This window comes from Pongo abelii, chromosome 9 (genome assembly GCF_028885655.2).
Source record: "Pongo abelii isolate AG06213 chromosome 9, NHGRI_mPonAbe1-v2.0_pri, whole genome shotgun sequence".
NCBI lineage: Eukaryota > Metazoa > Chordata > Mammalia > Primates > Hominidae > Pongo > Pongo abelii.
Window position 1 is genome coordinate 39,577,823 of NC_071994.2, and position 238,969 is coordinate 39,816,791.

At 39.6% G+C, this 238,969-nt stretch overlaps 3 protein-coding genes and 1 long non-coding RNA gene across 10 annotated transcripts; 2 read left to right on the top strand and 2 right to left on the bottom strand.

The window, feature by feature from the left end:
- Window positions 1-24,818: 24,818 nt before the first annotated feature.
- Window positions 24,819-72,803, top strand: BDNF (brain derived neurotrophic factor). Of its 3 annotated transcripts, none has more exons than XM_009246513.4 (2): window positions 24,819-25,148; window positions 71,303-72,803. In XM_009246513.4, the coding sequence occupies exon 2, from the start codon at window positions 71,324-71,326 to the stop codon at window positions 72,065-72,067; it is 744 nt and encodes a 247-aa protein (XP_009244788.1). In that variant the 5' UTR covers window positions 24,819-25,148; window positions 71,303-71,323; the 3' UTR covers window positions 72,068-72,803. The 3 variants fall into 3 exon arrangements, with proteins under 3 accessions (XP_009244788.1, XP_002821977.1, XP_054380537.1); XM_002821931.4 differs by lacking the exon at window positions 24,819-25,148 and adding an exon at window positions 25,932-26,292; XM_054524562.2 differs by lacking the exon at window positions 24,819-25,148 and adding an exon at window positions 53,244-53,483.
- LOC129048656 (uncharacterized) lies at window positions 26,620-221,478 on the bottom strand. 5 transcript variants are annotated; one of them, XR_010141868.1, is made up of 5 exons: window positions 221,394-221,478; window positions 190,761-190,857; window positions 95,541-95,701; window positions 92,384-92,495; window positions 26,620-28,964 (listed from the first exon to the last, which is right to left on the bottom strand). It is a non-coding gene; the product is annotated as an uncharacterized LOC129048656 (long non-coding RNA). The 5 variants fall into 5 exon arrangements; XR_010141869.1 differs by lacking the exon at window positions 26,620-28,964 and adding an exon at window positions 46,990-49,452; XR_010141865.1 differs by lacking the exon at window positions 26,620-28,964 and adding an exon at window positions 48,913-51,968 and having other exon boundaries at window positions 221,394-221,449.
- LOC100449433 (small ribosomal subunit protein eS25-like) lies at window positions 148,937-149,422 on the bottom strand. Its single transcript, XM_054524563.2, has one exon. The coding sequence runs from the start codon at window positions 149,372-149,374 to the stop codon at window positions 149,000-149,002; it is 375 nt and encodes a 124-aa protein (XP_054380538.1). The 5' UTR covers window positions 149,375-149,422; the 3' UTR covers window positions 148,937-148,999.
- Window positions 221,479-221,529: 51 nt separating the features above from the next.
- Window positions 221,530-233,681, top strand: LIN7C (lin-7 homolog C, crumbs cell polarity complex component). The gene is given in 5 exon segments (NM_001132301.1): window positions 221,530-221,576; window positions 226,353-226,471; window positions 226,705-226,776; window positions 228,702-228,911; window positions 229,462-233,681. Coding segments are annotated over 5 exon segments (594 nt in total). The 5' UTR covers window positions 221,530-221,539; the 3' UTR covers window positions 229,618-233,681.
- Window positions 233,682-238,969: the final 5,288 nt, after the last annotated feature.

Genomic DNA, 238,969 nt, shown 5'->3' on the forward strand with positions numbered 1-238,969 from the left:
TGTCAAGCATACCTTGGTAGGCCCTATCATGATATAAACTTGGCTCCTTTTACTAATTTTCACTTGCCTTTCCATGATCCTAAGTTTTGTGACTCCTTGGAGTTTTTATTTCTCATTTTATCCAATTCCTAATATGAACTTACATTTAGTTAAGTACATCTTGCAAGCGCTGACCTGACATGCTCTTGACCCATCTTAATCTCCTGTCAACTTTTCATATTAACAATGTCACTTCTCCCTTACTTGCTACCCATACTTCCTCTTATTCATCTCTTTTCTGTAAGATGGTTTAGAAAGAGTCATTCAGTTCTTCCTCAGTATTCCATGTGGTCTTGCTTCAGCCTCATTATAGGGTTGTCTGGTTTTCTGAAATTGAGTTAAGCCATGTCCAGATCTTCTGTCTCATGCTTGCTTGTCAGGCTCAGAAATGCACAGAGGTTATTGCAAACTAAATCATGACTTTCCCAAGGCTTTCTCTTGCTTACTTCTTTTTGAAGTTTTGATTGTTTCCTTTATAACTAGGTTTGGTAGATTGAGGATTCTTTGAGTTCTTTTTAAATATGAGCTCAATACGAGGTTCTTGGCAATCATTGCCTATTCTTGCTTTCAGAAGGCTTTCCAAATTGTGTGTCGTGATTCTTTGCCTCTCCTTCTATTACCTGTGGAGAACCATTAGAGACCAGGAAGTGACTAAGAGGGCCAATCTTTCTTCCTACCTGGTCAGAAGCTCTTCTTATATCATAAACAGAAGGCTTTTGCTACCTGTTTTTTGTTTTTAGGCTCCAAGATAGCAATTACATCACCATCAGGAGCTTCTCTGTGACTACTCTTCTGCATTGATTGTAACAAGTGATCCTGAGGTAATGAAGGGGAAGGCACTGTTGACCTCTCAGCTATTATTAACCAAGCACTCTTTAACTTCTGAGATATTTTAGGTAGAGAATTGTTAACATGTGGATCACCAGTCCCATCAGAGTCGCTGGCACAGAATAAGTACTGAAAAGGAAGGAGAAGTAAGAGTAGGAAGGAAGGATGGAAATAATCTATCCAACACCAGGTGAGATGGAGAGCCTGGAAATTAACTACAACCAAATAGATTTGGAAAGACTAGTTGGGAGAAAAGAATGGAAGTACTATCTCATCTTTGTCTTCCTTGATATGTAGTAAGGAATACACAAACCATCCTATTAAAAGTGACTTACTGAATTTCCTTTTAGAAATAAAGACAATGGACTTTGTCTTAAGAGGTACTCCAATTATTTCTTAGTTTTCTAAGAAAAGGAGTTCTCTTTCATTTCTGACTTTGTAGACTCGTGCTCTGTTACCCATCTCCCACCAATTCCAAGACTTTACACATCTACTTAGTGAAGTTTTTGTGCCTCCTAATATTGATGAGCCTCGTATTAATTTTTGAACCTATATTCATAAAGATGGGGGCAAAGAACAAGCTTTATAACTGTGGCATAGGTAGAAAACTGTGAATATTGAACAGCTCATCTATAAGGAGTGCAATACCCATATTTTGAAAGCAAAAATCCTTCCTTCTAGGTTGTATTAATACATTTTGCTTTAAGTTTGGTTATGTTGTTACGTAGTGATCCTTAAGGAACAAGATTTGTTCACTATTCAGTCTGAAATGTTCTTACCATTACTAAATACAAATGGGGTCAAATGAGCCTAGAGAAGTGTGATATTCATATCACAGCTGATTGGGGTTGTATGAAGAAGTAAGATAACCTCAGGAATAAGTGCTACTGAGATTAAAACTGTGGCAGATACAGTGCTTGGCATCTATCTTAACAAATGAAATTATTGCAACCTTTACTTACATTAGACGCTGGATTTCTGCAGATGGAAAAAAATTATGTAAGTGAGTGGATGGAGATAAAAGGTTGGAGAGTTGATAGTGCACCAAGAGAAGAGAATTGTCCATCAGATCACTGAGAAATTCAGAGTGGGAATAGGTATATATAGATATATGGCAAACACCATATCTTCACCACTCTCCCTAGCTCCCTATATCAACCCTTATTATTTAGCAACTCTTGTTCATCATTTTGGTCCCTGAGTTGGAGGTTTTAGTAATGGTTCCAAGAAATAAGAGCACTGGTTAAAAATATTTCTTGGGAAATATCTTCAGTACAATCATGTGTCTAAATGTTTCAAACTAATCAGTCATTCATGTTCTGAATCCTCAGGCACCTACACCAACAATTCAGGGTATCCCACTATAAGATGTAATTTTCAGAATAAAGATCCATCAGGGAAATAGCTGATAGTTTCTATACAGACCACAAACTGTTGACAAAAGAGTCAGAAAAATATATCACATTGATGGCAATGGGGAATAATATGTTCATATACAGTGGTCATCTCCTTATGTCTTTTCAAGATTGCAGATCTGTGCTAGTCATTGAATTTGTCAGTAGGCAAGGAAAGTTATTAACAGCATTATGGATTCCATTCTGAAAAAACCAGTTTTGTCCACAAAGCCTGTACCCCAAGACCTCTGAGAATGGTATGTACCAGCTGTCCCAGTCTTAGGGCAGCATCTGCTGGCTAATTCATGGATGGACAAAAAGTGGCAGTTTGTGGACAATTTGAGCAGTCCTTTCATTTGGCGAGAACTGTTGTGTTGATGACTGTGAGGGTGTCTGAAATCCTTTCATGAGGACCCATCTCAGGTCTCCAGGAGCCTGGCAAATCTAGAACTATTCGTAATGAGAACCAGGAAGCCTGTGTATACAGATACTTTATCTGGAGCATAAGATAAGCCTGTTTGACTTTGGAAACATTTCTAGAGAAGCATGAACTCAACACTAGACTTACTGCTAATAATAATAACCCAGTACCAATGGGGGCTGCAATGAACAGAGGTCCATGCACATAATTGGGAAGTAAAACTTATTTTCCATAAGGAAGGCATTTCTGGGATGGGAGGGGGAGGACCTTGAAGCAGCCACTGAATGCTTATGTTCTGTTGCTTCTAATCATCCTATCGTGTAAGTAAGATTTTTATACATAAGCAAGCAAGAATGATATTCAAACAAAGCACTTTTGATTGGAATAAAGAAACTGGAAATTGGAAAGGGCTGGGTGGTCTGAAACTTAAGAGCTATCCACCATCTTCTGCAGCATCGCTGTGCCTCATCCCTGCAGTCAATAGCGCCACGGCCAGGGCCTGTGACGCCGTTGGTGGGCTCCCCTTGGTGGGAACTCAGAGCGAGTAAAATCATGGTGTCAGTGCCAAAACGACGAAACCTGAAATGCGTCTGGAGACTTCCCAGGGCACTAGCGCTCCTCAGAGCGACGGGCATCTCCATAACAACTGGTCTACATTCATCCCTGGTTCCTCTGCTCGGCTGTGCTAGCGATGGCTGAGGGTAGGCAAAGGGCAGCTTCAGTGGAAAGATACCTTGCGTTAGCGCCTCCCTAGGCTGGGGGACGTTGCCAAAGCTCGAATTATTGCCTATTTCCCGAGATTTCCGGAGTCGTCCCCACGTCTCCCGCGGAGAGCGGCGCCCCTCCGCCCCCCCTCCCGCCTCCCTCTCTATTAGACACTCCACGGGGGTGGTTTGTTTCATTGTGCTTTTTTTTTCCTCTTCTCAAAGTTCATCCTTTCGCCACCAAGTTACTTTCCGCCAACACGTGACCTCTCCGCTTCCCAGCCTGCGCAGCCACTGGTGGGGAAGCGCGGGCGCTAACCGCGGGGCTTCCTGGGAGAGCCCCCTCCGAGGTTCGCCACCACAGCCCTGGCTCCCGCCGCGCTCACCCCGGCACCCCGGCGGCGGGGCAGCCCCCGCAGGATGAGGAAGCGACTCCAGGGAAGCAGCACCGAGCAGCAGCGGAGCGCCCGACCTGCCGCCTCCCCTCCCGTCCCTGCCTTGGCCCGCGGCTCCGCTCTCCGCGGCTCGCCTTCCGACCTAGCTGCGCACCGGGGCTGTTAACTCACATTTGGGAAGCCATAAGCCATTAGAGCAAACGCAGTCATAACTTCATTCAACTCAGCCGCTCGAGAGCTCGGCTTACACAGGTTCCTGTGGGCAACTGGTGGCTCGCCTTGGTGCCTCTCGCCTAGTCATCAGTACCCAAGAGGAAAAGGGAAAGTTGTTGGGCTGATGCGCGCTTCGACGCATGCAGATGTTCCCAAGGACAAGTCACTTACTCGCCCCCCTCCCCCCAGTCCCCATTTGATCATCACTCACGACCTCACCGGCTGGAGACCCTTAGTCATGATGGGGGAGGGGGAGGGGCACGAACTTTTCTAAGAAGTTTCCTTTTTTTACCCAGAGAGTCACAGTGAGTCGGTCACGTAAACAGCGAGGTTGGTCGTCGCCGTTGCCGCCCCCCACCCGCTCCCTGCTGCGCTTTTCTGGTATTATTATTAAAGCGGTAGTCTGCCGGCGCTGATAAGCAACAAGTTCCCCAGCGGTCTTCCCGCCCTAGCCTGACAAGGCGAAGGTTTTCTTACCTGGCGACAGGGAAATCTCCCGAGCCGAATTCAGCTTCGCCGGAGCCCCAGGTGTGACCTGCGTAGTGGGCAAGGGAGCCGTGTGCAGGCTGGGTTTTTTTTTTTTTTTTTACAGGGGTACCCTGAAACTCCTCACTTTCTCTGGGAACTTGCAGTGCCAGGACCCAGTAACGGGCAGTTAGAAGGCAGCCCTAGGAAACACCTGCTACATAGCAGGGCAGTTGGGCAATCATTGGTAACCTCGCTCATTCATTAGAATCACGTAAGAACTCAAAAGGAAACGTGTCTCTCGGAGTGAGGGCGTTTGCGTAAATCTATAGGTTTTTCGACATCGATGCCAGTTGCTTTGTCTTCTGTAGTCGCCAAGGTGGTTGAGAGTTTAAGCTTGCGGATATTGCAAAGGGTTATTAGATTCATAAGTCACACCAAGTGGTGGGCGATCCACTGAGCAAAGCCGAACTTCTCACATGATGACTTCAAACAAGACACATTACCTTCCAGCATCTGTTGGGGAGACGAGATTTTAAGACACTTGAGTCTCCAGGACAGCAAAGGCACAATGGTGAGTAGCAATAAACCCTGCATTATAATTGAAAAATCTTGACATGTTGCTTAACAACGGGCATATCACGGCTCTTCCTAGCACTTCACACGCCAAAGAACAGCAGCTACTCAGGCCAGGGGAATCGGGTTTTTACACAGTGCAACTTTAATTGGAATCATTTGAGATTTAACACAGCTATGTGGAACTGCGTGGAACAAACTTGGAGCTGGGGGGGGGTGTGTTATATTGGTTGTTCAAGGCTGATGCTTGTCTCTCAGCCGTCTTGCATTCTATTCTTTTCCTTTATGTGTATGGTGTAGGATCATATTCTATGATTTATATGTGGGCATGTAATTGACATTTGCAAGGGGGTTAATTTCCATCTAAAAACAATAATGCTGTTAGAGGTTGGGGTTGGGGGTGGAGTGGGGGTAAGGGTGGGGTAGAGACTGGGAGTTTAGGTGTAGATGGGGGTGGGGTTGGGGGGAGAGAAATAAGTCAGAAGTGCATATCACCGGTAATGAAATGGGTAATCCTCTCGTAGAAGAAAAGGTTCTCATCAACATGTGATCAACTATTAACAGGATGGCTTTGGCAAAGCCATCCGCACGTGACAAAACGTAAGGAAGTGGAAGAAACCGTCTAGAGCAATATCAAATATCACTTAATTAGAGATTTTAAAGCCTTTTCCTCCTGCTGTGCCGGGTGCGTAATCCGGGCGATCGGAGTCCATTCAGCACCTTGGACAGAGCCAACGGATTTGTCCGAGGTGGAGGTACCCCCAGGTAGTCTTCTTGGCCCCGCTGTAAAGCCAACCCTGTGTCGCCCTTAAAAAGCGTCTTTTCTGAGGTTCGGCTCACACTGAGATCGGGGCTGGAGAGAGAGTCAGATTTTGGAGAGGAGCGTTTGGAAAGCGAGCCCCAGTTTGGTCCCCTCATTGAGCTCGCTGAAGTTGGCTTCCTAGCGGTGTAGGCTGGAATAGACTCTTGGCAAGCTCCGGGTTGGTATACTGGGTTAACTTTGGGAAATGCAAGTGTTTATCTCCAGGATCTAGCCACCGGGGTGGTGTAAGCCGCAAAGAAGGTAAGCACCAGGGCGGGGACCCCCTGCATCCCCAATTCTTGAGCTATTTTGATACTCTGTCTTCCGGAGAGGACGCGTGGTGGAGGGGAGGAGGTAGAGGGGGAGCATGAGAGGGGGTTGTTTCTTGGTATTTGCCCAGTTTGAATTGCCCTAGGTGAGAACCCTGGGGCAAAGGAAGAAGGAAAAAAAAGAAACTCAGTCTTCCTGCGGATATAATGAGTTTAGTTAACTTGGACCTGCAAATGTCTGATTCAAATGTAAGATTTATCTCTCTTTTTCTCCCCTTCACCTCCCTCTTTTCCGTTCTCTTTGCTGGTGTGTGTGTGCGTCTGTATGTGTGTGTGTGTGTACAGTAGATTCATTACTAATTATGAAGCTTTTGCACAACATTCGATTTCCTAAAATTTGACTTTGTAGCATTTAGAATCAGGCGGTGGAGGTGGTGTGCGGTGGGGAAAGAGGAGGTGGAGGTTGGGAAGAGGGAAGGAGGTAAAGCTAAACCTCCAACACAAAAAATGAATCAAGGTAATTTCAGCTCTTCTAGTGAGAAGGATTCATTCTCTCTGTATCCCTCCCTCCCTCTCTTTCCCCCTCCCTCCCTCCTTCCCGCCCCCCTTCTTCCACCCCGCCCCCTCCTCCAGCCTCCATCCCTCCCTCATTCTATCTCTTCCTCTCCTTCGCCCTCGCTCCTCGCTGGATGTTTCTTTCTGGGTTTTTTTTTTATCCCTTCTGTCCTCCCTCCCCGCGAGTTTCGGGCGCTGGCTTAGAGGGCTCCCGCTTTCTCAAGGGAAGGGGAGCTGCCGAGACCGCGCTCCGCTCCCCAGCCGGGCCGGATGCCTCACTGAGCCCAGGTCCGAGTCAGTCGGGGTAACTCAGGGAAAGGGGGGCCTCCGCCTGGGAGTAGAAGGTCCTTTCCGGACCGAAGAGCCAGAGAGCGGGCCGGGCGAGGGGGCCTGGGCGGCTGGAGGCGGTGGAGAAGAACACTCTTAGCTCCGTGCGGCGGCTGGACAGAGCCACCAATCAGCTGGGCGCGTAGACCGCCCTGCCAGGGCGAGGTTGCGTCCGGAGGCACCGGTGGAGGGCGGCCCGCTAGTCGCTGAGCCGCCGCCGCCACCCGGGTGGGCCGGGGGACTGGCGGGGGGTGGAGGTGGGGGGCTTGGCGGGTGAGATAGAAGCGGCACGGAGCCGCCCAGCCCTGTGGTTCTACCTCTCCCGCCCCCGCTTGCACCCCCGGGGGACCGCGAACTGCCGGAACGCGCGGCTGCGTTATCCTCTTGCCACTCTTCGGGGAGCTCAGGGACTTAGGCGCCCCTAGGCGGGGGCCATCAGGCTGTCCACACTCCTATAACCCTCACTCCCACCCCCTTCTCAGGCCTTTTGTTCCGGCCACAGAGCCGTGCCCGGTGGCAGTTTTCGCCCCAGGGCTTGGTCGTTCTGGACTCCTCCCCGGATCAGCTCTTCTTAATTAAAAGGCAGGAGCTTGGGGTAGGGGTGAGGGGAACGTAGGAAAAACCTATTTCCGAAACTCAAGACCACTGTTTTAACGAACGAAAGAAAGAATCCCAACTCTGCGCAGGTGGATTCATAGGCGAAGCGAGGATATTGTGGAAATTTAGAAGGAAAAGATAAAAAACAGGCGCTAGGATCAGATGACGGTGATAGGCTGCTCGGCACACAAAGGGAGCGTAGGGCAGGGTTTACGGAGCAAGCCTGCAGCGAATGGGGCACAGATTGTTCCGAGATCCAGTCGTTTTCTCAGTCAGATCTACGCGATGGGAGGGGAGGGGAGGGGAGGGGCGGGCAGGGGAGCGTGGCAGGAGGGGCTGAGCTTGGGGGCGGGGGGATTTCTGATCAGTCTGATGCAATTCCAAGCGTGCTGCAAAGGAACTCCAAGGCTCCCGCATCACCATCGCCACCCACCCTTCCCAGATGGTGCTGTTTTAAATACGGATCTGCAGGGCTGAACGCAGAACTGGGAGATTTATTGCAAAATCCCGGGAGGGGCGGGGGGGGGGGGGGGGGTGGTGGTGTGCGGAACGGAGAATGGAGGAGCAGAATTTAAAGGTGCAACGCTTGCTTTTCCAATCAGGCGGCAACCGGCCGGAATTATTATTTTTTTCTTTCTGTCTGCTTGTCTCTGGATTCTAATTCACCAAGAAAGAGGTGTAAATATTGTGACATTTTGAGGCAGCTTGATGGATGGGAAAGAAATCATCTGTCACTCTAAATTGCAGAGTTCCCTTTCCCCGCGCCATCCCTTGCTAGCGAATACTCGCTGCTGCCTAATACAGTTGCTAGGGCTTCAAATGAATGCATCGTTAAGGGAATATTATCCTTTCAGTTGACTTGCCAATTTAGCTGACAGTTGAATGGAGAAAATTGTAGATTTCGTGTCTCTGGGAGGAAAAATGCTTAACAGTCTAAGTCTTGTAACCTTGAGGTCTTTAACAACTTAAATAAACCTCAAAAGTGTCACATCATCCTCTACACACACACACACACACACTCAACTTGTAAGATGACATGGTTTCACCTAAACTGTTGTGGAAATGAATATCACTTTAAAAATGGTGCACCTGATATTCACTGTTTATGTGTATTTACAAAGAGCTCTTCAGCATGAAGGCAAGACATTTCAATTGTCCTGTTTGGAATCAGTCAAAAGACTAGAAAGTGACAGAGAGAAGAAGGGAAGAAAGAGGAAAGAGAGAGAATTTTAACCTAGCTGCTATTAAATTAACAGTAACCTAGCCTACTTTTATACCCCTTGGTCTTGCATATTAATATGTCTGTATGTGAGATTTTAGCTTGGTCTAGCTCCCCCAATGGAGTATACCAGTACTGATTCAGATGAGAATATGTATATCCTGCCAGTAGCTTTTTCAGTGTCATTGATAGTAAGACCTACAACACAGCAATTTTTGGAGGATAGAAGAGAATATCTACAAGGGCTTTGCAAACTGGGAAGCAGGCACTCCATAAATGGGAGGTATCATTATGACATACTCTTTGCATATATCATTTTCATTTGACTGAACCAGAGTACTAGTTATTTTAAAACATAATCTAATGTATATGCTCAAGGTAGTAAGTGAGGATTTTAAAAGCAAGTGATTAGTTGGCTTATAAATTATTATTTTTCAATTGTCTATTAATGTACATTGGAAAGAAGGCTTTTAAAGATCTAAAATCAACATAAATAAGCTTCCCCTTTCATTTGCCAGACTCTTTCCCACTCAAATCTCTGATCTAAATTCTTAATAAGAAGAGAAGCTGGTGAATTTAGTTTCTTTCCTTTTCCTGGCCTGTCCTCTAGGGGAAGCTTTAGTAAGAAACAACACTCCAAAATCAGGCAGTGAGCGAGAGAGAAGGCAAGGGACTGGATGACCACAAAATAGATAATCAGCCAACAAACAGAAATGAGGGAAAACCAGCATTAAAGCATGACTTACAAAGGGTTTTTATTTTGTAATTCTGTGATTTTGGGACCAGGCTCAAACTTGCACAAGTAACATTCACTCGATCATATTGCTTACAATCTGTCAGTTAAAATGATGTCTAACTGAGCATATTTTTTATTAAATATACTTCTATCAAAGGCCAGTAAAGCTACTCTTTGGTTTTAATTAGACAAACTAGTCTAACCACTTAAATAACTCTAATGAATATGAACTGATATCATCAGATTTAAAAGCTCTGCTGAAAACTAAATTTATTCTGAAAAGCACTGACTTGCCAGAAAAATATCTATTTTTGCAGCTTTCTTTTCACTCTATGGATAATTTAATGAGTTGCTTATTTTAATTTTACAACTGCTACCTCAGAAGTATCTCAAATTATCTTTCTTTGGCTGGTGTCTTTCTCTGCTGATCTGCTACTGCTGTCTGTGTGTGTGTGTGTGTGTGTGTCTGTGTGTGTGTGTGTGTGTGTATGGGCGTGTGTGTCTCTGTGTGTGTTTTCTAGTGGGAATTTAACAAGCAGTGAGTCTCTTAAATTTACATGCCATAATCTATGTCAAGAACATTGCGTACTACTTAGCAATAAAAATAAACATTAGCATCTAGTGAAAGCTTACCATCACTGAGTGCTATGGAAATAGAGGTCTTAAAGAAAGACAGATTAAATTTTTCAACAACAAAAATATTTTTCCCCTTTTTGGCTTGAAGGTGATTATAATTTCAAAAATATGACATCTTTCCTCTTTTACTTTGGAATGTAGAGCTGCTGCTTTAACAAGTGTCTTTTGAGAAAGATACACGTGTTTCATAAAGATTAATATCCTTAAAACCCTGTGGTGCAGAAATGGAAGGATGAATTCTTTAACCCTGCCTCTAATCTCATTTGGCAATTTTTGGAGTGTTCATTCTGACTTTTTAAAAATTCAGGTGGATATTTTTTTCTTCTTTCTTTCCAACATTATAAAACAATCCTATAAGAAATTTTTCTGCTGTAGTGCAGACTTTATTTGTATTTCCTAGTAATAACACTTTAGATTCATATAGTACTTTGACAGCTCTCTACAGGTTTCATTTGATTTCCTTATCAGTAATGTAAGGTAGGAATCACCAATCACCTTTTACAGATGAGGAAAGTAAGGTGCAGAATTATCTAACACTACACTGCCAGCAAGATGTAAAGACTAACTCAGAATCTTTCTTCAAATTTTAAGGAAATTTGTGTTTGTTCCTCTCTAGACCATGCTGCCTTAAACTCCACTAGGGCATCAGAGGGAGCTGTAGGCATTATTTTCTCTTATTTTGATTTATTTAATTAAATTTAAAACATTTTCTACAAATAGTTTTCAAAATTTTCAGGCCTAATGGAAAGTTTTAACTAGTCTTCCTAAGACAGTCTTTCCCTCTCCCACAGTTAGACACTCAAAGAAAGCAGGACTCTTCCTCTACTTGACATACCATCTAAGTCATAGTTGCTAATTCCCCAAAAAAACAAATACAGAGAATAAGAAGAGCCAAAGCCAAGATGTACATTACCTTTACTTGTGAATCATAGAATCTGGGGTCTGGGAAGGTTCTCAGAGGTCACTTAGCCCAGCTCATATCTGATACATGAATTCATGCTGGCTTGTTTTCTTTCAACCCTCTGGAATTTCATCCCAGTCTTGGACACTGGGTACTTATTTATCTTGGTAGATGTTCTGATACTTATGTGGATCATGGCTGACCATTTCCCATTTTGCCCAAAAGGTATACTTTCTATAGAGACTCTAGCATTCATAATTTTATTTTGTAAGTATTAATTGGCGACACATAATTTGCCATTATGTGCCAGGAAGTGTATCACAATCTGGAGATTCAAGAATAAGCAAGACCAAATGGTTCCTATCTTGGTGGATCTTGTGGCCTAGAGACAAAGACTGGTCTCTTTATTTGCTCCAATCCTTAGAAGGGGACAGACTTCTGGACTCATAAGATTCCTTTTTTCAAGAGAACACAGTGAATAAGATTAAAAGCCTGAGTTTAGGCTTTACTTCCAACCAATTGTCAGTACCCAAAAAAGTCAGTCAGTCACTCTTGATCTCTGCTTCCTCATACATAAAACAAAAGAGATGTTCTCAGAATAAACTCTAAATTCCACTTCCGTTCCAAGTTTCAGTGATATAAAAGATATAGTCTATAACTATTTCTTGCAGTGTAGGGGAAATTAAGGCCTAAGTTACCCTAACCTTTGATGATTTACAGTTTTGGGTACCACAAATTTTTAACTTGTTAAGAAGTATATCATGAAAAAAATCAAAGTAACATATTTGAACCCAGAATAGAAGGAATCTAAGTGTTGAACCTGTTCGTTTATGGAATGATGGCTAGGAAAGTTTTAATTTAGAGAATGATCTCAAATTTCTGCAGATTATCTTTAAAAGCAGGTGGCGCGATGGAAGACCTGCTATCAAATTTACTGCTTATTTTCTTTGTGCAAGCTGAAGTTATAATTTTTCAGGTCATTTCCTTTTAAAATCAAGATATTACATCCTGAAATTGCCTGGGTCTCATGAATAATGCATTATATACACATGATAATAGATAATTAGATGGACAAGCCAAAAGAAGCATGAAAGGGAGCGGGTAGCCCAAGGATCGCAGAAGGTGTGTGGGCATTTTGACATCCAGGAAATGCTATAGATCTGTCCTTAACTAACTCAGCCTGGTGAAGATAATTAAGAAAAAGAATGTGGGTGTAGAAAGACTGCAAGCCATTCCCTGGGATTGGCTAGATTGCTGCAGTAGTTCAAAAACAATTGGCACAGCCACCCACACTAGACATGATTGCCCTTTGATGAGGCAGCTATTGACTTTTATAAAGATGTCATATTTAAAATAACTTCTGATGCACTAGGCATAACAGACATCATTCTTGAATTCTATTTTAGACAAATGGTAAAATATATTACAAAGTATTAATTTAAAAATAAAAAATCTGTAAACTCTAGTGTCTAAAAACCAGCAGTTTAGTAACATGTGACCTCTGGATTTCACAATTCAGCCTGAAGCTGGGAGAAAGCTGTAGCTTGTATAGGACATTTTGATCCACTCTGGGCATTTCCCAGACCACTACAGGAAGTAAAATATATTTTGTCAAAGTTTTTAACCTCTGAGTGAATGTTAAATCCACTCCAAAATCTTCGCATCCTGGGAAAGGTGATCTAACAATTTTCCTAAACAGCAGCAGAAAATGCTCTGAGATCTTTGTTCCCAGAGTGAATGTTACAATGTTATCCTATCTAGAAATTTCCTTGTAGCACCATGCTTATCAGTACCAAAAGGAGTTAGAATTGATTCCTCCCGCTTCAAGGAAATATATCAACCACCTCCTGTCTCTAAGTAACAAGGTTACTGTGGGGAAAAAATACACAAATTAGGTGATTGCAGAAAGGTGCCACAAACATCCAAAGCCTTTGGGATAGGGCATTGCAGTGTGAGCGAATAGAGAAAAGAAAGAGAATGTGGAAAAAACCTGAGAATTAACAAGGGAAGTCACAATGGAGTTCTAATTACACAGGGGCTCTTGAATTGACTGTTCTCTACTTTCCATGCTCATTGTTGTTCTGGCTACTTTAGTAGGAAACAATGGTTTCTTCTGCTTTCGCCTTCCTCCTCCGCTAAGGACTTCTTCCTTGCCAATAACTTCCACAATCAATATTTAAGAATTGCTCTGATGCCCAGCATGGTGGCTAACGCCTGTAATCCCAACACTTTGGGAGGCCGAGGTGAGTGGATCACTTGAGGTCAGGAGTTCCAGACCAGCCTGGCCAACATGGCAAAACCCTGTCTCTACTAAAAATACAAAAAATTAGTGGTTCATGCCTGTAATCTCAGCTACTTGGGAGGCTGAGGTAGGAGAATAACTTGAACCACGGAGGCAGAGGCTGTAGTGAGCCGAGATCATGCCATTGCACTCCAGCCTGGCAAAAAAAAAAAAGAAAGAAAGAATTGCTCACTGTAATGACTTTCATGCCATGGACTCAACTCTCTTGGCAGTCTGGTAAAGCTTATGTAAACCCTTCTCATAAAAATGTCTAAATGGGGCCAGGCACGATGGCTCACACCTGTAATCTCAGCAGTTTGGGAGGCCAAGGCGGGTGGATAACTTGAGGTCAGGAGTTCCAGACCAACCTGGCCAACATGGCAAAACTGTGTCCTTACCAAAAAAAAAAATAAAATTAGCTGGGCGTGGTGGCACGTATCTTTAATCCCAGCTACTTGGAAGGCTGAGGCACGAGAATCACTTGAATCTTGGAGGTGGAGGTTGCAGTGAGCCGAGATCAGCCACTGCACTCCAGCCTGGATGACGCAGTGAGACTTTGTCTCAAAAAAAAAAAAAAATTCTAAGTGAATGAAATAAATGTATAAGATTACAAAGGAAGCCAGTGGCATTGATGTGCAGTTATAAAAATATTTGAAATAATATATTGTGTGATACAGTAATATATATTCTTTTTAATACATTAAATAAGATCTAACAGCAAGGTAAATATTATAATTTTGAAGTAATGATAAGCATCAATGTATTTTGAAATATTTATAAAACTGACATGTGATATGAAGGTGTCTGTGATGTATACTGGTGAGAAAGCATGCAAATACTACTGTGTAACATTTCCCACACATATTTAACAACAAAACACTTGAGAAGCACTTATTAACACAGCATAGATTCAGAAATTAGCCATTGTTGTTTCCTTCCTGGCAAAAGGAAACTGGCATTGGGAGAAAACTTTTAAAATTCACATTTGCCATTAGACAAGCTGCCAAGTGGGGAAAGGACTAAACACTGAGAAGGCCAGGGTATGGTAAGCATGTTTCTATTGACTGAGCTTGCTATTACTCTAATGTTTATCTTTAGTATCACCAGCACAACCCCATTACCCTAGCAATGCATCACTCCATTGAAAAAGATAAAAAGTTCAGATTCTGGTCATTAACTCGGCATTGCTTAAGATACCTGTTCTGACCTCACTAACCCAAGAGATTACTGAAACTCTTCCTGTTTGTCATTACTACACCATGGGAAATTATAATGATGTGGGATGACATTTATTCTGCATTCATCCAGTGCTGTTATTTGTTTTGTATTTGGCATATATTACTTAACTCTCAAAGTAACTCTCAGAGATAGATTAAGAAAACTAGAGCTCAGAGAATTTAAGTAACTTGCCCAAACTAACACAGAAAATCTGAAGTGGAGAAGCTAAACTTCAAACCGAAAGTTTTCTGGTTCCAAAGTCCATTATAAAGTTGTGCCTCCCCATCTTATAGCTACCACCCAGATTTAATCTGGGTCTCCCATTATCAGATGGTTTACATACACATTTTCTTACAAGATCTTGACCACAACTCTTTGAGATGGCTACGAGTCTCACAATTCATTTCCAGGAGTGCTACTTTAGAACCATTTTGATCTTTGCTAACCGATGAGAGATTTTCAAATAGCTAATTGTCAGCTACCCTTATTGAAGCCCAGTTTTCATAATCATAAAATGGAAAAAGTATTAAAATGTTTTGTTAGGATCATATACGTTAATAATAAAATCTAACTTTGTTGAGCTCACTGTGGTGAGCATTCTGCATTTCCATAGTTCACTGAATCCTCACAACAATCTTTCAGGCTAAGATGATTATTTTTCTTTTAAAGATAAGGAAAATGAGGCATCAGTAATTAATTAACTATCTTAAATTAGCCGAGCCAATAAGTGGCAAAGCTGGGTTCAAACCTAGGTCTGTCTAATGTCAAAGCCCTTTTTTTAATCATTAATCTGCAAATCTCTATTCAATCTTAGCTTTTATTATTATAATTATCATCACACTTAAAACACTATCAAGATACAGAATGATCCAGAAGTATATAGTCACTGAAGAGATTAGAATCTGAAACTTTTCACCTGCATGTTCTTCCTTCCACTTTAGTTTATTAACCCAATGGATGATGTCTGACTCCTTTCTTAACTTGTTTAGGGCAGTTCCAAGTTAGTTGACTTCTGAGAGTTATTGAGTAAGAAACGTTATAAATTGTTTGGATTAGGATTTAGTATGTTTAGAAGCTATTTCATAAGTTTGCCTTTGCGAACTGTTACTGGCTATAATACTGCAGATGCTGTGATGAGGAACACCCTCTCCAAAGACACACAGTGGATGACAAACCTCCAAAGCTAACATGTTGTTTACAGATATGGAGAAGAAGAGGATGGACAAGCACAGTCTAAAACGTAATTACAAGGCTTATAGTCCCTGTTGGGGACTAGAATGTTTATTGGCTTTCCTTGTGCAATTCAATGCTCTTCCTCCAAAGGATCCACTCCAAACTTGGAACTTTCCTGAAAATAGCATCTCATTTGGGAGCATGCCAGGAATTGGTGTCTGGGTCCTTTGTGTCTTTGCACCAACTCAGAACTCTGGATACTAGCTCTAGAAACCAAGCTGGGATATATTCTGGGTAAGGGAGTCGCATATCTACTTAGGCATCTTCCTGATATATTTATTTCATCCATCTTCCTCCTAGAAAGCAGCTCCTAGAAAGATGTGGTTTTAAATGAGGGATTGGATGCATACTGGTATGTCTTAGCACACAAGTCAGTGGTCTTTGCAGAGCTGCCAAAGACATATAAGTAATCAAAGATGCGGAAGTCCATGAAGAGACTTCATCCCACCTCCACTCTGATTTATTCAGAGGAGGACACCATGAACACATAATGGATTTGATATGTCCCAGAGCTCTGAAAGCAGCCTAGCAAAAAAGGATAATCTTGAAGGACATTTTGATGTATGAAAAAGTCCACCTAAAGCTTTGTCAGAGATAACTAAGTAATATGATGGCTGGTAGACTATAAGTCCTTACCTTGGCTCAGGAACTGTATATCATTTGGTAAGCTAACCTTGGAGTTCAAATTTAGATAGAAAAAGTACCTTACAAATGATCTAGTTCACTGATTCCCCTCATGCATTGAAATCACCTAAATCATCTCTTCTTTCTGAGATAAGGTCTGAATGTGTTGCCGGCTTTAGCAAACTCAGTTTGTAGCCCACTGACCTCATTTGATTGATTGGGCAACTGAAGTGCACAGTGGTAGATCTCTCAATTTATTCAATAAACAATTACATGACCCTTACGGTATCTATCTGAACAATCTTGGGCTAGTGAAGTCGCTTGCCAAGGTTACATGGCCAGAAACTGACAGTTTTAAATTAGGACCCAAGTTCTTTTGACTACTATCTGGGCCTTAAAATAATATCATATGACAAAGATATTTCTTCTATTTCCTAATAGTCACATCAAAAGGAAACAATGGACAGTCTGTGCAAGATTTTAATTACTTTAATGTTCAAAATAAAATTAAAAACAGATTAATTACTAAAACATAAGCATAACAACACTTTAATAGCATTCTAATCAGATATTATTAATTTCAAAATGGTAGGACAAAACTAATTATACTTTATACTTCTTAAATATCCTATAGTTACTTTATGACTATTGAGACACTAGCTAAAACTTGAAACTTCAAGTTTTCATTGATTACTGTATTATTACTTGTTTCAGAGTTACTTCACTTGGTTCTTTTATCTGAGATTTGACAACAGCTTTATTTGATTTTCAGTGACAAAATTCTTTTCACTCCTGATCCTCCACCCCAAGAAAACAACAATGACTAATATATTTTCCCCAAAGTGATCAAGAAATAAAAGAGGAATTCTAGCCAGGCACGGTGGCTCATGCCTGCAATCCTAGCTCTTTGGGAGGCTGAGGCGGGTGGATCACCTGAGGTCAAGAGTTCGAGACCAGCCTGGCCAACATGGTGAAACTCCGTCTCTACTAAAACTTAAAAAATGAGCCAAGTATGGTGGCCTATGCCTGTAATCCCAGCTACTCAGGAGACTGAGGCAGGAGAATTGCTTGAACCCAGGAGGCAGAGGTTGCAGTGAGCCAAGATTGCACCATTGCACTCCAGTCTGGGCGACAGAGTGAGACTCTGTATCAAAAAAAAAAAAAAAAAAAAGGAGTAATTCTTAAATTTATTATATCTATTAATATTCCTACTCTTAAAACGTTAGAAAATGTTTGCTCATTTAAAATTTTTATTTTTAAAACCATCTTATGTTCCAACTAAATACTCTTTGGAGCAATTTCTTTGTTCCTCATATAATATCCATACATAAAATTCTGCTTTTGTGATTAACTTTTATTACTAAATACTCTTCTAAAATTATGCTCTTATAAATATCAATTAACTAAAGGGTAAATTTGATGTTTTATAAATTCTTTCTAGAAACAGAGAGCAAAATCATATAAATAACAATATGAATTTCCAAAAGTACAATAATAAAAAGAAACATTAGAAAAAAAGTTAATCTAGGAAATAGTCAAGAATATGCCAAACTTGTACATACTCTTGAGATAAATTGGCATCATGTAGATTAGCATGATTCTTCTTTACGGAATTCAACTTATTTTTACTCACTTTGCTCTAATTAGTTTTTGTGTGCGGACAAGATGGAAGGTAACGGAAATTTGGCTTGCAAAGTAGTTCTAACGTGATCTACATCCACAGTCTGGTTATAATGCTGTAAGAATATGTTTATTATGTGAGAATAGTAGTTCAAATCAGTATTTAGTATCAACATAAAGGGACAAACAATGCAAAGCTAACTTCAGTTGTTTACACTTGGAACTTATTTAAATTAAAAAGGCCAGTGGATGGTCATATGTTTGGCTCATTCTTCTCAAGGCCTTCAGGAAAACATGCCTATGAAATAAAAGATCCTCAATATTAAACATTTTACTGCATTTGGGGGACACATGAAATCTGGTAATAAAGGAAGTGTTGGTCTTCATTTTTCTAATTCAGCATGGAAACTATCTTGAGGAAAACTGACTATGGTCTTAGTTTGTGTCTCAGAAATATATTTAGTTTGAATCATGGCATCGACATCTGACTTCCAAAATTGGATATCTAGCCATATAATACCTCACCTCCCACACACACCACCCCCCATTCCCAGGTCATGACTACTGTCCAAGCAACAAAAAAGAAGTAATTTCCCAGAGTACATACATGGCAGTGACTACCAACCAAACAAAAAACAATTATGGGGGCTGGAATTTAAATTAATGGCTGTACTCTCACCAATTCATTCCCCATTCCACCCCATCTCTCTGTCTTCAACTTTTATGAAACATTATATTTGTCCTATTCTTCTGTATCAGCATAAGCCTTTCCTATATCCAACTAGACTTATAACTTCTTGGTGCCTCTCACTGGCTGACTAAGGTTTCAGAAGTACCTACTTACAGCAAACACTTGTAGTAGTCTCTTTTTGGTTACAAAGTCCCCGGACAATTTTTCAAGGCAATATTATGAAGAGGAAGTAAACATTCTCCTCTGCTACCCCATTTCTTTTTAGAGTGCCATATCTATATCTATATCTGGCTTAATGTCTTCTTGGGCCAATTGGACTGATTTTACAGACACCATAGAATATCTCCTGGGTAATGGGAACAATATTTCTGCTGATCCCATTATTTGGTCACCTTGGGTTGTAAGGCCATAATGGAGACATACTTGATGAATTTATGAAGACTTGATTCTAGGTATCATGTAGGTTAGCATAATTCTCTTTTACTGAATTCAACTTAGTTTTATTCACTTTATTCTAACTGGATTTTGTGCGCAGACCAAATGAAAAGAAATGGTTAAATTTGGGTGAAAGGTAAAGCTTCAAAAGTAGTGTAGTATTTCATAGGCCTTACCTTTGAGAGAAATTATATCAGTATATAATAAGCACCTGAGAATATGAAAGCACAAATCCAATTTAAATGTGAAAGGTCTACATCTTGGGATTTTAAATGGAGTACAGAAAAGCCACTGGTTCTTAAACAATTTTGTTGAGGGGGAAAACGGTGAAAGATAAATGTTCTATTCGAGAGTTATTTCTTTTGAAAATAATGCTTCATTTAAAAGCTAAGGACAGAAGACATAGCTTTGTTATGAAGGCTCATCTTTTTATTAAACAACCACTACTTTGTCTCCAAGTTGCAAGGGGAGGATTTGTCAATCTGATTGAATCTTCCCTTTAGTTTTTCCCAACAGCTGTGTTCAGATAATTCATGACTCCTGTGTTTCCTGAGCCCTGGATAATTTCACACACATGTCTGGTTTGGGGCTCCACATTTTCAGAAAAATATAGAAATCTTGGAGGAGGTCCAGGGTAGACCAAGGGAAATGATTAATGGGTTGAAAGTTGGAGTTTATGAAGAAAGGTTGTGAGATCTGATCTTTTGCTATGAGAAAAGTCTGAGTGGTGACTTAATAACACAAGGAGGTTAGTAAGCAGCTGTTCTCCATCTTCACTAAGGTTGAATGAAATGAAATAAGATATAAATTGCAACAGGAACAAAAATGCATTACAAGTGAGGACTTCCAAGCACCAGCATTGCTGGATTCTAGATAGCTCCCCAGAAGAAGGATGTGTAGTCTACTTCCCTGGTCTGCAATGATAGGCCTATAAATAGTGAGGAAGATGAGATAATCTCTTAAGATCCCTTCTGGACCTATCTTTTATAGGTCTATCTATCATATTTAGAAAAATTATTTGCCTCTAACAAAAATTGTCTCATTTCCTCCCTCTCACCCTATCCACTCCTTCTCCTTTGTCTACCTTTTGTAAAACACTGCTAACCAAAATAACTGGGGACTGATTAACCGTGGTGGGCCCTCCCCAGCCTCTAAGTGCCACTCCAGCTTTGGGAGCAAGTTTCTTGTCCCTCACTACCACCCCCTGGCCACTAGGGGCATGTTTACCATCATCTTTCTACACACCAAACCTACGGCAAGGGAAAATAAAACAAAACAAAACTTCCTAGACTTAACAAATTTGCAAGTGGCACCATGGATTAAAGTACAACTCTTATGTCCTAGAATCTGAGCATGTAAAGGGCTAAAATGTGTTTTATGCATCTGCCTGTATCAGCCCATAGAATAGCCTCCTGACAGATAGTAGATATTCAGCAATCTTTCATCAACTGAATGACTATGAAGTGAAAGGCAACTAAAGTTGAGAAAGTCAGGAGTTTTGGATGTTTCCAAATGATTCTGTATGCCAGACTAATCTAAAGCCTAACCCATTCTTCACAACCATGCACTATTAAGGATTTCATTCTCACCATGCCTGTGCTATCTGGAGGTAGAAAGAGGGCCAGTTGCACATCCTGCCCAAGTCCTTGGTCAAAAAGACCACTAAAGAGTGCTTTGTAGATTCATGTATCAGAATCACATGAAAGTAGGTCAAATTCTTAGTGTGTGTTTTTAAAATAAGACTTTAGGAAGTTCACTTATTTTTTTTCTAAATTCTTTTTGCATATTTTTCTTTTTCATTTTTTTCATGAAGAATATAAAATTTGGCTGTAGAAAATCTCTCACTCCAATCATCACACAGCCTAAATAGGTGAGTCTCAAAAATAAGCTAATGTTCATCTTTCATCTGATTCAATGTACTGAAACCCTTTGGTTTAAATTTGTTAATTCTTCTCATGGCTTTTCTCCTAGCAAAACCAACTAATACCACAGCTATTTACTACTGTCAGCTCTAAATTATACCCACAATCTCACATCCCTTTTGACCACGCTTATAGAAATATTACAACAAGTAAACCAAATTTATTCTTCATTATTAATTTTTAAATGTTCTCAGCACAAATCTGGTAACTTGGAGGGCTACAAGTTGATGATTCTCATATGTTTGGGGGTTTAGTATCAACAGTTTCTTAATGGTTTCTATGCTGTTTTTCTTGATCCAACTAAATATTATTCCCAGATGGGATCAGCTTTTGACCTTCTTGTTCCACTTTCCTAGTCTTGGCCCTTCTAGAAGTTTCTTGCTGTGGTTCCTTTCTTTTGTCTGCCACTAATGGCTATGTCTGGTTACACAACTCCTGTAACAGGTGTTGACCAATTTGAACACATTTGGGTATGGTATAGAGCTATTCTTATGGTTCATAAAAAGCTTACTGAGAATGTAACATCTCATGAATAGGGAAATTACTTCTCTCTTAAGGTTTTTCTCAGGACAGGCCTTATACAAGAATTTCAAGGATTGCGAGTGACACAGTTTAACATTGGACTGGGCCTTTCAAATTATCCAGGATGAATTTGAAAACACCTGTGCCACTCTGCTCAGCAGCAGAGTTTTCTGTTTACTTAGTATTTTCCCTATGCTAATTACGGAAAATTTCAACAGTTTTTTTAGGCCAACTTATTTGATACTAGACTAGACAACCTATTTTTTTTTTCTTGCAAGGAAGACTGAAGGTAGGAGTAACTAGGAAGCTTAAATAAACATAATTAAATATAAAATGCTTATAGTGATAGAATTGGCCTCAGCCAATTAAAATTATTAATAGAAAAAACATGTCAATGTCAAGCCTACTACCTCTGTTCCCACTTGGGTAATGAGGATTAGTTTATATTTCCTGACAAGAATAGATGGGAATTCAAATTTCTTCCTGACTTTTGTCCCCGCTGGAACATTGGGTTAGGATCATATTAGAACATAACCAAAAAGAAATGAAGATTCAGACAAATTCACAATTAATTTTTAAGCCCCACAAAAGTGAAATAGGTAGCATTATTTTTTCAAGCTGTGAAACTTTCCCTCATTTTAGTAATAGAGAAAATGTTCAGATTATAAACTTGGAAACTTTGCTCCTAACATATCAATTATGCCAGAGGCCAATTTTTAAGAAGAATAGAAATGCATGCTCTATATTCTCAGCATCATCCTTGCCCACAATAGGGAAATAATTTTGTAAAAAGTTTGATTTTAGACCTCCAAAATTATCTCTATATGCTACCTGAATTAAGCAAATAAAAAATAATATTTAGAATTCCATGCAAGGCACTGGTACAATTTTGTTTATCTTGGCTTCATTGTTTTTGAATGTAAGATGTACTTTTAAGGCAAATAAGTACGTGTTTTAAGCTGGTCACATACAGTTTTGGTAATGCTATAATCACAAATCAGAAAGTTTGGAAATGCTTAGAAGTGTTAAGGGGTGTGATTCATCATGGTTATCTGAATTGGCATTTGATCTTCTTTTCTTTCTAAATATCCCTGACATTTCTGACTCCTCTGTCTTTTCCTCAGTAAAACTGCACCACACACTGGAAAGCGAAGATACACACATTTATTTATATAATGTCAAGGGAGAGTAGGAATAAGAAGATTGGCCATAGACCCACCCAATCAGAGTCTGGGAAATGAGAACACTTTTTCCTTCAGCAGAAACGCTGACGTGCCAATGTGAATTTAGCAGGAAAAAGATTTGCCATAACTTCTAAGTGAGCAGCATTCAGAATGCTAGCTTAGATTCCTGGCATTAACTTGCCAGGTATTTTTTCAGGAAGGAAATAAATTACAATTGAGCTTAAAAACCTGAGGGTAGAACTCATTTTCAAGCAAATGTGAAGCATCAGTTTGAAGTTAACAAAGTTAAAGTTTGGAGTAGGGTTCCTCCAGTCCTTTATAATGTAGTACAAGTATTTTTTTAAATGTATAACACTGGCCTTTTAAATTGTATTGTGCTACTAAAAGAAATTGTGTCTGCATTCAGCTTACAACCTGGGAACCAATGCAGAGGGTCTCTGGGGTAACAGTATCCAGCTTCATGCCCTCTGTCCTTTATTGCTTTCTGGTTAGCCTGCGTATTTCACATACATTAAATATTCCACAATAAACTCTGCCATCTGTGCTGTAGGGTAGTTTGTATTGGTCATGTGCTCTGTCAAGTTGACAGAGGTGCAAAGCTAAATGTGTGACACTCGAAGAATATGCATATATTTGAATAATTTGACTATTTAGTCCAACAATTTGCAAAGGCGCTCTGAATGATCACACATTCTGATAACACTTCCAAGGAACAGATAGCTTCACTTAGGGGGTGGGGGAGATGGAAGCAGGGTTATTTCTAGCAGGAATTCTTGAGTTCACTGAAGTCTTGTCCCTGGTACTTCACTGTGTGAACATGGGTAAATTATTTCCTGGCAGAGGATCAGATTCTTCTTTTATAAAACGGGTAAATAATTTCTGTCACTAGTCTTTAGAAGTTCTAAAATAGCTAATGTTAGTGAATTCATTTTGCTAACTGTAAACCCTTAGGTAAATTGAACTGAGTATGTAATAATATTATATATTCAGTTCAACAGCACGTTCTTGGTAACCACAAGAGGGTCCAGGAAAGGAAACTGTTTATAAATCTTTCCCTTTAGCAAAATTAATGTTGGAGTCTTTAGGGAAATTCTTACAGCAATGAGTCTTCGCAATTATTAGGTCAGACCCCTTTGAGATTACAGAAAAATGCACATACACAGAAAGCTGCCTGCAGAATTTGGGTGTGGGCTTGGTGGGAGATTCCTCTGATACCCAGTGTTGTACCCCCAAGAGAGTGTTTCTCAAAGTGTGACTTCAGATTGTCTGCATTCGAATTGCTTGTGGTATTTATTAAAATTATAATTCCTGGGCCCTGCCCCACCCCTACTAAATCACAATTTCAGGAGGAGGGACCTTCATTTTAACACTCACCCAGGTGATTTTTATGCTCCGAGGAGGTCCAGGGACTCCAATTTAAGTACAGTACTGCTATCTTGTTCTGTATTCTAAATTTTAAGGTCTGCACAAATTGGTTGAACTAATGAGAAGAAAATTCAGCTTTAAAGCAGAAACACAGGTAGATGGTTGACAGAGTTCATCAAATGGATAATTGAAAATGTCCTCTGGACCCTAGCCATATAAGTTCTCTTCAAGGGTCTTGGCTACAGGCAAACGAGAACCCGAAAGGCTATTTGCTCTTTTGCTGCGGGCAGTGGTGGCGGTGGAGGGCGGGGGAGGATTAACTGAGCCAGTTCTGCCCCCACCCTCGAATCACCCACCCCCACTCTGCTTAAAGCAGAAGACTTTTTATTTATCTTGGCTGCCCTGGTTCGTTATTAAAAGGGTTAGCTTATACGTGTGTTTGCTGGGGCTGGAAGTGAAAACATCTGCAAAAGCATGCAATGCCCTGGAACGGAACTCTTCTAATAAAAGATGTATCATTTTAAATGCGCTGAATTTTGATTCTGGTAATTCGTGCACTAGAGTGTCTATTTCGAGGCAGCGGAGGTATCATATGACAGCGCACGTCAAGGCACCGTGGAGCCCTCTCGTGGACTCCCACCCACTTTCCCATTCACCGCGGAGAGGGCTGCTCTCGCTGCCGCTCCCCCCGGCGAACTAGCATGAAATCTCCCTGCCTCTGCCGAGATCAAATGGAGCTTCTCGCTGATGGGGTGCGAGTATTACCTCCGCCATGCAATTTCCACTATCAATAATTTAACTTCTTTGCTGCAGAACAGAAGGAGTACATAGCGGGCACCAAAGACTCGCGCCCCCTCCCCCCCTTTAATTAAGCGAAGGGAACGTGAAAAAATTATAGAGTCTGGGAGTTTTGGTGCCGAAGTCTTTCCCGGAGCAGCTGCCTTGATGGTTACTTTGACAAGTAGTGACTGAAAAGGTGGGTTTGTTTTCTTTCTTTCTCTTTCCGTTTTTCTGTTTGGTCGGCTAGAAAGCGTGTGGCTTTAGCGAGGTCTGTCATTGCCTGGGCTTCCTGGCTGGAACAAGTAACTTGGTGTAACGTTATCTGGGGGCGTTCATCAATAAAAAATGCTGTTATTATCTTGATTGAATTCCTATTAGGCAAACTCTAGAGAGGTCAGTGCGCGAACTCTGTTTAAGCCGGCGTGTTTAAAGCAGCAGAGTAAACCAATAGCCCCCATGCTCTGTGCGATTTCATTGTGTGCTCGCGTTCGCAAGCTCCGTAGTGCTGGAAGGTGCGGGAAGGTGTGTCTGTGGCCCGGGAAACGCACGCCCTCTCCCAGAGAACTTGGGTGCTGGGATGGGGAGGAAGGGGAGAGTTGAAAGCTACGGGAGCGAGACCTCGGGGCGTGCGATTCTCACTCGCTCCCTCCAGCCCCAGCGCCCACAGCCGGGGTTTCTGCAGAGGGCGCGGGACGCGGGGTTCCCCGGGGCTGGGGCTGGGGCTGGAACACCCCTCGAAGCCGCGGGCGTCCTGCCCAAGGCGCCCCAGGAGGGCGCAGGACTCGCAGGGCGATGTCGCGGGGCCCTGGGGGAGGAGGTGAGGACAGGCCCCGGGGGAGCAGGGAGTCCCGGGCGCCCCTCGGTTCCCCGGGCGAAGAAAAGACGCGGCGTTCCCTTTAAGCTGCCGCCCCGAACGGGTATCGGTAGCGCGGGCGAGCGGGGGGGGGGGGGGGGGGGGGGCGGGGGGGCGGCGCCGTTTGACCAATCGAAGCTCAACAGAAGAGCTAAATAATGTCTGACCCGGGCGCAAGGCGCAGCCTGGAGCTCCGGGTCCCCGCCGCTGCCGCCGCCGCGCCCGGGAGCACACGCCCGCTCGCTGTCCCGCGCATCCCGTAGCGCCTCGGGCTCCCGGGCCGGACAGAGGAGCCAGCCCGGTGCGCCCCCCCACACCTCCTGCTCGGGGGGCTTTAATGAGACACTTGAATGCAGCTGCCACCACTGCCGTGGGGCCGGCGGGAAGCAGCACCGCGACGGCGACCGGGGCTGGGCGCTGGAGCCAGAATCGGAACCACGATGTGACTCCGCCGCCGGGGACCCGTGAGCTTTGTGTGGACCCCGAGGTAGGCAAGCGCCGGGAGTGGGGCTTGGTGCAGGAGCTGCCCGTCCACGGGAGAAAGTTGACTGGGGGACCCCCCCCCCCAAAGTTGTGGGACGAGGCCAATCTCCTTTCCTCCTCTCCGGTAGAAGGGACGATTTGGAGTTACTCCTGGGGAGTTTTCTCCCCCAACCCACAACCCAGAAGGTCAGCCGGCACCATCAGGGAAAAAGGGACCCGGGGAAGTCACGAAGCAGAGGAGAGAAGGCCTGGAGGAGACCCAGAGCTGCGTGATGGGAGCAAAGACGGCGACCCGGGGATCCCTCGCAGCCCTCCCCCAGCCCAGGAGGAGTCGAGAGAGACTTAGGGGGCCAGAGCTGTCGGGGGCCCTGACTGAGGAGAGGGTGCTGGGGCTAGGCTAGGAATCCTTCCAGGGGTTAGGTGGTCCCCGCGCCGACTTGCGGGGGGAGTGGGAGGGAAGTTTGCGCCTTCAGCCCGCATCCCTTCCCCGGAGCTGCACACGGCTACCTGCTCCCCAGGAGTTGAGACTGAAGTGGACTTACAAGTCCGAAGCCAATGTAGCTTGGAAAACTTGGGAGGCGGAATTCCTACCGCTGGGAACTGAAAGGGTCTGCGAGACTCTCAGGCGGGCCGAACCCACATCTTTACCCATCCTAAGCCCCTCTTCTAAAGCGCCCTCCAGGGAAGTTAAGAGTTTTGACTTTCGGGGAGTGGGTGGGATGTACGTGGGGGATTCTTGATTCGGGTTAGTCTCTGGGGATGCAGAGCCGGGAAGAGGAATGGGTGAGTGAGTTGCGCCTGGAAAGAAATAGCTGAGGATTGGGGGCTCTGTTCCTGACCGGCAAGAAGAAGGGGAGATTACAGACTAGGGGCATCCCTAAGGAAGAAGCCTCGGGGCTGCGAGGGTGAACTGGAGGATGCAGTGTTTGTGTGTTGGGGGTGGAGCGGGGATGAGGGACCGGGTTGGAGGGGAGGCGAGGAGGAGGAGGGGACCCGGAGAACGAAGCTAGGGAAGGTAGAGGGTGCCCTCTGCCGGCCATGCTGCCAAGAGCAGCTACTGGGGGCGGGAGGCTGGGGGTGGGGAAGTGGTAAACGAAGGTTTTGCGGGATCCCTTAGAGAGCTGGTAGGAGGGACTTGTTGAATGGTGCTGCTGACTCCAGCTCGGTGGGGCGTGCGACTCGTCGTCGGTGGATTTTGACTCCTCGTTCTTGTTTGGCTTCTATGCAAGTTTTCCTCGCGCTGGGGGAGCTTTGATAAGCCTCGACTGGTGGTGTGTTAGGGCTTCTTGGATCTTATTTTAGGGTCTTGTAGTTATCCTGCACTTACTCCTCAATGTCAGTAGCAACCAAAGAACATTTTCCAACAAGCACGCAGGAATGTTCTTGGCCAGAAGCGAAGAAAGGCATATTTCTGAGTGTTTATTAATCCTCCTAGTAATCTTTTAAAGCAAAGTAATATGTAATTGGGAACGTTGATTTTCTAACTGCATATAAAAGGCGACATGCTATTAAATGAGACCCCTCCCTACTGGCTCAATATCCTGCAAAATCTCTCTCTCCCCTTTATTATTATCGAAAAATCTATTTTTATATGAGTTTGTTGTAAGGTCAAAAGCCATTTTGGTCTTACAATTTGATATGTCTTTACATTTTAATTTATCGAGGCATAATTACAGATTTAATTTGTCTGAACGTGTGTGCCTTCAATGCTTATCTCATGCAACATAATTTTTAGGTTGGAGATTTCTGATGTTATGACATGCAGCGCTTCAAGACATTACACATAATAGGTAACATAGCATGTTGAAATTACACTACAAAGTTTTGACCCTGGGAACAGCACCTTTTAAAAACAATCATTAAACTCCTGTTCCTGTCTTCTGATTTTGCAAATGCCTTGCTTAAGACTTTTTTTTTTTTTTTTTGGTAAATTTACCTCTGGGTTAGCAGGAGAGGTAAGAGAAAGGAAAGAGACACTTGTTGAAATGTAACCATAACCTTTACTGGAATTTAAAACATGTTGGTCACCGTTACTGGAATTCCAGGGCCATAAAGTCGTTGTCTTTTTTTTCTTCTACTTCATTTTGTAAAATGTGATAAATGTTGGTAAATATAGACCAGTAGTAAGTATTATGACACGAAAAGCATTATGTATGTGGAACTATTTTAAATTATTACAGAACATTTTCTATTTATAAATGATATAAGCAGAAAGAAATGATTTCCAGATAAACAAGGCTTACGTACATGTTTTGAAGCATTAGAACATTGCAGACACTCTTAGACATTACATTTTTTAAAGCAAAATAACAGTAATTTTTCACATACCTTTGGAGCCTTTCATAGCCCATTCAGAGCTGAGTTAGCAGCTGGAAGTTTCGTTTATTTTAAGATGATATTTTAAAACCATTTAACATGTATAGTAGGTCAACCTTGGTGTATCCAGAAAATGAAGCATTTAGGAAATCTGTTTCAGAGTGTCTTTTCAATGTGTGTAACTTTTACTTGCAAACCAAGGGAACCAAGAAAGTCATCATTTGCCTAAAATGCAGTCATCACCTCAAATGATTCATTTATACTATGTGAGTTAATTGCCTTAATCTCATTAATGGCCAAGGAGGGAAGGGAGGTCCTGGGGTATTTCTTGTTCATTTTGACTCACGAGGAGGGAAAATCCTGTTAAAAAAAAAAAAAAAAAATGCAAATTTCTAAAATCCTGGCTCAAAGTCCGTGGGTTTCCTGTTTAAGAGGAGCATCATGAGAATGTAAGCTATTCCCTTTTTCCTGGAATCTTTAAGAGTCCCAGCTTTTCAATAGTCAAAATGTAGATGATTGATATCATTTCTTTCTCATATGAATAGCACTGGTTTGTAGTTCAGCACACACAGTAAGCTGGGCACGCCCACCTGATAGTATAGCAGAGAACTTGTTTACATTCTTTTTACATTCATCTTCTAAAACCTGGGGCGCTCTCTCGCGCTCGCTCTCTCGCTCTCTCTCTCTCTCTCTCTCTCTCTCTCTGTGTGTGTGTGTGTGTGTGTGTGTGTGTGTGTAGAAGGAGAGAGAGAGAGAGAGAGAACTGTGAACTGTGAAATATAACACAGCCAGCAGCTTTGGGTCTCAATCGTAGACTTACTCTTAAGGAAATTGAAGATTTACAGAATGGAAAGCTTATGTTCAAGTAGTTTATTAACATTTTGAGATGTAGGAAATTAATCCCGGAGTAGAGAAGAACAATTTCAGACTTCCTGAATAAAAACAGACAGCATAGAGAGTGGATGATGCTAAACTCTGAATATCTTTTGAGAAGAAAGGCACTCCCATTTCAGGTGCCCATAATATGGATTTGATTTTAGTGATTAAAACATTAATTTTCAACTTGCATCTCCCTGTGTGGAAGAGTTCAATTTGTATGAGGGGTCTCACCTATCTAACAAAAGTGAATATGTCCCTTTTATAGGGTAATTGCTAACTTGTCTCAACTTGTTTTCAAACAATTGTTATACAGCACTCAGTTTCCACTAATTGCAAAATTGTTGCTTAATTGAAAGACTCTCAGCCATCTAGTGCAGCCATTCAGCCACTGGCAGGCTCTGTGATCTCAAGCTGTGAATTGCATTTTAAAGAGGAATCGAGGAGAGAATTCTGTGGAATTCTAGGTTTTAAGTGCTGGCTGTTCTTCAGTGGAAGAGGAAATCATTTGAACAAGAATCGCATCAAGTTGTGTTGTGATAAATTTTCTTTATTAGGATGAATAACATGCACGGATGAGCTTCAAAAGTGAATGAGCAAACTTACTGGTTACACTCTGCATCCATTTACTCTGTTTAGTATGGAGTAATGTTAAGCAATAAATGATGCTGGCAAATGAAATCCGTATGTTATTTGCATGTGGTATTTAAACCTAGGAAACATAGAGTGGCTTTGGTATTTGTAGGCTTAGTCATGTGTGTCCTAAAAGTCCTCTTAAACTTCTACTTAAGGCATAGAATTATTTAATCCTAAATAATTTTATACTTAAGTGCCTCACTGGATTTCCAGAATATTTACACTGTAAAGACTTAGAAAGGTCATGGACCGAATTATTGACTATGGAATCATTATTGATGGCAGATGCAAAATGGAGCTCACTAATGTACTGACATTGAAAACCTTTTGCAGGGGAGAGGAGGGGGAGTGGTAAATGTGTGTGTTCTTTAAGTGGAACAGGAAGGTATTCTCTTTTCTGTAGAAAAATCTGAGTATCTGGTCAGATAAGTGTGGAAGCTTTCATTTAAATTAAGTAAGTTCAAGTAGAAGCTCTAGGGCACTTATCCTCTTGATGAGACAAATCTTATCAAATATACTAGATGCTAAGAAGTGGCTCATTGCCCTGATGTCTCATTTATAGATTGATGTTTGAGGATGGGTTGCATTAGGTGAGTTAGGGGGCTGGGTGTGGGACAGGAGAACGATTGGAAGGAAGCAAAGTAAATTTACAAGCTTTAGTGACAGCCATAATAAAGTAAAAGTTTATTTCCAGAGAGCCTAGAGAGTAAGGAATGTTATATAGTTTTCCCCAAAGGTTCACTTGAAAGAACTTTTCATTGGTTGTCATGGTAGTAATGTCCTGATTTTGAAATCTCCCAGAACCTAGTAGCTCTTAAACATGCTTTCATCTTGGTTCCTTTGGTCTGACGGCAACTTTATGACGACCCTCTGTGTTTTTGACATGCCTCTGCATTTTTGGAGAGAGGAGGTCAGGCAAGGGAGGATTTCTTAAATCTAAGACAGTATAGTAAGGAAACATAAAATAATATGATAAAAAATCACTGAACTTCAAATTGACTTACTGAAATAAAACCTAGAAGGCAACCTGTCGTTTAATTACAACTAGCTTTTATAAAATTAAAATTTATAAAATGGGAATTCAAAGAAAATAAACGGGCAGTTCCAAGTCATTTAAGCAACTCACCAAAAATTGAAGTAATAGTGCCACCTAGAGAACAAAATCACCAGCTTTACCAGCCAAATGGCTTATTTCCATATGAACCATTTTTCCAACGCTACAGTTACTAGGATTTCCTTGTTACCATATTCAGATCTTGTGAGTGTGTATGGGGGTGGGGGGGTGCATGTGGAATTACAGATGAAATTTTAAAACAAGCAGATCCACAATTTGATATATGCACTAAATCCTTTTAACGTTGTAATGTAGCCAAATGTAGAATAGCATGCCAGGAATCAACGGCTAGCATCCTTTTTAACATTTATTATTTTCATGGATATGTACCGAACTGAACCATTGAGTATAAAGGTTCTGATTTTATTTATTGGCTACAGGCAATTCATTATACTTTCTGAGATACAATAACACCAAATAATTTGAGTAAAGAGACCTTTAAGAATGTTTTTGATTTATGATCTACCTTTAACTTTAATGATCTCAGAAGATGTGAGAATAAAATAAAGTCAAATATAAGCAGGATTTTAAACATACACACAAAAAACAAACAAAAAAAACAAGACAAAGGAAGAAAATTATAAGGATTGCCTTAACCTTAGAATAGATGAAGGTGTACATCTGAGCCAGCACCAAAAAAAAAAAAAAAAAAAAAAAAGTTATGGAACCAAGAACCAATAATTACAAATTGACTTAAAATTCTTGGATGACAAAATCTATATTTAGTTCATTTTTGCATGCGCCCACAACAGCATCCAAAACAGTTCTGGTAGCAGGGGAGGCACTTTGATAAATGTTGCTGAATGCACTAATAGATTGATTAATGGCTGCTTCAGATTATCACTAGTGAGGTAGACAGAAACTTCATGAAAATGGTTTGTCTTGCTGGAAGAAAGGCAGAAATTGGAGGAAAAGGTTTAATAATATTTTTCCCCAGTACCTATTATAAAAGTCATTTAGTTGGCTTAGTTCTACAATTTCTTATGTGTAATTTGATTCACTCATGAAATTGTGAATATATTAAATGTTAAAGTTGATTTAGACAGCAACTATAAACTTGTGGATTTTCTTTTAAATGTCTTCAAATTTTTAAATGCCAGTGGAGATGCCAGCTACTGTGCTTCAGGGAGTAGAATATAGTATATCTTAAATTTGTGCCAATTTCTGGTAAGCAGAGAAAAAATTGCATGATAACCAAAGAAAGTCATATTGTTTGTGCTTTGTGTTATTCGTGGAAGCAATCAGGTGCAGAAAACTTTATTTTCCAGAAAAAAAAATTACTAAAATAAAGGTACGTGTGTGTGTATGCACATATATCTAAAGGGAGAGCGGGAGAAGGAAACTTACTAAATAAAATTTTTGCCACATGGGATTTAGTCTAATCAGTCTTGGTTTTGGAGTTGCTATCATCAGTAGTTCCATTTTGTGATTCTTTCTTTCTGCCTTCATGTGCCTTTGAAAACTGAAACTATGCCCAAATTAAAACAAGTTTTTCTGTCTTTTCACATGTTCACTTATTTCTTGAATGTGTTTTTAAACACAGACAAACTTCTTTTACATCATGTAGAATCTGAAGGTCGAGAAATTTGCAGTCATTTTGCTGGAGAGAGATGCTTGGCAGAGTCCCAGGCCACATTCCTAGGCCAAACTCTCGAAGGTATTCCTCTTATGCAACATTGGGAAAATACATCCAGTACCGACATGTTGGCTGATAATGTGTCTGAAGGCACAGACGATATGCTTATCATGTGAAACATAAAGCCAGCAGATATTGCAGACATTCTGTTGAATGATAGAATCTGGATCATTTACATTTACTTAAATGTAAAATACTATGATTAAGTTCAAAAAATCAATTTAGGAGAGAATAGAGAGTTGCGGGCACGGTTTTAGGGGATGACTTATCAGCAGATTGTAGAAAGGAAACTTGAATGTTTTAAATTAACTGCAAGTTCAGTATAAGCCAGTGGTGTGACAAGAGGCTCTTATCATAGCTACTGAAATTTTGGGCTGCACAGCTAGAAATATAATACTGAAATGGAGAAGCTAATAATTCTTCACTTTTTAAATAGACTGTATCTAGAATATTATCATCAGTTCAAGGAAATGAAATAAGTTGTTTTAGGTACATCATCGATAAATTAGTGTACATTCAAATCACTGTGACCAGGATGCATAGGGAATTTGAAAGCATTGCATGTGAGCAGTGGTTGAGGGGACTTGGAATGGATGACTTAGGGACAAGAAAACTTAGGCTGGAATGGCAAGTGGTTTTTGAATGTTGGGTTGAGAAGAATTCTAAAACTGTGAAGGATTAGTATAAATAACGTTCAGATTGCTAATACCTACTGTGGCTGGGAGATTAGAGTGTCAACATGTGTGATGTATTTTTGACATCCTTATTTTGAGGATGGGCTTCAAAGATCTGACGAACTGTCATAAGTGTAATTTGTGTTGCTTCAGAGAGCAGTTCTAGAACCAATGACGTAAATTTTGATACTCTACATGGTAGTTAGAAAACTTTCCATTAATTTAATTTAGCAAATATTGAATGCCCACTGCATACAGAGCACTTTATTAGAGGAATATATAATAAAGAAAAAAGAGGTCTGGTGTGGTGGCTCGTGCCTGTAATCCCAGCACTCTGGGAGGCTGAGGTGGGAGGATCACTTGAGCCCAGGAGATCATTACCAGTCTGGGCAAGATAGCAAGACCCCATCTCTACAAAAGACAAAAAAAATTATCCAAGCCTGGTGACAGGCACTTGTAGTCCCAGCTACTTGGGAGGCTGAGGCAGTAGGATCGTTTGAGCCCAGGAGGTTGGGGCTGCAATGAGCTGTGATTGTCCCACTGCTCTTCAGCCCGGGTGACAGAGTGAGACCCCGTTGGAGGGAAGGAAGGGAAGGAAGGAAGAAAGGTAGGAAGGCTGAAATGAAACCCTTTTAGAAATGACACTAAAATGGGAGGTTGGAGTAAGGTATTTTCTAAAGTGCCTTTGTACTTGTTTTTTTCTAATGCATTGGCCATAGTCTGCTCCTTATTTATAGTTCATAAACGATCCTAATGAGAACAGTTATATATTTCTGCCTTCGAATCATCTACTTGATGTGTTTAGCATCATGAATCGAGTATCAGAAATCCCTCCCATTTCTTTGCAAAGCGCTGTATTTTACTTTTCCTTATTTGTATACAGATTCTCAAAATTGGCTATTTTTCCTTTGGGTTAGACAGAACAGAATGTCTGGAAAAAAAAGAGTTCTTATCAAATTCAGGTGCCCAAATTGCTTAAGAAATTAACTTTTGAGATTATATTTTTTTAGGGTTCAGTAGCTAAACTAAGAAAACTTCTCACCATTCACCTTCACCTTTTGGAAACCACAAAATCTTCAGATACTACAGTTTTCCAAAGAGTTTCTCTTTTTAAATACAAACTAAAAGGAATTGACTCCTCCCCCAACTCCCTCAGGCCTCAGCATGGATAGAGTTGCTTTTTTTCTTTAATAATTTATTTACAACTTATTTTGCTCTTCTGTAGAACAGGTGGAGATTAAGCAACATGGACATGACATAAAATGCAAGTTAGACCATAAGATGAGCAGCCCACTCCAAGGATGAATGAGTCCTTATTCTTTGTGATCTCTCATACTGCTTTTAGGTATTAATAGTGTCAGTCAGCAAAGCAGTTTAATATTTACATCTCCTTTAGGATATCATATATTTTATAGTTTGTATGTGTTCTTGCGTGTATGTTTTCTTCTGTTTCAAATTCTTTTTTCTTAAAGTAACAATGTTATACGTAGCAAATGGTTCTTTCATTAATTCATTTGTTAATTCACCATGCATTAATTGAGTGCCCAGTGAGTGTCAGGCACTGGGCTACTTGGATTTCTTTTCCTTGTATTGATCCATATATCTTCAGGTGCTCCTTGATATGGCTCTCCATTGACTCTCTCATATAAGGCTTTCATTACCTATTCACATACTCCCTCCCAAAGAGGACTGGTCCAAAAGTAAAATCTTGAGCAAATTCTCTGAGTTATTTCAGAACTTCTTGCCCCCAAACTGTATTTTTAATTATTGACTGGTAGCATTTTGGAATAACTTATCTCTCTGTTTTAAAGATTGAACTTCTTTATCCTCTGTGATTTTCAGGTGTCAGTTTGTGTACAAATTGAGACAATAAAAATGTTTGTTAGACATTGTCTTAAAGCATTTTGCTATCTGAGAATCTTTCATGAAGAGCTCTTTTTGACAATGACTCTACAGCAGAAGCTACAGTAGAGGGAGAACTTCTGAATCAAAGATGGTGTTTAAGTCTATGATTTTATGATGGAATTTTTTTTTTTTTTTTACATACAAGGATATGCATGGGTCTTTTAGTATTCAGGAATCTGTTCTTCACTTGACAGTATTTATAAATTGTGTGTTTCCCCCTAAAAAAACTTAAATTGTGAGAATGCTTCCATTTACTAGAAGTTGGTTAATGATTATGCCAAATAAGGAAAAGAAGACAGAAAAATCAGTTTAGTGAATACTATTTTGCCTTTAAATTTAGTAATTTAGTAACGGTATCTCTTTGGGGTTTACTAGAAACCACTTTTTAATCCAGCAGGTCTCCTTTCATTGTGAAGTCAGGAGGTGATTTTGCTTAAATATGTAGTGTAGGAATCTATATGTGGTGTTCAAGGATCATGTAAATATGCTGATATAATCGGAGCACAATTTGGCATCATTAACTCAGAAATATTTAAACTCTTGCTATACAACATGGAAGCAAACTTGTGCATAGTTTGTGTGTGTGTGTGAATCTCAAAAAAAAAAAAAATCACAGGATCAGGAAGTTGGAATAGGTCCCACTTTCCTTCTAATACCAAACCTACAGCCATGTTCCTAGCCTTCTCTTTTACTCCCGAGCAGGACAGACAGGCAAGCGACCATCCTGCTGTCCATTTCTGTGTATATTCACTTGTATTGACAGTTGTATTCACTTGCTTGTTAAGAGTATTTACAAATGGTACCTGATAAAGTAGATACTTCTTTAAAAATGTGAATTTTTTTGCATTGTATAATGTTTAGAAATAATCATGTATAAATGGTTGAATATTAATACAGGATTGCCTTATCAAGTATTTTATTAATCATTCAAATGTTTATATAATCTTTAAAACGTTTTATACACTTTATGTATAAAATCATTAATACAATTTATTTTAAGTGCTTTTCCTAAAATACCAGATTATTTTTCTGATTTTCACATCCCTGACAATGACCTTCTTAAACTTGGTAGCCAGGAACAGAAAACCTAACGCTGCATGTTCTCACTCATAAGTGGGAGCTGAACAGAGAGAACACATGGACTCAGGGAGGGGAACCACACACACTGGGGTCTGGGGCAGGGGGCAGGGGAAGGGAGAGAGTGCATCAGGACAAATAGACAAATAGCTAATGCATGCGAGCCTTAATACCTAGGTGATGGGTTGATAGGTGCAGCAAACCACCATGACACATATTTACCTATGTAACAAACCTGCACATTCTGCACATGTATCCCAGAACTTAAAGTAAAATAAAAATAATAATAAAATAAACTTAGTAGCATCTATTGTTCCAGAGCCCGTAATTGCTCTTCAGGCAGTCTCACATAAAAACCTAGGAGAACCCTCACTGTCACTGTTCCATGTGTTAGGAAAACTTGCTCTAGTGCAGTGCCCCAGTAGGCATTGGTACTGACACCAAAATTCAGTTGGTTTGTTGTTACTACGATTCCTACGTGATTTCACTTGTCACATAGACAAGATTGCACACCTCAATAATAATCTTGTCCAAATGTGTGGTATTCCATACATTTTAAAAATGCATTCACATATCTCATTCCATTTGATCTTACAAATAACCCTATAAAAAAGATTGGCAGACATTATTTCTATATAACAGAGGAGGAAACTGGAGCTTAGAGAAGCTAAATAGCAATCCAAAATGCACAGCTGTAGAACCAGAGCAAGGATGATAGCCCAGTGACTTCACCTAAATTAGTCCCCTTACCACCACTCCAGCTGTCTGTAACCAAAACCTGCAGTATTCAAGTAAGAAACCATATCTTGCCCTTGATGCATTAATGTGAGACCTGGGGCAGAAACAGGCTGATATTGTCACCCTGGCCTAGTATCCACTTTTGTCTCCAGCAGAGACTGGTACCCTTCTGTGTGCCAATGAATAAAGTGGTAATGGGAAGATTAAAAATGTTTTTTCCAAGGAGTTTTTTAATTTAATTTCTTTTAAAAAGAAAAAACTCTTAGAGGGAAAAGTGAATATATGACTTTTGATGTATTGTTCCTTAGTAACTTAGTTATAATTTTACTTAAACCTGAGAATCTTGCTAAGTGAATGATTAGAAATACTAGATGGCTGGTCAGATGGCAAATAGGAACAGCTGCAGTCTGCAGCTCCCAGAGAGATCAATGCAGAAGGCGGGTGATTTCTGCATTTCCAACTGAGGTACCTAGCTCATCTCATTGGGACTGGTTAGACAGTGGGTGCAGCCCACGGAGGGCGAGCCAAAGCAGGGTGGGGCGTCGCCTCACCCAGGAAGCGCAAGGGGTTGGGGGAACTCCCTCCCCTAGCCAAGGGAAGCCCTGAGGGACTGTGCCAGGAGGGACAGTGCTATCCGGCCCAGATACTACACATTTCCCACAGTCTTCGCAGCTGGGTGCCTATACCACCAGGGCCCTGGGTTTCAGGTACAAAACTGGGTGGCCATTTGGGCAGACACCGAGTTAGCTGCAGGAGTTTTTTCTCATACCCCAGTGGCACCTGAAATTGCAGTGAGACAGAACCATTCACTCCCCTGGAAAGGGGCTGAAGGCCAGGGAGCCAAGTGATCTAGCTCAGCAGATCCCACCCCCATGGAGCACAGCAACGTAAGATCCGCTGGTTTGAAATTCTCACTGCCAGCACAGCTGCCTGAAGTCAACCTGGGATGCTCCAGCTTGGTTGGGGGAGGGGCATCCGCCATTACTGAGGCTTGAGTAGGCTGTTTTCCTCTCACAATGTAAGCAAAGCCCCTGGGAAGTTTGAACTGGGTGGAGCCCACCACAGCTCAGCAAAGCCCCTGTAGCCAGATTGCCTTTCTAGATTCTCCCTCTCTGGGCAGGGCATCTGGGAAAGAAAGGCAGCAGCCCCAGTCAGGGGCTTATAGATAAAACTCCCATCTCATGGGACAGAGCCCCTGGGAGAGGGGGTGGCTGTGGGCGCAGCTTCAGCAGACTTAAATGTTCTTGCCTGTTGGCTGTGAAGAGAGCAGTGGATCTCCCAGCACAGCACTCGAGCTCTGCTAAGGGACAGACTGCCTCCTTAAGCAGGTCCCTGACCCCCGTGATTCCTGACTGGGAGATACCTCCCAGCAGGGGTCGACAGACACTTCATACAGGAGAGCTCTGGCTGGCATCTGGTGGGTGCCCCTCTGGGACAGAGCCTCCAGAGGAAGGAACAGGCAGCAGTCTTTGCTGTTCTGCAGCCTCTACTGGTGATACCCAGGCAAACAGGGTCTGGAGTGGACCTCCAGCAAATTCCAGCAGACCTGCAGCAGAGGGGCCTGACTGTTAGAAGGAAAACTAACAAAAAGGAATAGCATCAATATCAACGAAAAGGATGTCCACACAAAAACCCTATACAAAGGTCACCAACGTCAAAGATCAAACGTAGATAAATCCACAAGGATGAGGAAAATCCAGCACAAAAAGGCTGAAAATTCCAAAAACCAGAATGCCTCTTCTCCTCCAAGGGAGCACAATTCTTTGCCAGCAAGGGAACAAAACTGGATGGAGAATGAGTTTGATGAATTGACAGAAGTATGCTTCAGAAAGTCGGTAATAACAAACTCCTCCGAGCTAAAGGAGCATGCTCTAACCCAATGCAAGGAAGCTAAGAACCTTGAAAAAAGGTTGGAGGAATTGCTAACTAGAATAACTAGTTTAGAGAAGAATATAAATGACCTAATGGAGCTGAAAAACACAGCACGAGAACTTTGTGAAGCATACACAAGCTTCAATAACTGAATTGATAAAGCAGAGGAAAGGATATCAGAGATTCAAGATCAACTTAATGAAATAAAGCATGAAGACAAGATTAGAGAAAAAAATAATGAAAAGGAAGGAACAAAGCCTCCAAGAAATGTGGGACTATGTGAAAAGACCAAACCTACATTTGATTGGTGTACCTGAAAGTGAAGGGGACAATGGAACCAAGTGGAAAACACTCCTCAGGATATTATCCAGGAGAACTTCCCCAACCTAGCAAGACAAGCCAACATTCAAATTCAGGAAATACAGAGAACACCACAAAGATACCCTGCAAGAAGAGCAAACCCAAGACACATAATTGTCAGATTCACCAAGGTTGAAATGCAGGAAAAAATGTTAAGGGCAGTGAGAGAGAAAGGTCGGGTTACCCACAAAGGGAAGCCCAACAGACTAACAGCGGATCTCTCAGCAGAAACCCTACAAGCCTACAAGCCAGAAGAGAGTGGGAGCCAATATTCAACATTCTAAAAGAAAAGAATTTTAAACCCAGAATTTCATATCCAGCCAACTAAGCTTCAGAAGTGAAGTAGAAATAAAATCCTTTACAGACAAGCAAATGCTGAGGGATTTTGTCACCACCAGGCATGCCTTACAAGAGCTCCTGAAGGGAGCACTAAATAAGGAAAGGAAAAACCAGTACCAGCCACTGCAGAAACATACCAAATTGTAAAGACCATTGAAACTATGAAGAAACTGCATCAACTAATGGGCAAAATAACCAGCTAACATCATAATGACAGGATCAAATTCACACATAACAATATTAACCTTAAATATAAATGGGCTAAATGCCCCAATTAAAAGACACAGACTGGCAAATTGGATAAAGAGTCAAGACCCATCAGTGTGCTGTATTCAGGAGACCCATCTCACATGCAAAGACACACATAGGCTGAAAATAAAGGGATGGAGGAAGATCTACCAAGCAAATGGAAAGCAAAAAAAAAAGCAGGGGTTGCAATCCTAGTCTCTGATAAAACAGACTTTAAACCAACAAAGATCAAAAAACACAAGGGCATTACATAATGGTAAAGGGATCAATGCAACAAGAAGAGCTAACTATCCTAAACATATATGCACCCAATACAGGAGCACTCAGATTCATAAAGCAAGTTCTTAGAGACCCATAAAGAGACTGAGACTCCCACACAATAATAGTGGGAGGCTTTAACACCCCAATGTCAACATTAGATCAAGGAGACAGGAAATTAACAAGGATATTCAGGACTTGAACTCAGCTCTGGACCAAGTGGACCTAATAGACATCTACAGAACTCTCCACCCCATATCAACAGAATATACACTCTTCTCAGCACCACATCACACTTATTCTAAAATTGACCACATAATTGGAAGTAAAACACTCCTCAGCAAATGCAAAAGAATGGAAATAATAACAGTCTCTCAGACCAAAGTGCAATCAAATTAGAACTCGGGATTAAGAAAATAACTCAAAACCATACAACTACAGTGGAAACTGAACAACCTGCTCCTGAATGACTACTGGGTAAATAACGAAAAGAAGGCAGAAATAAATACATTCTTTGAAACCAACGAGAATAAAGATACAACATACCAGAATCTCTGGGACACAGCTAAAGCAATGTGTAGGGGAAATTCATAGCAATAAATGCCCACAGGAGAAAGCAGGAAAGAGCTAAAATCAACACCCTAACATCACAATTAAAAGAACTAGAGAAGTAAGAGCAAACACATTCAAAAGCTAGCAGAAGACAAGAAATAACTAAGATCAGAGCAGAACTGAAGGAGATTACAGACATAAAAAACGCTTCAAAAAAATCAATGAATCCAGGAGCTGGTTTTTTGAAAAGATTAACAAAATAGACCGCTAGCCAGACAAAGAAGAAAAGAGAGAAGAATCAAATAGACGCAATAAAAGTTGATAAAGAGGATATCACCACTGATCCCACAAAAATACAATCTACCATCAGAGAACACTATAAACACCTCTATGCAAATAAACTAGAAAATCTAGAAGAAATGAATAAATTCCTGGACACATAGACCCTCCCAAGACTAAACCAGGAAGAAGTCAAATTCCTGAATAGACCAATAACAAGTTCTGAAATTGAGGTAGTAATTAACAGCCTACCAACCAAAAAAAGCCCAGGACCAGACAGATTCACAGCCAAATTCTACCAGAAGTACAAAGAAGAGCTGATACCATTCCTTCTGAAACTATTCCAATCAATAGAAAAAGAGGGAATCCTCCCTAACTCATTTTATGAGGCCAGCATCATCCTGATACCAAAACCTGGCAGAGACACAACAAAAAAAGAAAATTGCAGGCCAATATCCCTGATGAACACTGATTCAAAAATCTTCAATAAAAAACTGGTAAACCGAATCCAGCAGCACATCAAAAAGCTTATCCACTACGATAAGTCGGCTTCATCCCTGGGAATGCAAGGCTGGTTCAAAATATGCAAATCAATAAACATAATCTATCACATAAAGAGAACCAATGACAAAAACCACATGATTATTTCAATAGATGCAGAAAAGGCCTTTCATAAAATTCAACAGCCCTTCATGCTAAAAACTCTCAATAAACTAGGTATTGATGGAATGTATCTCAAAATAATAAGAGCTATTTATGACAAACCCACAGCCAATATCATACTGAATGGGCAAAAGCTGGAAGCATTCCTTTGAAAACTGGCACAAGACAAGAATGCCCTCTGTCACCACTCCTATTCAACATAGTATTGGATGTTCTGGCCAAGGCAATCAGGCAAGAGAAAGAAATAAAGCATATTCAAATAGGAAGAGAGGAAGTCAAATTGTCTCTGTTTGCAGATGACATGATTGTATATTTAGAAAACCCCATCATCTCAGCCCAAAATCTCCTTAAGCTGATAAGCAACTTCAGCAAAGTCTCAGGATACAAAATCAATATGCAAAAATCACAAGCATTCCTATACACCAATAATGACAAATAGACAGCCAAGTCATGGGTGAACTCCCATTCACAATTGCTACAAAGGGAATAAAATGCCTAGGAATACAACTTATAAGGGACGTGAAGGACCTCTTCAAGGAGAACTACAAACCACTGCTCCAGGAAATAAGAGAGGACACAAACAAATGGAAAAACATTCCATTCTCACGGATAGGAAGAATCAATATTGTGAAAATGGCCATACTGCCCAAAGTAATTTATAGATCCAATGCTATCCCCATCAAGCTACCATTGACTTTCTTCATAGAATTAGAAAAAACTACTTTAAATTTCATATGGAACCAAAAAAGAGCCCGTATAGCCAAGACAATCCTAAGCAAAAAGAACAAGCTGGAGGCATCACACTACCTGACTTCAAACTATACTATGAGGCTACAGTAACCAAAACATCATGGTATATAAACAGATAGACCAATGGAACAGAACAGAGGCCTCAGAAATAACGCCACACATCTACAACCATCTGACCTTTGACAAACATGACAAAAACAAGCAATGTGGAAAGGATTCCCTATTTAATAAATGGCATTGGGAAAACTGGCTAGCCATGTGCAGAAAACTGAAACTGGACCCCTTCCTTCCACCTTATGCAAAAATTAACTCAAGATGGATTAAAGACTTAAACATAAAACCTAAAACCATAAAAACCCTAGAAAAAAACCTAGGCAATACCATTCAGGACATAGGCATGGCAAAGACTTCATGACTAAAACACCAAAAGCAATGGCAACAAAAGCCAAAACTGACAAATGGGATCTAATTAAACTAAAGAGCTTCTGCACAGCAAAAGAAACTAACATCAGGGTGAACAGGCAACCTACAGAATGGGTGAAATTTTTTGCAATATATCCATCAGACAAAAGGCTAATATCCAGAATGTACAAAGAACTTAAACAAATTTACAAGAAAAAAAACAACCCCATCAAAAAGTGGGTGAAGGATATGAACAGACACTTCTCAAAAGAAGACATTTATGCTGCCAACAAACATATGAAGAAAAGCTCATCATCACTGGTCATTAGAGAAATGCAAATGAAAACCACAATGAGATACCATCTCATGCCAGTTAGAATGGCGATCATTAAAAAGTCAGGAAACAACGGATGCAGGAGAGGATGTAGAGAAATAGGAACACCTTTACACTGTTGGTGGGAGTGTAAATTAGTTCAACCATTGTGGAAGACAGTGTGGAGATTCCTCAAGGATCTAGAACCAGAAATATCTTTTGACCCAGCCATCCCATTACTGGGTATATACTCAAAGGATTATAAATCATGCTACTATAAAGACACATGCACATGTATATTTATTGTGGCACTATTCACAATAGCAGAGACTTGGAACCAATCCAAATGCCCATCAATGATAGACTGGATAAAGAAAATGTGGCACATATACACCATGGAATACTATGCAGCCATAAAAAAGGATGAGTTCATGTCCTTTGTAGGGACATGGATGAAGCTGGAAACCATCATTCTTGGCAAACTAACACAGGAACAGAAAACCAAACACCACATGTTCTCACTTGTAAGTGGGAGTTGAACAATGAGAATACATGGACACAGGGAGGGGAACATCACACACTGGGGCCTGTTAAGGGGTAGGAGGCTAGGGGAGGGATAGCATTAGGAGAAATACCTAATGTAGATGACGAGTTGATGCGTGCAGCAAACCACCATGGCACCTGTATACCTAGGTAACAAACCTGCACGTTCTGCACATGTACCCCAGAACTTAAAAGTATTAATAATAATAATAATAAAAGAAATACTAATAAAATAGAACACAGCATACAGCAGTGATTCTCAAACACATTGAGCATCAGACTTACCCTTGAATCTTTAAAATATGTATACATATGAGATCTTAGTCTCTAAGTTTTGTAAGTTTGGTACTGGGTCCCTGGGCCTATATGGGTTTAGAAACTTCTACAGATGGTTTGGATGTATAGGACAGTTTAAGAATTGCTGAACTAAAATCAAATAAACTGAATATCCTGTGATTTAGAGAGACTTATCGTTTATTTCACTATCCAAGTACTTGCATTAGAGCATGGCTAGAAGGGATTTGCAGCCTTGTAAATAATCAGAAATTCAGACACTTTGAGATGAGAGAACTGCTGAAGATTTTATTCTGACCTGAAAGAAATTTTCTAATTAGAAACTTCCAGGTGAGAGCAAAGGCCTGGAACAATATTCCTGAGCCAGAGGAGGATTGAGTTTGACTCCAGGCCTAACACTTACTAGGTCTATGACCTTGGGCCAGTAATTTAAATTCTCTGTATCTCAACTTCTCAACAGGGTATTGGTAGGGATTAAATGTGTTAGTGCCTGTGAAGTGCTTAGAGCAGTGCTTGGCATAGTAAATTCTTAATGAATTTCAGCCACTGTTTTTATTATTAGTACTTTCCAGCACCTCAAAAAAGATGCTTTTTTTAGACTTGTATTAAGACAATAAAAAGTTTAATCAGCATGCTTCATACCTAACTATGCTTCACTTTATAGCAAAATTTACAAGACTAAAACTGTTTTGTTGTAATTCTCTGAGTCTCATGTGTTTATTTATGACTTTTTCTGCTCTTTATTCATCTTAATTCTACTCATTCTTCAAGATCCAGCTGGAATTCTGTTTCTAGAAAGACTCTTGCCCATAATAATAAAGCTGCCCTATCTGAGTTCCTAGGTGGTCTGTACCTCACAATTTGGTAATTAATTGTATATGCACTTATATAACAAATTATTATTGTGTGTCTTTGCTGTATCAGATTTTAGACTGGAAGTTGTGGATATGATGTTTTTGTCTAGAAAAATGTTCTAGAATGTCCTACTCAGGACAGTCTGTTGACTTTAAAGACACATTTCCTAAATAGAGACTTCATGAGGCAGCCCCAGCCTGTACCTGTGTTCCTGGACCTGATGATTAAGTTTGATTTAAGCCTCGCCACTTACTAGCTCTGTGATTTTGGGCAAGTTACTTGAATTCTCTGTGCGTAAATAGAACAATGTTGAGGGAAATCCCTTTCCCCCATCCTTGTGTTTCCACAAGGGAACTTGCTTCCTAATAAGTAACACTTCCAGGGGAATATTCTAGGCCCTTCTCTTATCCCCATTACTGTTCTTTCTGTGAAAAGAGGAGAGGTTAATCTGATTGATGAAATCCTTAATCTTTCATCTTCTGGACTGTAGAGCCTGTGAACCAAAGCAATGGACCACTTGCACTGAAATTGAGGCTGACCCTGTATTTTGATTCTTATTTGGCAGCTTGTTTCTATTCTGTTCCCAATTCAAAATCCCAAGGGAAGAAGGAAGATAATTGATTACCAGAAGTATGTAATGGTGGTAGGAAGTTGACTAAATGGTAACTTTAAAAGTTGCATGAGATATAGTCCTTATCCCAGAGAAGCTTCTCATGTATTTTAGTATTATCTCTACAATTAGATTGCAAACCGTTTAAAAGCAAGAATATTTCTACATTTTCTTACTCCTGATAGCACACAGTAGACTGCTGGGCACATACATAGTAGGTGGCTCTGTAGGTACTTGCTAAATGATTCAACATATTTTTCTCTCATGGAAAAGAAAGATTTCAGTATTGTTCTTATCAGCTAGGAAGGCACTCTGAACAGGAAATCAGTTCTAGGTAGGTATCCATAAATGGGTTATGATTTCCAACTTACTTGCCCCAGAGGCTCACTAGTGTTGAACTCTGCATGGGTACTTTGTCTTGCTTCATGAGCTATATGTGCTAAGGGGTTAGCAGATCATATAATCTTTCGATCTGTAAAATATGATCTTTATTGAACAAAAACTTGGGCCAAAGGCTTTTCTCCTCTGCCACCTTCCTCCCTCTTTTCATTCTCTTTTTTGGGAATGCCCTTTGTGCATGTTAGTTACAGCATGTACCACACTGCACTGTATTGTTGGTTTTTGGGTCTAACCCACCTTTAACACTGCAGTCCCCAAGGGCAGAAATTCAGTCTCATTTATTTTGATGTCCTCAGTGCCTGTGCTCAGAGAATGTCTATTATATGAACAAATGGTGCAAAAGTAAATTTTAGGAGAAGACTACATCACACTCATCTAAACTGCAAGTTTGACAAGTTGACATCCAAAAGAAAGGCTCTCCTAAATAACCTCACCACAGAAATTTGGGTGACCTTTGTAGCTCTGGAGGAAGCAGAGGCAAAAGTGAAACCTAAAAATTATTTGTGGGTTTTTAAAAAATGTTTCCTCATGGAGTAAAGAAGGTCTACAGCTGAGTTCTTTTCATATGAGGGAATGACAGAAACACAGCTGGTTCTGACTTTCAGCTTCAACTGAGCGACCAGAGCTCTGCTGGTGAAACAGGAACTTGTATTGTGCCTCTAACATGCACCTTGAAGGTGTCAGCTCATTGTCCCTGTGTTCACATAAATAGTTTTTTAAGGATTGTTTTTGATCTTGTGAGCCTCTAACTAAATCATTAACCATGAAAAGTTGGCCATTTGGGGTAATACTGAAGCACTTCTCTTGAGGGTTATTGACAGGTGGGAATGTGCCCACCTCCTTGGGTCTCTGGTTTTCTTGTCATACTTGAAAATCAGTGACAATTTAAACTTGGGGCAATCACTTAGCAAATCCATTGAGTTACCAAGTTAATTATTCCCACTTTGCATGAAGCAACCTTGAAAATGATTTTCCTAAAGCAAAGTACATCCAAACTCAGTACCTTCTTAATAACCTTTGCCGAATGAATAAATGAATAATTCATAAAAAACCATAACATATCTTTAACTCTTACTTATAGTCAGTTTAAGCCTCTTGTGTAAGAGGAGGCCTCAGCTTGAGATAACATAAGATAGTAAGCCTCCTAGAGAAATTTCTATATGGAAACATGGTCTGCTCAATGAAGCTGGAAGTGAGAGGACATTATATTTGACCATTATATTTGGCTTCAGAGCTTCTCAACATGGGGCCCAAAGTCAAGGTCCCTCGTTTCATTAAGAGGAGGTCCAGGAGTGCATGACACCCATCAGACTACTGAGACCCAGCTGGAACTAGGCACCTTGCACAGGGGCCTTGCCTAATCAAAATAGTTCTTATTTTTTCTGAGTTCCAAGTAACTAGTTTCCTAACCCAGTGTCTGGATAGTAGTGCCAAGTGGGAGTACCTTCAATGAACTTCCTCATGAGGTTATTTCTAGCCTATTGGAATGTTTTGTTTTAGGAGGGTGAGGAAAGGAAGTCTTGAATTTTTGTGCTTAGTTTAATGTTGTGATACAGCTTTGACCATCCGTTTAATGGGAGATCTGTGTTCCAGATGACTATACATGTGGAAAGGAGAAGTTTTTTGAGTGTTTTTTTTTTAACCCCCTCTAAAGAATGGTTTTTCATTTAGTCTCTACATTTGGGGGTAAGAGGTCCTCTAGGGAGCCTTTTCAAAAGTATCTGAAGTTTGCATCTGATTTCAGAGGTGAGTTGGAGGCCTATCTGTGTATGACAGACACATATCTCCAACAACTATATGTTCACAAGGACTAAGAGCCATCCTTTTGGGTCCATCATTCAACATTGATCTCACATTTGTGTTCGTATCAGTATCTTTACAGTGTGCTCCCAGTTACATCTCCCTAATTTCCCTTAGTAGGCTTTACAGAATTTGCAGTGTATTCAATGGCAGATGACCACATGTGGAGTCATTTAACCACATCTTCCACTGCAAGTCAGCCCGCTCTTGATGTCTGTTTATGTTTAGATTCCATCTTTTGGAAGATTTCATTCCTCTGCACTATCTCAGTATCTCAGATGCTTTTGGGACTGGGTCCTTTTCCCCTCCTACGTTTAGCCATGGCCACCCCCTCAGGGTTGTGTTGTGTTTCACAGCTGCTGTTTGTAGGGTTGACCTTTACAATGTACAAAGCCCTTTCCCATATGTTGACAATCCCTGGTGTGATGCTGTGGGTTAGGCAGGGTGTGTATACGTGTCCTCATCGTATTACAGTGGTGAGGCAACAGGGTTTTTTAATTTGTTCACCCATGAATTTGTCTAATTTGTTGGTAAAAAATGGTCATGTATCAGCCGTTTCACAGGGTCAGCTTAATAGAAAGTGGGAGTTAGGCAGGACCAGAACTCAGGACTTCAGCCCCCGGTCCCAGGGACTATTCTCTATACCCAATTGTCCCACCTTGAATCAGTTTCTTCTAGGGAAATATCTCCAAAACTGAGATGGCACCCACAGGACTTCTTAATTGTAGTCACTACCAGGAAAAATAAGCAAAGAAACTGGTGTAAATCTCTGTTTTTGGTGATTGGTAGAGATTTGGAGATTGTCTTGTGTCAAAAGTAAAGCCACTAGATTAAATGTTTTGTTAAAAAATTGGTTATTTTTAATTTAATTATTTGACAGTTAATTTACATTATTCAAAAATCAAAATAAAAGTTCAAAGTAGTTTACATTGAAAAGTCTTGCCCCACTTATACCCTGCTCACCCCAGTATCCCCCAATACATACCATCTATAAGGTGATCATTTGTATTAGTTTCTTGTGAATACTTGATAGTGTGTTTTATATAGATACAGGTAAATATGAATATGTACTATTATTTCCCCCCCACCCCACCCTGTTTTTTTTTTTTTTTTTTTAGACAGAGTCTCGCTCTGTCGCCCAAGTTGGAGTGCAGTGGCACGATCTCCGCTCACCGCCAGCTCCGCCATTTTCCCCCATTTTTAAAACAAAAGGTAGTAGCCATATATACACTATTTTACACCTTGTTTTATCACTTACTAATATATACCAGAGAGCTTTCCATCATTTTGTACATATGCACCTATATCTGTCAATTTATTCCCAGAAGTGGAATTGCTGGGTCAGCAGGAAAAATCATGTATAATTTTGATAGGTATTGCCTAATTGTCCTGCAAAGGGCTTGAATTGTTTGTACTCCCACCATTAGTGTATGAGAAGACCTGTTTCTCCATAGCCTCATCAAACAGAGTGTGTGAGATGAGATGAGAAATGGGAGGTGAGCAGTCTTTTACCCCATCCATAGTTTGCAGTTCCAAGAGCTGGTGCAGGTATCAGATTAGTTCCAGTGGAAACAGTGCCTCACCATGGCCATGGCCTTGCGCCAGCTCTAGTGACACACACGGAATGGACCCATGTTGCCACTTGCAGAATTTCCTGTAGCAGAAAGTTGAACATGCATTCATTATTCACCTAACTAGCCATGCTGGATCTAAAGAGCACAACAGTGTTTTTTAGAACCAAAAAGAAAATTGTTTCACTACAACACACTGCGTATAAGGCTTTCAATGCTCTTTTCTCAGCTATTAACATTATTTTCAGGACTGAGTTCAAGAGATGTATCCCAAATCACAGGGATGTCTTGCTAAGCTTGGAACTTTCATACTCAAGGGATGCTTTTTTGAGGAATGATTTTACACTTACTCAACATTTGTAATTAAATAATTAGTACTTTATAAGATAAATTTAAACTGCCCAAGTACAATATAAACATTGAACTATGATGCAATATTGCTAGACTTTTTCCTTAAAGTTGCCAAGTGGTTTCCTGCATTAGGCACATGGGGGATCATATAAAAATGCCATGATTTACGGCCTAGATAACATCTCCACCATTTGAGCAGCATATATTCCAGGCCATCCCCACATAACTCCTTACCATTCTCATTAGAAAGGTTGATTGTCAGTCTTATTTTTCTCTGAGGACAGCAAAAAAAAAATCCCCTTCAATTCCACTGCATAGAAAAGTGTGGTAAATGGAGCCAGGCACAGTGGTTATTTAATTTAAATGGACAATATATTTTTTTAATTTTTTGATTTTATTATTATTATACTTTAAGTTTTAGGGTACATGTGCACAATGTGCAGGTTAGTTACATATGTATACATGTGTCATGCTGGTGTGCTGCACCCATTAACTCGCCATTTAGCATTAGGTATATCCCCTAAAGCTATCCCTCCCCCCTCCCCCCACCCCACAACAGTCCCCAGAGTGTGATGTTCCCCTTCCTGTGTCCATGTGTTCTCATTGTTCAATTCCCACCTATGAGTGAGAATATGCGGTGTTTGGTTTTTTGTTCTTGCGATAGTTTACTGAGAATGATGATTTCCAATTTCATCCATGTCCCTACAAAGGACATGAACTCATCATTTTTTATGGCTGCATAGTATTCCATGGTGTATATGTGCCACATTTTCTGAATCCAGTCTATCATTGTTGGACATTTGGGTTGGTTCCAAGTCTTTGCTATTGTGAATAGTGCCGCAATAAACATATGTGTGCATGTCTTTATAGCAGCATGATTTATAGTCCTTTGGGTATATACCCAGTAATGGGATGGCTGACTCAAATGGTATTTCTAGTTCTAGATCCCTGAGGAATCGTCACACTGACTTCCACAATGGTTGAACTAGTTTACAGTCCCACCAACAGTGTAAAAGTGTTCCTATTTCTCCACATCCTCTCCAGCACCTGTTGCTTCCTGACTTTTTAATGATTGCCATTCTAACTGGTATGAGATGGTATCTCATTGTGGTTTTGATTTGCATTTCTCTGATGGCCAGTGATGGTGAGCATTTTTTCATGTGTTTTTTGGCTGCATAAATGTCTTCTTTTGAGAAGTGTCTGTTCATGTCCTTCACCCACTTTTTGATGGGATTGTTTGTTTTTTTCTTGTAAATTTGTTTGAGTTCATTGTAGATTCTGGATATTAGCCCTTTGTCAGATGAGTAGGTTGCGAAAATTTTCTCCCATTTTGTAGGTTGCCTGTTGACTCTGATGGTAGTTTCTTTTGCTGTGCAGAAGCTCTTGAGTTTAATTAGATCCCATTTGTCAATTTTGGCTTTTGTTGCCATTGCTTTTGGTGTTTTAGACATGAAGTCCTTGCCCATGCCTATGAAATGGACAATATTTTTTATAGAATTTTGACAGGGCCACTTTACAGGGGAAAGTCACTCCTCTTTCCCTTTATAGAAGAGTTGCACCTGGACAGTTGCATTGATGACTGTATCCAGTCTACACAAGAGGTCATTCCTGGGCATAAGAATGGACTGCCAAAATCTAGCTGACACACCATTGACAAATACACATTTTCTTTTGTTAATAATACCTGTGAAGGCTTTCATAACAGACTTTTCCAGTTTTGTTCTCAGGCTCCTTGCAGCTGCTCCTCTAAAAGTGTGCTCTCTTCCAAGAGCTGACAATGGCCAGAAGCAAGGTGTTCTGTCTTTTGTGCCATCATCATCTAACTTGCCACACACGTTTGGGATGTCAGCTTAGGTATAGGTTTTGTATCCACTCAGTATGGATTGTGGGTCTGGTTGCCTTTGTTATTCATGCCGAGGGCCTCTGGGCATCAGTTTGGTGTGAGAGAACCCATTCCATGACCCTCCTTCCTTTGGCTGTTTTGACTCGATGGCTCTTGTTGGCACAGTCTGTGAGTGTCTGATGCTCTATCCATGCCGGACCATCTGTTCTGCTGTCTTTGTGGCCTGAAGTCGTTGTCTGAACTATTCCTTGATAATAAATTTGAGATGATCTTGTTCTACCTTTCTTTTCAAGTCACATCTCAGCCCCTTAGCCACATTCCCAAAGAACATGACAAATGGATGGGTCACAAGTCACGTAGCATAGGGTGTCAGACCACCAGGCTTTGAAGAGATTCTGTTGGGTGCTAAAAAGAAAGATTTTATGTCACCACGATTTTTTTAAAGGCATGTTGACACTTAGGCCTTAATTGAAAGCATTCTTACTAAAGTAGAGTTGACAGAGGAATATTTGGTAGTCGCGGTTGCTGGTCTGAAAAGCATGTGGTTCTGTTTCAATGCCCAATGAGATCTTCTCAGGGGAAAATGTTCTGACATCTCAAACAAATGACCTTCATGCATAGTTTTGACACAATACCTTATTAAGTATGCATGTATGGTTGGTACCTTGTGGTAATAATTCAATACTGGAAACAGAGTAGCAACAAAGAAACATTAGGGTTATATTTAACCTCTGTGGAATTAGTGGGTAAACAAACTGCTTATCAGAAATGCTCACATGGGGCTTTGTTTAAATAAATAAGAAACTGGCATATAGGATCTGCAGGATATTTCTGCCAAGTAGACCTCCCTCACATTATAAGACACCACATCTACGTCTGACCCCATATGGAAAGAGGCATAGCAAGCCAGCACTGGTTCCTATTCCCTCTCCACCACATAATGGGTATGTGATCTTAGGGAATCCACTGAAACTCTCTGGGCCTCAGTTTCCTCAGCTATAAATGGTGGATAATCAAATTATCTACCTCACCATTCATAAATGTTAGCTATTATTTTTAATCAAGTTTAATACAAAGAGAAACATTTTACTTATTTTTCCAGCTGCCCAGAGCATCTTCCAAAATCCTATCACCAACAAATACTGTATTGTATTTAGTATAGCAACTATGTAAAAATGGAGTCCCTGTCCTATGCTTAGATGAAATATGTTGGTATTTGAGTTTGCATGTCTTCTATAGGAATCAGTGTTTAGTGAAAATGGGTGGAGATAAACAGATGTTTTCACAGTTCTGTTGTTCACAGTACCACCAAATTGAATGTTTCCATATAGGTGCATTCTAATGGCTTAAATGACACGGATATTTTCTGGCCAGCCATATGGATCTTTTGTCATCTAAGATGTTAATATTTTCCTTATATTTTATAGTAGTTCTGGAGTACAGCCAGTTTCTTGAATAGGGTACACATGGCTCATTATGCACAGGGCCTGGAAACTGCCTTACTCGTACTGTTGAAATGAACAGTGACACTTCAGAAGAGCTGGGAGCTGGGATAGAGCAGTGGCTAGGAGAACATATTCAATTATATTTCCTCCTGCATTAAGCTACAAGTAATGAGCACTTTCCTGTGCTTTACAGTAAGTAATTAAAAGAAATTATAGAGAGGGATGCAAAAATAACCCGAAGGACAACTGGATGTGTGGAGCCACCAGTTTTCTTCATGAGTGCACAAGGTTAATCCTTGTTACTACTCAGAATGCTGAGTTTCTACAGAAAGGGTTGCAGGTCCATACATGTTTTGGCGTCTACCCACACGCTTCTGTATGGCATGACTGTGCATCCCAGAAGAAGGGCTGTGCTGTGTACCTCCACGTTTCAGTGGAATTTAACAAACTGATCCCTGAAAATGGTTTCATAAAGGTGAGTAACAGAGAGCTAATAGCCTTCTCTTGCTAATTTTATCTTTCCCCCAAGATTTCTTGATAATAGTTTGAAAAGGAGTGTTATTCTTTGGTCTCTAGAGGCAACTTACCTTTCCAGTTTCTTCAATCACCTGTTTTCACCTCTCTTGTTTTTTTAAATTTAATGCTCTATGTATTTCAGAGGATAGGATCTAATCTAGTGCGGTCCCTTCATCAGGTGAGAATTATTCATCTCATTTTCATTTTAGCCCTTCTGAATTAATGACATTGAAGCCTGGCAGTTTGGTTCTAAGATGGGTTTAATTACGTACAGATACTCTTTCTATAATGGAAATTGCTCAGATAACTAATTAACCACAAGAATACACCGACTATGGAAAATTTCAGGAGCACCGTCTGTGGAAAAACTGGGAAGGGCATGCTGTCACCACAGCTCTGGGGTCTATTAAAAGTGTGGTTATGCAGCACTGGTGTCTAGTGGGGTGTTGGCTCTCAACTGTCAGAATTCCCATAGCATTTCATGGCAGAAAGTCAAGGTGTCCAGCAATACTCTGAAAGCAACCTGTTGATTAAAGTCATCAATTCTGAAGAAAGAGACTGAAATAAGACAAATGGGTCTTAATTTTTTTTTCTCTTTCTCTCTTTTGTAAAAATGTGTGATTGCTCTGGCATGTTCCCAATCCCCACATAATGCCAACATCTTTTCTTAAAGGGGGATTCTCTTTATCCTTGGATCTAAGAGTTATTGCATGTTCTCCCTTTAGGGACAATGAATGCAGTTGCATCACCCTTGCTTTTTTTTTTTTTTGTACACAGCATGCTTATTCTTGGATGCAGGGACTTGAAAGACAAAGCCCCACCTGGCTTTCACAACATCTCCTGTTAGTAGGTGTGCCTTGTGTGTAATTTGAAGGAGGCGGTCCCTTAGCTGTGTTGACACTGTACTTTTAAATGTGGGGCTGAAGGTACAATCAACCATACTTAAGATGCCACCTGGGAAAATAGGGTTCTGCGTCATCTCAGCCCCACCCATTTGCAAATGACTTAACAGCAGCACTATTAGGGTTCCTAGTGTGAGTCATTTGCATTTGGACTGGTGAACTTGGTGACTTCTTGGTGTTTGGAAACAAACAACCTTTGCAGTCTTTCGTAAAAAGCCTAAACAGTGGACCAGTCTCCAGTTCTACTTGCAAAGCTGCCCTCATCAAATCCCTCATAACGTTCAACTTTTTCTCTGGAAATCTAACCTTTTTTCCTTTTTTAAAAGCCATTTTAAGTACTTCAGTCTTGAATCAAATGATCCCAAATATTGGACACCAACCTAGAAATTGGGTTACCTCCTGGGAACTTTATTGAAGAAAAGAGATTTTGGTTGGAGAGGGGGTTTCGATGTTTGATACTTATATTTACTATTTTAATATTTCATTGTTGTTGTTGCTGCTGCTGCTGTTTTATTTTGCGAGTTTTGTTTGTTTAAATTTCATGGTATTTGGTAGGAGAGAGCTGGATCTGTTGGTTTCATGACAAGTCTAGAAATAAGAAATCTGTCTTGAGTGAGTGAGTTGGTTCCCTCTGTTGCTATTTCACCATTAAGGACCAAAGGAACTCACAAGGACCAGAGACATCTGGCTAAAAGCAATACTAGTGTGACTGGACATCTACTACCTGCCATAGTTGGTCATATCGTTTCCAGTATGATTCTGATTGAGTGAGTGACATTAGGCTATGTTCACAGATCAGGGAGGCTAATTATGCTTATATTGCCTTGTAGCATTTTGGTAAGAATTAATGATTGTGTAGATGTCCAGATTTAGGTCAGCAATATTCTAAAAGTTCTCATTGAACTAATCATGTTTATAAGTAGCCTGTACTTTCTATCATAACAATAACAACAGTGGAAAAGCTAGTTGACATAAAAGGAGCCCAGATTTTACTTAAGTAAAAACACAAAAGCAAAGATATTTTCCCACATAAATTACAAAAGCAAAGATATTTTCCCACACAAATGTCCCCATAAAACAAGTTGAACCAAAGAGGAAAGATGACAGGTAACCGTATGACACGCTAAGAAAGTATCATAATACTTAAGTTAATTTCAACCTTGTATTTCCTTATCCTAAGCAGCCTCTTTTGTCTTTATCATTTAGTCTAGTGCTTCTCAACTTTGATAAGTAAAGAAGTTATTGCACTAAAATTTATAAATCTTATTGAAATGCAAGATCTGATTGAGTGGGTGGGGTAGGTGGAATGGGTGGGGAAGTTGAGATTCTGCATTTCTTAGAAGCTTCCACTTTATGTTAAAATGGCTAATCCATCTCAACACTGAGAAGTAAGGTTTCACTTAATTTCAGCCTGTGTAAGTTTACCCCATATGTACATTTCCTAAAACTCTAATCTCAGGCCCCTCTCCTTTAGTTAAAATATTTTTAGGAATAAATTTGAATTGCATTAATACACAATTTATAAATTTAACACTCAAAAAATTATTTGAAGTTTGAGACTTTAGGTTGTATGAAATCAATTTCATACTTGAAAATTTTCTATAAATTCAAAAGTCTGTGTATTTAAATACAATTTAAATACCTGTGTTACAGTGGCATTTGTTTTTCTGTCTCTCTCTGCACCATTTCCAGAGTCATCATCCCTGTACAGAAAAATTTTTCCCACATGATTTCACCATAGTTAATTCATTAAATATGATGCTTACTTGATAATTTCTCCAGGTTCTTTTTTTTTTTTAATTATACTTTAAGTTCTAGGGTACATGTGCACAACCTGCAGGTTTGTTACGTATGTATACATGTGCCATGTTGGTGTGCTGCACCCATTAACTCGTCATTTACATTAGGTATATCTCCTAATGCTATCCCTCCCCACTACCCCCACCCCATGACAGGTCCCGGTGTGTGATGTTCCCCACCCTGTGTCCAAGTGTTCTCATTGTTCAATTCCCACCTATGAGTGAGAACATGTGGTATTTGGTTTTCTGTCCTTGCGATAGTTTGCTCAGAATGATGGTTTCCAGCTTCATCCATGTCCCTGCAAAGGACCTGAACTCATCCTTTTTTATGGCTGCATAGTATTCTGTGATGTATATGTGCCACATTTTCTTAATCCAGTCTATCACTGATGGACATCTGGGTTGGTTCCAAGTATTTGCTATTGTGAATAGTGCCGCAATAAACATACGTGTGCATGTGTCTTTACAGTAGCATGATTTATAATCCTTTGGGTATATACCCAGTAATGGGATGGCTGGCTCAAATGGTATTTCTAGTTCTAGATCTTAGAGGAATCGCCACACTGTCTTCCACAATGGTTGAACTAGTTTACAGTTCCACCAACAGTGTAAAAGTGTTCCTATTTCTCCGCATCCTCTCCAGCACCTGTTGTTTCCGGACTTTAATGATTGTCATTCTAACTGGTGTGAGATGGTATCTCATTGTGGTTTTGATTTGCATTTCTCTGATGGCCAGTGATGACGAGCATTTTTTCATGTGTCTTTTGGCTACATAAATGTCTTCTTTTGAGAAGTGTCTGTTCATATCCTTCACTCACTTTTTGATGGGGTCGTTTGATTTTTTCTTGTAAATTTGTTTGAGTTCTTTGTAGATTCTGGATATTAGCCCTTTGTCAGATGGGTAGATTGTAAAAATTTTCTCCCATTCTGTAGGTTTCCTATTCACTCTGATGTTAGTTTCTTTTGCTGTGCAGAAGCTCTTGAGTTTAATTAGATCCCATTTGTCAATTTTGGCTTTTGTTGCCATTGCTTTTGGTGTGTTAGTCATAAAGTCCCTATAAAGTCCTTGTCCGTGCCTGTGTCCTGAATGGTATTGCCTAGGTTTTCTTCTAGGGTTTTTATGGTTTTAGGTCTAACATTTAAGTCTTTAATTCATCTTGAATTAATTTTTGTATAAGATGTAAAGAAGGGATCCAGTTTCAGCTTTCTACATATGGCTAGCCAGTTTTCCCAGTGCCATTTATTAAATAGGGAATCCTTTCCCCATTTCTTGTTTTTGTCAGGTTTGTCAAAGATCAGATGGTTGTAGATGTGTGGTATTATTTCTGAGGGCTCTGTTCTGTTCCATTGGTCTATATCTCTGTTTTGGTACCAGTACCATGCTGTTTTGGTTACTGTAGCCTTGTAATATAGTTTGAAGTCAGGTAGCGTGATGCCTCCAGCTTTGTTCTTTTGGTTTAGGATTGTCTTGGCAATGCGGGCTCTTTTTTGGTTGCATATGAACTTTAGTTTTTTTCCAATTCTGTGGAGAAAGTCATTGGTAGCTTGATGGGGATGGCATTGAATCTATAAATTACCTTGAGCAGTATGGCCATTTTCATATTGATTCTTCCTATCTATGAGAATGGAATGTTCTTCCATTTGTTTGCCTCCTCTTTTATTTCATTGAGCAGTGGTTTGTAGTTCTCCTTGAAGAGGTCTTTCACAGCCCTTGTAAGTTGGATTCCTAGGTATTTTATTCTCTTTGAAGCAATTGTGAATGGGAGTTCACTCATGATTTGGCTCTCTGTTTGTCTGTTATTGGTGTATAGGAATGCTTGTGATTTTTGCACATTGATTTTGTATCCTGAGATTTTGCTGAAGTTGCTTATCAGCTTAAAGAGATTTTGGGCTGAGATGATGGGCTTTTCTAAATAAACAATCACGTCATCTGCAAACAGGGACAATCTGACTTCCTCTTTTCCTAATTGAATGCCCTTTATTTCTTTCTGCTGCCTGACTGCCCTGGCCAGAACTTTCAACACTATGTTGAATAGGAGTGGTGAGAGAGGGCATCCCTGTCTTGTGCCAGTTTTCAAAGGGAATGCTTCCAGCTTTTGCCCATTCAGTATGATATTGGCTGTGGGTTTGTCATGAATAGCTCTTATTATTTTGAGATATGTCCCATCAATACATAGTTTATTGAGAGTTTTTAGCACAAAGCGCTGTTGAATTTTGTCAAAGGCCTTTTCTGCATCTATTGAGATAATCATGGTTTTTGTCTTTGATTCTGTTTATATGATGGATTACATTTATTGATTTGCGTATGTTGAACCAGGCTTGCATCCCAGGGATGAAGCCAACTTGATCATGGTGGATAAGCTTTTTGATGTGCTGCTGGATTCGGTTTGCCAGTATTTTACTGAGGATTTTTCCATCGATGTTCATCAGGGATATTGGCCTGAAATTGTCTTTTTTTGTTGTGTCTCTGCCAGGCTGTGGTATCAGGATGATGCTGGCCTCATAAAATGAGTTAGGGAGGATTCCCTCTTTTTCTGTTGATTGGAATAGTTTCAGAATGGTACCAGCTCCTCTTTGTACCTCTGGTAGAATTCAGCTGTGAATCCATCTGGTCCTGATGGATTTTTTTGGTTGGTAGGCTATTAATTATTGCCTCAATTTCAGAGCCTGTTATTGGTCTATTAAGAGATTCAACTTCTTCCTGGTTTAGTCCTGGGAGGGTGTATGTGTCCAGGAATTTATTCATTTCTTTTAGATTTTCTAGTTTATTTGCATAGAGGTGTTCCTAGTGTTCTCTGATAGTAATTTGTATTTCTGTGGGACTGGTGGTGATATCCCCTTTATCATCTTTTATTGCATCTATTTGATTCTTCTCTCTTTTCTTCTTTATTAGTCTTGCTAGTGATCTATCAATTTTGTTGATCTTTTAAAAAAACCAGCTCCTGGGTTCATTGATTTTTTGAAGGGTTTTTTCTGTCTCTATCTCCTTCAGTTGTGCTCTGATCGTAGTTATTTCTTGTCTTCTGCTAGCTTTTGAATGTATTTGCTCTTGCTTCTCTAAATTGTGATGTTAGTGTGTCAATTTTAGATTTTTCCTGCGTTCTCTTGTGGGCATTTAGTGCTATAAATTTCCCTCTACACACTGCTTTAAATGTGTCCCAGAGATTCTGGTATGTTGTGTCTTTGTTCTCATTGGTTTCAAAGAACATCTTTATTTCTGCCTTCACTTCGTTATGTAACCAGTAGTCATTTAGGAGCAGGTTGCTCAGTTTCCATGTAGTTGAGCGGTTTTGAGTGAGTTTATTTTATTTTATTTATTTTTTTTTTTTGAGTGAGTTTCTTAATCCTGAGTTCTAGTTTGAATGCACTGTGGTCTGAGAGACAGTTTGTTATAATTTCTGTTCTTTCACATTTGCTGAGGAGTGCTTTACTTCCAACTATGTAGTCAATTTTTGGAATAAGTGTGATGTGCCAAGAAGAATGTATATTCTGTTGATTTGGAGTGGAGAGTTCTGTAGATGTCTATTAGGTCTGCTTGGTGCAGAGCTGAGTTCAATTCCTGGATATATTTGTTAACTTTCTGTCTTGTTGATCTGTCTAATGTTGACAGTGGGGTGATAAAGTCTCCCATTATTATTGTGTTGGAGTCTAAGTCTCTTTGTAGGTCTCTAAGGACTTGCTTTGTGAATCTGGGTGCTCATGTATTAGGTGCATATATATTTAGGATAGTTAGCTCTTCTTGTTGAATTGATCCCTTTACAATTATGTAATTGCCTTGTCTCTTTTGATCTTTGTTGGTTTAAAGTCTGTTTTATCAGAGACTAGGATTGCAACTCCTGCTTTTTTTTTTTTGCTTTCCTTTTGCTTGGTAGATCTTCCTCCATCCCTTTATTTTGAGCCTATGTGTGTCTCTGCACGTGAGATGGGTCTTCTGAATACAGCACTCTGATGGGTCTTGACTCTTTATCCAATTTGCCAGTCCTTGTCTTTTAACTGGAGCATTTAGCCCATTTACATTTAAGGTTAATATTGTTATGTGTGAATTTGATCCTGTCATTATGATGTTAGCTGGTTATTTTGCTCGTCAGTTGATGCAGTTTCTTCCTAGCCTCGATGGTCTTTACAATTTGGCATGTTTTTGCCGTGGCTGGTACCGGTTGTTCCTTTCCATGTTTAGTGCTTCCTTCAGGAGCTCTTGTAAGGCAGGCCTGGTGGTGACAAAATCTCTCAGCATTTGCTTGTCTGTAAAGGATTTTATTTCTCCTTCACTTATGAAGCTTAGTTTGGCTGGATATGAAATTCTGGGTTGAAAACTCTTTTCTTTAAGAATGTTGAATATTGGCCCCCACTCTCTTCTGGCTTGTAGAGTTTCTGCTGAGAGATCCACTGTTAGTCTGATGGGCTTCCCTTTGTGGGTAACCTGCCCTTTCTCTCTCACTGCCCTTAACGTTTTTTCCTTCATTTCAACTTTGGTGAATCTGACAATTATGTGTCTTTGAGTTACTTTTCTTGAGGAGTATCTTTGTGGCATTCTCTGTATTTCCTGAATTTGAATGCTGGCCTGCCTCACTAGATTGGGGAAGTTCTGGATAATATCCTGCAGAGTGTTTTCCAACTTGGTTCCATTCTCCCTGTCACTTTCAGGTACACCAATCAGATGCAGATTTGGTCTTTTCACATAGTCCCATATTTCTTGGAGGCTTTGTTCATTTCTTTTTACTCTTTTTTCTCTAAACTTCTCTTGCTTTATTTCATTCATTTGATCTTCAATTCCCTTCTTCCACTTGATTGAATCGGCTACTGAAGCTTGTGCATGTGTCATGTAGTTCTTGTGCCATGGTTTTCAGCTCCATCAGGTCATTTAAGGTCTTCTCTATGCTGTTTATTCTAGTTAGCCATTCGTCTAATGTTTTTTCAAGGTTTTTAGCTTCTTTGCGATGGGTTCAAACATCCTCCTTTAGCTAGGAGGAGTTTGTTATTACTGATCATCTGAAGCCTTCTACTCTCAACTTGTGAAAGTCATTCTCTGTCCAGCTTTGTTCCGTTGCTGGCGAGGAGCTGCGTTCCTTTGGAGGAGAAGAGGTGCTCTGATTTTTAGAATTTTCAGCTTTTCTGCTCTGGTTTCTCCCCATCTTTGTGGTTTTATCTACCTTTGGTCTTTGATGATGGTGATGTACAGATGCGGTTTTGGTATGGATGTTCTGTTAGTTTTCCTTCTAACAGTCAGGACCCTCAGCTGCAGGTCTGTTGGAGTTTGCTGGAGGTCCACTCCAGACCCTGTTTGCCTGGGTATCAGCAGCAGAGGCTGCAGAACAGCAAATATTGCAGAACGGCAAATGTTGCTGCCTGATTGTTCCTCTGGAAGCTTCGTCTCAGAGGGGCACCTGGCCGTATGAGGTGTCAGTCGGCCCCTACTGGGAGGTGCCTCCCAGTTAGGCTACTCAGGGGTCAGGAACCAACTGAAGAGGCAGACTGTCCATTCTCAGATATCAAACTCCATGCTGGGAGGACCCCTACTCTCTTCAAAGCTGTCAGACAGGGACGTTTAAGTCTGCAGAAGTTTCTGCTGTCTTTTGTTCAGCTGTGCCCTGCCCCCAGAGGTGGAGTCTACAGAGGCAGGCAGGCCTCCTTGAGCTGCGGTGGGCTCCACCCATTTCGAGCTTCCTGGCTGCTTTGTTTACCTACTCAAGCCTCAGCAATGGCAGACACCCCTCCCCCAGCCTGGCTGCTGCCTTGCAGTTCGATCTCAGACTGCTGTGCTAGCAGTGAGCCAGGCTCTGTGGGCGTGGGACCCTCCGAGCCAGGCCTGGGATATAATCTCCTGGTGTGCCGTTTGCTGAGACCATTGGAAAAGCGCAGTATTAGGGTGGGGAGTGTCCTGATTTTCCAGGTACTGTCAGTCATGGCTTCCCTTGGCTAGGAAAGGGAATTCCCCAATCCCTTGCGCTTCGTGGGTGAGGCGATGCCCCGCCCTGCTTTGGCTCATGCTCCGTGGGTTGTACCCACTGTCTGACAAGCCCCAGTGAGATGAACCTGGTACCTCAGTTGGAAATGCAGAAATCACCCATCTTCTGTGTCACTCACACTGGGGGCTGTAGACTGGAGCTCTTCCTATTTGGCCATCTTGGAACCTCCCTTTCCAGGTTCTTTATTACAGAGTGGGTCACTGAAACTTCATGGAACAAATTGGAAATTATCTTCTTAATTAATGTCACTGTCTACCACATATGGGAATTTGGTAAATATTACATGGTTTCAATAACATAGTAGATAGAACATTGTTAAATCTAAACTTCAGTGAATTGTAACAGATCCCACCTGAAATTCTAAAGAAAACAGAATCCTAATTGAAGAGGTTAAACTTTTACAGGGAATGTCAACTGCCATTTGGGTCCTGTAAACAAAAAACTGTTTTTTAAAAAAATAACCTTTAAAAGTGTTTTCAGATGACCTCATTTGCTATGCAAGTGGCTTGAGTATGCTTGATGCTAAGACTTCTTTGTTATAGACTGGAGATGTGTGCTATTGGGGCAGTGTTGCTCTGTGACAAGGAGGCAGAGGATGAGGGCAAGGTTCGATGTTACTGTGAATTCTGGGTGGCTCTGGCTATCAGGAGCCTTCATTGATTACAGCAAAAACAGTTGCTTTCCTAGGGCAATAGTGTCTCTGTCACCCAGGCTGGAGTTCAGTGGCATGATCAATCACTCACTGTAGCCTCAACTTCTTAGACTCAAGTAATCCCCCCACCTCAGCCTCCCAAGTAGCTGATACTACAGGTGTGCACCACCACACCTAATTTTTTAAATTTTTTTAATTTTTTAAGTTTTTGTAGAGACATGGTCTCACTGTGTTGCCCAGGTTGATCTCGAATTCCTGGGCCCTAGTGATCCTCCCGCCTTGGCCTCCCAAAGTGTTGGGATTACAAATGTGAGCCACTGCACCTGGCCCTTTGCAACCTTCTTGACAATGCATTCCTTTATTCCCTAACTGAAAGTAATTTCTTTCTCTTGATGGAAGCACTAAATGCCTGGGGTCAGGAAGCCAGATGGGATGTTCTCTGCCCAGTTCTGGCCCTTGTGCTGGGCATTTTTTATCGTTTATTCCAAAATTCATGACATAATTTCAATTTACCTTAAGACTTACTGCTTTTAGTTTAATTGCACTTCCCTAAATACTATACAAATATTTCTAGCACAAAGAGAATTGAGTACTTAGTTTGTGCATGGTACTGTACAAATTGTTCTAGGTGCTAATTCAAAGTGTCAATCCTTATCCTTTGCTCCTTATCAAGCAAAAACATAATGTCTTTGTAACACAGGCATTTTAAATTTACTCTTGAAGAAAGGTAGAACATCTGCCGATAAAAAAAAATCCTTATATTTTCAGAGATGGGGAGTAGGGGTGTAGTGGGAAGTAACAGAGGGTCAGAGCTATGGTGCTTTCTAACAAAGATGCATATAAATTTATCCATCAAATTAATGATTCTGGAAATTATACATTTTTTCTTATGGTAGTTACGTGTAGGTATCACTTCAGGTATGAATTAAGAATCAGCAATTTCTCTGACACTCTTAGTGAGTTTAAGTAATGTCTGCAAGTATCAATCAACACCATGGACATACCAGGGGCTTAGAGCATACTGTGGTATGAAGGACTGTGTTTTGTAGGACATGTATTGGGATGTTCTCAGACATAAGCTAATTATGGCTAAAAACTGTATTTTTAAAGGTACCTGCAAAGCTTTGGAATATCTGCATTTTCAGATATCATTTACTAAAATATTTATTAATTTCACTTGAATGGCCATCCGGATAAGTAGGTGAGTATCTGTGATGACCATTACTTTTTTTTTCATTTTATTTATAGATTTCAATGGCTAATTATTTTCTTTGAGGAATGTGTGGGTGGTTTTTGTTGTGGTGGTGTTTTCTTGTTTGTTTAGTCTTCTTGGCTAGGCAATACATATATGATGGGAAAATAATGTGGAAATAATATAGAGGAATGAAACAGTCCCTGTAGTTTAAGGCCTAGTTTCCTTTGGAATCTGGGGTTCTGAACTTGTTCTATCAGGGGAACCACAGTAAGTAGATGAGTTGATTAAAAACTCTGGTCCTCTCTCCTCCTGTACCAAATGGGGATAATTATAGTTACCTACATCTCTAGGGTCTTCTGAGTCTTAATTAGTTAATATTTGCAAAGTGTTTGGAGATATTTCAATTAAAAGTACTGAGCAGTGTAATCAAAATTCACTGTAATTATAATTGGAATCAGTTTGTAGTACCACCTTTCCTCCGTTTTTCTCTATCCTGTTCTTTCTGCCAACCCAGACGTTACTGATGGTTACTACTCAGCTCTGCACTCTCTCAACCACTTTTCTTTTTGCAACTCATTTCAGCTTATAAATAAATAAATGGATTAATTAATTAAAAAGATATAGCCAGGCCTTTAACCTCATATTTAAGTAACTACTTAATATTTATTTTTAAAGCTTCATAGTCACTAAGAGTAAAGTCAGCCAATTATTTTCTTCTAGTCTATCATTTTTTTTAGGTCCTCCTTCACAGGATGATAAACTGGTCTTCTTGCAGCATTCCCATGCTCAGAAACTCTCGTTGGCTCTTAGGTGCCCATATGGCAACATCCAAACTCTTTGGCATCCCCCCAGAGGCTTTCAAAATCTGGCAATCATTCAATCTTATTTTTCACCGTTCCCATTCCACACTCTTCTCCCCAGACATTTACTCTATGCCTTCCCACATTCCTGCCATTCATCAAGCTGCCGTTCACCCACTGTAGGGAACATTTAAACTCTTTGCAATCTTCTTATTTATTTATTTATTTGTGAGACAGAGTCTCTCTGTCGCCCAAGCTGGAGTGCAGTGACTTGATCATGGCTCACTGCAGCCTCAACTTCTCGGACTCAAGTGATCCTCCCACCTCAGCCTCCCAAGTAGCTGGGACTATAGGTGTGCACTACCACATCTGATTAATTTTTAAGTTTTTGTAGAGACCTGGTCTCACTATGTTGCCCAGGCTGATCTTGAATTCCTGGGATCAAGCGATCCTCCCACCTCGGCCTCCCAAAGTGTTGGGATTACAAGTGTGAGCCACTGCACCTGGCCCTTTCCAAACTTCTTGACAATGCATTCCTTTATTCCCTAACTCGAAGTAACTTCTTTCTCTTTATAAAATTTTATGTGTAGCTTTTCTGGGTCATTTCTACCTTTATATTCTAGTTACATATGTCCTACCTCCCTCCTAGACTATAAGACTGGAAAGTAGACTTCATGTGTGATGAATGAACGAACAAAAGGAAGTCTAACATATGGATATAGTCAACTGGATGCAAATTAAAAATTTTTAAATATTGATTTGCAAGATTTCATTAAGGTCAACTCTTAATAGTTTGTATCATATATGTTAGGAACCAAATATTAATAACTTCTTCAGCATTACCATTATCTTTATAGGACTATCTAAAATGAGCAGCCATATCTTTAAACTGTGTTTTCTCTGATTACTTGCTCACAAGTAAAACCCAAAGGGGCTGGGAACAAACAAGGCTTTTTTTTTTCTGTATGCCTGAATTATCTGTACTGTTGCTTGTTTTCCCAGCTTTGGCCATAGAAACTTAGTCCTAACATGCTAAAATTTTTGCAATTCTTTCTCTTTGAAAAAGACCACATTGTCTGAAATTTCATCCATTGAAGTAATCAAGCCTTAAAGTTGAAGGATCTTGGTCGTGATTAATCTAGCCCTATGAAGTAGTATCTTAATGGCACTCCCTTTAGAAAGTTAGGTTCCAGGACACACACAGCTGCAGAAAACTGTGTCCACATTTTGTAAGCTCCTTCGTTGTCATAGCCACTCTCTTCTCTGTGGCTGATATTCTAAAACTGGCAACACATCTTGATGGTAAAAGCCTGGTTCAGGAGACAGGTGACCTACTAGCTTTACGGCATTTGACAGGTTACCTAACCTCTCTGACGCATAATTGCCTCATCTATGTAATGGGGGTAATAATACCCATCCTGTCTCCTTGTAAAAATCAAATTAGATGACGCCTGTGAATGTTCTATAGTCTCTTAGACAAATGTAAGTTATGACTACAGCAAGAGTAAAAGAGCATGTTGTTATGGACATTCTTTCAGTGAAATGTCTAAGACTTGTGAGTCACACTTAAAGCTAAACTTGATATCTACTTCATTGATTTTCTTTTTAGTTCTATGTACTATATTGAATTTCCTGACAGTGGGGCTATGAAAGCCTTCCTAGCATTTTATAGATGTGGTTGAATTAATGGTTGTAAGCCTTAAAGCGGAATTAGCATCAATGAATTTATTAAGTATAAATAAATATATAATCTACTTAGCAATATTACACAGCCTCTTTATCTTATGTGTGATAAAGAGTCATCCGAAGGCTGAAAATGAAGAATTGTCCTGGAAGTTATTATTTAATCTTGTATTATTTCCAATACAGTATATAAAATTACTCATTGAAAGCTTAGCAGAATAAGAAACAAGAAGTTAAAAGGCTGAAAACTACAAATTTTGCTATTATTGTTATTACTATTACTGATTACTTCCCAAGTCTCTTATTGATCTGCTAGAAATAGAGCTACACAGGAAATTGTAGGACAGTTAGTATGTGGTAGTGTTATCTGCTTTTTAATTATTCAAGTAAAGTTTTATCCCATTAGAGGAACTCAAGAAGTTGGTTGTGGCTGATAATTGCTATCTGTCAAATTCCTTAGAGCAGGGATCCGCAACCCCCAGGCCATGGATTGTTACCAGTCCCTGGCCTGTTAGGAACCAGGCTGCACAGTAGGAAGTGAGTGGCGGGTGAGCAAACATTGCCATTTGAGCTCTGTCTCTTTTCAGATCATCAGCAGCATTAGATTCTCATAGAAGGATGAGCCCTATTGTGAACTGCACATGCAAGGGATCTAGGTTGCATACTCCTTATGAGAATCCAATTCCTTATGATAATTTAACTGATGATCTAAGGTGGAACCATTTCATCCCAAAACCATCCACCCTGCTACTCCCAGACCATGGAAAAATTGTCTTCCACAAAACTGGTTCCTGCTGCCAAAAAGGTTTGGACCACTGCCTTAGAGTTTATAATTTGGGGTTAGCACAGCCTATATTTACCTAAGAATTTCAATGGGTTCACTGATCTTTCCAAATGAAAAGGCTTCTTACGAAAATTATATCCAAACAGTCTTTTCTCTTAGCTTAATAAACCTATCAGTAAGTTTTTACTGAGTACTGCCATTACATTTTTCTCTGGTAAGCATTATGGGGGCTCAGACATGATCCATTCCCTCAAAGAACTTACCTTCCAGCTGAAGACTGACCAGAATGAGCAAATACGGTTAACAATTAACAAGTGAGTAGGCCAGCCTGGCCAACATGGTGAAACCCTGTCTCTACTAAAAATACAAAAATTAGCCGGGCATAGGGGTGGGTACCTGTAATCCCAGCTACCTCCTGCTGAGGCAGGAGAATTGCTTGAACCCAAGAGGTGGAGATTGCAGTGAGCCGAGATCACACCATTGCACTCCAGCCTGGGCGACAGAGCAAGACTCTGTCTTGGGAAAAACAAAACAAAACAAATGAGAAGGGAATCAAGTACTACGTAAGATGTAATGTGGAATTTCAGGGAAGGAAGGCAGTGTATGCTGGAGTAATTAGAGAAAGGGGCATGCATGATTTGATGCTTGAACTGGATCATGAAGGATAAGCAAGATTTCGGCAGCAAGTGAGAGGGAGACAGGAGTTTGTCAGAGGAATGGAACAAGTCAGGAGGCAGTAATGTGTATGGGGCTCCAAGGACTCTGTCCTGATCGGAGTAGAAGTGATGAAGCATTGCGTCGTTTGAGAAAGTTAGCTAAGAAGGGTGAGGGCAGATGTTGGAGAGTGTTGAATATCAGAGAGAAGACATTAGATTTGAGCAGATAGAACAAAAACGCCATTGCCAGTTTTTGTGTAAGAGAATAATATGAGAGTGGTTACCCAGGAAGTGGTCATCAGAGTTGAATGGAGCAGAAAGAGTGTCTGATAGAGCATGGGGACGTTGTGGTCACAAAATGAGGTGGTGAGAGCTGAGCCAAGATGGTGGCAGTGGGATGGATAAAAAGGGATGGCCAGGAGAAATATTTTAAAGGAAAAATTAACAGGACATCTTTACTGACTGGATTGGAAGGCTATGCAGGAAATATATTGTCAAACTTGATTCCAGGATTTCTGTCCTATGCCTGGGTTGCCCAAAATATCAGGGAACCATTGTTAGAAAAGGTAGGAGATACACCACTGTTCCGACAAAAAGTATTGAGTTTGGTGTTGCACCCACTTGACTTCAACGCCTTACAAGTGAGTAGACAGTTAGAATTGCAGAAGTGCCACTCAGAGAGCAGCCTTGCAATGTGGGGTTGGACTTTGTCACCATTTTGTTAATTCCTAATTCTATGCAGATGCTCAGCTTAAGGAATGCCCATGTTTGGGCTTCAGAATGAAAGCCAAGTAATATTTACTCAGATGCCAATTTTCCCTCTGAAATATTTGCTCATGGAACTGAGAAAACAATATATAAAGCATTAATTATTTTTCTCATAAAAAAGTTACTAATAAAAAGATAAGATCAGTGAAAGGCAGAGTAAACTAGAAGCCAAGTATAGAAAATGGTATCATTCAAAGACTCATTACTGTAGTGGTGATGACAAAACAATTTTCTAACAGCTTAAGATGCCTCAGTACTTTGGACCATTTTTAAGTAGTTAGTGTGGGCACTTAGTAAATGTGTATTAAACTAAACTATAGTTCATTAATTCTTTTTCTTTTTTGAGATGGAGTTTCACTCTTGTCACCCAGGCTGCATTTTTGCTTTCTTAGTGATATATAAAATGTCGAGTTTCACAATGATGGTATCTTAGATTTGATTAAATATGGTATTAAAAAATAGCTGATCACAGAAAGTCTCTACCAGTGTGACGTAGATGGCTAAAGTATTCCACATTTGCAACCTTTTACTGACCTAAATAAGAGGTGCCCCTTGGGTTGTTTTTATTTGGACTGGGAATATTAGGAGAAAGCTTTTTCATTCAGTGTGTAAGTACAATCTACCAGAAATAGAAACCCCCATGGAGGATCTATTTCTTTGATGGTACAGGACTCAGAACATTCATAAAGATTTAGTTATTAGCAGAATAGACAACTGTATTTTATTCAAACCAATTTGCCCTTCCTAATCTGAGAACATTGTGCAATCTAAGCAGTTCTAAGCATGTTTGTTATTCGTGCAAAGTGAGAGTAAATCTAAAAGAAATTTTTTTTGTGTGTTTAGGGATGGTAATAAAGTCTCTTAGTGGTTGAAAATGTTATTTCTTACAAAAGTGGAGAACATTTGCTTTTCAATACCAGAGTTTTCAGCCATTTCTGCATTCTGACCTATTGACTAGGGTAGGTTGCCTTTGAATTCAGTAAAACTTCATCGGCAGAAACACAGTTCCTTTTCCTACTTATTTGGATATCATGATGGCCATTGCATGTATGTGTCTTTTTCTAAGTCCGTGCCTCAGAACTGAAAAGTAGGAATAAAATTAGGGTCAGGGCTGGGGATGCTACTCTTTGCTGCTGAGAGACACAATGCTTCAGGTAAGTGATTCTGAAGTCCTTCACCACCTGATGGTAACCTTGGGTTGGTCCATAGGTATGTTTTCATTTTGCTTGTTTATCCATTTTAATTGGCTTCCTAGAGCATGCTTGTAGATGTAGAGCCAAATTTAGAGTGGAGCAACCCTCTGGCAAACAGGAAGAGATTAATTTTGTGGTATGCTTTTAAGGAAGTTTCCCAGGAAACTTCAAAAGCAGAGAAAGAAGCACTAGCTGCCTATTCCAAAATGTGTAAAACACCACTCAGCTTTTTAAAAGTCGGATAAACTCAGAGCGCGCGCGCACACACACACACACACACACACACACACACACACACACACACACACACACACACACACACACACACACACACACACACACAGAGGACATCTCCAGTAAAAAGAAAAGTTGAGCTTTCTTAGCTAGATGTGTGTATTCGCCAGAAAAAGCCAAGGAGTGAAGGGTTTTAGAGAACTGGAGGAGATAAAGTGGAGTCTGCATATGGGAGGCATTTGAAATTGACTTAAATGCCTTTTTAATGCTGACTTTTTCAGTTTTCTCCTTACCAGACACATTGTTTTCATGATATTAGCCCCAGGCATAGACACATCATTAAAATGAACATGTCAAAAATGATTTCTGTTTAGAAATAAGCAAAACATTCTCAGTTGTGACCACCCAGGTGTAGAATAAAGAACAGTGGAATTGGGAGCCCTGAGTTCTAACGTAAACTTTCTTCATGACATAAGGCAAATCTTCTATGGCCTTTGGTTTCCTTATCTGTAAAACAGGATGGCTCAATGAAATTATCTTTCTTCTTTGCTATAATAGAGTATCTCTGTGGGAAGAGAAAAAAAAAAGTCAATTTAAAGGCTCCTTATAGTTCCCCAACTGCTGTTTTATTGTGCTGTTCATGCCTAGACATCCCATAGCTAGAAAGGCCCATCAGACCCCTCAGGCCACTGCTGTTCTGTCACACATTCCTGCAAAGGACCATGTTGCTAACTTGAAAAAAATTACTATTACACTTGCAGTTGTTGCTTAGTAACATTTCTGATTTTGTGTTTCTTGTGACAGCATGAGCAGAGATCATTAAAAATTAAACTTACAAAGCTGCTAAAGTGGGAGGAAGGAGAACTTGAAGCCACAATTTTTGCACTTGCTTAGCAGCCATCTAATCTCAGGTTTATATGCTAGATCTTGGGGGAAACACTGCACGTCTCTGGTTTATATTAAACCACATACAGCACACTACTGACATTGATTTGTGTCTGGTGCAGCTGGAGTTTATCACCAAGACATAAAAAAAACCTTGACCCTGCAGAATGGCCTGGAATTACAATCAGATGGGCCACATGGCATCCCGGTGAAAGAAAGCCCTAACCAGTTTTCTGTCCTGTTTCTGCTTTCTCCCTACAGTTCCACCAGGTGAGAAGAGTGATGACCATCCTTTTCCTTACTATGGTTATTTCATACTTTGGTTGCATGAAGGCTGCCCCCATGAAAGAAGCAAACGTCCGAGGACAAGGTGGCTTAGCCTACCCAGGTGTGCGGACCCATGGGACTCTGGAGAGCGTGAATGGGCCCAAGGCGGGTTCAAGAGGCCTGACATCGTTGGCTGACACTTTCGAACATGTGATAGAAGAGCTGTTGGATGAGGACCAGAAAGTTCGGCCCAATGAAGAAAACAATAAGGACGCAGACTTGTACACGTCCAGGGTGATGCTCAGTAGTCAAGTGCCTTTGGAGCCTCCTCTTCTCTTTCTGCTGGAGGAATACAAAAATTACCTAGATGCTGCAAACATGTCCATGAGGGTCCGGCGCCACTCTGACCCTGCCCGCCGAGGGGAGCTGAGCGTGTGTGACAGTATTAGCGAGTGGGTAACAGCGGCAGACAAAAAGACTGCAGTGGACATGTCGGGCGGGACAGTCACAGTCCTTGAAAAGGTCCCTGTATCAAAAGGCCAACTGAAGCAATACTTCTACGAGACCAAGTGCAATCCCATGGGTTACACAAAAGAAGGCTGCAGGGGCATAGACAAAAGGCATTGGAACTCCCAGTGCCGAACTACCCAGTCGTACGTGCGGGCCCTTACCATGGATAGCAAAAAGAGAATTGGCTGGCGATTCATAAGGATAGACACTTCTTGTGTATGTACATTGACCATTAAAAGAGGAAGATAGTGGATTCATGTTGTATAGATTATATCGAGACAAAAATTATCTATTTGTATATATACATAACAGGGTAAATTATTCAGTTAAGAAAAAAATAATTTTATGAACTGCATGTATAAATGAAGTTTATACAGTACAGTGGTTCTACAATCTATTTATTGGACATGTCCATGACCAGAAGGGAAACAGTCATTTGCGCACAACTTTAAAAAGTCTGCATTACATTCCTTGATAATGTTGTGGTTTGTTGCCGTTGCCAAGAATTGAAAACATAAAAAGTTAAAAAAAATAATAAATTGCATGCTGCTTTAATTGTGAATTGATAATAAACTGTCCTCTTTCAGAAAACAGAGAAAAAAAACACACACACACAACAAAAATTTGAACCAAAACATTCCGTTTACATTTTAGACAGTAAGTATCTTCGTTCTTGTTAGTACTATATCTGTTTTACTGCTTTTAACTTCTGATAGCGTTGGAATTAAAACAATGTCAAGGTGCTGTTGTCATTGCTTTACTGGCTTAGGGGATGGGGGATGGGAGGGGTATATTTTTGTTTGTTTTGTGTTTTTTTTGTTTGTTTGTTTTGTTTTTTAGTTCCCACAGGGAGTAGAGATGGGGAAAGAATTCCTTCAATATATATTCTGGCTGATAAAAGATACATTTGTATGTTGTGAAGATGTTTGCAATATCAATCAGATGACTGGAAAGTGAATAAAAATTAAGGCAACTGAACAAAAAATGCTCACACTCCACATCCTGTGATGCACCTCCCAGGCCCTGCTCATTCTTTGGGCGTTGGTCAGAGTTAGCTGCTTTTGACGGAAGGACCTATATTTGCTCAGAACACATTCTTTCCCCCCCTCCCCCTCTGGTCTCCTCTTTGTTTTGTTTTAAGGAAGAAAAATCAGTTGCGCGTTCTGAAATATTTTACCACTGCTGTGAACAAGTGAACACATTGTGTCACATCATGACACTCGTATAAGCATGGAGAACAGTGATTTTTTTTTTTTAGAACAGAAAACAACAAAAAATAACCCCAAAATGAAGACTATTTTTTATGAGGAGTAAACATTTGGGTAAATCATGGTAAAGCTTAAAAAAAAAACTCATGGTAAGGCTTAACAATGTCTTGTAAGCAAAAGATAGAGCCCTGTATCAACCCAGAAACACCTAGATCAGAACAGGAATCCACATTGCCAGTGACATGAGACTGAACAGCCAAATGGAGGCTATGTGGAGCTGGCATAGCATTTACCGGCAGTGCGGGAGGAATTTCTGAGTGGCCATCCCAAGGTCTAGGTGGAGGTGGGGCATGGTATTTGAGACATTCCAAAACGAAGGCCTCTGAAGGACCCTTCAGAGGTGGCTCTGGAATGACATGTGTCAAGCTGCTTGGACCTCGTGCTTTAAGTGCCTACATTATCTAACTGTGCTCAAGAGGTTCTCGACTGGAGGACCACACTCAAGCCGACTTATGCCCACCATCCCACCTCTGGATAATTTTGCATAAAATTGGATTAGCCTGGAGCAGGTTGGGAGCCAAATGTGGCATTTGTGATCATGAGATTGATGCAATGAGATAGAAGATGTTTGCTACCTGAACACTTATTGCTTTGAAACTAGACTTGAGGAAACCAGGGTTTATCTTTTGAGAACTTTTGGTAAGGGAAAAGGGAACAGGAAAAGAAACCCCAAACTCAGGCCGAATGATCAAGGGGACCCATAGGAAATCTTGTCCAGAGACAAGACTTCAGGAAGGTGTCTGGACATTCAGAACACCAAGACTTGAAGGTGCCTTGCTCAATGGAAGAGGCCAGGACAGAGCTGACAAAAATTTGCTCCCCAGTGAAGGCCACAGCAACCTTCTGCCCATCCTGTCTGTTCATGGAGAGGGTCCCTGCCTTACCTCTGCTATTTTGGGTTAGGAGAAGTCAAGTTGGGAGCCTGAAATAGTGGTTCTTGGAAAAATGGATCCCCAGTGAAAACTAGAGCTCTAAGCCCATGCAGCCCATTTCACACTTGAAAATGTTAGTGATCACCACTTGGACCAGCATCCTTAAGTATCAGAAAGCCCCAAGCAATTGCTGCATCTTAGTAGGGTGAGGGATAAGCAAAAGAGGATGTTCACCATAACCCAGGAATGAAGATACCATCAGCAAAGAATTTCAATTTGTTCAGTTTTTCATTTAGAGCTAGTCTGTCTTTCACAGTACCATCTGAATACCTCTTTGAAAGAAGGAAGACTTTACGTAGTATAGGTTTGTTTTGTGTTGTTTGAAAATATTATCTTTGTAATTATTTTTAATATGTAAGGAATGCTTGGAATATCTGCTGTATATTAACTTTATGCAGCTTCCTTTTGAGGGACAAATTTAAAACAAACAACCCCCCATCACAATCTTAAAGGATTGCAAGGGCCAGATCTGTTAAATGGTTTCATAGGAGACACATCCAGCCATTGTGTGGTCAGTGGCTCTTTTACCCAATAAGATACATCCCAGTCACATGCTTGATGGTTTATGTTGACCTAAGATTTATTTTGTTAAAATCTCTCTCTGTTTTGTTCGTTCTTGTTCTGTTTTGTTTTGTTTTTTTAAGTCTTGCTGTGGTCTCTTTGTGGCAGAAGTGTTTCATGCATGGCAGCAGGCCTGTTGCTTTTTTATGGTGATTCCCATTGAAAATGTAAGTAAATGTCTGTGGCCTTGTTCTCTCTATGGTAAAGATATTATTCACCATGTAAAACAAAAAACAATATTTATTGTATTTTAGTATATTTATATAATTATGTTATTGAAAAAAATTGGCATTAAAACTTAACCGCATCAGAAGCCTATTGTAAATACAAGTTCTATTTAAGTGTACTAATTAACATATAATATATGTTTTAAATATAGAATTTTTAATGTTTTTAAATATATTTTCAAAGTACATAAAATCTGGGGGTTCTGGGTTTTTTTCTCTTTACTGTAAAACAAACATGAAAACGTGTTTTATTATAAATACGTGTGTTCCTTGCTTTAAGACTAATCTGACTAGTTTTAGTAATTAAACAGCCCTCCAGAGAGGATACTTATTTGAAAGCCTGGGAGGCCAATCCTGCAGTCTGTGAGCTTCTGAGAAGTTGTAGGATTGGATCTGTCTTCCATGGTGGAAGATGGGAGTGTCATTTTCTCGGACACTTGAAAGTTTTACCCCTTTGAAGTGATATACTTTCATCAGATACCAAACTATGTATCCTGGCAACATCAGGATCCACGAATCATGGCTGGCTGGCTGGCTCTATTTGATTATAAAATAACTGTTAAATAAAATCAAAGTAGGTTTACTTAGGGATAATGAGAATAAATTGGCCCAAATTTAGAAAGTCAAGTACTGGGGGAGAAAAAAAAAGAAATTCAATATTTGGAGACAGGTCACATACCCTCAGTTTGGAAGTGGTGCCATTTGCAGTATGTATTTGTATCCATAGCACTGATTTAATTTTTGTACGTGGAGCACACAGATTTTATATCATAGTACCCACAATCTAACAGATTGCTAGGATTTCTAAAAGGATTTGCCTCTGTGATGGCTGCCAAGCCGCTGGGTAATTTAGTTAAAGTGTCTAAAGTTATCACTAAATCTTAGGGAAATAAATGGAAGGATTTTAAATCAGAGAAAGGGCCATTAAGGAAAAAAAGCATCTGTTCTTACTCTTCAGCCTCCCCATTTGAACACTGACGACCCATCCCATAACGTGGTGAACTATATCTGTGCAATGTATCATTTCTATTTCTAAACATACACACATGGTTTCCTCTTGTATTGTCTTATAAATAGGGATCAGGAAAATCATAACAAACATTGACTTGTGTTGTGTATATGGAAAAACAGATCGAATGAGATGAATTACTCTATCCTAATTTGTCCAGTGAACTTGAAAAGTACTCTAAGAGAAGCCCTTGACTGCCAGTCATGACAGCCCAGCCATGGAATTAGAATTTTGATAAACTTCAGGCTTGACCAATTTTCATAGTCAGAGGACTAAAATATTTTTTAAATGGTTGAGTAAAAAAAGTAAAAATTAAACATGACATCCAAATTACTTGAAGTTAAACGAGTTTGGTAAACATGACTGAAAGTTTTCATTAGAAGATGAGGTTGGAGAAAAAAACAAAATAGAGACATCTACTAGATTATCCAACTTGGAGTTAATAGGAGTAACCAATGTGTACTGCATTCATTGAGTAAGCAGTTAAATTTGTTTAATTATTAAGATGCCTGGAAATAACTCAGATCATTGCTTTGATCTGTTGTTCTTCACCATACTGATAAGCCTCTGTGGTCATTAGCTGTGTCTATGAAATCTTTTTATGAGCTGTACTAATTCAATGAATAATAAGACAGTTCAAAATGAGAATCTGAACTAAGTCTTACAATGGGTCAGTGTTAAATTGTTCCTCATTCATTTAAGTGGCTTCTAGATCTGGATAAAATGTCAAACACTTTTTGAACTGCAACAAATGGCTTCAGGCATTGCCTCAGTTCAGCCAGCACTCCCAGTAGTGTTAAGGTTTAAGCTTATTGGAAAACATACTTGTCTCCATCATGTTCTAACAACATCAAGCCTGGTCTATAAGTTAAAGTGAAAATGGCTGCATATTTTGATAAGCCATTGTTAAGTAAAGACTGTTAATTGGGATAAGAAACAATATACGTGTACATAAATTTAGGAAGATGAAGCGTTTAGCTTGCAAAAAGCCATTCACGGATTTGATCCAACCTCAGAATGTTGACCAGCAAAATTAGTGTTTTATGGAACATAGGCCATCCTTTTAGCTGTGGGTTTTTAAACTGTGGTTTTAAAGGTTGGTTGGCTGCTTGGTTTGGGGACAAGTGGGGGTAATGGTTGGGAATCTGACTTTTGTTGGTTACATTGAACTAACTGGTGGTTGGTGAACTCCCCACCTAATAGCTAAACTTAGCAACTAGAGTAGGTGAAGCCACTCCAAACCAGCCCACGCTTATGGACATTCCTTCTAATAAACACCCTGCCTGCATGTCTATCCCCAATCTTGTGAGTATGAGCATCCATTCTCTCAATTCTGGCCACCATTTGAATTATTTGTACGGAAAAAAAAAGCAAACTCCTTGCTTTTTAATATGTGATTATTTGCAGTAAATTACTTGAAGACTGTGTTTAAATATTAACAGAAAAAACACTGTGATCTTACATACTATCATAATTGAGAAGACCCATTTCTGTGGCACTCTGTAGGATTTCTATAGGCCTTTACCTCACCCCCGCACCCTAATTATTTACAAGGCACAGACCACCAGATTAGGAGCTCCCCAGCCTGGCATTTGCTTCTCTAACAACAATCCTGTGTGCTTGGTAATGTCAGTAGAATGGAATTGTAAAAAGCGGGTCTTCCAATTAAACTTCACCACACAAACAATAAACAAGACCTTTGCATTTAAGTGTGAGCTGCTATTTTATATCTGGCAAAACAAAAGTCCTTTCCTTTAGAAAAAATAAGCTTATCTGTCCTGAAAAAAGCCTCACACACAATGTTGTAGTTAATGACAGGACTTGTCTCAAGCCTGTAAATGACCAAAAAGTGTTAGTTGAAATCCTGAGCTTGAGGTATATGTTCTACATTTAGAAAGGACATAAAGATGCTTTTGCAGCTCTGCACTTTGGTACTGTATTCTATTTCAAATGGTTCCTTAGAAACCAGGGGCTGGTCTGCATAGAATGGCTGAACCCAGGGGAAATATTTTTGTCTGGCTTAAGTGCTCACAATTTGAAAAAATCCATATCAAGTACTGCAGTACACATCTAAATTTATTTAGTCAAGCTGCATTCTCCATTGAGCCCTAACATTTAAAAAATAGTTGCTAAACTGGGATTTGGTGCATATCAGGAAAGAAAGAGGAAAAAGACATAAAATAGAAACCTTACCCAGCAGAGACCTGCTCCAACAGATACCAAGCAGTGTTTACTTGGAGATAACAGTACCCATACTCTCCTCCAGTTAGACTCATGTAATGATCTCAAAGTGTGGTCTGCAACCAGCATCTGCATCTCTGGGATCTTGTTACAAATGCAGACTCTCAGTTCCCATCCTAGACTTACTAAATAAGAAGCTCTGGGGGTAGAGTACAACAGTCTGAGTTTTAATGAACCCTCTAGGTGATTCTGTGCCCACTCAAATTTGAGGATCATTGGACTAAGGGGATTAAACAGCCTTTCACATGTTCTAGATAATAGGAAGATAGCACAACCCAAGAATTTGAAACTGTAAGATCTGATCCCAATCATGTCACTACCTGTTTCCTTGGCCCTGAAAACATCAAACCATCTATGTTTGCATTTCCTAAACAACACAAAAGTGATGGGTGCTCGCAGGTGGAGCAAGGCTTAGTGTTGTAAGAGAAGAGTGCACTGATGGTTTGAAAGTGAGCATGCAAATGTGAGCCAGGAAAGCTCAGTGCCGTTCATAGTCAACAATTTTTTTTTTCTTTCCTTTCAAAGCAACAGCAGTAGTGGATTCAGGACCCAGAGCATGTAGTCGTTTGTAACACATTTGGAACGACTGTGAGAAATGAGAAGCAAGATGCAGCAAATTAATAAGGAAAAGATTATTCCATCTGGGGAGCTGGTCTCTGCACATGCCAACACAGCCCATTCTCTGTGAAATAGCGTTTTATAGGTCACAAATTAAATCAGCATCCTGAATTAATCAGCTATTAACATCCTGCTGAGGAAATCTAGGTTCACACCTCTAGAATGACCAGACTATAAATACAAAGGGCTTCCCCAGACTTTGTGGCAAAGCTTTTCTATATTGTAGGAACTGGTTTGTGGAAATGAAGACCTGAACATAGCTATTCCCATCTCTGTGTGTATGTGTATGTGTGTGTGCACACTCCTACACATTTTACACGGCAAATCGCATTAGAAGATTTTTCTGTTTCTGGGATGGAGGGGAGGGTGTCCAAATGTATTACCCATCCATTAGGCAATACAGAAGCCTGAATTCTAACAAGCCTACCTTGGGAGCCAGGTATCTTGGTAGTTCAATCATTAGGTTGGCCAACCCTTTCCAGTATCTGAGCCCCCATGCCCTCAACTGTCAGAGGAAGAGGCTGAACTTGGGGGATCTCCCAAGAGGATGGTCTTGGAGGTAAATTTCAGTTTTAAGATTATAATTTCATTCTTCCTACTTCATTATTTGCCATAAAAGAGATTAAAGAGGTTTCTGAAGCACTTAAAGGCTGGGAAGCATTCTGAGATAATTCACTGTGCATCTCCTGCCTCCCTCCATAGTTGGTGTCCTTATTTCTTGGCACTTGCCACAAGATTAAAAGCAGGAGGCACCTTGGGTTAGTGTGGCAGTTGGGGAGGATGTGACCAAAGGAAGGTTTCTACTTCATATGCAGCTATAAAAATATTACCAACTGTCTGACAAGCAGGCAGAAAATACCTTGGGGAAGGTGCCCATATATTCCTCAAGATGCAAACTTTCTACCAGGCTCTAACCTTACTTTCAAAGCCAGGCAATGTATTTACCTTTGTTTTATGTCACTCATTCTTACTGTATTACATGGTGCCTGGCAAGGAGAGACTCCTTGTGTTTTGCCAAGTTGCAGGGTCAGGAAACTCTGCATGAAACTACTGGATTAGCATCCTGTAGAGTCACTGTTTATAGAGCTCTTTGAATGAAATGGGTTTGCATCTCCGTTCTTTGGGGCTTTATAAATTCACCAAGGATGTACAGTTCCCAACCTGTTTCATCACCACCTGCCGAGTATTCTGTGGATAGTTCCTCCTCTTGAGAGGATGGCCTTGAGAACAAGAGTATCTCATAACAAATCACAGCAACACCACATTCAGCAGCAGATTTCCTCAGAGCAACAGCAGATATTTCAGAATGGTAAAGAGGTCATTCTGAGTGGAGCTTTGGCTAGCTTAGGAGACAAACCTCACTGACATGCCAGTGTTTGAAACTCATTTCAGCAATCCAACTTTGGTTTATTCCTGGCCCTGAGTCCTTTGTGCCTGAATCTCTGAGAAGTCTATGTTTTTGTTCAATCCACCTCTGCTCCCACTTCATGCCCTACTTTCCTTCCTGATGCCCTCAGAGCTCTGCTTCTTCTGGGATCCAACATCTCACCACTCAGGGGGCACATAATATAATAAAGAGTGGAGTCTGAATCCCAACTCTGCTACAAGAGCTGTGTGACTGTAGGCAAGTCACTTAACTTCTCCGTGCCTCAGTTCCTCACCTGCAAAGGACAGGTAAAAATATTCCCACTTACCTCATGGGATTTTGTGACAATTAAATGAGGTAACACATATAAAGCACTTAGGTAAGTTATAGACCCATGACAAAGCCTCAGAAAGTGTTTACAAACTCTTGGAAGTCACTCTGCTGACTGGTAATAAGCTGGGCTCATCTAGTACACACTTCAGAGACTCTTTTCTCATATTCAGACTCCTGGAAGAGATCCCATCTCATCTGTGCCATTAGCATCCAGGGTCACTTTGTCTTTTCTGGAAGACTCAGATAACTCTTGTTTACCCACTAGCAATAATACTGCTTGGCAGTTAAACTGTGGCCACTACATACACTCAGGCAAATGGAAGAGATATACTACAATAAAGGGTGTTTTTCTAGACTGTACATTCCAAACAAAGCCCAGCTATCTATCCCAGCTGAATGGCAATGACCGAAGCCACGGTGAAATGGATGAACTCACGTAGTCTGAAAGAAACAAGGGGCCACAGTCACATTTCTAAAAATAGACATGGCACATCAGGAAAATCCTACCTCAACCTCTGCCCCATGTCCTTGACATACATTTAACCCATTGCACAATTATAGTGACTAGTACTTACTATAAGCAGGCAGTGTTCAAGCCATCTTATGCAGATTTTCTCACTGCACAACAATCCATAAACTAGGTGGTAGTTTTAGTACTCCCATTTTAGTGATGAAAAAACTAAGGCACAGAGAATCCAAATAAGTTGGCAAAGGCTGCAACACTTGTGAGTAGCAGGGCAGCCTGGATCTGGAGCCACTCTTAAACCACTGAAAAAGGTAAAAGTGCAAAGGGCATTGAGAACATACAGAAGGAAAAAAAAAAGGCCGTGGTTGGGGGGACGGGGTGGAATAGCTAGTTACATGTCCAAGGGATTTGGCTTCCATCAAAGAGGGAGACCACTAGTGGTGCTTAGAATTTTTAGCTTTCAAAAGAGTACTGGATTGATCTTTTAAGGTTAACATGCAAACAGTCTCTCATTGCATGGAGGCCTTTCCAAAAGTGGATACAACCCTGCTCTGTGCTGAAAAACCTGAATGTAGGGTTTCTAGAGCTTCATGTCAGCTATTTCCAGTACTTGGATATGGGGCAGTTGTCACCCCTTTAACCTCATGGCCAATCTGATGAGCTTCCTGTGAATTGCTGGGATTGGGCAGATAGGCAGTGTTGTGGAACCACTTGCAAGACTCAGGAATGCCCAGTCCTCCCTAGGTCAATACTTTGCAGTTATTTTGTGTTTGGGATTGGTGGAGAAGAGAAAGGACAATGACTCAGGCCTGCTGGGTCTGCAATAGCCCTGGCCACCAGCGCCAGCCTTCTCTCCCCCATTCCTCCATGTATGGCTGACATCACTTGTAAGTCTTTGCTGCACCTCAGCCTCACAAGTCATCTCAAGGTCATGCTCCACTGCCAACTGAATTGAATTGAACCAAAAGATGACTCAGTTTGCTATCTTGGCTTTCCCAGTTTCTTAAGAACAGATCCCATTGGTGATGGGGTAGATCACGTAGTAAAGTCAAGGTGCTGAGGACTGGATGTGTCCCTCGAGTTCAGCAGAAGTTAGATGCGAAAGGGTGAAGAATGTTCTATAATGAGTATAAAGAGTTCTATCGATGGGCTTCAGACAGATGATCCATATGCAAAGAATCATATGTAAATCAAGTAAAGGGTAAGATTACCCTAGGAATTGGTTGAACACAAGGACAAGTGTTTGGCAATAGGCAATACTGTTACATCCCTATATTGTACCAGATGCCATGCTAAATGCTTTGCATGCTATATAAAATAATCATGAGACAGATATAATTTGAGAGACAAGAAAACTGACAGCATAGTAGTCTAAATAACTTGCCCAAGGTTATACAGTTAATAAATGATATAGTCAGATTTGAAGCCACATCTATATAATTCCAAGGCCTCAAATTTTAACCACCAGACTAGTGGCTCTCAATCCTGACCTGTACATTTGAATCACATAGGGAATTTTAAAAATATACCTATACCCAGATGAGGTAAATCAGAATCTCTGGGGGTGGGGCCCAGCCATCTGTATTTCTTAAAGATCTTTCCAGTGGTTTTGTCGACCAGCCAGGGTAGAACTGCTGCCCAGATTCTTCTTCCTCCAGGTAAACAGGAGTCAGAGGTATCAGAATTTCTGCCACGGGACTCAGAGCCCTAACCTGGTCCCAAACTTGGGTGTGGGATTCTAATGACTGGGAATTAACAAGACAGGACCCTTGTTCTATAGGAAATTGCATACAAGTAGGACCCTAGCCACAGAAACAAGAATAACGATTTTAGATAGTAAAATCAACATTCAGAGTCAGAATGGACCCACCAGAAAGCTCAATCTAACACTGAGCTCCTGAACGAGGCTCCTTAAATTTCTTTAGATTCCCTGTGATTAGAAACAGGAGAGGCACTAAGGGCTGCAGGAGGGCTGAGTCTACAGATGAGGATCAACTGACCCAGTGGTGAGAAGAGAGCTCTATGGGCTTCTCACAGGCAGGTCGTCACCTGTCCCACCTCCAAGCAACCTGCTCTGAGCCAACAACGTGTTTCCACACATTTCACACTGCTTGGCTCATTCTGCTGGACTCCAAAAGGCTTTATTAAGTTGAAGCAAAGAGAAAAAAAAAACAATCCATGTTGACTGTTTGGAGTGTTTTCTCTGTTTTTAGAAGTGACTGTTAGATTAGTGTTTGGTTTTATCTTCTGCATCTTCTAATTTTTTATCTCCTCCCCATCCCTACCTCAAACTGCCAAGCAGTGAGTCCTGCTTGACAGTAGGAAAAAACATCTCCGAGTCTCACAGCCCCTTCCTGGAGGGCTTGTTTTAGAAGCAATGCAGGACATGCCCAGCTTAGCCAGGCCACGGGGCTAATCGAATTTGGCAGATACTCTGCGTCAGCAGGCACCAGGGTGCTAATGCCCTAGGTCAGCTGGTGAGAGGGTAAGTGGGCAAATGCCTGGCTTCTTCCCCCTGTTTTCAGGACAGGAATCTGAGTCCCAGTAATCACTAGCCTATGGGACCAGAGGCTATTTTGGGCCTTCTTTTATCCAATGGAAAGTTAGGGGTGGTGACATCTGAAACTGCCAAGGAGCATCCGGTTTCACCCTTATCCAGGACATGTCCCTAGAGGAAATGGAAGCAATGTCAAGGAGACCAAAACGCGAGTGTCAGAACTTCCCTTTGTTTTTATTTCTGTGCCGTTTGTTTTCATCCATTCCTTTCACTTTCAGCTCACCTTTCCACTACTCGCCTGGGCTATCACAGCAGCCTTCCAACCCATCCCTCTACCCCCAATCTCTCTACCCCCACCCACTTCCAATATCCTCCCATGATAGCAGAATGATCTCTCGGAAGGTTCAATGAAAATAATGAATGTGAAAACACTTTGTTATACATTACACAAATAGCAACACCTACCTATACACAAATGTACCGATGTGGCAGGAGAGACAGAAATGCAGTCTTTACTCACTGTTGACTATGCAGGTGTAAAGGCCAGTGCATTCCAAGGGAATGAAATCGACAGACTAAGAGTAATGTTTCTGGGAAATAATGGTCTAAGTTGGCACACACAGTATTGGAACCCTCAAATGAGTCAAAAAGGCATTCAAGGTGGACTTGTCTGCTTGGTAATTGTATGTCACTATGATAAACCTGATGACAGATGTAAAATGTAGATCTAATTATGCCCATTTTTCAGGTAACTGAGGCTGAGAGAGGCAGTAATTTGCAGAAGATCACTCAGTGAGCATATAGCAGAACTAGAATATAAATTCAAAGGACATGCTTTTCAAGTGTGCCATATTGATACAGATACATTAATGTGGATGGAAGGATGGATGGATGGATAGATGAATGGATGAATAGAGCATATGATTTCCCTCCCTTTAACATATCAAAGGGCTCTCCATTGTTGACAGAGTACAAATTGGTGATATTGGCATTATAGCCTTATAGGATGTAGCTTTATTTTCCTACTTTAATGTCCAGACAATTTCCAACACACTTGACAGTGCACTCCAACCCTACTTCTCCCTATTCCCTAAATGTACCTTACACTCTACCTCCTCTGCACCTTTGTCCATTTCCTGTCTCCCTCTCTGATTATAAAATCCCTACCCAGCTATAACCCATAATAGGGCTGCCAGAAAAAACATCAAACCAAATGAATAATTGTTTAATATAAGTATGTGCAAATACTCCATGGAACATATTTATAGTAAAAAATGATTTGTATTCATTTAAATTCAAATTTCACTGGGTGTCCTGCAATTTTAATTGTAAAATCTACCAAACCCACAACATCAGGCAGTTGCCCCATGTGTACCCTCTGGTTTTCTTCTGCCATCCCAAGGTGGGATTTAGCACTTCTTCGAATTTTTCATACACAATTCACTCTCACTAAATAATGAGCAATGTGTATTTTATGGAAGACTTCTTAATAAATGTGAAAATGAAGTTTACATTCCATAACTGACATTTTATTTTTAACAGTTCTTATTAAAAATGGCCTTATGGCTGGGCATGGAGGCTCAGGTCTGTAATCTCAACACGTTGGCAGGCTGAAGCAAAATGATTGCTTGAGACCTGAAGTCTGAGAACAGCCTGGGCAACATAGCGAGACCCTGTCTCTACAAAAAAATTTTAAAAAAGGGAGGAGCCAAGATGGCCGAATAGGAACAGCTCCGGTCTACAGCTCCCAGCGCGAGCGACGCAGAAGACGGGTGATTTCTGCATTTCCATCTGAGGTACCGTGTTCATCTCACTAGGGAGTGCCAGACAGTGGGCGCAGGTCAGTGGGTGAGTGCACCGTGCGCCAGCCGAAGCAGGGGCGAGGCATTGCCTCACTCAGGAAGCGCAAGGGGTAAAGGAGTTCCCTTTCCAGGGGTGACAGACGGCACCTGGAAAATCGGGCCCACTCCCACCCGAATACTGTGCTTTTCCGACGGGCTTAGGAAACGGTGCCCCAGGAGAGTATAGCCCGCACCTGGCTCAGAGGGTCCTACGCCCACGGAGTCTCGCTGATTGCTAGCACAGCAGTCTGAGATCAAACAGCAAGTCGGCAGCGAGGCTGGGGGAGGGGCGCCCGCCATTGCCCAGGCTCGCTTAGGTAAACAAAGCAGCCAGGAAGCTTGAACTGGGTGGAGCCCACCACAGCTCAAGGAGGCCTGCCTGCCTCTGTAGGCTCCACCTCTGGGGGCAGGGCACAGACAAACAAAAAGACAGCAGTAACCTCTGCAGACTTAAATGTCCCTGTCTGACAGCTTTGAGGAGAGCAGTGGTTCTCCCAGCACGCAGCTGGAGATCTGAGAACGGGCTGACTGCCTCCTCAAGTGGGTCCCTGACCCCTGACCCCCGAGCAGCCTAACTGGGAGGCACCCCCCAGCAGGGGCAGACTGACACCTCACACGGCCGGCCAGGTACTCCAACAGACCTGCAGCTGAGGGTTCTGTCTGTTAGAAGGAAAACAAACAGAAAGGACATCCACACCAAAAACCCATCTGTACATCACCATCATCAAAGACCAAAAGTAGATAAAACCACAAAGATGGGGAAAAAACAGAGCAGAAAAACTGGAAACTCTAAAAACCAGAGTACCTCTCCTCCTCCAAAGGAACGCAGTTCCTCACCAGCAATGGAACAAAGCTGGATGGAGAATGACTTTGACGAGCTGAGAGAAGAAGGCTTCAGACGATCAAATTACTCCGAGCTACGGGAGGATATTCAAACCAAAGGCAAAGAAGTTGAAAACTTTGAAAAAAATTTAGAAGAATGTATAACTAGAATAACCAATACAGAGAAGTGCTTAAAGGAGCTGATGGAGCTGAAAACCAAGGCTCAAGAACTACGTGAAGAATGCAGAAGCCTCAGGAGCCGATGCGATCAAATGGAAGAAAGGGTATCAGCCCTGGAAGATGAAATGAATGAAATGAAGCAAGAAGGGAAGTTTAGAGAAAAAAGAATAAAAAGAAACGAGCAAAGCCTCCAAGAAATGTGGGACTATGTGAAAAGACCAAATCTACGTCTGATTGGTGTACCTGAAAGTGACGGGGAGAATGGAAACAAGTTGGAAAACACTCTGCAGGATATTATCCAGGAGAACTTCCCCAATCTAGCAAGGCAGGCCAACATTCAGATTCAGGAAATACAGAGAACGCCACAAAGATACTCCTCGAGAAGAGCAACTCCAAGACACATAATTGTCAGATTCACCAAAGTTGAGGGCAGCCAGAGAGAAAGGTCGGGTTACCATCAAAGGGAAGCCCATCAGACTAACAGCGGATCTCTCGGCAGAAACCCTACAAGCCAGAAGAGAGTGGGGGCCAATATTCAACATTCTTAAAGAAAAGAATTTTCAACCCAGAATTTCATATCCTGCCAAACTAAGCTTCATAAGTGAAGGAGAAATAAAATACTTTACAGACAAGCAAATGCTGAGAGATTTTGTCACCACCAGGCCTGCCCTAAAAGAGCTCCTGAAGGAAGCGCTAAACATGGAAAGGCACAACCGGTACCAGCCACTGCAAAATCATACCGAAATGTAAAGAACATCGAGACTAGGAAGAGACTGCATCAACTAACGAGCAAAATATCCAGCTAACATCATAATGACAGGATCAAATTCACACATAACAATATTAACTTTAAATGTAAATGGACTAAATGCTCCAATTAAAAGACACAGACTGGCAAACTGGATAAAGACTCAAGACCCATCAGTGTGCTGTATTCAGGAAACCCATCTCACGTGCAGAGACACACATAGGCTCAAAATAAAAGGATGGAGGAAGATCTACCAAGCAAATGGAAAACAAAAAAAGGCAGGGGTTGCAATCCTAGTCTCTGATAAAACAGACTTTAAACCAACAAAGATCAAAAGAGACAAAGAAGGCCATTACATAATGGTAAAGAGATTAATTCAACAAGAAGAGCTAACTATCCTAAATATATATGCACCCAATACAGGAGCACCCAGATTCATAAAGCAAGTCCTGAGTGACCTACAAAGAGACTTAGACTCCCACACATTAATAATGGGAGACTTTAACACCCCACTGTCAACATTAGACAGATCAACGAGACAGAAAGTCAACAAGGATACCCAGGAATTGAACTCAGCTCTGCACCAAGCGGACCTAATAGACATCTACAGAACTCTCCACCCCAAATCAACAGAATATACATTTTTTTCAGCACCACACCACACCTATTCCAAAATTGACCATATACTTGGAAGTAAAGCTCTCCTCAATAAATGTAAAAGAACAGAAATTGTAACAAACTGTCTCTCAGATCACAGTGCAATCAAGCTAGAACTCAGGATTAAGAATCTCACTCAAAACCGCTCAACTACGTGGAAACTGAACAACCTGCTCCTGAATGACTACTGGGTACATAACGAAATGAAGGCAGAAATAAAGATGTTCTTTGAAACCAACGAGAACCAAGACACAACATACCAGAATCTCTGGGATGCATTCAAAGCAGTGTGTAGAGGGAAATTTATAGCACTAAATGCCCACAAGAGAAAGCAGGAAAGATCCAAAATTGACACCCTAACATCACAATTAAAAGAACTAGAAAAGCAAGAGCAAACACATTCAAAAGCTAGCAGAAGGCAAGAAATAACTAAAATCAGAGCAGAACTGAAGGAAATAGAGACAAAAAAAACCCTTCAAAAAATCAATGAATCCAGGAGCTGGTTTTTTGAAAGGATCAACAAAATTGATAGACCGCTAGCAAGATTAATAAAGAAAAAAAGAGAGAAGAATCAAATAGATGCAATAAAAAATGATAAAGGGGATATCACCACCGATCCCACAGAAATACAAACTACCATCAGAGAATATTACAAACACCTCTATGCAAATAAACTAGAAAATCTAGAAGAAATGGATAAATTCCTCAACACATACACCCTCCCAAGACTAAACCAGGAAGAAGTTGAATCTCTGAATAGACCAATAACAGGAGCTGAAATTGTGGCAATAATCAATAGCTTACCAACCAAAAAAAGTCCAGGACCAGATGGGTTCACAGCCGAATTCTACCAGAGGTACAAGGAGGAGCTGGTACCATTCCTTCTGAAACTATTCCAATCAATAGAAAAAGAGGGAATCCTCCCTAACTCATTTTATGAGGCCAGCATCATCCTGATACCAAAGCCTGGCAGAGACACAACAAAAAAAGAGAATTTTAGACCAGTATCCTTGATGAACATTGATGCGAAAATCCTCAATAAGATACTGGCAAACAGAATCCAGCAGCACATCAAAAAGCTTATCCACCATGATCAAGTGGGCTTCATCCCTGGGATGCAAGGCTGGTTCAATATACACAAATCAATAAATGTAATCCAGCATATAAACAGAACCAAAGACAAAAACCACATGATTATCTCAATAGATGCAGAAAAGGCCTTTGACAAAATTCAACAACCCTTCATGCTAAAAACTCTCAATAAATTAGGAATTGATGGGACGTATCTCAAAATAATAAGAGCTATTTATGACAAACCCACAGCCAATATCATACTGAATGGGCAAAAACTGGAAGCATTCCCTTTGAAAACTGGCACAAGACAGGGATGCCCTCTCTCACCACTTCTATTCAACATAGTGTTGGAAGTTCTGGCCAGGGCAATTAGGCAGGAGAAGGAAATCAAGGGTATTCAATTAGGAAAAGAGGAAGTCAAATTGTCCCTGTTTGCAGATGACATGATAGTATATCTAGAAAACCCCATTGTCTCAGCCCAAAATCTCCTTAAGCTGATAAGCAACTTCAGCAAAGTCTCAGGATACAAAATCAATGTGCAAAAATCACAAGCATTCTTATACATCAATAACAGACAAATAGAGAGCCAAATCATGAGTGAACTCCCATTCACAATTGCTTCAAAGAGAATAAAATACCTAGGAATCCAACTTACAAGGGATGTGAAAGACCTCTTCAAGGAGAACTACAAACCACTGCTCAAGGAAATAAAAGAGGATACAAACAAATGGAAGAACATTCCATGCTCATGGGTAGGAAGAATCAATATCATGAAAATGGCCATCCTTCCCAAGGTAATTTACAGATTCAATGCCATCCCCATCAAGCTACCAATGACTTTCTTCACAGAATTGGAAAAAACTACTTTAAAGTTCATATGGAACCAAAAAAGAGCCCGCATCGCCAAGTCAATCCTAAGCCAAAAGAACAAAGCTGGAGGCATCACACTACCTGACTTCAAACTATACTACAAGGCTACAGTAACCAAAACAGCATGGTACTGGTACCAAAACAGAGATATAGATCAATGGAACAGAACACAGCCGTCAGAAATAATGCCACATATCTACAAGTATCTGATCTTTGACAAACCTGACAAAAACAAGAAATGGGGAAAGGATTCCCTATTTAATAAATGGTGCTGGGAAAACTGGCTAGCCATATGTAGAAAGCTGAAACTGGATCCCTTCCTTACACCTTATACAAAAATCAATTCAAGATGGATTAAAGACTTAAATGTTAGACCTAAAACCATAAAAACCCTAGAAGAAAACCTAGGCATTACCATTCAGGACATAGGCATGGGCAAGGACTTCATGTCTAAAACACCAAAAGCAATGGCAACAAAAGCCAAAATTGACAAATGGGATCTAATTAAACTCAAGAGCTTCTGCACAGCAAAAGAAACTACCATCAGAGTGAACAGGCAACCTACAAAATGGGAGAAAATTTTCGCAACCTACTCATCTGACAAAGGGCTAATATCCAGAATCTACAATGAACTCCAACAAATTTACAAGAAAAAAACAAACAACCCCATCAAAAAGTGGGCGAAGGACATGAACAGACACTTCTCAAAAGAAGACATTTATGCAGCCAAAAAACACATGAAAAAATGCTCACCATCACTGGCCATCAGAGAAATGCAAATCAAAACCACAATGAGATACCATCTCACACCAGTTAGAATGGCAATCATTAAAAAGTCAGGAAACAACAGGTGCTGGAGAGGATGTGGAGAAATAGGAACACTTTTACACTGTTGCTGGGACTGTAAACTAGTTCAACCCTTGTGGAAGTCAGTGTGGCGATTCCTCAGGGATCTAGAACTAGAAATTCCATTCGACCCAGCCATCCCATTACTGGGTATATACCCAAAGGACTATAAATCATGCTGCTATAAAGACACATGCACACGTATGTTTATTGCGGCATTATTCACAATAGCAAAGACTTGGAACCAACCCAAATGTCCAACAATGATAGACTGGATTCAGAAAATGTGGCACATATACACCATGGAATACTATGCAGCCATAAAAAATGATGAGTTCACGTCCTTTGTAGGGACATGGATGAAATTGGAAATCATCATTCTCAGTAAACTATCACAAGAACAAAAAACCAAACACCGCATATTCTCACTCATAGGTGGGAATTGAACAATGAGAACACATGGACACAGGAAGGGGAACATCACACTCTGGGGACTGTTGTGGGGTGGGGGGAGGGGGGAGGGATAGCATTGGCAGATATACCTAATGCTAGATGACGAGTTGGTGGGTGCAGCGCACCAGCATGGCACATGTATACATATGTAACTTACCTGCACATTGCGCACATGTACCAGAAAACCTAAAGTATAATAATAATAATAATAATAATAATAATAATAATAAAAGAAAAAAAAATTTTAAAAAAATATATAGCTGGGTGTGGTGTCATGTGCCTGTAGTCCCAGTTACTCAGGAGGCTGAAGCGAGAGGGTCACTTGAGCCCACGAGTTTGAGGCTGCAGTGAGCTAAGATCATGCCATTACACTCCAGCCTGGGTGACAGATTGAGACCCCATCTCTAAAAGTCATTAAGTGTCCTTTTGACCATTTCCCTACATAACATTTAGTGCTAATCACCTGCTCTCACTCCCTATTATGCAGAGAAGCTTTCACTTTTCAAACCCAGGCACTAGTCCACGGCTTGTTTGTATACCATGGTAGACTTATCAAAGCAAATTTTCGATTAGGCAGGTTTCTCTTAACAAATGAATTTTCTATGAATATAAAAAATGTTTCTATATGTTCAAGGTTCAATTGCATGAAGCCTTTAGCATTTTCTTGGGAAAAATAATTGCTCCCTTACTAAGCCACAGTTATTTGTATAAACTCTTCTAGAGCAGTGGACATTGTCATTCACCTATGTACCCACTGCAGTTCACCTAGCCATGTACCAGAAAGCACTCAACGAGTGTCTATTAAATTGAATGAATGCAGTGTAAGACCACATTACAAGTGTATTTAGCCCTAAGTGGCTACAACATTGTTCGCAGCAGCCAAGGAAGGGATCCCAGCAGTCAGGGAAAGCTATTTAATAGTCTAATTAAGTAATTCTCCACCCTAGTTGCACATTAGGCATCTGGGGAGTTTAAAAAAAATCATGAATTGTAGACCCCAACCTGCATCAGGTAAATCAGAATCTCTGGGGGTGAAGCTCAGGCATCAATATTATTTTCAAAGCTCCCAGGTTATTTTACCAGGCAGGAAAGGTTAAAAATGATGAACAGTTGCTGGAGATTTGGACTAATACTCTTCTCTGGGTCTAATCCATGACAGAGGAGAGAAACCAAGATAATCAGAGGGAGAAATACGGATTTCTTTTTGCTTTTCCCTGTTGTAGATGTTTTAGAGTTTACACTGTTCTTTCACATGCATGCATACCTTGCCACATCCCACCCCCACCACACAGTCTGGCCACTGAGCCTTGAGCTGTGTGTTCACTCTGTGAGTGTGAAGAACAACATGGCTACAGCCATGCTATGTAAATATGCAATCTTAGTTTTGGCTTGGTTGAGTATTGCTTCCCCAGGTTCCCAACTCCACTTTTACTGTTTTAGGTTCTGGTTTCACCAAGAATTCAGTGGCTGTGATACCTCCTGGGTATGAGAGAATAAAGAACTTGTAAAGCAGAATTGGCCAGCTTTCCACACCCCCACCTTCACCGCACACCAACCTGCGCTGACATCCAGAGGAGAACCAAGGGAATTGTTTCCTTCTGATTTGGACACACTCCACTTGAAGCTTCTCCAGGCATTGTGAAGCAGAATTCCTTTCAGTATATGTGACTGTAAAGAGAAGAATTTTTGAACTGGAGACTTTGAAAATAAGGATGAGCATGTACAGAGTGAAAGCATGGGCCTCGAGTCAGCAGATTGGAATCCCTGACCTTGCTCTGTACGTCTCCAGCCACATAAGCTAAGCATGTCCCCCCTCACTTCTTTCAGCTTTGGTCTTCTCCTCTGCAAAAGGAGTTTCTTCACCCATTTGTATTGTTTTTACAGAACTGCTGAGACTGGGTAATTTATAAAGAATGGAAATTTATTTCTGACTGTTATGGAGGCTGGGAGGTCCAAGATCATGGCACCAGCAGGTTCAGCTGTCTGGTAAGGGCTGCTCTCTGTTTAGACGGCACCTTGATTGCTGCATTTTTCAGATGGGAGGACACTGTGTTCTCACGGAGAAGAAGGGATGGGAGAGTGAAAACGGGCCAAACTCTCATCAAGCCCTTTTATAGTGGCATTAGTCTGTTTACCTAAACATCTCCCACAAAGGCCCCACCTCCCAACACTGTTGCACAGGGGATTCTTTTCAACACATGAATTTTGGAGGGACCATTTAGACCATAGCCAGGAGGATGCTGAATTTGAGGATCTTAAGGTTCCCTCCAGCTCTAAATACTTCATAGATTCTAAGTCCTGCAGCAGTACATGAGAAGTCTATTGAGACTCCCTAAACCATTCTCAAGAAGGTAAAGGCCCAGAGCCCTGCCTACACATGTGCTCAGATGATGCACTGAAATGGGCACTAGAAAGGAGCCAGAAAACAAGTCCAAGTCCCATTTCTGCCTTGAACTCACTCTGTGTTTTTGAAAAAGTCATGTTCTTTCTCTGAGCCTTCATTGTCTCAGCTGTAAGATGAATGTTAGAATAGATCATCTCTACTGTTCATTTCAACTCTGCCATTCTAGGGATGTTGGATGTCCTAGTGGCTGAGGGTTCATATTACAATAAATATGAAATTGAAACATAAAACAGCACTCAAAACATGAAGGAGAAATTGGGATTAAGAACCGAGAAAATACCTATTGTCTAAGAGAGAGGAGTGAACCAAACACAAATGCAAGTGGACGGAAGGAAAGGAGAGGGGGAGGGAGGGAGGGAAACAATTCACAAATAAAATTTAAATTCTAGATCTATTTCATCCAATCAAGGAAAAATACCTATAATTGCATTTTAACTTAAATATAAAAATTATATCACATTTCAGAAAAAATGCTTCAACTCTTCAAATGAACAATTATGTTGTTTACAAAATCAACTTCTTTTTTTTCTGTAAAACCTATGTGGCTTTTTCAGAAGAGAACTAACTAGGTTAATAAGCCCATATTCCCCCAATTCTTACTGACAAATAATACCATGTCTCAAAGTCTTAGGTCTTATTTTTTCCTTTTTCCCATTTGGTCTTTTTTTTCCCCCCATTTAGTCTTTTAAAAAGCTATTTAAGGACCTTCGATTTTAGATGCACACTCTTTAGCTTGGTACTTGAGGCCCCTTGTGATCTGACTTCACCTAGGGAGGGTTGCAGGCCTCACTCTTCCCTGCTCTCCTGCACATATCCCAGGGTCCACTTTTATTGAACCATCTAGTGCCTGTTTCCAAACTATACCTCACCCCTCTCATCGCTGGTTTTTGGTTTGTCTCACTCCTGCTTCTGCACAAATAAATCATTCAAGACTCAAGTTCCACTTCTTCCTTAAAATTTCCTCTGATTTTCTAAGCTGGAAACAATTTCCCACAGGCCCTGTTGTGAAATCCCCATCCACATTATTTCTATCTCTCTATGGCACTTAGTGTTTTCAGCCCTGCAATAAGGCTTCTAGAATATGACTTTCTGGAGAGCAAGGTTTGTGTCTGAGGACAGCACACAGAACAGTGTTTACGAGGCCAGGCCTGGCTGTCGGACAGACCTGGGCTTGACTTTTGGCTCTGTTGCTGGTTGCAGGGTGACCTAAGCAGGCTGCTTGACCTCTTAACTTCAGTTTACTCCTCTATAAAAGGTGGATGGTACCTACTTCATAGGCTTAGGGTGAGACCCAGGGAGATAATAAATGTAAAATAACTGTTACTATAGCACTTATTATATGTCGGACCCTGAAAGCACCTGATATTTGTTTTTTTTTCCACTGTTAAAATAACTTTAATTTATCTTGCATTTTACAGAAGTCTATGAATGATTTTTAAAAAGCATCTCCTTACCCCATATCATGTTTCTCTGACAGTTGTTAAAGTAGGCAATGAGTATGTCAACAGCTTGAGCATCAGCATCTTGCAAAGATTTCAGACTAACCAACGACTCACCAAAGAACTTGGCAGCTTTTTTTTGTCTTGTTTTTAATACAACGGTATATCGACTCTGATGGCAAACCTGTCCAGCCACATCTCCACAACACGCTTTGCAAAATCAGTGATTAGCAAATTAGTTAGCTTTGGCAAGGAGCTTGATATTTGTTAAATTCACAACTTCACAGAAACTATTAAGTAAGCCACACTTTATACATGAAGAACCTGACTCCCAAAGAGCTTAAGGGTCTTGCTCAAAATTAATCATTCTGCTAGTAAGTAGCTAGTCTGGCTCCATAATCCATGGTCTTGTCCACTGGGCTATATTGATTCTATTCTCTGATTGTTATTTATTTATTCATTTATTAAGATGGAGTCTCACTCTGTTGCCCAGGCTGGAGTGCAATGGTGTGATCTCGGCTCATTGCAACCTCCGCCTCCTGGATTCAAGCGTTTCTCATGCCTCAGCCTCCTGAGTAGCTGGGATTGCAGGTGTGTGCCACCATGCCCACTTAATTTTTGCATTTCCAGTAGTGATGGGGTTTCACCATGTTGGCCAAGCTGGTCTCGAACTCCTGACCTCCAGTGATACATCCCGCTCGGCCTCTCAAAGTTCTGGGATTATAGGCATGAGCCACTGTACGCAGCCTGATTGTTATTTATTTTTATCTGGGAATAATTCACATTTATTTTCTTATAGAATCTAGCACACCATTGGCATGAAGTAGATGCTCAAGAAATAATTATTTGAAGTGACTCAAAGAAACTCACCTGGTTAGATGCATTTGTGCTGTTGTAAGATTAGCCACTTGAATGACATGTTTGTAGGGAGCCAACAAACAACTGGTGAGCCTGGGGGGCTCTTCTGGTTTCCCTCCTTGGGCTCATTTCTACAGCTTCCTTAAGTGAGCCTAAGATACATTGCTCTAGCCCTGGAAAGAAAAGATTTCATTTTAAAAATTGTTCTTTTTTCAAGGAAATGTCAACAATACTAAACACACCCACATATTTCAGAGAACGAATAACGACAGAAAAAAGATTACTATTTTGCTGTGTGACCTTAGGCCAGTCATTTTATGTCCCTTAGACTTAGTCTACTTGTCTGCACAATGGCAGGGCTGAACATAATGATCTTTAAGCTCCAACCTTTTGTGATTCCATGTTGTTATATGTTTTTTTCTTCTTTTGATATCTCAACATATGTCTTAAGGCACACAGGATGCAGAAATGTAGAAATTTGATTTATATAGGCCGTATTTGCACAATGCAAAGAACAAAACAGAAATAAAAGCATTTTTGCTCATAGTTATTATTTCCACAACTACTCATAAATTTGCACAGTATTAGTAATTGCACAGTATTAGTAATAGCACCTCCTGTAAATTTAAAATACTTTTGCACTTATACAGGCTTTTGGAGATTTTTCAAAGCCTTTCACTCCATTGTTAAGAGGTCTCCAGACTGTTGAAAAACATCCCAACAAAAACATGAAAGACAGATGCATAGAAAGCTTGAATGTTATCTGTACATCTAGCGTTTATTAAACATCCATTATTTCTAAGTTCTGTAAAGAAACTTGAAAGACACACCCTAGACTCAAAACTCCTGCCACTTAAAAAGTAAGACATGCAAACATATGCAGCTACAAATTAAGTATATGAAAATACTGTGCAAACAATGGCCTTCCCGAAACCGCTTTTGCAAAATTATAACTAAGGAAATTATGACAGTGAAAGATATCAGACATAACCAACTCCATCTTGCTTCTAACCTCTAAGCTGTCCTTGTCCACTCCTGGGCGTAGGCTGAACTAACCTTGGGAAGGAATTTAGTTTATAGTTTAAATAATAGCCCTTCCCCAAAACTAAACTGTTCTTGTAAAATGAAAGAAAGGCCACCAGCCACCGAGTTAGAATGAGAGGGGCTGGAATTCTAGATACTACCAGCCATAATTCCGGAGGTCAGAAGATTTGCAACTTCCCCAGTTACTCTTAAAGGTAACATCACTATTGTGAACCTAAGATGGGGCTTTTGAGATATCTTTTCAGGTTTTTGTATTTCTACCAACTGGACGGCTCCACCTGGACCTGCCAACCAGTTCTGTGGTCTCTACCCAGGAACTGACTCAGCATAAGAGAAGAGCATTGACTCCCTGTTATTTCATCCCTGAGCCAACCAATCAGCACTCCTGATTCACTGGCCCCTACCCACCAAATTATCCTTGAAAACTCTGATCCCCGAATTTTTGGGGAGACTGATTTGAGTAATAATAAAACTCCAGTCTCCTGCACAGCTGGCTCTGGGTGAATTACTCTTTCTCTATTGCAATTCCCCTGTCTTAATAAATCAGCTCTGTCTAAGCAGTGGGCAAGGTGAACCCATTGGGTGGTTACAAATTTAGAGGCTCATCCAGGATTGCCCTTGTGGCTACCTGCCCGTGGTTCAGTAGCCCCCTCCAGCAATGGATCCAGAGGCCAGCCCAAGCAGCCACCTAGTTCACTTGGACTGGGAGCTGACTCTGGTACTCTCTCTACTGACGGGGCACTCCCGACCCAATGGGCATGGATTTAATTGCAATAGAGAAATAGTCCTGGGGAGACGTCCTATAACTGTAGCCCTATCACAGGGTGTCTGTCTATAGCCCCACTGTAGGGTGTCTGGGTTGGTGAGTATCCTAGGTGCTGCCAATGTCTCCTTCCTTTTCGCAACTAGTTCTGTAGCTCCATTGTGAAGTGTCTGTAGCTACAACATGGGGTGTCTGTCTTGGTTTGGCTCCTGGGGGGTCTTGGTTGGCTCTCCCTAACTAGTAAAAAGAGTTTTGGTTCGGGAGACTTCTCCTCAATCAAGAAGATTTCAGGGAGATTTCTCAAACATAGAATAGGAGGATAGTTTGAAAGAGATACTCTGGAATTCTTGGTTAGGAATCTTGATTTGGAAAGCCTTCTGTCTGTCTTGTCTATATGTGTGTATTTGTATATGTGGAGGAGATCTCTGAAGGAATTGCTGATGGAAGTCTAGCATGCCTAACTCAGATAACTCTCCTTATCTATCTGGTCACATTCAGTGAGTCCTGAAAGAAGTTTAACAGCCCTGGATCGGGTTTGTGACTGCTCTTCATCTTGCCCAGAGACCACCCATTGAATTCTCGGATGGAGGTCACCATTCCCCACTTTGTGTAGATCAAAGATAACAGGGACCAACGGGAAAAAGTTTGAGTCTTGCCAGGTCGATGTTGGGTGCTGAACGAGGTGACCAATGTCTGTTGTGTTATGTGTATTTTGCTTCCACTGGAATGGAAAATGTTAATTTGGTTCCCCATGCAGCCCATCAGGCAGCATCTTGCAACATTGAGAAGCTTTTGCCTATGGTTCCATAAAACAGAAAAGGATCATTTTCTTTTGTAATGGGGCTTGGTCCCCCACGTCTATGGCACAGTGAACAGGGCCATCAAACGCTGCTCCATTCTTCTAGAAGCTGCAGAGAAAGGGGACCCAGAAACCTGATATGCTGGCACAAAAGGCAAGAATTCTTACCAGAAAAGTGTCTGGCCTCTCTCTCTTTCTCTCTGTCTCTCTGCACTGTGTGTGTGTGTGAGTGTGTGTGTGTGTGTTAGAGGGGGGCAGTGGTAAGCGATAAATGTCACTGTGTGTCTCTGCAAAGGTTTGATGAATAGTAAAAAAGGATTTGTGAGACTAGTCTTAGGCTGTGGCAAATCTGGTGCACTTTGTGCTAAGAATTTGTCTTTCTGTAATGGAGAGAAGGGTGTCACAGGATAGAACATGAGTTTAGGACCCCTATAATTCTGCTTTTCAAGCCAACCCGGCAGGCTGGTCAGTTAGAAACTTTGCTGTGGGTCCCTGAAACCAATACCAGATGAAAATCTTGTGACCATGTAGAGGTACTTTATCTTGGTCTCCACCATCCAGAGGACAGGAATTTGGGGGTTCATATTACAGCCCTAAAAATTATCTTGAGCAGTTAAAAGCCTTTGCAAGCTTGAAATCAGCTGCTGTAGACTTCTTCGGGGGAGAGCAGTAGAAACTGCTCAATGCTGTGTAGCTCAGTAGCTAAGGTTTTATCTCTTGACAATGGTGGCCCGGGTTCAATTCTTGGCTTCCAGAATGATTCCTTTCTGGTTTGTTATTTGTGTAACTTTGCCATTTATTGAGGTTTTTTTTTCACCCCATAGATAGCTTCTGATTTCCTGTCTTGAATTTTCCTTTCACTGAACTACCTTTGGGTATATTCTAAATCTTGTTTAAAAAAAAAGCTGCTTACCATCTCTTTAAAACACCTTTTGTATCCATGGTTAAGTTATAAACTTAATTAAAACTTACTAATTTCATGTGGGCGGTTACCTGGGGTAGAATTCAAAGGCCAGAAATACTGGCTGTCCTGACTAGAGTCTGGTAATAAGAGATTTAAAAGAGATTTTCTTTAAACAAAAGAGCTCTATGGTTAAAATTTGCTTAATTAAACATGAATATCCAAGCTATATATATTTAAAAGACCTTTATGTTTTTTCTCTTTGCTCTGCATTAAGTACTCTTTCTCTATTACAATTCCCCTGTCTTGATAAATTAGCTCTGTCTAGGCAGTGGGCAAGGTGAACCCACTGGGTGGTTACATTTCCAAAGCATTCTGGGAACAAGGCTATAGGACAAAAAGTCATTCTAGAATTTTTCTGCCGTAATAAGAATTGAGAGAGGAGAAAGAAAAGAAACCAGGCAGGCAGGCAGTTAGGATGCACCCTGGATTGAATTCTTAGAAACAAAAGAACAGCCTGCAGGCACAGATAAGGGAACTTACACTGTGGGACTTGCCTAAGACATGCCCACAGCTGCACAGATAAGAAAGGCTATACAGGTGATTTGCCCAGACATGCCAGAAGTGGAAAATTTCATCCCCTGACACATGCATAATAAGGGCAACAAAGCAATATGGGTAACTCAAGCTAAGGGCCCACATGCACCTTAGGAGGATGGGGTGGAGCTACCAGAAATACATGCCTTATGCAAATGAGATGCCCAGCCCTCATCAGTTTCCTATAAAAGCCTTTGCATTCAACTGTGAAAAACAGCAACCCTCTTGCAGGTCCCCTTTCTGCAGCAGAGAGCTTTCTTCATTCACTTATTAAACTTTCACTCCAACCTCACCCTTTGTGTCCATACTCCTTAGTTCTCTTGGTCTCGGGTGATACCTCACAAGGAGAGACTGCTACATTGTGGTGCGTTGGTGAGACTGCAACAGACTCCTTCCAAGTGTATGGTGTCTTTGAGTTTTCAGAACGTTTGACATGCATTTCTTCACTTAATGCTTAGAACAGACCACCACCAATAATAACAACTCCACGTCTTATTTTTCAGATGGGGAAACTATGATTCAGAATGATAACAATTAATACAAAGCTGAAGCAAGATTCAAATCCAAGTCTTCTGACTTGAAATCCTACTTTCTTGCCACTTTTTAAACTATTTATCTGATGTTGGCAATTCATGGCAATCAGAGGGTGGATGAAGGGCTCTGGAGGTTTTGGTTACAGTCAGGGAGCATTAGAAAGAAGAAGTATGCTTAGATGAGGCGGGAAAGCCCAGGTACATGAAGGGAAAGAATAATTTGCCTAAGTTGCCTAGTTTAAAATCATTTTTAATTAGAAAGGTATTTTTATCTTCATTTACAGATGCAGAAACTAAGATTCAGAATGATTATTCAAAAATCACATAGCTAGTGGCAACCTCAAGGTTTGAAACCAGGTGTGTCTGTCTCTAAATATAGTGATAAAAAGCATGCATTTTGGGTTGAACTCTGCTCTCCACATAGATCTTGGTCCAGCCAGCCCCCTAACCCTGGTGTCCTCACGTGAAATGAGGCTAATAATAATAACCAATGGTAAGATCTTCTTGTATGTAATAGGTGAGATAATTCCTGTGATGCACTCAATACAGTATCTGTTACATAGGAAATGCTTAGTAAATATTAGCTACTAGGATTCTTTGTTAGGGTTGAGTGTGGTGGCTCATGCTTGTAATCCCAGCACTTTGGGAAGCTGATGTGGGGGATCACTTGAGGCCAAGAGTTCGAGACCAGCCTGGCCAACATGGCAAAACCCCGTCTCTATTAAAAATACAGAAATTAGCTGGTGTGGTGGTGTGCACCTGTAATCCCAGATGCTCAGGAGGCTGAGGCATGAGAATCACTTGAACCCAGGAGGCAGAGGTTGCAGTAAGCTGAGATCACACTACTGCACTCCAGCCTGGGTGACAGAGTGAGACCCTGTCACAGAAAAGAACAAACAAACAAACAAACAAAAAACAAAACAAAACAAAACAAAAAACAAGAAAAGAAAGAAAACATTATTGTTAGCCTTCATTGCTTCTCTTGAGTATTGCCCCTCTACTCCTCAGTGCCTTTCCAGAAAGGTACAAGTAAATGTGAGAAAATGGGAAAAAAAAAAAATGGTCAAGTAGAATGGATGTGTATGTGGCTGTCCAGCTCACTGTAACCTCTCTGGTCTATCTTTGATCCTTAGACACAGACTTGGTAGATGGAACACAGCTGATTGAATCAGAGATGAACACTGACCTAAACAGAAACAATCAGGTTCTTCCTCTTGGGAATTTTAAATTGGGACTAGAAAAGTCTTGCATATTTCTGCAACTATTATATGTAAACCTGAAAAGAATGGGATGGTCATATGCCACCTTGTGAACTAGGAGTCAAAGGTAGACAGTCTGCATAAAAAGAGAGAGGATGAAACCAGTCGACAAAGGAAGGCAGGAACAAGAGAAAGTTCACTGCCTCAATCCCTTCTTCCCAAGACCTAGCCATAATCCTTTCCTTGGGTTCCACTTCCATTTCCTCCTTGTGGCTTAAGCTGGCTCAAGGAGTCCCACCTATTGCAGTGGTGTCTGTAGCCTTATAACCGTGCTACTCGGCTCACGTCATGCAAGAATCCAAAGTTCAAAATCTCCTTTGAGTCACAGGCTTGTTTCTTTAGGAAAGAAGACAATGAAGCTGCATACCCAAGCACCTAGAGGAACACTTAAGCCAATCTGTGTCTGGGTTGAGGCTGTATGATAAAACTATTTCAGATGATTTGGGCTTTAAGGACACAAAATTATATAAAATACTGCCACCTAAGATTTCAGGGGTTCCGGCCAGGAATCGTGGCCCCTGTCTGTAATCTAAGCACTTTCTGAGGCCAAGGCAGGTGGATCGTTTGAGCCCAGAGTTCAAGACCAGCCTGGGCAACATGGCAAAACCCCACCTCTACAAAATATACACAAAATGAGCCACACATGGTGGCATATGTCTGTAGTGCCAGCTACTCAGGAAGCTAAGGTGGGAGGATCACTTGAGCCCAGGAGATTGAGGCTGCAGTGAGCCAAGAGTGTGCCACTTCACTCTGGAGTAGGTGACAGAGTGAGACCTTGTCAAAACAAAAAAACAAACAAAACCCCAGAAAACAAAAAAACAGATTTCAGGGGTTCCAATTTGACTCCGAGCCACCAAGACATATCCATCACTTAGAGCCAGTCATGCCCAATACAGGCAAGATAGCAAGGGTTGCACAGGGGAGTAAAGAGCCACCTGGGAGAAAACTCAGCCTAAGGGAAGAGGGCACTAGGCAGATAGTCTTGGTGCAAAAATAAAGCCTTAGTCATCAAAGGGAAGGAGCAAACCCTGGCTCAGTATTATATCTCCCAGCCCAGTTCCCCACGGCATCTCCTCTGAATCCTGTGGAGCAATGCAAAGGTATGTATGGAGGCAGAGGGATGTTGTGACAAAAACCCACCAAGCTAAGCTTCCTAAGACATGGCACTACCAGCAGTTTGGTAGCCATGTGAAACACAGACCATGAGAAAGAAACATTCATTCTACCCACCAGTGCATGCAACCCCAAATGATCTTAAACACCTCTTGGCAGTGGTGTCCGGTGGGAGACGGTGGTTCCCAGCAAAAATAGCTCACAGGAGCTTTGACAGAACAAGGTAGAAGTCATGTAGAAACTCAGGGGACACAGTGTCTGATACACATGCAGTAACCCCTGTGGGGTCTTGGAAATAACTGGGAAAGGGAAGACTTTAAAAAAAATGCCAGAAGTACTGCAAGTTCAATTAAGGGTAGTGGGAGGTGGGAGCAGCTAAGCACAGGTTAGAAATGGCAATAACTCATGGGACATAAATATATACTTGGGTAACCACAAAGATTGGGACCAGATGACCTGAAAGAATTTAATGAGGCTGAAAATTCAGGCCAGTGATGTGAAGTACAGATGGCTGCTGAATTGCCGAACTGAGAGTCATCGAACCTCTTTTCCCTTAATGCAAATGGTAACCTCAGTGATACACAAAGAAGTTTCTCCTATCCTATTTGAATATCGCTGTACACATTCTCATTAGAGACACAGGGAGCAGACAGGATGCCAGCCAGCATCAGAGAAAAACAAGACTTCTCTTGAATTTTCTTGGTATCAAGAATGATGACTGGTATAACATTAACTCTTTGATACCTGACAGGGCATCAGGTGCCCTGGATATGCAGAAGCGTGAGGGCATGCTATTCATCAAAGGGAAGCAGATTCTGGGGGAAGCCACTGTAGCAAAGTGGGATTTTGTGGTCACATGACTTGAAGTCAAAGAGACCAAACCTCAAATTTTGGTTGTACCATTTACCAACACTTTAAGCAGCTTAATTCACTTCTCTGGTCTTCAATTTATCTTTCTGCAAAACTAGATGTTTTGCGTGATATGTAAGGGAAATAGTTACCTGAAGTGCCTTTTACTTTTCCTGTTATTAACTGTGTTAGGTTGTAAGTCTTGTAACTCTATTGTTATTTTCCTTCCCGTTCCTTCTTTCAAAACTCAAATGCCCAGGGAACAAGACAGGTAACCTAAGGGAGCATGGGGTCAGGTAGGGACTGGGGCACACAGGACTGCACCTGCCCCACCTGAAGAGGCTTCCCTAGATCCAGCCTACTCTTGCCCATAGAAATGCTAGCCCAGGATTATCAGGTGTGATTTTTCAAGGGAAGCCAGAAATCTGAAGTTTCATGTGAAGTCTTGCATTTTAAGTGTTGCACCTGATTCAAATTTTTAACAAACACATTAAAAGGCAAATCCATAACAGGCTTCAATCAGGTCATGGCAGCTGGCTTGCATCTTCTGGCTCCATTTTGAGGAAGGAGATAACCATGAGATCCCAGCCTCAACCTCTCATCAGAAACCAGCTCAAACTTTCCAAGGCATTGCTGCCTCCCCCAAAGAAGACCCCCAGAGAAGGTCATATTGAAGGAGAAGGGAAGACATGACTCAGGGATGGTTTCTATGGCTAACAGGGCTCCTTATTATCCACATTGGACCAAGGGCTCTAAGGTTCCACCTGCAGCTCCCAGAAGTCCCAGGGGATGACACCTCCTCAGCTCCCATCTTCCCACACTAGGACTCAGATGCTATGAGGCTGACATCCCCTCATGCATGAGATTTCATGTTCTAGGATGTGTTCTAACCTCCTGATTCTCCTTTGGGTGGCCCCGCTGCTCCAGGAAGAATTGGGCAATAGAGATACCCTTTCTGCAAAGCCAAGGGATTGTGTTTACAAAGCTTGTAGGAGAATTGATTGATTTTGACATCATCTCTCAGGCTGCTGAAGCTCAAACGAAAAACGAATTATCTTGAGAATCAGGTAAAGGAGGAAATGTCACTGAGAGAGACAGCCACAAACAAATGCAGATGGAGGTCCCTCGAGAGAAACACTGGCGGTAGAAGAAGTCAACACATTACAAGAAGGTCATGGCCTCAGTGGATTAAAAGGCTATCAAATTCACAAAGAACATGATGATAGTTAAACTCTAGTCCAGCAGAGAGGGAGTGCTCTTCCAAGGATTTTTTCTTCAAAAATCAGACAATTTTAAAATCTTCTATGGCTAGCATTGCAAGCACAGTGAAAGGAGAAAACTCACATGTGTTAAACACCTACTGTATTCTATGTGTGATGATTTATATATATTCTTTAGCGACACATGGCACAAGTTACTTAATCACACTGAAACTCAATTTGCAGCTGTAAAATAAGAATCTATGGTACTTACCTTGTAGGCTAATTTTAGAAAATAAGACCAAGTATGGGAAAACCCTTGGTACTGTGCCTGGAAATATTAAGTATTCAGTAGACCATTGCTGTCATTATTTTCTTATCTTAATAATTCCTCACAACAGCCCAGGAATATTATGTGTATTTCATGATGAAAAGTTAAATGCAGAGAACTTGCTTGTCCAAATTGTTTGCCCAAATTCTTCCAGCTATTAACTCAAGGAGACTGGATTCAAATCTGGATTTGCTCTTGTTTTTCTTTTTTATATATATTTTTGACAATTTTTTTTCTGGTTAGTGATACTAGCAAGTCTGCGTTCTAAAATATTCTAACCACAGTTATTTTTCTTTTCAAGCGAAATTAAATGAAGCAATGTTTAATATCTGACTAAACCCTCCCAAGGCTCATGGTTCATCATCAATGCCTTCTTCTCCTCCATCCCCAACAGCTTCACCCACCTGATGTCCAGGGCCAGACCCTATACTGCCAGTGTCCCCTCTGCCATGGATCTTGGTTTTGGGGTGTCCATTCCAGGCCAGCTCACTGTCATTTAATGCAAGATAACTTCTTGGCTGGGTGTGCATCTCTGTGCTGAGTTCCTACTTCTCACTCTCTTGCTACTGTCACTCCATTCCTCAACTGTGTCCCCTATTGCCCATTTTGTTGGCTCCTCCATCCTGACATCTGATTTGGCGTCTCTGTCTTGACCTTCCAACATGGCATCAAACTAGTTCTTCTGTCCCTTCCCACTCCTAGGACCTACCAGTCTGCCCTGCTCATCCTTGATCGGGATGAGACTTGATACCCTGCGAGACGCAACAGAATCAGCTCCTGGGATTGTGTTAGCAGAATGACGGGAGTGTGAGATCCACCACATGGCGAGGCACCCCAGGAACCTGTTTTCTTCTTGAAGAGCAACCGAGAACTATTTCCAAGTTATCCTTCACTTTGAGGTCTAAACCATACATTTGTCAATTTTAATACTAGAGTCTAGCATTTATTTAATAATAGCCTACTTTGTGAAAGAAAGGCAGATAAAATGAAAAACAAATCTCAGTATTAAGACTGACAACCTGATTTCAGAAATACTAAGCAGTGGTTTTGTGTGTGCATGTGTGTGTGTGTGTGTGTTTTAAGGGAGCAGTGTTGGCAATGTACGTGTTAGGATAAAGAAAGTGTATTATTACTACAGTTTGATGAAATTTATGTTTTACTCAGGGTGAATCTTAAAGCAAAGGTTTATTTATGGGTGAATGAAAGCAAAGTCTCTGTTTATTACTCAATAACAGAATGGCAGGTTAGGTCCTGCAAGAATTGCAGAGGACGCAGACCTGAGTAAGCCACAGTGACGCCTTCCTGGACTCACTGTCCATAGGAGAAGATAAACTTGCATATGGAAAATGTCATCATAATGTGTTAAGAAGGGGCCTGAGCCCTTAACCCTGCCTGGAGTCTCAGGGATGCTTTCTTCAAGGCACTACCACTTGAAGTAGCTATTGAAGGATAATAAATATGATGACATTTACTGAAGACTTATTAAGTGGTAGGCACTGCCATAAATGCTTTCCACTGTTCCCACTTGATCCTAACAACTGTTTAATGAGATAAGAATTATCACTATGTCTATTTCCAGATGAGGAAACTGAGGCACAGAGAGCTTAAGTAACATGCCCAAAGTCACTCAGCTAGGAAGTAGCAGAGGCAGGACACAAGCATAGCAAGTCTGAGGATTTGAAATTGATCAGAAAGGGAAAGGAGTGAATACAACTTGAGCAAAGACACAAAAGAGTAAAGCAACACTGGTGTGAGGGGAACTGTGAGAGTTACACAGTAGACACTGTGGCCATGCCCACATCCCTTAGTGTTCCAGAAAACTCTTTTTGCACTCTTGACCTGAAGGCTTTTCCTTAAACCAAAGCAGGCTGCTCAGCCTTTGCATGGCAGGCTAGATGTGCTGGTAATTAGCACATTAGCACATTAAGGTGTGCTGATAGGATTTCATGTATAAACACCCCAGCACCCTTGATCTAAAGGCAGATAACTCTGAAGCATGGGTTTTACGCTGTTTCTCAGCATTGCCCTTTGGGATTAAGCCCGGTGACAGCTGGCTGGATAACATACCTTATATCAGCCACCTCCCTTACTGATCTTTCCTGCACTTTACAAATATAAACCTCTTAAACTTGAACCCATCTCCCTGGGTCAGCTTTTGGAGGAACACAAGCTAATACAAATGTATTATACCATTCCAAAAATATAAAGTAGGAAACTGAAGAGGCATAGCAAAGTCAATATAGCCCAAAGTCTGTCATCAATCTACAGACAGACACTTGTTACCTGCCCAGGACAGTGTATGTTTAGGAATGCAGAGGATGTATGATAATATGTATGATATCACTTCAGGAAGTCTTTAGGAGATTATCTGTGTCCCATCTCCATTTTACATGATCTACCTGAGACCTCGAGGGGGACATGGTTTGTCCAGGGTCTCCTAGCTGGTTAGTTGTAAAGCCCAGATTATTGTTTCCTATACACTAATAATGAGAGTCTTATTCACCGAGGCTAACTAGAGAGATGTTTAGAATAATCTTTGCACCAACTCCACCAACTTTATCAAATGTATGAAGACTAAGATCTTGAGAAATGCATTTTCAGGCTCTTTCTCTAAAACCAGCAGATGCTAACCAACCCACCAGAGTTGGCCGGGGCTCGCAGTGCAGAGAAACAGATAACTATGCTTCTGTTTGCAAATAAACCTCTGTATTGACTCACTAGCCACTTGGTCAACCTAGTCAGTTCACTTCTAGAAAGTGATGATAGAAAAAGAACACAGAGACACACATGTATGTGCACAATACAGCACTGTGTGAAAGAGCAAAACAATAGAAACCACCTGAGTACCCATCAGTGGAGCAGTACCCAATGTCACAAATAAAATAAGGACACTCTAGGAAGTGTCCTTATTATTTCACATAGTATAGTGTCCACACTATACTATGTGAAAAAAAAGCAAGCTGTAACTGCATATATATAGTACAATCCCCTTTTTGCTTAAAAAAGAAAAGCTTATGTGTAGAGAGATTTTTGCTTTATAAGCACAAGAACATTCTGGAAAGAGACTTAGCAAACGGTCAACAGTTTGTGGTGGTATAATTTCTGGAATATTAACTTGTGTTTCTCCTCCCAGTGTTTCTTCCCCTCCTCCCTTGTAAGCAGATGGTCAGGGCTTTTTGTGGCCTCCTGCCACAAGGGAGATGTTTGTCATAGGGCCAGAAGCCAAAGTTGTCTGCAAGACACTTCCGATTCTGGTACTGAATTTTGTAAAACCTAAACCCATTGAGGAGATTATGCTTGGTGTCCTGGAGGAACTGGAGAGAGAAGGGAAGGTGTTTGGAGTGTAAATGGAATGCTAGTCTGAGTTCTGGAGCACTCTGATGAGGAGGAAGACCCTAGGGAGGCTGGGCTAGGGACCTGGGAATTCCAAAGCCTCACCAAAGATTCTCCTGATTTGAAAAGCGGCAGCAGAGGAGCCAGAACCGGAAGAGACCTTGTAGTCTGAGACCATGGACACCTCAGCAGTGCTATTGTAGAGTAAGTTCAATGGCTGAAGAGATCTTATTAGGATTTGGTGCTACACAAAACCCTGAGACCCTTGTCCATCCCTGAGGGTGACAATAATATTTGAGACCAAAATTCCTAATTACCTAATATGATAAAGAGAGTTGCTATAGGCTTAGAATTAATTTTATGTAAAAAGTAAAGTGGTATTTTTTTTTTGCACGTCTGAGTTTGTGGAATAAGATTCATATTTACAACAAGTAATGGAATTGGAGATTCAGAGGGGAAAAGTCACTTGTCACATTAGTGTAATTTTCTGATAGTAGGATTATGGAGAGTTTTAGGTTTTCCCTTTTTTTTTTCCACCTCCTCTCCCCTCAGTATTTTAAAAATAAAATACTGTGTGGGTTTTCTTTTTTGTTGTTTGATAGTTTTTTGTTTTTCAAACATGGTCTCACTCCTATCCATGTAGGCTAGAGTGCAGTAGTGCAATCTTGGCTCACTGCAGCCTCAACTTCCTGAGCTCAGGTGATCTTCCCACCTCAGTCTCCCGAGTAGCTGGGACTCCAGGTGTGTGCCACCATGCCTGGCTAAATTTTTGTATTTTTATTAGACACAGGGTCTCGCCATGTTGCCCAGACTGGTCTCAAACTCCTGGGCCTGCCCACCTCAGCCTCCCAAAGTGCTAGAATTACAGGCATGTGCCACCATACCCAGCCTAATAACATTGTTTTTAATGTTCATTAAGTCATCCCACCCTCTCAGTCTTGCAGAAGCCTCTCAAGAGGGACAGAATCAGTTGCAAAAGTACCATTTCTGACCCTGAGACATGGATATTGTTTATTCATTTAAATATTACCTGAAAAACCCACTCACTCAAATGGTCTGTGAAGCTTGCATAAACAGGAATGCTTACCCTCCTGGGTCCTGAATTTTTGGTTCTCTTGGACTCTTTGAAATTCTCCTTTCTCAGAAAGGAGCTCTCTTTCTATTTCCCCTCAAAGTTGTGACTTGACCCTCACATCCCTTTCTTCTCCAGGGCCCCTTGATAAGATTCTTTTAAAATTTCTTTGGAGGGCATCCCTTTTAGGAAGAGCAAATGCCTTTTGGGATGGATATGAAAGACAGAGGATATGGTGATAGCTGGGGACAGCTGCACAGTCTGAAGTGGACTCTGTTGTAGAGTACTACAGAAAAGATGACTCAGTGTTTAAAAAATGCAATAATTCTAAGCCCCCTGCATGGAAAAAAAAAAAGAAGAAGAGGCTCTTTTCTACACAGCAGTTCTTGGGTCCTACCAATCCATCCAGTCTTAGTACCCACTGCTCTCTAACACAGTCTCCAAACTCAGGCTGTCTCCCTCCATTCTCCCCCTCAAAGGCACAGACCCCATCTCCTGGTCTTTGTACAAGCTGCTTCCCCTTCCTGATGGACCACCTGCATTGCACTTCTCATAGCCTAGTCCTATTTATCTCTCCATGATTCTACTTCCTCCTGGCTATAGTCACTTTCTCTGAATCCAGATGTTACATATACACATGTGTACTAGTTGAGAGGGAGAGGAGAGAGAGAGGAGATTTTAGGGAATTGGCTTATTCCATTGTGGGGGCCAGCCAGTCCAAAATCTGTAGGGCAAGGTGGCGGTCTGAAAATTCAGATGAGTTGATGTTTCAGTCAGTGTTGAGTTCACAATCTGCAGGTCAGGCCAGGCTGGAAATTCTAGTAGGGTTTCTATGCTGCAGTTTTGAGGCCAATTTCTTTTTTCTTCAGGAAACCTTAGTCTTTGCTCCTAAGGCCTTCAATTGATTGGAGTAGGCCCACCCATAATATATAAAGTAATTGGTTGTACTCAAAATTTACTGACTTAAATCAGTAACAGAGAACAGAATGACATCATAAGCTTAGGCAGAGATATATTGATTGAAAGTCTTTATATCTGCACAGTTCTGTGACTGTGAACTTAACCATCCAGGGATAGAAAATGTGGATTTCTCATTCTTTCTGCTACAGCCTCTAGGATTCTTGATGTAGAAATGGCGTTTTCACTGGGGGTGAGTTCAACAAGCGGACAGGAAGCAACTTTCTGCTAAGCCCTGAGTTATCAACTGTCATAAAGTGCCCATAGGAGTAGACTATTAAAAGTTGTGATCAAAATGAAATTCCTGATTTTTCTCTGGATTTCTTTAAGCCATGCTAAACATAACGGCTTAAATGGTTGGTCAAATAGTTGATGAAATGCTAATTGGGTCATACTCTCTCCTCTCTGAACCCCTGCCTTGAGAAACAGACAGCAGACAGACACCACACACACACACACGCACACACACACATGCACACACATGCACACACACACACTCTGATATGAATGAATCTTTGCCTCAATTAACTGAAGGCTGACCAATTAACTTAAACTCAAGTCTGACATATTAATCTTAGAATATACCTTCATGAAAGCTCCTGAGGATCTGAGTCAGAGAAAAGAAGGATGCCAAAAGGGGAAGCAAAAGGGACAAACGTGTCTGTCTCACAGCTTTGCCTCTGCCAGCCTCTAGAGTTAACCACAATAAATAGCACTTAAAAAAGGGTCCCCACTGCAGTTGACAGTGACCATAAGACATAGCCCTGCTTATAGATAGAATATCTCTGGTATGGTAGGGTTGAAACATCTCTTGGCTGTTGTTTTTTTCCCTGAAACCTGTCATCTCCGAGAGGGATGGTATATGTAATATTTTAATATTTAATATAAAACACACACAAGTAGTATTTCATCTGCCTGTATCATGTTCCTAGAAGTATATTTAGAATTTAAGCTGCTCCAACTATTATACATTTTGCCAAATTTTAGTCATTGAGGGAGTTGTGTTTAAACATCTGTTGACTGCAGATGTTAAGCAGTGCGAAACATTCTTTTAAGATGCCAAAATGCAATTAAAATCATAATATTTTTCCTACTAACAAATCATGCTAATCAGTGCAAATTTAGAAAGATAAAACTCAATGAACAATGAATGGTAATAATTCTCTAAATAATCAGCTGTGGCTCACGGCAGGGGAGAACTAACTTTTAACTAAATTATGTTAAATCAATGCCAATTTTCTCAGCTCTTGAAAAGTGTTCTCTTTTTTTTCTTCAAGCCAGGCAATGGTCAGGTGGAGTAAAACATAAGGAAGAGCATGTTTTTGGTTCAAAGGATGAAAAAAACTGGGTAACACACCTTCCTTACATCTAGCTGGGCCATTGAACCAGAATATGCCAGTGTTTAAAACACTGAAATGCCAGCTTTTCTCTTAAAGGACAACATGGAGGTGTCTGATTTCTGCTTGGGCTGAGGATTCAGGAGAAGATGTGTGGAACACAGCCTGGACACGCCCCAACCTGGTTGATGAATTCCACCCCAAGTAGTGGAAGAAACACACCTAGAACATGAGCAGAGAAGATTTTTCTTCTGTACTTTCCAGGACTTGAAGCTGCTTTGTTTTTTGGTTGCTGGGTGGGGAAGGAGGAACAATAGTATAGCTTCCAGAAGAGAGAAGAGAGTTATCTCTTGAGTGTGAATTAAGCAGTACCAAGAGGCCTCAAGCTAGCTCTCTCTCCTGCTTGAAATTCTACTGTTAAGAGTTTTCCTTTAAGTTTAAAACCTTGAAAGCTCCATGATGCTCCTGAGTAGAACAATAAAGCCATTAGTAGTCAATGGCCTTCTTTAATATTTTTCTTCCATTTCAATTTTAGTTCTAATTTTATCTGACTCCTAAAAATATGTTTCATATTCTCATGAGGACTGGGCCCATATGTGTAAATGGTCCAAACATCTTAATTTGTTGACTGAACTAGTCTAAATAGTTAGTCAAATTTTTTTTAGGCAAAAGTGAATTTCATCAAATTTGTTGGCCCACAATTTCTTAAATTCATCATTGATTGATTATCTGTTATGTGCCAACCCCTGTGCAAGTTCCTAGGGCAACAGAGGTAAAAATCCATAATCTCTGTTTCCAGGACTCTATCAGTTTGATAAGGACACAGGCACATAAGCAGACAATCATAATGCAGTGGTAGTAGGGATATGCCACTCTCATCCAGGCAGTGTATTGATGACCATGTCCTTGAGTTCCCAAGTACATTGAAAAAGGTGTAATAAGGAGATGCTAAATTAGCAGGTAGTACTTATATGAAGTTCTACTGTGTCTACTCCTGTGCCAGGTGTTTGGGTTGGGAATGAGTATTGGGTAAGAGGAGAACAGAAGATGGAAAGGCAGAAAACACCAACTCAACTCATATGGTTGGGATGTTTGTCTCCTCTAAACCCCACATTGAAATGTAATCCCCAGTGTTAGAGGTGGGGCCTAGTGAAAGGTATTGGATGAGGGGAGTGGATCCTTCATGAATGGCTTAGTGCCATCCCCTTGGTGATGAGTGAGTTCTCGCTCTGTTAGTTTACACAAGATCTGGTTACTTAAAAGGGTGTGGTACCTCCCCCTCCTCTCTCTTACTCCCTCTCACCATGTGACATGTTGGCTCCCCTTCCCCCCCATCATGACTGTAAGCTTCTTGAAGCCCTTTCCAGAAGCAGAAACTGGCACCATGCTTCATGTACAGTCTGTAGAACCGTGAGCCAATTAAACCTCTTTCCTTCATAAAGCACACAGCTTCAGATATTTCTTTGTAACAAAGCAAAAACTGACTAACACATCACCCATTAAAGAGTTTATAATTTATTTAGAGGAAATAAGATGGAAGTGTAGGGAGTTATTAGAAAGCAAGACAACCTACAAATCTGTAAAGTATAAGCATCAAATTTTGTGGACAAAGAGTATGATGTAGGTATTGAGAAAAGAAAAAGTGGGATATAGGGTGGAACAGTCTCAGAAAAGTCCTCCCAAAGGACACAGGTAAGAGAAAGACATGGAAGGACTGGTCCAACTTACATTGGTAGAAGCAGAGGGCCTAGGTCTTTTTTTTTTTGAGACAGAGTTTCACTCTTGCTGCCCAGGCTGGAGTGCAATGGTGCAATCTCAGCTCACTGCAACCTCTACCTCCCAGGTTCAAGCGATTCTCCTGCCTCAGCCTCCCAAGTAGCTGGGATTACAGGTGCCCGCCACTACGCCTGGCTAATTTTCGTATTTTTAGTAGAGAGGGGGTTTCACCATGTTGGCCAGGGTGCTCTTGAACTTCTGACATCAGGTGATCCACCCGCCTTGGCCTCCCAAAGTGCTGGGACTACAGGCATGAGCCATCGTGCCTGGCTGGGCCTAGGTCTTCTAAGCAGTGGAAATGGCAGAGGCAAGTGTCCAGAGCTGGGAATAAGTGGATGTTATGTGGGTATCATAGGGATGGGGGCAGGGGACTTCACAATAAGACACCAGCCAGTCTAAAGTTGAGTTTGTGTAGGATTTTTTACTCATCTATTACTGAGGGCCACACACTGAACTACATATTATGGATAAAGAATTAATACATTCCTGCCATCTTGAAGTACATAATCTAGTCCTAAAAAGAAACTTATCAGAGAGGTTTCTCTGAGTCTTAGTGTGTTGTGGCCTATGCCTTTTCATTTCATCCTTCAAATACTGTCTACTCAATGAAGTTTACCTGGCCTGTTCAGCCAAAATAATTTATAAAAGCAATAATAGCTAACATTATTAAGACTCTCCTAGACCAGTGTACTGTACTACTTTGCATACCTTATTCATAATAAGTTAACGTCTCTTATATTTTTCAGTGTACTATGCACCATGTTATGGTCTTTACAAAGATTACATAGTGTAATCTTTACACCAAACTTTGCAAGGGTGTACTACTATTATCCCCATTGTCTCTATGAGAAAGCTGAGGCTCTGCAAGGTTAAATGATTTCCCCAAGGTTCTCTTTAACTTTGTAGGGAAAGACGGAGGATGCTTAGAGAGTGGTATGAACAACATTGTGTGCCTCCTGATGTGATACAATGTGCAGCACATAGCACCACTTTCGAAGTACTGCATGCTTGCCAAAAGAAAAATTGAACATAAATTTTCAAGTTTATTGAAAATGGAGGGTCCAGGAGTAGTGACTCATGTCTATAGTCCCAGAACTTTGGGAGGCCAAGGTAGGCTGATCACTTGGGCCAGGAGTTCAAGAGCAGCCTAACCAACATGGTGAAACCCTGTCTCTACTAAAAATACAAAAATTAGCTGGGCATGGTGGCTCATGCCTGTAATCCCAGCTACTCGGGAGGCTGAGACATGAGAATCACTTGAGCCTGGGAGGTGGAGGCTGCAGTAAGTTGAGATCATGCCATTGCACTCCAGCCTGGGCAACAGGGCAAGACTCTGTCTCAAAAAACAAAAAAAAATAAGAAAAGAAAATGGAGGGATAAAGGATTAAGATAAATGATGCCACAAAGAAGTAAATAGAAAAATTTAGAATTTTGGAGTGCAGGGACTGCAGGACAACTGACCAAATTTCTTCTACATGTCAAATATATGTGTGTTTGTGTGTGTTTGTTCTATAAATATAATAAAAATATTTTTATATAAAAGTATATCATATATAAAATAAAATTTGGATTGGATTAATGTAACGTTTACAGTTATGGTAATGGCTATGTTAATGTAATGTAATGTTAGGCCTTGTTTAGTTCCTGATTTGAACAAACTAATTTTTAAAAAGGCATTTTTTTAATAAGTAGGAAAATTTGAATATGGACTGGTTATTGGAGGCTACAAGGAAATATTCTCAATTTTTTTGGGTGTGATCATGGCACTGTAGTTATGGGAGAAAATGCTAATTTTTTTAGAGATATGTACAAATGTGTTGGGAAGTCACATCAAATGTGGGATTTGCTTAAAAATATTTAGCAACAATAACTACAACAGAAAAGAATAAGTGATGCAAACATGATGAATGCTTGCTAATTGCTAAAGCTGGGTGATGACTATATAGAGGATCATTGTATTAGTCTCTCAATCTTCCTGTGTTTGAAATTGTTTTAAACAAAGATTCATTTAAAATGCATGCCTTAAAATAGCCAATGAGGCTGAAAACAGATTCTCTTGTACCACTGAGCCCAGTTCTTTGCACACAGTAGGTGCTTAATAGGTGCATTATGAATTAATAGAATTGGAGCATGGAAAACAGCTACAGGATGAATGAAAATCATCCTGTTCTCCTAAACATACAATTACAGCAGTGTGGGCTCCAGACAGAAAACCTCTCTTCTTTTTAAGTATGCTTATGCTGCATGTTGCATTTTTTTTTTTTTTTTTTGGTGGAATCTTCTCATCTCTTTGGCTTCAAGGCTTCCTTTACTGTTAATCTTATCAAAATTCACATAGATAAAATTTTAAATGTGAGGTAGAAGGGCCTTTGCAGTGTGGTTCACCTAGTAAGTATAAATTGCTTTACTACAGAGAGCTTTGAATACAGGCTGACATTGGCCTTGTCTCCGAAAATAGCAAACTGCAGCCACAACTTAAACACAGACATGATGAAATCAATGTTTTAAGGAGATCAGTTTCCAGCTTCTCTGCTCAACATACCTCCAAATCTGCCTTTCACAAAAGCATTTCTCTTGTACCAGGATATAGAACCACTCTCAAACCGTGACTGCAGAGGAATGAGGGCTCCCACAGGCCGAAAGACACTACCAGAACTAATCTATTGCTTTGAACATGACCAGGCTATTTTTCCATATAAAATCCATGAGGAATATAAAAAATGACGTCAGCAAACATTCTTCCGGAAACTGATTTATTAGACCAAATATGAAATTACTGGTGCTTTTCCAAGGGGAAACAAGATTGAAAGCTCCTGCATATAGCCTGTTTATATTAAGAAATTTGTGTCTCAATTCCAGAAGCTGGCAATTGAACTCCCAGAAATAAACTGGCACCAATTCCCATGAATGAAATGACTATGAATCATTTCATTTTTGAAAATTAAACAAAGACGTGACTTAACAGGTGATGAGTTGGGTGGATGTGCAATATTTCCACAAACACTCAGCCATAATACGTGCTCATATTATTGGTATGATTTGGAACCCTTTAAACATTTCTATATCTGAGTCTTATGAGAGAGAAGCAACCCAGCCTGTCTGTTTAAACAAGCTTAGCAAATTATTTTGGTGGAAGTCTATCTTTCAGTGTTTCCGATGAGGTGATGTGTAGTTTTAGGGCATGGAATGTCTCACATAGTCAGGACATCCTATTAGAAACAAGTGTCTGCTTGTGAATTGTCCCCTCACCTAAATGAGAAATGAGGAGAGGACCAGAATTAACAATCAATCCTTTTTTTTTTTTTCTTGTAGCAATGGAATCTCACTGTGTTGTCCAGCCTGGTCTCAAACTCCTGGCCTCAAGCAATTCTTCCACCTCAGCCTCCCAATGTGCTGGAATTAGAAGCATGAGCCACTGCGCTTGGCTAACAGTCCCTTCTTGACTCTCTTCTTTTACAAATCCAGAAGCCCATTTATCCATCACTTTGAGCATATAAAGCTGTGCTGTGATATACACTAATCATTAGCCACATGTGACTATGTAACCTTAAGTTAATTAAATTTAAAATTCAGGTTCTCAGTGCACTAATCACATTTCAAGTGTTCAATAGTCACATGTGGCTAGTGCTACCATATTGAACAGCCAAGATTTAGAACATTTTCATTGCTCCAAAGAAAAGTGGGCTATTGACATAATCCCTATTTCTTCATTTTTTGAAGTCAGAAGAGAAGTATTTGTCCTATATCTCTCATAGAAAGATATCATAGGATCAGTAAGAACATACCTGGAATTAGTTTCTCTAAAACTCATTCTGAAACTCTGTAGCCTCAGTTTAAATAGTATAAAATTTTGACTCAATAAATCTTGAAATATTCAGTAAGAATGGCCAAACAGAAAAAATTTCGGAGTCTACTTGAATAGCTAATTGGATTTTTGATATTTGGTATAAAATAGCATTTAATTGGATCTCATTTGAAATGAACAGAATGCATTATATGTATGTATATATTTGGAATACTGATTGGAAAAGGCCAGGCATGATGAAGACATGTTCGTGTAATACTTATCTTTTATCCTGTGTCTTGTCCTTAAGGAAAAGAAGACATCAAACAGGACACAAAGTAGCAAATGAGAGTTTCTTCTTAAATGTTATGTGAATGACTCACTTGTTAAGAAAGTGAGATGATCAAGGACAGGAGGAGAAGACAGCAGAAGAGCTGGAAGTAAAGTCACTTCCAAAGCTCTAGAGTTGGTAGTTCACGTCTGTTTCCAGGAAGACTTCTAAATCTAATGAAATGATTTGAATGCAATGCTTTATCCAAAAATAAAAGCAATGTTAGATTATGCAGCACGTGTTAGCCAGTGAAGATTAATGAAAAAAAGCACTGCTGTGGAGAAAAAGTATCCACCATTATTTATTCAAAAAAGAATAGAGCATCCACCAGTACTAATTATTGTGTTAGGTGTTTAGAGTATGTTAAGAGTAATATGCATTCAAGAGATAATAGAATGGATAATTAATTAAAACTGAAATAAATATTACAAAGGAAAAGTAAAGGGTCCCATAAAAGCACATAACAGGAGGACCAAAGCTTTTGAGAGTCAGAGGTTTTTCTAAAGAAATGACATTCAAGGAGACACCTAAAAGAGTAGAGTTTATTCAGGTGAAGAGGTGGAGAAAGAGCATTTTGGGTGGAGGATATGTGTATGGAATTTCTAAAACAGGAAACAGCATTAGGCATTTGTTGTGTGGTAAGGCATAGCAAGCAAGAAAAAGGAGAATGTGACACAAGACTGGGAGGTAGGTGGACATCTGCTCATGCAGAACCTTATAGACCACGATCAGTGTATAAACTAATGAATGAAACATGCCTTGATATAAATATTGCTAGTTTGTGTTTTTATGAACAGTTATAATTCACAGAAAAAGACATAAGTATGCAGAAATATATGGTATAGAATGTTACTTAGTTATCCAAATCTATGAAAAGAAAGATTTCCAGATGGAAAGAGACAGTGTTTTCAAAGTTGTGGAGGTAAGAAAGAATATGGTGTTTTCTAGAAATAGTAAGGGGAAGGACAAGAGAAAAAGTTAAATTGTAGATGAGGCCAGATTGTCGAAATTTTCAAATGACAGGATAGGGTGAATGAACGTCACCTGTTATGCAGCCAGGACTCAGACAACTTTCAGTAAAGAAGGGGCAAAGTGAGAGCTGTTTTAGGATAATAGATCAAGTGGTGGTGAATGGTTGGGGAGGGAAAAATTTAAATGGATATGAGAGTTTGGGTTTGATGTTGTGGCCAAAAGCAAGTTATGTTAGATTCTTAAAGTGGTCATAAAACCTTAATGAGGAAAATAATTTAGTAGGTAGGTGGAATAAAACTGTCGCAACAATGAAGTAAGGAAGAGTTAAGAGTGGCAGTTGGGAGGGTTGGGGTACTGGGGGGTGGATATAAAAGCCAGTGAGAATGAGTGGCTTCCCAGCCTTCATTTTCCTCTTCCCCTACTAACAGCAGCCAAATTTCCCTTTAGAGACCTACCCACCCACCTCAGCTTCACAGTAATTAGTATTGAGTAATGAATTTGGTATTTAGTAGTTAGATATTTAGAAATTGGTTCAGGAATTTACAGGTGACCCTATTTGGGCAAATAAGAAACAGACATTTGCTGAGGTTTCTCTAGGAAAGAAGTTTCTTCATGGTTTCCCAGGACCTATCAGGGGCGATGGTCTTTCTCCAGCTGAAGAGAGGAAGGTAAGTATGTGGAGCCTGTGATAGCTGAAGCTTTTCATACAAAGATGAGGAAGCAGAACGCGAATGAGCCTATCAAACAGGGGAGAGTAGAGGGAAAGGAATCACAGAGAAGTTGTTTCAATACCCTAATGACACTGAGAACCTCTGACTCAACCTCTGCCCTCCAGTTATAACTCAATACATTTCCCTTTTTCATACAGGTCAGTTTGTGCAGTTTTCTGTAGCTTGATGCCACTACAATATTAATGACACAGGGAGAACAGATTAAAATGAGTTAATCTTTAAAAATAGAAAACTGATGAGAAATTATTGCCAGGCAGGATTAACTTTGTCCCAAATATTTGATAATATGAGAATTGGCTTTATAATCAAAAGTAGAAGGAAGAAATAAAATGAAAAAGATTATCATCTATAAGTGATACAGCAGCACATGGTATTAAAACCAAAGATCTCACGTCTGGCCATGTGCTGCTGCTTTTTTTTCCCCCCAGAGTTGTTGCTTGCAATAAAGAACCATGACTGAAAAATGCGCCCTGAAAAGTGAAATCCAAAAATTTAAAGAAGAATATTTTAAACCACTGGGAATTGCTATTAACATTTAGGAATCTATCTTTCCAGCCATTTTTGTACATACGCAAATTTATTTTTAAAAGAATGGGATACTGATGCCTACCCTGTATTACAATCTGAGTTTTTTACATACCAATTTATAATGGACATATTTCCATGTCAATCAATGAAGATTTATATTATCTTCTTACCAGCAGTTTCACATTTATGTCTTTATAAAGAATATCGGCAGAGTGGTAAAGGGAAGGGGTTTTAAAAGCCAAAGTGCATGCTCAGATATTGGCTCTGCCTCTTGTCTCTCAAATACTCTGTGGTTCCTCATTTCTGTTTTGCAGCTTAAATGAAAAGTTACCTCTACAGACCTGAGCACAATGCCTGGCACAGGGAATAAGGGTTACTATCATCATTTTTGAAATTACTAATATAAGGTATGCTGCAGGGGACCAAAGTGAGGAGATATAAAAGATATGTATGAGGTATGGAGATGGAATAGAATTGGGCCCTACCTACACAATACACAGTACATGACAGAAAAAAAAAATCAGTAAGAGAAGTAACAAGAAATAACCAGAAATGACCATATTTTTTCATATAAAAATTATGTTACTGATTTGGGGGTCAAATAATTTTTAGAGCATAATTGATATAAAATTTGAGTGATGAGATTATTTAAACAAATGAACCCGTATGCCCCCCTATTTGATTTCTTCCCACTTTCTACAAATTAAAATGAACAGAAACATGAGTGGAGTGTATGGTCTTTATGAAGAAGTGATTTTCTCTGTGTCCTTAGGCAAAATGCCTTCAATTGACACAGGCTCCATCTGTACTCCAGGCAAAACTGCACGTTCTTCCTTTTTTAAATGTGTGTTTTTAAAATACCATTTGGCACCTACCCTACAAAGCTTAAAAATTAGATTTTGAAAAAAAAAATCACCCAAAATGTTGCCTCTCATATAGAGGCAAGCAAATTGGATTCATGTAAATGATCCTTAAGAAATGTCTTTAAGTCTGTATTCCAACAATTGCATTTTTTAAAATACACATTGATTTGCTTTTAAAATTTAGCCTTCTCATTTTTTTCTCCTGTATTAGAAAAGAATCTGCATTATGCAAGCATATCTTGCACTGAGAAACTTAGTAAATAAAAACTCTTATTTGCATCATAGAAAAATTGGGGAGTCATTATTTACCCTTTAAGATGATTTTCAAAAATAATTCAAAGTAAAATCCCTTTAAAGAGAACACTTGCCAGGGGAACTAAAAATATGAATTTAATGTAATACCACTTTTCTGAAACTCATCTACTATGTATAGTAACAAAACAATGAACATGAAAAAGTTGATTATATATCCTCCATTATATTCCCAACAGTATATGTATTTCTGTAAATATTTTGAGCTAAAAGAGATAGAAGTATCTCTAGCATGGACAGCCCTGGTGATTCAAGAAGCTGACCACATCCAGTGCAGACTGGTAAGACAGTAATAATAGGGGTCTGCCTTGCTTTGGAAGATTTTATACTTTGTATTAGTGTTCTTTTCCCTATCACATATTGAGTATTTACATTCTAAAACTTCCATTCTGTGAATTATTCAATAAATAGTGTTGTTCTGTGTTTACTGGATGACTTTGAAAAAATAAAGCAGGATTCCCTACCATACCCTTTACTATATCAAAATTAAGTCTGTATGGATCAAAGATGTGAGTGTAAAAAACATTAGTCTCCAAAGGCACTGACGAAATAAACAAACCAACCCCCCAAAAACAAAAAATAAATAAATAAACAAAAAAGATACCATAGACTTCTATTTCAGCAACAATGAAAGACTAGGTTTTTGGAGACTTCCTCATGGTTCAGAACATCTACAAATTTGAATTAAATTAAAAAAAATTTAATGCATGAATGAGCTTTCAGGAGATTAAAGGGAATTCCCAAAGCCCTTGAGGCCAGAATCAATAATAAGGAGAAATAATCTAGTACTAAAATTCCTTACTCCTGGTAGCAAAAAGCCTTGGTTTTATTGGGGCAGACATGAGATGTGAGGGAATAAAGCAGAATGAGAAGGTAAAGCAGAGATTCTAGAATAAAGTTTCCCACAATGCAAAGGCTGACATCCTCATTAGATGATTAATGAACTTGCAATGAGAAGAAAGTCATGGCTGCTCTCAGACTTGAGACAGTTGGAGCTCGAAAGGAGGGAGTATGGGAGGAAGGATCTCTCCTCTCACCAAATCCCTAAGCACAGGCTCCCATTTACACGAGTTGGGAGGATAAAATTAACATGACTTGTACAACCTGCCCTTTCCACCTCCCAAAAAAGCCTCTAGTCAAGATTTAGATGGAAATGATAAAATGTAGTTATTGGACTAAATAAAATTATATTTAAAGAATGACTAACCATATGAGGGAAAATGAAATTGTATTTTCCTACCTTACACTATATGCAAAATATCAGTTCTTGATGGTTTGATGACCTCCGAGAGAGACAAAGTTTTCAAAACTTTAGTAAAAAATAAAGAAGTATATATTTTTAACCTTGATCTAGAAGAGAATTTCTTAAACAAGGTATAAAATGTGCAAACCAAAAAGGGAAAGGTTGATAGATTTGATAATTAAAATTAAGAGCTGTTCATAAAAAGCAAAATATACAACATGGAAAATGGCAATCTCTACATGGAGACTACGATGAGCTTAGAAGGGAGCCTTCCAACAACTACTATAGAGCCCTTTCTTCAGTTCAATATGGGTCTCTTAACCTGTATTCTTCAGATAGAGACATTCATTTGGTTATAATGCCACTATGCTCAGGCCATCTTATCTAAAATATCATCATTAGAGTTGCTATAAATACAGCATAAATTAAATTTCTGTGCAGCATTATATTGATCTAGTTTGACAATATCCTTTAGGAAATTCTTTTACTTGTTCATTCAATTGCTTATTCATTCATTCATTCATTCATACTAATTAGTAAACATTCATTAGGCATTTACTCTGTGCCTACCACTGCACTAACTCCTGAACATCCTCAAAAGAATCAGATCAGATTTTTAAAATTTATTCATTCATTCATTCAACAGCTATCTATTGAGCAACTACAATATACCAGGTACTGTTCTAAACATTGAAATACAGCAGGGAAATAAAGGGGAAATGTTCCTGCCCTTATGGAGTCTACCTTCTAGTGATATCTATCAATATCACTTTAGCATTAACTTCTAAAGCTCTCTACACCCACCCCTTAGCTGCTGACTCAAGAATTCCAATCCCTTGCAAAAACTCCCCCACCATCAATGTATTTCTGGTGGCCGCCAAGGAAGTATCATTCATTCCCATAATTCAGGGCAGGCTGTCAGTTACCACTTGATTATGTCATTTAATTCTATGAGACATTCTATGTGGTCTTTAACTTTAAAATGTATCAGCATAGACAGTAGTTTGTCTGTGAGAGAGTGTTTGCATATGTATTTTAATCCACATCTTAAAGTAGTTAATTACCCTAGTTAATTGCCCTAATTAAAACCGCCTTAGGGTGGTCAATTAATATTCAAAGAATTCTAATCAGGAAAACAGTCTCCAAAAATGACTAGCTTTTGCGAGACCGTATTAGAATACAGTATTCTAGAAAGAGTTCCTACAGAACTACTTTATTCTTTAGCTGTCATGATTTCTGGTCAACACCAAAGGTTTATTCATTAGCATAAAAATGTTAGAAATCATTTTTCATTGGTGAAATAAATAAAAGTGTTCCAGGCACTGCACTGTCTATAAGTATCATACAGACACTCCCCCTTTACTAAAATAGCCCAATTGCTCCAAAAAAGAATCCCTAGATTTAGGATTCTGAAGAGAGGATGGTGTTACCTAGAATCTACTAGAAATTTAAGTTGAATTCTACCTGTAAAAATTGTCCTATTAACCAATAGAGAATTACGGAGAGAGCTGGGATTTTGTCACACTTACAGAATGAGTTAGATGACTGTTTTTGTGCCTACCTATCTGGAACAATTTGAGAATCCGGCCTGAGACTTGCTTTCATGTAGCAAGTAGCACCTGATAGAGAAATTTTGAGGAGGAAACTGAAAGCCTTCTACCTGCAATGATTATAACATCTACCATCTACCTACCATCTACCAAAAAGAACCCAATCATAATCCTTGAAGGATCTAGTATTTGTGAATGAGCAAACTGGCTTGGGTCCATTTGCCACAAGTAGGCATTGTTATCCCACTTTAAAGAGGAGGAAACTAGTAAGATTTAGAGATGTTAAATCACTTCATCAAGTTTTCAAAATTAGTAAGTGGAGGAACTGAAATTTGAAAAGCAGATCTGTGCAATTCCATAACCTTTATTTCAAACCCTTAATCATTATATTATTAATGAAATTCTGCCTCATTATTGGCCATCTGGCCATCTTTTACACTCTAGCCTTTGGAGGCAGAGATTGGCTCTCAATCCATGGGTGAGTTATAAGCACACTCATTGCAAGGTTTACCAACCAAGAATACATATTCATCCTATTAAACCTCCTGTCCACAATACCACTCCCTTGACTTTGGGCACATTTCTCTGGCACATTTTGGGGTGTACAGGTGGTTCTAGTGGACATGAAGGTCTTTTTTAGCTGTATCTGCCTCAGGAAGGCAGATGCAGGGCATCCTGAAATCCTACTACTTCCCTAAGACACTCTTCTCCAGAGGATTCTGAATGGAATCCTGTAGAGAGAAAAACTATAGGAAGGGGCCAAGTTGCTAATCTTATTAAAACAGTTCAATTGTTTGAACTCAGATGCTTGATAGGATATGAAGATGCACTGATCAGTTTACAGGCATGTAATCCAATCTAGATAATGTTCTGCCTAAAAAGGGACTACTTATACCCACTCTGGCAGCAGCCCAGGCGGGGAGCTTTCCGGTTAGAGCAGCAAGATGCTCAAGCCAGTAGACTCTACGACTTCATCGATGCTGGGTAGGGTGGCTGGCTTCTCCCCACATTCTGATATTCCATACATGTGCATAGGAATGCCAGGATGACATTGCCTTTCTGTTAATTCCAGCACTGCACATCTGACTTGTGTTCTACTCAGCCCTTTATTCTTCCTCATCACCCATACAAATGGCCCCAAAGCTCCCCGACTGGTGCCTGGTGTTGAGCAGAAGGATCCACTCACTTTGGGATTAATAATGTCTTAGCCCATTTGACCCTCATAACAAAATATTACAAACTGGGTACCTTATAAGCAACAGAAATTTATTTCACACAGCTCTGGAGGCCGGGCTGTCTAAGATCAAGGCAGATTTGGTGGTGTCTGGTGAGGGCCTGCCTTCTGGCTCATCAACAGTGCCACCTTGCTGTGTTCTCACATGGCGAAAGGGTGACCAGAGTTATTAGCACCTTATAAGGGCACTGATTCCATCATGAGGGCCCTATGTTCATGACCTAACCAGTTCCCCACAGCTCCACCTCCTAATACCATCACCTTGGGGGTTAGGTTTCGACATACTAATTTTGAGGGGACACAAACATTCAGTCTAGAGCAAACAATAATAATAATAATAAAGCAATCATTTACTAAATATTTTCTCAGGGAGCAGCCTATATCCAATGACAGCTGATATGAAGATGCAAAGACCAAGATTCTGTGATTCAATCTGGGACAACTCTGAGGGCCCTTCCCAGCAACAGAGCTCGCCACAGGACAGCAAGGCCTGAGTTAGAACTGCCTTGTAGGTCAGCTTTTCCCTTTGCACAATGCAGCCTTCCTCATTTCCTTATAGCTGTATTTCCCAAGAGCACTTTCTAATGAACCTTCTGCATGCAGCTCTCCATCTCAAAGACTGTTTCCATAGAACTCAATCTAAGATAGGACACATCTTTTCAAAGGACAGATCCATTGTGAACTTTAGCAAGTAGGATCCCTCTGTGTATCACAGGGGCTCAGGGAGCCATGGAGGCTCCAAGAGGTGGGACAGCTATGAGACCGAGGCCCTGACAATTGGAAATGTTCATTAGTGAAACTATGCAGTATAATTTCATAGAAGATTATTCTATCTGGAGGCTAACAGATGGCTCTGAAGCCAAATTCGGGACTCTAATTCAACAGAGAGATTCTGCTGATGTCACCAGCACTTGAGCTGTGTGTTCCAGTGTGGGCTTTTTAAGGGTTTTGGTTGTCTTTTTTATTTTTTCTTTCCACAAACAGCCATAGAGACTTGAGAGTTAATTCAGCCTTGTAGTCACTCCAAGGCCATCTGTTGTTCAAATTAAAATACATATTTTTAACTTTAACCTTTCAATCTCTAAAGTTTTAAACCTTTGCAATAGAAACAGTCATTTTGCAACAGCTTTTCGGCTTCCTGATTCAGTGACATCAATGAAAGGGGAATGTCAGTTCTGGGAACGTCAGTAAGGAACGTTGGCAGGGCTGACATCGGTAGAGGGACATGGAGAATCTACCAGGTTATTTTCTGTTCTTGCATGACATGGTAACTAACATACTGTGCTCTCGTTTGTTGAAGTCCATCAAAACTCTGATTAGATTTAATAAAGGATAATTTGAGAATTCACATTGTTTCTGAGGCATAAATAAATAAAAAAGGAGCTAGAAAAAAACGCTGCAGAATTTAGGCTCCTTTGTTAGTTCTATTAATCTGTTGGCATACTCTAATGAAGAAGCCAGAATAAAATATAAGCAAAATGCTAATTTCTTTTGAATGATTTTTTTTCTTATTTTAAAAGTCATGTACATTCATTGTAAAAAATAAGGAAAATGTGGAAAACTAAAAAGATACTTCTCCTGCTGTCTAGAGATTAATGCCTTTAACATCTTGGTGTATTACATTCCTATGTACTTATTTATTTTTATTATTTTAGAGGCAGAGTGTTGCTGTGTTGCCCAGGCAAGACTCAAACTCCTGGGCTCAAGCAATCCTCCCACCTCAGCCTCTCAAGAAGCTTGGACTACAGCCGTATACCACCCTGTCTGGCTGTGTTCCTGTTTTTAAAGGTGAATTTAAATATCTATTTTATGCAGAGATCGGGTCATTATAATCCATGATGTGTTGTCCTTGATATTTGAATATGCTATTGCTAATCCCTGATTAAAAGGAGCATATGTTTTGAATCTGTTTGATCTTATTTCTTCTTACTAAAATTATGATTTTTTGTGCCATCCACTTTATTTGTGACAAATGAATACATTTGCTAAAACTATTTTAAACTACACAAATTAAAATGGTATATTACCCTTCTCAGTTCAAATTAATTCAACAACCCTTTTTAAATGACAGTTACTATGTATTCTGCACTGTGCTAGAGAAAGTATAAGGATGGAGTTGGAACAGGGAGATACAACTGTGAAGACCACATAGTCCCAGACTCTAGGAGCTCATATTTCCTTATTCATGCAACAAATATTTATTGAACACCTACTTTGTGCTGGCAATATGGTCGTGAACAATAAGGACACAGTCCCTACCTTCATGGGGCTTACCTTCTGTTAAAGTAGATAGACAAAAATAAATGAGATTATTTCATATAGTTTGTATTAATCATTTTTTTTATTTTGTATATCTTATGACATTTTGACACCTGAAAAATCTTGTTGTCTGGAAAGAGACTTTTCCTGCAACACTAGCCAATTCTTAGAGATAGTTAAAAGCTCAGGATTGAGCTCTTATGAAAGGCATACCTTTCATATGCCAACCAACCAATCCAGAGTCTATATCCCCAACTACCCCCTTTATCTAACTCTCACACAGCAAGCTAATATTTTCCCTGCCCTAAATTATCCTGGAACCACGTATGAGGCAATTAGAGACCACCTTTATAGCCCAAAGCCCACTGAAATTATCAAAACTAGTCAATCCTAAAGTATTTATTCTGCCCTGTCTTGACTTTCCCATGGAATCTCTGATAAAGAATGTGGCCTAGACTCTCCCCTTTCCAGCTTCTGCCTCCTACCAAAACCTGGTGCTTTTTCTGTGGCCCTGCGTGGTGTGGTATATCCCCTTCTCTTGGGAAATGTAAAGTAATAAGTCTTCTTCCAATGGCATTGACCTCTCCATGTTGTCACCTCCATTAACTAAAATCACTGAGACATAGTGGTAAATATAGTTGGCCCTCCACATCCATGGGTTCTGCATTCATGGATTCAACTGCCTGCGGGTCAAAAATATTCGGGAAAAAAAAGTTCCACAAAGTTCCAAAAAGCAATGTTGAATTCAAGCAAATGAAGTGATGTGTAGGCATTGTATTAGGTATTATAAGTAATCTAGAGATGATGTCAAGTATACAGGAGGATGTGTATATGTTATATGCAAATACTATGCTATTTTACATAAAGGACTTGAGCATCCTGGGATTTTAGTATCCTCCAGGGGTCCTGGGACAAATCTCTTACAGATACCAAGGGAAGACTGTACAATGAAGGCAAAAAAAAAAAAAAAAAAAAAAAAAAAAGTATGTTCTAGAGAAAAGTTGAGGGCTGCTACTTCATAGTAGTGATGAGAAAATGCTTCTCTAAGGAGGTGGTATTTTGGCTGAGACCTGTATGGTGGAAGGAGCCAGCCAAGCAAAGGATATTCTAAGTAGAAGTAACAGCAAGTGCAAATATCCTGAGGCAAGGCTAGCTTTGCTGGTTCAGTGAACAAGAAGGCCAAGTTGGCTGAAGCAGAGAGGGACAGAAAGAAATGGGAGAGGCAGGTGGGGCAAAGTTCATGGAGGGCCTAGGAATAGAACAGACCAGACACACATGCAAATAAGCATGATGATGCATTATGAACAGTACATGATTTTTGAACTTCTTTCAAAGTCTTTGGGGATACAATACTGGTGCATCTACAAGTTTAAATCTCTGATGCAATTCCAGGAACTGTGTCACAGCAAAATTGGTGACACTTTCAGGTGGATGTATTTGATAGCATTCACTAATCTGTACTCTGGCCTTTCTCCTACATTTCCTGTAAAGTGCGTTTTTGTAAATTGAAAGAGGACTGTTTTCATCCAGCAGTGTTGAGTGAAGTAATAAATGTTACACTGTGCATAATAAGGTCAAAAACCTAGTGCAAGGTGCGTATCCCTTTGTGGTTTGTGGGTGGGGATTGAGGGTGGTAATAAGTGGGGGGCAGGAAGAGGGTGGTTCTCCTTAATTAAGTTCTTTGTTGAAGCCCAGCTTACCAACTGTTGGGTTCAGAGCCTGCACATGACTCACGATTCACAAGCTGGGCCTGAATCCTCATTAGAATGAAATCTAGGTGGCTTAGACCTGACAGCTTTTAAAGTCAGATGCAAAAAGATGCATTCGCCTTTTCAGTTTGGTGTGACATAATTTTGTTTTCATTTACCTGCCAAGTTGATAAGAATATTTAGTTTCTAGGTTCATAAAACAGACTCCAGGTATCATAGAGAAGGAATTTTTTTTAAATTCCCCTTTTCCCATAATGCAAAATATTTTCTTTTGAGTAAAGCTTGGGCTGCAGATTTACTCAAATGAAAGGGAGTGGGTGGAGAATAGTTTATTAACAACAATAACACAAGCCAAGCTTTAAGCTTAGGGCTGTACAACTTTATACGTTCATTGTTATTACAACCCTGTTCTGTAGCTACTATTATTTTCCCCACTTAATAGATGAGGAACCTGGGCTCGGAGAGTTTAAATGACTAGGCCAAGGCCAGACAGGAAGTGTGGACCCAGATGCTTGGTGGACCTTGCATTCAACCCAGGTCTGTTTGGCTTCAGCCTGCATTTCCCACTGTTCAACACCATCTCCCCGTGTGCCATCTCACCATCTGCAGAACAGGAGCCCGCCTACCCCACCTTTCATGGTTGTTGTCAAGATCATAGGAGACAAATGGTGGCTTCCAGAAGACTCTACAGATGGCCATTTTAAAACAAGAAAATAAAAGGAAGCCACATATTGGGTTGTACCCTAACTCGTTCACAGGCCTCACCTCAGTGGTAAAGCAAATGGCTTTCTTAGTGCTGAATAGGAAAGAACGTGCATCCTGTGAACATGAACTGTGCAGCAACTCCTGGTGAGTTCTCTTTTTATGGAACTGGGTTTTAAATACACATTTCAAGGTAAAGGAGTTTCCCATTTAGTAGAGAAAGTAGCACCTTTAAAATGTTTGTGCCAAGGCCTAGACCAGTAATATCATATATCTTCTCTATAACACATTCTCTCTATAATATTATCTCTTGATAATATATTCTATACATAATTCCCCCAATACACTTCCCCAAGACAACAGTAATCATAACAATTCATTAAATGTTGATTTTATGTATATTTTTGTTTATCCCACACCATATTTCAAAAAGGAGATGAGGCACCTTAAAATATGAAAACAATTTAGCATTATACAAACAATTATAAACAAGTTTTGAATGAATGCAAAGAAAATAGACAAATGGAAACACAAAGAGGATATGTTACTTGATATCTGTGCTTTAAAGCCCTTTCTCCCTTCTAGAATTCATATGCATTACCCTATTTGATCCTTGACACAACCCTATGAAGTGGGAAGAAGACTGGGTGTGGCATTATTAATCCACTTTTACAGATGAGGAGACTGAGATTCTAAGAACTTCAATGATCTTCTCAAGGTGACAGAACTAGAAAACAAAAAACAAAAGACAAAAAAGCAAAAACAAAACAAACAAACAAACAAACAAAAAAAAACAGGGTAATACCAGATACAAGTTTTCCTAAGGGCTAGTCCAGAGTTCAATGAATTCTGATGCCCAAGTCTCCAGGGTGGGAGAGATCCCAGAGAAAGTAGGAATGAATGCAAGTGAACCATGTCTTGGCACACCTGATTCTTCTATGGTCTGTCTTCCTGCCTTCAAGTGTCATTCAAAGCCCTCTTGGTGCTTGCTGGCTGTCCAACGGTCCTTGCCAGAGCTGCTGCCCTCCTCCACTCCTCACCCAACCCCCACCAAGAGTTTCACTTGGAACTAACATAAAACACTCTTAAATAGTTTGGCTGTGTCCCCACCCAAATCTCATCTTGAATTGTAATCCAAATTGTAATCCCCATCTGTTGAGGGAGGGAGGTGATTGGATCATGGGGGTGGTTTCCCCCATGCTGTTGTCATGATAGTGACTGAGTTCTCATGAGATCTGATGGTTTTATAAGTGTTTGAAAGTGTCTCCTTTGTTCTTTTCTCTCCTGCCACCTTGAGAAGAAGGTGCTTGCTTCCCCTTCCACCATAATTGTGTTTCCTGAGGCCTCCCCAGCCATGCAGAACCGTTAGTCAATTAAACCTCTTTCCTTATAAACTGTCCAGTATTGGGTAGTATCTTTATAGCAGTATGAAAACAGACTAATACATACTCCTATGTCACGAAAGGCACCCAATTCAGTGTGCAGGTCCCTTGGTGTCAATTCTTGGCTAGGTGAGCACTAGCTGACATGTACACTCAAGATTAGACATGTAGGCTGGGCTCGGTGGCTCACACCTGTAATCTCAGCATTTTGGGAGGCTGAGGTGGGAGGATCACTTGGGGCTAGGAGTTCAAGACAAGCCTGGGCAACATAGTGAGACCCCCCATCGCTACAAAAAATTTAAAAATTAGCCAGGAAGCATGGTAGCCCATGGCTGTAGTTCCAGCTACTCGGGAGGCTGAGGTGGGAGGATCAATTGAGCCCAGGTGTTTGAGGCTGCAGTGAGCTCTGATTGCACCAATGCACTCTTGCTTGTTCGGGCAATGAAGCAAGACCCTGTCTTAAAAAAAAAAAAAAAAAAAAAGATTAGATGTGATTAAGGCAAATTTTAAGCCAAAGGTGATGTTTATAGAGAAAGTTTTGGTCTCAATAAAACAAAGATTTTTCTAGCAACAAGGCTGTCCCAAACCAGAGTGGGCTACTCAGGTGAGGGTAGGCATGAGTGGTCTTGAGCTCTCATCCCTGCAGTGGCTCTAGCAGAGGCTTTATGCCTGCCTGTTAGGGACTAACAGTGCAGGGAGCACATGGGGAATCTGTGTTGATGTGCTACTATAGCGCCACCTCACTCTGCTCAGGCAACCATTTCACAAGAGCCTTTTGGCATGAATGCCAATCAAGTGTCACTACACAAGGGAAAATTCTCCTGGCCTGCTGGGTGTAAGGTCAGAAGGACTTTCATGTTCTTTAGTTATACCATAGAAGAAGCCACCATGCCCATATAACCTTACCTCCTGGGACAAACAGGCTCTGATTATAGGTTCTTTCCAAACCTTTCTCTTTAGATTGCTGTTTAAAGGTTTTCCCCAAAAATCACTGAATTGTATCTCTATATTTTAAAGCTTATGGGCATTTTTCAGTGAATTTGAATACTGGGAAACTTTTTACCATTAAAGCAGCCTTATATTTTAATCTACTCTGGTCCCATAGTGGTTGTCTCCACCAAGAACAGCAGTTGAGGCTGGAATAGGAAGGAGAGGAAAATAAAAGAGCAATTTTTCAGCCTGTGTGCCTCCTCCCAAAGGGACTCCTTTCAGCATTTTCAGTGTAATATATGTTGACAGTACTGTTATTAAAATGATCATTAAAAAGATGTTGGGAAAGAAAAGTAAATGCAGGAGCATAGAACATATAGATAAGATTACCAAAGGCTTGGACACAGGGACACAAATGTTCTGTGTTCTTCATCACCCCCAGCCAAGGTGCAGGCATCCCCTGACTCCCCACTGCATTCACCTCACCTACAGGTTAGAACAGAGTGTTACTTGTGCCAATGAACACACATGTCAAACATCTCCTTTATGCTAAACATGCGCTGGACACTATCTTTAAGGAGCTTATTGTCTTATTGAAGATGAAAACTATGAATGTATTTAAGCTGCACACTGCTCATAAAATAATTAAAAACAGTTTACAGAGAAAACAGGGCAACAACATAAAATTGGCTAATATAAAAATGGAAACCATAGATGAATAGATAAACAAAACGTGGAATATATATAAATCAAATATTATTCAGCCTTAAAAGGAAGGAGGCTCTTACACATGCCACAACACTGATGAATTGAGGACATTATGCTGAGTAAAATAAGCTAGATGCAAAAGGACAAATGGTGTACAATTCCTCTTATATGAGGTATTTGGAGTAGTCAAATTCACAGAGACAGAAAATAGAATGGTGGTTGCCATGGGCTGGGGAGAGGGGAGTATGAGGAGTTATTGTTTAATGGTATGGAGTTTTCTCTTGGAAAGATGAAAAAGTTCTGCTGGTAGATAGTGGTGATGGTTGCACAACAATGCGAATGTACTTAATGTCAGTAAACTGTATACTTAAAAATGGTTAAAAGGTCAATTTTATGTCATATATGTTTTACAACAATAAAAAACACATTGGACTCCAAAGGTTTAGTACAAAAAAATGAAAAATATCTCATTAATACTTTTTTTCTGCATTGATTGCAAGTTGATACGATAACATTTTGAATATGGTGGGTTAAATTAAAAATATTGTTCTTAAAAATTTTTTTAATGCAACCTATAGAGGAAGAATAATAAAATCAAATTACTTCAAGGGGGCCAGCGTGTGCATACACATATGAAGTGACAAGTGGTGTTTACGACAGGAGGTGAGTATGTTTGAGGCAACCAAGACTCTATGCCCAACCTCAATGCATTCAGGTTAATTTATTTTATTTATTTATTTATTTTTTTTTTTGAGACGGAGTCTCACTCTGTCGCCCAGGCTGGAGTGCAGTGGTGCAATCTTGGCTCACAGCAACCTCCGGCTCCTGGGTTCAAGCAATTCTCCTGCCTCAGCCTCCCGAGTAGCTGGGACTACAGGCGCATGTCTCCATGCCTGGCTAATTTTTTGTAGTTTTAGTAGAGACGGGGGTTCACCATGTTGGCCAGGATGGTCTCGATCTCCTGACCTCGTGATCCACCCACCTCGGCCTCCCAAAGTGCTGGGATTACAGGCATGAGCCACTGTGCCTGGCCCAGGTTAAATTTTTAAGAAACCCCATGTATTGGTCTGTTCTCATGCTGCTAATAAAGACATAACCAAAACTGGGTAACTTATAAAGGAAAGAGGTTTAATGGACTCACAGTTCCACATGGCTGGGGAGGCCTGACAATCATGGTGGAAGACAAAGTCGGAGAGCAAAGGGACATCTTACATGGAAGCAGGCAAAAGAGCTTGTGCAGGGGAATGCCGCTCTATAAAACTGTCAGATCTCCTGAGACTTATTTACTACCATGAGTACAGTATGGGAGAAAGTGCCCCCATGATTCAATTATCTCCCCCCCTGGCTCCATGCTTGACACGTGAGGATTATTACAACTCAAGGTGAGATTTTGGTGGGGACACAGCCAAACCATATCAACACACTTAAACAAACAATCATGTCCTCAGTCTCAATGACCTGGAGGCAACAGTTACCGGCATCTGACATAGTATGTTACACATTTGCTAAGAGTGTGCAAATTTGGCTTGAGTTCTCTAGCAGCCAATGTGAAAAGAGAAATTTAGCCAGTTGCACAGTTCATAAGGTAGTGAGATAAAAACCAAGCAGTTATTCAGAAGCACATATGGTATTGATATTGAGATAGAAAAGAAATATCTCCTGAGGGTCTTGTAGAAAGAACACTGCAATGTAGTGAACAACATCCTTAGAGGTTGGGACAAAATCCCATGGAATTTTTCTCACCCCATCCTTCATTTGAGACCCATTATTTCATAAAACAGTGTCACAAAAAACAGTTCTGCCAGAGGCCAGCTGTCCAATGGAAGACAAAGTAGTGCTGGACGAATGGTAGAGCTGATGAGGAAGGTGAGTGCTATTGTCATTCAAAGGAGAGCAGACTTCATAAGGAGTCGTGTGCGAAGAAAGGCAGTGGGCTGAAGCTTTAAGAAAGGGAGGGTTTAGATTCTTGCCTGATCCATGGTGGGTACACTGGAAGTATTTGTTGCACGAATGACTGTATAGATGTCCTAGTCCATTCAGGATGCTGTAACAAAACACCTTAGACTGGGCAGTTTATAAACAACAGAAATTTATTTCTCACAGTTCTGGAGCCTGGGAAGTCCAAGATCATGGTGCAGCAGATTCAATGTCTGCTTCATGAACTATGCCTTCTACCTGTGTCCTCATGTGGCAGAAGGAACAAGGGAGTCCATTGAAGGCTGTTTTATAAGAGTGCTAATCTCATCCATGAGGGTGGAACCTACATGATTTATTTATTCACTTCCCAAAGGCTCCACCTCTTTTTTTTTTTTTTTTTCCTGAGATGGAGTCTCGCTCTTGTTGCCCAGGCTGGAGTGCAGTGGCACGATCTCGGCTCACTGCAACCTCCACCTTCTAGCTTCAAGCAATTCTCCTGCCTCAGCCTCCCGAGAAGCTGGGATTACAGGCGCCCCCCACCATGTCCAGCTAATTTTTATATTTTCAGTAGAGATGGGGTTTCACCGTGTTGGTCAAGCTGGTCTCGAACTCCTGACCTCGTGATCCACCCACCTCGGCCTCCCAAAGTGCTGTGATTACAGGCTTGAGCCACTGTCCCTGGCCAAGGCTCCACCTCTTAATACTATCACATTGGTTTTCCAGTTCCAACATATGAATTTGGAGAAGGCACCAACATTCAGACCTTAGCAGTAGAGAAAAAAAAAAAAACACACACACACAGGTATTTCAAAACCAAAAGGATAGAAGAGTATTCTGGAGGACAATCTGGCTGAAGGATATCAGTCAGGATGTTAATAGCAAGTGACAAAAATCTAACTTGACCTTGATTTTTTAAAAAACGGAAATGTATACCATCCAGGACATAGGCATAGGCAAAGATTTCATGACTAAAACACCAAAAGCAATGGCAACAAAAGCCAAAATTGACAAATGAGATCTAATTAAACTAAAGAGCTTCTGCACAACAAAAGAAACTATCATCAGAGTGAACAGGCAACCTACAGAATGGGAGAACATTTTTGCAATCTATCCATATGATGAAGGACTAATATCCAGAATATACAAAGAGCATAAACAAATTTACAAGAAAAAAATAAACAACCCCATCAAAAAGTCGGTGAAGGATATGAACAGACACTTCTCAAAAGAAGACATTTTTGTGGCCAACAAACATATGAAAAAAAGCTCATCATCACTGGTCATTAGAGAAATGCAAATCAAAACCACAATGAGATACCATCTCACACCAGTTAGAATGGTGATCATTAAAAATTTAGGAAACAACAGATGCTGGAGAGGAAGTACAGAAATAGGAATGCTTTTACACTGTTGGTGGGAGTGTAAATTAGTTCAACCATTGTGGAAGACAGTGTGGCGATTCCTCAAGGATCTAGAACCAGAAATACCATTTGACCCAGCAATCTCATTACTGGGTACATACCCAAAGGATTATAAATCATTCTACTATAAAGACACATGCACACGTATGTTTATTACAGCACTATTCACAATAGCAAAGACTTGGAACAAATCCAAATGCCCATCAATGATAGACTGGATAAAGAAAATGTGGCACATATACACCATGGAATACTATGCAGCCATAAAAAAGGATGAGTTCATGTCCTTTGTAGGGACATGGATGAAGCTGGAAACCATCATTCTTGGCAAACTAACACAGGAACAGAAAACCAGACACCACATGTTCTCACTCATAAGTGGGAGTTGGACAATGAGAACACATGGGCACAGGAAGGGGAACATCACACACTAGGGCCTATGAGGGGGATGGGGGGCCAGGGGAGGGATAACATTAGGAGAAATACCTAATATAGATGATGGGTTGATGGGTGCAGCAAACCTCCATGGCACGTGTACAGCTATGTAAGAAACCTGCACATGTATCCCAGAACTTAAGTATAATCATAATAAAAAAAGAATGTGAAAAACCAAAAAAAAAAAAAAGAAAGGAAATGTATTGGAAGCATATTGGAGTATCTCACATCATTAAAAGAAGAAGTTGAAGATCAAACACGTTGAAGGCAGGGTAAACGTGGGCCTACATGGTGGACATGGAGAAGTGCCGCTCAGATGCCCTTTCACAGAACAATATGTTTTCCCAGATGCTGGCCATGTGGTCAGTAGACAGCCTTCGTCTATCATCTACTTCAGGGTTTGCCTCAGCTGCTGAGAGTTGCCTTGTCCAAGAGCTTGCCCTTCCCTGGGTAGCCCATATCCAGTGACTAATCACTGTGGAAGTATAAAGGCCAGAACATCTCAGCCCATGCAGCACAATTTCAATGGGCCATTTATGCTCAATGGACTTATTATGCTCAATAATTCTCTGTGGAGTTGTCAGACTTGCATTGAGTTCAGTTTCTTCCTCTTCCCAATCTTGCTTTCTCTTCCTCCTTCCCATAAGTGTTGGTCCCTAATAAATATCCTACACCCAAAATTCTATCACAGGGACTGTTTCAGTAAAACCCAACCTTCGACAGCCTTGGAAATGAACTCAAATACCAGTAGGATGCTCTCTCTGTCTCCCATCTCTCCATCTTTCTGGATCTTTGCTTCTGACTCTTCCACTCTAGATTGCTTCTCCAAACACTGGGAAATCTGATCATGAAGAGTTTCTCTTAATGTTAGCCACCAGGGGAAAAACGTTAGCCACAGAAATGATCAGATTGTTATTGCTTGGTTTCTGATAAAAACTGTTTAAAATCCCAGGAAAGGATAACAAATAGCCCAGCTGGGGTCAGGTACCTACCCACAAACAAATTCAGGCCTGGATGTCAAGACATTACAACTGGCCAGGCCTGGGTTAAAACCTATTTCTCAGGAATGGGATCATATACCAACAAATATGGCAGCCCCATAGACCCATGGGGTTTTGGAAAGGATTGCTGGTCAAAAAAAAAAAAAAAACAGCAGCAGCAGCAGCAACAACAACAACAACAACAACAAACCACATTATATTCTCTGTACTTTGGGGAGTACTAGCAGGTTCCTTTGAAAGATTAATTTAGGATTTGTATGTTAGGTGTAAGAGTTAAAATATTTTTAGTTAATTGGCTTTCAAATACTTAGAGCAACAGGACTCTTTTTCAGACAAAACTTACTCAAAACACCTACATAATAAGCAGATAATAATGGAGCTGCTGATTGGATAGGAAGTAGGAGCCCCAGAATCCAATTTCTTGTCTTTCCCTAATTCCATTTCCCAGCAACCAATGAGCCACCTCATTCACTCATTCAACAAATATTCATTGAATACTTCTTCTGCCTCCACATTGTGCTAAGTGACAGAAAGATATTCATTGAGTAAAAACCAACATAATCTCTCTTTCTGGAGCATACTATGTATGATCGTAGGACACAGTTTGAAACCCACTATTCTGGGTAATATTGGGGGATTGGAGAGAAGGACAATGAAGGATTAAGACAGAAAAATGCTGTTTTAGAAATACTGACCTGGTGGTTTTAGATGTTGTCAACCCAATTTGGGGAATACTAGTCATGTTGATTAACTGGAAAACTATAGAAATAGCCAAGACATGAAATGTGTGGTCCAAACTAGAGAAAAGGCAGAGGAAATGAAGAGTGAATACAAGAAATATAAGGTAAGAAAAACTGATGAGTCTTGGTGACAACCTCTTAATGGATCTGGCTAGTATCTATTAATGCATGATATTAAAACAATCTCACATACATTTAGAGGCACTAAGTCTCCCCTCCCACTTTTCCCACTCAATCAAATTTGCAATATATTCCAATCCACATCACTGCACTTACATATTAATCATTCATGCATTCTTGACAGCCTATTTCAGTCCTATTCTTCCAGCACCCTGACCACTCACACATGTTTCTTATGGTTCCAAGTACAACAGTCTCTCCTGGCTGATGGCAGCCCATCACATTCCTCATGTCCTCTTTGTATATAACTGTAATCAATATTAAATTCCTAAAAATTTACAGTTCAACTAACATCAAATACTCCTTTAGCCAAGATATCATTCTCTGGCTTCTCAGGGACTTGTTTTGTGTAATATGCAAAAAATTTTTAATTTCCCTTTACATATTTTAAGTTCAATGTGTGGTTATATAAGATAAGGTCTATTTTTCTGGCCTTGGTGATGACTCAGTATTTTTGAAGCATCTTGGGCTGAAGAAGCTTGCACAATTACCCCCTTGTATATTCACTTTGCAATTTAGATTTTTCTAAGAATTTTCAAGATTACCTCTAGAAAGATCGCTTTGAATTATTGCTCCCCACTAACCTGTCACAGTTGAGGGAAACTGAAGAGACTACATGCTGGACTTTTAAGTTGCAGCCTTGTGTTCTTTTGCTACTAGAAGATACAAGAAAAGACAGGGGTGCATATACTTTATGACAACGCACCATAAAGGAGCAGGGTAATTTTTATTGGTCACTGAAATCCTATTCACAGGCAAATCAGTGTGGACAAAGATTTAAACTTAATTTCTGCTTCAGTGCCTTTTTTCTTTGTGTATTAGAGTTTTGTCTGCATATTCCTAAGTATCTATCTAGGCCACAAGCAACTTGAAAACAGAGACTGTGTATTGCATGTCCTAATATCTCATACACTACTTTATTGGGCACACAGATTCTAGACCACATTTCATTTATTTATTTATTCATCTCACAAAAATTTATTGAGTACTTACTACACACCAGGCACTGTTCTAGGTGCTCAGGTTACAGAAATAATTAAGGAAAACATGGTCCCTACCCTCATGGGGCACACTGCATAACAGAAAAATTAGAAATTGAACAGGGAGGATCTGGTAGAAAAGACAATATTCAACAACTAACAGAAGTATGATGAGGTTTCTAAAAGGGAAGTACAAAGTCTGAAAGAACAACTATCAGGAGATTACCACCCCTCCCTCACTTATCTTCTGAACATCCCTTCTCCCCTGCCTCATCCCTCCCTTGATCCATGAGTGAAACTGGCATCAGGGACACAAAGCATGAGTGTCACCATTCTGTGACTTCTGTGTCTCTTGGGGCCCCTACTGGTTAACATATTTTGGCACATCAAAGCAAGTGACTGAAGCACAAGATTGATAGTAGCTCCCAGGAGGGAACAACTGAGAGTGACAAACCTACATTCATTCATTCATTCATTCATTCAGCAAATATTTATTGAGCATTTATTCTGTGCCACGTACTATGAGCAGAACAGTCACTGCCATCATTGGAGTACTCATGTGCTGAGAAAGATGTATTTTAAGCAAAGGATCACACAAATAAATGTAAAATAAGTCCTACATCATGCTCTAGAGGGTTAGGAGTACATATAATGGAGGGATTCGGCTTCTGTAATTTGACTTGACAACACAAGTAACCTATGATCTTATGATCCCAAAGCCTGAACTCTCAATGTCTATGTCACACTGAAAAGTCAGCAAGTGCATGATTGCTGCCAGGCCATTTTCCCCCATATTTAGGCAACTCTAATTATTAGAAAAGTTCTTCCTTCTATGGAACCTGAGTTGGCACTCTACACAATATCATTGTTCTAACCACAGGAATCACACATAAAAAGCTGACATGACTTTTTTTTCAAACGTTAAAAACAACAACAACAACAACAAAAACTAGCAAAGCTTCCTCCATCCCAACCCTGGATTTCAAAACTTCCATTCCATGGCATGCTTATAAAGTTCCCACCCCATCTTTGTCACTTCCCTTTGGACTTGTTGTATAGCCCAAGTTTGACTGACAGATAGCTGATATACCCCATTTCCCTATCTTCATACTCATGGAAAACATTGCTTATTGATCCCTACGTACTACTATGCCCAGATGAAGTCTTGTAATCAATTTCAGCACAGCTCTCTAGCTCTGATCAATCAATTAGTGTTAACAAGAGGATGAAATCTTTTTGCTATCCAAGCCTAGCCATATCCCTCTAAAAGTGAAGTGTGCAGAACTAAATACCAGGCTCAACACTGGGTTCTAATACTGGATCTAAGCTAACCACCATTCTAGCCTCATTCTGAAGATTTTAAACTTTATTATCAATGCTTCCTTCCCTAGATGTTCCATTACCTGGCATGCTCTTGCAAATAATATATGGAGTGGAGACATACGGGCACATAAATTTATATCCTGCCTTCACTATTGACCACTTTCTATTTATTTAATACTTAAAGCTCATTATAACCATTTGTAAAATGTAGCTAACAATGCCTGCTTTACAGAGTGGTTGTGAAGTACTGTGAGACAATGTAAGCAGGTTTACCAGATCCTTGATACATTTTCTAGTGTATTTTTTTTTTTCCTGACCACTTATGGCCTAGGACAGTCTTTTCCTAGTTCTAGATCAACCAAAAGACTCCACAAAAAAATTGTAAATTACTCCAGAAAAACTGAAAAAAAAAATAAAATAAAATGTTCTTGGTTGAGGTAAGCCAACAGTATAAAGATGTCAGTTTTCTCACTGCTGAAAGAAATCACAGATTACACAAACAAATGGAAAAACATTCCAGCCTCATGGATTGGAAGAATTAATATTGTTAAAACGGCCATACAGCTCAAAGCCATCTGCAGATTCAGCACTTATTCTTATCAAACTACCAATGTCATTTTTCACAGAATTAGAAAAAAACTATTCTAAAATTCACGTGGAACCAGAAAAGAGCCCAAATAGCCAAAGCAATCCTAAGCAAAAAAGAATAAAGCCAGAGGCATCACATTACCTGACTTCAAAGGTACATTACCTGACTATAAGACTACAGTAACCAAAGCAGCATTGTACTGGTACAAAAACAGACACGTAGACCAATTAAACAGAATAGAGAACCCAGAAATAAAGCTGCACACCTACAGCCATCTGATCTTCAACAAAATCAACAAAAATAAGCAATGGAGAAAGGACTTCCTGTTCAATAAATGGTCCTGGTATAGCTAGCTAGCCATATGCAGAAGAATGAAACCAGACTGCTACCTTTTATCATTTACAAAAACTAAAATGAATTAAAGATTTAAATGTAAGACCTCAAACTCTAAGAATCCTAGGAGAAAACCTAGAAAACACCATTCTGGATATCAGTGTTGGGAAAGAATTTATGACCAAGTCCTCAAAAGCAATTGCAACAAAAACAAAAATTGACAAGTGGGACCTAATTAAACTAAAGAGCTTCTGCACAGCAAAAGAAACTATCAACAGAGTAAACAGATAACCTACAGAATGGGAGAAAATACTGACAAACTATGCATCCAACAAATGTCTAATATCCAGAATCTATAAGGAACCTAAAAAACTCAATAAGAAAAAAAAAACTCATGAAAAAGTGGGCAAAAGACATGGACACTTCTAAAAAGAAGACATATAAGTAGCCAACAAATAAATGGGAAAATGCTCCACATCAGTAATCATCAGAGATATGCAAATCAAAATCACAATGAGATACCATGTCATAGCAGTCAAAATGGCAATCATTAAAAAGTCAAAAAACAAATGCTGGCACGGTTGTGGAGAAAAGGGAATGCCTATACAGTGTTGATGAGAATGTAAATTAGTTCAGCCACTGTGGAAAGCAGTTTTGATAATTTTTTTTTAAATATGAAATCTCATTCTTTTGCCCAGGGTGGAGTGCAGTAGTATGGTCTTGGCTCACTGCAACCTCCGCCTCCCGGGTTCAAGTGATTCTCCTGCCTCAGCCTCCTGAGTAGCTGGGATTACAGGCATGTGCCACCACACCCAGCTAATTTTTGTATTTTTGTAGAGATGGGATTTTGCCATGTTGGCCAGGCTGGTCTGGTCTGGAACTCCTGACCTCAAGTGATCTGCCTACCTCAGTCTCCCAAAGTGCCGGGATTATAGACATCAGCCACTTTGCCCGGCTGAGATTTTTCAAAAAACTTAAAACAGAGCCACCAATCAACTCAGCAATGCCATTACTAGGTATATATCGAAAAGAAAATAGGTTGTTCCACCAAAAAGACATATACACTTGTGTGTTCATCGCAGCACTATTCACAATAGCAAAGACATGGAATCAAACTAGGTGTCCATCCACACTGAATTAGATAAAGAAAATATAGTACATATATACCATAGAATACTATACAGTCATAAAAGGAATGAAATCACTTCCTTTGCAGCAACATGGATGCAGCTGGAGGCCATTATTCCAAGAGAATTAATGCAGGAACAGAAAACAAAATATCATGTTCTCATTTATAAGCTCAAATCACTGGAGTAAAGATGAACACTCTTAAACAAATGGTCCTGGGTAGCCATTTGGAGAAAGACAAAATTAGATCCATTTCTCACATCATCCATATTAATACACTTCAAATAAATTAAGGATCTAAATATTTAAAAATAAAACTGTAAAAGTAGTAGAAGAAACTATGGGTAAACTCATTTTTAATCTCAGTGTAGGGAAAAGTTTTCTAAGGATGACTCAAAATCCCAAGGCAATAAAAAGTAAAAAAAAACAGAGGCAATAAAAAACAAAATTTATCAATTTTACTACTTGAAAATAAAAAATATTTTATATAACAAAAGCACTACAAAGAAAGTCAAAAAGCAACTGACAAAACTGAGAGAAAAGATTTACAACATATACCACAGACAAAGGGCTAATAGTTTTAACATATGAAGAACTCTTAATAACTGAGATACAAAAGACTGAAAACTCAATTTAAAAAAATAGGAGGACAGGTGTGGTGGGTCATATCTGTAATCCCAGCACTTTGGGAGGGCAAGGAAGGAGGATCACTTGAGCCCAGGAATTCAGGACCAGCCTGGGCAAAATAGTGAGACCCCCATCACTACCAAAATAATAATAATAATAATAGAGCATGGTGGTATGTCCCTATAGTTCCAGCTACTGGGGAAGCCGAGGCAAAATGATTACTTGAGCCCAGGAGTTGGAGGCTGCCACGAGCCATGATCACACCAGTGCATTCCAGCGTGGGCAATAGAGAAATTCTGTCTCAAAAAAAAAATTAAAATTAAAAATATAAAAAATGGGAAAAGACATGAATGGGCAATTCACAAAAACTGGACATTAAAAATGGCCTTCAGATATATGGGAAAATGCTGAAATTCATTCATAATTAGAGAAATACAAATTAAAACACAGTAAGTATCATTTCTCACCAGACTGGTTAAAGTTTAAAAACTTGACAACACATTCTGTTGGTGATGCTGTGAGGAAAAAGTCATTTTTATGGGTTTTATGTACCAATTATGCAAATGGTACAACCCTTCTGGAAATAAATTTGGCAATACCTAACAAAACTACATACATTTTTACCTTTCAACCCAGCAATCTCACTTCTAGGAATCTACCCCAAAGATATACTTTCAACTACATATTAATACATATATACAAGGTTATTCATTGCAGCTTTGTTTGTAGCTGTACAATACTGGAAGCAACCCAAATGCCCATACATAGTAAAGTGGTTGAATAAACTATGATACATCCACACCATGAAATACTATGAAGTGGTAAAAAAAGAATGAAGAAGGTCTCTGTGAATTGGCATGGCATGATTTCCAGGACATATTGTTAAGTGAAAAAAGCAAGGCCCAGAAGAGTATCTCTAGGACATAAGAAGAAGACAGAAAATACAAAGGTGTCTGCTCTTTTGTGCAAAAGATCTAAAAGAAGGATAAATAGAAGCTTAGTAGTGTGGTTACCTAAGGAAGCAAGTGGAAAAAGAGAAGAAAAGAGATGAATGGAAACAAGAGTTTTAGGGATGAGGAAGGAGTCACACTTCTCCAAGTACTATTTTTGTATAGCTCTGACTCCTAGAACCACAGTTTCACAAACCCTTCACGTATCCTCAAAATAAACAAAAACTTAAAATCAACCAGAATGCAAGGAAAGGAGACCCAGAACCGAGCAGAAACACTAACAAATGAACCTAATCATACACAAATGAATAACATAACCACACTGAAATGGATGGGTAACTAACCTAAGTAAATATGGGAGATAGTGTCTTGATAGGCCACTGTGTGGCTAAAAAAACATTAATTTTGCCTAACTGATCAGATACCGACTTAAACAACTGATCAAGATAAACATCACCAGCAATAAGACATATCAAGATCATTACTCCTGGATAATGATACCTTGAGAAAGATACAGGTGTATTTTTGTAGTGCTCTTGCCAAAAACACACAGCCTCAATCCAATCATGAGAAAACATTCCAAATTGAATGATATTCTACAAATTAACTGACTGGTACTTATTAAAAGTGTGAATGTCACACACACACACACACAAAAACGAAAGACTGAGAGACTGTTACAGACTGAAAGAAACTAAGGAGAAATAAATAAATGCAATCTGGGATCACTGTTAGCATCCTAGTACAGAAAATAGGCATTAATGGAAACATTGATGAAATTCAAATAAGGTCTTCTGTTTAGTTGCCAGCATTGTACCAATGTTAATATCCTGTTCCTGATCATTTTATTATGCTTATGTAAGATGTTAACTTTAAGGAACATGGGGTAAGGAATATAAGGAATTCTGTACTACTTTTACTATTTCATAAGTCTAAAATTGGTTTAAAATTTTAAAAGTATTTTTTTAAAAGACTTCAATGGGAAGTAGAGAGGGCCATTGGGTCTTATGGTGTTGGGAACCCCCAGCAGAGCAGGTATGCCAGTCCTTGAAAGTTTGTGGCCTTTTGTGCGTATGTTCATATGAGAGCCCTAGAGCTCAGTAATTATTTCAACCTCACCACTAGAGTTGAGGTAATGCTCTTCAACCCTGTAGCCTGTGGCCCAAACTAGGGGACTGGTTAATAACTCATGGTATATTCATACACTGAGATGCAAAAGGCCAATTAAAAATAAAGTTGTAGACTATTTAATAATTCCATATCATGTTTTCCAGAAATTAAATAGGTTGAGAGAGAGAGAGAGAGAGAGATTGAGGGAGAGAAAATTTGGAAAAATATTCTCCAAAATGTTAATAGTTACCACTGATTGGTGACCATATATCCTTTGCTAAATAAATAAAAAAGAGTTATTTTAAAATTAAGCAAGGAGACTTCTGGTTTTAAAATGGTGAAGTAAAAACATCTGTCTCCTTTCTCTTCTCCAAAGTCACACTGCAACAAGCAGAAGAAGGAAAACAGAATGCAAGTTCCATCCTTGAGAAAACTAGGAAATGACTGTAAATCTGAACCATGCTCTGTGAGGAAGGGGCTGCCTAATGCAGAGTCTACTGGGAAGAGCCCAGTGGGAAGAGCCCATTAAATTGGCCCATGGGGAAGACAAAATCAGGACCCACTGGAAAATGCAGAGCCCCGACAACCCTGCAGAGCATGTGCTCTCCTAAGAAGTGGGACAGCAACCATCAATTTCTTGTCTGAACAATGGTGTTGGAACATGCAGGCTTAGAGGGGAAACTTCTTTGGTGCTTGTTCGGCACCTTAGAGAAGTAGTGAAGCTGGGACTGAAAGCAGAAGCGCACAGACATGACATTTCAACAGGAAGCAAGTTATTGGTGAGATGAGGCAGGATAGAGGAAGATCCTGAACTCTAAGCTGGCACTTTTGGTAAGCAGTGAAAAAATAAAGGCAAAGCGATTATCTTGCATACCCACATACTCACACTCACACAACTCTGTGTTATAAAAAGCTTTATTACCATATCAGTTAAGATGAAGTTCAACTACGTAACAAAAAAACCCAAAAAACTTTAACATGATTATTTTTCTCTCATTTAAAAGAATTTCACATGTTCTAAAATTGATTGTGGTGATGGTTGCACAACTCTGTGAACAAACTAAAAACCACTGGATTATACACTTTCAAGGGGTGAACTGTATATATAAGTTATATCTCAAAAAAGCTATTTTTTGTTTAAAAATTTCCAGGAATAAGATTTGTATAGTGGCTTCATGGTGTCATCAGGAAGCCAGGCTCCTAACTTTCTGCTCTGCTACCCTCTGTACATGGCTTCCATCTTCAAGCACACCTCACGGTTTTAGATGGCTTCTGGAGCTCTGGTCATTAAATCCATATTCTAGGCTGCAGAGATGAGGAAGAAGGCTCCATTCCCCTCTCACATTTAAGGTACTTACCCAAAAGCCAACTCAACACTTTTGCTTTATATATTCTCGGACAAAGATTAGTCACATGGCTATAACCCCCTGCAAGGAAAGTTGATAATTTTAGGGCTATAGCTGAGCACAGTGACAATGAATAGAACCTGGTTTCTATTGTTTTAGAAGAAAGGAGAAATGAGTGTTGAAGGATAAAATCAGTAGTTTATGCCAGAACCATGAACCATAGAAAATTCTTTATAGCTCAGAACATAACCCTGTCCTATCCCCTGCAAATAGTCAGAAAGAACTTATCTCATTGAAAGATAAACAGTGATTAAAAAGAAACCAGTATACAAACTATGTAAAGATATTGCAAGAAGAAAAGGAGGGAGGAAACAGAAAAAACAAATGACAGATGAAGAAGGAACATTTGTTTAAAAAAAAAAAATGTTGTCACCAGGCAGACAAAATTATGATCAAGCATATTGTCATATATTTTAAGAATTTTTAACAATCTTAAAGCAGAGATACAAGAGCCAGGGAAAAGATGAATAGGCATTACTGAAAATACTATAAGATATACAGAATATGGGGCTAAAAAAGTAAGCAATAGGAATATATATGAAAAAAGATAGAACTATACAAGCCCATCAAAGTTCAATGAAAAGGTAGATAACTGGCATCCTTGGATTATAGGTGTTCAAAACGACATTCAAAAATAACAAAAAAGAATCAAATGTACAGTGTGATAAGAAAAACTGATGAAGAATAAGGGACACTAAGATTAGCCTAAAAGTTATGAGATTTCAGAGATAAAGGAAAAAACCCTTTAATCATGCAAAAAGATCAAGTCATTAATGTAGGTAATGGAAGTGTAGGTGGGAATCAAGTTGACCTCTGATATCTCTACAGCTTTATTTACCTTTAGAAGACAGAGGCGCAATGCCTAAAAATTTCTTGCAGTCCAGAGAGTTTAATTAGCTAACCAGTCAGGAAACTTTTAAAGTAAAGGACCAGATGGTAAATATTTTCAGCTTTGCAGCTCGTACAATCTCTGTTACAGCTACTCAATTCTGCTGTTGTGCCTGAAAGCAGCTGTGGACAACATATAAATCAATGGGCATGGTTGTGTTCTAATAAAACTTTATAAAAACAGGCAGCTTATTGGATTTGGCCCTTGGGCCATAATTTGCTGACCCCTGAGCTAAACTATCATTCAAATATAAAGGCAAAAGAGAAGTATTTTTGAAGTTTGACATCTTCAGGCATGTAATACACATAATCTAAAGTGTTAGAAGACAAACTTTAGTGGACAAAAGATAAATGAAGAAAGTGAAGCAAGAAAACTGGCAAGAAATAAAAAAGCTAAAATATGCTCTACTACCTGGAGAACAGAAAAAGAGTCATACCTTCCGGCTCCTTTGGCAGCAAGTGCCTTAGAAGCCCCATGACGTGAAAGGATAATTCAAGAAACCAAGACATCTGTTGGAAGCCATAAAAATTATGATCAGTTCTAAATAAAGAAGGTGATGTCACATTTGCAGAGCCCTTTTAAAAACATCTAGAGATTCACAGGGATATTTAGATTGTTAACCTACAGTAACAGCTAAGTAAGAGGGGCCTCAATTTTCTCAGATGTGAAACACCAGGGTTGAATTAAATCAGAGACACCTCAGCCCCAACTGCTCATGAGAATCACCTGAGGCATTTTTTAAATGCCTGGGTTCCATCCCAGACCACTTAAATTAGAATTTCTGGAGATAGGAAAGACAGTATTTTTTTTAAAGCTCTCCAAATATTCAGATATGCAGCCAAGGGGGAAAACCACCGAATTAGATGGTCTGTGAGGTAATTATCAATTCAGATATTCTATATATATATATGTATATAATGTATATATAAAGAATTATCCAAAACTTAAAAATTTAGAAATTGCTACATAAAAGAGGCAAAACTACTTAGTCAATTTTGGATGCATGTTTCTATTACAGAACTTTACATTATGATCCATACTGGTCTATGTCACAGGGGCTTCTAAAAAAAAACCCTAAGGACTTAATGTGATCCTAATGTACATAAACTAGTAATTATTTGTGAATAAAGAAAAAAGTAGATAACTCCTTCTGACAAGGTGATCAATTCCTTACTTTTAAAAGAAAAGTGTCCATGTCAAGTATTTGTAAAATGTCAAATGTTCCTTAGTTTTCAGTCTAAGGTTTTGGCATGGCGTTTGTTCGCTTTTAAAGAGCAATTTCTCTTTTTTTTTAATTTAATAAAGTTTTATTTTTCCAAATGTACAGTTGGTTGGACCTATTCATGCATCTTCACCAGCAGCTGGAGCATCTCCGCCCTTGGTATTTCTGGTGTAAATTACTTGAGCTCTGTGCTTTGAAACTAGTTTGATAAGTTCTTTACTAAGGAGCTCCTGAAGGGCTGCCCTGGCCAGGGAGCCTCGAATCTTCAGTCTCTCAGAGACCACAGCTGGGGTTATAAGTTTACAATTGGGAACTTCTTTACAGAGTTTGTCATAGGTAGCTTTGTCAAACAAGACTAAGTTATTGAGCTTGTCTTGAACTTTGCCTTTGGACCACTTCTTCTTTTTGGCCTTGCCCCCGGATTTGTTAACTGGGTCTTTGTCTTTCTTGGCCGACTTTCCAGTGTCCTTCTTCTTGTCGTCCTTGGGCGGCATTGCGAAGCTCGGACAGCAGCAGCAGACACCGCAGCCTCACTAAGATGTCGGACAAAAAGGACTAAAGAGCATTTCAATAAGACTGATCTCTAATCTACTTACTGAATTGCTTATTTCCAGAAATTAGCAAACTCAAAAAGAGACTTAAACACATGAAGAAAAATAAATGAATCTCAATACAGAAACAAAATATTTTCCTAGAGAAGCCAGATAATCGGTAATGATTAGGGTGACAATAGTCTCAATTTGCCCAGGGCAATCCTGATGTGCACCTGTTATTCCAGAGTAATTATTAATAGTGTTCCCTTTCACTCTTACATATTTTCTGATGTAGGTAAGAAATTATATGGTAACTCTACTTTTGATGCTAACAATAATAAACAAGTTGTATCTCTTCATTAGGGCAGATACAAAGATCCATGCTTGGAAATATAGTAACGATGAACAATGAGGCCGGGTGCGGTGGCTCACGCCTGTAATCTCAGCACTTTGGGAGGCAGAGGCAGGCAGATAACCTGAGATCGGGAGTTCAAGACCAGCCTGGCCAACATGGCAAAACCTCATCTCTACTAAAAATACAAAAATTAGCCAGGTGTTATGGCATGTGCCTGTAGTCCCAGCTACTTGGGAGGCTGAGGCAGGAGAATCGCTTGAACCCGGGAGGCAGAGGTTGCAGTGAGCCAAGATTGTGCTGCTGCACTCCAGCCTGGGCAATAGAGTGAGACTCCATCTCAACAACATCAACAACAACAAAAAACAAACAAACAAATGAACAAACAAAAACAATGTATCCTCACAATTAGGAACCAAATCTTTACCAGCAGTGCATAATTGGTAATCAGTCTTAGTCTGTAGTGTGGGAGGCGGAGCTAAATCATGTAGTAGAGGCAACAATTAATGTTTTCACAAAGGGATGTCAAGAGATACTTAACGATAGATGCTAGAAAGCCAGTTGGAATTGTTGGTAATGGAAGCAGAAGAGTTTGGGTGGGAATCAGAAAGGACTTGCTAAGATGCTGGGAGGAAAGCAGATCCAAAGACCAGGGTCCCAGGGAGGGTCTGGTATAGAACAATTGTGCGAAAAAACTTCTGCCTGTTTTCTCCAGCTTTTTATTGACCTAATCTCACAAGGATGTCACTCAAAGCATTAAATTCCTGGCACTTTTGTAATTTCTACAAAAAAAATTTAAATGAAGTCTATTCTGGCAGATTTTGTTAATTCAGACTTTTAATTAATTCAAACTGCTCAATTACTTGAAAAAAAGTTTTTTTTCAAGTCAGTAAGCCTGACTTTCAAAGAAAACTAATCAAATGGTTTTTGAAGATAATTATCCTGGACTAGTGTTATTTGATCTTCTAAGATTTTCATGTGTTAGGTGGAAAATTAAAGTCTGCAGGGAACACAAAGATAAAGTGTCAGATCAGTCACATCAATCCTGCCCAGGGCAATACTGATGTGCATCATCAGTCAATGGAGGGACAGATGTCACTGTCACATCTTCATATAAAAGAAGGAATGTGACAGCATTCTAAAAGTGAGTTATAATACTAATTCATTCAACAAATGTTTACTCATCATCTATTATGTACATGGCAGCATGCTTACCTGGCAAATTACAGGTGTTTGTGAAAACATGAAAAATGAACTACGACAGCAATAAATATGTATATAATGGTAATGGAAAGACACCCCATGGCATTCTTGATCTATTCATTCTGAGAATGGTTCATTACTTATGGCTCCTAAAAAAGGCATGGACTTAATCACTAAGTTAGTAATCTATGACCCCTCAAAAGCAGAGAGCAACACGTCAAGCTCTTGGCCTTCCATGTGCTGGGTTCAGATTCTCAAAAGTCTCAGCTTCATTTCTTATCCTAGGGTTTAATAAGCCATCCCCATTCCCTTCCAATAAATTCTTCATTTAGTTAAGTTAATTTCAGTGGATTTATGTTTGTTGCAAATAAAGACCCTAAGACAGATAACAAGGGTAAATTTGATACTTTAATGTAAGAAAGTAACAATTAATAGTGTTCCCTTTCACTCTCACACATTTTCTGATGTAGGTAAGAAATTATATGGTAACTCTACCATTGATGCTAACAATAATAAATGAGATATTATTAATATTTGGTATAATTCCTGTGAAGAATATGACAACTAAAGAGAATTTCTTCTGGAAATGAATGGATTAAATATAAAAGGAAGGGGGAAAGCCCAGTGATACATAAGATATAATCTTAATGGGAACTCTTAAACTTGTCACCAGGAGCATAGTGAAGACCATTTGGGTTAAGACAAAGTGAGAGAGAAACAGAGTTAATCATTATAGAAGAATGCTACAGCCTATTCAATCAAATAAAAATTACAGATAATCAATGCCTTTTTAAAATACACTGGCAGCCCTGAGTTTTCATAATGATATATTTATACTCCTAAATTTACTTTAATACTTGAATTTGGACATTCATCCATGAACTTTTTTAAATTTTTAATTTAAGTTCCAGGATACATGCGCAGGAAGTGTGGGTTTGTTAGATAGGTAAACTTGTGCCATGGTGGTTTACTGCACCTGTGAACCCACCACCTAAGTATTAAGCCATCCATGAACTTTTGAAAAATGTTTCAAGCTATCATTGGGTGAAATTGGCCATTGGTTGGCCAAAACAGCTTAGTTTTAACAATGTAGCCACCTTTGACCTTAGTACAGTGTTTATGCAATTATGAGTATCTATTATATCTCTGTAGTTATTTTCTAAAATATGAGTGTGGAATAAAAGGGTGAACATATTAATGCTACTAATAAAGAATATATTTTCCTAAACTTATTACAATTAAAACCAAGATTGAGGTCATTAGGTATGTCAAAAGTAGCCCATCCCAGCCTGGGCAACATAGTGAGACCCTGTTTCTACAAAAAAATAAAAAATTAGCCTGGGGTGGTGGCACATGCCTGTAGTCCCAGTTACTCTGGAAGGTGAGGTATGAGGACCACTTGAACCCAGGAAGTCAAGGCTGCAGTGAGCTGTGATCATACCACTGCACTCCAGCATAAGTGACAGAGTGAAATCCTGTCTGAAAACAAAAATAGTAGAGCCTTTGCCATCAATTGAGGTCATTGGGGTCAAGGTGCCAAATTGATGCTTGGTTATAAAGGAACAAACTAATATTAAAGAAATTGAATTAAAAAGTAGGACATCATCAACTTTTATTTTATCTTTTCTTTCACTCTGTCATCCAGGCTGGAGTGCAGTGGTGCAATCATAGCTCACTGCAGCTTCAACCTCCCAGGCTCAAGCAATCCTCCCACCTCAGCCTCCCAAGTAGCTGAGACTACAGGAATGCACCTCCATGCCCATTTGCTTTTTTTTTTTTTTTTGTAGAGATAGGGTCTTACCGTTGATCAGGCTGGTCTCAAACTCCTGGGCTTAACCAGTCCTCTCATCTCAGCCTCCCAAAGTGCTTGGATTACAGATGTCAACCACTATGTCCTGTCAACTTTTGTCTTTTCTAAAAGTTGTGGTATAATTAAGGATTCTTTATTCTTCTGGAAACAGAGTCCTCCATTATAATGCCTAAGTCTACAATTCAATATGTGTGGATCTGATTTCCTGCACAGTCTTGGGGACATTCATGTACTAAATATAATGGACTGCTTCTATGACAAAATTGGCACAGAGGTAAGCTATATGTTCATGGGAAACTCTCACAACATTTACTAGAAGCCTTTGCAGCTCAAAGTAAAGTAGTTAAAAACTGTTTTACTTACCTTACTGACAATATCATCTCTGAAATGATAACAGATACAGCAAAGAGACTGCTATTTTTGGACCAATTCCTGTCTTACAAGGAAGAACTGAATGGTTACCATGTCATCTTGGAATTTGTAATAAGAAAGAAAGTATAGGGCAGAGGCTGGCATGTGCTGAAGATGTTAAGAAAGCAGATGTCAAGAACTTCTAAGGAAAGGAAGGAGCTATAGCACAGAGGGTAAAAGCTCAGACTACAGACTCAAGAAACATATAGGTTTGAATCCTAGGTGCGAGACTTACCAGTTGTGTGACATTGAGCAAGATATTTAACCTCTTTAAATCTCAGAGTTTTCCTTTGTAAAGCAAGAACAGCAAAAAGAGCACAAACTGTCTAGGAAAATCACTTAACCTAAGCTTGTTGTTTTCACTTGGAAAAATGAAGGAAGTAATAGTATATATCACGTAGGTTTGTTGGGAATATTAACTAAGAAAATGCACATAAAATACCTAGCACTGAGTTTTAAAAAAGTGAGCATTTTTAAAGACACACACACACACACACACACACATTATTTACAGTATTTCATGGACTCTAAAATTCTAAGAAAGAAGTAAGAAATTCATGAAAGAAACTAGTCTGCCTAGCTCCGACTTAAAATAAATAGAAGGTGAAATAAAGGAGGATACAACTAATAACACAAAAGGCTATCATTGCTATTATTATCTTCTAAGAATAGAGTTTTAAAAAGCTAGTGCTCAGTAAGAAATGAAGTTGGCCGGGCACAGTGGCTCACACCTGTACTTTGGGAAGCTGAGGCAGGTGTATTGCCGGAGTCCAGGAGTTCGAGACCAGCCTGGGTAACATGGCAAACTCTGTCTCTATAAATAACATAAAAATTAGCTGGGCTTGGTGGTGTGTGCCTGTAGTTGCAGCTACTATGGAGGCTGAGGTGGAAGGATCGCTTTGAGCCCAAGAGGCCAAGGCTGCAGTAAGCTGAGATCGCACCACTGCACTCCAGCCTGCGTGACAGAGTGAGACCCTGCCTCGAAAGACAGTGAGAAAGGAGGGGGACAGAGAGGGAGGGAGGCAGACGAGGAGAGAAATAGAAAGTAAAAGAAGATTATATTTCTCAAGACAAAATGATTTCCTCAGCATTCAAATACTTCTTGGGAACATCTATGCAAAATTACCAGATGAAAAGAAGGCAAGGCTGCATAATTTCTATTTGAGGTCTACATTTTCCAGCAAGAATGGTCCTCAACTGGCTATGGAAGAAGAAGCCAGGCAGAGTGTATGCAACAACAGGAGTATGTTAACAGAGAGAAAGGGAAGATACAGTACCTACTTTACATGGATTCAAGTCTCCAGATCTCTACACTTGGTGGTATCTCAAGACTTTTTGCAGGATAATAAATGCAATTGTTTGGAATAAAAAGATTTGTTGGAACAATGAAGATCTGAAATTATTCCATCAAAGAAGCATATATAAAGATAGAGATATGTTTATTTAAATAAATTGGCCATCTAGATTCTTCACGGATTTTATTGTGCTTTATAAAGCACACATAGTTTACTTAGATGCATTCTTATGTAGAATATTTAATTATTTAAGCCAAATAAGATGTTTCTAAAGCCAGTTAACCATTAGTAGTTATTATCCATTACAAAAATTTGCTTCATCATTCTTAGGACTGAGAAGGAGGTCAGTGAAACTAATTCTTAATCATCCAACAAGGTTTTGAGTACTTATTATGTGCCAAGTGAACTGGGAATATAAAAAATGATCCATTTTTTATATGGGGAGGTACCCAACTATGTGAGCAGGTTGGAGTTCAAAACATAGTTTGACATACTAAGCATAGGGGCAAGAAAACGGCTGCAGGAACACAAAGATAAATTCTGAGTCAAAAGATAAAAGAAAAGGAAGGTTGTAGGTAGGGTTGATAGAAAAACCAACAAGTTATATGGCACCACAAATCAGAATGGGCCTCCAACAAAGCAGAACATACTTGGGCTGTAAGTACTCAGTAAAGGAATACTTATAGGTGCTAGCTGAAAGCTAGCCCTAGTTACAGGGGAGGCCTGAAAAGAGTAACAAAATTTTGATAAGTGTAGAGTGCAGGGTTGGGAGGGACTCTAATTTGAGGGAAGAAAATAGACCAAAAAAAGTATTGCATAATATGCAACCAAGGACTTCAAGTTTTTTGATAGGTTGTCACGGCTGATACATAAGATTTGCATAAAGATGTAGGAGATGTGGCTGAAAAAGCTATTGAGGATCATTAGTAACTTTGAGTACCAGAATAAGAGTTTGAATTTAATTATATAATAACCACAATAATAGCTATGATTTATTGAGCACATACTATGTGACATAATCTTTACATGCATTATCTCATTTAATTCTCACAATAACCCTATAAGGAAGGGAAAATTATAATCTCTGCTTTACAAACTGAGGCTTAAAGAAGTTTATTCACTGCCCATGTTCATAAAGTTAGTTAAGTGTTGGAATTTAAATTCAAATCCATAGCTCTCTAAATCAAAAACTCATAGCCCAAATGACAAAGCTATATTCCCTTGACAGTGGAGAAAGCTGGGAGCAATGAGAATTTTTAAAGGGGGAGATATAATCAAAACTACATTTCTATAAGACAGAATACAGTGGATATGGGGGCAGTGGATTTCCTGAAGAAGTGAAAAACTGAAAATGACAAGACTAGTTAGAAAGTTATTAGTTCAGGTGAGAGACATGAAGACATATATGAGGGCCATAGTAATAGAGAAAAGGGGATAGATAAAGACACCGGAAGGGGAGAATGAAGAGAACTTAATGTGTTAGTTTTCTATGCTGCATAGCAAGCTAATGCAAGTGCAGTCACTTAAAGCAACATATATTTGCTATCTCAGTTTGTGGGTTGAGTCCAGGTGTGGCTTAGCTAGGTCTCTGCTCAGGTCTCACAAGGCTGCAGTAAAGGTGTCAGTTGGGTTACATTCCTATCTGAAGGTTTGACTAGGGAAGAATCTGCTTCCAAGCTTAATTGGGTTGTTGGCAGAATTCATTTTTTTTGTAGTTATATGACTGACCTCCCCATTTTTCTTGGTACTTACTGGCTGGAAACACCTCTTAGCTACTAGAGGTCACTCTCATATTCTTACCGCATGCTCTTTCTTCTGATAACATTACAGTTTATTTCTTCAGAACCAGCAAGAGAACATCTGCTACTCCAAATGTCTGGGCTCAGGAAGGCTAAATCCCTGTTTTAAAGGGCTCATCTGATTAGGTCAGGCCCACCTAGGATAATCCACTTTGATTAAGTCAAAATCAAGTGACTAGGGACCTTAATTACATCTGTGAAATCCCTTTGCCTTTGCCATATAATGTAACCTAATCGCTAGAGTGACATCATCATATTCATAGGTCCCACCTATGCTTAAAGGGAAGAAATTATATAGAAAGCGTTACACCAGGTTGCAGAAATCTTGGGGACCGTCTTAGAATTCTGCCTACCACATTTAACAGCTGGTTTGATACAAAGAGAAGACAAAAATAAGTCAAAGTTTTTAGCCTGAGTAATTTAGAGGATGGTGATATTAACTGAGATATGACACATAAGAGGAAAAGAGATTTAATGAGAAAGATTATGAATCTTGCTTATGAGTATTCATCTTGCAGTAACAGTGGCACAACCATTTATCCTAAACCAATTCCATCCATTTGTTTCAATAGTACCTAATGTTTAATTAAATGGTGTGGAGAAGAGGGGTTTCTTACATCTGAAAGTAATTCTATCATAATGTACATAATTATTTTTAAATGTTACAAATGGCCATGAACTTGAGAAACAATTAGTAATTTATTATGTTTTAGATTCATGTCTTCTTCCTTTAATCCAGGAACCAGTCACAGAGATTTTTTTTTAGTTGTTTTGATAAATGCTCCTTTCAAGCTCTGTTATTTCTGAGAAATAGCCAAACATCTTTTTCCTCCAGGAATGTTTATTCTAAAATATACCCAGTAACAGTTGAATGAGTTGTTAGGCAAGTAGATAAGTGAAATGCCCAAAATAACCAAGGCAATATTAGGGTTAGTACTAATATAAATTAGAATAAATAATCTAAACTCTCATTTTAAACTATCTGAATTATGCCATGGCTTTTGGGTTAAGGCAGATCACACATTCCATGGTACATGTGGTAAAATGCAGAACGCTATTATTGCTTGGAAAAGTGTAGAAAATAAACATTTACTGGGTGTCTTCCTAATGCCAAGCCTTATGCTAAAACTTTCACATATGCTATGCTATCTCATTTCATTCTAACAACTCTGAAATAGGGATAATATTAGCCTAATTTTTTTTTAATAGATAAGGCAGTTGAGGCTGAGAAGTTAAACGTTTTACCCAAGCTAAGAAGTAGGAATGGCCAGGTTTCCAACCTAAATATAGCTTATTCTTCATACCCTATTCTTTTCACTATTATTCTCTCTTCAATCCTCAGATTAGTTGTAACTTCCTCTAAGAAGCCTTCCGTAACCACCCTCTGGGACTTCCAAGACTATGCTAGATGTACATTCCCACCACCATGTTTTCCCATAGCAACCAATTAGTGTCAAAGTTAAGTGCTCGAGTTCTAGGACTGCACAAACAGGATTCAAATTCCACAGGCCAGGATTCAAATTCCAGCTTTACACTTGCTAAGTTTATGAACTTGCAAAATTGACCAAGCCTCAAGCCTTTTCAGTAAAACAGGAATAAAATTACTACCTAGCTCAAGGGATAGTTGAGAGAATGACCTAAGAAATATACCCCTATTATTGTTACAATTATCATCAGAAGATGTATTCTACTTATTACACTGAGTTGCAATTGCCTGTTTACTTTTCTGTATTCCATACTGGAATATAAAATCATCCCTGAAACACAGGCTACATGTTGTTAGTTGTGATTTCCCCAGAGCCTAGCACAGTGCCTATCTGGCACATGGCAAGCACTTGAAAATCTCTGCTGAGGGAAGGAATGAAGAAAGGAAGGGAGGGTGGGTCGGAGGAAGATATGACACTTCCCATTAAACGGATGTTCTTGCTTTTCCCTGGCATAGTCTCAACAAAGGCATGAGAATGCATGCAGATGAAAATAAACCATTACTTCCCTTGATTATATTTAAGGATCAGAAACCTTAGAAAGTGGAGTTTGTTATGACATCCTTAATGCCAAGTATGATCTAGAACTCCTAATAGTTAGATGGTGCCTGGAAAAGGACAAAGTCCAGGCAGGCTTTCAGTAAGTGAACATTCTCTCTCGACGAGATATGAGCATCACCCTTACCCCCATAGCTTGAGAATAATATGCTAAATGTGAATGACTTCCACATAACTTCAAAGCCACACACAGGACAGTCCCTCCTCCCAGCCAACCACTAACTCCAGGGCTGTTATGAAAAATGCCCAAGGCTCCCATTTTTTAAAATTTATCTCAGCTACACCTATTTCCATTTTCTTATCTTCAGGCTGGTAGCAGACTAGTGCCTGTTTTTATTCTTCTGGTGGAAAGAGCACATTCAGATTTAACTGTATATTATTTGCATCCATTTGAAACCCTACATACAGGGAGAACAAAACATCCAAAAAAGTGTATTTAATTCATATAGGGTCAAACAGTTTGGGCACTATTAGGCCATGATAATAAAAGAGGATTCTTCATATTTTTCACATTTCTTATAGGCAAAGTGACAGGTAAAAACGCAAATTAGGCAGAAGTAACCACAGAGAAGAGAGATGAATATAAAGACGAAGAGCCCTATTCATTTGTGATGCAAAAATCCATTATTAGGAACAAATCTTCTCCGACAGTCTTGTGGATGCTGCATAATTCAGAGAGCCCAACTGTACTTAGGAAGTGATGGTTAAATATTGAAAATCTGATTGGAAGACGGAGGTGGCTTCCTGCTCTTTCCTGTAATTGCCTTGTCTGATTTTTCTCATGAACAATGTATCACTGGAATTTTTGACTATGATAGAGTGCACCTCCTGAGAGTTCTGCCCTGAAGGCTAGGACTCCAACTCTGCAGGAGCTATCTGATGGAGAACTTCATATATCTCCTCTGCACCTGTCATTCTTTTTCCCTTGTGAAGCCCCAGGGTGTTGTGTGGAACTCATGAGCCTCTCCCCAGCCCATCTCCCTTCACCCTACCGCCTCATGCACATTACGGCAGCCTAATGAGTTGGAGAGACACAGCCAGCCCAGGCTTCTTATTATAATCACATTCCATTTTCTTCAAATAAACCCTGCTCAGAACAAAGGCTTCTGGGCACAGCCTTTGTTGTGGAGGTTTAAATCATAACATTTTGGTGGGATCCAGAATATCATGATGATTGCTTTCAAGTAATTTGTGATATACATGCTTAGCAGATGATGTAACCGCATATTGCTGCTGTGCTTTTTGCTCCATTGCTTCATGCGGCATAGTTTTCTATGACAGTATACTCCACAAATGCAAACAGATGTATTTCCCACGACCTTAACCCCAACAAACAAAGTTGTTTTATGTATTTCCCGATTCACATTTTTGAGGGCTTCAAAATGCAGTCTCCTAAGGTCTTTCAATACTTGTGCTTTTCACGCTTTTAACCATTTTTGGTATTTCAGGAATGTGATAACACTAATGAGATATCAGAGCAAGAAAAATAACAAAAAGCATGTAGTCTCCAACCCTAAAAAGTTTATTTTAAACATGTTGGTTTCCTTTAAGCTTTGCTTTCAATTAACTGAATAAAATGATAGGAAAAAGCTTTGTGAAGTTAAAAACATTAACAGAAAGAACACCCAAGAGAAAAACATCTAGAGTAAGGTGATTTGAAATATTGATGTGAAAATCTACCAAAGAGAATTCATAACACATTTTGAGATCACTGAACAACAAAGTGGGATTTAACCTAAAAGAGTTAAAATGGTATATAAGGTCTATTAAAACCATCCCACCTCAAATGTTATAGTTGTCTCAGTTAGCCATTTCTTGTTTTGTGCTTTTTTATTTTAGGGTTTAAGGGGACAAAAATAATTTTGAATAGCTAGGAGTGTCCCTTATTTGTGCCTGCTAACATAGGCATTTTTCTAATGATCCTTACCATGTAGCGTAGTGGTTTAATCACACTGGCTTTAAAGTCAGACAGGCTTGAGACTAGAACATTTTTTAAAATTTGTTACAACTGATTTTTTAAAATTATAACTCTTATTTTGAAATAGTTTTAGATGCAAAAGAAATTCCATATATAGAACAGAGAATTTTCATGTACTCCTCATCCAGCCTTTCCTAATGATAATATCTTGCATAACCATAGAATGTTGTCAAAAGTAAGAAACTGACATTGGTACATACAATACAATAATAATAATTGTAACACAATAGTACAATACATTATTTGGATCTCACCAGATTTTGTGTGGACTTCTTTTGGGGGTATGCGTGTGTGTATGTAGTTCTATGATTGGTGTAACCATCACCAGTCAGTATATAAAACTGTTTTATCACCACAAAGAAACTCCCTTGAGTTACACCTTAATGATCATATCCTATCCCCAATCCTAACTCCTGGCAATCATAGATCTATGCAGCATTATGATTTTGCCACATCAATAATATTATATAAATGGAATCATACAACATGTAACTTTTTGAGACTGGCCTCTTTCACTATGCATAACTCTTTTGAGATCCATCCAAGTTGTTACATGAACCAGTTAATTCCATTTAATTTTTGAGCAGTATTCTATAGTATAGATGGCCCACAGTTTGTTTTTCTATTCATCAGTTGTAGGACATTTGGGTTGTTTCCAGTTTTGACCGGTACAGTATAAAGCTGCTATAAACATTCATGTACAGGTTTTTGTGTGAACATAACGTTTCATTTCTCTAAGATAAACACTGATGAAAGAGATTGCTGGGTCCTATGGTGTGTGTATGTTTATAGGAAACTGCCAAACTATTTTCCAAATTGGCTATGCCATTTAGCATTCCTCATCAGCACTTGGTACTATCAGTAATTTTTATTTTGGTTATTCTAATAGGTGTGGTAGCACATATAGCTTTAATTCACATTTTCCTAGAGGGTATTTTTGCGTATACTGATTTGCCACCAGTATGTCATCTTTAGAAAAGTGTCTGTTTAAGTTTTGACCATATTCTAATTGCATTGTTTGTTTTCCTACTACTGAATTTAGAGAGTCCTTTATATATTCTGGATATAAGTCCTTTATTAGGTATGTAATTTGCAAGTATTTTCTCTCAGTCTGCAGCTTGTTTTTTCATCTTTGTAGCAGGTACTTTACAGAGCGAAATACTGTAATTTTGATGAAGTTTAATTTACCAGTTTTGTTTCCTTGTTAATGCAGGATGGAGATGGAAGTCAGGGTTTCACACACAGGCTCCACCAGAGAGGGCAGGGCATTACTGCAGGACAGGGGTTCAAGGTAGTTATGGACTGAATTATATCCCGGAAAATTCATATGTTGAAGCCCTAAGCCCCAAAGTGATTTTCTTGTGGCTTTTTTTAAAACTTGAATATACAGATATCTAAAATGAAGGCAAAAGAAATGAGAAACTATCTTATGAAAAGTGAAAATAACCATATTAGGAATACAGGATGAAATACTTGGAAAATATTTTTTATCTGGTCTTCCTGCCAGCCATGGGAGAAAGGAAAACTCATTGGTTATCTAACTCCCCTCCTTTCTTTTTGCTTCTTTTTTTCCTCCTTTTCTACCTCCTGGGGTACTGATAAAATTTTCTATACTCCTTTTTGCTCTGTGAATTCAGAAGCTATGGAGAATATTACTCTCATTTTAATGGCTATTCTTAAGTTTTAAAATGATAAAGTATGTATTTAAATAAGTTTTAAAAATATATACTTTATCATTTTAAAACTATATCCTTTTTTAAGTGTTTTATTTAGGAGAGTATAAAGTCATTCAGCATAGTATCTCTATCTTCCTCTCAAACAGGACAAAGATGTTAACACATTAAGTATCCAGTGAAGACTCACCTTATCTTCTATTATTGTGGTTTAGCAATTTGTTTCAGTTTTTAATTGAAAAAAAAACTTTATCCACTTAACTTTTTTTTAGTTCCCATTCAACTTTAAAAAAATTTTTTTTATTTCCATAGGTTATTGGGGAACAGATGGTGTTTGATTACATGAGCAAGTTCTTTAGTGGTGATTTGTGAGATTTTAGTGCACCCATCACCAGAGTAGTATACACTGAACCCAATTTGTAGTCATTTATCCTTCAGACCCTTCTCTCCCTTTCCCCAGGTCCACAAATTTTATTGTGTCATTCTTATGCCTTTGCATTCTCATAGCTTAGCTGCCACTTATAAGTGAGAACATACGATGTTTGCTTCTCCATTCCTGAGTTACTCCAACACTGGTCTCCAATCCCATCCAGGTTGCTGCAGATGCCATTAATTCATTCCTTTTTATGGCTGAGTAGTATTCCATTTTATATATATATATATATATATATATATATATCACAGTTTCCACATACATATCCATGTATATATCCATAAATATATCTATATCTATATCTAGATATAGATATATCTAGATATAGATACAGATATATCTAGATCTAGATATATGTAGATATAGATACAGATATATCTATAGATATAGATATAGATATAGATATATCTATAGATATAGATATAGATATAGATATATCTATAGATATATAGATATAGATATAGATATAGATATATCTATAGATATATAGATATAGATATAGATATAGATATATCTATAGATATAGATATAGATATAGATATATCTATAGATATATAGATATAGATATATCTATAGATATATAGATATAGATATATCTATAGATATATAGATATAGATATATCTATAGATATAGATATAGATATAGATATATCTATATAGATATAGATATAGATATATCTATATAGATATAGATATAGATATATCTATAGATATATCTATATAGATATAGATATAGATATAGATAGATATCTCACAGTTTCTTTATCCACTCGTTGATTAGTGGGCATTTGGGTTGGTTTACATTTTTGCAATTGCGAACTGTGCTGCTATAAACATGTGTGTGCAAGTATCTTTTTTTGTATAATGACTTATTTTCCTTTGGGTAGATAACCATTAGTTATCCACTTAATTTTTAAGTTTCTCTACTTGGCTTTGTTTCTTACATCTCAGTCTTCCTCCTTGAGTTCAATTTTCTTCTTGCTAAAGTACATCCTTTATAGTTCATTCCATAATAGTTTGTAAGTGGAAAAGTCTCCTAATTTTTGTATGTGAAAAAATGTTTTATTTTACTAGCAGTGATCACAAGACTGGAAATCAAATTCATATAACACAATAGGATTTAATCTATCATTAAATTATTCAGATTTATAGAAGCATAGAAGTCAAGAAAAACAGCCTTATTACTACTTGGAGGTCCTAAAAGTATATGTATGCACAGCTTCTTGTATCTCCCCTTACCTACACAGCATGTATACAGAAAATGGGGATGACTTCAACATATATACGGTTTCACTTAGCACAGAGAAGCTACTGCCTTAGTTTCCCACCTCTCTTATATATTGTTCCTATCATATAGGCCCAAAACTTGTATGCCCACGTAGAATAATCTCAGTCCAGATATGCTCTCTCTAATCAGGAATTTCACAGTAAACAAGACAGATCATTAGCTCTTAGCATGCAGTATTCCATAGTTATCTTTTTTTTTTCTTTTTTCTTGAAACGTTGTTTCACTCTTGTCACCCAGGTTGGAGTGCAATGGTGTGATCTTGGCTCACTGCAACCTCTGCCTCCCAGGTTCAAGGGATTCTCCTGTCTCAGCCTCATGAGTAGCTGGGATTATAGGTGCCTGCCACCATGCCCAGATAATTTTTATATTTTTAGTAGAGACAGGGTTTCACCATGTTGGCCAAGCTGGTCTCAAACTCCTGACCTCTAGTGATCCACCTGCCTCGGCCTCCCACAGTGCTGGGATTACAGGCATGAGCCACCGTGCCCGGCCTTCCATATTTATCTTAACTCAGTAAGCATCCAAGGAAATGATGTTGTGAGAACCAATGTTTCACTCCCAGGAAAGCCTTGTTATGTTTAGGTACCCGGCCTGATGTAACCTTTCACACATAGGTGGTTTTGCCAGGCATATAATTCTAGATTGACAGTGGCTTTCCCTCAGCAATTTGTAGATATTGCTCTATTGGATAGTTGCTGATTGGAAGTCAACTGTCTGCCTAGTGGCCATTCTTTTTTTTTTTTTTTTTTTTTTTTTTGAGACGGTGTTTTATTCTTGTTGCCCAGGCTGGAGTGCAATGGCACCATCTCGGCTTGCCGCAACCTCCTCCTCCCAGGTTCAAGCAATTCTCCTGCCTCAGCCTCCCTAGTAGATGAGATTACAGGCATGTGCCACCATGCCCCGCTAATTTTGTATTTTTATTTTGTATTTTTAGTAGAGATGGGGTTTCTCCATATTGGTCAGGCTGGTCTCGAACTCCCAATCTCAGGCGATCTGCTCACCTCGGGCTCCCAAAGTGCTGGGATTACAGGCATGAGCCACCGTGCCCAGCCGAGGCCATTCTTTAATAATCTGATTTTTCCTTCAAATAGTTTTTTATTTTGCTTTGTGTTTTATTGTGGTAAGAACATAGCATGAGATCTACTCTCTCAACAAATATTTATGTACAAAATACAGTACTGTTAACTATAGGCACAATGTTGTACACCTGATCTCTAGAACTTATTCATCTTGCATAACTAAAACTTTATAACATTTTCTCCTGATCTTCAAGTTTACTAAGATGTATCTAAGTATGCATTTAGTTTCATTCATCCTTCTTAGAACCTGGATTACATTTGTCATCTGAGGACTTGTGTCTTCAACACTGAAAAATACATAGCCAAGGTCTCTTCAACTGTTGCTACTTCACTCTTTTCTCTCTTCTTCTGGAGCTTCTGCTATACCTAACTTTCACCTCCTCAATCCTCCTTTCCCTTCTCTGAACTGCTTTTTCACAATGTCTCGGGTCTATTTTTTTGATTTACTAATTCTCTCTTTGCTTTTGCCTTTTCAAAAGCTTATGCCATGTTATTTCTCGAATTTTTAATAAGCTATTTTTAGATCTGCCTGTTATCATATCATTTTTGCATGGTTTTGTTTTATATTTTCTTAGTCTTCATTATGAATGTTTTTCTTTTTTATCTTATCTGTGAAAGATCATAAATGTCTTATTATAAAGCATTTTTCAGATTGTATAATTATTTTCACTTCATCTGAGAAGGAATTGATGTCAATAATTTATCTTCGCAGCTATTTTTAGCGTTTTTTTCTTCATTAATTATGGAATTTAGATTTTCAGGTTTGTCTTGAGTAGGAGGAAGCTTTGTCAATTATTTAGGCTTTTCTTCCTCCATCTCTTTCCTCCCTTTCTGGTGGGTTTTCAATGGCCCTCAGCCAACCCTGTTACGGTCCCAAATTAGAAATACATCTTATATTGTTATATCGGTGTTCCTGCCTCATTGGGATAATTGTGACATTATCACTCGTCACTGAGCCAGAAGGCAGCTTCACAGAAGCCCTGGCTTCAAAACTGTAGCTTCATCTTTACTTCCTTTCTTGATATTCTGGTAGTATTAGACAGCAGTTTTTTGTTTTTGTTTTTTTTTTAAGCTTCCTTTTATGGAGTGGTACTCCACCTCAGACCCTGATTTCAATGATCCAATGTCTGGTTGCCACCTGCTTGGCACTTTTAGATCCTGTCACCCTGTGAGTGCTGAACTCCTAATCATCTCTGCCTGCCTACAGTGCTACAGCCCAGAAGACACTCATCTCCAGCCCTACTGCTTTGCATTTCTGTTCTTTTCTAGTCAGACATACTTAGTTTGTTCCTTAAAGTGTTATTGTCTTTTAAATTTTCTCTTTTGTTATTTTATCTATAGTTACTATTATCCAAAGAAGAAGAGGGATAGCTCAGATGTTGAAACTTTGTCTTGAACAGAACTATAGTAGTTCTCATTACCCAATATAAGAAGCATGCTACTTCTTTAGAAATATTTTTTTTTCTCAAAGACACATTAAGATAATGGAAAAATACTTTGGGGGTGATTCTTCAGTAGTAAGCATCTTTTTATCAATCCTGCACAAAATCAGAAAGCACAGGCCGGGCACCAGTGGCTCATGCCTGTAATCCCAGCACTTTGGGAAGCCGAGGCGGGCGGATCATGAGGTCAAGAGATCGAGATCATCCTGGCCAATATTGTGAAACCCCATCTCTACTAAAAACACAAAAATTAGCTGGCCCTGGTGGTGCGCACCTGTAGTCCCAGCTACTCGGGAGGCTGAAGCAGGAGAATCACTTGAACCCAGGAGGAGGAGGTTGCAGTGAGCTGAGATTGCCCCACTGCACTCCAGTCTGGGTGACTGTGTGAGACTCCGTCTCAAAAAAAAAAAAAAGAAAAAAAAAATCAGAAAGCACATTACTTAAATGTTATTCACTGATGACATTTCTAATGGAATTAGAGCTGTGGTCCAAACGAATTTTTAACTTGTAGTCCAAACTTAGAGACTGAATGATTAGCTCCAAATATCTCTCAAATATCACTCTTTTTAGCTGAGCTTCTTGGATAGGGCTGAATATCAGTCAGTCCAAGACTGAGCTCTTTAGAGGAAGTGAAGACGTTGTGTTGATTGAAAAGAGATCCATATGCTTTGGGCATATGTTTTAGACTGTCAGGTGGCAAGGCTGACATTCCGTTATGAAAATTTAGGAGCCTGACTTGTATTCTCACCCCAGCAGAAGGCCTTCCCACCTCCCCAGTGAGCCATAACAGTGCCTGTGAAAAAGCTAAACTTTTTATTTTAAAAAAGCTTCAAATCTTCTCAAAGTCTTGGTAGAAACCTCATTTGAGGTCTTCCATAGCATAGGAGGAATTTTCTAGGAACCAGAAGGAAGATACTGACAAGAGAAGATCTTAGATCAGGAGTATCAAAAGGAAAAGACACATGTGATCCTGATTTTCCTCTTTATTTAACTTGATGCATATTCAACAAGGACCTTCTGTGTTCCCATCTCATCCTCAGTTCTGAGGATACTAAAATGATGGTCATTTGGTTCCTGTCCTTGAAGGATTAGATCAGAACAAAACAAGAGGCAGAGAGACAAGCCGGGAAATGACTAGTCATTATGAGACATAAAAAGACTAAACTAAGGCAGCAAGAATGTAGAAGAGATAAGGATTTTTAAAATGTATTTAAGAGAGAGAATCCTGATAGATTGTAGAGTAAGGAAATAGGAAGAATTTATAACTCCAAGATGACTTCCACATCTTTTGCTTGTGTGACAGGATTGATTAGTGGGGCCATTCATTAGCACAAAGGATATGGGAGGAAGAAAAGGAAAAGGAGCAATAAGATAAAGGTTTCAGGTTTTAGACAGATTGAACCTTGAGTGTTTTGGTAACATCCAGGTGGAGGAATTCAGTGGAAGCTGGATATATGCTAGATTCTAGGACAGAAACTAGGAAGTTATCAGCATAGAGGGATATATAATAAACAGAGACAGAACCCTAGAGGGAAGACTAAAACAGAGTTATCTTTTCTCATTCCATCAAAAATTATTAATCAGTTGAGATAAGTGAATAAAAATCAAAGAATTAGCATTTTTAATATAATGAAGCCCCAGGATACCCACCTACTCTTCTTTACCTTTGTAGTACCTTGGAATTGGCCCAGCACATCTCAAGTACTGTAAAAGAACCAAGCAAACTGTGAGAAGTTGGATTTAGAGCTATATTCATTTCCTGGAATACACAACTGCTAACAGAAAGTTCACCCTGACAGAGAAATCACAGAACCTCTCACAGAACCTATCACAGAACCTCTGATATTATAGGTTCCTGCCTATAATATCAGAAGGCAATGCAAGTTAGCAGTATCTTCTACTGGTGGACAAAGACAAGAGACATGGATCCTAATACTGAATTCCCCTAATTTCCTCACAGAGGATAGTCAAGAGGCAGCAGAGCCCTAGCAATCAGGCAAAAGTAGGAAAATAGAACTCTAATGCTCTGGTGGGGTTAGAAGAAGACCCAGACAGGAATCAGGAGATCACAGAAACAAAGAAGCAAATCTATGATCAGACTTGTACTACCTAGAGCCTGGGGGCTGAGTGTCAGAGAAGAGGCATGAAGCACCTGATCCATTATCACGTTTTATCATTTCTACCTCCTCAATAGTTCTCAAATCCATCACCTCTCTGCATTTTCACTGTTGTTCCTTTGGTTCAGGCCACCATTACCTCTTCTCTGAATTACTGGAACAGCCTCTTATCTGGTCACTGTCTACAGTTTTATTTTCCCACCCTGAGTTCACTCGTCACTACAACTGGAGTGACCTTTGAAAACTATAAATCTGATCATATCACCCACTTTTCATTTTAAAACAATTCCTTGAATGATTTTATGGACGAGATAAAGAACTGACAATCTTTTTCTGTAAAAGTCCAGATAGTAAATATTTTTGACTTTGCAGGTCATACCATCTCTGTCATAACCTCAGCTCTGCCAGTGTAGCATAATAGCAGTCATAAACAATATATAAATAAAAATCGGTGTCGCTGGGTTTCAGTGAAATTTTATTTATAAAAACAAGTGGATTTGGCCCCTGAGTTAGTTTGCTGACCCCTGGACTAGAGGAAGAAAGGACTTCGTCTATTTCTGTTGGGCCATTTTTACTGAAATCCTAGGTATCAAATCCTCAGAGAAATTCCATCATTAGGAGTAAGCAGCCCTTGTACAACTGGGGAGGCTAGAAGAGTGTAGTAAGAGCAAGTCTGGGCTTTCCACAAGCATATATGCTGTTCCTCTTACATCAGCTGCAGTTGTGGGTGTAGAAGTGCAGAGATGATGGCTGGAGAAGAGGCCAGTCTCAGGGAAGTGACAGAGCCACCCTCAAACCTCAGAAGATTCTGTCACAGTTCCATTCCATGTAGAAAACAAACTATCTCAGCCTTTGAGCCCAACAGTAGCAGTGCTGACATGACCAATGGAAATGAACAAATGTAATAAGGGGTTCAGGAGTGGCGGGAATAAAGAAAGGTAGTGATGGGTTCATGGGAGGTGGGAATGAACAAAGATAGGCACAGAAAAGCAGTGAACCACAAGGAGAGCAGAGCATGGACAATGGCATGAAACTCTGAGAAGTGATGGGTTCATGGGAGGTGGGAATGAACAAAGATAGGCACAGAAAAGCAGTGAACCACAAGGAGAGCAGAGCATGGACAATGGCATGAAACTCTGAGAAGAGGAGAAGAGGTGGAGAAACTCAGGTAGCAAGAACCCAAGGGATCTATTCCATCCCCATGGAAATACCCAGAAATAGCTGGATGATACTTTGAGTGGGGTCAACTTTCAAGCCACAATAATTTGTAGAGCAAAAGGAGTTGCAACTGTATTTGTTGTCACAGACCGATAAGGCAAGAGGCAGAGGGGTTATATGCATAATGGCTAAAAGCTCCCAGGAATTCAGGAGTACATTGAAATGAATTTGAGTTTTATTCATCATAACATCTATATTCATTTGGAAAGTAATAGCACATGAAAATGCAGAACATGTTATTTACTCATACTAAGACTGGTGTGCAACTAGGTTTATGTACTTATGCTAATTTTATGTCCTCCTTTCCCCACCTCCCACCTCACCTGAGAGGCTCAAAGACTGGTACGATTTGGTGTCAGCAAAGGTCCAAAGAAATGCGTGTTGATCCTATTTAGGAAGGAAACTGCTGGTGGTGTGAGATTTAGCTAAATAAGTAAAATGCTAGCCCTCAAAGCCTTCAGAATCTGGCCCCTACTATATGTTTAGCCTCATCTTACACCAGTGTCCATATTGCTTTTCCTGTTCTTGCTCTACGGGTCTGCTTTGCGTTCTTAGGAACCACCATTCTCTCTCATTCCTCAGGGTCTTGCAAGTGCTATTTCCTCTACTTGGAATACTGTCTTCCCCACCCATACACCCCCACCTGTGCCTAATATACTTCTAGATATCCTGCAGATCAGACAGTTCTGTTTTAGATCTCAGTGGCCTTGTGGGATAGTAGGAAAAGCCCTGACCCATAAGTTGAAAGAACTCGTTTCTGGTCCTAGATCAGCTTCCATCTAGCTGTGTACTTTTGGGTTACTTTACCTTCTCTGAAAATTAACTTATTCAGAAAAACAGAACTAAAAATATCAAATGTACCCAATCCAAAGAGTAGTAAGAGAATTATACAAGATAATAGGAAGGGCTTTGAGTAGTATAAGGCACTATATTTGGAAACCTCCACAGAGGCCTTTCTGTCGCTCAACCTAGAGCTTCCCTGTCACATTCTCTTTTCCTCTTTACTGTAGTTACCAGAAATCCAACTTGCTTTCCTATCCTGCAATAATTTTCATCACTCACTCAATCCCTTGAAATCATGTTGCTCAAGACTGGCTGCTCTCCCTACCCACAATAATATTTGATGACCCAAAGTACACATGTTGTTTGACTGCTAATTACCACCAGGAAACAAAACTAGCAAACTTGGTGTCGTTAATCCCAGAGCTTTGGAAATATTTTATACTTCTCTTCTTCATGTTTTATTTTTCAAAATAACTGACACACCCTTGGACTTCTGCCTTCTAGCTTTCTTCTCAAATATGAAACTCAAAAAAACTTCCTTTTCCTTCTGACTCTGATGTTACCCAAATCCCTGAGAACTCTTCCACAAGAATGCTCCTCTTCCTAGACTAAGAATGTCACCCATTAAGAAAGGTCATCTCCTTGTCTTAGGTACAGTTTGTAATTTGGAAGCCTCCAGCTTAGGTGACTCCATGGAGCCTCAGCCCATACAAAACTGACCTGAAAGAAGACAGAAAATACATGGCCCAAGTGCTGCCATTCCCCATGCCAATACACAACACACACACACACACACACACACACACACACACACACGTTGCCAAATGAACATAGTGCTCTTTCCAGCTGATTCCAACTCAACCTCAGAATTCTATTCAATCCAGCCCTTCAGCCAGCTTCATCAATCAAGAGCTGGCAAGTAAGATAAAGCCAGTTAGTTGCAAATACCATTGAGGTAGAACCTTTCTCTAAAAGTTCACTCTTAAAGGACTAGGGTAACCTTTTACATAAAGGTTGTGCCAGAATTGGAAAGTGCCCACAACCCTGTAATTTATATGTACTCTGGCTCCCTGCAGTGATACTCAGTTCAGGTTATAGACTGCTTTAAGAAAATATTCATTAAATGGAACAATTCTCTTCTGGGTAAAAATTTACAGGCTGGAATGGTCCTTATGAGGTGATTTGGTCCTTCCTCTGAAGCAGTTGTGTACTTTATTTTCTGCAATTGCTATTTAGGTGCTAGAAACCAAGACTTTTGTTTCCATCTTCTTCCTTGTTGGTTGAACCAGATTTCATTTGCGTATTTATAGGGTTTTCTTTGCTCTATTTGGGTGGCATGCCCATTTTGACTGGTTGGTCCATGCTCCATCCATCGTTTAGTATTTTCAAGATCATTCTCTAGTTGTTCATCCTCCATACAGCTATGTGCTCAAGAGAAGGTGCTCCTTCTCATTGCCAAAAGTGAATGGCAATTTGTCCAAGCCAAAGTGACCTCATTCCCCTTGCCAGTGACTGGCTTATGACTCCATATTTTGCATACAGCATATAGCTCCATTTTGGCCAATGATATGGGAGGGGAAGTCTAGTGAGAAAACTTCTCGAGTAAATGTCTTTCATCTTAAAAGAGAGACCCAAGGGACTTCACAATAAAGTTGGCAGATTAAATGATTAAATATATGTATTTACCAATGGTTCCTCTCAAAACCCCACAATAGTATTATTTCCTTTAAGGCATAAATTTGTAAAAATGAGGAAAATAGGAGGGGAGAGAAGACCAAGAAAATTTTACAAAGTAGGAAGCATACAGACAAGTAGAACTGACTTGCAGACCCAAGAAAGCTGAACGAGCTGAATGTAAGCCCTCCGTGGAGAAAGCTGAGAAGCAACTCAATTTCACAAGAATGCACCAAAGTCAGCCAAAATGTTGAGTACAGCACATAGGAAAGATAGAATGGAACTGTATCCCTGATGACATCACTGAGACAGCCTAAAACCGTGCTGGTCTCCACACTTCATGTTATGTGAGATAATAAATGTCCCTAGTTTACACTGCTTTCAGATGGCTATTTTTATTTCTTGCAGCCCAAATCATCTAACCGATACAGAGTCTCAAGTTCTTTAAGAAAAAATGGGAATAGGGTGTATGGCACGAGGTCTGGGAAGACACAAATTAAAGCAGGTCTCTCGTTAGTCACATGAGCACTCTTGCTCATTTTTCTCTCTCCTGCATCTATCCAACCTCTACTTTCTAGTCATAATTTCCTCTGCTTGTTAATATTACCTGCTACTTTTTTCATTTTTATTTTTAATTTTTGTGGGTACATATTAGGTTTATGGGGTATATAATGCATGTATTTATGGGGTACGTGAGATACTTTGATATAGGCATGCAATGCGTAATAATCACATCGTGGAAAATGGAGTACCCATCGCCTCAACTATTTATCCATTGTGTTACAATCAGTTATACTCTTTTAGTTATTTATAAATGTACAATTAAATTATTGACTATAGTCACCCTGTTGTGTTATCAAATAGTAGGTCTTATGTCTTATTGTTTTTATTTTGTGTGTGTGTGCGTGTCCCTGCTACTTTTCTAAGCAAATGGCTGGAGACAACTCCCCTCTATTTCATGGCTTCCCTTCAACTTCAGCTCCCATTGTTAAAATACATTTTCTCTAGAGTAATTTATTGAAAAAGTAAATAGGATAGGTGCGGTTCATTCTTTAATGTCAGGCTACATGGTGTCTCTGACCAGTTTTCTAATTGGTTTCCCTTCATTACAATTCCCATTCCCGGTCCAATCAGCACATGTTGTCGGGGAAAGAATGGTGTATCAGGGTTGTGGTGATATAAAACTACTTCCCCAGACTCACCCACTGTGGGTAGGAGGCACCATTTCTTCTTAGAATAGGCTGGAGAACAGACTGACTTAACCTCAAAGAACTGGTTACCTTATTGAAACATCAAAAAAAGAAAGAATATACAAACTTCTTTAATGGCCCATTCCTTCTATGTTACCTCACAGCAAAAGCATTTTAAAGCCTAAACCACAACTTCCTGCTACAATAATTTTCTCTTGTGGCCTCACTGAAAATGAGATACAGCAACTTCCTACAACTTCATAGTATCCATTCTGGAAATATTATACCCTTGGGTAGTCTCATCTCCAGGCAAAATAATTCCATTTCCTTACACTATCATTTTAAGGACTAAGGAAGAAAACATCTCACATCACATTTATACAACTTATCTCCACAGAATGAATGCATAGATTAGTTTTTGTTCAACAGTAATGAAAGGCACTATGCAAATACCAAGGGCAATATTTTAAGTTATGGCATTTTTATTCACAGAGTATGTATTGAATATAATTTAAGGATGTAAAATCTTTTGTCCTTGCATTGATCACAAAATACAAAGGTCATTTCCTGTGGGGGGGCCAGAAATTTATGACGGATTATAGAATAATGTATTAGTATACATACAGATACACAGTACATTATAGAGAAATATGCCTGGATAGAATTAGTGTGCCTTTAAGTGTGCATAAACTTTACAGTAGCTTAATGCATATGTATCTATTTCTAGATAAAGCTGATGTGCCATGTGTATACATATGTACACACACATACACTCACAGAGATTTAAGTGTGTATGTATGTGTGTACATATGCTGAGAGAGAAAAAGGAAGAACGTGGCATGTCTTTACAGACATAAAGACTTAATGTATACTACAGACACATTCGCATTATAATGTATCTTTAATACATTTTTTTGGGGGGGGTACAGGGTCTCACTCTGTTGCCTAGGCTGGAGTGCAGTGGCGTGATCATAGCTCACTGTAGCCTCGACTTCCAGGCTCAAGCAATCATCTCACCTCCAAGTAGCTGGGACAATAGGCATGCACCACTATGCTAGGCTAATTTTTGTATTTTTTGTAGAGACAGGGTTTCACCATGTTGCCCAGACTGGTCTTAAACTCCTCAAGTGTTCCACCTGTCTCACCCTCCTAAAGTGCTAGGACTACAGGCATGAGATACCACTATTGGCCTTTTAATACATATTTTAATGTGCCTTTAATTCTAACCCTATGGCAGCCCAGCAAAAATATAAAATTGGCCTAGCAAGTTAGGCTTCTTCAAGTATAGGAATTTTCTCATTAGTAGCCTATATGTTCAGTCTATGGTCAGTAAAAGCTCATGTTTCTTGAGTACTTATCAAATGCTAGAAATGGTGCTACAGGATTTTCATGTCATTTAAGGATGAACCAAGGAAGATAGTGTCTATACAAACATGGTCAAATCTTCTTACACGTTCTTCTCACATTTTGTCTTTCCTCACCATTCAAGCTGCCATCATCCCAGGCATACCTGGTCACCTTATACCTGGGCTTGGCAATTGCTTTGTTCTTCTATCTTCTTTTCTCCAGCACTTTCCTCTGCCACTTCTTCCTTTTCTACAATAAATGGTTTATGGGATCTCCTTCCATCAGCCTGTGAGTTTTGAGAGGCAGAAATTATCTTCCTCCCTACAGTTCTCCCCAGTTTCATCAGAAGAGATAGCATTGGTGGGAGGCCCAGAGGGAAATCACTGGGAGAACATTACCTGGGCAAACTAAATTCTACCTTTCCCACTCCGTGCATTCTTGGATAAACTGTGGCAAGCTTCATCATCTGGGAAATGGCACAGGTAAGCAGATGACCTTAATTTTATGTGTCAACTTAACTGGGGTAAGAGATGCCCAGATAGCTGGCAACCCATTATTTATGAGTGTATCTCTGAGGGTGTTGCTAGAAGAGATTAGCATCTGAATTGGTAGACTAGATAAAGAAGATCACCCTCACCTATGTGGGTGGGCATTATCCATTCCATTGAGGGCCCATATAAAACAAAAAGGCAGAACCAGGACAAATTATCTCTTTCTTTAGCTGGGACATCCATCTTCTCCTGCCCTTGGACAGCTCCTTGTTCTCAGGCCTTCAGACTCTAGGACTGACCAACATCAGCCACCACCCCAACCACTCACCCTAGTTCTCAGGCCTTTGGATTTAGACTGGGAGTTACATCATCAGTTCTTTGGTTCTTAGGCCTCTAGACTTAAACTGAATTATACCACTGGCTTTTATTAGTTCTGTAGTCAGCCCTCTGTATCTGTGGGTTCCAAATCTGTAGATTCAACCAATTGCAAACCAAAAATATTCAGAAAAAAATGGATGGTTGCATCTGTACTGAATATATACAGACTTTTGTCACATCATTATTCCCTAAGCAATACAGTATTACATATTGTCAGTAATCTAGAGATGATTTAAAGTATATGGGAGGATTGTGTGGGTTATATGCAGATTCTACATAATTTCACATAAAGGACTTGAGCATCTTCAGATTTTGGTATCCACTAGGGGGTCCTGAAACCAATACCCCACAGATACCAAGGGATGACTACACACACATACACATACACACACACACACACACACACACACACACACACACACCACATAGTATACATTGGCTCTGTTTCTCTGGAGAACGTTGGCCAATACAGATTTTGGTATTGAGATTGGTTCTAGAGAAACAGATTTTCAAAAGTGAGGGTTTTTTAAAAAAAAATTCATTCTGCAGTTTCTGAAATTGGCTTTCTAATCTGACACAGTTTAAAGATGATAATGATTCCTTTTCCAGTAGTAAAGAGGCAAACAGTTCATGGCACAAACTGTAGATATATACAAAATATCTGCATTGGATATTCCTAATCAATCACTTCTAAGACGCAAGGAGCTTAGTAACTCTGTATATATTAGCTTTGAACACCTTTGGAAAACTAAGGAATATGACACTGAATCACTGGAAAAAGTAGTTTACAAAAAAAAAAAAAATGAGCTAAGGGATTCAAATTCCCACCTCAAGTGCTACATAAATGACCTAAGAGCTTATAGGTGTGCCCTGAGGGACAGCATTATCTCCTGCAGTGCAGGGCTGAAACTGCTGAAAATCAAATGTAGGATCTCATCCTGTAACTGGCTGAATTACAACACAAGTGGAACTCTCAGCCTCACAAGGTATATACTGTAAAGTGAGGACACTGTGAAAAAATGGGATCTTGCAAGTTGGGATGGGGGTATGTGGGAAGACTCTAAAGAAGCTGGGGACACTGAGTCCCTAAACTGTGATTATCTATTTTGGCAGTGAATGAAGTCTCCCCACCCTCAGTAGAGCTTAGATCCCACCCCCAGAGTAGTTGGTCTCCCTAATCCCAGCAAAAGTGGCATTCATAATACCAGCAGAAATGACCCCCTACTCCCAGTGTCAACCGCATCCCCACCTCCAGTAGGAGCCATCTCCTCATTCACATTGGTCTGAGTCATTTACCTCCATCTGAAGGGATTAGCCCTGCATTGCCTGAGGAATGGCCTCCTCTGAGGCAGCTGCCATGCAAGACACTGCTGATTCTCCACAAGAGCTACCTCCAACACTCCTCTTTTCTTTTAGACAAATAACTAGACTCAAGACCCTAGCAGGCCCTTAAAGGTGAAGTACAAACTGTGGCCCACAAGGAGTCATGCTATATTCCAAAAGAACTACCTAACCTCTCTAATTTATATAAGCAGAAATCTAGGGAACATGTCTGGGAATTGATATTAAGGGTGTGGGATAATGAAGGAAGGAACATAATGTTGGATCAGGTCGAATTTATTGATGTGGGCCCACTAAGCAGAGATTCTGCATTTAATATTACAGCTTGGGAGTTAAGGCTCTAATAATGTGGTTGATTGGTTGGCTGAAACACAATCAAAAGATGGCCCATTGTAAGCAAATTGGAAATGTCGGCTCTCCCTAGGTTTAATGTAGAGGAAGGGATTCACAGGCTTAGGGAGATTAGAAAGAGTGGATTTACAATTTATGATATATTCCCCAACACTGAGAAGATCTAGAAGACACACTTTTACCAATACTTTAAGAAATAAATTACTAAAGGAAGCCCCAGTATTCTTGAAGAACTCTGTGATTACTCTTTGTAGGCCAGACCTTATAGTGGGAACCATGGCCACTTAATTGGAAAATCTAAATGCAATGGGAGTAACTGGATCCAGAGTGGTGAGGCCAAGTGGCAGCATTCCACTGCCAAAGGCAAGGTGGGCGTAGTTACTGTGTTGGGTGGCAGAGTCAAAGCAGCAATTAGAATAGTCTGACTCACACAGATCTGTGGCGTGGGCTAGTTAATCATGGTGTTCCTAGAAGTGAAATAGATAGAAAGCCTATTAAATTTTTACTTGATCTGTATAAACAGAAAAGTTCCAGGTCAAATGAACCAAAGTTTAAACTGAATCATAAAATTAGAGAGTCAGAGCCCCTCAATCAATTTTCAGACTTGAGCCAGTTTACAGACCCAGAAGCCCTCAAATGAAAATTTATACTGTGAATCTTTCTCCCAGCTTTCTCCGAAAGGACCTACAGAATTTTAACAGGGTAACAGTGCACCAGGGTAAAACATATAATCAGACCTTTGGGGGACTACTGAACACTAGATCTGAACTGACACTGATTCCAGGAAACCCAAAATATTACTGTAGCCTCTCATTCAGAGGAGGGGCTTATATAGGTCAGGTGATCAATGGAAGTTTTAGCTCAAGGTCATCTCACAATAGGTGTCGGAATCCATCCTGTAGTTATTTCCCAGTTCCAGAAGAAATAATTGGAATGACATACTTAGCCACTGGCAGAATCCCCACATTGGTTCCTTGACTCGTGGACTGGGGGCTATGATGAAGAAGGCCAAGGAGAAGCAGTTCCTAGAATTGCTTCCACCTCAAAAAATAGTAAATAAAAAGCAATACTGCATTCCTGGAGGAACTGCAGAGATTAGTGCTACCATTAAGGACTTGAAAGATGCAGGGATGGCGATTCCCATCACATTCCCATTCAACACTCCTATTTGGTCTATGCAGAAGAGAGATGGAGCTTGGAGAATAACAGTGGATTATGGTAAGCTTAACCAAGTGGTGACTACAATTGCAGCTGCTGTACTAGATTTAGTTTCATTGCCTGAGCAAAGCAACACACCCCTTGGTACCTGGTATGTAGCTATCATCTGGCAGATGCCCTCTTCTCCATTTCTGTCAATAAGGCCCACCAGAAGCAGTTTTCTTTCAGCTGGCAAGGCCAGCAATACACCTTCATTTTCCTACCTTGGGGTTATATTAACTCTCCAGTTATATGTCATAATTTAGACAATGTCAAGCACACAGGGATCTTGATCACTTTCCCCTTCCACAAGACATCATACTGGTTCATTACATTGATGACATTATGCTGATTGGACCTAGTGAGCAAAAAGTAGCAACCACTTTAGATTTGATTGGTAATCATTTATGTGTTACAGGGTGGGAAATAAATCCAGTTAAAGTTTAGGTGCAATCTATCTACCTCAGTTAAATTTCTAGGGGTCTATGGTGTGGGCATGTTGAAATAGCCCTTCCAAAGAGAAGGCTAAGTCATTGCACCTGGCCTCTAACCAAAAAAAAAAAAAAGGCACAATGGCTAGTGGGCCTATGTGGATTTTGGAGGCAATGCATTTCTTATTTAAGCATGTTATTCTGGCCCATTTACCAACTGACTCAAAAAAAAACTACTAGTTTTGAGTAGGTCCCAGAACAGGAAAAGGCTCTGCAACAGATCCAGGAGACTACGTAAGCTGCTCTGCTACTTAGGCCATATGATCCAGCAGATCCAATGGTACTTGAGGTGTCAATGGCAGACTGGGATGCTGTTTAGATCCTTTGGCAAGCTCCCATAGGTGAATTGCAGTTTAAGGCTTCAGGATTTTAGAGCAAAGCTATGCCATCATCTGCAGGTAATGATTCTTCTTTTGAGAGACAGCTCTGGGCCTGCTACTGGGCTTTAGTAGAAACTGAATACTTGACCAGGAGTCAACAAGTTACTATGCAACCTGAGCTGCCTATCATGAACGGGGTATTATCTGACCCATCAAATCATAAAATTGGGCATGCACAGCAACACTCTATCATCAAATGGAAGTGGTATATACGTAATTGGGCCCAAGCAAGCCCTGAAGGCACAAAGAAGTCACATCAAGTGATCCATGGTCCTCATTCCTGCTACTGCCTTCTCTCTTCCAGCTGCACCCATGGCTCCACGGGGAGTTCCCTACAGTCAGTTGACAGAGGAAGTAAAGACTTGGCTATGGTTTACAGATGGTTCTGTGTGATATACAGGCACTATCCAAGAGTGGACAGCTGTAGCACTATACCATCTCTCTGGGACATCTCTGAAAGGCAGTGTTGAAGGGATATTCTGCCAGTGGGCAGAATTTCAGGCAGTGCACTTGGTTGTGCACTTTGCTTAAAAAGAAAAATGTCCGGATATGTGATTATATACTGATTCAAGAACTATAGTCAATGGTTTGGCTGGATGGTCAGGAACTTGGAAGGTACATAATTAGAAAACTGGTGACAAGAAATTTGGGGCAGAGATATATGGATAGATCTCTTTGAGCAAAAAATATGAAGATATTTGTATCCCACAAGAATGCTCACCAAAAGGTGACTTCGGCCAAAGGGTATTTTAATAGTCAAGTGAATAGTATGACCTGTTCTGTGGATACTAATCAGCCTCTTTCCCTAGCTACTCCTGTCACCACGCAGTGGGCTCATGAATAAAGTGGCCATGGTGGCAGGGATGGAGGTCATGAATGAACTTAGCAACATGGACTTCCACTCACCTAGGCTGACCTTGTTATGGCCAGTGCTAAGTGCCTAATGTGTCAGCAGCAGGGACCAACACAGAGCCTCCAGAGAGAATGGCACCATTCTCCAGGGTGATTAGCCAGCTACCTGGTGGCAGATTCATTACACTGACCACTTCTACCATGGAAGGAGCAGCATTTTGTCCTTACTGGAATAGACAACAGTGCGTATGGATTTTCCTTCCCTGCACACAAAACTACTGTCCATGGATTTACAAAATGCCTTATCCACCATCATGGTATTCTACACGGCATTACTTCTGATCACAGCAAAAGAATTGCAGCAATGGGCCCATACTCACGGAATTCACTGGTGTTACCTTGTTCCCTACCATCCTGAAGCAGCTGTCTTGATAAAATGGTGGAATGGCCTTTTGAGACTCAGTTACAGTTCCAGCTAGATGCAGTGCTTGGGCAAGGTCCTCCATAAGGCTCTATATACTTTGAATCAGCAACCAATATATGGTGCTGTTTCTCCCATAACCAGAATCACAGGTCTAGGAATCAAGGGGTGAAAATGGTTGTGGCAACATTCACTATTACCCTTGGAGACACACTGGCAAAATTTTTGCTTCTTGTTTCCATGACTTTATGCTCTACTGGCCTAGAGGTCATAGTTCTAGAGGGAAGAATGCTTCCACCAGGAGATACAACAATGATTCCATTGAACTGGAAGTTAAGACTGCCACCCAACCATGTTGGGCTCCTAATGCCTCTATGTCAATAAGCAAAGAAGGGAGTTACAGTGTTGGCTGGGGTGATTGTTCCAAACCACCAAAATTGAACTACTCCTACACAGTGGAGGTAAAGAAGAGTATGTGTGGAATACAGATTTCTTAAAGAGTTTGTGAGTATTGCCATGTCCTGTGATTAAGGTCAATAGGAACTACAACAACCCAGTCCAGGCAAAACTATGAATGGCCCAGACCCTTCAAGAATAAATGTTTGGGTCACCTTTATCCTGTGGTAAAGAACCACAACCAGCTGAGGTGCTTGCTGAAAGCAATGAGAATACAGAATGGTAGCAGAAGAAGGTCCTTGTAAATATCAGCTATAACCATGTAACCAGTTACAGAAATGAGAACTGTAATTGTCCTGCATATATTCTCCTTCTGTTATAAATATATTTGTGCATGTGTGTATGTGTAAAGAAAATATCTTTGTATTATTTCCTATTCCCTTATCATAGTAACAAAAGACATATTGACTTTACATCCATATTTAAATGGTGTTAATTTTACATCATAGTATTTAAGTTACAGGATTCCAGGAGAAGAGTAAACATCACTCAAGAATTTTACCTCCTCTTTGAGGGAAGGGATTAGTGTGTTTTTGGTTGTACACAGATTAGTTGTATGATGTTACATGGGATTTTGACCTTGTTATTGTATTTACTTGGAGATTAAGTATGGTTTAAAGAGATATGCATAAGTGCGGACTTGACAAGGGGTTAGTGAACTTGTGATGATTAATTTTGTGTTAACTTGACTGGGCTAAAGGATGCCAAGATAGTTGGTAAAACATTATTTCTGGGTGTGTCTGTGAGAGTGTTTCCAGAAGAGATTAGCATTTGAATTGATAGGGTAAGAATAATCACTTTCACTAATTCTTACCTCACAGGGTAAGAATAATCACCCCCATTAGGGTTCCCAATCTGTTGAGGGCCCAAATAGAACTAAAAGGTGGAGAAAGGAAGAATTTGCCCTCTTCTTTAGCTGGGATATCCATTTTCTCCTGCCCTTCGACATCAGAGCTCCTGGTTCTCAGGTCTTCAGACTCCAGGACTAGCATCTGCCACCTCATCCTGGTTCTCAGGCCTTTGGACACGGACCAAACTACACCACTGGCATTTCTGGTTCTCCAGTTTGCAGAGAAATGATCATGGATCTTCTGGGCCTCCATAATCACATAGGCCAATTAGTTCTGGTTCTCTGGAGAACCCTGACTAATACAATCACCAAGGCTCATCTTCAGCCATCAATTTTTCCCTTTCTGAAGTTCAACCAGTCTCCACTATTAGAGATGACAGTGATGCGGGAGGTGAGGCTTCAGAATGACTCCTCCAGCTGTCACCAGATGCTCAGCTCCTTCTAGGTGCATCTTTCCCTTGGAGAGAGGTGTCACAGGGGCTTTCTGGTTCAGTTCAGTTTGGGAACAAACCTATCAAGACACTCAAAACAACTAGTAAATATACTCAAGGAATGAGACTTTTTTTTTTTTTTTCCTTTTAGTCCATGAAGTTACTAGGATCAACCACACCTCACCTACTCTTTCACAAGGAATAATGATATATCTTCAAACAGTGTAGTCTTGAATTCATCTCATCTTTAGCTTCTTGGTTGATCTGAACTCCCATCAACTTGAAGGAGAAGTGAGTCTGCTCACTTTTGTGGTTTACATCGAATGCCCAATTAATTAATATTATTGTGTTCTTCAGGTCTAACAACAAATGTTGAAAGCCATTTTTTTTGGAAAATGTAAATGTTATTCCACCATGTCACAACAGTCCAGTTCTTCCACATGATACTTAAACATTTTAAAACAGAATATATAAAATTGCCAGCCCACCTCCTTGTCTATTTCACCAATTCTTTAATTACAGAGATTGATTTAACTTCAGGAGATGGAGGGTTGAAAGGAGGGAAAAAAACATCCTGCACAGCTCATAGCAGCTGTTCCTCATTATAACATATTAAGGAAGAAAGCAGCCTATTAGTTCAGAACAACTGCAAAAACCAATCACAGAGCATAAAATTTCATCTTCCTCTACCTTTGTCAAATTAAGCCAGTTGTTCCAGACTCCACTTCCTAAATCAAAGTCATACATTGAAGAAGGACTTACCTATGGTTACTTTCACACAAAAATCAAGAGTGTTTTTATAAGCCTATTTTATTTATCGAATCTATTCACACAGGTAGCATATGCAAAATGGTGTCAGTTACTTTAAACATATGAAGCGGGCAGCTCCACAGAGTAGCATTTTAATATAAATCTTTAGAGTTCTATAACTGCTTTTAATTTAATAGCATTGTTCTCTTTATAAAAATAATTCATGCTTAGTATAGAAAATCTGAAAAATAATGAGGCCTAAGGAAGAGTATAAAAATCATCACATTTCTCATGCTATTTCTTTATAATACATATTACTATTTTGGAATATATTCATTTGGTCTTTTTTCTATTCAAATGGATTTTTTTCAAAGAAGTATATCTCACCATACTTGAATAATATCTTTCTTTTCTCTTTATGAATTGCATGTATGTTATATGCATTAAATTCTTCTCTTACATTATTTTTAATGGCTAGAAAGTAGTCCACTAAATGGATGTACCATGGTTGAAAGAAAAATCTCCTCTTATTGCACATTTATAATGCGTCTGATTTTTATTATTAAAAGTATTATTGTAATGACTCAAGATTGATACATTTTTGCAACCATCCATGACCATTTCCTCCTGCTCTATTTCTCAGGATGGACATGCTGGGTCAGAGTTTACAAAGTTTTAATACTCCCAAAGTTATTCACAGAAGATTCATTAAGTCAAGAATTTTGTTATAAGAGCTAAAAATGTTGTGCCAACTTGGATTTTATTTTTATTATTGTTTTTTGAGATGGAGTCTCACTCTGTCACCCAGGCTGGAGTGCAGTGGTAGGATCTCAGCTCACTGCAACCTCTGCTTCCCAGGTTCAGGCGATTCCCATAACTCAGTCTCCAAAGTAGCTGGGATTACAGGCATGCACCACCACGCCTGGCTGATTTTTGTATTTTTAGTAGAGATGGTGTTTCACCATGTTGGCCAGGCTGGTCTCGAACTCCTGACCTAAAGTGATCTGCCCACCTCGGCCTCCCAAAGTGCTTGGATTACAGGCATGAGCCACCGTGCCCGGCCTGGTTTTTTAAAAATCTTAAATTTGTATAGCGTAAACTGAAGACAATTACTTCTAGACAGTCTAACTTAAATGCTCTGGAATGAGACTCAGGCCAGGCACAGACTTTTTTTGTTTTTGTTTGTTTGTTTGTTTTTAAGTTTACAGCTGATTTTGCATGCAGCCAGGGTTTAAGACCACTGGGGCTTGTTAGTGAGTTTTCTGGTCTACCCTGGAATTTTACTTCCAGGGAAGAGGTAACTGAATTACAAGCCCATAAAAAAATTTTTTTAATGACTGGAGGAGAAATTTTTCTGAGAGGTGCAACTGTGAGTCCTCATAAATGAATTTTATAGAATATCGTTCGCCCATATGTATCTGTGTATAGGCATAAGCATACTAAATATCTAAGTTGCAGCAATGATTGATGAAAGGAATACAAACAGCACCCCCTATGCCATTGCCTCTTTACTTTGGAATCCAAGAGTAAATCTACAATAAACAAACAAGTTAGACATTTTTTCACCTATGTTTTCATCTTTATTTTAAAAATAACTGTTTTAAAGGAATGGATAAAATAAGAAGCACTGGAAACATGGTATCCAGCAGCATAAATTCCCAGGGGCAGGAAGATGTGATTCTACTACTTCCTCTTTCTAAGCTTCAGTAATCTCTCAGAACATTAGAATCCCCTCATCCTCCTAAAGAAACCTGATCAGCAGTTTGCTCATGCTGCTGTTTCCAGGTCCCTTTTGCAACAGTAACTGCCATCTCTTCTCCTCACACAGACACAGTCAGCTGTGTACATTGATGCCACTTGACAAATAATGCCTCCACTCCCACCCACCAGCCCCCTGGTGTAGTGTGCCTATCCATTTATATCTTTAGTAGTGCTTCATCATTTATCCCATTTGAGCTCAGGCTTTGCATTCAACTCTAAATATCTCTGCAATTCCCATCGAGGGGCCTAGTCATGCCAGCTGAAGCCACATAAAGATTAATTTACCAAAGACAGGAACTATTTCTGTCTGAAAATGTTGGCTTGCAGTGTCTTTGGCCATTTCCTAAAGAATAGAACCACATTTCTAATTAATCATAAAATTAAAATCTAATATGAAGTACTTTGTTTAATAAGTCTGGCACTGCACTAGGTACATCATATATCTTTTGTACTCACAAGGAACCCATTTTACAGAGGGGGAAACTGAGTCTTAAAGAGGTCAAGATACTTTTTTAAGGTTACACACCCCATAAGTAACTGAATGAACTCAAGCAGACATCCACCCACCGAACCTGAGCATGAGCATGCTTATTCACTGTGCTTCTAAACTTATTCTTGCTTTAAAGGCCATCCACTCTTCCTCTCCACTTTATCTTGGAGGCAAACTCCAGCCGTATTGTCCTACTCCATGTTCCCTCAAAACACTAACTGGAACTATGGTAAAGAAACTGCCTGTCTCATTAGAGCAAACCAAGAATCCTTTAGAGTTTTAGCAAAGAATTCTAGAAGAATAATCCCCAGGTAGGGAGAGAGTCAAATATCTGTTAATATGCACCTATCTACCCCAATATTTTCCTGCCAAAGGTCTTGTTTTGTTTTCAAAAGGCAATCTATTTACTAATACCTCTTCTTCCTTTACACAACCATTTGCAATCATACCCTCCGCGCACTAAATTTGTTGCCAGCTACTGCCTAGGTAGGTATTTTCTCTTTCCTTATAAATATCTGATTCAAGGCCAGGTGCGGTGGCTCATGCCTGTAATCCCAACACTTTGGGAAGCTGAGGTGGGCAGATCGCTTCAGGTCAGGAGTTCGAGACCAGCCTGGCCAACATGGTGAAACTCCATCTCTACTATAAATACAAAAACTAGCTGGGCATGGTGGCACATGCCTGTAATCCCAGCTACTCAGGAGGCTGAGGCATGAGGATCACTTGAACCTGGGAAGCAGAGGCTTCAGTGAGCCGAGATCTTACCACTGCACTCCAGCCTGGGTGACAGAGCGAGACTCTGTCTCAAAAAAAAAAAAAAAAAAAAATCTGATTCAACAAACTACATGAATACATTTAGAAATGGACTAGCCATGTAGTTATGAGTATCTTCTGCATGTGTACTATATTTGTGGTGGAGTAGCTTATGTAAAGGGAAAAATTGGGGAACTAGCAAAATATGGCAATGGGAGAGGAGGGAGGCAGATTAAGCATGTCCTTGGCCAAGTTATTTCCTTCCTGAGTCTCAGCTTCTTTATCTTTAAAATGAGGAGGTTAGGTTAAATAAATTCAGTTCTTATTTCTTGTACATGTTCGTATACCTTTCACCATCTGCAACACTGTAGGAGCTCAGCCAGTGTTGACCTGACTTACTAATTTTGAGTACTACCAAAAAAAAAAAAAAGATTATGTCTAAAGCTTAAGTACAGGCCACTATTACTCGGCTTTAAGTTTTGCCAGAAATGCAAAATTTCACTAAAATTCTTACTTAGCTTGGCCTAATGATTTGACATAAGAGTAATCTTCCCACCAAAACTTTATTCAAGAATCCAAATACAGGTAAGCCAAAGCTTTATGAGGACACTTCCTTACCTCTCATGTATTTCCAAAGCTATGTCCCTAAGATTCTTGCCCCCACATCAACCCTAAAAGTGCTTTTGCAACATTACCGATGACCTTCTAGAGCAGGGGTCCCCAACCACTGGGACACTGACAGGTACTGGTCCATGGCTTGTTAAAAATCGAGATGCACAGCATGAGGTGAGCAGTGGGCCAGCGAGCATTACTGCCTGAGCTCTGCCTCCTGTCAGATCAGCTGGGCATTAGATTCTCATAGGAGTGTGAACTCTATTGTGAAATGTGCATGTGGGAGATCTAGGTTGTCCACTCCTTCTGAAAATCTAAATAATGCCTGATGATCTGAGATGGAACAGTTTCATCCCCAAACCATCCCATCCCCTCACCTCCATGAAAAAATTATATTCCACAAAACCGGTCCTTGGTGCCAAAAAGGTTGAGAACTGCTGTTCTATTGGACAAACACACTGAGGACTTTTCAAACCTCATCTTACTCAACTTCTCCATGCCATTGGAGAGTTCTGCCTCTTCTTTCTCAACTTTCTTGGCCTCTGATATGTGTCCCCATCCAATTCTCATCTTGAATTATAGTTCCTATAATCCCCACGTCTGGTGGGAGGGGCCTGGTGGGAGGTAATTGAGTCATGGGGGCAGCTTCCCCATGGTATTCTCCTGAAAGTAAGTTCTCAGGAGATCTGATGGTTTTATAAGGGTATCCCCCATTTCTTGGCTCTCATTCTTCTCCTTCCTGCCGCCATGTGAAGAAGGATGTGTTTGCTTCCTTTTCTGCTATGATTGTAAGTTTCCTGAGGCCTCACCAGCCCTGTGGAACTGTGAGTCAATTAAACCTCTTTCCTTTATAATTTACCCAGTCTCGGGTAGTTCTTCATAGCAGCGTGAGAATGAACTATTATAGCCTCCATGGCCTTTTTCTTTTCTACAATGTGCTGCTTCTCCTCCTACACTCATGAGTTCCTTTATGAGTTCCTTTTCTCATTTTCCCTCAAATATTAGTATCCTTGAGTTCTATTCTCAGTTTTTTTTTCTTGCCCTATGTATTCTCTTTCATCTACATCTGTTATTTTCTAAATAAAATTCCCCATCCTTACCTGAATTTTAGATACATCTATAACAAATCTCTACCAGAAATATTCCACATATACCTTCATAAATCATCCCACAAAACCATTATATTTCACCCAAAAGTTTTTCCAACTGCATTAGTGTGTATAAGTATATAAACTAATCAACTTTCTTTCTCCCTCTTTCTCTCTCTGTCTCTCTGCTGGTGATAGATGAATACAGACAACCCAGGGAGCAAATGAAACCAAATTTTGGAAAGTCTGATTTTAAGATACAAATCAAGTTCTTCAGCACCAAAAGTTCAAGTAAATATTTTATTTTTAGATTACCATACAATGTAACTGATGTTTTTGTGTCCAATTTTAGAGTTTAACACATTTATAGGTTTCTGTAACTACCTCCACAATAATGATACAGAAGAGTTCCATATAACCAAAAGATAAATTCTCTTGTTATCCCTTTTGTAGTCATATCCTCTCTCTATTCCTAATCCCCGGAAATGACTGATCTTTTCCCTGTCATTACAGTTCTGTCTTTTAGAAAATGACATATGAATGGAATTAATTATACGTACGCAACCTCATGAAACTGGCTTCTTCCAACTACTATAGTACCTTTCAGATTCATCCAAGTTGTTTTGTAAACAAATAGTTTGTTCCTTTTATTGCTGAGTAGTATTCCGTTGGATAAATGTAACAGAGATTGTTTATACATGAACTTGTTGAAGGACATTTAGGTATTTCCATTTTGGGTGATAATGAATAGAGCTGCTATAAACATTCATTTACAGGTTTTTGTGTTTACATGTTTTCATTTCTTTAAGGCAAGTACCTAGAAATGGGATTGCTGGGTCATATGGAAAGTGTTTGTTTAGTTTTACAAGAGACTGCCAAACTGTTATCCAGAGTGGCTGTTTTTCGTTTTGCTACCAGCAATGTATACAATGTATACAAGTTCCAGTTGCTCCACATCCCTACCAGCCCTTGTCAATATTTTTTTATTTCAGCTATTCTAATAGATGTGCCATGGTACCTCATGGTGGTTTTAACTTTCATTTTCTGAATAGCAAATTAACATTCATTAATTTGCTTATTTGCATTCCTTTTGCCCAAATTGTTTGTCATATTTTAGTTCCTTTGTCTTTCACATAACCTATTTTTATTTTCTACTTTTCAACAGTTTTATTGAACTACCACTGACATGAAAAAATAGCATATATTTAAGGTATACAACTTGATGTTTTGATATATGTATACATTGCAAAATAATTACCACATTCCCCATAATGAACACATCTATTACCTCTACAGTTATTATTTGTGTATGTGTATAGTGAGGAGATTTAAGATCTATCTTCTTAGCAGATTGCAAGTATACAATACAGTATTTTTAACTATTGTCCCTATGCTGTACGGTCTTTTCATATAAATTCCAGAATCAGCTTTATATACCTACAAAAAGTCCTGTTGGGATTTTGATTTGAATTGAGTTGAATCTATGAATCAATTTGAGGAGAACTAAATCTTTACTATGTTGAGACTTCTAGTTGATGAACGCGGTACTTTCTTTAATATGGGTAGTTTATTTTCTTATGGTTGGGTTATGAGAGTTTTTTTGTCTTCCAGATACAAGTCCTTTATTGGATATGTGATTTGCAAATATTTTATCCCAGTCTGTAGCCTGTCTTTTCATTCTTATACAGTGTCTTTGATAGAGCAAAAGTTTTTCATTTTGTTGAAATCCAATACATAAATCTTTTCTTTCATGATTGTGCTCTTGGTATCATGTCTAATAACTCTTTGTCTAACTCCGGTCCAGTTTTTCTCCTAAATTCTTTCCTTCAAATTTTTATAATTTTGTATTTTACATGTAAATCTTTTAGTTAATTCTTATGTAAGATTTGAAATTAAGATGAAGGTTCATTTTTTTGCACATGGTTGTCTGGCTGTTCCAACACCATTTGTTGAATGGCTATCATTCCTTTATGAAATTGCTTTTGCAACTTTATGAAAAATAACTAGAATATATTTGTGTGGGTCTGTTTCTGGCTTCTCTGTTCCATTGATCTATGTGTCTATCCTTTTGCCAATATCACACTGAATTGATTGCTACAGCTTTATATTAAATCTTAAAATCTGATAGTGTGATTTCTCCAACTTTACTAGTCTGTTTCAAAATTGTTTTGGTTATTACAGTTCCCTTGACTTATCATATGAATTTTAGAATCAGCTTGTCTGGATCTGTAAAAATACTCCTGAGGTTTGCTTGGAGTTGCATTAAATCTATAGATCAATTTGGGCAGAGTTACATATTTTCTTTTCTTTCTTTTTTTTTTTTTTGAGACCGAGTTTCGCTCTTGTTGTCCAGGCTGGAGTGAAATGGCGCAATCTCAGCTCACTGCAACCTCTGCCTCCCGGGTTCAAGTGATTCTCCTGCCTCAGCCTCCCTAGCTGGGATTACAGGCATGAGCCACCATGCCCGGCTAATTTTGTATTTTCAGTAGAGACAGGTTTTCTCCATGTTGGTCAGGGTGGTCTCGAACTCCCGACCTCAGGTGATCCATCCACCTCGGCCTCCCAAAGTGCTAGGATTACAGGCATGAGCCACTGCGCCCAGCTGAGTTACATTTTTCTATGTTAATTCTTTCAATCCATAAAATAGTATATCTCTCCATTTATTTAGGTCTTTTTTGCTTTATTTCACTAAGTTTTTGTAATTTTCAGCATACAGACCCTGTTCATGCTTTGTTTCACTTATACCTATGTGTTTCATTTTTTGGAGCTAATATAAATTTTTAAAAAATGTTTAGTTGCCAATTATTCATTGCTAGTATAAAGAAATACATTTGATTCTTGTGTGTTGAACTTTGTACCCTGTAATCTCATTAAACTCACTTTTTAGTACTTGGAATTTGCTTATGAATTCCTTGAAATTTTAGGCATAGACAATCATATCATCTGAAAATCTGCATGCCTTTTATTTAATTTCCTAACTTTATTAACTGGATAGGGCACCCAGTAAAATGTTTGTTGAATGATGGGAGTAGATATCTGTATCAGTCCGTTCTCATGCTGCTAATAAAAACATACCCAAGACTGGGTAATTTGTAAAGGAAAGAAGTTTAATTGACTCACAGTTCCGCAGGGCTGAGGAGGCCTCAGGAAACTTACAATCATGGCAGAAGGGGAAGCAAACACATCCTTCTTCACATGATGGCAGGAAGGAGAAGTGCTGAGTAAAAGGGAAAAAATCGTCATATAAAACCATCAGATCTCATGAGAACTCACTCACTATCACAAGAACAACATGAGGGTAAACACCTCCATGATTAAATTATCTCCCACTGGGTCCCTCCCATGACACATGGGGATTATGGGAACTACAATTCAAGGTGAGATTTAGGTGGGGACACAGAGACAAAAAGTATCAATATCCTTGCCTTATTCCTAAATTGAGGGAAAAAGCATTCAGTCTTTCACCATTAAGTATAATGTTAGCTTTTGTGTATGCCTTTTATCAGGTTGAGAAAGTTTTTATTTCTAGTTTGTAGAGAGTCTTTATCATGAATGAATGTTGAATTTTGTCAAATACTTTTCCTGCAACAATTGATATGATCATGTGATTTTTCTTCTTTAGACTGTTAATATGGTGTACTACAATGAAAAATTTTCCAGTATTGAACCAGTCTTATATTGCCACCACAATCTCTACTTGGTCATGGTGTATTATTATTGTTTTTATATGTTTAGGAATTCAGCTGGTTAATATTTTACTGAAGATTTTTACATTTATGTTAATGAGGTATATTTGGTTGTGTTCAAAAGATTTTTTTTCTTACGCTGTCTTTTGCATCAGGGTAATGCTGGCCTCATAAATTGAGAGTGTTCTCATCTCTTCTTATTTCTGGAAGAGATTGTATGGAATTGGTATTAATTTTCCCCAAATAATTGGTAGAATTTGCCAGTGCAACCATCTGAGCTAGAAGGTTGCTTTTTTGGAAACTTTTAACTGAAAGTTCAGTTTCATTAATATAATTTTAATTTAATTTCATCTAGGTTTTCAAATCTATGTCTATAGAGTTGTTCTTAGTATTCCTTCATTATCTGTTTAGTGTTTATGGGATCTGTAATGATACCCCCTCTTTCATTCTTGATATTAATAATTCATGGCTTATCTCTTTTTTTGGTCAGTTTTGCTAATGTCATTAATGTCAAAAAATCAGCTTTTGTTTTTGTCTAATTTTTTCTATTGTTTTTCTGGTTTTAATTTCACTGCTCTCTGCTCTTGTCTTTGTTATATTCTTCCATCTGCTTGTTTGGGTTTATTTTAGTTTTATTTTTCTAGTTGTTTAAAGTGAAGGATTTGAGGACTTTCTTCTTTTCTCAAGTAACCATTTAATGCTATCAATTTTTTAAATTTTTGCAAAAAACTTTGTGTGGCAGAAAAAATACTCAGACCTCTGAGTTAAGGGTGCAACAGATTTACATTTGCATGTAAGATATTTGCCACCTAATGAACCCATCAACTTATTTGAGAGACGGGGACAAAATGATCCCAAATGTGAAAGCTCTAGACAGCCTAGTGCAGAATTAATCACAGAGTGATAATAGGCAAGAGTTTTCAGAAAACAAAGAACAGGCAACACATTCTCTGTACAGGGTGGGAAGCTCTTCCACAAGGCTCTAGATCTCTTCTACTAAAAGGCATCTGATGGCCCTGTGTACACTAGCATTCTTTAGTCCTACCTGCTCCTACTTTCATGTTTCTTCTACTAGGAAATACTGATAAAGATTGTCGGTGTGTTGATGGTATACTTTTTACAATATACTCATTTGTACCCAACGTGATTCACTCAATAAATGTTTTTTGTGGATGCTATCATCTTTGTTTTTAAAAAAGTTATTATTTCTAATTATTATGGAAATATAGTAGTTGTACATACTCAATAAATAATAAATATTTCTGATGTCCTTGAGGCCACTAAATAATTAAGTCCCATATTTTAATGAATTTATAGTTCCCTTAGGGAGAAGCACAATATACACAAATGAGATCTCTATTAATCTGTAATAGCTATCATTTAATTTAAATATACTATGCACCAGACATTGTATATTCTGGGTGTGTTACATACATTTAATCTTTACCACCTTTTTGCAAGGCATAAATAATAGGGAGGATAGTTTCATAGAAAGAAAGCCAACCAACCAGAAAAAGCCCAGGACCAGATTCACAGCCAAATTCTACCAGATGTATAAAGAAGAGCTGGTACCATTCCTACTGAAACTATTCCAAAAAATTGAGGAGGAGGGACTCCTCTCTAAGTGAGGTCAGTATCATCCTGATACCCAAACCTGGCAGAGACACAACTAAAAAGGAAAGCTTCAGGCCAATATCCTTAATGGACATAGATTCAAAAAACCTCAACAAAATACTGGCAAAGCAAATCCAGCAACACATCAAAAAGCTAATCCACCACAGTCAAGTAGGCCTTATCTCTGGGATGCAAGGTTGGTTCAACATATGCAAATCAATAAATGTGATCCACTATATAAACAGAACTAAAAACAGAAACCACATGATCATCTCAATAAATATAGAAAAGGATTTCAATAAAATTCAACATCTCTTCATGTTAAAATCCCTCAACAAATTAAGCATTGGAGGAACATATGTAAAAATAGTAAGAGTCAACTATGAAAAATCCAAGCCAATATCATACTGAATAGGCAAAAGCTGGAAGAATACCCCCTGAAAATTGGAACAAGACAAGGATGCCCTCTCTCATCACTCCTATTCAACATAGTAGTGGAAGTCCTAACCAGAACAATCAGGCAACAGAAAGAAATAAAAGGAATCCAGGTCAGGCGCAGTGGCTCACAACTGTAATCCCAACACTTTGGGAGGCCGAGATGGGTGGATCACTTGAGATCAGGAGCTCGAGACCAGCCTGACCAACATGGTGAAACCCAATTCCTACTAAAAATACAAAATTAGCTGGGCCTGGTGGTACATGCCTGTAATCTCAGCTACTTGGGAGGCTGAGGCAGGAGAATCGCTTGTAGCTGGGAGGTGGGGGTTACAGTGAGCTGAGACTGCACCATTGCACTTCAGCCTGGGCAACAAGAGTAAAACTCTTTAAAAAAAAAAAGAAAGAAAGAAAGAAAGAAGGCATCCAAATAGAAAGAGAGGAAGTCAAACTATTTCTGTTTGCAGACAATATGATTCTATACCTAGAAAACCTTATAGTCTCTGCCCAAAAGCTCCTAGATCTGACAAACAACTTCAGCAAAGTTTCAGGACACAAAATCAATGTACAAAAATCTGTAGCATTCCTATACACCAAGAACATCTAAACTGAGAGCCAAATGAAGAATGCAGTTCCATTCACAACAGGCATAAAAAGAATAAACACCTAGGAATACAGCTAATCAGGGAGGTGAAAGATCTCTACAAGGAGAACTACAAAACACTGCTCAAAGAAATGAGAGATTATACAAATAAATGGAAAAACATTCCATGCTTATGGATAGGAAGAATCAATATCATAAAAATGGCCATGCTGCCCGAAGCAATTTATAGATTCAATGCTATTCCTATAAACTACCAATGACATTCTTCACAGAATGAGAAAAACTATTCTAAAATCCACATGGAACCAAAAAGGAGCCCAAATAACCAAAGCAATCCTAAGCAAAAAGAACAAAACAACAAGCATCACACTACGTAACTTCAAATTATACTGCAAGCCTACAGTAACCAAAATAGCATGGTACTGGTATAAAAACAGACATATAGACAAATGGAATGGAATAGAGAGCCCATAAATTATGCCACACACCTAGAACTATCTGATCTTTGACAAAATCAACAAAAACAAGTAATGGGGAAAGGACTCCCTATTCAGTAAATGGTGCTGTGATAACTGGCTAGTCACATGCAGAAGTTTGAAATTAGACCCCTTCCTTACACCATACACAAAAACTCAAGATGGATTAAAGACTTAAATGTAAAACTCAAAACTATAAAAACCCTGGAAGACAACCTAGGCAACACCATTCTGGGCATAGGAGCAGACAAAGATTTCATGATGAAAATGCCAAAAGCAATACCAACGAAATCAAAAATTGACAAATGGAACCTAATTAAACTAAAAAGTTTCTGCACAGCAAAAGAAACTATCAACAGAGTAAACAGACAACCTACAGAATGGGAGAAAATACTTACAAACTATGCATCTGACAATAAAGTCCAGAATCTATAAGGAACTCAAACAAATTTACAAGCAAAAAACAACCCCACAAACAAAAAGCCCACAGAGTGGGCAAAGAACATGAATAGACACTTTTCAAAAGAAGACATAAATGCAGTCAACAAGCACGTGAAAAAAGGCTCAACATCACTAATCATTAGAGAAATGCAATTCAAAACCACAGTGAGATACCATCTCACCCAGTCAGAATGGCTATGATTAAAAAGTCAAAAAATAACAGATGCTGACGAGGTTGTAAAGAAAAGGGAATGCTTATACACTGCCGGTGGGAATGTAAATTAGTTCAGCCATATGGAAAGCAGTTTGGAAATTTCTCAAAGAACTTAAAACAAAATTACCACTTGACCCAGCAAATCCCATTATTAATTATATACCTGAAGGAATGTAATTGTTCTACCATAAAGACACATGCATGTATATGTTCATTGCAGCACTATTCACAATAGCAAAGACATGGAATAAACCTAAATGCCTAGCAATAGTAGAATGGATAAAGAAAATATGGTACATATATACCATGGAATACTATGTAGCCATAAAAAGAACAATATCATGTCTCTTATAGTGTAATATGGATGGAGCTGGAGGCCTTTATCATAAGCAAATTAACACAAGAACAGAAAATCAAATAGCATATTCTCACTTATAAGTGGGAGCTAAACACTGAGTACATATAGACACAAAAAAGGCAACGACAGACACTGGGGCCTACTTGAGGGTAGAGAGTGGGAAGAGGGTAAGAATAAAACATTACCTATTTGGTGCTATGCTTGATGACAAAATAATCTGCACACCAAACCCCTGTGACATGCAATTTACCTATATAACAAACCTGCACATGTACCCCCAAACCTAAAATAAAAGTGAAAAAAAAAAAAGAACATGAATTTTGGAGTCAGAAACCAAGTTACCAAGTTTGAATCTCTGCTGTCTCACTAGCTGCATGACTTAGGCCAGTTGTGTAAACTCTCTAAACTTTAGGTTTTATAATTTTAAAATGTGGATAAAAGCTGTTGTGAAGATTAAAAGCAATGATATATGAAAAAGATCTGGTAGGGTAGGGAAACTAGGGATTTTGAAGTCTATACAGTAATACTTCACTTCAAACTCAACATCACCCATGTTAGCTATGAGATCTTCAGCCAGATACCTAACATCTTGAGTTTTAATACCTCATATGTAAAAACATCTGATTAGACAGACAGACAGATAGATAGATAGATAGATAGATAGATAGATAGATAGATACAGACAGGTAAGTCTGTAGACAGCTAGATAGATACATAGATAGATAAGTAGATAAATAGCTAGAGAAAGAGAAAGAGACAGATAGATCATCTTCCCCTTTACCTCAAAACCTCTTCTTTAGGAATCCCTTTCTCAACTACTGGCAACTCCATCCATCCACTGAGCTATTCAGATCAAACAACTTGGGATAATTTTTCACTCTTTCCCATGACTCATGATCAATCTGAGGGTTAATTCTATTAGTTCTATCTTCAACATCTATTCAGATTCTTTCACATACACTACTTCCTCTTCTATCATCATGGTCTGAGGCACCTGTCTTATTACCATAATTTCCTCACTGATTTTCTTGTTTCCCTCTTTACCTTCCCACCCACCATTTTTATCCTGGCAGCAAAAATAACCCTTTCAACCTTAAATCAAATCAAATTCTTCAATGGTTTCCCATCTCAGTCAGAGTAAAAGCTGATCTTTACAATGACTTAACAGGTCCCTCCAAAGCTCTCCCAACACTGCCACTCAGCTGTCCAGCCACTCGCATGATCTCTTATCCTACACTCTAACTTGCACTGCTCCACTCCAGGCCAACTGCCTGCGTCATCCTGGAAACTCCTGAATTTCTGTCTCACCTCAGAGACTTTACACTTCCTATTCCTCCCACCTGGGATATTCTTCACCCAAATAGCTTCAAGACTCTCAGCCTCACCTCCTTTAAGTCTTTGCTCAAGTTTCATCTTCACAGCGAGGCCTTCCCTGTCCACTCCATTTTAAAATCCAATAGCACACTCCATCCAGCACTCTCTATTCCCTTACTCTAACTTATTTTTCTCTATAGCATTGATCACGATCTAACACCATTATATTGTACTTACTTTTTTTTGTCTGTTTCCTCATTACATGCATGCACATACACACACACACACACACACACACACACACACATACACACGCAAGAGTGGAAACTCTGAGAGCAAGTATTTTGGGCAGTTTTGTTCATTTTTGTATCCCAATATCTTAAATAGTATCAAGAACTTAGTATTATGTCTCTCTCACCCTTCCTTTTGTTCCTCTCTCCTCCCTTCCCCTCCTCTCCATTCCCTTTTCCTCCCTGCTCCTTTCTTTCTCTAAAATATATATGTGTACATATCATGGCAAAATTTATTTGTTCATGGAACCCCAGAGAAAGTGGTATACAAAGCAAATCTTAGTTTCCTCAGCTTGTTAGAAACAACCTCTTTCATTGGGAAAGAATGTACAATTTATGGTACATTTAACATGTATGTACTGGAACCTACTGTGCACCAGGTACTATTTTATTTAGGATAAATAAGAAATAATCTCTGTCCTCAATGTACTGTCCAGTTTAAGAAAGAAACAAATAGATACATAAGAAATAAAAGAAAGGTGCTCACAAAAATAATATTTTACTTAGTGAGAAGGCAATTATGAGAGGTTTAAAAATAGATCTGATGTGGTTGAGATAAATCTGGCAATAACAATCAATTACAAAGAAGACTAATGGCACGGTGTGAGTTTGGTGCAGAAGTTTCCTCATTTGATCAACCTAGGGGGTTGCTCAAAATGATCCAAGTGTTCCTTTGACAATGAGTCATCCATAATTTCATGATTGCTTTTGCTGTGTTTGTGGTTATGAAATGATCCTCACACCACCATTCCTAATATTAGAAGATTCCGTTCTAACCAGTACAAATTGTCAGGCAAGAGAGTGGGTGTTTACAGTATGGGTTAATTTGTTCTCCAGCAGGCCTGAGTTCCAGTGAACTCAGCATTTGCTGCATAAGAAACGCATACTAGAACCTTCCTTAATTTGCTGAATGGGAATAAACAAGAGGTGCTTGGGGGCACATTCAGGGGCGCTCAAAGAGCTAGAAAGGAGCAATGGGGAGGGTGAATAGTAATAGCTAAGGTGTTCTTGTATTCTGAAAATGAAATTGCCCTTCTGAGTATACATTTAGCAAACTGGCAGATTCATAACTCCAAGGTTCAGAGGGCTGAACATGCCAATAGCAACAGCAAAAAGAAGCCTTAACGACATTCCTTTAATTTCCAAACCTTATTGCATTAGTGGAAACTTTTAGAGCTCTGTTTCATGCCCTACAAGTCTAACTCTGTGTAAGGTTGAGGGTGGAAACTTTGAACACAAAGGGAACATCTGGGGGGAAAACACACACACACACACACACACACACACACACACACACACACACAATCTTTAATGGGGTTCTTTGGAAAATAGCAGGAATAGCTGGTGCTTGGTTATTCCACCTGCATTATCCCATCTAACCCTCATGGCCTCCCTGAGAGGTACGTAGTGCTCATTTTATTTCATTTTATGAAATAAAAAACTGAGGCTCAGAGAGATGAAGTGACATTCCCAAGAGGCAGAGCCAGGACTTGAATCCTGGTCTTCCTACTCCAGACATGTGACAATTCTACACTTGTCTTTTCCTACTTGCTGTGCTGAAATTCTGAAAAACAGAGTTTGTAAAGCTCTAATCTATAGCAGTGTTTCTCAACCTTAGTTCCACATTGGAATCACCTGGAGATAGTTACAAACCCTCTGATTCCTGGGTCCCAGCACTAGAAATTCTAACTTGTCTGGAATACAATCTGGGAAATGTTTTTTGTTGTTGTTGTTTGTTTTTTAAACAGAGTCTCACTCTGTCACCCAGGCTGAAGTGCAGCAGCATGATCACAGCTCACTGCAGCCTCAACTTCCTGGGCTCAAGTGATTCTCCAGTGGGATTTTCTAAAGCCCCTCCCTGCCAGGTAATTCTAATGTTTAGTCAAAATTGAGAACAACTACGAAGAAATTATTTTAAATGACAGATTCCCTGAGCCCCATCCCAGGTTTATTGAATTAGAGCCCCAGAGGCAAGTTGGCATAATTGTGTTGTTTTATAATCCTCCCATGCCATTCTAGTAAGCAGCCAAGTTTGGCAAACACTGGTCTACTCTATGACCTTCAGAGCTGCTCAAGGTGAGTAATTACTGAAGAACCAGTTATTAGTCCAACCTCTGTCCCTGTCCATGTTATCATGGGGAACTGAGTTATCTTCACAGCATCTGCGTTTCTTAATCTTAAAATGAGGCGATTGGTATTTGTCCTGTCAATCTCTTTGGAATGTTCAAGAGAAAAGGGACAAATATGAAAGTGTTTTAAAAGGTATTTTAACTTGTAAGGTATTATTATTATTATTATTATTATTATTACTGAACTAGCGTTCCTGATTTTTAACTCTAAAATTGCCTCCTGAATAGACCATATCCATAGGAAAAGAGTTCTAGTCCTGGCTTCTGATTCACATTTTATCCTCTTTATAACTCACAAGAAGGTAGTCTATTGGCTGAGAAGAAAAGTAGCTGCAGATGCTCTTTCCCATCAGAGGAAAAAATACACAGAGGAAGCCTGCCCCAGTGAGGGGAAATGGAAAGAGATGAGAATTGTATAACTTCAACCACAAGCATTTGTTGTCAAAGACATAAATTCAACCAAAGGACTGAAACATTAGCCAATATGCTTTCCCAGCACTCAAATTCAATTCAGAAATGAGACTTCCCATTACCAATATCATCCCATCCCATCGGGAGCATGCAGCTTCTTCATCTGGGTTTTCTGTGTCTAAATCTATAATGGAAATATTAGGAGTGACTTGGGAGTGGGGAGAAGCTACACAAAGAAATAGAGCACAACGCACAGATGCTTTCTCGGTTTAGATCCAACTCTTGACTTCTAATAGGTCACTACTGTTCAAATTTTTAGGAGGAAGACACAAAAGGACTGACGATTGTCTAGAAGGTTTAACCCTTTTAAGCCTGAAGAAGATTTTGAGAGACACTAATGCTTGGGGTCCACTCCCAGACATTCTGACTTAAATGTTCTCAGGTGACATCATGTGTTTTTTTAAAACCTTCCATGGAGATTCTAATGGTTCATCAGTGCTGAGATTACAAGGAGAGAAGGATGACAGAATAAAAAGGGCCATGTCTTTCAAATGGGGATAAAATAGTGTTTACCATGTAAAATATTTGTGAGAATTAAATAAAATAATGCCCATAAAAAAAAAAAAGGGCCATGTCTTTATCCCCAGGCCTTTACCTTCCCCTGTGGGCTCTTCTGTGGTCTAACCACCAATCCACCACCATTCTAACCTTAATGGAGTATCTATCATTCTGTAAAGCTCCTGACCAAGTGTCTCAGGGATGGGAGTGACTCTGCCATAACTTTTTTAAAGACTTGACTAAATTCTGAGGGAAAAGCAAGTTAAAATGAACAAGAAAATATAAGAAATTGATATAGTTATAAATACAGATTTTTGGCCAAAGTTTCTGTCACATACAGCACTTGCTAGCAGCCTATTCTCAAGAAAAATCCTGATGAAAACAATTACCCACTATGCCACCATTACCATGAGGGTGTTTCTAGCACGTAAACAGGTATTTCAGCACACACATACACATTCACATACAAACAACACTGGGCTATGTAAATATAGGATGAGACAAGGTTTTTCCTCAAATTATTCCTCAGAAAAGAAAGAATTATCATATATTCCAGTTCTTACAGCAGCTCCTGTATTACTGGGTTCCCTTATAATTGCTTTATCAACAATGCATTATTTAAGGTGAACATATTAACCAAATAAATGCTAGTTTTGGTGTCAAATTAGTAGAGGTTACCTGACAAAAAGTATTAAATGGAAGACCACTAAATTTAACTAAAATTCACAATTATTTCTGAGATTACAACCTCACAATTTTACTTGCTTTTTTTTAAAAAAAAAAAACCTCTTAAAGATCATTTATTATAACAATTATAAAAATACACTAGGATGAATTTTTTAATTCAGGTATTATACATATGGATACTTAAAACTAGAAATAAAATCTACTGTGGCAAATCATACACATTTAAAAACTGCTGTGACTCAAACCAGTGAGCCAGTAAGTGCTCCAGAAAATTATATGACTCCAAAGGTGGTGCTAATAAGGAGGAAAACACTGATGTCTTTCTCATAAGATTTGAGTGGAAAAAAGACATAAAATTTGAGTTAAAAGCCACATTTCTAAACATATTTTTCTATAATATGAAATCATGAATACCTATGTTCATCTAAATTTATATATTACATATCATCTTTTTAAAATTTCATGGAGAAAATGGAGAAATCATTTATGATTAGGTATAAACAGAAGAAGGGTTGATTCTCACAGTATTTTTCAGAGCCTTAAATATACTTACATGCACTGTGGCTCCCTGAAGTGGAAAAGGGTTATGTATGGTATATTTCTCATTCTTATTTGATCCATTGAGACAAGAATCCTACAGAACATATATTGGGAAATACTGCTCTGACCCAAAATCACCCGATCAACCTCAAAAATGCCTCTCACAGGTTCCTTTAATTTGACATCCAAGCAGAATGCCTCTTTCTGTGGGTGCCATCCTACGGTCCACCACACTGAAACCCAAAAATCACACACTGAGCAATGGGAGGTCAAGTGGCACTTGCCATATGCCAGGCACACGATAATGAGTAATAATATGAATTGTAATTACAATGAATTGAGCATCCCTGGGGCTGTGATACTGATAACAAAATGAATAATAATAACTGCCAATGATACTAATGAACACATGTGGAGTACATACTATGTGGTAGGCTCCTTACCAATTTCTTAACATTTAATTTTCCCTACAGTGAACCCCACAAGATTGGTAGTTATAACCATTTCATAACTAACTAAACTGGGAGTCACAGTCAAAATAACTTGCCCAAATCACATAACTAGTAAGTGATCAATAGCAATTACTTAACCATCTATGACACTGCATTTCTCAATCTTTAATTCCTCGCAATTTATTCTCAAATTGTTTAGGAGCAAAAGTAGTCTACCTTCATATTGCCGAGTTATACTTTGAACTCAAAATGATTGGCTTTTATACAGTAGCTCCAGCTGGTGGCAGACAGAAGGAAATAAAATGCATTAGTAAAAGGCCTACCTGATATTAACCCAGAACTTTGAAAGAAGTCCAACAATTGACTAGAAATGTTTTGTTTTCATATTTTTTTAAAGATACTTGTTCTATTGTATTTTTACAATACAATATCTATCTGTCAAGGTAGGGGGAAGTAACTACAATTTAGGAAAGACAAAATGTTTCAAAAACGTAAATGCCATAGACCAAAACACATAGCGAATTAGATTTTTCATAGGGATATAGCACAGGTATCTTTAAACTCTGATGATGTAACTTGCTCCCTTTAAACATTTTTTTACTTGTGAAAAAAATGTAGATCATATTATATAATATAGAGTTGCTATAAGGATTATGTAAAATGATATGTGTAAAGAGCCTGGCATGAAACCCAGCATGTAGTGAACATTCAATTAATATTAGTCCCTTTTGCTTTTTCCTATGTAAAGATGGGCTTCACCTAACATTCTGATTCTACAAAAGTGGCTTAACTATTCTTTGCAGACAAAGATAGCAGCTTTTTGCAGACAGCTTAAAACCCTCAGAAACCCAGGGTGAACACCAACCAAAAATAAAGTAAGTTAAAATAAGTTAAAGCCAGTGTGAAAATCGTAAACATAGACTAAGTTATTTTCTTTACAAAGCCTGTAGAAAATATGTTAAATGTGGAAATGAAAAAGAAGATGAGAAGCTGTCACAACTCAGACAACAATTCTGTGGAGTCTCTATCCCTCAATGTGTCCATCTTCCTTACAGGTATAAAAATAATGAAAACAAAGAATATAGTAAAGGGCTCAGAGCTCTCCTCTCAACACTCATTACTCTGACATGAAAGCAGCTATTTGTAATGCCTAGAATTCCTGTTGCTTTATAATTAGAATGAATAACATTCTGTTATCCTCCTTTTATTGAAAATCAAGGGGAAATCAAATTCTGAGCAGCAGCTATTAGGATGGAAATGCTTAATCTCCGAAGGATTTATAATATTGCCTCTTATTTCACAGTACTGGCAGCTGAAGGCAACCTATATCCAAAAGAAAAGAAGACAAACAACACACATAACAATCCGATGAACTACCCAACAAAGCAAATGTTCTTACATTGGTTCATTTCTAATCATTTTCTTGAGGCTTTGAAATGGTCCTCAACTTACCAGAAACAGCAAGCCTTCCACATTTGAAACACGACAAGGTAAGCGAGACTATGTAGCTAGCTAACGAAGAACAGTAAGTAAATGATACTGACAATAGCCTACATTTGTAGAAGTAAAGCACTTTCCTATCCATTATCTCATTTGATCCTCAATAGCTGTGTGACATTGGCAAGGCAGGTGTTTCTTATTATCTCCATTTTACTCCTGAGGAAACTGAGGCTCAGCAGGTTATACAGTAGATAGTAAAGCTAGAAGTAGGAATGAGAATACGATGGGAAAGGGGAAATGTTGACTCTCTCAATGGGAAGGAAAGGATGGGCAACAATGATATCAGAATGCCAAGAGTTCTCCATGGGGACGGGGCAGTATATAATAAATGCCAATTTTCTGGTCAGGCATGGTGGCTCATGCCTGTAATCCCAGAACTTTGGGAGGCCGAGGCAGGTGGATCACTTGAGGTCAGGAGTTCCAGACCAGCCTGGCCAACATGGTGAAAACCCGTCTTTACTAAAAATACAAAAAAAATTAGCCGGGCGTGGTGGCAGGTGCCTGTAGTCCCAGCTACTTGGGAGACTGAGGCAGGAAAATTGCTTGAACCCGGAAGCAGAGGTTGCAGTGAGCTGAAATCATGCCACTGCCACTCCAGCCTAGGCAACAGAGCGAGACTCCATCTCAAAAATAAATAAATAAATAAATGCAATTTTTTAGCAGAGCAGGAGTAGATAAGACAGCAGTGACCCTCTCTGCCTGCATGCAATCTTGTGTTCCTGGGCTTAAGCCTGGCATGGTTTGCAGCTGGGTACAAGAACACAAGCAATGTGATTCATTCTGGCACTATTTAAATTTTAAGTACCTCTCAGATGTAAAAACAAAGGAGAATATGCCACCAACCTGGTTTATTTGGGTGAATATAAAAAGGAGATTACTCAAAGCTTTAAAAAAAAATTTTTTAATGGGCTGTGTTTCTTACCCCACCCTTAGGGAGTGCTGGCTAGGAAGACTTATGTATTGTGTTAGGTAGCATGAAAGGTGGGGAAAAACAGAGTAGGGCAACCCAAAGTCAAAATCAACAACCTTTATGAATCTGAGCCATGGACTCTTTGCCTAAAGGGGATGAGGGAGGAACCAAGTTTCCACCCTCTTAATGCAGAAATGAGAGCAATTGTTGATAGAAAAAGGAAAATATTTTCCTCTCCTCTCTTCCCCAGAAAAAGCATGATTAAATAACAAAGGTTGCTGCCCCAAATCCCCATATCCTAATTAGAAAGTAAAAATCGTGTGCTTTTAAAAAATTATACAGAATTCATATACAAGACAACAACAGAGTAAGGTGTTTCCCTCCAAACTTGGGTCTAGTGTAATTACACACAGTAATTAACAACGAATTTGTAACCAGTCCTGTTGGCTCTGTTCAGGTGCCAAGTGTGGTAGTCCAGTGGATCATCAGCTATGGGTGTAGATCCCTAATCCAAAGGCACTGAAACCTCTAGATGATGAGCGATGGATTCCAAATGATTGCATAGACTTGAGGGAAAAGAATAAGGCTTTGGGACTGAAAAAGAGCCAGACACCTGGGTTACTTTCTTGGTGCCAAATGTCATCCCTCTGGTCCACAGACCTCTTTTGGACAGAATCAAATGCAAGCCCAGTACATGCAGCAAAGCACAGACTCAGCCCAGCACTTAACTCTCTGCCAGCCTGAGATTAGGCCTGAGGACATCAGGCTCAGCCAGAAGAGAAGGAGTGCCAGAAAGCTTGAATTTGGCCTGCCATCCTGTGTTTGCTGGGACTTGTAGCATCAGTATTGGTGCTGGATGGCAAATTCCTGTAGGCCTGACTATGTGTGAGGCTGAACAGAATTATCTCCTTAATGAAGGCTTTGGGTAATGGATTATGGTCCCATGGTGATCAAACCATTTCAGCTATTCCCACACATAGGGATCATATCACCATCAATGAAACCAGGCCAGCCTTAAATTAAAATGTAGACCAAATCTACCCTTGGCCTGCTCAAAGCTGGGTGACTTTATCCATCTCTCTTCTCTCAACATGCTCCACCTTCCCTGTCTTCCTCCTACCCTCCACGCTAGCAAAGCCCAAACCCTCTTTGCTGCCTCTGCCTATCCAAGGATCTCTCTCCGTAAACTGGTTATCCGAAGTGAGGTCTTGCCCCACTCCAATAAACATTCATTGAGTCTTAACTATGGGACAGACAATACGCTATGTACAAAAACTACAAATATATATTTTTTAAAAACGTCCTCCTCAGCCTTGATGAGAAGACCCATATAATTCACTCAAAAATAAGTACTGAGCCTTCTGCTGTGGACAGGACAATAGTGCTGGGCATGTCAGAGGGCACAGAGATTAAGAATACACATTCTCTCCCTCCAGAAATTCCTTGAAATCAAGAAAAGACTTAGAGGCAAGAGAAGAGCTGTGTAGTGGAAAGAAACATAATGTATTGCCCAGTTAGTGTAAAAGCTTCTAATTGCTCTCCTTGCTTCTACTTTTGTCTCCTGTAATAATAATAGCATAATAATTAGTATAATACAAATCCATGCACCATCCAGAAGCCAGAGTTTTCTTTGTAATACGTAAATCAGATCACGCTATGTCTAGCTTAAAACCTCCCAAAGGCTTCCTTTGGTGCAGAAAATAGCATCCAAACTCCTTCACTGTGACTGACAAGGCACTGTATGACTGGTCCCTATCTGCCTCTCCATCTTACCCACTTCAGACACATTGGCCGCTTTTCTGTCTCTCAGATATTCCTGCCTCCAAGCTTTTATCTTTGTAGTACCCTCTAACTAAAAATGATTTTCTTCCAGATTTTTGTTTGGCTGGCCTCATTTCATCATTCAGGACTCAGTTCAAATGTCCCTTCTTCAGAGACGCTTTCACTGACAAGCTTGTCTAAGAAACTCCTCCTCAATCACTCTATGGCTATTTTCTTTTCTTCATGACACATGTCGCTATCAGAAGCTATCTTCATTTTGTTGTTGTTGTTTGTTTGTGGTTTTCGTCTGTTTGTTTAATGGAAAACTCAAACTTAACAAATCCAAAATTCAAACTACTGATCTCTGCTTCTCCAAACTTTATTGATCTCAGTCCTCCCCATCTCACCTAAAGGCAACTCTATTCTTCCAATTCCTCCAGTGGTTCGGATTAAAAATCCAGGAATCACCCTGGACTGCTTTCTTTCTGTACAATCCATCTGGAAATCCTATTCTTCAACATGTTCTACCTTCACATACCACTCTTCTTCCGGTCTACCCCACTCTCTTCCTTCATCTTTGACCTGTACTAACCTTCTAGCTGGTCTCTCTGCTGCCTCCTTACTTCCACATTGTTTATTTTCAATGGAGCAGCCAGGATGGCCTTTTAAAAATGAGTAGTCTGGCTGGGCATACTGGCTCACGCCTGTAATGCCAGAACTCTGGGAGGCTGAGGCAGGTGACTCACTTGAGGTCAGGAGTTCAAGACCAGCCTGACCAACATGGTGAAACCCTATCTTTGCTAAAAAAAAAAAAAAAAAAAATACAAAATTAGCCAGGCATGGTGGCACATGCCTGTAATCCCAGCTACTTGGGAGGCTGAGGCAGAAGAATCACTTGAACCCAGGAGGCAGAGGTCACAGTGAGCCGAGATCGTGCCATTGCACTCCAGCCTGGGCAACAAGAGTGAAACTCCATCTCAAAAAAAAAAAAAAAAAAAAATGAGTAGTCATGTCATTTCCCTCCCCAACACTTTCCATTTGGGCTGGGCATGGTGGCTCATGCCTGTAAATCCCAGCACTTTGGGAAGCTGAGATGGGAGGATCACTTGAGACCAGGAGTTTGAGACCAGCCTGGTCAACATAGTGAGACTCCATCTGTATATATATTTTTAAATTTAAAACCTCGTATATAAAAAACCTTTCCATTGGCTATCTCACTCAGTAAAAGCCAATGTCCAGCATGTAGGTCTGTGCTATCTAATATAGTAGCCACTAGCCACATGCAGCTACTGAGCACTTAAAACATGGCTAGTTCAAATTGAGATGTGCTATAAATGCCAAATGCACACTGAAATTCAAATAATATTTTTAAAATAATGAAAAACATCTCATTATTCATTTTACATTGATTACATGTTGAAATGTTAATTTTTTAATATGTTGGGCTGAATAAAATATGTTACCAAATTAATCTAACCTGTTTCCTTTTCATTTTTTAATGTGGCCATTAGAAAATTCAAAATTATATCTGTGACTCACCTATCTACAATGTGGCTTGCATTATATTTGTATGGGATAGCACCGATAGTATGTAGTTATTAGATAGTATGTAGTTATTACACCAAATGAGGTCATCCAGTGAGTGAGTGTAGACAAAGAACAGGTCTAAGGATAGAATTCTCAGAGTGCCCCAAAATTAAGAAGCCAAGTAAGAGAAACCATTAAAAAGATTGAGAAAGTACCCAATAAGGTCAGCGAAGATTTTGATAGGAGGCTCAGACATCTCTATTTGAGATGGCCACATTTTAAGTGCTCAGACTTGAAAGGATGATATCCCAGAAATCAAATGAAGAAAATGTATCAAGGAGGCAGTGATCAATTGTTTCGATTGAGATAAGGACTGAAAACTGACAATTCACTTTGACAACGTGGAAGTCACTGGAGACACTGACGGGGTTGTTTTGGTGGAGTGGTATAGATAAAAGTCTACTTAGAGTTATTGAAGAGAGAGTAAGAGAGCAGAAATGGATACTACAAGTATGAACAACACTTTGAAGAAGTTTTGTTATAAAGAAGATAAGAAAAATGCAAAGGTGGCTGCAGGGAAGCTTGAGATCAAGGGAAAGTATTTTAATATAGAAATAAAGCATATTTATATACTGATGGACATAAATTGATCAGGAAGAAGAGAGAGCCTTGGCTGGGTGTCGTCGCATATGCCTGTAATCCCAGCATTTTGGGAGGCCGAGGCAGGTGGATCATTTGAGGTCAGGAGTTTGAGACCAGCCTGGCCAACATGGTGAAACCCCGTCTCTACCAAAAATATAAAAATTAGCCAGGAGTGGTGATGCACACCCGTAATCTCAGCTACTCGGGAGGCTAAGGCAGGAAAACCTCTTGAACCTGGGAGGTGGAGGTTGCAGTGACCCACGATCGTGCCACTGCACTCCAGCCTGGGTGACAGAGCAAGATTCCATCTAAAAAAAAAAAAAAACAAAAAAAAAAACAGGAAGAGAGAGTCTCTCCAAAATGGCTAGGGTAAAATTGCTAGAGTGATCTCCTTGAGTAGATGTGAGATCCTGGGACCTAGTGTAGAATAGGAGGGCTGTGCCTTGGACAGACCCATGGACAGTTCCTCAGAGGACAGAATGGATGAGGGGACACAGGCGAAGATGCAAGCAGGTTTGGAAGAAGTGATGGGAACCACATGTGGAAGGTCTCTTCTGATTGTTTCCATTTTCACTGTGTAAAAGAAATCAAGGCCATCAGCTGAGAATAAAGAACCTAGAAGTCGCAAAAGTTTGAGGAGAGAGCAGAAGGTTTGAGATCATGTTTGTGAAGCAAGAGTTCACAAACTCTTTGAATGAATTAGAATTGCTGGGCCCACTTAAATTTGGGGGCTCATGAGTTTAAAGTGATACCAAGCAATAGATTGGGTACTTTCCTCCAGCCAAGTTCAGCAACCAGAAAATAGGTGCAGAGTAAGAAAAGGGCTGCAAATAACTAGGATTGGGGGTTTTCCAAAGAAGGAAAAAAATATGAAAGAGGCTCCAGGGAGTTACAGTTGTATAAAGTGAGTGATGATTATGATAGACTATAAGATCTAGGATGGATAAGGAGGTAAGGATACACGGGATGTAAAGGACAGTGAAAAGATGGTAGGACAAATTCATTGTTAGGTCAAAGGATTTTTAAGTCAGGATGTGAGGGGCAGTGAGCTGGAAAGATATGAGGTGGTGGGCCTAGGGTAGAATGCTTGAGATTGAGATTTTGATCTATGGCTATACCACCCTGAACATTCTTGATCTTGTCTGATTTCAGAAGCTAAGCAGGGTCGGACCTGGTTAGTTCTTGGATGGGAGACGGAGATTATGGAAGATGAGGAGTTACTGATAGGGACAAAGTTGAGAGGAGGCTATGAATGGCTCATTCCATGAGCATGAGTGGCTGAGGTTGGACGAGAATGAAATCATTATAGGAGAAGAGGTCAAGGGACTCAGATGCCAGAGAGTATTGAAATGATCATCTAGGAATTGTGACAGACAAATTGCTGTCACAAGCAAGTGAGGATAAGCTGGGAGTTTACATCTTCAAGGAATGTGGAAAGTAACCCAGTCAGCAGATGACTGCAATAAGAAAGGGTAGCTGGTAATGATGTCTAAATTTCACACCAAGGGAGAAGAGAACTTGGTCTAATAGGAGCAATAAACACCAGGGAGACATCTTCCCATCTCTAAGCCCAGAATTCTATTCAAATTCACATTCCAAATATAGGCTATATGTTTCTGGTCTCACAAGAGTCATACTCTATCCTAAAGGAACCTGGAATAATTATAGGCTTCCTGCTTTAACTCAAAGGGGTGTGGAAAAGAAAACAAGCACCACTCAACCAGGCTACAAGAAAGCAGGACTCAGAGGTCCAGGTTTCAGTTAAAAAAATAATGTGTAGGAGACACTAAGAGAAGAGGTTGAGAATATGAGGGCTTTTGCCGATAACGGGCCACAGAGCACAGAAAAGGGGTGGAAGTGGGAAATGGGCAATGGGGTCAAAATAGGGAATAAACAAACAGGATGTAGATCTAGACTATTAGGAATGACCTTATAGTTTGGTATATGGGATAAAGGGAGTGGCGAGATTGTCCTGGATTGTCTCTTAGGCAGATTGTGGTGGAGAGGCTGTCAGTGTTGGGGGATGAGGGATGAGGGTCATGCCAGAACCTTGCCAGGGTTCTGGGGCCCTTTGAAACTTCATTGTCATCTTTACCACTTCCTCAGACCCAGGATGAATGGCTCCCTCATTAAACCTTGCCCTCTAGCAGAGTTGAAAACCCCTAACCTGAGCCAGCTTATACTTTCATAAAGAATTTTACTAAATCCTGAAGGAAAATATAAGATGAAATAACAAACAGAAAAGACAAAATATCCACATTCCAAATATGGGTTTCTGATGCCAGAAGAGTCTTGCCCTATCTCAAAATGAGCTAGTGTGACTATATACTTCATGGTTTAACTCGAAAGGAAATACTTATTAATTGTTGAGACAGAGGCATTGCATAATACCAGTGCAGGGAAGATGTTTTGAAAAGGCATCTTTAAACCATTCCCAGGCATTTACTCATATGCGCAGCTGTTCCTGTATAGGACTTTCTTCACATTAACAACAACAATAAAAACACATAAAAATCAGCCCAAGGGTAAATGTTTCCTAATGGTTAGAAAAATCACATTTTACCTGATACTGTGAATGAGAGATTTTCAGGCCACATTTATTGAGAACTAGCAAGATGAGTCAGTAGCTAAGATCTGTGGAAATGCTCTTAATGACTTTTACAATTGTTTCCTTAATAATGGACTCTTAATAAGCAGGTCAATGTTAAATTAATTACATGGAAGTATTCTAAAAAGCATATCGAAACCTGATTTTAGCCCATTCACTCAAGGCTTAAAGTTGTACTTTGGGTTTTTTAATTTATTTTTTTCTCTTCCTGATAGAATATCATCTATTGGAAGGAAATGTTTAAGCTAGGGGATGAAGTTTAAAATATAAAATTAATAAGGAGAAGAAACTGTAGTTCTAACAGCAACCAGGCAAAGGCTATGTAGGCCCAGAGCCACAATCTTTCTGCCACTCACTGATTTTATTACCCATGGTTCATTCAGCAAATGATCACGGAGCTTGGGTAACATGCTTTGCTACCTGCTGGAGAGTCAGTGATGATTACAATGCCATTCTTAGCCCTGAAGGGGCTCACTCTCTGGTTGGGGAAAATAAACACTTTAGCAAACACAATACAATATTGATATTTTGAATACAGGGCAGAGCAGAGAATGGAACATTTGAAGTGGGTCTTGAAGGATGAGCAGAAGTTTGTTAGAAAAGGAGAGCGTGCCAAGCAGAAAGAAGAGCATGTCAGTATGATGCACACTGGCATACTGGAGAAGCATGAGCAGTTCTGTGGGGCAGGACTACAGGATCTGAAAGGAAGAAGTAAAAGAAACTGCCCATTATAGAAGCATCCAAATTATTACTTCTATGCTACCATTGCACCATTGTCACCAACCTCCTCTCCCAATCTTCACAATCAACCCAAATATAGTCATTTTGCACAAGAAATCCAAGCACAAGCATATTATGATTTTTGTAAAGATTACTGAAGCTCTGGAAGCCATGAAGAAGGGTCTCACAGCACAAACATCAGCATTGCGCCACTCTCTCATTCCCTTGGCCTTCCTCACCTCCTCACTGCCCATCCAACCCAGGCCCAAATATGCAGAATTTCTCCCTTCTCTGCAGTTTTGCTATTTTCCAACAACCAGAGGTTAATAAACATCAGACAACACCCAAAATAAGGGTGACTCCCTTAAAGGAATTTTCTTACAGTCTGCTATGAGAATCAAAGCTTTTCCCTCTGATTTTATTTCTAAAACACTTTTAATCCTATTGCTTCCATTTTTTAAATCCTTCAATAGCTCACTCTGGCCAAAAGAATAAAATCTAAACTTTAGCAGCTTGCACTCTGCCTCAATCTAAATGCTACCCCCCCTTTCCTTTTACAACTTCCCCAGGCTCAGTTGTGTAAACTATACCCCACTGAAGCCCTCCCTCCTACTTCCTGAACAGGGCCTTTATTTTTTTTCCCATGGGGCTTTGCTCATTTAGTACTCTCTCTGGGATTCTTGTCCCCATTTATCCACTTGTGAAAATCTAATCCTCCTTGTACGACGTATCCATCTTATTCAAGCAGGGTTTCTCAACCTAGGTACTACTGACATTTTACGCTGAGTAAGTCTTTGTTGTAGGGAGTTGTCTTATGCATTGAAAAATTCTTAGCAGCATCTCTGACCTCTACTCACTACGTGCCAGTACCAACCCTCACCCTCACTATCCATCTATCCACTGTCATAACCATTAAAAATATCTCCAAATATTGCCAAATGTCCCGTGGGTTTGAAAATTGCCCCTGGTTGAGAACCACTGCTCTCTAACGTGTTTTCTGGTTACCTCCAGTGAGAAATCATTTCTCCCCACTCATTACTCCACAACACTTCGCAACTCTGTTAAAAACCCCTATAACTAAAGCAACAAGAGCAGCAATAAGCAGCAACAACTAAAGCAACAAGAGCAGAATAATATTTAATGCCATCTCCTTTGTTTCTGTTGTTGCTTATATGTCTGACCCTTCCACTGGGTTTGTGAGCTGTTGAGAGAAGGATGAAGTTCTGGTGCCTCTAGACCCCAGCACAGTGTCTTACCATAGTAGGTCATAATTTGAATTGACTTAATAAAGCTATTGTCTTCATCTATTTATCTTCTGACTAGCCATTTGATGGCCACATCAGTTGGAAGATCGAGAAGCTAAAGATTATTGAAATGCACTTTTGCAAGGTTTTGTTCATGTCTGGGAAGTTATAAGAAACACTAAGAACAGGGAATGCTGGTTCATGCCTATAATCCCAGCATTTTGGGAGGCTGAGGCAGGCAAATCACTTGAGATCAGGAGCTTGAGACCAGCCTGGCCAACAGGGTGATATTCCATCTCTACTAAAAATAAAAAATTAAAAATAAATTACCCAGGCATGGTCGCAGTGCCTGTAATCCTAGCTACTCAGGAGGCTGAGGCAGGAGAATCAAGGCAGAGGTTGCAGTGAGCCAAGACTGGACCACTGCACTTCAGGCTGGGTGAGAAAGGAAGAAAGGAAGAAAGAAAGAAGGAAAGAAGAAGGAAAGAAGGAAGGAAAGAAAGAGAAGGAAAGAGAGAGAGAGAAAGAGAGAAAGAGGAAGGAAGGAAGGAAGGAAGGAAGGAAGGAAGGAAGGAAGGAAGGAAGGAAGGAAGGAAAAAGAAAGAAAGAAAGAGAAAGACAGAAAGAAAGACAGGAAAGGAAGGAAAGGAAGGAAGGGGAAATACGGATCTGGAGGATCTGGAAAGGGTTTTTTTGTTTGCTTGTTTGTTTAATCTTCACACTACTGAATGGTTTGTAGTTGAGTAAATATTAGCTTTCAGACTCAGTTTGGGTTAAAACAGTAATGTGGCTCATTTCAATTTAGTTTGAGTCAGTTTGCAGACAATGGGTTTTTAGGTTTAAAATATAAAGTAGTGGTCCAAACCATAAAACACAGCACTGCAGTACATACAGGTAGATAACATTCCGACTGTCTCATTGGTGTAGTTTCCGTTTGCTGAAATTGCCTGAAAGTTCCTCAAGGACATGAACACATCTGACATTTCTCCTCTCTCCCGTAGCACCTGCTAGTAAATGTTTTTGAGTTAACAAATTGAAAACTTTCCAATGAAGGGAAATAAATCTATTGACCTGCAATGCTTCAGGAACTAGGTTTAAAGGTAATTTCCAGAAGTTGTGGTGTAGTATGGCAAAGCTTGCTGGAGGCTTATCCCCATATTTATTTTGCCTTTCTTCCTTGGGGACAGAGTTGAGATTTTGTAGCTGGGTTCTCTGTCATTCAAAATAAAAGATTTTATTTCCTGGTTCTTTTGCGGTAAGATGGAGACATGTAACTGAGTCTGGCTAAGACGATATAGGTCAAAATATTATGTTGGACATCTGAAAAGGGTGCTTTAAAGATGCTTATTCAACTGGGAAGGGTGATTTTTACCCTTCTGCAATTCCTTATTCTTTTTTTCTGGCATGCAACTCACATGTAACGACTGAAATTCCTGCAGCCATCTCAGATTATGAGTGAACTTGACTATGGAAGCCATGTCCTAGGATGGTGATGCAAAATGAAAAAAGCTGGGATCCTGGTGATACCATGGGGCTGTCATACTTGTACCAAGTTACCTATCTGTGGATTTCTTTTATTCATTTTAAATGCACTATTATTTTGGACTTTTGTGAGTTTTTTTTTAAAAAAAAAAAAAACAGTTTTTTGTTTGTTTGTTTGTTTTCCAAAACAGGGTCTTGCTCTGCCACCGAAGCTGGAGTGTACTGGTACACTACAACCTTGAACTTCTGGGCCTGAGCAATCTTCCCGCCTCAGCCTCCCAAGTAGTTAGAACTACAAGCACACACTACTATGACTAGCTAATTTTTTTTATTTTTTATTTTTGTAGAGACAGGGTCTTGCTATGTTGCCCAAGCTGATCTCAAACTCCTGGCCTCAAGTGATCCTCCTGCCTTAGCCTCCCAAAGTGCTGGGAATACCTGGGCGCGGTGGCTCACACCTGTAATCCCAGCACTCTGGGAGGTCAAGGTGGGTGGGTCACTTGAGGTCAGGATTTCGAGACCAGCCTGGTCAACATGGTGAAATCCAGTCTCTACTAAAAATACAAAAAATTAGCTGAGCGTCGTGGCGGGCGCCTGTAGTGCCAGCTAATGGGGAGGCTGAGGCAGGAGAATTGCTTGAACCTGGGAGGCGGAGGTTGCAGTGAGCTGAAATCATGCCAAATTTGGGATTATAGGCATGAGCCAACATGCCCAGCCTGGATTTTTGTGTTTATATGCAGCTATACCTAATTCTAATTTATGCATATTTAATTGTAATTCAACAATTTTTATGCCTTCTATGTGGTAGATCAATGGTTCTCAACAAAAAGTACATGTCACTCACAAAAACCTTCATATTTTCAGAAAATACAAATGTTCATGCAATACTCGAGTTTTTGAATCAAAATTTACATGGTGGCCCTCTGACATGAATTGTGTGACAAATATAAATTATATTTTTCAACAAATTAGATAAGTTAGATGATATACATTCAGTTATATACAGTATACACTGCATGTGTGGCAAGAGAGAGAGATTTTTATAGTATTTCCTAATATTCTTTTTTATTCTTGTAAGGTTAGTAGAAATGTCCCGTTTCATTCCTGATTTTAGTAATTCCTCTTTTTTTCCTGGTCAGTCTAGCTAAAGCATTGTCAATTTTGTTGATCTTTTCAAGGAACCAGATTTTGGTTTCATCAGCTTTCTCAACTGTTTTTATTTATATTCTATGTTTTCCTATTCTGTATTGTTTTTATTTTATTCTAGTTCTGCCCTAACTTTTGTTGTTTCCTTTCTGCTACTTAGTTTGAGTTTAGTTTGTTCTGTTTTAAGTGTCTTAAGATAGAAGTTTAGGTTGTTAATTTGATATTTTTCTTTTTTTTTAATATAGGCACTTAAAGCTATAAATTTCCCTCTAAGCACTGCTTTAGCTGCATCAAGAATATATTTTTAAAGCACTACAGAGAATTCTGATGTTCACGCTTGGTGAGAATATACTGTACTTCTTTGCCACTATAAGGTTTTTGTTTTTTTCAATTTCCCAGCATGACTGCTGATCTTCTTCATAGACAAAGGTTTTTTTTATAAAGCAAAATACTTTGGCTTTGGTTTGGTTAGATATTGCAGAAAGACTCTTGATTGCAGCTCAGAAATTTCTTTCATAGCCTAATATAAAAATCAAGGACGTGTTTGCTTTACTTGATTTTCTCTAAGAAATGAAGACTTCCTGGATTACAGGGGCCCTTCTTTAAGGGCCCTTTCAGTTGGAAGTTTTCCTTTCTGCCTGTATTTTTAAAAACTATGCGTATTTTTGGCAGCCCTAAAACAATGTTTATGTCCATTCATCTGACAGTGAAAGCTTACTGTGCTACCTAAGTCCTTTCTCTTGGTCTGTGTACTTTCCTATTTGCCTTGCTTTTTCCACAATTTGGCAGCATTATCACTTACTCCACATGACAAGTGACATCATTGCTATAATGAGAATTCCAAGCAGCACCACTGGATCAAAGCCCATCTGTGTGCCTGCTCCCACACTTGACAAAACAAATTCCAAATTCATTCAGCATGCCGGTGCCATTTAGTCACTGTGACATATCCTAAATTTTGGACTCTGTGCAAAAACCAATCTGTGCCCACAAAATTAATCATGGAACACATTTTATGACGTTTGACAACAACTTAAAAGGTTCTCATCTCTGGCAGTTGGCTCTGCCAATCTGCAAGTATGTGCACGACAAATCCTGAACAATACATTGTGTGGCTGAAAATACATTGTGCAAGATGCACACCCTGAAGAGAGCCAGAGTGAGTCCAACCAATCCTGAAGTCTTTCTCAGGGACAACTAAGCCAGACTGCTGCCTTATGAAGGAAGGATGATGGCCCCATCCTTTCTTTGCAGAAAGCCAAAGAAAAGGCAACAGCTCATGTGCCAGTAGATGCTGAGAACATTGGCACAATCGGCTGTGTTGGCAGGACCAAGAGTTTGCAATGGCTAATTTAAGCAACAAGATCCTGGCAAACCGATTTATATAGGGCAAGGGTGTGTCAGGAAGATGCCAGAAAAATACATCAATCTGTGCCTTTACATGTACTACAGAGTGATGATGAAACAAGTGACATTAAAAAAGTCAACCCTTACACTTTAATAGAATCTGCAACTCATCCTACAAGGAAAAGTAGGGTTTATGTTAGATCTCTGGAACTCACAGATGGGTTTCTATGTTCTGATTTGAGATCTGTGATAAAATTTCCCTTCAAAGGTGCTCTTGAAGAGATTTTCCCATACTGTTATGTTTACTTAATTAGGCCAAGTGTTTTTATATATTGTTTAAATTATTTTAAAATGCAGGCTCTTTAACATTTGACAATATCATTCACTTCAAATAAAAGAATCTATTCAAAATTTTACTTTGCTGAGTACATCAGAGAAATTCTGTTAAAAAAAGAAGATTGAGACTTTAATTGTACTGTAAGAAGCCTTTACTTGAGAGTAATGTTCTACCCTGCAATGACATAACTGTTTCAAATAGCTATTTTATGTAGTAGTGCCTATTTGTGTACAGTTCAACAGGCAATGAAATAGTAAAACACTCCACTTGGAGCATGTTGCTTCTCCATATTACTTTCCATTTTGCTAGCTTCCCTTTAGACAGCCTTCTACCCCCACTGTTCCCCACCCACTCCTTTTTTCACTTAGTATGTTGTATTTTCAATGTCTCGGGTTAAGAAAGCTTTTATACCTTGGCAGCCTACTTAGGGTTTTCATTTGTTATACAAAGACTAAATTTCCATAATTTAGTTTTCACTGGGATTTGTCTAGACCCAAACATCCTATTCTAATTTTACAGTTCCTCTACATCTCTGAGGAAGGAAGTAATATGAGGAAGCAACAGGTGAAGAGTTCTTCCACACGAAGAGTAATTCTTGATTAGGAGGCCTGGTGATTTAATAACCTGGCAGAGGCATAGAAGGAAAACCAGCTTCCCTTGGTTCATGCTCCTAATGGCCTCCTTTGAATGCAGGACAGCAATCCATCTTCTCTTCTTTAAAACGAGTGAGTTGGACTCTCTAGGTCTTTCCCGATGCTAATACTCTGGAATTTCGATTAATGAGCAACATTTCGGGGTTCTCTCCTTACACAATAGTTGATTCTTTTATTTTGTACGTTAAGTACAAGCTGGCTGTTGGTTAATTTCAGGCATATTTTTCCCTCTCAGAAGTAGTTTCCAAAACTTTTTTCTTCCTTATCTATGCCTAAAATAATTAATATAAAATAAATTTTAAAATTAGCTAGAAATGCTGCCCTTTATGCAAGAGCTACATATTCTTTTATAATGAAAATCATTTTCTCAATAATTTGCCTCTGCAGTTTTATAGTGAAACTGAATTTTAGTAGAAAAAGGCCCTAGAAATAATCTTTTAAATCCTGAACACAGGTCCCTATGTCAGGCTAGCTGTGTCAGAATCACTAGGGATTTTTTAAAATATAGATTCCCAGAGCCTTCTCCTAAGGATTCTGATTTGGTAAGTCCATGAAGTTCAAGGGAATCTGTATTTATATTAATTACTTTATTGACATAGAGTCAAGTAATTTTTATGTGCTGACAGATTTTTTAAAGATTTGGGGTGTTGCCATGATGCTCAGGCTGAAGAAAAGTGGCTATTTACAGGCGCAATCATACAGTCCCAAACTCCCGGCCTCCATCCTCCTGCCTCAGCCTTCCAAGAACTGGGACTACATACAGGTGGATGTCACTGCAGCTGGCTCAGACAGATCTTATTCAGTGGTCGTGCCAAATAAGGAAACAGGTCCAGAGTGAGAATGTGACATTGTCAAGATCACACTATCACAAGGTGGCTCATCTATGATTAGTAACCAGAGCTCCTGACACTTAGTCCTGTGCTCTTCCCATGTCAGGCTGCTACTCTTATGGAATTTGCAACATTTTTCCCAAATGTATATGTAATGTACTATATTAGACAGGCCAAATACATTGCCAAACATGGTAAAATCCCATCTCTACTAAAAATACAAAAGTTAGCAGGGTGTGGTGGCAGGTGCCTGTAAACCTAGCTACTCGGGTGGCTGACGCACGACAATCACTTGAACCCGGGAGGCAGAGGCTGCAGTGAGCCTAGACTGCATCACTGCATTCCAGCCTGGGTGACAGAGAGAGACTGCATCTGAAGAAGAAGAAGAAAGAAGAAGAAGAAGGAGAAGGAAGAAAGAAGAAGAAATAAATTACCAGACAGGGAAAGGAAAAGAGCAAAAAAAAGTCCACAATCTCAGTTCATAAGAATAGTTCTCATTCCTACCAAAGTAGAAAAACCACATAATTCACTTTGGGTATGGGGTAAGGAACTTCGAAGGGTATTGTCTTAGTAGTGGGATACAATTAACCCTACATAAACGACTGAATTGGTTCCACCTAAAAAAAATCAAAACCCAAAAGAACAAAATTGTTTTTCACGTAAGTAAATTTTACAAAGTCTAGCATCTTGTTAAAAAAAAAAAAAGGAAATTTCCAGGCATGCAAGAAGCAGGAAATTATGAATTGTAATGAAGAGAAAAATCAATCAATAGAAACTGTGCCAGAAATAGCATAGATCATAGAATTAGTAGACAAGGACATTAAAACTGTCATTATAATTGTAGTCTATGTGTTTAAGAAGCTACAGAAAAGATTGAGCATGTTAAGACATAAAAGATGTAAAACACACACCCACACCCAAATCATACTGGTAGAGGCAACAACTACAATGTTTTATATGAAAAATGAACTGGACAGGATTTCAATATTAGATATTGAAAAAAGATTAATGAATATGAAAACATAGCAATTATCCAAAAGGAAACATAAAGAAAATCTTGAAAAAAAAAATGAACAGAGCATCACTGAGCTGTGAGACAATGCCAGTTAGCTCAATATATACGTATACTATGTACATGCACATGACTCCAATAGTCACCAAAGGAGAGGAGCAAGAGAATGGAAAGAAAAAATAGTTGAAGAAATAAAGGCAATGTTTGCATTTGTCTTGCTCTACCTGGTATTCCTATCAAGGCACCTGGTAGATATTAGGTGTTTAATAAACATTTCTTGAACACATTTGCAGCAGAAAAAAATGACAACAATGAGCAAGAGATAAGCACCTGAGTGTTATTGCAGCGTATTTAGGCTATCAGAGGACAAAAAAGGGGAATAATATGGAGAAAAGGCTTGGTAGAAGTGGCATGTCTTCAGCAGGGACCCATGAAATGGGTTCAACTGAGTGTATACAAAGTTTGGAGACTAGAAGGGGATGAAGAAGGGCATTCCACACAAGAACAACACAAATGAAGATTTGGATCCTGGCACAGTGGCCCACGCCTGTAATCCCAGCACTTTGGGAGGCCAAAGCAGGAGGACTGCTTGAGCTCAGGAGTTTGAGACCAGCCTGGGCAACACAGTAAGACCCCCATTTCTACTAAAAATTTAAAAATTTGCCAGGCATGGTGGTGCTTGCCTGTAGTCCTCGCTACTGGCAAGGCTGAGACAGGAGGCTCTCTTGAGCTGTGATCGCACCACTGCACTCCAGTCTGGACAACAGAGAGAAACTCTGTCTCTAAAACAACCAAAAAGACTTGGAATCAGGAATAAATATGGTTGAAACTATACCACCTGGACTGAAGTGGTGGTTGCACTTAGAGGTAATGAGAAATGAAGTTGGCTGGATGAGTTAGGGTCAGAGTATGCAAGGCTTTAGAAACAGGAAACAGGAGAGAAACCATTGAAAGTTTCTGAACAGAACTTGTGATGATGAAATCAGAATTCAAGGGGAGAAAAAGGAGCATAGTGATGGCATCCATGATGGATTTGGAGAAGAAAATACTAAAGGTGAATGGAAAGGGTGGACCAGGGGCAAACAGGTTATTAAAACAGTCCCATCATGAAGTGTTGAAATGTTGGATATAAACACACCTACCACAGTATCAGTACAGACTAAGGGTTTGGATAAATGTTAGTCAAATCCAAATACTAAAATTCTTCTTGGTTCGCGAAAATTTCAGAAGTGGCTCAAAAATCTGTAATGCATTAAGAATATTATTTGCTTCACAATATTTCATTTACTTAAGATTTTATAAGAATCAGCTGCTTATAAAATTGTTACTTTGTGGTGCACCAAAGCACCTTGTTCTCTCCCTCACCCAGATATGTTTCATGCTCTTTGTACTTTCCACCCCTTAACAGATTTGGAGGGAAGATTCAAGCCGTGGATTTTTAAATTTAACGCAATGCTGTCACAAATTGAGAACTGACAACATGTCATTACACATTTAATTGCCACCGAATCCCAGAGTTTAAAAATTGTAAGGACCTAAGAGACAGGACCTCTCGTTGTACAGATGCGGAAACTGAGGCTGAGAGAGGGTAAGTGAACAGTCCCAGGTCACAAAGCTGCTAATGGGCAAGGTGGGACTAGAATCCAGGCTTGACTCCTCTACGCGGAGCCAAGGGTTCGAAGCGATTGCGATAAGGGAAGCCTGAGGCAGGGAACGAGAGTCAGGAAAGCAGCTCTTTCCAACCCTAGAAGGCCGGGGGACCTCGTCACCGCAGAAGGAGCGGAGCCAGGCCGACCTAAAAAGCCGCAAGTCCAGGTACCCTTACCCTGATGGCCGCGGCGACACCCTCGGCCACCCTCCTGATCTCGCGATACTAGCCTATACTCACTTTTCCGGCTTCCCCTAGGCCCCGCCCCTCCACCTCAGCCCTTCTGTTGTCATTTCCTGTGGGTCTGTAGGTTAAGGGAGAAGATGGCGGCGCTAGGGGAACCCGTGCGGCTGGAGAGAGGTGAGTGCAGCCGAGGCTCGGCGGAGGTGGGCGGAAAGGTTGGGGGAGTGCTGTGTCGCTGGAAGGGAGGAGGAGTGACCCAGGCTCTGAGATCCGGAGCCAGGCTGTCCCTTGTGCCGGCGCCAGAGGCCGCCGTTGTCTCTGTACCTGGCTCTAGGAAGGGTGCTTACGGTATTTTGACTGTTACCGTAAGCCCTCCTCTGTTCACACGGACTGTTCCGAGGCACAGCACAACTAAACACAACCTGCCCGCTTCGCAGACACACGCCGCACATGCGCTCCCTTGGTGGGCACAGCAGACGCAGCATTCGGAGACCCGTACACCCGAAAAGCAAACGTCACACCCGATTCGCACAGACCACACTCATTGCCTGTACAACACGAGAACGGACACACGGTACAATTCAACAGAACCTCCCTTCCCCCTTGTTTGCACACAAACTCCTTCATTACTTTCTCCACAACCTCGCTTGTATTTGGGTTGGGGTATTTACTAGCTTTTGTGCCCCTCCTAGAAATGGAGAGATTGCTTTAAAAACAATCCTACTGACTTGGTCTTGGGAAGGAGGTTACGTAAGTAAGCAGAATAGTGGTAGATGCTAAAACACTTGCAGGTGCAGTGTTTTTCATTTCTTACAAACCCTACAATTGCAAACTGGTTGGCTGATTGCTTCCTAGAGCGGACTGTCAAGGAAAATAAAACCACCTCTGCTGAGTAATTAGAGAAGCCTATGAAAATAACTGGCTATGCGCCTACCGTGATTTCCAGCATTCCAGCGTTTCTAGTCCTTTTACGGATTTCCAGCATTCCACTCTGTCCCTAAATCCTTTATTTCAAACAATTTCAAGCATGCTTTTCATACACCAGCATTAGAAATCATTGATAGGAGCTGAGAAGTACAAATAAACATTCTGAGTACTGGTGGTAAAAATATATATATATATAGGATGGAGACTGAAATTATATTGCACATATTAACATTTGCAATTAGTCTAACTATTACTATTGTTCCCTAAGAAAACACATTTTTAGAATTACAGTACTTAGAAAAACCTCTTTACTAATGCCTTCCCACAAACAGATGTGCACTCAGTGTTGCTGATTTGCTCTTTACCGTGTTCACCATTTGGAAGCCTCACTGTAAATGAGATTCCGTTAAGCCTATTAAAGCATCATTTTAGAGGACTAGCTACTCTGGGAAGACTTGCCGAGTTAGGCCTAAGTCTGTGACATCTTCCTCTTGAGCACAGTGGCACTGTGTTTTATAGATGGGAGCAAATCTGTTTGGTGTTAACAGGAGTAAGTTTTTTCTTTGAAAGCTAGTTAAGATTCTAACGTATTGGTGGTCTTTTGTGTTTTTGTTGTTGCTGTTTGGAGACGTAGTCTTGCTGTGTCGCCCAGGCTGGAGTGCAGTGGCGCGATCTCGGCTCACTGCAACCTCTGCCTCCCGGGTTCAAGCAATTCTCCTGCCTCAGCCTCCCGAGTAGCTGGGACTACAGGCGAACGCCGCCAAACCCGGCTGTTTTTTTGTATTTTAGTAGAGACGGGGTTTCACTGTGTTGCCCAGGCTGGTCTCGAACTCTTGAGCTCAGGAAGTCCGCCCGCCTCGGCCTTCCAAAGTGCTAGGATTACAGGCGTGAGCCGCTGCACCCGGCCGGTCTTTGTATTTTTAAATGCAACACAAAATGTGAAACTTCTGTGGCATTCAGTTTTGATAGTCATGGCTTTGTTTTTTGCTGTTACAGACTTCTTTTATGTTCTTCAGTAGAAGACTCCGCCCCTTGGTAGGATGAATTACAGTCAGCCCTCAATATCCATGGGTTCCACGTTTCAACCAACTGCAGATTGAAAATACTCAGAAAAAAATCGTGTCTGTATAGAACATGTACAGACATTTTTTTCTTGTCCTTATTCCCTAAACAATGTGGTATAACAACTATTTACATAGCATCAGATATTGTAAGTAATCTAGAGATTATTTAAAGTATAGAGGGGTGATATGCGTAGGTTTTATGCCAATACTACATCATTTTATATCAGAGACTTGAGCATCTGCAGATCTTGATATCTGTGGTATCTGAAGAAGGTCCTAACGAATCCCCCACCATTACCAAGATAGCTGTACTAGTCGTTGCCATTTAGCAGGGTAAGAAAGTCAGATTACATCACCTCTGATTCTTGTTTAGAATTCTAACAGACTCCATTAACAAACACTGCCAACAATCCTAAAGTAGGAAATCCTACAGTAAAATTACAATACAGTACCTGATCACATATGATGATTTAGAAGGCACTCTAAATCATCAAAGTATGATTTAATGAAACACACATTTGAGCACATAGTAGGTACATTTTAGATTTAGTCAAAAGCATTTTACTTTTTTCCATTTTTTTCTTCATTGGAAATTTTTATATGGCTTATATATTATAACTTTATAAATCAAAATAATTGATGAACCAACAGTCCGCATTTATCAGTCATTCTGGTGATGGGAAATCAGAATGGTGAAACTCTATTTGCTTCCATTGCATTTGATTAACTTTTTAAGTTTAAGCTTTCTTTACCTCAAATTTAAAAATCTGCTTTCTGGCCAGACACAGTGGCTCACGCCTGTAATCCCAGCACTTTGGGAGGCTGAGGCAAGCAGATCACTTGAGGCCAGGAGTTCGAGACTAGCCTGGCCAACATGGTGATACCCTGTCTCTACTAAAAATACAAAAATTAGCTGGGTGTGGTGGCAGGTACCTGTAGTCCCAGCTACTCGGGAGACTGAGGCACAAGGATCACTTGAACCCTGGAGGCAGAGGTTGCAGTGAGCCAAGATCGTACCACTGCACCCCAGCCTCAGCAACAGAGGGAGACTCCATCTCAAATAAATAAATAATCTTTCGGCCGGGCGTAATGGCTCAAGCCTGTAATCCCAGCACTTCGGGAAGCCGAGGTGGGTGGATCATGACGTCAGGAGTTCAAGGCCAGCCTGACCAACAGGGTGAAACCCTGTCTCTACTAAAAATACAAAAATTAGCTGAGCATGGTGGTGGACCCCTGTAATCCCAGCTACTCAGGAGGCTGAGGCAGGAGACTCGCTTGAACCTGGGAGGCAGAGGTTGCAGTGAGTGGAGATTGTGCCACTGCACTCCAGCCTGGGCAACAGAGTGAGACTCCATCTCAATAAATAAATATCTTTCTTTACTACATTTATTCATAGTTTTCTGTGTGCAAACACGAAGAAGGCCATACTAACTCTATAAAGAAAAATTTCCAGTCCTTGAGTGTAACAAAATCAGGAGCTGCTTCTACTTAAGTCAAAAGGAAGCAAAGCAATAATAGAATACTGGGCATTGTAGTACCAGGGGTACAAAAACAGTATACCAAAACAGTTTTTGGAAAAATAAAAGTAGAAATAGTTAACAGTGTTATAGCTGACCTCCTGAATCTTCTAAAATGTCTCAATTCATGAAACACTTATCCTCACACTTCTCAATGAGAATTCCCTAACGTGTTTCATACATTTGTATAAATGTATACAACCTCTTAGGGTTTTTTTTGTTTGTTTGGTTTGGTTTTTTTTTTTTTTTTTGTAGATGGAGTTTCACTCTTGTCACCCAGGCTGGAGTGCAGTGGCACAATCTCAGCTCACTGCAACCTCCACCTCCCGGGATCAAGCGCTTCTCCTGCCTCGGCCTCCCAAGTAGCTGGGATTACAGGCACCTGCCACCATGCCTGGCTAATTTTTGTATTTTTTTTTTAGTAGAGATGGGGTTTCACCATGTTGGCCAGGCTGGTCTTGAACTCTTGACCTCAGGTGATCCACCTGCCTCAGCCTCCCAAAGTACTGGGATTACAGGCATAAGCCACTATTCCCAGCCAATATTTCTTATGATTAATTGGTACCAATGTAACATAACACTTTTGCTTGCTAAGCCCTTTTTTATGTATTGTGTGGTTCAGTCGTTAACTGAACTCATAACTCTTCCTCATAACCCTTATATGGAAGGTACTGTTATTTCCATTGTACAGTGAAAGAAACTGAGACATAAGGAGGTCATGTAACTTGCCCAAGGTCACATAGGTATTGAGACCAGATCGACAAAGCTAATTGTTTTTATTTTTCTTTTTTGTAAACGTAAGTGTTTGAGCTTGTTTGAATTAACAGTGTTAAGTTGAAAAAAAAATCCGTTTATTTCATTTGTACTGCTTGTTTTTTGCATTTTTATGGTTGTTTTAAATGTGTCCCTGCCACTAACTGCATCTGCTCTTGAGTGGTTATCTACCTATGTATCATGTTTCTTTCGAGGAATGACCAGTGATTTTACTAGCTTATAGTGCCTTGTACTGTTCAGTGCTTTGGTTACTAATAATAATTAGGTAAATTTTTGTTGACTAGTTTCTGACAATATTGCTAGCTTTTCTGAAGCGGTACAATGTTCGTGTATTGGTCACATTTGAGTCACAGTCCTTTCAGATGACATTTGGTATTTTGTGTTCAATTTGCCCGTGTTTCTCCAAGGTCTTATTTTATGCTTCTGTAATCTCAGTAGTTTTTCCTATCTACTGTAAAATTTAGTGTTCTTACATTTTACATTCTCACTCTCCATGTGTGTACCACACACAGTCTCCTCCCCACTAAACACATGTGCAAATTCAGTGCTTTTTTCCCCTCTATTGTCTGTATATTATTAGCCCTTGAGGAATGAATCCTAACTGCCACACTGTTACATAGGCATTGAGAAAACCCTTGGAGAAAATTATCTGTGTGTGTGTTTAACTCTAGATATTTGTAGAGCAATTGAATTATTGGAAAAACTACAAAGGAGTGGAGAAGTACCACCACAGAAACTTCAGGCTTTGCAAAGAGTCCTTCAAAGTGAGTTCTGCAATGCTGTGAGAGAGGTGAGTAAACATTAAAATTTACTAAAAATTTGAGTTAGGTCAGATAATACTGTAAATTTGGGTTCAAAATTTCTTAAGAAAAACTTTAGAAAACATTAAAACCAGTCCCTCTCATTTTTGGAATTTCTGATAAAAAAAAACATTTTATAAAGATGGATAACTTTGCCTGGAATTTTAACTTCACAGAGAACTCAAGCATGGTATATTCTGAGATATTACTTTGGCTTTTACAGGTATATGAACATGTCTATGAGACTGTGGACATCAGTAGCAGTCCTGAAGTGAGAGCGAACGCTACTGCAAAGGTAAATTTTTTTGTTTTCCAAAAGTGAGAATTCTTCATAAATTAGAAGTTTAAAATATGCAGTTATTAAATTCATAATAAACTTATTTTGAAGACTAACATGTATCTTTCAAGCTACACCAAACTTCTCAAGTACTAAGAAATAAGACATTTGTTTCTATTGGCTTTACATAAATGCTACATGATAAATACCTTTACATAAGCTATTTTATCATGCAGTTTAGATAATGCAATAGAAATGTACATGCATACAATATGTATCATGCAATATATAATTGTGTTGTATATGTTATATATATGATACTATATAATATTCATTATACAAAATCTAATCAGAATTTTAAGATATGAATTACTATCTTCATCTTATTGGTGGGGAAGCATGAGGTTATTTGCCGCAAACCACACAAATAGCATATGATAGAGCTGGGGTACTTCCCCGAGTTGATTTTTGCTTTCTTCTTTACATTATCTGCATTTCTGTGCCATTGTTTTCCTCAACTAATTTAGGTATTGACCTCACTATTCATGATAGGGGGTTTGAAGAGGGTAATATCAGCAGTCGGTGACTTAAATTAATCATCAGCAGATAGTTTTTTATGGATAGTTACTGGCTCACAAAAGGAAATGGTGGATTCTTTGTTGAATACAAATACTTAAACACGTGGATATAGTTTGTCAGTGTAGAAAAGACCAGAGAAACATGTTTTTAATTGCTGAGTTGTGTGACTTTGATAGCCTACTGAATTTCTGAGACTTAGTTCCATTATCTGAAAAATGAGGCCTTTTTCAGAGCTTCGAAGATAACGGGTATTCAGTAAATCTTGATTTCTTCGAAGATAACGGGTGTTCAGTAAATCTTGATTTCTTTCCCCTCCCCATTTTTGTGATCCATCACAAAAAAATGGTACTAGATAATTACCCTTAAAAGCAAAGTGAAACAAAATCTCAACTTTATAATTAGTTTGGATTAGTCTTAATCTGAGCTTTAAAGAAGATACGGCTCTGTTTCATCTTCTGTGGGGATTTTTAGTTGTGACTAGTTAACTAAAGCAACAAAACATTCAGATTGGCTATATGTACCTCTCTTTTTCTCAATATTGAGTTATTTCTTAACATCTGAGATATTTAGTATATAGTACAAATAGTATAGAAGCCAAAATGATTACATATAAGGGCAACTCCATGTTGATTATATAGGTAGGTTGTGTCCTGCACAAAGGCTCCTGAAGGAGTTGGGCGATCCAGATCTAAAGCCCAGGGCTGCTGGCATGCTGAGGGAGGGGTTTTCCTCCTTACCATGTACAATATCCATCTGCCCAGTAAGTCCGCTTGCCAAGCCCTGTGCATACAGGATTGCACAAAAGACTGGGCACTGGATGGGCTAGGAATGACCTAAAAAATCATAACAAAAAATCATAACATTTCCTGCATAACTCGGAATTATTCATTTGTCGTCTCTAAAATACCTTCTGTTTAGCTTACCTTCTCAGAATCACCAGTGAATTTGTGAGCTTTCAGACGTCAAAAATGCATGCTCAAAAGTAGTTTTTAAAAAGAGACAAAAGAGGCCAGGCACGGTGGCTCATGCCTGTAATCCCAGCACTTTGGGAGGCCGAGGCGGGCAGATCACGAGGTCAGGAGATCGAGACCATCCTGGCTAACGTGGTGAAACCCCATCTCTACTAAAAAAAAATAACAAAAAATTAGCCGGGCATGGTGGCAGGCGCCTATAGCCTCAGCTACTCAGGAGGCTGAGGCAGGAGAATGGCGTGAAGCCAGGAGGTGGAGATTGCAGTGAGCCAAGATCGTGCCACCACACTCCAGCCTGGGCGACAGAGCGAGACTCCGTCTCGGGGGAAAAAAAGACAAAAGAACTGAAGTAAATAAAAGTCATATTTTTTAATATGTAAAACTTTCTTTCAGGCTACTGTTGCTGCATTTGCTGCCAGTGAAGGACATTCTCATCCTCGAGTTGTTGAGCTACCAAAAACAGAAGAGGGCCTTGGATTCAATATTATGGGAGGCAAAGAACAAAACTCTCCAATCTATATATCTCGAATAATTCCAGGTGGAATTGCTGATAGACATGGGGGCCTCAAACGTGGAGATCAACTCCTCTCTGTTAATGGAGTGGTAAGGATGAATTTTATTTCTATTTGTAGTGATCTGTTGTGACCACCTGGGGGCGTATTTGAGTTACAGAAGAAACCTAAGAAACTTGTGGTTTAGAAATGCCTTGAGGGAATCCTAGGCAGTACTATTAATACAGTGATCCTTTTTTTTTAAGCACTATAAGTGTATTTTGCAGTGTAAATTAGCAGTGCTTAGTGTAATTTTTATGACATAAGCTCTTTATTAAAGGCAATACATTAAATTAGAAGTCTACCCTCATTTTACTCATAAAATGGCAATTGCTAATCTACTGAAATAATAAGACATATAGATTGATATGCTAATTATTTGGAACTTAGAAGCCAGCTTTTAGACTATAAACAGAATATGATGTAAGAGAGGATTTCATATAGATTAAATTGGTAAATCATTACATTAGTTTTGTAATGTTGGAATAATATAACATTAAAACTTTCTTCATTATATATATTTTAAACATTTTTGCATTTCGAGTTACTTTCAAAACTTAGATATTAGTGTATGGTTGTTTGTTTGTTTGTTTTTCCCCTAGAGTGTTGAAGGAGAACATCATGAAAAAGCTGTAGAACTGCTGAAAGCCGCACAAGGAAAGGTTAAATTAGTGGTGCGATACACACCCAAAGTCTTAGAAGAAATGGAGTCGCGCTTTGAAAAAATGAGATCAGCAAAACGCAGGCAACAGACCTAATACATTTCAAAACTTGATATTTCATTTTGCGTTTTAGCTAGAAAAGTTTTCCTTGTGACTTACTAATGGCTGCAATGCCAATGATTGTAAGAAAACAAACAAATTTATCATGAAATTCTCCTTGCCATTTTATAAATGCCTATTTTAACATCATTTATGGTTCCAGAGATGCATACACTTTTTTCTGACAAGAAAAAGTAAAAGGTGATGAGGGCAATTCTGTCCTACTGTTTTTACAGGCCTTTTTCAAATGCAGATTTTGTCATAAAGTTGTTATAGATTTTTTAAAATGCTTTTTTAATATTAAAATGTACTTTTACATTCTTAATCTTTTTTTAGAAAGGAAAAGTTTTCTTCATTTGGCTGCTGATTTAAAAGTAAAGTTCTCCAATTCTTTTTTTGCTTACTCTATTTTTTTTAACCTGTGAAATTTCTTTACAGTTTTCCAAGAAATTAAGCATAACAGTCTCATCTATGGCAGTTCATTACACTGTCAATGTTAACATCATTGCTGCATTTTGTACTTTGAACACACACATAATATATATAACCAGTGGTAAATCATGACTCAGTACAGTGCAAGTTTTTTCACTTTTACTTAAACATAATATATAATGGATATTCATTTATACTGATTTATGAAAGTAAGTTTTTAAACACTGAAACAATCATTGCTAAAATACATATTCTTAATATTTGAGCATTGAGGCAAGAGGATGTAATTGATAGCATTACTTATTACATCCCTATTTATATTCAACAGTACATCAAATTATAAATGCAAAACAGGTTCAGAGTTCATCTTTTGCGATTTCTTTTAAATACCATTCATTTTTATTTAAATGCACAGTATTTCCCCTATATTTTGGTCCTTCCATTCCTAGAGACAAACGAGTTATTTGGTGGTGGGAAGTAGCTGAAGCAAAGAAGGAAAAGTAATACCTTTAACCTCACTAGCTTCAAGAGTAGACATTCTTACTAGCTCAATTTAAATAATTGATTTTAAATAGGAAGAAAAGAGGATATATTTAAGACACATAGAAATTATGATGTGAAGTATTCATGAGAATCTGTAGATTCCATCAAAATAAGTAGGAACTCATACTAAAATTGTTGGATTTAGAGAGGCAACTTTTGTTTATGATTCAAATATGGGAATTTGAGAAGTATTTCATTTGTCCACTGGATGTCACTATTTTACTAAAAGGCAGCTATCAGTGTGGGGCTGTGACTGAAATCTTAAAGACTGAAAGAGTTGAGGTTCATTTTCTATCACAACTTACAGAAACATTTGTACTTTAAGAAAAACTTAAGTGACAAATGTTAGAAGATGATGGATTGAAAAATATAAGTAATTTGGCATATTGACCCTGTATAAAAAAGTGGGCATTTTGTAACATTCCTTCAGGAAGAATAGAATTGTATGTTTTTTTCTGCATGTTTGTGATCACTGTGAGTCTCAGATGATTATTCCAGTTTTCAATGATTTTTCAAAATAAAAGTCAATCAGCATTGTTATTTATCATTTAGGTATTGAACACTGGATTGCATGGTTGAATGTGTCTTTAATCCACTACAGAATGTGCTTGTTATTGATAGGATCATGTTGTTAAATTGTAAATTTTCAAAATTAATTGGTGTTTTAAAAATGTTGAGACCAAAGTAGTATAGAAGTATGGACTTAATTTAATTGTAAAATTATTAGAGGTATTTGTTGTAGAGCTTTATATATTAAAGAGAGGTATTGGTGCATATAAAAACAGTAATATTATTGTTATGCTTGTATTCTTGCATTTCAGGGTAAGTAAACCCTGAAGAAATCTTATTTTAGTATAGCTACAGCTGCAGTAGCTTTTAAGTATGTATCAACATTTCATTATAAATTATAGCTTCCTGGTTCTGTGTCTCAGCTGTTTCAGAACTTTCAGCCAAGTTAAATCTTTTTTGGTGTTGAAACTTTTAGTAAGTTGAGTAAGCTATTTTTTTTCCCTACGGTAATCCACAATCTGTTCTTTGTGTGGGTTGACACCTATTTATAATTCTTAAAATAAGGGTAGCTCAAAGGAGCCAAATACAGTAGTTTAGCTTGCTACTGTTGAGCATGAATAGCAGTAGTTTGTTTTCATTAATGCAGTTTTCATAATGTATCCCAGAATTTTAAATCTTGACCATAGAAAAATACAGTCATTCATTGGCAAAGATGTACAGTGGTGGTTTAGTGCAGTGAGGAAATGACGGGAATTTTTATCTTAGAAATGGATGATTCATGAATAAAACTAGGTACATAGTAAGTGTATGATAGATGTTTGATTTGTAAATTACAAATATAAATTATCACCCCCATTTCCATTTATTTTCTTGATATATCAAAATATGTTGACTTAGTGATTCTCAATCTTAGCTACATATTAGCCTGGCAGAGCTTTAAAAAATTGATACCTGGGTCCTATTCCATAACAACTAAATCAAAATCACTCTTTTTTTTTTTTTTTTTTGTAAAGCTTTCCAGGTGGTTCTAAAGGACACCTAGGGTCAAGAACCCATTATAAAATTATCTGATTACACTGGACACTCTTAGGAAGTATCAAAATAGAACAGTTCAATTTGCAGCTACTTAATGATTAATTACATTTCTTAGTTTTTTTTTGGTTTTTTTGTTTGTTTGTTTTTTGTTTTAAAAGAGACAGGATCTTGCTTTGTCTCCCAGGCTGGAACACAGTGGTGTGATCATAGCTCACTGCAGCCTGAAACTCCTTGGCTTCCACCTCAGCCTCCCAAAGCATTAGGATTATAGGCATGAGCCACTGCACCTGGCCAAGTAATTTCTTTTAGGAATAAAAGGTACTTGGCATTCCATATTTGGGAAGTAATTACAGTCTTATCTTTTTTTTTATTTAAATAAAATCTACCAGTAATTTAAATGTGAGCTTTTTATGTCTGTCATCATTCTGCCCCCTTTGCCTTTAAAACTTACAAAAATCCGTGTTTGTTATTTGAGAAAGCATGTTTAAAAATTGCAGATGAGAAATATTGTCGTTAATAATTATGTGCTGTCTTACTTAATGTGGGCACTTCATTTGTTAGTATAATACTAGATAATAGCAGCCTAGTTCTTTAGGATTTGACGATTCAAATATTTTTTGGTTTTTTTGTTTTTGTGTTTTTTTGAGACAGAGTCTTGCTCGGTTGCCCAGGCTGGCGTGCAGTGGTGTGATCTCGGCTCACTTCAACCTCCGCCACCTCAAGGCAGTTCAAGCGATTCTCCTGCCTCAGCCTCCTGAATGGCTAGGACTGCAGGCGTGTGCCACCTCGCCCAGCTAATTTTTTTGTATTTTTAATAGAGACGGGGTTTCACCGTGTTAGCCAGGATGATCTCGATCTCCTGACCTCGTGATTCACCCCCTTCGGCCTCCCAAAGTGCTGGAATTACTGGCGTGAGCCACCATGCCCAGCCTCAAATATGTTTTTAAAAAATATCATTGTCCTCCTCTTCTTAAGATTTTTTTAAGTTATTTTGCTCAAGTACTTAAGTAGTCTGGCTCAAGTACTTTGTTTACAATTAAAATGGAAATTATAGCATTTAATAGAAGAAATGGTTATGGCTTATCCAAAAAGAACGTCAGCATGACCTGGTGTAGACTTAAAAAACTACATGTTTGTGAATATTTTATAATGTGGAATGATCATTGAAATATCAAGGATTCTAGTAATTGTATTTCCTGAATAAATGTATGTTTATGAATTTTCTAACTTACATTTTGTTGTGTCCTCTGCCAACAATCTGGTTTTATAATTGTTGTCTAAAGTTTGCTAGTAGTGTTTCTTCAAAGGTTTTTCCAGTTATGGTTAAGTAGTGAGAAAAATCACTTATTAATTTTCAAGAACTTTGAGACTAATTTGTATTGACTCGGTTTTTAAAAATACTGGCAAATGCTATGCTTCTACTTTTAAAATTTGTGGTAATACCCAGAATGGATGTAAAATAACACTTTTTCAATAGATTACTTCATTTATCAATTTAATTCTGATTTTAAGGCTTATTTAAAATAAACTTGTATGAGTCATGTCCTCGTTCTTTGATTTGAAAAAAGTTGATATAACTACACAATAGATAACGTTTGTGAAAGCTATGTATAAAAAAACATAATTCCTGGTGGCTGCTGAAATGAAACTTTGAATTTCTATATTTTGCTTTGTCTTTCATAAAATTTAAAGAAAACATTTTCTTGTGTTATTTCAAGAGCGGCAGTATGACGTGATTGAGAGCACAGATTCTGAAGCCAAACAACTCTGGTTTCAATCCCAGTTCCACCATTACCATGTGTCACCTTAGACAAGTTGCTTGATTTCTTTGTGCCTTAGTTCCCTCACCTGTCATTTGTTAATAAGAATGCCTGTAAGTGTCATGCCATTTTCTGTAAGGCCCTTAAAAAGGTGCCTGGCATAGTAAATACTGTTTGTGTTTGCTTTTGTACATGTAAAATAGCTTTAGAACCTTATGAGCTAAAGGAAATAATTCTGGTCAAAAAATTGAAATTAGCAAGTTTTTATTTTTGGTATTTAGAAAACAACCTTTATGCTTAAAAACTTTAGAAGAATAAGATTCATAAGAAATTATCAAATTTATATTTTGATCAAAGAAACTCGGAATTTTTAAATTGGAGCTTTGAGGATTGAAGCCATATTCAAATGAAAATCATTGGAAAATAAGTCCAAGTAAGGATTTGTTAAATTAACCTTTAAGGCGACAATCTAGGCCTAGAGACAGGAGACTGCTGGACTACAAGGCATCACCACCATTAACTTTAAAAAAGCGTGGAAATGTGCCACACAGCCGAGGAACAACAAAAAGCATTTAGTGTTAGGACTCAGTTTTTTTCAAAACTTGAGTAGACCAGAGTATCCATTCGCTAAATTTTTCTATTCGGGTTTTGTTATATTCACTATTTTGATTATTCTGATTTTAATATAATGAATTGCTGACCCACATTTTGTACGTTTATTTATTAGTGGCAGATAATCTCCCTGATGGAATCTTGAAGATTTACTTTATATACAGGGCAAAAGGTAAATTCATACAGAACCCATTTGTCAATTTTATTTTTTAGATTTTAAATTTTAAAGGGACAAATACTTCATTTTAACAAGGTATATGTAAGACCTCTCCTAATTCTCATGAACTATACCTATTGGTTAGAATGAGAAATCATCTACACTTTCTTACCTAGAGACAACTTTAAAAACACCAAATCTTTTTTTTTTTTTTTTTGAGACAGGGTCTATTTGGACACCACAGTATATATTTAAAATCACCAAACATCAAGATTTGGTGTTTTGGGGCCAGGTGCAGTGGTTTACACCTGTAATCCCAGCACTCTGGGAGGCCGAGGTAGGTGGATCGCTTGAGCCCAGGAGTTTAAGACCAGCCTGGGCAACATGGCAAAACCCCGTCTCTACTAAAAATACAAAAATTGAGGCCCAGCATAGCGGTGCACACCTGTAAATCCCAGCACTTTGGGAGGCCGAGGAGGGTGGATCGCTTGAGGACAGGAGTTCAAGACCAGCGTGGCCAACATGGCGAAACCTCGTCTCTACTAAAAATACAAAAATTAGCGGTGCATGGTTGCATGTTCCTTTAATCCCAGCTACTTGGGAGGCTGAGGCAGGAGAATTGCTTGAACCTGGGAGCCAGAGGTTGCAGTGAGCTAAGATTTCACCACTGCATTCCAGTCTAGGTGACAGAGTGAGACCCTGTCTCAGTCAATCAGTCAATAAATAAAAGTACAAAAATTAGCTGGGTGTGGTGGCACGTCCCTGTGGTCCTAGCTACTGGGGAAGCTGAGGCTTTCAGGAGAATTGCTTGAGCCCCAGAGGCAGAGATTGCACTGAACCAAGATAGCATCACTACACTCCAGCCTGCGCAACAGAGTGAGACCCCATCTCAAAAAAAAAAAAGATTTGGTGTTTTTAAAGTTGTCTCTAGGTAAGAAAGTGTGGATGATTTCTCATTCTAACCAATAGGGATAGAAATTTTAGCCACTGCAGCAGGTAAATTTCCTGTATATGGGAGTTACTGAAAGTAATTCATTTCATCAGAGGGTATTAAAAACCCAAAACTAATTTTGTGTTTGTTTTTTATTTGGCAAAGAAATGCAATCAAACCATGAAGTAGGAAGTTATTACTGGTATCTCTTATTTGACATAATTTTGAGCCCAGACTTTAAATGATATCTAACCTTTGTGTTTTACAGTGTTATGGGTTGAACTGTGTTCACCTAAGATAGGTTGGAGTCCTAACCCCCAGTACCTCAGAATGTGACCTCATTTGGAGATAAGATCTTTACAGAGGTAATCCAATTAAAATGAAGTCATTAGGGTGGGCCCTAATTCAGTATGGCTAGTGTCCATGTTTTTTGAAAAGTTGGGAGAGATTTGAACACAGACGCACACCCAGGGAGAACACCATGGGTAGATGAAGGCAAAGATTGGGGTGATGCTTCTACAAATCAAGAAATATTGAAGATTGCCAACTACCAGAAGTGAGAAGAAAGGCATAGACCAAATTCTCCCTCACACTTAGAAGGAACCAAGTCTCCTGACACTTTGATCTTGGACTTAACAGCCTCCAGAACTGTGAAACAATAACTTTCACTTAAGCCACCCAGTTTTTGGTACTTTGTTATGCCAGCCCTAGAAAATTAAAATGTGAGAGAATCCACCTTTCAGCGGCATCACTACCAAAACTGGGTACAGAAGCAAAATTAAATGTGGGTTCTCCAATGTGTGATAAAAACATTCCAGTAGAAGTGGCTTTGGCTAAGGAAGGATGAGATTCCTGGCCCTTGGGGATGAGGAGAATGCTGGTTTCTTTGTTTTCTGTGGTTGAAATGCTTCCTTGGACACCTGTGCAGCTGTGTAACTGAGCTTGTGCCTCCACGTTGGCCCCCTGGACTCATGAGCACCTAAGCATCTAGCTGTTTCTTCACTTTAGGTTGTCAGTTACTGCATGGCTGCGTTTTAACTCCAGGACTTGTCAGGAGTTGGTATTGTCAGGGCATTGTCTCCTTCAGCACTGAGAGTAGTTTCTGCAGCAGTCCTTGCTCCAGCTGGGTGAGATGAGGATTTGTCTTTGACATGGGACATTTCAGCCTGTAAAGGTTTGTACAGGTTCCTTATGATCCATGGGCCTGGTACCAAGCATTAATTAAGCCAGAGCCGATTGTGTTGCTCCCTTTTTAAAACTCTGCATTGTACTTAGGATAAAATCCAAATACCTTGCTGTGACCTCAAAGGTTCTGCATAATCCATGCCCTGCTTCCTCTCAGGCATCATCTCAGTCCGCTGCCCTACTTGTTCTGCTCCACAGCCTATTCCCTTGCTGGAAGGCTTCCCTCTGGTTCTTCCACTAACTGGCTGCCCCGCATTCAGGTGTCAGCCAAAGTTGCCTTGCCTGTTAAGTTCACCATCTAAAGGCTGATTCCTCATCCTTTAACATGGCAACACCTTGTTGTTTTTGTTTTTTGGGGTGTTTTTGTTATTTTTTGAGAGACAGTTTCGCTCTTGTTTCCCAGGCTGGAGTGCAATGGCATGATCCCAGCTCACTGCAACCTCTGCCTCCTGGGTTCAAGAGATTTTCCTGCTTCAGCCTCTCAAGTAGCTGGGATTACAGACATGCCACAGTGCCCAGCTAATCTTGTATTTTTAGTAGAGATGGGGTTTCACAATGTTGGCCAGGCTGGTCTCGAACTCCTGACCTCAGGTGATCCACCCACCTCGGCCTGCCAAAGTGCTGAGATTACAGGCATCAGCCACCATGCCCAGCCAACACCTTGTTTATATTAACATGCTTAATTATGTCTTTTCCATTAAAATTTAAGTTACATGACAGCAAGAAGGACACAACTGTACCCCCATTACTTAACACAGTGCCTAAAACATGGTGTGATGGCTTGTTATACCTTGTTGAATTGACTGGCTTTCCATAATTCCACACGTAGATCAATAACTTATATTGGAACTATATAAAAACAATGATGTGTGTATCAGGCAGACACAGTATTTATCAACTGATCTTGATGTTAGATGTCCTAGAAAGGATCAAAATACCAAAGGGACAATACCCTTGTCAATCTGTTATTACCTCGCTCCATTAACATGCCAAGTACCATTTGTGGAGGACAAGAATGAAGGTTACTTTCATCTTTTATGTAAAACTGTTCCAACTAATGTTAATAGTAGATAAAATTTGTACGGTAACTAACACCTAATTTTTAACAATAGAACAAAGTTTTTCTTTGGGTATTGCAACAACCAAAATTAAATGAAGAATTGTGTACTGCTAACTAAGACCTAATTTTTAAGATGTCTATTTTGTAATTTTAAATAAAAAATAACAAGGCTGGACACAGTGGCTCACACCTGTAATCCCACAACTTTGAGAGGCCAAGGCAGGCAGACCGTTTGAGCCCAGAATTTCAGGACCAGCCTGGGCAACATGGCGAAACCCTGTCTCTACAAAAAATACAAAAGTTAGCCAGGCATGGTGGTGCACACCTCTAGTCCCAGCTACTGGGGAGGCTGAGGCAGAGAATCAGTTGAGCCTGGGAGTTCGAGGCTGCAGTGAGCCCTGATCATGCTACTGCCTTCCATCCTAGGTGACAGAATGAGACCCTGTCTCAAAAACTAACAGCAATGATATAGTGTAGTGGAAGAAACACTGGACTTATATTCCAATTCTGCCATTAACATATGATCCTTAAGTCTTCATTTACTTGATTGTATAATAAGGGAGGTTGGTAGTTTCCAATCTGGTTTCATTTCTTTATTCCTTAGAAAAGTCCTCTCTTCAGCCAAAGCCTAATATATAGAACTATGCTGGTTCGAGAAGGCTGTCCCCTTCAACCCCCCTTGGCATGCTGCAGACAGGAGTTCCTCTGAGCACAGTTTGAAAACTTTTGTCCTAGAGCTGGGGTCCCCAACTCCATGCCACAGATCTGCTAGGATCTGGTAAATCTGTTAGGAACCAGGCCGCACACCAGGAGGTGAGTGTCGGGAGAACGAGGATTATCGCCTGAACTCCACCTCCTGTCAGATCAGCAATGATGGCGTTAGATTCTCACAGGAGCGTGAACCTTTTTGTGAACTGCGCATGCATGCGAGGGACCTAGGTTGCCCACTTGTTATGAGAATCTAATGCCTGATGATCTGAGGTGGAACAGTTTCATCCTGAAACCATCCCTATCTCCCTGTAAACCACTGCCTTCCCCCGCAACCCCCGTGGAAAATATTATCTTCCACAAAACCATTCCCTGGTGCCAAAAAGGTCAGGGACCAGTTTAAAGTCCATTCCTGT

What these genes read in the sequence shown, in the direction of transcription:
- BDNF (XM_054524562.2), top strand. Translation starts at nt 53,259, where the DNA reads ATGTGTGGAGCCACCAGTTTTCTTCATGAGTGCACAAGGTTAATCCTT. An exon ending in CTGAAAATGGTTTCATAAAG is followed by an intron (nt 53,484 to 71,302) that starts GTGAGTAACAGA and finishes TTCTCCCTACAG; the next exon opens with TTCCACCAGGTGAGAAGAGT.
- LOC100449433 (XM_054524563.2), bottom strand. Translation starts at nt 149,374, where the DNA reads ATGCCGCCCAAGGACGACAAGAAGAAGGACACTGGAAAGTCGGCCAAG.